General features: G+C 33.5%; 47 protein-coding genes and 1 non-coding gene across 103 annotated transcripts in view; 24 read left to right on the top strand and 24 right to left on the bottom strand.

The window, feature by feature from the left end:
* LOC113853998 (metal transporter Nramp6-like) overlaps nucleotides 1-1,271 on the top strand; it is a 5,492-nt gene extending 4,221 nt beyond the window's left edge. For both annotated transcript variants that reach the window (XM_027484771.1, XM_027484772.1), the window contains 2 exons: nucleotides 267-362; nucleotides 652-1,271. In XM_027484771.1, coding sequence (XP_027340572.1) covers nucleotides 267-362; nucleotides 652-993 — 438 coding nt within the window. In that variant the 3' untranslated portion in view covers nucleotides 994-1,271. The remainder of the gene's footprint in view (nucleotides 1-266; nucleotides 363-651) is intronic.
* Nucleotides 1,272-1,386: 115 nt separating this feature from the next.
* On the bottom strand, nucleotides 1,387-4,746 carry LOC113853999 (cinnamoyl-CoA reductase 1-like). Its single transcript, XM_027484773.1, has 5 exons — nucleotides 4,485-4,746; nucleotides 4,234-4,388; nucleotides 3,380-3,565; nucleotides 2,899-3,251; nucleotides 1,387-1,892 (listed from the first exon to the last, which is right to left on the bottom strand). The coding sequence occupies exons 1-5, from the start codon at nucleotides 4,618-4,620 to the stop codon at nucleotides 1,709-1,711; spliced, it is 1,014 nt and encodes a 337-aa protein (XP_027340574.1). The 5' UTR covers nucleotides 4,621-4,746; the 3' UTR covers nucleotides 1,387-1,708.
* A 4,462-nt stretch (nucleotides 4,747-9,208) lies between these two features.
* LOC113856123 (40S ribosomal protein S12-like) lies at nucleotides 9,209-11,168 on the bottom strand. 2 transcript variants are annotated; one of them, XM_027487804.1, is made up of 5 exons: nucleotides 11,049-11,168; nucleotides 10,864-10,907; nucleotides 9,764-10,052; nucleotides 9,513-9,578; nucleotides 9,209-9,430 (listed from the first exon to the last, which is right to left on the bottom strand). In XM_027487804.1, the coding sequence occupies exons 2-5, from the start codon at nucleotides 10,869-10,871 to the stop codon at nucleotides 9,371-9,373; spliced, it is 423 nt and encodes a 140-aa protein (XP_027343605.1). In that variant the 5' UTR covers nucleotides 10,872-10,907; nucleotides 11,049-11,168; the 3' UTR covers nucleotides 9,209-9,370. The 2 variants fall into 2 exon arrangements, with proteins under 2 accessions (XP_027343605.1, XP_027343606.1); XM_027487805.1 differs by having other exon boundaries at nucleotides 9,239-9,430; nucleotides 10,985-11,085.
* A 5,320-nt stretch (nucleotides 11,169-16,488) lies between these two features.
* On the top strand, nucleotides 16,489-19,426 carry LOC113854708 (aquaporin NIP6-1-like). The gene is made up of 4 exons (XM_027485879.1): nucleotides 16,489-17,002; nucleotides 17,096-17,290; nucleotides 18,832-18,893; nucleotides 19,018-19,426. Exons 1-4 carry the CDS (start codon nucleotides 16,544-16,546, stop codon nucleotides 19,214-19,216), a joined length of 915 nt encoding a protein of 304 aa, XP_027341680.1. The 5' UTR covers nucleotides 16,489-16,543; the 3' UTR covers nucleotides 19,217-19,426.
* Nucleotides 18,894-20,028, bottom strand: LOC113856040. Its single transcript, XM_027487661.1, has one exon. The coding sequence runs from the start codon at nucleotides 20,026-20,028 to the stop codon at nucleotides 19,702-19,704; it is 327 nt and encodes a 108-aa protein (XP_027343462.1). The 3' UTR covers nucleotides 18,894-19,701.
* Nucleotides 20,029-20,365: 337 nt separating this feature from the next.
* LOC113854769 (Golgi SNAP receptor complex member 1-1-like) lies at nucleotides 20,366-23,641 on the top strand. The gene is made up of 5 exons (XM_027485978.1): nucleotides 20,366-20,623; nucleotides 21,623-21,862; nucleotides 22,249-22,416; nucleotides 22,722-22,835; nucleotides 23,331-23,641. The coding sequence occupies exons 1-5, from the start codon at nucleotides 20,585-20,587 to the stop codon at nucleotides 23,442-23,444; spliced, it is 675 nt and encodes a 224-aa protein (XP_027341779.1). The 5' UTR covers nucleotides 20,366-20,584; the 3' UTR covers nucleotides 23,445-23,641.
* A 5,691-nt stretch (nucleotides 23,642-29,332) lies between these two features.
* LOC113856326 (zinc finger protein 1-like) lies at nucleotides 29,333-30,304 on the top strand. Its single transcript, XM_027488111.1, has one exon. It carries the CDS (start codon nucleotides 29,400-29,402, stop codon nucleotides 30,177-30,179), a length of 780 nt encoding a protein of 259 aa, XP_027343912.1. The 5' UTR covers nucleotides 29,333-29,399; the 3' UTR covers nucleotides 30,180-30,304.
* A 7,887-nt stretch (nucleotides 30,305-38,191) lies between these two features.
* LOC113854554 (ATPase 9, plasma membrane-type) lies at nucleotides 38,192-48,854 on the top strand. 3 transcript variants are annotated; one of them, XM_027485601.1, is made up of 16 exons: nucleotides 38,192-38,201; nucleotides 44,634-44,668; nucleotides 44,757-44,876; nucleotides 44,995-45,093; nucleotides 45,190-45,327; nucleotides 45,440-45,754; nucleotides 45,872-46,198; nucleotides 46,284-46,403; nucleotides 46,531-46,653; nucleotides 46,743-46,847; nucleotides 46,920-47,229; nucleotides 47,319-47,833; nucleotides 47,922-48,095; nucleotides 48,199-48,381; nucleotides 48,501-48,682; nucleotides 48,758-48,854. In XM_027485601.1, exons 4-16 carry the CDS (start codon nucleotides 45,025-45,027, stop codon nucleotides 48,852-48,854), a joined length of 2,658 nt encoding a protein of 885 aa, XP_027341402.1. In that variant the 5' UTR covers nucleotides 38,192-38,201; nucleotides 44,634-44,668; nucleotides 44,757-44,876; nucleotides 44,995-45,024. The 3 variants fall into 3 exon arrangements, with proteins under 3 accessions (XP_027341402.1, XP_027341401.1, XP_027341400.1); XM_027485600.1 differs by lacking the exon at nucleotides 38,192-38,201 and adding an exon at nucleotides 38,679-38,688; XM_027485599.1 differs by lacking the exon at nucleotides 38,192-38,201 and having other exon boundaries at nucleotides 44,627-44,668.
* Nucleotides 39,872-40,670, top strand: LOC113854555 (ethylene-responsive transcription factor ERF003-like). The gene is made up of 2 exons (XM_027485602.1): nucleotides 39,872-39,954; nucleotides 40,175-40,670. The coding sequence occupies exons 1-2, from the start codon at nucleotides 39,872-39,874 to the stop codon at nucleotides 40,668-40,670; spliced, it is 579 nt and encodes a 192-aa protein (XP_027341403.1).
* A 1,124-nt stretch (nucleotides 48,855-49,978) lies between the features above and the next one.
* On the top strand, nucleotides 49,979-51,397 carry LOC113854700 (ribonuclease 3-like protein 1). 2 transcript variants are annotated; one of them, XM_027485861.1, is made up of 5 exons: nucleotides 49,979-50,160; nucleotides 50,263-50,473; nucleotides 50,644-50,755; nucleotides 51,049-51,168; nucleotides 51,281-51,397. In XM_027485861.1, the coding sequence occupies exons 1-5, from the start codon at nucleotides 50,065-50,067 to the stop codon at nucleotides 51,291-51,293; spliced, it is 552 nt and encodes a 183-aa protein (XP_027341662.1). In that variant the 5' UTR covers nucleotides 49,979-50,064; the 3' UTR covers nucleotides 51,294-51,397. The 2 variants fall into 2 exon arrangements, with proteins under 2 accessions (XP_027341662.1, XP_027341661.1); XM_027485860.1 differs by lacking the exon at nucleotides 51,281-51,397 and having other exon boundaries at nucleotides 51,049-51,225.
* LOC113854699 lies at nucleotides 51,240-52,305 on the bottom strand. Its single transcript, XM_027485859.1, has 2 exons — nucleotides 52,181-52,305; nucleotides 51,240-52,082 (listed from the first exon to the last, which is right to left on the bottom strand). Exons 1-2 carry the CDS (start codon nucleotides 52,268-52,270, stop codon nucleotides 51,270-51,272), a joined length of 903 nt encoding a protein of 300 aa, XP_027341660.1. The 5' UTR covers nucleotides 52,271-52,305; the 3' UTR covers nucleotides 51,240-51,269.
* A 1,342-nt stretch (nucleotides 52,306-53,647) lies between these two features.
* On the bottom strand, nucleotides 53,648-56,996 carry LOC113854740 (probable receptor-like protein kinase At1g80640). 2 transcript variants are annotated; one of them, XM_027485929.1, is made up of 12 exons: nucleotides 56,646-56,996; nucleotides 55,918-56,088; nucleotides 55,737-55,813; nucleotides 55,572-55,616; nucleotides 55,344-55,476; nucleotides 55,183-55,246; nucleotides 55,014-55,110; nucleotides 54,825-54,924; nucleotides 54,607-54,725; nucleotides 54,442-54,531; nucleotides 54,174-54,356; nucleotides 53,648-54,073 (listed from the first exon to the last, which is right to left on the bottom strand). In XM_027485929.1, exons 1-11 carry the CDS (start codon nucleotides 56,776-56,778, stop codon nucleotides 54,204-54,206), a joined length of 1,182 nt encoding a protein of 393 aa, XP_027341730.1. In that variant the 5' UTR covers nucleotides 56,779-56,996; the 3' UTR covers nucleotides 53,648-54,073; nucleotides 54,174-54,203. The 2 variants fall into 2 exon arrangements, with proteins under 2 accessions (XP_027341730.1, XP_027341729.1); XM_027485928.1 differs by having other exon boundaries at nucleotides 55,572-55,813.
* A 3,918-nt stretch (nucleotides 56,997-60,914) lies between these two features.
* LOC113854994 lies at nucleotides 60,915-66,004 on the top strand. 2 transcript variants are annotated; one of them, XM_027486391.1, is made up of 6 exons: nucleotides 60,915-61,267; nucleotides 63,964-64,014; nucleotides 64,914-64,976; nucleotides 65,080-65,148; nucleotides 65,331-65,364; nucleotides 65,503-66,004. In XM_027486391.1, the coding sequence occupies exons 1-6, from the start codon at nucleotides 60,989-60,991 to the stop codon at nucleotides 65,616-65,618; spliced, it is 612 nt and encodes a 203-aa protein (XP_027342192.1). In that variant the 5' UTR covers nucleotides 60,915-60,988; the 3' UTR covers nucleotides 65,619-66,004. The 2 variants fall into 2 exon arrangements, with proteins under 2 accessions (XP_027342192.1, XP_027342190.1); XM_027486389.1 differs by having other exon boundaries at nucleotides 65,331-66,004.
* Nucleotides 66,005-66,649: 645 nt separating this feature from the next.
* On the bottom strand, nucleotides 66,650-68,698 carry LOC113855317 (F-box/LRR-repeat protein 14). 2 transcript variants are annotated; one of them, XM_027486911.1, is made up of 2 exons: nucleotides 68,627-68,698; nucleotides 66,650-68,259 (listed from the first exon to the last, which is right to left on the bottom strand). In XM_027486911.1, exon 2 carries the CDS (start codon nucleotides 68,244-68,246, stop codon nucleotides 66,843-66,845), a length of 1,404 nt encoding a protein of 467 aa, XP_027342712.1. In that variant the 5' UTR covers nucleotides 68,247-68,259; nucleotides 68,627-68,698; the 3' UTR covers nucleotides 66,650-66,842. The 2 variants fall into 2 exon arrangements, with proteins under 2 accessions (XP_027342712.1, XP_027342711.1); XM_027486910.1 differs by having other exon boundaries at nucleotides 66,656-68,259; nucleotides 68,631-68,682.
* A 1,688-nt stretch (nucleotides 68,699-70,386) lies between these two features.
* Nucleotides 70,387-78,208, bottom strand: LOC113856039 (transcription factor bHLH18-like). The gene is made up of 4 exons (XM_027487660.1): nucleotides 77,924-78,208; nucleotides 71,845-72,366; nucleotides 70,679-71,056; nucleotides 70,387-70,482 (listed from the first exon to the last, which is right to left on the bottom strand). Exons 1-4 carry the CDS (start codon nucleotides 78,206-78,208, stop codon nucleotides 70,387-70,389), a joined length of 1,281 nt encoding a protein of 426 aa, XP_027343461.1.
* A 3,992-nt stretch (nucleotides 78,209-82,200) lies between these two features.
* Nucleotides 82,201-85,768, top strand: LOC113854852 (transcription factor bHLH18-like). Its single transcript, XM_027486121.1, has 5 exons — nucleotides 82,201-82,239; nucleotides 82,420-82,572; nucleotides 82,648-82,932; nucleotides 85,150-85,509; nucleotides 85,679-85,768. The coding sequence occupies exons 1-5, from the start codon at nucleotides 82,201-82,203 to the stop codon at nucleotides 85,766-85,768; spliced, it is 927 nt and encodes a 308-aa protein (XP_027341922.1).
* Nucleotides 85,769-87,322: 1,554 nt separating this feature from the next.
* Nucleotides 87,323-90,441, bottom strand: LOC113854851 (BRCA1-associated protein). 2 transcript variants are annotated; one of them, XM_027486119.1, is made up of 12 exons: nucleotides 90,177-90,441; nucleotides 89,953-90,068; nucleotides 89,764-89,872; nucleotides 89,547-89,664; nucleotides 89,314-89,411; nucleotides 89,078-89,184; nucleotides 88,703-88,949; nucleotides 88,541-88,594; nucleotides 88,276-88,419; nucleotides 88,113-88,177; nucleotides 87,821-87,875; nucleotides 87,323-87,718 (listed from the first exon to the last, which is right to left on the bottom strand). In XM_027486119.1, the coding sequence occupies exons 1-12, from the start codon at nucleotides 90,345-90,347 to the stop codon at nucleotides 87,575-87,577; spliced, it is 1,428 nt and encodes a 475-aa protein (XP_027341920.1). In that variant the 5' UTR covers nucleotides 90,348-90,441; the 3' UTR covers nucleotides 87,323-87,574. The 2 variants fall into 2 exon arrangements, with proteins under 2 accessions (XP_027341920.1, XP_027341921.1); XM_027486120.1 differs by having other exon boundaries at nucleotides 87,422-87,718; nucleotides 87,825-87,875.
* A 1,384-nt stretch (nucleotides 90,442-91,825) lies between these two features.
* Nucleotides 91,826-95,917, bottom strand: LOC113854974 (3-isopropylmalate dehydrogenase 2, chloroplastic-like). Its single transcript, XM_027486355.1, has 11 exons — nucleotides 95,550-95,917; nucleotides 95,338-95,467; nucleotides 95,124-95,235; nucleotides 94,837-94,912; nucleotides 94,566-94,654; nucleotides 94,032-94,118; nucleotides 93,125-93,241; nucleotides 92,872-92,979; nucleotides 92,684-92,737; nucleotides 92,456-92,608; nucleotides 91,826-92,303 (listed from the first exon to the last, which is right to left on the bottom strand). Exons 1-11 carry the CDS (start codon nucleotides 95,761-95,763, stop codon nucleotides 92,226-92,228), a joined length of 1,218 nt encoding a protein of 405 aa, XP_027342156.1. The 5' UTR covers nucleotides 95,764-95,917; the 3' UTR covers nucleotides 91,826-92,225.
* A 762-nt stretch (nucleotides 95,918-96,679) lies between these two features.
* On the top strand, nucleotides 96,680-98,884 carry LOC113856205 (pentatricopeptide repeat-containing protein At1g80550, mitochondrial). 2 transcript variants are annotated; one of them, XM_027487938.1, is made up of 2 exons: nucleotides 96,710-97,839; nucleotides 97,932-97,992. In XM_027487938.1, exons 1-2 carry the CDS (start codon nucleotides 96,719-96,721, stop codon nucleotides 97,966-97,968), a joined length of 1,158 nt encoding a protein of 385 aa, XP_027343739.1. In that variant the 5' UTR covers nucleotides 96,710-96,718; the 3' UTR covers nucleotides 97,969-97,992. The 2 variants fall into 2 exon arrangements, with proteins under 2 accessions (XP_027343738.1, XP_027343739.1); XM_027487937.1 differs by having other exon boundaries at nucleotides 96,680-98,884.
* A 2,781-nt stretch (nucleotides 98,885-101,665) lies between these two features.
* On the top strand, nucleotides 101,666-113,783 carry LOC113853561 (mediator of RNA polymerase II transcription subunit 15a). Of its 3 annotated transcripts, none has more exons than XR_003502643.1 (13): nucleotides 101,666-101,774; nucleotides 102,659-102,782; nucleotides 103,800-103,911; nucleotides 104,017-104,137; nucleotides 104,458-105,762; nucleotides 107,518-107,588; nucleotides 108,404-108,478; nucleotides 108,627-109,994; nucleotides 110,151-110,495; nucleotides 111,686-111,886; nucleotides 111,985-112,073; nucleotides 113,088-113,383; nucleotides 113,767-113,783. XR_003502643.1 is itself a non-coding variant. In XM_027483989.1 (13 exons), exons 2-13 carry the CDS (start codon nucleotides 102,673-102,675, stop codon nucleotides 113,290-113,292), a joined length of 3,963 nt encoding a protein of 1,320 aa, XP_027339790.1. In that variant the 5' UTR covers nucleotides 101,666-101,774; nucleotides 102,659-102,672; the 3' UTR covers nucleotides 113,293-113,746. The 3 variants fall into 3 exon arrangements, 2 of the variants coding, with proteins under 2 accessions (XP_027339790.1, XP_027339789.1); XM_027483989.1 differs by lacking the exon at nucleotides 113,767-113,783 and having other exon boundaries at nucleotides 104,458-104,870; nucleotides 104,910-105,762; nucleotides 113,088-113,746; XM_027483988.1 differs by lacking the exon at nucleotides 113,767-113,783 and having other exon boundaries at nucleotides 113,088-113,746.
* Nucleotides 113,784-116,292: 2,509 nt separating this feature from the next.
* On the top strand, nucleotides 116,293-117,201 carry LOC113856488. Its single transcript, XM_027488319.1, has one exon. The coding sequence runs from the start codon at nucleotides 116,384-116,386 to the stop codon at nucleotides 116,948-116,950; it is 567 nt and encodes a 188-aa protein (XP_027344120.1). The 5' UTR covers nucleotides 116,293-116,383; the 3' UTR covers nucleotides 116,951-117,201.
* A 1,230-nt stretch (nucleotides 117,202-118,431) lies between these two features.
* LOC113856038 (protein NUCLEAR FUSION DEFECTIVE 4) lies at nucleotides 118,432-120,645 on the top strand. Its single transcript, XM_027487659.1, has 3 exons — nucleotides 118,432-118,752; nucleotides 118,837-119,726; nucleotides 120,180-120,645. Exons 1-3 carry the CDS (start codon nucleotides 118,432-118,434, stop codon nucleotides 120,643-120,645), a joined length of 1,677 nt encoding a protein of 558 aa, XP_027343460.1.
* Nucleotides 120,646-121,913: 1,268 nt separating this feature from the next.
* LOC113856494 lies at nucleotides 121,914-122,504 on the bottom strand. The gene has a single exon (XM_027488325.1). The coding sequence runs from the start codon at nucleotides 122,502-122,504 to the stop codon at nucleotides 121,914-121,916; it is 591 nt and encodes a 196-aa protein (XP_027344126.1).
* Nucleotides 122,505-126,345: 3,841 nt separating this feature from the next.
* On the bottom strand, nucleotides 126,346-128,507 carry LOC113856143 (amino acid transporter AVT6E). Its single transcript, XM_027487829.1, has one exon. It carries the CDS (start codon nucleotides 128,206-128,208, stop codon nucleotides 126,757-126,759), a length of 1,452 nt encoding a protein of 483 aa, XP_027343630.1. The 5' UTR covers nucleotides 128,209-128,507; the 3' UTR covers nucleotides 126,346-126,756.
* Nucleotides 128,508-131,971: 3,464 nt separating this feature from the next.
* On the top strand, nucleotides 131,972-140,986 carry LOC113856394 (topless-related protein 1-like). Of its 6 annotated transcripts, none has more exons than XM_027488196.1 (27): nucleotides 131,972-132,160; nucleotides 132,457-132,550; nucleotides 132,650-132,743; nucleotides 132,867-133,046; nucleotides 133,142-133,255; nucleotides 133,325-133,483; nucleotides 133,922-134,099; nucleotides 134,202-134,328; nucleotides 134,448-134,557; nucleotides 134,660-134,825; nucleotides 134,940-135,049; nucleotides 135,160-135,229; nucleotides 135,339-135,412; nucleotides 135,521-135,616; nucleotides 135,693-135,788; nucleotides 135,934-136,061; nucleotides 136,202-136,436; nucleotides 136,525-136,686; nucleotides 136,766-136,858; nucleotides 137,090-137,236; nucleotides 138,234-138,344; nucleotides 138,448-138,627; nucleotides 138,709-138,837; nucleotides 138,923-139,018; nucleotides 139,209-139,394; nucleotides 139,477-139,643; nucleotides 140,289-140,986. In XM_027488196.1, exons 3-27 carry the CDS (start codon nucleotides 132,664-132,666, stop codon nucleotides 140,491-140,493), a joined length of 3,399 nt encoding a protein of 1,132 aa, XP_027343997.1. In that variant the 5' UTR covers nucleotides 131,972-132,160; nucleotides 132,457-132,550; nucleotides 132,650-132,663; the 3' UTR covers nucleotides 140,494-140,986. The 6 variants fall into 6 exon arrangements, with proteins under 6 accessions (XP_027343997.1, XP_027343995.1, XP_027343996.1 ...); XM_027488195.1 differs by having other exon boundaries at nucleotides 131,973-132,160; nucleotides 132,457-132,516; nucleotides 132,607-132,743; XM_027488194.1 differs by lacking the exon at nucleotides 132,457-132,550 and having other exon boundaries at nucleotides 132,607-132,743.
* Nucleotides 140,987-142,073: 1,087 nt separating this feature from the next.
* Nucleotides 142,074-150,869, bottom strand: LOC113854025 (F-box/LRR-repeat protein 14-like). 13 transcript variants are annotated; one of them, XM_027484823.1, is made up of 16 exons: nucleotides 150,677-150,821; nucleotides 150,350-150,479; nucleotides 150,132-150,260; nucleotides 149,816-150,029; nucleotides 149,075-149,221; nucleotides 148,322-148,396; nucleotides 147,318-147,389; nucleotides 146,693-146,764; nucleotides 145,668-145,739; nucleotides 145,503-145,574; nucleotides 145,006-145,077; nucleotides 144,844-144,915; nucleotides 144,516-144,659; nucleotides 144,302-144,373; nucleotides 143,747-143,893; nucleotides 142,074-142,652 (listed from the first exon to the last, which is right to left on the bottom strand). In XM_027484823.1, the coding sequence occupies exons 1-16, from the start codon at nucleotides 150,685-150,687 to the stop codon at nucleotides 142,468-142,470; spliced, it is 1,686 nt and encodes a 561-aa protein (XP_027340624.1). In that variant the 5' UTR covers nucleotides 150,688-150,821; the 3' UTR covers nucleotides 142,074-142,467. The 13 variants fall into 13 exon arrangements, with proteins under 13 accessions (XP_027340624.1, XP_027340622.1, XP_027340628.1 ...); XM_027484821.1 differs by having other exon boundaries at nucleotides 142,133-142,652; nucleotides 145,503-145,589; XM_027484820.1 differs by having other exon boundaries at nucleotides 142,134-142,652; nucleotides 150,350-150,509; nucleotides 150,677-150,808.
* Nucleotides 150,870-151,531: 662 nt separating this feature from the next.
* LOC113853616 (calcineurin subunit B-like) lies at nucleotides 151,532-157,245 on the bottom strand. 12 transcript variants are annotated; one of them, XM_027484082.1, is made up of 9 exons: nucleotides 157,060-157,245; nucleotides 156,739-156,821; nucleotides 156,533-156,657; nucleotides 156,305-156,401; nucleotides 154,369-154,478; nucleotides 153,981-154,055; nucleotides 153,662-153,770; nucleotides 152,962-153,272; nucleotides 151,532-151,689 (listed from the first exon to the last, which is right to left on the bottom strand). In XM_027484082.1, the coding sequence occupies exons 1-7, from the start codon at nucleotides 157,095-157,097 to the stop codon at nucleotides 153,708-153,710; spliced, it is 591 nt and encodes a 196-aa protein (XP_027339883.1). In that variant the 5' UTR covers nucleotides 157,098-157,245; the 3' UTR covers nucleotides 151,532-151,689; nucleotides 152,962-153,272; nucleotides 153,662-153,707. The 12 variants fall into 12 exon arrangements, with proteins under 12 accessions (XP_027339883.1, XP_027339885.1, XP_027339889.1 ...); XM_027484084.1 differs by having other exon boundaries at nucleotides 153,662-153,767; XM_027484088.1 differs by lacking the exon at nucleotides 157,060-157,245 and adding exons at nucleotides 156,917-156,925; nucleotides 157,024-157,040 and having other exon boundaries at nucleotides 152,962-153,770; nucleotides 156,739-156,835.
* A 560-nt stretch (nucleotides 157,246-157,805) lies between these two features.
* LOC113853615 (NADH dehydrogenase [ubiquinone] flavoprotein 2, mitochondrial) lies at nucleotides 157,806-161,503 on the bottom strand. Of its 2 annotated transcripts, none has more exons than XM_027484079.1 (10): nucleotides 161,382-161,503; nucleotides 161,270-161,302; nucleotides 161,116-161,181; nucleotides 160,041-160,157; nucleotides 159,421-159,498; nucleotides 159,223-159,328; nucleotides 159,051-159,097; nucleotides 158,479-158,556; nucleotides 158,299-158,364; nucleotides 157,806-158,214 (listed from the first exon to the last, which is right to left on the bottom strand). In XM_027484079.1, the coding sequence occupies exons 1-10, from the start codon at nucleotides 161,436-161,438 to the stop codon at nucleotides 158,107-158,109; spliced, it is 756 nt and encodes a 251-aa protein (XP_027339880.1). In that variant the 5' UTR covers nucleotides 161,439-161,503; the 3' UTR covers nucleotides 157,806-158,106. The 2 variants fall into 2 exon arrangements, with proteins under 2 accessions (XP_027339880.1, XP_027339881.1); XM_027484080.1 differs by having other exon boundaries at nucleotides 157,863-158,214; nucleotides 161,270-161,314; nucleotides 161,382-161,453.
* Nucleotides 161,504-162,078: 575 nt separating this feature from the next.
* LOC113856072 (protein SRG1-like) lies at nucleotides 162,079-164,108 on the top strand. Of its 2 annotated transcripts, none has more exons than XM_027487707.1 (3): nucleotides 162,079-162,519; nucleotides 162,622-162,869; nucleotides 163,758-164,108. In XM_027487707.1, exons 1-3 carry the CDS (start codon nucleotides 162,331-162,333, stop codon nucleotides 163,759-163,761), a joined length of 441 nt encoding a protein of 146 aa, XP_027343508.1. In that variant the 5' UTR covers nucleotides 162,079-162,330; the 3' UTR covers nucleotides 163,762-164,108. The 2 variants fall into 2 exon arrangements, with proteins under 2 accessions (XP_027343508.1, XP_027343507.1); XM_027487706.1 differs by lacking the exon at nucleotides 163,758-164,108 and adding an exon at nucleotides 163,035-163,567.
* Nucleotides 164,109-165,374: 1,266 nt separating this feature from the next.
* Nucleotides 165,375-170,834, bottom strand: LOC113854116 (pyrophosphate-energized vacuolar membrane proton pump-like). Of its 2 annotated transcripts, XM_027484976.1 has the most exons (8): nucleotides 170,383-170,830; nucleotides 168,435-169,009; nucleotides 167,947-168,326; nucleotides 167,618-167,704; nucleotides 167,209-167,539; nucleotides 166,097-166,507; nucleotides 165,949-166,008; nucleotides 165,379-165,853 (listed from the first exon to the last, which is right to left on the bottom strand). In XM_027484976.1, exons 1-8 carry the CDS (start codon nucleotides 170,648-170,650, stop codon nucleotides 165,647-165,649), a joined length of 2,319 nt encoding a protein of 772 aa, XP_027340777.1. In that variant the 5' UTR covers nucleotides 170,651-170,830; the 3' UTR covers nucleotides 165,379-165,646. The 2 variants fall into 2 exon arrangements, with proteins under 2 accessions (XP_027340778.1, XP_027340777.1); XM_027484977.1 differs by lacking the exon at nucleotides 165,949-166,008 and having other exon boundaries at nucleotides 165,375-165,683; nucleotides 166,251-166,507; nucleotides 170,383-170,834.
* Nucleotides 170,835-175,661: 4,827 nt separating this feature from the next.
* On the top strand, nucleotides 175,662-181,591 carry LOC113854082 (formamidopyrimidine-DNA glycosylase). Of its 3 annotated transcripts, XM_027484923.1 has the most exons (11): nucleotides 175,662-175,985; nucleotides 176,409-176,460; nucleotides 176,971-177,028; nucleotides 177,740-177,808; nucleotides 177,907-178,032; nucleotides 178,560-178,610; nucleotides 179,528-179,605; nucleotides 179,690-179,789; nucleotides 179,857-179,943; nucleotides 180,717-180,751; nucleotides 180,836-181,340. In XM_027484923.1, exons 1-11 carry the CDS (start codon nucleotides 175,757-175,759, stop codon nucleotides 181,238-181,240), a joined length of 1,290 nt encoding a protein of 429 aa, XP_027340724.1. In that variant the 5' UTR covers nucleotides 175,662-175,756; the 3' UTR covers nucleotides 181,241-181,340. The 3 variants fall into 3 exon arrangements, with proteins under 3 accessions (XP_027340724.1, XP_027340725.1, XP_027340726.1); XM_027484924.1 differs by lacking the exon at nucleotides 179,690-179,789 and having other exon boundaries at nucleotides 179,841-179,943; nucleotides 180,836-181,591; XM_027484925.1 differs by lacking the exon at nucleotides 179,857-179,943 and having other exon boundaries at nucleotides 180,836-181,540.
* A 384-nt stretch (nucleotides 181,592-181,975) lies between these two features.
* On the bottom strand, nucleotides 181,976-185,053 carry LOC113854081 (zinc finger BED domain-containing protein DAYSLEEPER-like). The gene is made up of 2 exons (XM_027484922.1): nucleotides 184,967-185,053; nucleotides 181,976-184,274 (listed from the first exon to the last, which is right to left on the bottom strand). Exon 2 carries the CDS (start codon nucleotides 184,251-184,253, stop codon nucleotides 182,277-182,279), a length of 1,977 nt encoding a protein of 658 aa, XP_027340723.1. The 5' UTR covers nucleotides 184,254-184,274; nucleotides 184,967-185,053; the 3' UTR covers nucleotides 181,976-182,276.
* A 2,776-nt stretch (nucleotides 185,054-187,829) lies between these two features.
* Nucleotides 187,830-191,966, top strand: LOC113854332 (PX domain-containing protein EREX). Of its 4 annotated transcripts, none has more exons than XM_027485269.1 (9): nucleotides 187,830-188,300; nucleotides 188,387-188,485; nucleotides 188,617-188,703; nucleotides 188,862-188,970; nucleotides 189,107-189,723; nucleotides 189,819-189,983; nucleotides 190,062-190,304; nucleotides 190,612-190,827; nucleotides 191,431-191,966. In XM_027485269.1, exons 1-9 carry the CDS (start codon nucleotides 187,983-187,985, stop codon nucleotides 191,686-191,688), a joined length of 2,112 nt encoding a protein of 703 aa, XP_027341070.1. In that variant the 5' UTR covers nucleotides 187,830-187,982; the 3' UTR covers nucleotides 191,689-191,966. The 4 variants fall into 4 exon arrangements, with proteins under 4 accessions (XP_027341070.1, XP_027341071.1, XP_027341073.1 ...); XM_027485270.1 differs by having other exon boundaries at nucleotides 187,887-188,300; nucleotides 190,624-190,827; nucleotides 191,431-191,810; XM_027485272.1 differs by having other exon boundaries at nucleotides 187,887-188,300; nucleotides 191,364-191,804.
* LOC113854334 (signal recognition particle 54 kDa protein 2) lies at nucleotides 191,850-195,743 on the bottom strand. 2 transcript variants are annotated; one of them, XM_027485274.1, is made up of 10 exons: nucleotides 195,381-195,708; nucleotides 195,194-195,293; nucleotides 194,873-195,026; nucleotides 193,907-194,057; nucleotides 193,676-193,824; nucleotides 193,254-193,354; nucleotides 192,971-193,128; nucleotides 192,705-192,819; nucleotides 192,497-192,590; nucleotides 192,357-192,363 (listed from the first exon to the last, which is right to left on the bottom strand). In XM_027485274.1, exons 1-10 carry the CDS (start codon nucleotides 195,609-195,611, stop codon nucleotides 192,357-192,359), a joined length of 1,260 nt encoding a protein of 419 aa, XP_027341075.1. In that variant the 5' UTR covers nucleotides 195,612-195,708. The 2 variants fall into 2 exon arrangements, with proteins under 2 accessions (XP_027341074.1, XP_027341075.1); XM_027485273.1 differs by having other exon boundaries at nucleotides 191,850-192,590; nucleotides 195,381-195,743.
* Nucleotides 195,744-195,760: 17 nt separating this feature from the next.
* LOC113854331 lies at nucleotides 195,761-196,635 on the top strand. Its single transcript, XM_027485268.1, has 2 exons — nucleotides 195,761-196,083; nucleotides 196,347-196,635. The coding sequence occupies exons 1-2, from the start codon at nucleotides 195,883-195,885 to the stop codon at nucleotides 196,527-196,529; spliced, it is 384 nt and encodes a 127-aa protein (XP_027341069.1). The 5' UTR covers nucleotides 195,761-195,882; the 3' UTR covers nucleotides 196,530-196,635.
* A 1,412-nt stretch (nucleotides 196,636-198,047) lies between these two features.
* LOC113854079 (chaperone protein DnaJ) lies at nucleotides 198,048-205,279 on the bottom strand. Its single transcript, XM_027484918.1, has 11 exons — nucleotides 204,857-205,279; nucleotides 204,584-204,652; nucleotides 203,951-204,043; nucleotides 203,574-203,695; nucleotides 202,342-202,537; nucleotides 201,382-201,557; nucleotides 200,505-200,634; nucleotides 199,519-199,679; nucleotides 199,302-199,390; nucleotides 198,977-199,094; nucleotides 198,048-198,417 (listed from the first exon to the last, which is right to left on the bottom strand). Exons 1-11 carry the CDS (start codon nucleotides 205,124-205,126, stop codon nucleotides 198,375-198,377), a joined length of 1,467 nt encoding a protein of 488 aa, XP_027340719.1. The 5' UTR covers nucleotides 205,127-205,279; the 3' UTR covers nucleotides 198,048-198,374.
* Nucleotides 205,280-207,614: 2,335 nt separating this feature from the next.
* Nucleotides 207,615-209,877, bottom strand: LOC113854288. The gene is made up of 5 exons (XM_027485204.1): nucleotides 209,491-209,877; nucleotides 209,268-209,400; nucleotides 208,788-209,008; nucleotides 208,317-208,490; nucleotides 207,615-208,055 (listed from the first exon to the last, which is right to left on the bottom strand). The coding sequence occupies exons 1-5, from the start codon at nucleotides 209,650-209,652 to the stop codon at nucleotides 207,969-207,971; spliced, it is 777 nt and encodes a 258-aa protein (XP_027341005.1). The 5' UTR covers nucleotides 209,653-209,877; the 3' UTR covers nucleotides 207,615-207,968.
* Nucleotides 209,878-214,228: 4,351 nt separating this feature from the next.
* On the top strand, nucleotides 214,229-226,153 carry LOC113854287 (pre-mRNA-processing-splicing factor 8A). Of its 3 annotated transcripts, none has more exons than XM_027485203.1 (26): nucleotides 214,229-214,662; nucleotides 215,334-215,457; nucleotides 215,586-215,678; nucleotides 215,818-216,208; nucleotides 216,479-216,965; nucleotides 217,096-217,886; nucleotides 217,983-218,068; nucleotides 218,546-218,728; nucleotides 218,821-219,135; nucleotides 219,222-219,526; nucleotides 219,601-220,055; nucleotides 220,148-220,274; nucleotides 220,537-220,778; nucleotides 220,853-220,976; nucleotides 221,056-221,245; nucleotides 221,344-221,451; nucleotides 221,583-221,836; nucleotides 221,960-222,576; nucleotides 222,663-222,769; nucleotides 222,970-223,224; nucleotides 223,305-223,778; nucleotides 223,983-224,144; nucleotides 224,289-224,486; nucleotides 224,571-224,849; nucleotides 225,082-225,324; nucleotides 225,513-226,153. In XM_027485203.1, exons 1-26 carry the CDS (start codon nucleotides 214,454-214,456, stop codon nucleotides 225,705-225,707), a joined length of 7,014 nt encoding a protein of 2,337 aa, XP_027341004.1. In that variant the 5' UTR covers nucleotides 214,229-214,453; the 3' UTR covers nucleotides 225,708-226,153. The 3 variants fall into 3 exon arrangements, with proteins under 3 accessions (XP_027341004.1, XP_027341003.1, XP_027341002.1); XM_027485202.1 differs by having other exon boundaries at nucleotides 214,229-214,725; XM_027485201.1 differs by having other exon boundaries at nucleotides 214,229-214,725; nucleotides 217,096-218,068.
* A 567-nt stretch (nucleotides 226,154-226,720) lies between these two features.
* Nucleotides 226,721-229,650, bottom strand: LOC113855221 (PTI1-like tyrosine-protein kinase At3g15890). Of its 2 annotated transcripts, XM_027486767.1 has the most exons (5): nucleotides 229,507-229,650; nucleotides 229,322-229,418; nucleotides 228,713-228,860; nucleotides 227,690-227,952; nucleotides 226,721-227,614 (listed from the first exon to the last, which is right to left on the bottom strand). In XM_027486767.1, the coding sequence occupies exons 2-5, from the start codon at nucleotides 229,363-229,365 to the stop codon at nucleotides 226,984-226,986; spliced, it is 1,086 nt and encodes a 361-aa protein (XP_027342568.1). In that variant the 5' UTR covers nucleotides 229,366-229,418; nucleotides 229,507-229,650; the 3' UTR covers nucleotides 226,721-226,983. The 2 variants fall into 2 exon arrangements, with proteins under 2 accessions (XP_027342568.1, XP_027342567.1); XM_027486766.1 differs by having other exon boundaries at nucleotides 229,322-229,650.
* A 2,854-nt stretch (nucleotides 229,651-232,504) lies between these two features.
* Nucleotides 232,505-233,881, bottom strand: LOC113856035 (protein TOO MANY MOUTHS). Its single transcript, XM_027487658.1, has one exon. The coding sequence runs from the start codon at nucleotides 233,879-233,881 to the stop codon at nucleotides 232,505-232,507; it is 1,377 nt and encodes a 458-aa protein (XP_027343459.1).
* Nucleotides 233,882-234,998: 1,117 nt separating this feature from the next.
* Nucleotides 234,999-236,526, top strand: LOC113856034 (SNF1-related protein kinase regulatory subunit gamma-like PV42a). Its single transcript, XM_027487657.1, has 3 exons — nucleotides 234,999-235,441; nucleotides 235,708-236,062; nucleotides 236,179-236,526. The coding sequence occupies exons 1-3, from the start codon at nucleotides 234,999-235,001 to the stop codon at nucleotides 236,524-236,526; spliced, it is 1,146 nt and encodes a 381-aa protein (XP_027343458.1).
* A 401-nt stretch (nucleotides 236,527-236,927) lies between these two features.
* TRNAA-AGC lies at nucleotides 236,928-237,000 on the top strand. The gene has a single exon. It is a non-coding gene; the product is annotated as a tRNA-Ala (tRNA).
* A 3,119-nt stretch (nucleotides 237,001-240,119) lies between these two features.
* On the top strand, nucleotides 240,120-242,158 carry LOC113856460 (pseudo histidine-containing phosphotransfer protein 6-like). Its single transcript, XM_027488278.1, has 5 exons — nucleotides 240,120-240,790; nucleotides 240,906-241,036; nucleotides 241,170-241,313; nucleotides 241,649-241,721; nucleotides 241,831-242,158. Exons 1-5 carry the CDS (start codon nucleotides 240,722-240,724, stop codon nucleotides 241,885-241,887), a joined length of 474 nt encoding a protein of 157 aa, XP_027344079.1. The 5' UTR covers nucleotides 240,120-240,721; the 3' UTR covers nucleotides 241,888-242,158.
* Nucleotides 242,159-244,971: 2,813 nt separating this feature from the next.
* On the top strand, nucleotides 244,972-249,944 carry LOC113854038 (protein LURP-one-related 12-like). Of its 2 annotated transcripts, XM_027484855.1 has the most exons (3): nucleotides 245,067-245,434; nucleotides 245,533-245,949; nucleotides 248,632-249,944. In XM_027484855.1, exons 1-2 carry the CDS (start codon nucleotides 245,204-245,206, stop codon nucleotides 245,941-245,943), a joined length of 642 nt encoding a protein of 213 aa, XP_027340656.1. In that variant the 5' UTR covers nucleotides 245,067-245,203; the 3' UTR covers nucleotides 245,944-245,949; nucleotides 248,632-249,944. The 2 variants fall into 2 exon arrangements, with proteins under 2 accessions (XP_027340655.1, XP_027340656.1); XM_027484854.1 differs by lacking the exon at nucleotides 248,632-249,944 and having other exon boundaries at nucleotides 244,972-245,434; nucleotides 245,533-246,185.
* On the bottom strand, nucleotides 248,679-250,638 carry LOC113856033 (glucan endo-1,3-beta-glucosidase 14-like). Its single transcript, XM_027487656.1, has 4 exons — nucleotides 250,556-250,638; nucleotides 249,261-250,297; nucleotides 249,094-249,155; nucleotides 248,679-248,757 (listed from the first exon to the last, which is right to left on the bottom strand). Exons 1-4 carry the CDS (start codon nucleotides 250,626-250,628, stop codon nucleotides 248,679-248,681), a joined length of 1,251 nt encoding a protein of 416 aa, XP_027343457.1. The 5' UTR covers nucleotides 250,629-250,638.
* A 729-nt stretch (nucleotides 250,639-251,367) lies between these two features.
* On the bottom strand, nucleotides 251,368-254,661 carry LOC113854037 (methyl-CpG-binding domain-containing protein 11-like). Of its 2 annotated transcripts, none has more exons than XM_027484852.1 (2): nucleotides 254,511-254,661; nucleotides 251,368-252,711 (listed from the first exon to the last, which is right to left on the bottom strand). In XM_027484852.1, exons 1-2 carry the CDS (start codon nucleotides 254,592-254,594, stop codon nucleotides 251,836-251,838), a joined length of 960 nt encoding a protein of 319 aa, XP_027340653.1. In that variant the 5' UTR covers nucleotides 254,595-254,661; the 3' UTR covers nucleotides 251,368-251,835. The 2 variants fall into 2 exon arrangements, with proteins under 2 accessions (XP_027340653.1, XP_027340654.1); XM_027484853.1 differs by having other exon boundaries at nucleotides 251,395-252,711; nucleotides 252,947-254,622.
* A 2,718-nt stretch (nucleotides 254,662-257,379) lies between these two features.
* Nucleotides 257,380-260,721, top strand: LOC113854741 (G-type lectin S-receptor-like serine/threonine-protein kinase SD2-5). 2 transcript variants are annotated; one of them, XM_027485930.1, is made up of 2 exons: nucleotides 257,380-257,567; nucleotides 257,832-260,721. In XM_027485930.1, exon 2 carries the CDS (start codon nucleotides 257,842-257,844, stop codon nucleotides 260,251-260,253), a length of 2,412 nt encoding a protein of 803 aa, XP_027341731.1. In that variant the 5' UTR covers nucleotides 257,380-257,567; nucleotides 257,832-257,841; the 3' UTR covers nucleotides 260,254-260,721. The 2 variants fall into 2 exon arrangements, with proteins under 2 accessions (XP_027341731.1, XP_027341732.1); XM_027485931.1 differs by having other exon boundaries at nucleotides 257,423-257,507; nucleotides 257,832-260,443.
* A 1,686-nt stretch (nucleotides 260,722-262,407) lies between these two features.
* On the bottom strand, nucleotides 262,408-264,501 carry LOC113856421. The gene is made up of 3 exons (XM_027488220.1): nucleotides 263,894-264,501; nucleotides 263,444-263,616; nucleotides 262,408-263,024 (listed from the first exon to the last, which is right to left on the bottom strand). Exons 1-3 carry the CDS (start codon nucleotides 264,440-264,442, stop codon nucleotides 262,856-262,858), a joined length of 891 nt encoding a protein of 296 aa, XP_027344021.1. The 5' UTR covers nucleotides 264,443-264,501; the 3' UTR covers nucleotides 262,408-262,855.
* Nucleotides 264,502-272,301: the final 7,800 nt, after the last annotated feature.

Genomic DNA, 272,301 nt, shown 5'->3' with positions numbered 1-272,301 from the left:
ATGCCATGATATAATGGAAGCTTCTCATATTTTTAATTCAACTACATTGTGCTCACAACTATGTATAACTATACTGTTGGCTTCAGCTGAGTTCAAAAAGGAATAAGGAGGTTAACACGTGGTTATATACAGTAACATATGTTATGCACCACTTGTTCGGTAATGAAAATAATTGTCTGCATGGCATTGTTAATTTGTTTTGTTTGTGTATGCATACATTTTCGTTTACAATAGAATTGATCTCTGACTCTCTGTCTGCTGATTAGATGATATTATCATTTGAGCTTCCTTTTGCTTTGGTTCCACTCCTCAAGTTCACAAGCAGCAAAACCAAGATGGGGGCACATGTCAATTCCATTGCGGTAAATTTTTTGGCAACAAAAATTTGTAGTTCTACATTGCGACTGAATAGGAAATTGATTACATTGACAAAATCATTCAAAAAGTTTGGAATCAGCGTGAGATAAGCTGTTAAAAACTGTAAACATAAAACGTGGACATACTATTTACTTAAATTTGAACCAGACACTACGTTTTCCTTACTGTTTTCCCTGCACTTCCATTAGCCATAACTCAGAAGTTAATGAATCAGAGAACTTGCTATTCTGCGTCTTGTATAACATAATAATTACCTTACATTCTTAATTGCAGATTTCCTCTGTTACTTGGATAATTGGTACCCTCATTATGGTCATTAATATATACTACTTAATGACTGGCTTCATCAAGCTGCTGCTTCATAGTCATTTAAAAGTTGTGGCCAGAGTGTTTCTTGGGATGTTAGGATTTTCAGGTATGGCAGTATATTTGGCTGGTATAACATATCTAGTGCTTCGCAAAAATAAAGAGGCCACACACCTTTTGGCTCTAACAGCACCAGAAAATCAACAAATGTCAAATGAACAAGGCAATGGATCAATCATTTGTCTTCCAAGAGAAGACATAGTAAGCATGCAATTGCCTCAAAGAAGTAGTCCTGCAGATCTTGACTGACAAATATGTCTCAATATGGTAGAAAAGCAAGATAGACTCTGATAAATAAATACCATTCTGTTAATTTCTAGAGTTGGTAATATTGGACTAGTATCAAATTGATATCTGCTATCAATTGGTTGGTATTGCTAAAGCTTTTGATTTTGTGTGATTTTTTCTTGTGGTTGGGAACTTGCATGGAAGGACTTTCTATCCTTCACATTCTTGTAGTTGACATTTAGACAAAATTTCTAACATCTTATCACAAGAAAAAGTACTGTTTATTTTTGTACATTTCTTGAACAACTCATCTTAAATAAAAAATTGAGTAAAAGCTTAGGTAAAATAAAATCCATATATCATATTTATTTAATTTTAAAAATAGAAAAATTTATTAAGTCAAACATAGTTTAAATTAAAAGATCGAAAGTGCATTAAGCTCGTAATTTTTGTAATGAATTGTTTCTATAATGTACCCGATACCAAGTGACAATCATATTGTTCCACCAACTACCCTTTTCCCCCATCCTGGTGGACTAGAGGATGGAGGTTATTGCATGGGAAAATGTTAAGAAAATCCAATATTATTAGGTTCAGACACGGCAACAATTTGCAGGTGTCTTTTTTCTATTGTAGTAATCGCTATAATATAACATGACCTCAGATTGCTAAAAGCTGAAGCTGCTTCTCCTGGATTAAGCTTTTTGACAAAGTAAATAAGAAAAGGGTAACTTGTTTAAGATTTCACTGTAGTAGAATCTTCTTGCTTTGGAGGAACAGCAAGGTGGCCTTTCTCCTGAAGGCTCCTAACGGTTTCATATAAACACTGACTCACTGGAGTGAATTCTAATCCCAAATCTTTCAGCTTTTGATTTGAAAAGGTATAGGGTTTTGCTCTTGGATTCTTTTCATCTGAACACCTGCACGTGTAAAATATTAAGTAAACTTCGACCCTAAGAAAGTGAACTGAATGTCAAAACAAAATATTTCACAATAGAAGTTTACGCTACCCATTCTCCAATTATGAAACATCCATAAAATTCAAATAATACAATTGTTTAATTAGCAGAAGCATATATTAATGGAAGAGGTTGGTAAAAGACCAGAGCTACAGGGTCACAGTCTGACAAGGACTTTGGGGGTTTGGTAAGGACTTGCAAGCACCACTTGTTTCCGTAAAATCATTGAAAAGTTCTTAGGCATGTATAATAATTTCAGTGTCGATCCTTTAGGTGGTGGACAAAGGATTACATAAACAAGTCAAATTTGGTATACCTACTACAAGCACCTTAGCATTCATAATCACATCCTATCTCCATCTCCAAAATGTTCAATGTTTAAATATTTTTATCCTACATCCTAATACCCAAATCCAGAAAATGTATTCTTTCATCAACTATGTTTAGTAAAATATGAAAAAAAATCTGATTTTCCAAATTATGAAGAAAGTTAAAGATATGGCATGGGATTTTACATTTTACCAAACTGGCCATACGAAAGCCTGAGATCATCCGGAGTTTCAGGGCGAAAAAATACATAAATATGTCATTTTCCAATGAATTTGCAGAATATAAAAGATGTAGGTTGTAACCACACTGGCTAGTTTCTATTGATTACGATTAACACCATTTATTTAAAGAAAAGATTCCTATGTATTTTGGTCATGTCATGATGTGCCGAAGAAAGAATAGAATCAACAATTCAATAAACTAGCAAAAGAAACTAATAGATATTTGCCAATAATCATATCTCATGTGCGTAGGTATTAGTACCATGTATGACCGCGAAAATTCTAACCCAATTCTTATGTTGTTGTGGTCCACAACTTAGCCACTGCCCCAATTCCCCACCGAACTGTGTCTTAATTGCTTATTTTTATTCATCACAACTATCATGCCATAGCAACACAAATAAAGAGTCACTTACTTGGAAGGAATTGGATACCCTGGGAAATGCTTGGCAAGAATTTCAACTAGCTCTCCACGGTGCAGCGAACTTTCAGCACATATGTAACGACCAGAAGCAGAAGGCTTCTCATAAACAAGTATGTGGGCTAATGCTACATCCTTAACATGCACATAAGCTTGTGTGGCATTTGCATATGTCTTAGCAGAACCAGTGAGGTACTTAAGGATGTGAATTGTGCTAGCATTGATGGTGGGTTGTAGTAATGGTCCAAGAACCAAAACTGGGTTCACTACAACCAAGTCCACCCCTTTCTCTTTTGCTGTATCCCATGCTGCTTGTTCAGCCACAGCTTTCCCGTAGCAATACCAGTTCTGCAATATTATTAAAAAAATACTATTTGTTACCAAACACTAATATTCTCCTCCTTCTTCAAGTGATTAAAACTATATTTTAATCGATATCATTAATAACATTATTATTGTGTATCATTATTGAGTACCTTGGTGTTTTTGCAATATTCTAAATCACTCCAACAAGACTCATCAACCACCACATCCATACTCCTACTGGGGTCCATATAGACAGCGCCAATTGATGAGGTGAACACCACACGTCGCACTTTTGCTTCTGCAGCTGCAACTATCACATTCTGCGCTCCATTCACCGCTGGCTCCACCATTTCTTCCTGCGTCACTCAAAAGTTCCATCTCAGTAATTCTTTGTCATAATTTTCTTATGAAATCAAATTTCCAAACAAACCATTTACCACTTACCAATAATAATAATAATAATAATAATAATAATAATAATAACCAGAAAGAGTTTTCTGGGTACTACGGTTTCATTATTTGAATTAAAATAATTAACACGTAATATAATCTTAAATATAATTATTTAGGGACAAGCTCTTGTTTTTTCCAAAATTCAAATTGCACAACAATAAAGTGTCAAAAGCACATAACTTTTTCCCCCACCAAAAAAGTTGGTGGTAGATTTTTTTTTCCCACCACCTGGCATCTGCAGCGGTTCAAAAGATGACATGGTATAACCGTGTCTGAGAAATTTTCTCCCCCTGGTTTGATGTACAGGTACTTCAAAAAATTAAAATAGACAGTTTACGAGTTTAGTATTTGTAAACATACGCACGCAACTCTGTTAGTTGTCTTCGTATGAAAATTTGGTATTCCAAATATTATTTAAATCAGACTTCGAGCACGCTTTTTTATACTAGAACTTATATATATAAACCAACAATAATAAAATAGATATAAGTACATATATATATCGTATCCAACATTAGTGACCCTATGGTTGTGTCAATTTGGTAGAAAGAGAAATGAAAAGAGAGCTCACGGGGTTATCAGTTACGGGAGAAGCTGTGTGAAAGACACCATGACAACCGTTGATGACTTGTTCAACGGAGTTAAGGTCAAGAAGATCAACCTTATGCAGAGTTAGCCTCTCCGAAGCTCCTTCAAACTCCTTCAAGTGGCCGTTCTTCGGATCATCTGAAGCATAATTCATGCATGCCACCCCACGTCTCAAAAACCTTAATTTTCGCTAAATAACATTAAACTATATTGTATACGTAGAAGAAAACATGCCTGGGTTTCTAAGGGTTCCTCGGACAGTGTAGCCTTTCTCCAAGAGAAGTTTGACCATCCAAGAGGCGATGAAGCCACCAGCGCCGGTGACGCATATGGTTTGGGAAGAAGGTGATGGTGATTCAGCTGAAGGCATCTTCGAGACTTGGGAAAGACAACTAGGAAAAAGTTGGTGAGATGGTGATTGAGAGAGAGAGAGAGAAATGGTGAGTGATGAGTTAAATGGTGGAAGTGGCTTTATAGCCAAAAATTATGTCCACCGCACTCACCTAACCCGGAACCATTATATTTTATATCACATATTTTGAGTAAAGTTAATTTTTTATAAAATTAAATTATTTATTCACTTTTACATCATTATATGAATTTTTTATTTAAAAACATTTCCTTTTTAAGACACATAATATCATTATTATTTTTACGATTTTTTAAAAAATAACTTGCTATTAAATTTTTCTATGTTTATGTTAAACTTTTTTTTAAAAAAACCCCAATTCTTTAAAATGATTAATTACTTTTAATTGAACGAAAAAAAAAAGGCTACCAAACAAAGATTAATCAAATTGATAACAATAGAATTTGTATCTCATTCAAATTTTATTACTAACATAAAAACTTTGTTAGTAAGCAATTTGTAGGTAAGTTTATAAATGCTTTTTTTTATGTCTTGTGACATATGAATTTTCAAATTTAACTTATCTGAACTTTTTATTTTTAAAAAAATAAGAACTAAAGTTTATAACAACAAAAACATGGACAATAGCAAAACACTTACTTGCTTTGCATGGATAGGCTACATACTAGTCATGCTCAATCATTGTCAATTGGGTGTTGCTTTGAACAATTCAAAGTGAGAAAAGGTTTTGAAGACTCGATTGCTATATAAAATGATTCACATATAATGAAATGAAGGTTTATGGGGACTGCCCAGATTACCGTTTTATTTAAGTGTGCGACCTCTAGTCATATTTTATTTGCTTAATATTTCACGTTTGGGCAATTGGACAAACATATATGATTTCCAAATGTGTTTGGGCAAAATTATTAGCCACATTTTATTTGGATGTTTCATTTGTTTATTCTCTTATATTTGCGTCTGGTAAGAAAGACCTTGTCCTTGTGGTTGGTGAGTGAAGAGACTCAAATACAAGCATCTACATACATGTTAGCCCAAAATTATCATTATTACCCCCACGCAGAGGGAAAGTACAATTTTCTTGGATTTTTCAAGAATCAGGAAGGTTGGTGATGGTGAGTGATTTCTAGGCCATTAGAGTTTTAACTCAATAATCATAATTTGTCAACAACCACATCACCCAATGCCCGTCTTCTCATGTAACTTCTGTGCCTCAGTGCTCACTTGAGTAGTCATTGCTAATTTACTCATTTGTATTTTTCTCATGTTTTATTAAAAAAAATTGGTAAAAAATAAAGTATATTTAAAATAAAATAAAAAATTGTGTTTACTTAATAAGTATACAATATTGTCAAAATTCTAGATGAAACAACATAGTTAGTAAGGTTTTTCTAAAAATAAATAAACGAGATAGATTAACTAGGAATCAGTTGTTACGCAGTTGTTTATATTTTATCTCTTCACAGCAATAGCTAACAGAAGGCACATTCAAGACGCTAGTGTCAACATTCAATATCTCTCAAGGCAGTTAATTGCACCTGAGAATCTGAAAATTAGAAGAAAGGAAAGGAATAATTAAGAAAATATAACGAAAGGAAAGGGAAGAATGAGGTTAGGCACTGCTTAAAATTAATACTCTAAACTGCTCAAATTGTTCATAACTATTATTAGGGAATTTCAGTTTCGGATCTCATAATAATTCCACAATTTCTTCCTTAATTGAAAATTTCTAATCAATGATTTAACATTAACTTAAAACATTATGGTTACCAAACAGTTTATGATGGGGTCCGAGACTATCATGCGTCACCAAACAAGTACTGATACAAGTTTAGCACAAAACTCTTGTACTGTTGGACTCCGTTTGCCACCTAAATTTATCGAGAATGTTTGTTTTTGGTATAATTTTGAGATACATTTCATTTTTGTACAGTATTTCTTGAATGAACGCATGAAAAAAAAAAAACCTACAATAGACATCGTTGAAAATATAATGTTCAACTATCAGAACTCTAATTTATCTAAAGCTAAAAACCTTCTGGAACACGTGGACATAAACAAAGGCTGTCCTACAGAATAATTACTCATTCGCTCTTTATTATTCGAGAAATACCTGCTTTTCCAACAAATTGGGTGTCAAAATTATTATTAATACATGAAAAATGTTCAATAAACCCTTCTGCACTTGACAGAAGATTTGGGCCTTGAAGATTACTTTTTTTTATCTACAAAAGAAAACTTACATGTTTTGTGGTGATTAGTATAAGTCATTTGGGCAAATAAAAGGCACAAGAAATAGATTCATTTACCTTTTGGACTACAATTCCAAATCACGCATGGCAAGAGTAGTCCTTCACTCTAATGGGTGTCCCAAGATTTGAGAGCCCACAGCACATGCAACACCTCGATGAATGGAACACATTGACCCTTGTTCTTGCAACCATACCCAGTATCGATAAAGGTTTGGCATACCAATTATGACCAGACCATATTCAAAAGTTATTTCAACCTGTAGTTACCCTTTTTTCACAAAGAAATGTCTAACCATGTTACCGTAAGGATCATTAGTAAAAGTCCGATATTATTAAGCATTAGTGCCCTTCAGCCAGATATAACTAACATTTTTTATACATGAATTACATTTATAGTGATATGCATAACAGTAATGAAATGACCATCGTAGCTTTGAAGCCACCTTATCGAGTGAAACATCGTCGTCAGCAATTAGCTCCCAGCGTTGGGATTTGGGGTTTAGTATCTCTATCTCCACATCGTCGTCATCATACACAGTCTAATGAAAAGTCATTACAAGCATATATATTGACTTATGATATTAAAAATTCATTACTAGCACTGGCAATTAATCACTGTACCGTAGCAGGAGGTATTAGACTTGTAGCTCCTCTAATCTAGATTAAAGCTTTTCAGGAGGAATCACCCGAGCATACTTAAGAAATTGAAAAGATCCATGTTCTACAAGTCTTAAACTTAATAATACTCTGCACTATTTCAAAATCCACGAGTGAAAGCTAAGCCTTCTTACAGGACAAGTAAAATTAAATTAGGAATGATTTTAAAAAAACCATGTGCCATAAGGATGAAATATGCACTGCAATTCAAGCAAACTAATGGAGACATTGACATTTTTTTCTTTTTCTTTTATTTTCAGGAATATCTATCATGCACCATTAATTCTTCTTTTTTTCATTTATTTTCTGACATTTATCATAATTTTATATAAATATTTTTTAAAAAAACTCAAAAGTCATGATGAATATGATTTTATGGAGACGGTTTGGCAAATTTGCCTCCCAAGCCCAACTTAAGATGACACAAGAAATGCAATTGAAAGAATCTTTCTTTCTGCCATTTGGATGTCTCACACTAGAAAAATAGTTTTTATATATTTCTTTAGTATATATAAATTTAATCTAAACCCTCTAATAGACCAACTTGTGTTGCATCCATCATTAAGAAAAGACAAAAACATTTCATATAGTTTAGAAGCACATAATGATGTATTTGGTGAGGCCCTTATTCAAGTATCATCTGTTTCTTGGATAATAATAAAAAAATAAGAAATTATCATTCTCTTTCTTGTTCTTCTCCATCTTAAGATTAAAAATTGGATAACTAACTGAATTTATTTTTGTAACTGGAGACCAAATCATCACGTTACTTCGATTCTACCAGACAATCACCATATTTTCCAAAACACCACTTTCAAATCAGGTATTGAGAGATGAGATTTCTTTCAATCTTGCAATTTGTCACCAGAAGACTGAGAGGCACCGTCAATCGTACCAGTAGAATCAAGCATGGCGATATCTTTGACTTTTGGATGAAATATTATCATTTAACTTTATTTGATATTTGTTTATATTCCAAGGTCTTAATTTGAGCTGTTTTTTCCCCTATCAATGCACCATATTTTGCATACTAAGCCTTTTATTAAGTATTCATTTAAATTGATATCATCATCGCGACAATGTACTCCACCTCTCCAACTGTAACAATTGACTGAAAGCATGGGAAGCTTAAAAACGTTTTTTCATTTTGTCAAGGCATAACAACGTTGCTGAGCGTTCCAAGTAGGATCAAGGCGGTCCAGATTGCCATTCTTGCAACACATGAAGAGTTGGTTTATTTAAATGAATTTAGATGGAGCGAGCATTACTTTGTAGGTAATACAGGGCATTGGATTCTGATAGCGATGAACTTAGCCGGTAGCAAATTAAATTACAACCGTAAGCTAGGCTGTTAATTGGGGTGGTGTAGCACCTAGCTAGGAATATTAGCTTTTAAAAAAGATCGAATTGGAACTATACTCCAAATCCATGGTGTCCTTGTTACAATGGAAATTGAATGGGCAATAGACAAGTGAGAAGAATGATGCAAAAGCTTAGATCATGATCAGTGCTACTATATGACAACTTCCAGTGGGCTCTCCTGTGCACTTGTAGCATAATTGTTGATACACGATGTGATGGGAGGATCGTAACTAAATACGTAGTAATTTGTAGCCAGTATTATGCTCTTTTTTTTTTTCACCAAAAGAAGTACATGTCAGTCACATAAGGAAATTAATAGTGTAATAAAAAACCATTCACTCAGCAGCCATCAGAATGGACATAATTGTACTAAACCGTCAAAATCCCTAGGTAGAAACTCCAGATAGAGGCAAAAATCATCCTTATAGATTCATACAATAAATTAAAACTGAAACCCAGAAATCAAGGCACACTGCAACTCAGTGTGATTTCACATGCTGCAGAACAACATTATAGGCTTCATGCTCCTCCCCAAAATCCTGCAAAAAGCAAATACTTAAATGTGCATGTAGCATAGCAACAGACTCCAAGAAACATTTTCATTTCAAATACAAGTCATACCTTGACAACAACACAGGCGCAACCAGTCACCTTCCTAGCTTTACCTTCTGAATCAATTTTGCATAACTGCAAGAAAAAAACCAACAAAAATTAATAAAAGAAAATGCCAGGATAAAGCTATGTTTGCTTGAGTAAATAAAGAATAACCCCTAATTCACCAAATGAATTTGGGAATTGAGAGTAAATCAGTAGCACAAGGAATAGAAGTAACATGGTTAAGACTTCTGAGTCAAGGACTCGAAGGAACTTACACCAGCCCATTCTCCAAGGGTCTTTGCACTCGGAACTGTCAAAAGGCTAACATTGTGCTCTGCACAGAGTGCCTTCACCAATTTTACATAATCAGGTTGGTCACAGTCTTCTGCTAGAACACACAGCTGCGCAGCATGCTTCTCAATCACTTTTGCACCTTCATGAAGACCTCGTGCAAGACCACCATAAGCCAGTGACTTCCTCAGAACAAGCTGTAAGGCAGTCATGATGTCCATTGGCTCACCTGGAATTGAAGCAGCTGGCTCAGCTGCAACAGCTCCTTCTTCACTGCACCATAAAAGTATTCCAAACAGTCAGAAGGAACTCATACAAGAATCTCATCAGATAAAAGCTATTCGGAAATACCAATGGACCAATGCACACAAATCGAAGGATGTAGACAATTTTTATCAGCAGCTTATACAAGAATTATTTCCAAACAAAATATCTAACGCATTTGATTAGTTTTTCTCGCTTTTCCATATTTCTTCTAGGTATTACTACAGTGTAGGGTGATCAGATCCAATTCTATACCAGTCAAGAGAAATTGACTAGCAGTGTTTTCAAAAGCAGTCTTTAAAACACATTAGTCTAACATTTGAAAGTTTGCAAAAACAATTCCTAGGACAAAGAAACAAAAAAATACTAACACTTCACAGAATTATAATACATTACAGTACATATTCTGTACGTCCTCAATGCTAGGAATGAGGAATCATGGTAGGAATGAATCACAAAGTAATTCTACATTTAACGGGTAAAGTAATGAAAGCAACCAGGCTCTACGACGGAAGCAAAAAATTTGGAATAAACACTCCATTAGAGTTCAACATCAAAATACAATCACAATTTATTCAGACAATAAGATGCGAGTGATTCCATAAAACCATCTCAATTTGAGCCATCAATATGTTCAAATCGAAATGTGAACATTTCATCCTAAAGGAACCATTCTCAGGAAACTGCAACATGATTATGAATATGCAGTTCTACTAATTTTATATTTTAAGAATAAAAAAATAAAATAACAAGAGCTCCTTCGGTAACCCGATTACGTGCTGCAATCACAAAAGAAAGGGAAAAAAAGAAGAGAGCATACCCTGACATTTTCCGTTGTTGATTTCAAAAAACACGATCTCCTGCCTGCGTAAACAAGTAGAATCAAACAAATCAGAGCTTATGCCAACACATTAATACCTAAAGAGATATAGCATTCCTACTTAAAAGAAAAGTCTTTGACCAGTGAAAGAATATATGCTACAGAGAGATTGGGGAGAGAGAGACCTTCTTCAGTAGCAAATGGCCAAAATCCCTAACACCGTGTTTCCGATGCGAAATGGCAGAATATTTTTAAAATTTATACTAGAAACCATAAACCCTAACAAATTTAGCCTGAAAAGTCCTAAGTGTCCCTTTGCCAGATTTTCTTTTAAATCATTAATGCGAGTTTTTTTTTTTTTTAATTTATTCGTGTATTTTTCAGAATAAGTTTTATAGGTAAAAAAAATAGAGCAATTAAATTGTAATGTCATGATCACTATGCACATCATCTAGTGGCAGAGAGTTTTAAGTTCAAATTTCAGCTGTATTAAATATTTAGAGTGAACAACTAAAAATTTTATTTTAAATTATATCAAACAATAACATTTTTAAGTATTTTTAAATTTTTTAAATAGACTTAAACTTACATTTATATTTTATTTTTTTATAATTTGTTTTTTTAAGTTATCTCTTTAATTTTTAAAAATATTTAATTATTTATTAATTTTAAATTTATAAAAATTATCACATTGGAAAATATTTTTAAATATATTTTAATTTAATGATAATTTTAGATTGTCAAAAAATGTATTAGATTTTTGAAAAAATTAGGCCAGAGATTATACATTTTTTGGGGAGCAGGACTAGGCAGATTTTGAGTTGGGTAAAATTGGTCTAAATTTGAGATTGAGCCAAAATTTTTAAAACCCAACAAAGTTTACTCATTTTTAACATCCGTGTCTTGAAGCAAAATACTTCTCCTTGTAAAAGTTTAGGACTTATAATTTTTACGTATTTAAATGTGTAGTCCTTATATATGGACTCCTTATATTTCAAAGGCCCAACACGAAGCCAGGCCCAAGGCAATACAGCAACGTTTTGTGTACCTTTGGTCCTTGGAGCATTTCTAATGATACTGCACTTAAGTTGTTTAAATTTTGTTGACAAAAAAAAGTTACTAAATTTTTGTTTTATTATTTTTTATATGAGTTCTATAATTATGCATTACTTTTTTTTATTACTATTTATGCAGATGGAACCACTTTTTGCTTAATTTTTATTTAAGCAATGGTTGCTTATATTAGATATAGTTACTTATATAGAATTGCAGTTTACCTCTCTCCAATAATATTTTTACATAAATTAGATAAACATTGATTTTTCCCTAATAAATGTATAAAATCTATCTTTCAGTAAAACAAAAAAACAATTTTAACGAGTAATTTGTACCTTAAAATTGACTAAAGCTATTTATATAATAATTTGTTTGATTTCATAATTTTGTGATATCTGATATTGGCAAAGTAATATGGTCATAATACTCTTTATAAAATTAATTCAACAAACCTCATTTCTTAAGTAAAATTTTTAGGGTGAATTAGGTCTCTTTCTTTTTTATTTTGGTCTTTAAATTTATCCAATATTAGTGTAAGGCCATCTATAAATGCTTAATCTTACAAATTTCATGTATTTGATACATCTTTTTTCAGTGAGGGAAAATGTACTAAGATCTCTCATGTTAACCAAAAATATAGTAATACTTCTTATAAGATTGGAAGAGAAATCCACTTAAACTAATTTTTAAAAATGATATAGCCAAATTAATTTTTAACAAATATTCATGACCTCTTTTATCATTATAGCAGCTTAGCGAAGAAAAGAGTTTGAATTTTACTATAGAAAATAAGACGGGTAAAATCACTGATTAAACCTTCAGAGGATATGTAAAAGTGAAAATATAATTTGATAATTTATTCTAGAAATTTAAATAATAAAATATAATGAAAGTCATCAAATAAAAATAAAATAATTAATTAATGAGTGTAATATGTACGTACCTTTCGGAGTATCTTAAGGATGTTTCGTGGAGCCACTAGAATACCCCCCAAGTTCAGGAACCACAAAGACATGGAGCTACATTAAACAAAACATAGGAGCTAATGGTGTGTGTATATTCAGATAAAGCGTCAACCATCAAGTTCGAATGTGACACATTTAAATTATTTTAGTATCAAACAATTGTGCATTATCTTAGTAGAATCTTTCTCTCAAGTCCAGTAAACAATTAATAACCAATAACACCTTTATTCGTTCTTCTCTTTTTGTGATTAGTGGAAAAACCCAAAAACAATTAGACTAGTCAAGTACACAGCCGGGGAAGGCTTCAATTATTCGAATTCAATATAAAACAACAACCATTAACCTCTTATCTTTTGTATAATTAATCAACTTTCTATGATGCTACCAACAAAACCAATAAGAGTTGCGCTTAATCATATGCTCTCCACTTCCGTAATTCACACTAATTTTCTAACTTTTCTCTTTTGTGATGCCTTCTCCCATTTAATTAATGTTCCTAACAACACAGGTGAGCTTCTGCTTTAATTGGAATCTTCCATGTTTTCTTTCAAATACTACGAAGAATATTAATACCATAAGAGAGGAAAAGCTTCACTTTGATTTTTAATGACAATAAAAAATAAGTACTAGGTAATGAAGGGATGATTCTCTGCTAATCACTATGCATCAAGATAGAACGTAAGTTTTAGAAAGACTTTGCCCAATAATCCTAAAAATATGCGAAGTGATTAATCTGCCACATTGTTGGTTATTATTATTTTTCGATAATTATTTACAAACACTAATACACCCAAGGCAGAAGAATTTTCATGACTAATCTTAAAGGATTGATTCTTTTGTAAAAAAAAAATTGTATATTATTCAGTTTCAGGCTCTTGAACCACTAATGCTAGCTATTGAATCTTAACTGACTCATATGGTTGGCAATGGCATCTGCTTAACCTTTCCATGTTCCTTACATATGGTTCCAAGCGATCCAATGTGAGAGCAAAGCGTGGAGCATTCAGAGCGAATACTTTTTTCTCTTTGTCCAAGTGAGTGAAAAAGAGTCTTTTCGCACTGTAAAACTCATAATTAGTAGGGAATGACACTAGGGTTTCCTTCAAGAACAAAAACTGAGATAATAATTAAGTACTCTATATGGGCCATTTTAACAGATATGATGAAATGTGAAGGGTTTCTTTCCTGCTTAACTTTGTTAGCACTACAAACATGTTAAATGAAATCCCATTTCTAGGAATTGTGGTTTATAACAGCGGACATGTATATGTTGTGTCATCAAACTAGTCTCTTATTTATCATTAATTTGCACCAGCAGAATCTACAACTTTTTTTATAAGTACAGTTTCCTACATCTAAGATGTCTTCTCTATACCAAATCTGCTTTTAGATTTAGAACTAATTAGCTAAAATGAAAGGGAGTACATTATTGAAGTCATGAAAGAAGAAAAGGAGCGGTGCACATTAAAACAACCTAGTAATATAAAGTGAGCAAGTAGAATTCTATATTTGAAGTAAGTTGACCAATTGATGCAGAGTGGATCAAGTGGAGGACAAAATGATACAAAATGCCAACTCATTTTGACCCTTTAATTTCATTATTTGTTGGAGTCCCACTTTTCAACATTCTGATGCATGCATTCTCTTAGAAGTTGAAGTCCTCTTGCAAAGGAGCACTTCCATTCACATACTTATAAAGCAATACAGGCTAAAATGCTTTTCACACTCCAGTTGTTAGTGGAACAAAGTATAAATTGAGTACATTACTACAGTTCAGTCCCAGACCCATATTAAGCATTTAAATTTACAATAAGTTTTTTATTTTATTTTTATATTTTTAGTATAATAAATATTTGTTTTTTTAAATAAAATCTTGAGTTTTGGTTGTTTAAAGTCATTATCAAAGGCTAATGTTAATATTTTTTATTATTAAATAATTAATAACAGTCCATCCAAATTTTCTTCTAATTCTATTCGATTAGGTAATTTTGATGTTAGCCAATTAAGCTGCTGCTAAAGTCTCTGAACAAATCAACTTCACAGGTAAATCCAAAATGGTATTTCAACTTTTGAGATGACAAAGTACAGTAATCTGAGAGGCATTTCCTGATGATAACTGATAATGAGAGTGGAAAAGGACATGAAGCAGGAAGAGAACCACAAATGTTCCAATGAAATCACTGAAAGAAATAAGAATTGGTGTCCCCTACTCACGCTTACTTGGAGACACTTTTAGGGTCTTCTCATCTATCCCTATATGATTTGATGTTTCACTTGACAAAATATAATTCAGACTTCAATTCAGACATAAATCTCATCGGTCATTATGCTGATTCAGGAACAGTAACACAACAATGATCACCCTGTAAGCTTAAGACACCATGCTGCCCATCGTCACTGTTGATTGTATTCATCAGTTATGGAGTAGCATTTCATCACTACCGGTACAATCCTCTATTCATTTTTTCCTCCACCTTCAAATAAATATTTGTGGTTTTGTTTTTGTATTAAGGAGAAATGCTCTTAAAAAATGTATCAAGATTAAAATTAATTTGTTTTACGAAAAGTTACAAAATTTAATTGTACTAATATCTAGTTATTATAATTTTTAATAAAGAAATTATTCATTAATTTTACTAGCAGCAATACTCATTGTAAAAACCCTTCACTGTTGATTCCAAATAAAAGAAAATCATTATCCATGGATTTGTTTTATAAAGGCGAGTATTGCTTCTAATCCTAGTGTCTTCCCACCTTTTTTCCTAATACTTTTGAAGGAATACTATTTTTGAGAAGATAACTTAATTAAATGTTTATCATAAATTTGATCAGAATCTTTTTTAAATAAATTACAAAAAGGTTATTCTTATATGTTATATTGAGAAATTTAATAAAATAAATTAAAAAATTATAAATTATAGACTCTCTTAAATATCCTCTAAAATAGATATAAAATCAACTAACAATAATATTGTAAGTTGTAACGTCTATTTTACCCTTCCTAACACACATTTACAGAACAAGTGAAAGACTCTTTTTCGGTAGAAGCGAAGAACTATTTTTCATGCATGCGTTAATATGTATGCCATCTTATATGTGTAAATGAACGCATGATAACCATTAGAGAAATGAGAACGCAGCTTTCGAATCAAAACCTTGTGCTCTAACGACGGAGGACTCAAGAGAGTGATGCCCTGGCCAAAAAAGAATATAAAAATAAAAATAATATACTCATATATATTTTTATTCAATATATTATTAAATAAAATAAGAAAAATATTAAGAAAATACGAGGAAAGATCAAACAAAATATTGAAAATTAAGGAAAGATCTAGAGATGGAGGAATTAAAAGCATGCACATCATTGAATTTGATGGATGCCTAATGTTTAATTTAAAGGGTGTTTTGTAAGTTCCACATAAAATTGAAGTGTCTCCAGCCGCAATATGTCCCACCACCCACTTTCCAAAGCTTCTAATGAATCTCACGCCCAGACCCACCATTTTCATGTTTCATGATTCATCCGCTACTCCTTTCAATTATAAGTCAACAACGTAACCTGCTATTGCTATATATACCACACCACTCACTCTCATTGCAAAGAGAGTAGAGACAAACAACATAATAGCAACTCTGAACTCTTGTGTTGAGGCCCAGGAATGGATAACAATGAGGAAATCCCATCCATGCCTGCAACGCCAGGCACTCCTGGTGCACCTCTTTTTGGCGGTTTGAACAATGGGAATAGCAATAATCATAAACATAAGAAAAAGTCACTCCTCAAGAGTTGTAAGTGCTTCAGCGTGGAAGAATGGAGCATAGAAGATGGAGCATTACCAGCAGTGTCATGCTCATTGCCACTGCCACCTCCTCCTGTCTCTCTTGCAAGAAAGGTTGGAGCTGAGTTCGTCGGAACCTTCATTCTCATGTTTGCTGGCACTGCCACTGCTATTGTCAATCAAAAGACACAAGGCTCTGAAACCCTCATTGGGTGTGCTTCCTCCACTGGTCTCGCTGTCATGATCGTCATCCTCGCCACCGGCCACATTTCCGGCGCTCATCTCAACCCTGCTGTCACCATTTCCTTTGCTGCATTAAAGCACTTCCCATGGAAGCATGTATATCATCAAATAATATCTTAATTGTTAACTTTGATTCATCAGCTGCGTAAAATTAAATATATTGATAATATTATTATGAATCGATCCCAGGTGCCTGTGTATATTGGTGCACAAGTTTTTGCTTCTACATGTGCTGCATTTGCTCTCAAAGGGGTTTTTCATCCTTTCATGGACGGTGGAGTCACCGTTCCTTCCGGAGGATATGGTCAAGCTTTTGCTTTAGAGTTCATCATCGGCTTCAATCTCATGTTCGTTGTAACTGCTGTCGCCACCGACACTAGAGCTGTGAGTTTTTTTTCCCTATTAACTTCTGTTCACAAATAATCAAATGAATGATCCTTCCACTATGATTAAAACATATAAAAAATAATTTGAATTTGAATTTATTATGTATATTTATATTTTTAATATTCCATATAAATAAGTTGTTGATTATTCATATCTTTCTCATGCTTTTATACATATATTTTTTAATTTTACCTGAATTTAATGTAGTTGTTATTAACGAATAGGTATCAAAGAACAATAGCCAATATAATTAGTTGTCCTCTGCTCGTATTCAATGAAGTAAATTAATTTATCGTGAGGAAATTTTTATATAAATTTGCCTTTAACGTAAACAAGATGAAAAAATGCTTGTCCTTTAATTTTCATGAATAAATTAGAGCCATAATGTAAATTAAATATAATGTTAATATAACTTTTTATTATAAAGTTTAGAAGCAAAGTCACTTTGCAAAGAATTCTATCTTATTATAATAATGCCAATAATTTCCTGTTGTCTTCCTCTTTTAGTAGACTTTCAAGCGAAAGGTTCATGCTTGTTCCAAAAGCAAATCACAATAATCATGGTTATATTAATTAAGTGCAATTTTATTTATGTCGTTGTAACACAGTTTTAAAAATAAATTTAAAATTTGATTGTTTAAGTTATCTTATAATTAAATAATTTATTCTTAAATGAATTAACAATATTTTATTTTTAAATATAGATATAAAATTAATATAATTGTAAATATTATATTTTAAGTTCATTTATTTAATTAAAATAAATATTTTTACTCTATGAAATGACTTGGAGAAAAACAAAAGCAGTAATATTCATAAGGAGTTTCTGTGAGCATTAAAAATCAACCAGTGCCCAATGGCGAGGGGCAGTGCGATTTTGGCTGCAAATCCAGAAAAAGGTTATGAGCATCAGGGTCAAAGGAAAAGATGTGTCCCTTGTTTTGTTTTGCCCCAGTAAATCCACCCAAAATTTGTTCCTTTTACCATTGTCAACGTGAACATGTTTTGCAGTGAGGTGACGCTTTGTCAGCGCTTTGAAAAACGATATATAGGATTTGGAATCTAGCTGGTTGCACCAGACAAGAATCTTAGTTTGATTAATGCACCGGCCTTAATTTACAATCAGGGAAATATATAAAAACAATTAGCAATAAATAAATAAATAAATCTTAATATATACAACTGTGTGAATATATTATACGATAACAATTTTGATGTAATTGAGGAGGAGGAGTGGACACTCATCTTGTTCTCCTTCCATCTGTTCCTATTTAACAATGAAAATGTTGTTTGAAAATTTTTTTGACACAAATTAACATAAAAGTGTAAAAATTATATCGTGTGTTAAAAAGTTAAATTAATACAACTCTATTAACAATTAGTAGAAGAATGATGAAGTTCGTCATAAAAAAAATTGAGGAAAGAGAGATTATTTTTAAGTTGCAAAAACTTCAACCAGATTCTTAAATGTATAGATACGTTAACTAAAACTAGTTATGGTTTGTAATTTTGAAAAAAATAAAATAATGCTTATGCAGGTGGGAGAACTCGCAGGAATCGCGGTGGGAGCGACTGTAATGCTCAATATTCTCATAGCAGGGTACGTCCCATATATTGCTTTGATAAAAAGAATCCAAAAACACAAATTTCTGAAACTAATGAGTTATTGCTTAAAATTTGGAGCAGATTTTGATAAACAGAAGCTTAACATTGTTGTATTGCAGGCCAGTAACAGGAGGGTCAATGAACCCAGTAAGAACATTAGGGCCAGCTATTGCCGCAAACAACTACAAAGGCATATGGATCTATCTCATAGCTCCCATCCTTGGAGCTTTAGGTGGGGCAGGCACTTACACTGCTGTCAAACTGCCTCAAGAAGATGATAACGCCAAGGCAAGGGCTTCCATCAGCTTCAGAAGGTGACTCCACTTGTCCCAATGTCATCCCTTATCACCCCAAGACCACCTAATAAAACATCTTAGACTCTACAACATGATCCAATCTTTCTGCTTTGATGGTATAAATATTGTAGAAACAAGCAAACAAAAGTGAGAACCGTTTGGTATGTGCACATACTAGAGATACAAAATGTGTGCTCAGGTGACCTTGTGTATCTATCATATCATATTCAGGCATAAATGAGTGATGTTTGGTACTTGTATAATACAATACTAATTTTTTCTTCTTTTCTTTTTTGATAAATGTAAAAGAAAAATAACGAGAAGTCTGATTATTATCTCCAAAACAGAAAACCTCGGAAATAGAAAACTAAGATGAAATTGAATTATATTTTCACATAACAATGAGATGAAATAGAAAAATAAAACTTAAAAAAAAAAGAATTGAATTAAATTGAAGAAAAGAAGTGTACTGGCAATTTCCATCTGAAATTGTTTGAAAGAGTGTCTTCAAACAAGCGACACGGCGCGGAGCTGAGGGTGAGGTTGAGATCGGAAGAGAGAAAGAGCGAAGGAAGCGATGAGGACGCCGAGGATGTCGGCGAGGGCGTCCTTGAGGGAAGCCCCGGAAGAGCGGAAGTAGCCGAGGTGATCGGCGGCCTCTTTGGCGGCGCCGGCGAGGAGAGAAGCGAGGGATCCGATGGAAATGGCGTGGCGGCGGTAAGGAGTGAAGGAAGCAAGAGCGTAAAAGACAAGTGTCAGACACAAACACATTAAAAGGTGGTACAGTTTGTCTATTCCCAGCCACGGATCCCTCTCGTCCATTCCCATCCCCATCACCCCACCCAAGAATAATATTCCCCTTCCTCATTTTCCCTTTTTAATCCCAAAAACAATTTCATCATCAAAATTTTTAATTTGACAAATTACTTACTATACCTGCAAAACCAAATAATAATAATAACTTGTATTCAAATTATTTTTCTTATTAATATTGTATTTATGCAAAATTTATTCTAAAATGAGATAAATTTATATTATTTAATTAATTAATGTGACATTTTGTTTTGCAATTAGATTCAGATGTCCAATTTGATGTAATGCGTTTAACTAATTAATTTCTTATCCGCATACTTTTTTATTAACCAACAAATGCGATCTAAATAGTGTGCATTAGGAACAAAGCAACCTTTTTTTAAAAAAACATAAAATGAAAGAAAGAGACATGAAACGGGTAAAAAACAGAGGAAGAAAAATTGAAGCGGTGTCGTCTGTGGCGTGGGAGCAGACGGCATAGCGTATCTTGATTGAGAAACAATCACCCCACGTTCATTCCCACCCTAACGTCAATCTGCAAAGTTTCCTCTTTTCATCTTTGTTTTGTTTTTCATCCATGGAGGTGCCCACTTCATGGGATTCGCTTCGCAAACAGGTTCCAATTCTTCACGTTCTGTTCTGTTTTTTTGTCAGATTCTGTTTCTATTTTGTGCCAATCAAATATATGATATGGGTATGCGCAATTCTGAGGCCCCTGATCCGAAAGTTCATTTTTTTTTGTTGATCGGGTTTTCTTCATGTCGGTGATTGGAATTATTGTGATGACTCTGCCCTTTTGTCATCTAAACCTTAAAGCTGCTTTAGGTTTTTAGAATTACAGGTTTTCCACTGTAAGAGGATAGTTTTGAGTGCAAACTGCCAAGGTGAGCTTTTTTGGATAATCTAGACTTGTATGGTAATGGATCTTCTTGCTTAGTTCTTCTGGGGGCAATGCTTGCTTTGTAGTTTGACTTTTATAGTGGCGACAAGTCCGAATCCTTGGTTTATTTTTCATTTTCAAACTGCTCTGGAAATAAATCTCGTAAATTTGCAATGCTTCGGATTATTTTTGTTCCTTGATTTAGGTGATTAGATGTGCTGGAAAGACAGATTAGAATTATAAACCTGCCTAATTCAGTAATTTGCATACGTGATATTTACATGGAATGAATATTTTGCAGTTTCAAGGGTGAGACGGACGAATTCATTTTGTTCTTTCTGCTTACCCGATATCACTCAAGGGTATTGTAATTTGTAACAGAAGTTCTGTAGGAATTAGGTGATGTCATAGATGGTGTTCAAATATATATATTTTTTTTGGTTGTTCACCAAATGGATGCACGGGGTGATGAGTAGATTGTTTTAAGGTCCCTAGAAATCTTAAGTTGGGAATATTAAACTTTTATATTTGGTATGAATATTTTGAAAAATATTCCTAGGAAATTAACATTTTCAGAAAAGTTTTTTTTAACAATGTTTCCCAATAAAAGATTCTCATTCGAGGGGTGGTCATTTAGTTATTTTTGTCTTCCTCTAGGCTTCCTATTTTATAGATAATTTTGTTTTCCAGCCATATTATTGACAGAAGCTTGTTTTCTCTCTTAATCTTTCGCAGGCAAGAAAACTTGAAGCTCAGTTGGATGAGCAAATGAATTCATATCGTAAATTGGTATCAGCAAAAGTTTCTACAAAAGGTGATGATACAGAGAGTGATCTGGTGTCCTGGATTGAGCGCTTACTGAACCAACTTCAACAAGTAAACTCACAGATGCAAGCTTGGGTGTCCTCTGGTGGATCAGAAATGGTTTCTCATACTCTGACTAGACACCAAGAAATTCTTCAAGATCTCACCCAGGTATTTAATAGTACGAGCTTGAGTTATCCCTGTCTGCCCCTAAAATTCATTTTGTATATGCATATTCCTATAATGTAGCTTTGATATTGTTGTGCTGCTTCAATGAAGTCTGTTTGTGAACCTGGGATATACTTTGTGCACCCTGACATGAAGGTTTCATTTGACTACTGAGGAGGATTTAAAATGAATATATCAAACTTCGTCATTTCTGTAACTGTGTATTAATATCTTTACAAGTTTTCTGTATCTACTTATCCCTTTGCTGTGTAATTCTCTGCTTGTGTTTATTGTGATTCATTATTTATTTTATTTTCGGATTCAAAAATTTTTGCACTAAGCTTGGACTGTTAGACACCAATCTGCTGTTAAATGTATTTGAAGTGCAGGAGTTTTATCGTCTCCGGTCTAGTCTAAGAGCTAAGCATGAACATGCATCACTACTCGATGATTTTAAAGAGTTTGATAGGACAGGGTTAGATTTGGAAGAGGGTGCAGGTTCTGAACAGCAAACCCTCCTAAGAGAGTATGCATCTATCAGCCGAAGTACAGGACAGGTTGGTGAGATGAAACAATTACCTTGGTTTTCTGTTGTTATGTTCTGTTCTCTTCTTCCCAGTGGAATTCTTTACTTAGGCTTGTAAACTTTGACGTCTTTCTCATAAAACTATGTATAGGTTTTTTAATTTTCTGAGATGTCATTCCAATGCCATATGTAGTTCTTTGTTTTCATCTGCGGTATATCCCAATTGTAGTGGACTACTTTTTCAACATGTATTTTATTTTTATTTTAAGTTCTATCTCTGATAATTTAACTGGGGTTATCCTGTTTTGAACTGTTGCACTTATTCATGTGCTGCAGATGGACAATGTTATTTCACAAGCACAAGCAACACTCGGTTCACTAGTCTTCCAGCGATCAACTTTTGGTGGGATCAATTCAAAGCTCAGCAATGTGAGCAGCCGCCTCCCAACGGTATGATTGTTATTGGCATAGATTTTGGTGATCTAATCAATTTTCTCTGGTCATTTGGATCCTGCACAGTCATATGATATTTAAGTACGCACAAAATTTATTCCCCATATTGTTTGTAGATGATGATTACATTTGATGTTCAATCTAGATCAATACAATGTTCTGAAGTAACTGCTGCTTTCTTTTATCTTCTTTGCCTTATGAGAGATAGATGTGATTGCATGAAGCCTATGTTTCATAAGAAGGAAAACAGACATTGGTATAACCAAATAAGCAAATTGTGTGATTCTAACAACTATGGTGTAAGTGACAAAATTAATTTCATTTCTATGTGACAAGTTTATGTCAGATTGTGTGATTCAATATGCAAATTGTGTGATTCCAACAAAATATGGTCCAAGTCAAGAGTAAAATTAATTTCATTTGACAAGTTTATCTGTCTACAATGTTTTTGGGGTTCTGATGTTTACTGTACTACTTTTAATCATTTGGCAGGTAAATAACATTCTGTCTTCAATAAAGCGAAAAAAGTCGATGGATACTATTATACTTTCCCTTGTTGGGTCCATATGCATATTTCTTATTTTCATCTACTGGCTAACCAAGTGAAGATGTTGTTTATTGTGCTGGGTAGCTTACGTTTATGCTATTATATACTCCTTGTCTATTCGGTTAAGTCGTTTTTTACTTTATTTTTTGGGGTAATGTATTGTTTAGTAGATGGTGGCCCTTCAACAGAAGCAAAGCCTTGTAAAGATGATGTTACGCATTATATATATTAATTTGTCTGCCTTTTTTTGGGGGCTTATTTTAGTAACTTTTCAGATGAACTTATTAAGTTTTTATGTGATAAATTTTATTGAAAAATATTTAATTGAGTTGTTTATGTAAACACATTTTTAATTTATTGTTCTAGAAAAAAAATAAAAAAACTCATCTTGATCGGTAGAATTAGAGAGGAAAAGAAGGCACTCTGTTGATCTAGCTTTTAGCGTAAAGCCACATAAAAAATTGTTTTTACATCTCTTCCCAATTCATATTCAGCACTTTGTGTGGCTTTTTTAACATGTTATGAATTGGTAATTTGGTATATGAGATAATTTAGTTAGATATCTAATTAATCAACTTAGTAATTATTTAACAGCAAGTTGTAGATCAGTATCAAAAACAAAAATTTGAAAAATTGGGAGATGGAAATGGAAAGAAAACTTTAAAGAAATTTTTAAATAAAAATCGTTATATTTATTTATAAATTTAACAGTGCTATCGAATGAACTATAGTTGACAATATGTTCAGGAACTTGCTGGTTGCTATTAACTCCTGTTGCTCTTCAAAACGCGTGCCATTTGTTAATTTGTACTTGCCATTATTTATTCTAGAGGGCTAAAAACAGCCAGAAAATAGAGTAACTTAAGATACAAAGAATCCATGCACCTACTCTTAAAATTGTAAATCATGGATTTGAATACTCCACTCTTAAAAGTAAAAACTGTACAAGATCCTAAAATCTAATTTTATGGATTTGGAACGCGTTATACTTTTAAGCATGGAGGTTAGACCAGCAGAGTAGTAACAATTTATTTGGTCATATTCACATCAAGCTATGTATCTACCAATAGGCAACATGTCACAATCTTCATAGCTTCTGCCTGTGCAACAGGACAAAAATACTTCTTCCCACAAGTAGAGGTTTTAAAAAAGTTGTGGGGGATGTTTAGGTTTAATATTTAAATTGATTATCTGGTAGTGAGGTTTGAGATTGCGTCATTGGTGGGGTCAAACATAGTTAATTTCGTTTTCTTTATAATAGTGATATGGAAATTTATACATTTAGCATACCTCAAAACTTAGGAAAACGCCTTTGACGGAGGTAACACTCATCTTCTAATACACATCCCGAAATCTGAGTTTATGTAATAAAAAAAAAAGGGTAAACATATCACTATTAATTAATTAACTAGTGCAGCTTGGTAAACATAGAGAGTAGTGAATAGTAACTTGATATTGCACTAAGCAAATATAAAATGATATGTTGACACCTACCTTTCAGGGTGTGAAGTAAGTGGAAGAGATCAAGAGAGACAAAAAAGAAAAAAAGAGAAAGAAAATAAAAAATATAATAGAAAAGAAAGTGAAAAAAATCATAAGATAAAAAATAAATCGTTGAATAAAAAATGAATGATCTTAAGCAAACATTTAAACGTCCTTAATGTTGTTGTCACGACTCTAGTTACTCAACTGATGTGCCTTTGTATCTGTGATTCTGTAGTTTAGATAATGAGATAAAATGATAGTGCAACTGAATGTGGAAATTGTGCAAAATAAGAATTGTTCAAAACAATGTTTTGTGATTCAATTGTAATCTAATGAAGGAAAGGACTTTCTTTTTTCCTGATTGAATACTTGTAGTGTATATAGAGATCTTAGTCAAACTTAACCCCTTTTTTTTTTATCTTAACAAGCTATAGTTAAATGGGAGAACATATTTCACTTAATTAAGCTTCCAAAATAGAACTCTCAAATTTATTGTTTTGAGTCTTATTAATTTCTTAAAGCTGATTTCTTGACCACACAGACTTATCACTCGTTAAACCGAGATATACCAAACTGTGGAGAAAAATATTTAAATCCTGCATGACTGCTTGTAACAAAGACATCATAACCTTGTTGGGTTTGAAGGTCACTTTCTAAGTATAGTTAAAAGTGGAAATACTTTAACAATTAAGCATAAGCCACTGGTGTGTAATTCTCTGTAGGGGAGAGAGAGAGAGAGAGAGAGAAGCAAAAGTAGGACCAGAAATGTTTTTATATTAGGATTGTTTAAATTACTCTATGGGTTTGTCTATAAAATATATTAAATAAAAATTGATATAATTTCTAACATAACAGCTTAATTTTATTAGTCTACTAAAGATAAAACTTTCTAAGATAACTTGGACGAACCGTCTCAAAAGTATAAGTCAATTATGTGGACATTTGTCAATGATTTTGTTATTTCATCTCTGACACGAAAATAAAGTGACATGAAATTAAAGAATAAGATGCAATCGCGGCTTAATGTGCGCAGGGAATTGGGTGGAGAACTTTTATTTGTTACATTGCAATCAGTTGGCCAGGCACATAGATGTACAAGATTTAAATTATGTGTCTATAGTTAACATAAAGTTTGAATAAGCTGCAATCTTCATCCACCACGTGTCTGATTAATTAATTGGATGACGTCAGTATCCTTATGTTCAAGAGCAACCCTCATAAAGTTTGACATATTAGATATCATTGTGCGAGCTTGATAATGTCAGAAAAGAAGAAATTACAAATGTAATATCAGTCGTAATTCCCAAGTATATTTTTAAAGAGAAAAAACTGCATATTAATAATATTAATCACGCTTCAGTCGCCAGGTGAAAACTAATAATTTCATAGACACTGAAGGGTATCTTTATGTTTATGATATTGATTAAGATTGAAAGTATACGCATTTTGACCTTTCCCTAATTCATTGAACATATAAAGTACCTTCTTGCACCCGCAATATATTCTACTATCCTGGAAGATTTTGTATGTAGGAAAAGTTTGTAGTGGGTTGTCTATTCTGTTTTTGTATATCTAACTGCGTGATGTACCCTCAATCTTTTCCTATTGGAGGCAGACACGAAAGATACCCTTTTCATGTCACTATCCTTTTTTGTCAAGGATTTGATCCCAAGCCAACATGAACACAAGCACAAGGGATAAACAATCTTAGAAGTTACAACTTATCGATCAAATGTCAAGGAATTCCTCTACGTATCACAGCGCGGGTAATTCAATGCCAACCCTTCCGCCTAAGTCGCTTGTATCAAACACTTTGTATAGGTGGTTGTGACAATAAAATGAGGTTGGGAGCGAAAATGGTCCAACCCTAGGGAAAGGGATAGAAAAAGGTTAGAAGAGAGAAAAGGGAAGAGGAGGCCTTATTTGCTCGTAGTATTATTAGATGATTAGAACTTATATATTATTAAAGATTCACTATTGCATGATTTATGCCAAGATTGAAAAGTATATATGACTTAGGAGACAAAAGCTACAAATAGTTTAGCTTTATAATTATGGAAACTTACCTAACATTTCCCATAGCAGATTCAACTCTGTCACCTAATTTAGCTAACACACCCTTTATGAACCAGGTAACAATTCCACTTGAAAGAGAAACAATAATTCAACCTCATAATAAAGAGAAGAGGGAAGAGGAGGAGAGAGGGAATGTCCATTTTATCAAGGGTGTTTGGGAATATTGCTGTATGGAATCATATGCTACATGTGATGTGGGACAGAAGAAGCATCATGGTGATATAATATAGAACATGCATGATAGTTGGAGCCCTTTAAGAAAAAAGTTGAGATTGGCTGTCTCTAGATAGGAATTTTTCATTTCATGCTTTTCTAGTCGAAGAAAGGACATCAAACTGCCTTCTGAAATTCCTACAATAGGCTTCAATTATTAAGTGTTAAGGAAGAAACACTATCATCTCAAGAGAAATATTTTTGGGAAGAGGAGAAAAGGAAAAGAAACGACCGTACGTACTCCACTATGACAAATTTTGTCCCTGAAAATACTAGTGACCTTATCTTCGTTTATGATGTCATCATATCAACAATGATACTCAGAAGGCAAGCACTGTAATATATGAGACTGTTTAAACTTCAAGTACCTCTGAAGTATAATTGATTCCAAATTTCAATTGGAACTTATATCACGATTCAGTGCAGTCTGTAACATAGTTTTATTCTGAAAGGTTTCAAAAAATGTCAAAGTGTCTGAATATAGTTTGTGAGATTGGTAGATATCTTAAATGGTGTATGTGAGCAACACCTGTAGATCTCGTTTTTAGGGTTAATATAACACTCAAAATTGATTGATACGGTGCTTGTTAGGAACCAATTAAAAATGTAATTCTCGCACTTTAATACAAAATACATGTTTTAATAATATATATATATATATATATATATATATATATATATATATACATATATATTTTTCGATCACATTCAATAATTTAAATTATATTCATCAAAATTATTTTTATTCAACTTTACATGTTTAACAATTATGTTAGGAAAATATAGATGATGCATGGCTCATATATACTTATATAGTGCGATAAAAGCGTTAGCTTTGGAAGAAACCTTAACTCATCTACTTAATTCCGCATACGAGGTATACACATTAGGTGAAAAATAATTAAATAAACTCTTAATTTGATTATCAAAATAGTCTTCGAGAAATATTAGTGACAATTAATTGATTCTCCTATGGTAAATTTTGGTTACTGAATGATATCATATTTAGTCACACTAAAATAACTTTTATACTATTTTAATTTTAAAAAATTATTATTAAAGGATAATATAATAATATTTTGAAGATCAAATTCACATTTAAAAAAAATCATTTGGTTATTATATATAATGAGATTTTATTTTATAAATAAAACAAATAAGATGTATAAAGCTGACAAAGATATATCATTATGCAGCATTAGATAAAGTTTAACGCCGTGCAACTATTTGCTGGCGATAACACGACCATAGTATATTGTGAAATTGTGTATTTGTTTAAGCAATCAAGTGACCAAGCTGCCATTATTGGTTAGTGTCATTTATATTTGTCATTTTATGGACTAAAGCATGCACGCTGGTACTAGAATTTTTCTAGTTGATTACCTCTAGGCAATTATGCAAGTTGATAATAATAACTTTTAAAAAGGTTATAATTTTTATTCATTTTTACTTTTTGTATATTTCTTTTATGAGAAATTAGTCTGTGCACAGGACCTACCTACACATATGTGGAAGTCATCTACAGACAAGAATACTGGACTAATTTTTATACAATGATTGAAGTGGAGTATACTATAAATTATACACTAAAAATGAGGTATGAAAAAATATCAAATTCTTAAAAATAATTTTTGGGACCACGTGGACGATTCAATTTTCGATCATGAGGTAAACGCTCTATTAAACAGGATAAAGATGGAAGAGTTTCTGTAAAGATACAGCAAATCCACCAACTGAATTAAGAAATTAAAAACACCACACTTTTTTTATTAGTACTTCCTTCTACAATACCACGTTTATTCTGAATTTCAAATGCAAGCCACTGGTCTTATCTTGGATTTTTCAGCCTGTTATAAACTACAGGCATGAATATACCGAAAATAACAACCCCCGAGACGAGAAATATTAAAAGACAAGTAGAAAGACAAACAAATTAAAAGTTAGAAAATAACAGCCAATGGGATATGTGCAAGCAACAGTTTTACATGGGTGTTCGTCATAAGTTCCAATCAAGTAACACAACTCTCTCTCTCTCTCTCTCTTAACACAAACAATGTCTTGTTTTTAGGTCTTGCTGTATTAAGACATTGTAACTGTAAAATAGTGATGCCTATTGGTTACTTCTATACATAACACACAGCATTTCTTGTTGTTACAGCATATATAAGCTTCATCTTTCTTCTTGTTAAACCAAACTTTGATCACAAATAGGAAGAAAATCGTTGCAGATTTCTTCCTATATGGACCTTCTTTGGTCAGAGGCCCAGCCTCGTCCATCTGAAAAGTTGATCGTCGCATTTTCAGAGACTCCACCGTGCTCAAAGCGAGAAAAGGAAGATGAAAAACACCCACATGAGTCTGCTCCACGCCTTCTACTGGATCTAAGTCTCCCTAGTGAAGATTCAGGTGATGACTCAAAGCCAGAACTCAATCTCATCAACTGTTTCGACACAAATGTGTCCATGAATTCCTCGGAATCTAGTAATCATGGTAATGAAGTGGAGCCAAAAATTTTCTCGTGCAACTACTGCCAGAGAAAGTTTTATAGTTCGCAGGCTCTTGGGGGACACCAAAATGCACATAAGCGTGAAAGAACATTGGCAAAAAGAGGACATAAAGTTGGTGGTGCAGTTTCAATAGATTTTGGACAAAGGTACTCTAGTATGGCTTCTCTTCCTTTGCATGGCTCATATAACAGGTCACTTGGAATTCAGGTGCATTCTATGATCAACAAACCCTCTTATCAAACACCCATTTTCGGTTTGTCCCATTCCCATGCCCAAAAAGGGTGGCAGAGGCATCCTATGTACTCAAAAGCGGCAATTGAGAGTCTTGCATCTGAGAATTTTCATGTGGAGACAGAAACCGAATCATCCTTGGCTGGTGGCATCCAACGATTAGGGAAGCCTTCTCCCAGGTTAGTGCCAGAAGGATTTGGAGGTTACTTGTTGGGTAGTATTTCCCATTTGAAGACTAAACAAGAGGAGTTGCAGAAGCTTGACTTGTCCCTCAAACTCTAAGTGCAATCTTTCATGTCATATCCCATATTAATTGTGTCTATTGACCAAGAGATTTCTACCTTTCTTTTCTTTCTTTGCGCTCATGTCATGTATCTCTAGTCACAATAGCTGTAAATGCATTTTAGACACTCACTTACCAATGTTCGTGTCTTGATATTATTTGCTTTGATTTTTGTTAATGGATTCTTCCTGGGTTTATATGGAAGTTAACACTTCCCCCGAGCTTCAAATTTTCTTGTTTGTAATAGCATAACCAATTGAATCTCTCTCGTGGCCTCTCGTATACTTTTCAGGATAGGAAAGTTTGGTAAAAAAAAACTTTCTCAGTTAATTGTGGAGTCAATTCTACACTGCTTTTAACCGTTTAAAATTTAGTTTCATAGATATCAAGTCAAGGGTCTGCATGGCCCAGAAACACAAGCAAGGTTCAAAATAACTTAATATGAGGAGCTGATTTCACTTCACCATTGATATTCTAAATAAATTTTGGTCAAGCCTCTGCTATCCTACTTTTGGATGCTGTAGGGATCTTACACTCTCAGAATTGAGATATCATTTACTTTGTCTGTGGGTTTTTGCAGTTTCCTTTTTCAGTCTCATTAAGAAAAAGATAAAGATATGCAATGTGGTTTGTCTTTGATGGTAGTTACATGTTACAGTGCACTTATTGTCAACTTGGGACTGTTTGGATCAAGGTATACCTGTCTCACATTTTGGGTGACAAAGATCCACACAATGTAGAAAATTGGATGCTAGTGACTGTCATTGTTCTTAATTCTTATGCAAGATTGGTCCACCAAATGTACATAAATTTAATGGTTGTGATTGTCTTAGTGACTCCTACTTTGACCCACCTGCAGTTGAAGAAATAGACCTTCTCTATTGGGATCAAAGAAGTAGGTGAGGCAAAGCCATGAGAAAATAAGCCGCACAATGACACTTAGCTCTTCTTTCACATCATTTTAAAAGAAATATTTAATTAATTACAATCCTGTATCATCTTCGCCTTGATTTCTTACCTACAAGATATGTTAGGGAGGACCCACAAATTTGTAGGTCCATATCTGCCTGATGTTTACAACCTAATCTCGTATTAATCATGAAACATGTTTTTTGATGGAATTAAGACGCAGAAATAACGGAAAATGTAGTGATTATAACAGTTAATAATCATAGTAATCTCAGACTAACGGGATATGCTGAAGCGACAGTAGGAATATGCGTGATGTTCGCAAGCATGGATTGTGGTATCCCGTTGCTAAATGTTGCATAGCACATCAGTTGAGCTGTCTATTTTGCTTGTGGTGGCATGCTTCAGTCTTCACCGCACCATTTTTTTTATTTAAATATTAAGAACCAAGAAGCTTTAGTTTTGTTGCCTCTCGACCAAGAAAGAAACACTTTTTAATGCACCAAAGCATGAACACGTGGAACTATAATTTTTGTAAGATTAGGTTAAATTTTGAAGCAAAAACTGCGTCTTGTTCTAAGATCTTATGTGATAACAAAGCTCGAGATTGTGGGTCACAATCAATGAAAGAATGCTAAGAAATTTAATTTGATTTGACATCAACATCTCAGTTAGGCTACTGAATTGTCCGCTAGTTCTTCTTTCCCTTTATTCTTTCTTCACTTTGCTACGTACCGCTCTATGTATGCCATTTATTGCCACAGTACCGCTGTACGTACCGCTACAAGTTTTTCTTTTTTGTATTTTACGGTTATTTAGAATGCGTATGTATGAAAAGGTCAAAAGAGAATAAAATATTAAAATAATTATATATAATTTACATATGATATTAATTTTAATGATTCAAATAAATTTCTTATTTTTAATAAAAATAAGAAAATTTTATTAAAAATATTTGTTGTGTTAAAATATGTAAACATATAATAAATGTTTTTTTTTAAAGTTAAACATGTCACTGTATAAAGTGAACTAAATGAATTCTTTTATCAACAAAATTGGTTTAAGTAGTATATATTTAATTTCTCTTATGTAAGGTTTTAAATTCGTGTGTGAAAAAAAATATTAAAAAAGTTAGTCATACCATGTTATAGTGGCAAATATATCAGTTTACAACTTAGAGCGTTTTATATAAATAATTTAATTAAGTATTATTTAATAAATTTTTATTACATGAAAGTTTGTGACCTTAAGTCAATTATAAAAATAAATAAAATAATTTTTAAAAAGTATATGAATCATAAGCTACTTTTATAAGATCTTCTAAATACTTTTCTAACTTTGTTATAGTTTAATTATGATTGCATTGATAATAATTAGATGAATAAGTTTTAATATTATATTATATAATAAATTAAAATTAAAAGAAATCAAATTAGAAAAACTTATTTACTTAAAATTGTATGTCCTCGTAGACAAGAAAAAAACTTAGATAATAATAATAATAATTGGATTTCATACATAGTTTTGTATCGACATTTAGTCTTTATTTGACAAAAAAAAATGTTTTTAGTTGAACAAAAATTAAATTAAATTAACAAGTAGTTGAAATCAGTTTTTCATTTTCAGTGTTCCATTGATGTTGGACCAGATTTCCACCATTTGAATAAATATAATTTGTGTAGTTGAGTGGACTCGACACCTAACTGCTTCTTTTTACATATATAGACAAATTAACTATGCCAAGACCAGTTGCCATGTTGGAGAAGTCACTAATAACTTCACTGGTACTTTTAATTGTCTTGGCACTATTTAAAATTGTTGATTTTGTCTTTTTTTCAAGTAATTAGACGTGTAAAGTAAAAGAAGAATGTATTTAATTTACAATTGATTGAAGTGAATTATTTTAATTTAAATTAACGATATAATGAAATTCAGAACTATTGCTTATGTCTAGTTGAGTTTGTGGGATACCAAGGTCCCCATAGTCTGTTTAATGCATATACCTACGGCACTAATGAGTTCATTAATTACCAGATTACTTGTATTGACAAGTTTAATAATGCAAAATGACAGTTCAATAATATGTGAGTAATCTCTCAAAGGACATTCTATTTGACAACAAACTCAAACTTCCCCAATCACTGCCTTATATTATAAATTTAAAGATTTTCTAACCTGTGTAATCTTGTACATCACTTAACTAATCTGTATTAATTATTTTATTATAATTTTTCTAAAAAAATTATTGTTTACTCTTTTCTCATTAATTAAGTAATGTATTTATGGTTGCACAAATTAAAAAACTCAAAATTATAATTACGCTGTCAAGTTAAGAAAATCCATATAAAATTATTCGAGATGATTGCAATTGTGTTTTCAGTAGATGTGTATTATTATTTCTTCATTATTTTATCTTTTTTTTAACAGCTTTTATAATTAAAGTATAAAAAATAATAAATAAAACATTAATTTAATCCATTCAATTAACCCTATCCACCTTTGAATTCTTGTCGTTACATAAAAATAAATATAATATTTAACTTTGATAATTATTAATCAATTTAATTCTTGACATTATAAAAAAAGTAATTTAATTTTTAACTTTTAAAATTATTTGATTCCTATTGTAAGGCTCTAAGGGATCAAATTAACCAATAATGGTTCCCTAATTTAGGAATTATTTTTACCGATTTTATATAATTAGAAATTAAACAGATTATTACTGCTATTTTTAGGAATTAAATTAATTAATAGTGCAAAATTGATGTTTTAGTGAAAATAAATCATACACGTATTCTACTTCATTTAAATAAAAAATGGGACAAACATATAATTTTGTTTGCTCCTTATATGTTTGCCCTATTTTAAAGCTATCTGTTGTGAATGGTCACCACACATTACAAGTCACTGTTCATCTATATGTAAACCTGGCATCTGACATAATGGTCATGGAAGTGATCATACACATACACATAGACATAGACATACACAAAATGCATATCCTCTTACGTTCATCGCCTATCTCATTTAGAAAGTTAAAAATCCACCTCTTTTTTTTCCTTTCATTAAAATACTTTACCACCCCCATCTACCTTGTTCATTAATTTTATTTTATTTTTATCTTTTCTAGGAATTGTTACCATACCCAAAGTGTGTTATTAAATATCTTTTTTTTTAAAAACAAGAATGGGCTTTAGATAATTCCTCGGGAAATGACAGCTTGGGCCGGACGTGTTCACTTTAATATTTTTCATAAGAAAATAAAATTACTAAGCCCATTACACGGATTAACGGTGCATCAAAATGGTATATCATAAATAAGGACTATTTCATTATTTCAACATTTTAAAAAATATTTTTCAAGTTTAGTTATTTTCATTTGCCAAACATTATCTTTTATAATCTATTTATTTTCTGTCAGTGTCTGGCTATCGTTAACGTTCCTTTCAGATTTATGTCTTTTGCTAGTTGGACGTTGATACCTTACTACCACAACTTTTGACCAACAGCAGTGAAGAAACACTCGCAATTCTTACTTTAAAAAAACAAATGGCTAAAATATAAATACTAAGGTTGTATATTTAAGATGTTTCTCACAAAACAGATTTTTTTTTTGTTTTTTAACTTGATGCTCTTGTAATAATGTACAAACTCAATTTAGTTGGCTCAAGTTCAACGGATTGAAACCAAAACACATTATTTCAACAAGTTTGAGAGGTGAACTTTTTACTATTTGTCTGTGTCATATGTCAGTAGTTCCGATTCACACATTGAAGTTTTCTCTAAAATTTAGGTAAAAATTAGAGTGCTTTGTTGAGAGGTATTATGGAAAAAACAAATAGTAGGATTTGACATCATATACACGATTTTGTTCCTTAACCCCCTGATATTTACTTTAGACTTCAACTAACTGAGTAAGATATTGAGTGCATATTCAAATTTACCTTCGCTGATATAAGCAAATGTTGGAATAACATCATTAAGAAACAATACATAAAATGTTGCTTGATTTGATGTAACCATTTTTTAACAGATGAATTCAATAAAAACTCTTTTTGGGAATATCAATAAGGATATATGCCTAAATTGCTTCTCTTTTGAATAAATAGGACAATAAACGAGGCACCATTACCAAGCATTTTTATCTGATTTAGTTGTTTAGCAATTTCTCTAGTTGATTGGGAGTATAGCTAAAAATCAATGTGCATATATAGGTTAGTAGGGAAACTTTTAAATCCACAAAAACTAAGAAAAGCGATGGTTTGAATGTGGTTAAAGAAAGTTTGCTGAACATACGTTACGTAGGCCAATGTTTGCAATTTACGGCATATAATCAGGTGAATGATAGAGATCAAATCACTTTTGCTTTTCTTGCACCCATTCAACAAAATTGCCCAAGATTATGGACCAGACAGGCTATGGATTATAGTCACTAAGATTTAGAAAGCTTATCTGCATCTCGCATTTTTCTGTTCTTCCCCTGTTTCTGTCATCCACTCTTCTTTTCAACTTTGTTAAATATTTTTACAAAAGAGGTTGATATTGGTTGCCAACTTTCCATGCTCCGAATTAAGTAAAAACATGAAACATGAATTGCAATTTCCTGATGCCAGTTAACCAAGATATTTGCAATTTTTTTCCCCATGATCATTATCTCACTTATAGAATAACTTAAGTGTAAGACCAAAGAACTACTGTACTACAAAATATGCTTACTATATGCTGGGACATGTCGATGTGACTCTTCCATTCAATTAGCAATGATTTAGCTCCGAAATCTTTTGCAAGTGTGCTAGGAATGGATCAGGGTGCAGAAAATCTTAACCCATCTACATTGAAGGCCTAAATTTTCTTGCACCACAGGTACGTAGTGTGCATGTATGCCTTATTAGATTTTAAGTTTCTTCCTATAAAAATATTATATGAAGTCTTTTGGATGGATGAAATTGAATGAAAATTTAAAAATAAAATTGGTAGATCGATCGAATAAACAATTTTATTGTGAGCAGGAGTCTGAGGTTTAAGGTAAGCCAAGAGTTGAAACAACTGGTAGAAAGTTAATTTCATGTTGAAGGTCACGTGTGTTTTGGTGCAATAATTACCTTTTTCTTTCTCTCAGTCACAAAATTTTTGGTCAAGATTTAATTCATACTTTGAGGTTATGTTTTGATATTCAAGGATAGGTAGAATGCTTTGAATGGAAAGTAAGATAAAATGAAGCAAAATAATCATATTATCGTTTGGATATTTTATGATATAAGTGAGTAAAATTTTCATTCTATTGTCTAGGAAGCGAAGGAAATGGAAATAAAACTAATCAATGATAAGTTGGTTGTCTGATATTATTTTGCAACGAATGATTGGTGAATTCTTGTTTCTTGCATAATGAAGGAGGCTTGCCTGTTCATATCTTGATCACCGTGTCATCCATCACCCTCTCTATGATAAAAAAAGTGAAAAGTCAATAATTTTTTGCCATATATATGCAGGGATTCCCAAGTATAGAAAAACAAAAGAGATTTAGTTGGTGGGGAGTTTTGCGAAACTTGACATGTTTATGTGATCATTCCTTCGCAAACTGCTACAACCTTTGAAGCAGTGTTTGTATATGTTTGGACAAAAAAGAAAATAACATATGGTAATTTAGCAATCCTCTTATGATCTTTAAACAGTAAGAGAAACGAAAATGACATTGCACATGTATACCCCTTAAAATCTTGCAATAATTTTTATGTTCCGTTATGTATATTAAGATCGATCACACGTTTTAAGGGAAAGTTGAGCAGCTGAAAGTGAAATCCACTACTTGAATGCAAAACCTTCTACGGTTTGTAATGTGTGCATGGACGGATGATAGTCGAACCCTCTTTTATTTTTTGAACAAAGTTATCTTTGAGTAGATGTGAAGAAAGGAACATATATTATACATTGCCATGGAAAGTCTTTCTTCATTGAAAATCATCACTCGCTGCTTATGATTTCTATACATGATTTTAAAGGCACGCGTAATCTTTTTGCTTTTTTGCTTGGTTGCTGAATTCTGGCACTCATCACTTTTTGGCTATCTAGACTCTAGAACTAGAGAAACAAGATTAGTCATTTTGTTTTGCTTTTGTTATGCATCTTATTTTATTTTTTTATTTTTTAATCCTTTCAAACAGTATTACTTAAGTTTATTTAATCTTACTTTAAATTCTAAATCTTAGTGCATCATATTAAAATGAAAATATCTGTTTTTTTAATTAAATTTTTTCAAATAATATTATTAAAATTTAGTCAATCTCAATTTATTTGGTTACTAATACAAAAAAAAAATGTGTATAAAAATTTAAATTTATTAATTTAATATTGACACACCATATCAAATTAATAGTAGATTCAACAATTTATTTCTCAATTTAAATTTTTTTGTCTCTTTAATTTATTTTTATATAATAAAATAAAATATTTATTCTTGACAATGAGAATATCTCCTACTATATTTTATTCCTTCTAAAGACATGTAAATTTATCATTATTTAAGAACACTAATTCATATTTTCCTTAATTTATATTTTTAAATATAATTTTACTCAGGATAATAGTTAAATGATAAAAAAAAATTTTGTTAAAAAGTATAAAATTCAATATTATTAGGCATTTGTGTCATGATTTCTAATAAAAAAAATAATTAATTTTTTAGATGTGTGATAAAATCACTTTAAGGGAGCATCCTGTAAGGGAGCATGAAATACTAGTTATCATGAAAAAGATGTATCCTTTAAATAGATAAATAGATAAATTTATATACATTTATATAATATGCAGGTGATCGATCAGGACAAAATACTAGTTATCATGAAAAAGATGTATCCTTTAAATTATGTACAGAGGAACCTGAATTGGATAAGCGTAACTCTGAGGAATATTGGATCATCATATTGGCTCATCTTCTACTAAATACTTTGCTATGAGTCTTAAGTTTAACATTCCCTACATTAAAAACTATGACAGTCATGTGTCAGACGTCCTGCTAGTTTGAGATTTTATATTTTCACGGTAAAAAACACCAACAGTTTAAGGAAAACAGTTTAGGAATCAAACGTTAATTAGTACGACGAATCGTAATATTAGTGGAGTTGCAGTCAAACAGTTTATATTTAATTTCAACTAGTGTAGTGTAAAGCAAAAATATATTTTTTTAAAATCTTTTAGCCAGGTCTTCAAAACACTAATTAAGATTTGTCTAAAATAAAGTAATCCTAACATTTAATACTTATTTCGTTAATATGACAACTTTTTGCCATAAGAATTAGATATATACCCATCTCACGCTAGCTCTTGTGGGCAGAGATGAAGTAAACATATGAAGTTTGACAGAAGAAGAATTCGATGGTGTAGGGAAGCCTCATATTTTACCAAGACGGAACTAGCTAATGCGAGAGGAGGAGGGGGAAAAATATGGGTGCTACATTCATGTCCAAATCAATGTTTTCTAACTTGGATTGCTTGATGCCGTACCAAAGAAAGTGAGGTCAAATATAGCAGCTATGCCTACTACCCTACAAGGCCGCAACACGCAAACCCAGAGGATGGGCGTGAAAATTTCATCAAACATGAGTTTGTGTCTTTGATCACCTTGCGTTGTGGCATATGGGTTGGTTTTCTGAGTAAAGAAATCTGTGATGTGAGCCACGTAACTATGTCCACAATAATGTACGACCATACTCACTTCCTTTAGACATGCCGGCCGTCGCATTGAAAATCAAGGAATGACATGCATTTACACCACTTGTGAGGTTATTATTAAAGTGCACTGCCTAGCTATACTTCTTAATTTAGGCATCATCATTGTCTGTCATATTCAAAGTTATTTGCCTACTGATTTTTTGTAACATAACTGGCGTACGCAAACACATGACATTTATGTCTGTGACACTAAATTAAGTCAAAGCAGCAAAGAAATTTCAGTTAACTCATGTATATATTTTACTAAATATTGTACGAAATACCAAAAAGTACTTTCTTGATATCATACCAAATAGTGGAGAATCATTGAGTTCATTTGTTGGTGGAGTATGGACTCTTCCTCTGACTGGACCAATGTCTTGATAGCATTTCCTCATCTCCCCTGCACGTACGCATATATTCAAAAACCTCACAATCATGTAAGATTGAATTGAATCTCTTGATATCACTGCATGGAATAGCAAGGGAGAAATATTTTTTTGATTATTTATAAATTAAAAGACGGAGCTATTTATTTTATTTTATTCTCTCTGACTATATTTTTTGTTTAGGGCCCTACTTTTTCCAATAATTAACTAATAATCTCAAAATACCTTACCTGTATACATTAAGTGACCAATAATATCTAACTTACAAAACCTTTGGTGACTAATAAGAAGCAATGAAGAGCTAGCTAGGCCTTTAGAAGTTGTCAAGCTAGTCACTTAATTTTAAAACAATGGCCCTTAACTCTAAGCAAAATAAAAAAAGGAATGGCTGATAGTTATGTATTGAAGGCTTTGTAAGTTATGGCATGAATAGAAAGAACCAAGATTGATCCAACCCAATAAGAGGCACCCATATGTATGAAACTATAAAATTACCCGACTTGGAAAAGGAGGGAATTGGGAAACAAAGGGTGAGAACAGTTGTGTGGGGCCATTTATAGATTCATAGAGGAGAAAGCCGCAAAAGACGATTATATAAATCAGTGCTAGCGTGCTACTTCCTTCTCCATTCACTTTCTATTCTTAAAGACTCTTCACGCACAAGTTTGAAGCAATTAAGCTCCATCATGGCTAGACCCCAACAACGCTATCGAGGTGTCCGCCAGAGGCATTGGGGCTCTTGGGTCTCTGAAATTCGCCACCCTCTTTTGTAATATTCACTTTTTCTTTTCACAGCTTCATGAATAAGCCTTTTTTTTATTTATTTTTACATCAACTTGAACCTGGAGTTTTTCTTTGTTAATACAATGTTTTGCAGTGATTTACTTATAATTACCTTTTTTAGTGTTTCACGAAAGTGAATTACTACATTCTACGACTTCATGTTGGGGTTTCTAGTTTTTGATGGAACATTGTTGTTTGGATCACAGGAAGACTAGAATATGGCTAGGAACGTTTGAAACAGCAGAAGATGCAGCAAGAGCGTACGATGAAGCAGCAAGGCTCATGTGTGGTCCAAAAGCACGCACCAATTTCCCATACAATCCCAATGAGCCACAATCATCTTCATCCAAACTCCTCTCAGCAGCTCTCACCGCTAAGCTACACAAGTGTCACATGGCTTCCCTTTCCCTTCAAATGACAAAGCAGAAAGCATCACAGAAAGAGCCTGAGGAAGCACAAGGTTCATCCAACCCTTATGCCTCAGGCAGTGCCATTGTGGGAACAAGCTCAGACACTAGCTTTAGATGGCCAGAGAATAGACAGTGGCTAGAAGGGAACTGGGTTGGCGATGAAGGCCAAGTTGACGTGGCAGATCAGCAACAACAATTTCAGCCAGTTCTTGAAGATGCTCACATAGAACAGATGATACAAGAGTTGCTTGATTATGGGTCAATTGAACTTAGTTCAGTAGACTCAGCTTAAGCTCTCATAATATTAATTAATGTAGCACTCTCCATAGGCCAATGCAAGCCTCTTTTTGGGGAGAGGGATATGGTACTATTTACTAATGCGCGATGTAATAATAAAATTATAGTGAATTTAGTACCATATAGGAGAGTCACCTTGAGTTTTAATCACTTCTCCAATTAATGGGCAAGCATCTGGAACCAGGATTGTAATCAATCGTACAAATACCAACTCATGCATATGATGGACTACATAATATAGCATTAGTAACATCAAAAGACTGCAACTTACTACTTTTATTTATATATGGGTAATACTTAAAGGTGGTGCCCAAAATTCTTCAAAAGTACAATATAGATGTGGGACCTCCGTCTGCGCTGGACATTATAGCCTCGTTTTTATTTATTTATTTGATTAATAACTATTATTATAAACTCCGAATTATTTGGGAAGAAATACACCACATGAAAATAATGGAAAGAAATGGGGCTAAACATATTAGTAGTCAAATTCATCCAACTCTTGTTAATGTTAACCATTGCACTATGGAGGTCTTTACAAATGATTCACAAAGGGTTAGCACATTGTTGTCAGAAAGCCACAATTTTGGCAGTAGCAGGCGCTGGAGTCAACAGTAACAAGCACCACAAAGCATGATTAGAAGAGTGATGGAAACAGAGCAAGGGCATGCAGCATTGTGGAAAAATACAAAAAGTCATCAAACTCAATATTTATTGTCCGAACTCCAAACATAAAGTCAAATCCTTGGTGTGTATCCGAGAAATGTCTACAAATAATGCCAAATATGAATGACAAAGGATGTGGAATTGAAGAGATCGAGATGAAGCATTACTTCTTTAACAATAAACATTCTAATTGTTTTCCCACTTGCTTTTTCTAGTTGATAACGCACAGGACAACCTTTTCTGTTCTCTTTTGAAGTATCCTTCGATTCTTGATCCTTTGTTTTCTGCAAAAGCACAACTTTTGACCCACATACTCATCTTTGTTCACTAACCACAAGACATATCCATCCTCCATCCACCATCCACCATCCACCATCCACATACCCCATCCCCTTTTCATTTTTTTCCGCATTTCATGAAGCGCCTTACCATATTATCTTTGTCATTTTCCTTTCCAATATTCAAAAGAATGAGAATTATTGATATTTATAATACTTATTTTAAAAAGTATATTTGTCATATACTTTAATCAATTGATAGAATAAAAATTACCCACAATTTTAAAAAATTATTAAAAAAAACTACACATTTTTTTCTTACCATTATTTTCATATAAAAAATCGAACTTTCAGTCTTTTGGGAGAACATTTCTCCCGGCGAAACACTAGCCTTGCCCACATGATGCAAACGAATCAATATACAATATCTTTTACATTTCTTAGATCAATTTCCTGTTACAAATTACACTTACATAAATTTTTAAGTTTTGCATAATTTTTATGTAATTTATGTAATAATATATAAAAAAGAAAAATATCAAGTAAATTTTTATTAAAATTTAGATAACATGAAAATAATTTACTTTTTTAGTAAGAAAAAGAAAACAAATTGGTACCCTTATCTGTCACTTTTGTAATGCAATTAATTCTTCGGCCAGCAACTTTAATTATGTGCATGGAGGATGTCTTCCATGCTTACACTCAAGACTATGTTTGTTTCCAACACTGCGGACCAGTGTGTCCCTTGAAGTTGCAATCATGTCAAAGTCATCTAATATTAATTTGTTTTGCTTGCAGAGATATAGTAAAGAGAGAATAGCGTCTAACATTTGCACATAATATTTAGAATCACATTTAAATATGTTTCAAAAGAATTGTGATTAATAATATTAAACATTAATCCATAATCGATTTAACACGAATTCAAATACACACAAGTTCAATTGTACACTGTGAAAAAGGGTACATTAACTTAGTTTTAAAAATTATTATCATCAATTATCTTAATCATTACAATTATGAGAAATAAGGTCAATACTTATAATTTTAAGACTAATTTTGTGTATTAATAAAATATCAAATTTGGACCAATTTGATGCGTTAATAAAGTACCTGATTTATCAACTAATAAGGTCAAAATTAAAACACGAAGCTACAAAGCTGAAACAAACAGGGAGGAAAAAAAACAGTTTTAAGATTTTAATCTCTAACACTTTGGAAAGCCGAACGAAATTGATTCTGAATGTGATTCTGTCTGTAATTGTCCAATACAAACTAAAATGGGTTTAGTTAGTGTTCTCTGTGACTGTGACCTGAGCTCTTTTTGCATGCGAAATATGCTCACGGGGGTGAAAAGAATGGCTGTTATAATCTTAAAATTTTCTGCACCAACATTTTTTACTACTATGTTGATCTAACTTTCGTAAATTAAAATCTTTGTAAAGGTGGGTGGGACAGTAAAATCCACTATTCTAAACTCATGCCTAATGATTATTTATCTATCTGGTAATTGATTTTGTCTCCCACAACGATTTAAAAGCACAAACTTGATAATCTTAATGACATGACTGTGAAAATTGAAAACCATATTTTCGGTGTAGCTGAATCATAATAACTTTGATGGTGTGTTTCGCCTTAACCAGCCACTCTTCTTTACCCTCCAAATAAAAGGATACCACAAATCAAGGTCATATTTCAGGCTAAGTTTATTTAGATGTTAAGCAATATTGAACCCAAAAGGGTGTAAGATTTCAGTGGTACAGCTACTACCGAATTGTAAAAAATGGGACAAATTCGAAGCTAATTAATCTAGTTAATTATGATGAGTACATCTGGAATCAAATGTTTTCAGTTGTGTGAAACTAAGACCCGGAGAAAACCTTTAATGAGAATAATGCAAAAATCATCAAAAGACTTACTAATTTGTATGTGAAAATAGTTTTATATTTGTTAAGCTCCTTGAGGATATACTTATGTGATCCCATTAATTTTTACTTCTAAACTAGATTTGAATTATATTCTCTCTACAGCAACATAGGCACATAGGGAGATAAAAATTATTCAAAATGGAAACCCTCAAATTCACATGATCTCAAGGACTTACTAACTATTAGTGTAACATGTTTTCTGGAAAAAGAACAAAAAATGCTTTCAAAATAAAATTAAAAAAAACAAATTTTACGTGGACCAGAAGGTTAGTCCTAGAGGTTTGGGCCAATTTTATAGACTTCTCATACATAGCATTGGAGTGAACTCTATATAGGCTTTGGCCCATGTCTTGCAACGTGGTCATTGGAGCTTGGAACGTGCTTACTTATATTGAATATTCCTTGATACGCGTAACATATAACTATTTCCGCATAAAAATTTGATTATATTACCATTAAATCTTTTTATTATATATTTGCTAGATAATTGAAAATTAGTATCATAATATGAATATAATATTTTAAAAAAATTAAACATAAAATAATAGCTTTTTAGTGAGTGAGAAAGGATATAAGATATTAAAAAAAATAGAAATTTTTCAATATATTTGTCGTACTCCTATCTTAATTTTCTAAAAACGAACATATTTACTTACAGTAGGATGTTATATCATAATATGTTAGATTGGCAATTTATGACATATGATAAAAATAATTTATATGATCTGATGAACGTTGTGTTTTTTGAGAATCTAATAGATCAATGAATTACACGTGGCTAGAATCCCTGCAAGGGAATAATGAGAGTCAAAAGGAACAGCACGAGGCCCGGTCTTGCTATTTTTAGTTGAGAGTGAACGAGTGGGAATGAGTGATTTTAGAGTAATCTTTGCAGCGAGAAATGGAAGGAGAAACTATCACACCAATAGCCTCAAGTGAGAGAGAAAAAATGAGGATCACTAGTGTGGTCATTGTTGTGTTTCCCTTCCTCGTATATAAATACATGCACTTTTGACACTTCTTTCACACACAATAAAAACATCTTCTCTTTCTCTAATAATAAATAATAAGAAAACAACATGGGAGGTCTCGAAGACATCAAGAAGGAGGCTGTTGATCTCGTTAGTCCTTGTTTCCTCTCCTGTTTTTTCCTTCGTTTCTTTCTATTATTGTATGCTGTTATCAAAATGCAACGTGCTTGTCTTGTAGGAGAGGATTCCGGTTGATGAAGTGTTCAGAGAATTGAACTGCTCCAAGGAAGGTCTCACCAATGAGGAAGGTGAAAAGAGGTTGGCAGTGTTTGGGCCAAACAAGTTGGAAGAAAAGAAGGCAATCATCAATTCATTCATTCATTTATTCATTTATTCCCTTGTGCACGAACATTACATCTTATTTTTCATTAATATTTATTCACCAAGCTTTGCACAAACATTGTTTTCTCAAACAGGAAAGCAAGTTTCTCAAATTCCTCGGATTTATGTGGAATCCTCTCTCTTGGGTCATGGAAGCTGCTGCCATCATGGCCATTGCATTGGCCAACGGAGGGGTACCTTCTGCAATCTGCATGCACCCTTTTCATTGAATACTATTTGCTCATGTTTTTGCCTTTTGCATTCTCATCTCATTCTCTTGAAACATCCAGGGCGAGCCACCGGATTGGCAAGACTTTGTTGGAATTGTGGCATTGCTGATTATCAACTCAACCATTAGTTTCATAGAAGAAAACAATGCAGGCAACGCTGCTGCAGCACTTATGGCTGGCCTTGCTCCCAAAACCAAGGTATATTAATAACACAAATGATTACCAAAGGCAAGAAGGTGTTGCAAGCCAACATGTGTTTAACTTTAACGTGTTTGTTGCTTTCATTTGTTGTATTTGAACATTTTGGCAGGTTCTGAGAGATGGAAGGTGGACTGAGCAGGAAGCTGCTATACTGGTACCAGGTGATATAGTGAGCATCAAATTAGGAGACATTGTTCCAGCTGATGCTCGTCTATTGCAAGGAGATCCCCTCAAGATTGATCAGTCTGCACTCACCGGTGAGTCTTTGCCTGTTACCAAGCACCCTGGTGATGAAGTCTTCTCTGGCTCCACTGTTAAGCAAGGAGAGATAGAGGCTGTTGTCATTGCCACTGGTGTCCACACCTTCTTTGGTAAGGCTGCTCACTTAGTGGACAGCACTAACCAAGTCGGCCATTTCCAAAAGGTACTATTATCTCTTCCTATGGTTATGAATTATTTGCACTATATCAATCAAGGTAATGTGAGCTTTTTTGGCTTTGATTTGAACTTCACTCATCTTTGCTTTTGTGGTTACCATCAGGTATTGACAGCCATTGGAAACTTCTGCATTTGCTCAATTGCTGTGGGTATGATCATTGAGATTGTGGTCATGTACCCGATTCAGCGTCGCAAGTATAGGAGTGGAATTGACAATCTCTTGGTGCTTCTCATTGGAGGGATTCCTATTGCCATGCCAACAGTGTTGTCAGTGACAATGGCTATTGGTTCTCATAGGCTATCCGAGCAAGGTGCTATCACCAAGAGGATGACAGCCATTGAGGAAATGGCCGGAATGGATGTTCTATGCAGTGACAAGACCGGCACTTTAACACTGAACAAGCTTACTGTGGATAAGAGTTTGATTGAGGTAAGAACATGACAGACAAATCATTATTCGACTTATCATTATTTACATATTTACTAATCATGGAAGCTATATATCCATAATGCAGGTTTTTTCAAGAGATACTGACAAGGATACGGTCATCTTGCTTGGTGCAAGGGCCTCCAGGGTTGAGAACCAAGACGCTATTGATGCTTGCATTGTTGGAATGTTGGGTGATCCAAAAGAGGTTTGAAATTCGTTATCTTGGCCTAGTAGTTTTATGAAATATTTGAACAAAGAAAACTATATAACAATAGTCATAAAGTTCTCTCTTCCTTATAAATACAATAACAAACTTGTCCTTCTTGCTACAGGCAAGGGATGGCATCACTGAGGTTCATTTCCTTCCTTTCAATCCAGTGGACAAACGTACGGCCATAACATACATAGATGCTAATGGCAATTGGCACAGAGTGAGCAAAGGAGCACCAGAGCAGGTAACTAAACCTTTCATTGCACTTCACATTATTGATGCTTGGTTACTGTTTCCCAGTACAATATAAGCCCATATTGAATTTCTTTCTAGATTATCGAGCTTTGCAATCTTCGGGAAGACGTGAAGAAGAAGGCTCATTCCATCATTGACAAATTTGCTGATCGCGGTCTTCGTTCCCTTGCTGTTTCCAAACAAGTGAGAAGTGATTCTTTTTCATCAAATGATGCTGGAAATCAGTTTTTGTGACACATTATGTCTTGATAACAGGAAGTGCCAGAAAAGACCAAGGAAAGTGCTGGAGGACCATGGCAATTTGTGGGTCTGTTGCCACTGTTTGATCCACCAAGGCATGACAGTGCAGAGACCATAAGGCGTGCTCTCCATCTTGGAGTGAACGTTAAGATGATAACTGGTGATCAACTGGCTATTGGGAAAGAAACAGGTCGCAGGCTTGGCATGGGATGCAACATGTATCCTTCATCCTCTCTCCTTGGTGAACACAAAGATGAATCCATTGCTGGCCTTCCAATTGATGAGCTCATTGAGAAAGCTGATGGATTTGCTGGGGTCTTCCCTGGTAAATAACATGTTTAACAACAAGTGATATTTTTCTTGAAGGTTGAACTCAACAGTGATTGATTTATGTTTGAATTGTGTGAAATTCAGAACATAAGTACGAGATTGTGAAGAGACTTCAAGACAGGAAACACATATGTGGGATGACAGGAGATGGTGTGAACGATGCTCCTGCACTCAAAAGAGCAGACATTGGAATTGCTGTGGCTGACGCAACTGATGCAGCACGAAGTGCATCTGACATAGTGCTGACAGAGCCTGGTTTGAGTGTGATTGTGAGTGCGGTGTTGACAAGCAGGGCCATTTTCCAGAGAATGAAGAACTACACCATCTATGCTGTTTCTATAACAATCCGAATTGTGTTGGGATTCATGCTCATTGCTCTCATCTGGAAGTTTGATTTCTCACCCTTTATGGTTTTGATCATTGCGGTGCTGAATGATGGGACAATCATGACCATTTCCAAGGACAGGGTGAAGCCATCTCCAGTTCCAGATTCGTGGAAGCTGAGAGAGATTTTTGCCACTGGCGTTGTGCTTGGTGCCTACCTCGCTGTTATGACTGTTGTCTTCTTCTGGGCTGCTCATGCATCTAATTTCTTCTCTGTAAGATGAACAATACATTTTCTTCAAAACAATAAATAAAAATAAAATATACGTTGCAATCTTAACCGGAATCTTAAAATATTGACAGGATAAATTCGGCGTGAGATCAATCAGGGACAATCACCACGAGCTTACAGCAGCTGTTTACCTTCAAGTGAGTATTGTGAGTCAGGCTCTTATCTTTGTTACACGGTCAAGGAGCTGGTCTTATATTGAACGTCCTGGCATTTTGCTTGTTGTCGCCTTTCTCATAGCACAGCTGGTGAGTGAGTTGTGATCAAATCAAATCAAATTCTATTCTTATGGATAATGCAACAAATGAATGATAGTGCTGATATTTCTTCTTATGGATAACAATGTCTTAGATTGCCACGATCATAGCTGTGTATGCAAACTGGAGCTTTGCAAAAATCAAAGGCATTGGATGGGGTTGGGCTGGTGTTATTTGGCTCTACAGCATCGTTTTCTATGTCCCCTTGGATATCCTTAAGTTTATCATCCGATATGCATTGAGTGGCAAGGCATGGAACAACATAACTGACAACAGGGTAACATCTCTATCGCTGTCTCTGTCTCTCTATCTCTATCTCAATCTCAATGTTGTTGTTATATAAATGGAACGATATGAATGAGTGTTTTCTGTGCTTCCATGCATCCATGCATGCAGATTGCTTTCACCTCAAAGACAGATTATGGAAAGGGAGAGAGAGAAGCACAGTGGGCTGCAGCTCAACGCACATTGCATGGCCTCAATCCTCCGGAAACTGAACAAATCTTGAATGAAAAGAACAACTACAGGGAACTATCCGAACTTGCAGAACAGGCCAGGAAACGTGCTGAAGTTGCAAGGTAATATACAATCATATGTTTATTTTACTTAGTTAAAGGCTTAAATCTGAAACTAATGTTTCGTATGGTTTTCAGGTTAAGGGAGCTTCACACACTTAAGGGGCATGTCGAGTCTGTGGTAAAACTCAAGGGACTTGACATTGAGACAATTCAGCAGCACTACACCGTTTGAGGGACACCCAAGTCCATTTTGAAGATAGATTTAGAAGAGAAAATAGAAAAAAAAAAGAAAAGAAGAAGACAATTCCATGTATTACCCTTGTCATCTCTATTATGAATTTAGAATAAGTCAGGGGATCAGGAAATAATCCAATACTAAGAGATTGTGCAAGTGGAACACAATCCGAGGTTGGGGTCTGGGGAACAGTTGTTTTTGTTCTCTTTTTTTTGCCCGATGTTATTACCTATCAAAGCAATAGAATAAATTGATTTCATTTTCTACGAAGATTTCCTCTCTTTGCCTTATGCATTCTTAGTGGTATCCAAAGTAGTGCTATTATGTTGTTTTCTCAACGGAAAATAAGAACCCTGTGTGAACATCTTCAAAATATCATGATACGCTATCCATTTGTCAGAAGGTGTTTTATAGTAATTCTGATTTTATTTTATTTTTTCGGTTTTATGTAAAAATGATAAGCATGTTGGGCCGTCTCAAACATGAGGATCAGCATCCATCACAGAAAAAAAAGTATAAAATTTATTACCTTAGCAACGAAGTGCAATAGTGTCATTGTCAACTAACATTGAAGTTAAAAAAGAACATTAAGAAAATAAATTTCAAATAATTAAGACAATGAGGAATATAAAAAATGAAAAAATTTCACTAATCTACTCGGCGGGAACGGTTGAAAAAGCTATCGTCCTAGGCGATGTATTTTGTTTTGCACCTTGTTTAAGATTTTACTTCAAAAACTGTTCAATAAGGGTATCACATATTAATATTTGATATAGGATAAGGATAATGATAGAAATAAATATTTTTAAAAAAGGTAAAGTTAATATACTTTCGAAACATATATTTTCCAGACAATCAAAGATATTTTTATTGCAACTGTTATTTTAAGAAATAAATGCCATTAATGTTTTTCAAAATATATATTTTTTATGTTTTCCCTGATGAGAGAATACATTAATGAGAACATAATATTTTAATATAAGATATATTATTTAAATACAGTTATGTTTTAGTAAAATGCTTTTAATTCCCATGAAAATGATGAGGACTTGAAATTAATTGGGAAATAAATATAGAAAGTTCATGAAGCTTGGTTCATTGGTTTGGTTTTCAATCCCTCAATTCAGCACTCTGGCAATTGGCATACCCTTCACTCTGTTGTGTTGTATTGTCTGCAAAATTGCATTGCACAAATCCACAAACAAACATGGAGAACAAATGCTCCCATCCCCCTAAAATTGCTGTTAATCTCAAACACCTTCCACCTATCGACCCATTTCGAATCACCAACTCTGTCTCCAAGGTAATCAATTTTCTTTTCTTTTCCTTAATTGGGTATGTGCAAATTTTACTTCTTTTTCAATGGGTTGCAATAAACCCTTTCTGTTTCCCTCTACAGGGTAAGTTGAACAAATCTTGTACCAGAGCTCCTCCCAAATTCGTTAAGCCAAGCCCCAATCAGGAAATAGAGCTGCTTCATTCTGATAAAGGCTTCGATAAAATTCCCATCTTGGGAAACGTTGTCGTTGAAGAGGCATCTTCGATTTCATCTAACAAAAAGAATGAGACTTGTGGGAACAAAATCCCTCCAACTCAGACACACTCTGCACATCAAGGTACAATGGAGAACCTTTGTAATATTGAGTTTGTTCTTTAAAATCTTTCTTAGTTTTTGACTTAGTTTTGTCTCTTTGGATTGGAGAATGTCTTATTTTCCTCTTCAGTTCTATTCTACTCCTTCTTCAAAAAATGGTTCTCTCAAAATTATTACTCATTTGATTATTAGGCATGAAGAAAGGAATTGCTAGGTCAAATTTGTACGAGACTTGTGCTGCAAAACATTGGAAGCCCCCAACATTTGAATGTTGCAAAGAGGAAGGCCCTAGTCATCAAAGAATGTATGTCTACCAGCTACTTGATGTGATATTTGTTTTTTTCTTTTCATTCTTGCTCGCAAGATTTACTCTATCTCACGATGGTATCCAGCTGATATTTACTATGCATGCTATGTTTCACAGCAACTGTTACAGAATTTGTCTTGTTCCACTCATCATCCAAGATTGGAATAAACTCGAAACAAGTAGCCTTATATAATTTATGATAGAAAATGCATGACATTCCTAAACTAAAGGAAACAGAATCATAAATTATCTTTTTGATGTTATTAGTGACTATTTGATGCTATTCACAGGTTCACATTCAAGGCTATCATTGAGATAGAAGAAACATCAAGAAATATAATAGAGTGCTATGGTGCCCCTCATCAAAAAAAGAAAGCAGCGGCAGACCACGCAGCTGAGGGAGCATTATGGTACCTAAGGCATTTAGGATGTGTTTTGAAGAACCGATAAATAAATAGTAGATTATTGGATATAATCAACTGCCAAGGCTTTTACTGCCTCCAAATTTATTTCATTCTTCAGTGATGCTCTCTAGACTTGGTTGCCAATGCTCTGAAGACCATACATTCTTTGGAGAGCCTCTTAATCCAGTCCCTGTTAAATCTTGTGTTCTCTTCCTGGTTGGTACATCGCTGTCACAGTGGTGAGCACTGCTTGATGATATTATTGTTTCTTTTGTCACATCACCAGCATTTTCTTTAGTAGCAACTCCATTGAACAGGCTTGCAAAGCAACTATCGTATGATGAACCACCATTTTTATCATCAACATATTGACTCGAACTTCTAACATTTGATCGGATTTCTGATTTCTGGCTTCTATTTTTGGAATGTTGCTTGTAGTTATTAGATTGTTTTGCAATGCTTTTATTCCTGAAGACACAAAAAGTGAAGAGCATACGATCATCTTCATCCTCTTGGCTGGATTGGGTGTATCTAATTTCATCAACTGAAGGACTGATTGGAATTTCACGAGCAGGAGAAGGAGAGTGCCTTGGACTTGGAGAAAGCCTTTGAAGCTTTCTTATTGTGCTCTTTGGTACTACATAGAACCTTTGTCCAAGCATGAGAATTGTGTCTGGCTCAACAATTGCCCATGGTTGCTGGAAGACATACGGATATGCAACACAGCATCTTGGATTGCGGCACATAATCTCAGCTGCAGTCACAGGTCTGTCATGGAGTTCAACGTGACCACCAGGGTAGACAATCCGGAGAGGCATGGTCTTTGAATTATTAATACAATTCCAGCTTGAAAATGGCATTGTCACTTTGTGTCTTGGGAGTGCAGGGTGGGGCGGGGGGGAGGTAGAAATGGGAACTAGCTGTTGCAACCTCATTGGGAATATTTAAAGAGTATATGAGTAGCTCATCATGGTCAACTAAAAATAAAATAAAATAGAATACAAGACATGCAGTTTACCTTGTCATCACCAAATGTGTAAGCTTTTCTAGGCTGTTTTGTGATCTCATTCATTGATAGTATCGTAACCATTGTTTCACATGGAGGCATTGTAGATTGGATTTGTAGTATGCATATTTTTCTCGTTTTAATTAACGAGAATGCATTTGTCTTCTACTATACTAGACAGACGTTTTATAATGTATTATTTTTTTCACATTGGAACTAAATAATTTTCATATAAGATGATTTCTACTTCGTCTGAACTTTTGACTTGCTGGAGACCCCATCATATCCACTCATCCCAGTTTTAAATAGTTGAAATGATTTGGAATGCGAAACGATTATAGCGTCAGAGGCATATATAAAATAGGGATCATGACTAGTGGTCTGTATTCTGGTAGAAAATAGAAATTTAGATGTACTAGTGAAAACTATCTGAATGCTTCAATGGTGGCAGTGAGGACTTTTTTTTTTACCAATTAAGACAATCTCTGTCAATTGTACACGATGACCAATATCACAAAATATTCCAATCAGATCCATTTAGAGGTTACAAAGTATATGCTCAAGCTGAGCAAGCAATTGTCTGTTGGGAAGTGGCCAAATTTCCTTGAGATTGATGATTACGAATAGCATATTTGGAGTAGCATTTGTTTCTTCGAATCTGCATTCGAATCAACATAATTAAAAAGAACGAGATTCTTACGAAGATGGTAGGAGGAATTTTACATCCTCTGTGCGTTTGTATCTGTGGAAACCAAACCAACGATTGAGTATTCAGATTTATTTATGGAACTCTGCACTTATTCAAAATTGGGTGTCTCGATAAATTATGTAGACACCTATATATATTATATTAACTTCGTATTTAAAGTTAAGTTTAACCACATAATATTAAAGTTTTTCATTATAAAAAATGTTTATTATATTTTTAATAGAATAAAATGTTTTTATTTTTAAAAAAAAAGTATTTTTAGATACTTAAACTCAATTCCAAAGGTGAGTTTGAGGTTAATTAAAAAAAATGTTAAGAATGTAACATCTTGGATTATTTTTCTCTCTTTTATAGCCCATTATTGTCTTCCATAATTTTGACTTGAAAACATATTTGCATGCCCTGTTTATATTAATTGCTTGTTGTTAGCCACAACGTCAAACTGACTGTGTTTCAAATACCCCTGATGGGAAGAACATGTTCCTTTGTTTGTTTCTATGGATTGAGTGGAAAGAATTGTGATGCAAAGAAGTTGAGTGTAGATTAGAGACCTCTCTTACTTTGCAATGAGAAAAAGTAGGAAGTGTTAAAAGCCAATGTGATTCCTATTAAAGGCAATTTTGTAAGTTGAATGGAGATCAGGGATTTCTCTTATTTTACCATTTTTTCTTTTGATTTGTAAGCTCAAAAATGATCAAAAGCCTTATATGTTTGGAAACAAGAATAGCCAATGTTTTAAGCTAATCTAAACATACACATAATTATATCAGTCTAATACTCCCATGTCTCATGTCACAAATCAGCATTAAGAAAATGATTGTTTGTTAGTTCCAGCGTTGTATGAGAATTTCAACTTTGGTTTAGTCATATGATATCCAAAACATCTAATTTGTAGGATCCCGTAACTCTAAATATCGAACCACCGCAAAGAGTATGTAATAAGCTCGAACATCGTTTTGATGTTTGATGTTTAAATAACAGGAAAGAAGGCTAGAATAGAGGTCATGGATGATGAAAAGCCGTATATGTTAGTTTAATTTTTTAAAGATTAATGATTTATCTATATTATATTGCAGTTGCATTCTTCCTGCATACCCGCAAACAATTCAAAAAGGCACCTTTCAGCTAGACAGCCACCAATTTAACCTTAGTGTCCTCATAGCTTGTAACGATGGTAAAATCACCATGACCTACGACTAAAACAAATAATCAAATCGCAATCATGAATAGTTACAATTGGATATTCCTCTTTGTAGTAATAAATAATAATGTGTTTTAAAAAAAGTGCACAAATACCATAGTTGAAAATACTATTATTTTCCAACATCATTGAGAGTTCTCTGAGCGAATTGGTTCTGTAACTCTGAGTGACCCTCCAAGCTCAACGGGTACCAAAGGGATGAGAGAGTGTAACACATCTGTTATTAGTGGCCTATAACTTGGTTCTGCTTGCACGCAGAGTACAGCCACAGCAGCAACCTGTAGAATGTTAACATGACCTTAAGAAGCAGCATTTATAACTAAGCAAGAAAATCTGTGATTACAATGCTTCTATTCAATGAACCTGATATAAATGTTTCAAATCCATTGTGTCTCGGATAACAGGATCCAGAATACTTGGAAGCTTGGATCTATCAGTTAGCTGAGGCATGGCCTGCAAGTTGAAAATTTAATCATCTGGAGTTTTCATCTATATTTCTCCAATAACAATGTATGAGAGAAAACATACCCATGATACCAGGGATTGATATTGGTGTGAGGACATGTTCTCCATGGGTTTTCTTCCGGTTAGAAGTTCTAGAAGGACAACCCCAAAAGCATAAACATCGCTCTTATCCGTTAGTTTACCTGAAAAGCACACCTGTTGTTATATTTGTTTAAAAAGGAAAAAGATCAAGCTCCATATTATGTTATGTTTTCTTAATGATAATAGATATTCTTGTATACCATGTGATATGTACTCAGGTGCCACATATCCCAAAGTTCCTGACATCTTCAAGTTCTTGTGTTGCACTCCAGAAACCATGGCAAGTCCAAAATCTGATAACTGAATCACAAAACTAAGTAAAGGAAAGCGAATAATATAATTAACTATTTGACAAGCATGTAAGATTAATAGGGCATGCACGATCTAACCTTGGCATTAAAGTCTGAATCTAGAAGAACATTAGAAGACTTTAGGTCTCTATGAACCACAGGAGGATTGGAATGCTCGTGGAGATATTCTAATGCTCTAACAGATAAAATATGTATTAGACAACATAGATAAGACATGGGATATTAACATAGTATTTAGAATACTCACCTGGCAACATCGATTGCAATTCTTAATCTGAGATGCCAAGTTAAAGATGATCCCCGATTAGGCCCTACAAATGTTAATACCAATGAGCAACATATGATACTTGAGTTCCCAATGTATGATTTTTTTTCTCTTTCCCTAATTAATTTTAATGAAAAATGTACCATGCAATTGAGTTTCCAAAGATCCATTTTCCATCAATTCATAAACAAGAAACCTTGATTCACCATGAATACAGTAACCCAGAAGTTTTATGATATTCTGATGCCGCATCTTGCTCAACCAACTCACTTCATTCTGAAATTCAGTGCAGCAACTAAAGGCAAATTCAGTAAAGGGAAATATCATATCCCTGGAAATGCATACTCAAGTAAATTCTAAAGGACCATCACCTCAAATTCTCTATCAGCATCACTATCTGCTTTCTTCACAGCTGCCTGAAAATGTTCATCAAAACGAGCTCTGTAAACAGTTCTAGAACCACTCTCTCCCATAATATTACTTGTGGCAAAGCTGTTTGTGGCAGCCACTAACAGCTGAAAGTCAAAAATAGCAACCGAACTCTTTTTATCTGCCATCCTTGAGTAGCTAAGTTTAGCATTAACTGAGCTTAAGGTTTCACCTTTTGCAGTCTCTACAAGTTCAATAAATAAATGAATGAGCAACGGAAAAGAATTTTTCTGTGCAAAAGTGAAAAGAAGATCCCAAAAGCTTCACAAGAGAAAATAGTCATCATACCGATCCTTTCTTGCCCTTTTCTACTTGAGCATCTTAAGTTTCTATGTCGACGGAACCAGACATATGATAAGGATAGGAAAACTCCTCCAAGAAGAGCAGAACAAGCAATTAGTGCTATTAGAATTCTCTTATTCAAATTCTGATGGCGCACTACTCTAACCTCCTGAATTCCTGTTTCAGAATAAGACAACACTACAACTCATTAAGTAGCTTATACTGAATTTATAGAGAATTTCACATCATACAAAATGCTGATGGGGAATTGAAGCTCTTGAAATCAAACCTAATATGAACAAGTTGGTCCGAGATCTCCAAAGTCACAAGTAACATGCTGATGTTTATTAAGTAAACAAATCTAGGGAAACAATCCTGTTTGACCAAAAAATTTAAGGCCAGCAATGAAGGGTCTATGATTTTCCAGGGACTCAAGTAGCAAAAAATGCAAAACTTACTATTCTTCAAATTGTAAGATAGCATTTTTAGAAACCACGCTTGTATACATCAAGAAAATGGTCACACCCGCCATAGTTCAAGGAAAAATCACGGCAAGAGAGAAAATAGGAAGTACAAACAGAGAGCCTCTGTAGTTTGGGGCTTCAAGTTCACAGCTTTTTAAGGTTTCGAACCATTGTAAACTCAAAATCAATAAATAAACACTATCAAGCATGAAGCAAGCAGAAACTCAAATAAGGCTAAAAAGAAACTCAGGATTTGTTGGTAGAGAGTACCTGGAGATTCAGCTTGTGCATTTGCAGAAGATTGAGAAACAGAAATGGGGGATGAAGCAGCATGAAGAATTGGTGAGGAAAGAGAAATGCTGAGCAGCCAAATAGGCAGGAACAGAAGAAGAAGAAGATTCATTTGGGGTGTCCTTATTCAAGGAGAATGAGACAGAGTGTGATTATGTGAGTGACTGAGTGGAATAACTTGTTGTCAAGAGAAGTTACTTTCTTTTCTTGTTCAATTTTGAAACATTTTTGGCAGTAATGGACTCTGCACAAATGGACAAAGGTTCTTTCTTTCAAGGAAACCGAGAAAGCACTTTTTAATCCATTTTTAATTTGATGAATGATGATTGATGAACGATGATGAGAGAGATTGAGAGGCATAAAGCAATATGGAACCTGGAATCACGTGGCAGTTATCTAAAGGTGAGGGGAGAGTTCAAAAGTTATTGGGACACAGGGTTTGTGAGATGTAGAGTGTGGAGCCGGATACTGAGGGTGGACCTGCATGTGGGTCATCACTATTTATGTTACACCAAGAAAAATTAATGGAAGGATCTAAGGTTCTTTACCCTTTGCCAACTTTTGGAACATGATGGCCTACACCTCCAAGCTTTCTCTCTAGCTATTTACCTCTTCTTTCTTTCAAATAATACACTTGCATGTCCTCTTAACTCTTTCAGGGTCCCCATGTTTGGGAAATTGTTATTAAAGTAGAATGGCGATTGATGATCGTGATTCTTGAACAACACCTTGTATTTTGTCATTTGTGATTGGATTCGTATTCGTGTGTTTGCTTAGTCAGCAAGTATCTCTCAATTTTTAATGCATATATACATATATATACATGTGGATTACTCAATTTGGAAGATAGAGTGGGACGTGTATTACTACTATTTCTTTTATTATTACATAGAAATTGAAACTTGAAACCATGCTTCAAAGTCAACAGAACATGACGAATTAAGAGAACAACATTAACAGAGGTGGGCATGTACTCAATCTTGGTGACCAGACAACATTAGCATTTTGCTAACATTAAGATTGTCGCAATGTCAGGTGTAACTTTCACAAAATAAGATAGAAAGTTAGCCATAATTATAGTCATGTAGCGCATATTGTATAATTACTTTTGTCCAGGAAAATTCGTGGGACGCGTGATAACATCACAAATGTCACGTGAACTCTTTGATATATAAACCATCCAATCAGGAGTGGAAAAAAGCGATGAACAAAATAACCAAATTGGTAAGTTTAGATTCACTTCTGCCGTGGCTCAAATACGCTTATGTTTTCTTTGTCGATATATGTGCTTAGGTTCGTCAAATGATTATTCGCTTGCTATAGTTAATCACCCAATATTCAATTATTTAACTTAATTGTACTACTTAAGTTTTTTAACTTTATTCACTCTAAGTTAAAGATTTTTCTATTATCAATAAATACCGTATTAACATATAGTTTGAAAGTTTTAGTTTATATATTGTGAGTAAAATTTGCAGTTACATTGAGGTGTAATAGTAATCCTCCGACAATCACACTAATTTATTATTGTATAATAAATAAGAATTTGTCTTCTTAAACGAGATATGTTATATTTTTTTTGTCTTTTTGTGACACGTAGTTTTACTATTATTTAATGCTTAAATGTATATTTAAAAAAATTAAATTGTTAGTCAGCTTTAAGATTTCTTTTGTAAATTAAAAAAAATTAATGTTAAGATTTCAAATTCGCAATTACTAACTATTTATTTATTATATTATTTACTTTTATATTAAATTTTCTCAAGTAATTTCAAATTCTCGACACATTTTAAAATTACTTTTAAATGTTTGTATTAATTTTTTTGCCTCGAATATTGATTAGTTATATTTTGAAATTAAATTTTAAAATTAGTTTAGTTTTTTCTTTTCCCTCTAAATCTAAGTTAGTTGTATATTTTTACTTAAATTTGGAAAATATCCTTACAATACGTAAAATGCTTCCTAATTATTAATATAGTGAGAAAAAATTATATACGCAATGGAAAAAATTAAACAATTATTTGATTGGTAATTAAAGAAATACTAGTAATAAAATCTCTAATACACTATTTATTATTGTTTAAAATTTATTAAAAATAAAAATATATAAAAGAGAAACATTAATTTAGGAGGAAAAAAAAAGTGAAATTTACATTTTTTTTATAATTTTTAACAATTTTTTATCAATCATAAAAGGTGAGTTACAAATAATGCGTCAGAAAATAAGTTAAAAATAAGAATTATTTATAGTCAAATTAATTTAATGATTTGATAATATACAGTGAAAAAAAAGCAAAGAAAAAAAATTACCACCTGAAACTTTGGTACACATTTTAATCTCTAGACTTCAAAAATGTAGAATAAGAATATCATCCCTTAGGTTAAATGTGAGATTCAACCAAAGTAGAAACTCACAGTAAAATTACAAATGCTGCTTATTCTACCCCACATTTTGAGTAATTTTTCCATAATACTCAATCAAAATCTCCTATCTTCTATATCAATTGATTAAAAGTAAATAATTTTACTAAATCTTTTTTTCCCAAAAATTCTCCCAATAGAATTTGTTTATAAGTTATTGTGAACATAAAATAATATTCCACTAATACATTGTCGTATTTGTTTTTTAGTACGTTGGGCTTGTGTTCGTAGAGACAGCACATGAGGGTAGGCCCTCAAAATCTAATAGCTAGAAACAAATGTTCATTATGTTATGTATGCACCAAACTATAAGAGTGTTGGGCCTACTCAAACTTATGCTCTTTTATTTTTTTAAATCAATTTATTTAAAATATGATTTAACATATAATAAAGATTTTAATTATTACACTCTTTATTTGTTTATCTCCATAAACACTTTTCCATAAATTTAAACAAATTAAGCCTATATCACATTACGCGATAACATAAAAGGGTTCAAATTTTTAACATCATCTTCAGGTATAGTTGATGTTAATTAAATACATAACATTAGTAACAAGTGCCTTAAAGAACGTTATTAACGAGTCCAGGTCTTGTGAGGAGTGGTGTAATGGTGAGAATGAGAATGGAAAGCCCAAATTCGAATATTGCATTGCTGAGAGCATATTTTGTTAACACTTGATGCATTGGTACGATTGATTGTTGAAGCTAAAAATGATTGATAATTCATTGAACAGTATTAGAGAAAAAGATGAAGTATGTGTCATAATATGGAGATAAATTAGCTTTCAAATTTCAAATTCTACTTAGATTCTTATCTTCGGAAGGGAGACATTTCAAAGTAACAACCCTTTTTTTTTTCACATTATGAACTTTAAGCTCTTTAACTTTATAATCCTTTTGCCCCCTCAAAGGTTTCTAAGTTATACATTACACATGGACTTGGGGATATATAGGATTGTCAAATTTTTAGTAATAATTATATATTTACAAAAAAAAAATTATCAATATTTCACAAACTATTATTTGGGTTCATTGAAATCCATTGTTATCGAAACTAAACACCAACGAACATCGATAAGCACTACTTACTATCAATATAAGTTAATACAGCCACGCTGAAATTACTGATCATTTCAAGAAAATAATGTCTGCGCCAATCAAACTAACAAAACCTTACTATCACACGTAATAGTAAGGTTTTGTTATGAGGATCATTGCAGAAGACAACACAATATAACTCTTCATCAATCGTTATGAGCATCACTTAAAGAAATTTGACTTTGATAACTGAAGCACTAAAAGTTGAAGTTTATTGAAGAAGAATGTGATATTGACAAAAGTTTGAAGCAAACATATAAGACATGAGTGATGAGTTGGTAGGGTAGAGAAGAGAAAAGGTGAGAGTGTTGTCCGTCCTTGAAAGTGGAACCCCATGGGAGTGGTACCCATTATAAATGTTAATTCATGCTCAATTATGGATTTTCCAAGAAGTTTCTTTCGGTTTGTTGGTACCCATTATGAACCCTACGCAGCTCATTTCGTTATAGTTACATAAATACTTGTACAAATCTATTGACGACAATCAGAGTTTCTTGAAGTAAAAAAAGAAAAAAGAAAATGGATGTGTGAATAGTGAATATGGCGACAAGGGGAACCTAACCCAATACATGAAAACAAAATGGGGCATAATTGTATGGATGGCGATAAGAGAAGCGGTGGCTTTGAAATTGATTATTAGATTAATTTGGATAAAAGAAAAAAGAGTTGAGGTTTGACACGTGCAAGAGGAGAGAGAGTGAGACTCACTGTTTGCAGCGAAGGCAGAGAGAGATATATAAACCTTCCACTCCATCATTCTTTCCTATTCGTTCCATTCATTTATTCAACATTCCAACGACATGTGCCACGATGACTGGGTCAAGGTCGCCATGGCCGACGATTCCCTCGTCGTCCACCTCCTCCTCCGCCTCCACCGCCCTCCGCCCCCACCCTCTCTCCACCTTCACTGGACCGTGCGTCAGCGCCGCTCCGCCCCTCGCAACAAACCCGACTCCACCAGGGCCAGCCCCACCACCCCCCTCTCCTGGAGCGGTGCCACGTCGGCAAGCGGCGGCGCCGTCGATGGCTACGAGGAGTCCAGCCTCCCAACCAAACTCCCCCAAACCTCGAGATCTAAGGTTCGATCCCTCTCTCTCTCTCTCTCTCTCTCTCTCTTTGGCTGTTGAGTTTTTGGTTCCGCCGAGGGCGTGTCTGATGCATTCACTTAACGCGTGGTGGTGTGTGAGTTGAACACCGTGCAGGAAACTGTTTCTGTTTTGTGTTTGCGCGCGCGAGAGTGTGTGTGTGTGTGACTCTCTGTAACTATAACTATGGAGGTATGTTCGTGTGACAGTTTCTGTTCCAATCGCGAATGGACCAAAATGCCATCCGCGAGTTACCCTATTAGCTCAACGAACGGCCTTTGGGCTGCGGGCAATTGTCTCGATTCACCAGATTTACAATTCTACCCTTCAAAAATTAGCTTATCTGCGGTGGCCGGAGCTGCCGTGTCGCCGGTTTTGTTTCTCTCTTTTCGTCTTCGATACTCTTTATTATAATTATTTTAGCTATAAAATTAAATTTTAAAAATGAATTTAATAATTCGGGTAAGAGGAGTGACTTTGATTCAACGCGTGGAGTCAGAGGCTTGAGTGACTCTTCTTCTTCTTTCTTATCACGTTTTTTCCTCGCCACTTCTCCCAACCCCCCCCCCCCAATGACGGAAACACCCTTCCGAGGGCAGTTCCTTCTCTCTCTCTCTCTCTATATATATATATATCTATATATATATATATATCTGTGTTCCGCTCTTGTCGGAGGGTGTTTTTTTTTTTTTGGTTGGGTGTGAACTGCTGTGTGGGCTTGGTGATGGGGATAACGCGATGCGGAAGATTCCTCGCGAGGGGTATTTGGGTAATTATAGTTGGGGCGCCACGTTCGGTTTTTGGTGGCAAAAAAAAATAGGTTGGGTACTCTGGCACTGCGTGATGTATGGTAGGGGGTAGGAGGTAGTGGGTGTGGTCTTGCAATTGCAATGCTGCCAAGTGTGAAAAGCTTTGGGTAGTTAATAATTAATAATTATTAACTAATCCCACCCCGTTTGGGTGTGTGCGTCGTCGTTTCACATGTAGGTTAAATATGAGAAATGTCAGTTTTGGTATCTGCATCACAGCTTGAACGCAAACCTCCTTGCTGAATGTCAAATAATAAGACAAGATAGTGCATAACAAAAGTCAAAATTAGGAGTGCCATTTTTAAAAAACATATATAATGGGAGTTTTTGATTGGGAACTGTTATCCCATAGAAGAACAGGCTGTTATATTAGTCTTTTGATGGTTGGTGGGGTCGGATCCGAAATGTGAGAATCTGTGGTCATTTGGGACGGAGACCAATATGGTCTTTAGCTGCATAGTATTAGTAACCTATGTGGTCTCTTGTTGTTTTTTGGTTCAAAATAAATATAAATAGAAATTAAAAAAAAAAAGATGAAGGAAGAATAAGAAAAGGACAAGAAAGTTGGAAATAAAAGAAAGGGGTTGCTTGTGGTGTGATAAATGCCACCAACGAATATAGCCATTTTGGTAGCTCCCAGACGAAAATGGGGACCACGTTGTCACTAAATGGGTGCGACTGGGAAGAAACCTAGCTACTTACTCAGGCTGCCTCGTTAGTTATGTCCCTGCTCTGTGCATTTATCTCTACCCATTGCTTTTATTTTTCAAATTTTTTTTATTTATTATTATTTGGGTTCAGAGTTTGGGACTGCATCCTGCTGCATGTAAAGCATGTAGCAATTAGGATATGGCTATTCACATTTATATGTTGATCAGCAGCAGATTGCAAGTGAAGAGAGGGATTTGTTCCTCTTCCCAACGCCAATATGGCCGTCCTTTCTTCATTTCCTTAGATTGAATGCAGTACACCTAAATTAATTAAACTTTAAGTACCTAATCTGCTTTGCCGCTTAGAGCAAGCATGGTGAAAGGTAATCCTGCCATTTTTCTCTTTCTTGGGCCTCCCTTAGTGTAACAATTATTATTAAAAAAGGGTTTTGGATTGCGTCATGTTAGCCTCTGTAATATTATAAGAAGACACAAAAGCAATTACGATACGATAAGATGCATCATTATTTCTTCGATACTTATGCCCATTTTTAAGATAAGTTTTTCGATAAGAATTTACGAGGGTTAAAAAAATAAGTAGTAAAATGAATTTAACTCTTCTTATGAATTAAAATTAATTTATGTTATTCTATTTTTTAAAAGTTATTTTGTTTAATTTTTCTAAAACTTTTAAAAAAAGTAAGTTATTTTTAATTTATGAAAAATGTTTTATTTATTTTTTATATTATTTTTCTTTTCATTTAACTTATTGATATGAAATTATGGATATCATCTAATGGTAGATTGTCATATCATTTAGAATTGTATATTTTTATAATAATTACTTAAAAATTATATTTACAGTGATTTTTAATTGGTTAGTAATGTGAAAATCTTTAGCTAATATAGTATATATAAAAAATAAACTCTTTTTGAAAAGCTGTTAAAAATAAAAGCAACTCTTTTCTAAAGAATAAAAGCCCAAAAGAGGAGCTTTCACAGAAGCTAATCAGAGCAGCTTCCATTTTTAAGGAGAAAAAAAGCGTAGTTGGAACTAACACTTCCTAAATATTTGCCCTTTTCCTTAGTGCGTTCTTTGCCTTGAAAGTTAATCGTATTACAATGTATGTTATTTCACTCACTCCATAAGTCCGTATCTTTTTAAGAAGAATTTGTTTTATATGTTAAAATGTCGCGACCCCTAAATTATCCCGTATTTGATATTTTGCAGGTTGCTAAATCAAGTGAAACAGCCACTACCAAAAAGTCAAGAAGAAAAAAGGTAAATATGAACTTTTTACTGGTGTATATACTCTCGAATATTTCAATAATTGAAGCGTTTTATAAAACTAACTTTTCTTGGGGAACACCTAATTATATGAACTGTGATGTGATAAAAAAGAGTAAATATTTGTGTTTCGTAAGAATTATATGAATATGAAATCAAGGATAGAGACAGAAGATTGCCTATCACAAAGATAGATACTTCTATGAACTGCCCGACTTGAGTAAATAGGATTTTGCCTATGACCATATATTTACATATTGCATAGGAGAACTGATGCTGTGGGTCGGAGAGAGAGAGAGAGAGAGAGAGAGAGGACCAATGATTGAGAGTAGAGATGAAGGAAGAGCTTAAAACTGTATGATCTAAACGTAGTTGGTGTGTTATTGTTAATTGAATGAACTAATAAACTAGTTTACATGTTTTCATTGATTACATTGAACGCAAAGTGCAAATGATTGGGGTTAAAAAACTCAGTTTGATTTAGCCAACAACTAAGGATTGGATGGCCAATATATAGCTTATTGTTTTTGTCCTTTTTGCTTACTAGACAAGTTTGCTTGTGTTTTCAGCCACTCCTACTTTAAAGACAGTGACTAAATTGGTTGTTGGTGTGTTAGATGTTGTCAAAAAAAGATCTGCATCTAGTGATTTTATATTTTGTGGTTTGAACTCTTGTATAGTTATAATATAATTAGTTTTTACTGCAATTGTTAACTTTAAAGTTCATATGGCAATTTTAATATTATCAGCAAACACAAATGGAAAATATAACAAGTTAAACTATGGCCCAGTGTTTTGCATGTTTTGTCGTGGTCACATTTCTCCTTGTGCATAGGTGTCTTTTTCCCTCCTGTTTTTGGCTACCTGCTGTGCTTAACTTATCGTGTCTGCAGACTTTGGCTGAGCTAAGAGAAGAGGAGAATTTGTTGTTGAAAGAAAGAAGAAGTTTGAAAAATGTATGTTTTTGTACTTGTTTTCTTTATTTTTTTGCTTCACGAGTGTCAACAACCCTTCTGTTTGGAGATATCTTTTTTATGGTTTGTTTATTAATATTAACAGGAGCTGGCATCTTTGCGCCTCACTGTTGATAAACATAGAGCCACAAATGAAAGCTTAAAGAAAATGAAGGTTTCCCATTTTCTTCTACCTTTTTCAAAATCCTCTCGATCTTTCTAGTTGACATGCCAGACATAGGAAGCAGTAGTCTCTCAACTACTGTTGCATTCTGTATTTAAACTTATTGAATGATGAATAAATATATGTATTGAGAAAGTTACGGCGCATGAAAATGTTCTAACCTTTTGTAACAGCTTGATTTGGAGTCACGGCAGAACTCCAGTGCAGGTACGACCTCTGAGGTGTCTGGGAAAGCTGTCTATGGCCAATCTCAGTTTGTAAAGGCAGAGTGTCTACCATCTGATTCAGTTTGTCCTAAAACTGTTACACATCAGGTTCTTGATGACAATTCACCTGTTAATGCAGCAAATGCTTCTCCCAAAGCACAAGATATTGGTAATCAAGAATCTACATTCGATCTTCCTGATCTAAATTTGCCTGTGGAGGAGGATTTCAGCCCCAATGCATGGAACATGCATTGAATTAGCCAATAAAGGATAAGATCTCCAGTGATATTCTGCATACTGATTAGTTCCACATCATCTTGCAAGTATGCGTAATAGTAATAGTATAAGGTATAGAACGTCAGTCCTAACAAACTAGGTTTTGCTAATGTAATTGTAGATGTTAAACCCCATTCACTTTTCCAACTCGGTCAAAACTGATGAGGAAATTGTTTTTTGATTCACCAAGGTACTGAGGGTAGTGTAGAAATCCTAACACACCAAGCTTAGTTCCATTCTTTTTTTCTTCACAGGTTTCTACATTGTCCAAAATTATTTGTGGCAACCCTCTATCCTCCTTTATCATAGAAATATTTTCTGATAAATGTAATTACGTGTTCTATAGATAATTCAAGAATTTTGGTTCTTGTAGTCAGGTTGTCCGTACTATGATTTGGTTACTTGTTGATTCTCTTAAAAGCACATCATGATTCGTGGAAGAAGATAGCGTTATCTGATTCTCGTTTCTCGCTGAACCTTGTTTTATCTTGTGCATTATGATCGTGAGATTATATATATAATGCCTCTGTGGGGCACGTGCATCTAATAAAAGCAGCAAGCTCCTTTAGACCATTTTTTAATGGAAATGGTATTTTCCATTGGAATTGCGCCATACCACAGCCTGTGTGTGTATTAAAACCCCTTTCGGTAATATTATTTACTTTGCACAGTGATATCCATGTTTTAGTTGAACCACAAAGATATCCTACCACGTGTGCATAATCCAGTTGTTTAGCTAAGTCAACCTTAGAACACGTACACTTAGTTTGGACACAAGTGGCGTATACCCGTGGGTGCGTGTGTGGTATTTGAAGAACAGCTATTAATATGGTATATAGTTATTTTTATTTTCACTCATTTTTATATTAAATAAATACCAAAAATATATTTAAAAAGTAAAGAGATAATTAAAAGTTCCAAACTCCAATGCGGATGTATAATTCTTTTTGTACTTACAATTTCTCATTTCAAAATTGTAGTGAGAGATTTGGCCGGATAGTATATATATCATATAATGCTAGAAATCAATTTATTTGATAACAAGATGTACAATATAAATACAACAGAATAATCTTATGTATGTGTGATGTGATATACGACATATAGATATACAGAAGCATGGTGGATATTCAAGAATGGGAAGTAAGATTGAAGAAAATGAATGAGCAAAGACTTGATGTGCCTAAAACCCGACGAACGGGATCAGTACATCCAAGATAAGTCTTGCCTGAAAGACACAGACTTTGCTGCTCCTTGGACACCTCTTTCAGAAATTTGAGGACAATCTTCAACGGCCAAGAAATCCAACTTCAGTGATCCAACAAGTGGCTTTAATCCATCATCAGAGACCCCCAAACACTTGCTTAACCGCAAAATGCACAGCCTGGGAAACTGACTCACAAGCTGTAGCCCTTCATCACTAATCTCTTGGCACCTCACAAGTTCAAGAGATTCAAGATACTCTGCCGAGCAAAGAGCTTCCATTCCGACATCATTGAAGGAATAAACATGATCCAGAGCAAGCCGGCGAACTGGGCACTTTTGAATCAAACAAAGTATCCCACTTAATGTGAATGAAGAGGATGAGGGGAACTCCCCATCAGAAAAAGAGATCCTCACCGATTCAAGCTTTGAGCAGTTTTGAGCCAATGCTATCAGGCTCTCATCCGTTAATCTCAATGGATTATTCACCAAGGAGGGAAGCGAAAAATCCGATGGAACTCTAAACGAAACCGATTGAAGGTCACTAGATCTTTGAGACAAACAAATAATATCAAAGTCCCTCACTCCAACACACATGTCAAGGTGAATTTTTTCCAAGTTCTTGCACTTGCCCAACACACAAGCAAGCCCTCTCCCAGGACTGATGATGCAATTCACCAGGCTAAGTTCAAGCATATTCTCACACGGGACATGTTGCTTTTGCCACCTATCTACAGACAACCGATCATAAACCTTCATGTACCGGTAATTAGCATCCACTTCAAATTGCAACCTTTTAAGGTTTTGCCAACCAGGGCCAAGCCTAATCAAGTCACCTTCACCAATTGCCCTGCAATTCTTAATGGAGAGATCCTCAAGTGTTCCAAGCTTGCCAAGGTACTCAAGCCACTCCACACTGCTCACATTGAGGCAACTAATAAGGTGAAGCCTGGAAAGGTTCTTGCAACCAACAACAAGAGACAGAATGCCACAACCCGTTATCCTTTGCGTGAAATTCAACCTCAATGATGAAAGCTTGGAAGAAGAAGCCAGGTAACGAAGACCAACATCAGTGATAAATGTGCAATAGCTCAAGGAGAGATCAGTGAGTAAAGGGCAGTGATCTGCAAGAATCAGAAGACCCTTGTCATCTAACTGTTTTCCTAGTTTAGACATCCAACCAGAGTATGTAATCTCCACTTTGGACAAGTTCAGAAACCTCGTGCATAAGCAGGTTAAAGCTTCATCTGCAGGATCCATTCCACATCCTACCCTTAGAGAATTCCTCTGTGCATTATCTAAATAATAAAGCCGTTTACAAGCGAGGGAAATAGCATTTCTTTCACTTGTTTTCTTTATTCTACTCAATATCTCCCATACTATATGCTCTGGTATGTTATCCATCAACTATTCTCCTCTGCAGAAAATAACAACGAAAATATCCTCTTCTCATCATAATAAATATTAATAATGACAGCAAATTAAAATTCGAATAATCCAACATAAGATAGAAACTTATTTCTTTTAAAACCACATCAGGCGCCTGTTGTTCTGTCGGTTACTTTTCGTCAAAAGAAGAAACATAATTTTTTTTAAAAAATGTAATAAATCAATCAGATCTGAGCGAAATTTGATAACGGATAACTAATTCATTTGTGACGGTGAATTGAATTGGGATTGAAGAAAGCATGTGAGCGGAAGAGGAAACAATAAGGAAATGGGAAATTAGGGTAATTGGATGTGTTGAGAGAAGAAAGAAGGAATTGATGTATGGAATACATTACCTACCTTTTCTTCAGAACGCGAATCGCTGACGAAGGAACGAAAGAAGAGCCGTTTGCATATGCCAATGATTCAATGAATGAAGATAGATAGCGATGTATTAGATATTTTTGTTTTTTTGGTCAACAGATTTTTTTGTTAATTCAACCATTGATATTTCCTTTGTGCTACCCAAAACAATTTGTTATGCGAGACTCTCTCTTCATTTTGGATATTTATATTCTTTAATATCTATTTATAAAATGTATAATCCATCAATTTAATTATTAAATTCTCTTAAATTTCATATTTATTTATATTTTAAAAATACAATCGTTATTAAAATAAACATTAATGGAATATTAATTTATTTATTTTGTATAAAATTTTACAAAATTTAATTATTTCCTTTTTTATTTTATAAAAATTATTAAATATTACAAATATCTAATATGCATTATTGTTAGTTTAACTTCTTTAAATGAGTTTACATTCAATTTTTTCAGTTGGGCCACAGAAGCCTATGACATATTGGCCTCCAATATGCTTGGGAGAGTCCCATTGGTAAGTTGCAAAATATAATCTTCCACTCTTAAATAAAAACATATATTTTAATGAAAATATACCTAATTTTGTTAACACCCATCCTAATTGTAATAAATTTTATTCAACAAGTATAATTTTATCTTTTTATATAATAAATATTTTTTTAATGAAACTTTATCATTTTTAAATATTAACCTGTGTATTCATTATTGAACAAAAATATTTTTTAAAAGAATTCTAAACACGAGAGCGTTTTCACATTTTTTTTCACTGTGCCAAGTGATCTTCTCATTATTATGTATTTATTAAATATTCATTTAAATTTAAAATTTTAATAATTTATTTTAATTTTATTTAATATAATAGAGTAGTTAGTAAGAACTATAATATTTATTTTTAAAATTTATAAATAGTCATATAAAAATATTTATTCTTTATTTTAAAAAATTTAATACAATAATGCTTATGCAGTACATAAAAAAAAACTATTAGTTTAAAACCAATTTTATAGCCGAACAGGCACCCGAGGTTGACAAAACTAATAAAAATCCCACGTGTTGTGAACTGGAACAAAAATTATATATAATTATATAATGTCGTAATAAATTTGTATTCAAATAGTGATTTGTAAACATTTTATCATTTCAAAAAATTAATTTAATTTGTTTAAATAAATTAGAGAAAATAAAATATTTTTAATTAACTAACAAATTAAGAATGTTAATCTAACTGAAAACATAATACAAATATACGAAAGGTGTTAGAATCATCAATCATCCCAGGTACCTCACGTTCTATTCAATTATGAAATTAAATTAAATTTTATCAAAATCCAAATCAAAGAGATAGATACTGTTTGTTTGTTTGTTGTTTGTCTCCTCTGATATCTATCGTCAGTCACCAAGAAATAAAAAGAATTGTCAACAGGATTTCATCGTACTCTCTTTTATTTCATCAGTACAGTCTTCTCCTTTTCTTCGATGGCATGGGAATAAACCTTGTAATTAAAATAAAACTGGAACATAAATTAATCCAAACACTTACATCCGCGTTTTCATCGATGTTATTCCTGACAAGTCACACACAAAGTTATGAATCGTAATAAACTCCTAAAAGCAGAAAGTTTCAAAAAGGAACTGAACTCATAAATCCCAACTAAGTTGTTGAAACTTTAAAGTTTCCAAGTCCACATACGATTGGACCCAAAACTATGTTCATACACGACATGTTTGATACACTAGTACGGATCAGGATTCATAGTCATGTGATTCGACAGCACGTGCCTTAGATTTTTCACCAGATCATTCACCGTCGTTCTGTAGGCGTCACCCATCTGCAAGACGAGACAAAATAATCGCAATTCAATGCATCAACTTCCATACAATATGTGCAACACACATAGAATGTGTTTCGTTAAAACATGTTTAGTTAAAGGAGGTAAAGAAGAGATAAATGGTTTGAATTAGTTGTAAAAATATATTTGATAATTAACTGTTAGTTGTTAAAGTAAATTACATGAAGATGCGTACCTGAGCGATAATAGTAATGCCAAGAGTTGAATTCCCAAAGGGTAATACACTGCTGCCAGTGACACTAAGATGAAGATTTTCAAGCTGTTCCAGTATTTTGAGCTCTACCCCATCTTCCTTCTCACAATGGATTTCAATGAGTACCTCATTCTCCATCATTCTTGCTTCAATATCAGGGAGCATTTCGCTGGTTCTACAACAATCCTCAGAATTTGTTTCACTTGAAGTGTTATCTTCATTATTTGCATACAAATCAGTCCTCTTGAGGATTATTATGGAGTCTTTGCCTCTCTTGTTTTGCTGTTCTAGCTCCGTCACCCGTTCTTGAAGTTGTTTTACGTAATTAATTGCTTCGCGAAGTATGGAACTCTTGTCCGTCTATAAATTATTACAACACATTTAATATATGTTTGATCAAACAATCAAAGTGATCAAATAATTATTTCAAAGACAAAACCAATTACTACAAATAACTTTAAACCTTTTTGTAATTATATTATAGGGTAATTCTTTCGCAATTAAAATAAAAAAATTACCTTAAAAGCACTTTCATTTATTATTCATTAACAGCTAAATAAATGAAAGTGATTTTATTTTCTCTTCTATTTTTTGTCAACACAGAAAAAAAAAAAAAGCATTGTTCATGGGTAGCGCCCTGAGCAGTGCCTGTGTCCGGGGGCATCTAGCATGTGTCGTCACTATTTGATACTATTATTACAGATATCGTTTTTGGATTTGTTGTACGTATTTTTATGTTATTTAATTCTTCCCTGTTTAGTCTCGAAAATGTCAAGATTCCGTCGTCTTCGCTGCACCTCTGCTCGTCGATACTTATCAAGATTACGAACCATTAATTTTTAATCGAATATATAATATCTCTAAAAAAATAACCGATGCAGAAAAGGGTATAAGAACAAAATACTAATCCTCAAGTTGAGATAGGGTTCCAGTGGCAGGCATGAAATGGAAGCCATCTGTAACAGTTTTGTCCTGAAAATAGTGATTTATATATATTTTACTAAAATTGTATCTCAAAGGCTTAAAACCCACACATTAACTTGAGATTTTAGTTTTGAAAACAATTAAATGAGAACTAACAAACGCGCAATGAATGATTTGGGAGATAAATATTAAAGATTAAGTGAAAGGGGGAAGGAGCTGATTACCTTCTTCAAGGCGGGAATAGTGGCGGAAAGGGCGATGAATCTCTCAGTGAGTTCCTGTCTCCGTTTTCTCTCGGCCATAATGTGATCGAGAGTCTGGGAATCGGTTCTATTCTTCTTTGGTCCATGGGTGGGCTTGGGCTTGGGCTTTGATTGAAAGGTGAGATTTTGGAGGGCCCGTTTTTTGGAGGAAGGGGCATTAGATTTAGAAGAGCGAGCATGAGGTTGAGGTTGAGGTTGAGGGGTAGCTGGTATTATGGTAGAGTTATCGAAAGATAAAATGTACGCCCTTGGTTGAGGAGACGAAGATAGACGAGTCCTTTTCCCAGGCCTTTCCGACCCAACCATCTCATCTGAAGATAAACTGCTACCACCGTCTGTAACTGCGGCAGCGGTCAACTGCACAAAAGGTTGACTTTCACTTTCAGAAGACACCGCTGGCTGCTGCAAGATATCTCTCAGAAACTCCTCGTCCTCAGTGTGGCACTCCTCCAACTCTAATGGATCCTTCTCATCGTCTAATTCCTATAACTCGTCAACACCATAGATAATAAGACCATACCATCATCCAACATATTATTATCATTGTTAAAATTTAAGAATATGATAGCTACTTTTATTACCATGTGAAAAGGCCAATTCTCCCATGATTGCTCCATTAGAAGCTACCAGATAATGGGTTCTTCGATGATTTCGGTCTTCCTCACCAGCACAAGAGTCCCGAGTCAATGAACGCCAAGGGAAGGACATTAAATAAGAAGATTTGCTTCCTTTTTATCTTTTTTCTTTTTTCTTTTTTTCCTTAAGTTCATTTTTTACGGTGATATCAGAAAAGTAGAGCCTATATGTAAAGACGAAAGAGAATGAAACAATTATAGCACCAATCAAAATATTCTTTAATAAATTGATTGATTCAATTACTTTTGTACGATTGATAAAGGTAACGAAAATAATATCGATGCCAAATACTTTTCACGATTGCAATTTGCAAATATAATATAAATGCTTAACAGTTTATAGCTTTAATAATTAGTTCTGCATAAAAAGGAATTAGATTTGAAATCTCAATTATTTATAGATTGATATGTAACAACCGATCCAATGCTATCCATTTGAGCATAAATAATATATGAAACTTTTCAACTAAACACGTTTTGCTAATATAAAAAAATTAAGATGCATTTGTTGGTAATTTAATTCAAAAATATCAATTATTTTTTGTAAAACAATCATTATAATTTTTGACTTAAACATTAACGAGTTTAGAAACGCTTCGAAGAGGAAAATAATTATTTTTGAATAAAAATTAATTATAGATAAAATGATTTAAGCGCTGATGTAGATAGTGGACGGTGAGGGAGAGAACAGACGGGAAGCATATTCGTTTATCATGCCGCTTTATTTGAGCCGTTGGATCTCTGACTTAGTGTATGTGAAAGCAAAATGATCTAATGATGTGCCGAAAGAAAGACATATGGGATCAGTGGTACCCACTCATACCAACTCCATCCCGTGGGGCCTCCTGCAGAGGAAAATGGAAATACCTTCACATTAAGCCCCGGTCACGTACATGAACCTACACTTTTTAAAAAAAAAAAAAAATTCATATAATAAATTTTAAAATATATACATAACAGGTTAGATACATACTGAATATAAAAAATACATCTTGAATATATAATGTTTTATGACGAAATTTGAATGAATTATAGGTTGAAAAGATTCCCAAAATGTGCTTCGAATGGAGTTGAAGAAGGAAACGTTGCCATTCATACACCTCTTTGCTGGATTTGAAGGAAAGTTATGTTTCTCGAGGTGTAAAATGGGTAGAAGAAAAATAAACAGATAATTTTATCTAACAATCAGATATTTATGATATAATTTGTAGAAGAAATTATTCGTACAAATTAAGGATTAATTAGTTTATAATTCTTTTACATACTTTTTTTATAATGTTATTTTTTTTTTATGTTATTAATTTTTTCTAATTCTCCGTATTATACATTTATATAGTTTTTTTAGTGTTTGTTTAGGACACATGATTAAATATAAAATGTTAGTTCCATATTTTTCAACAAGCATTTGCTAGTTCCATATAATTAATTATAAACTAATATTCTCGTAATAATTTTTCAAAAATGTTAAAATACTCTTTATCTTCATTTCACTATTTTATGTCCTTTTAGATTTTTTTGTGCCAATTTTTACATTGTTATATGGCTCGTTTTCGTATTCATTCACATATTTTTCTTCCTGAATGACTTTTCCGCTTGTTTTTCATCCGTCTTTGTCGTTCTTCCCACTCATTTAAAGATTTTCTGTACTACTTTTTTTTTTTTTTCATTTTCATTACCTATTTTCTATCCTTTTCTCTAATCCATTTGCATGCCTTTTTCTCCTGTTCCATTGATTTATTTGCTCATTTCTATACTTTTTCTCATATTATTCTCACCTGCTTGCATTATTTATTTATTTATTTATTTTACCTTTTTGTATGTATGATAATTCCTGTGAAACTTAAGTTTTTTATAATGATTTTACATGTATATAAAATTTAAATATTTAAAATGATGTTGTTTGTAATGAATACGCTTATGAACATTGCTTATATTTTATAACCTCCGCACGTTTTTTTCTTTGGTGAAAAATGAGGGAACAGAAGTACCATAACAAATCTGTTTGACTGTTGTTGGAACAGTAGAAGCATACAAAGGAATGGAATAAAATCTAACGTAAAAAGATCCCAAGAATTAGAGAATGATACAGTTCAGGGGTAATATTTAAATGCTTTATATTATTTTAATTAAAAGTAGAGATTGCTTTAATAATCAGTACGGAGTATTGGTATTTATTTATTTTTATATAAATTATGAGTTTAATTTTAATATAATGTTAGTATAAAAAATTTTATATTTCAATTAATTAAAAATTTAAATATAAATTTTAAAGTAATTATTAAAATTAATAAATTCAATAAGATAATTATACTTAATAAAGTACTATCCATTCATCTCTCATACTAATGAAGAGAATTGAGTATCCCTTCAATCTTTACCTTAGTCAAATGGTATCAACTACTTCTTTAGTCTCGTCTTAAGACGAAAAATATAATATATCTTATTTGGTTATTTTCTATAATAAAAAAGAGAAATTAAGTATTTTTTTACCTTACCTTTAGATAAGAGGTATTAAATAACTCTTTCGACTTTGCCCTAAGTCATCGAATTAACTATTCGATCACAGTAAAATTAATATCATGATTAAATCAAATAATCAATAAAAAAATTTAATTATATAAATTATTAGAAAGTTAATTTAGGATTAACTCCCCAAGCCCATTAATCTAATATAGTGCTTATAAAAAAAATAAAAAATAAAATAAAAAGGGTTAATTTTAAAATATTTAATAATATTTATTATTTTATATTAAATATTTATTTAATTGTTTGAGTGTTACTCTTACAGATAAAAAAGAGCTTGTAACATTGTAGAATATAAAGACAGGGAGAGACAAAATTATCCTAAATAAGTGTATCCTTGATAGGAATAACATCTTTAACAGAAAGAATAATAGTATAAAATATTTATAGTTAAAATTAAAATAAAAAATGTTGAAAAAAAAGGTACACCTAAAAGTTTGTCCCGTTAGGAAAGTGAAGAACAGATCAAGGTATAGAAGATGTCTCCCTTAATAAACGAGAGCGTAAGAAAGGGGAACGGAAGGGTTATTTAAACCAGAAATGAGAGCTTTTCTTGAGCAAGAAAGAACCAATCCCTCCCTCTGTTCCAAAACTTGTGAATCAGACAGCCTTTTCCTTTCTTTTGTTTAAGGTACCACAGCCTCTCCATTTTCAGAGTGAAATTTGGTGACCACATAAATTCCACATCGTCACCAAGGACAACATTACTGTCTTTTTCTTTTTTTTCTTTTTTGTTTTTTTTAATAACTTAGTAAAAACTAAATATACGTATTAATTCCTTGATTTTAAGTAATCTTTAATTTAAAATATTATTAAAAATATCTCAAAAATGATTACATAGAAATAAAATATATTGAGCCCAAATCTGTAATATTTTCCCTATTTTCATTTTAATTTTCTAAAAAACGATTTTTTTGTCAACTACACCTAAGTTGGTGAGCATAGTAGTAAGCACAAAAAATGATAATAGCAACTGTGATAATTAGTGGTAGCACCAACAAAAATAATAGTCATGATAATAATGATAATAATAATAAGAAGAAAAATAGTGATGTTAATGACATAGACGGCAATAATCAACAGAGCAATGAACTGATAACAGTGATAGTAACAATCCATCATGACAGTGATAAAAATATTGATAAGAAGGGAAGGGATGATAATAATAAGTTAAAATATCGTCATAATATAAAAATTAATAATAAAAATAGTTACAACAATGATGGTGAGAAGTAACAATTCTACAGTGTAATTCAATTTTCATTGCGTCATAAATCGAGAATCATCCACTCATCAACCAGTAAACACAATTCCAGCAATCAAAGTTCAGCTGACAGAAAATAGAAGAATCCCCAATCGATTACGTCTAATAATTTCCTATACGATGTATTAAATGAAAAACATATTAATTTTTCTATATGTGTATTTAGCAACACATAATAAAATTTATACATGATAACTTTTTATTAAAATAATAAAATATTACAAAATTTAATATATGAATAATATTAGTACTCTAATTTTTTATTAAAAAATCTATATTTTTAAAATTATATATACACGTGAGAAGAATCTAAAAAACATAGGGTGATGCTGAAACATGGGGAGACTTGAAGACTTGCAGCAACAACATACGTATCTTTTGTCGAGGCAAAATCAACACAATGTTTTTGTGAGGTGACACACGAAAACAAACTCAACGCTAGCCACGACTCAGGCCCATCCAATAAGAATAATAATATAGTTTGGGCAATTTCGCTGGGTCCATGCACATCCCATGCCAAAATAATTGTAACATGTTTGATACACTAGCATTGATCATAGGGGCATGTCTCATAATTTGACAAAATTCTGTGTCAATTCTTTCACTAATTCATTCCCTGTCCTATTGTATTCCACACCCATCTGCAATATATATATTGCCAGCGACATGTCAGAGTTTAAATACACAATCAGATTTTAATTAAATGGATTGTTTTTTTACCTTAGAATGATGATAATGTTGAGAGTATTTTTTTCAAATATTACACTGCTCCTGACAATAGAGAGATATATATTTTTAAGAAGGGTCAGTACTGTAAGCAAGATGTCCTTTTATTTATCAGAAAAGATTTTAATAAGTAGTTCCTTCTCTAAGTCTATTGCTTCCACTTCAGGGACCAAGCAATCATTTGAGTTTTTCTCACATGATGCGGAACGATTATGAGATTTATATCGCTTAACAAAGAGTATTTTTCTGCTTACTCTCTTGCTCCAACACTGCTACGCTTCCTTCAAGTTGTTTCACGTAATTAATAGCTTCCCAAATACAGACAGAGGCCTTGTCTATCTATACGCGAATATATATTGACCCGGAAGTCAAACAAACGATAATGTAAGATATAAACCTTCTTTTTTATCTTTTCTAAACCAAACATAGGGTTAAAGTTTGAATTTATCCCTCAAGTGTTAGATTGTGATGACGTAGGATGGAAAGAAATGCTTAGGATTGAAATGAGCTGGAAATGCACCACTTACATTATTTGATAGGACCGTATGGGAATTGTTTAAAAAGTAAAGAAAATATTTTCCAAGTTTTTTTAATCATTCTTTTCATTACTTTTTTTCAATTTCCATCCAATCAAAACAGTCTATTGTTACGTGTACAGAATTTTCAATAAAAATTAATAATATACATCTTATTAAATCTTTTAAATTTTTAAAATATAATATACAAAATAGACGTACGATACTGAAAAAAAAATTGTAAAAATTGTGCTTGCATTATTATCCATCCTTGAAAGATTTTGGTTGATGAAATGTTAATTATTGGTGGTGAAAATAGTTAAAAATAATTTATAACGGCAAGCTTCACATTTAAGCGAGAAAGAAGAAGCACTAACCTTCTTCAAGCCAGGAATAATTGCTGAAAGTGCTATGAATCTCTCTGCCATTTGCTGTCTCCTTCTTCTCTCCGACATTATGTGATCCTGTGTTTCCGAGGAGGTTCTGACCCTCTTCGTTCCTTGGGTTGTCGTGAGTTCAAAGTTTATGTTCCCCAACGAAGAAGAAGAATTCATAGAGTCGTGAGTTTGTGAATACAAGGCTTGTTGCTCGATCCCTACGACCCTCTTCACTGTTAACAAAACTATTTGTTTGGCATTTATTGAAAAAGGAGTTATAGCCATTCATATCCTAATATCACAGCGAAAAATGTCAAATTTATGATAAATGAGAGTTATGGATAAACATATTAACATTATGAAATGACTAATTACCGAGTCAGAGAACCAATCGTTCCACCACTCCTCCATTTTAGAGAGTGAAGGAAATGGATATAGCTTTCTTGGTTGATTTTTTGTTCAAGGAACAGATTCTTAGTCAGACTGAAAAAAGAGAAGGGACCAGGGGAACACAGTATATACGAGAGTACGAGTAAAAATTGTTAAACATAAATTTTTTATAATTTTGAGTTAATAATAAAAAAAAATATAAAAGAATGTACTAAAAATTGTTTATTAACAAATTTTCATGCAACTTTATATTTAATGTGTAAGAAAAAAATCACTATTTCACACGCAGGAAATGGAAATGTAAGAATCTTTTAAATTTTAAAAGAAAATTTACTTCGATATACAAAACGCTTTTTTTAGCGTTGTCTGTTTTCAAAATATTTCTATTAAAATTTAAAAAAGTTTTAATTTTGCGCCAATACATAATAGATTTGGTGTTTGTTTCGTTACTTAAAATTAATTTCACATATCATGAATAAAAGTTAAACTAATAAAAAAGAACACTTAATTAATGTGAGACATTTTACAAGTGAGTTTATTAAGTAAGTAAAAAAATATATTTAAGTGTAAAAGATTATTTGAAAAGATTAAATTTCAAATTTTGTTTAAATACGAGGAAAATTTATATTTAAGTTTAAAATTAATCGGTTTCGAGAAAAGGCGTAAAATAATGATATAATATGCAAGAACAAGGGTGGAAAGTAGGAGAAGAATGACCAGAAAAAAGCAGTGTGTAATGGGAAATGTATTGATATTGCAATTGGCATTTGACAGTGCATTTATTTCATTCACTGCAATCTTAATTTGTCATCCTAAGCTTCAATCATTCCCAAGCGTACCCCGCCATATAATATGCACACACGTGCCATTCAAATTTTTTTTTTTTACTAAATTATATCAAATTATATATTAATAAATAAATAAAATTATACTTATATTTTTAAGTTTTTTTTATAGTATTTTAAAATAAAAAATATTTATTGTATTGAAATTGTAAAAATATAATACATATCTTTTAATTTAATTTTATTAATATTAGTTATTTACTCTCTAATTTATGAGTTGGAGCTAAAAGAATTAAAGAACTACACCTAACTTATGTTAAATCTCGTTCTTCCGTTAGATTTTACTGTGTTCGGCCCAGACTATCTGGGTCGTAAATATTATTTGGGCCCAATATAACATCACTTGAATGTTACAAGCTTTTTTAGAAAACAACAATAAATCAATTAAAAAAAATAAAAGATCAAATTTTGTTAAAAAAATAAATACAAAAGATCAAGAATGCTAGCATAGCTTCTGGACCAAGAGTGTTGGCATAAGTTTTATTTTTTACTTTTAAAGCGACGCAAACGTCTAAAAAGAACAAAAAATGAAAATTCTGTTATGAAAATTAAAAGATAGATTACTTAAAAGTTTGCTTATATTTTTAATCCTTTTAATTTGAACTATGTATAATTTTGGTTTCTCAATTTTTGCTGTGTTAGTTAAATTCTTCTGTTTTTTTAAAACTGTGCAAATTTAGCACTCATTAATTTTCTTCCAGTAAAACTCATTTTAAAAAACTTTGTATTCAATTTTTTTAGGGTTTACAATTCTATTGGAACATTATTTGATTTTAGAAGTTCAAAAGTAAAAATTTCATTGAATGATTAATAAAATTTAAAAGATTTTATAATATGAAGTTACGGTTTGAAGGAGAAAATTTAAGATTTTTTTCTAGAATTGAATTTGATATTCTAGTTAGTTAATTTTGAAGAGGATGGTCATTTAATTAATACAATTTGAAAAATTTTTAAGTAATAAAATAAGATTTAAAAGCTTTAGATAGAAAAAATATTGTTAAAAAAAATAATTTGGATAATTTTAAAAATAAAAGGGCTTAGTCAACTAAAAATAATAATAAAATACCAAATTTGTAAATAACTCGAATCATATGAACTAAAAGTTCGATAAAACTTTGCCTAAAGAAAACTTATTTTTGGAAAGGAATATTAAATAGGATTAAGAATAGTAACAGGAGAAGGAAAATTAGAAAACAACTTTCATTTGTTAAAACAATTAAAATAAAGATAACAACTTTTTTATTAGGTTTTAATATAATTAATATATTTTGTGTTATTCTTAACGTATATGTTTTGAATAATTTATTATTCCTTGCCTTGTTAACCCACTATATTGTGTATTTTAATTTTTCACAAAAATTAAATATTTTACTCTAAAATCTACGCAACAAACAATAATATTGATATTTTAGGTTATCTATCTTCACGCATTAAAAAATCACAAGGATGCATACATAATCACACTATCATTTATTAAGTGTGAATTTATACATCATTTTGAAATTAAATAACAATTTTCAGACAAATAAAATCAACACAACTTATAATATTAACATACAAATTATTTACTTATATGCATTATAAAAATGGTAAAAATATTTATGTATAGTTGCATTACTTAGATCATGTGTAATGTGGATTTATTTTTTAAAACATAAAATAATACATTATTTTTTAAATAATTATTTTAAATAAAACAAGAATGAAACGCTGGACGTGGTACATAAGAGAAGACACATGACCGCCATTTTTTTTAGTATGCACAACATTGATATATATTATAAACAATTAACTCAATGCTTAAATTGAGTAATAATGGATCAAAATTTTACAACAATGTGTCAACACGACAACACTTAAGGATTAAAAATTAATTTTAAAAGCTGATAATGTTTTATTTAAAAAAAAAAAACTAAATTTAACGTCAATCGCAATAATTCGTTTGGTCGCTTGAATGTGTCCATATATATATATAATATTTAAATAATTTAATACTCGTTGAACATGCAAGTTGAATATCTACCGTTAGATTGCTCGATCGTTTTACAGTGATCATCTATTTATGTGAGGAACAAAAAAGAAATACAAACTGCAATGTGCCTATAAAACACAGAGATGCCAACAGCAACAACTCATCGTTCCATGCGTCCCTGTCCTGTGGAAGGGATCATTTCTATTAAAATCTGTTTTTTTTTTAAAAGATTTTTTAAAAAATGTTTTTATTCTAAAAATATTTTCTGACATTTTAATTTTATTATTCTTATTACAATATTCTATATACATATTGAAAAGAAATTATCCCAGTCTGCCCCTCAACTTGTCTGTTTCCAAGTATATTAATTCCAAGCTATGTTTTGGTAAGATAGAAACTAAATTACATTATTTTTATATTTTTGTCATAAATTTGTAAGATATAGATATCTTTTCATATTAATTAGTTCTCACTGTTCATGACTACTCTGCTGTTCAGGTGCATGTGGGAAACTGATGAAAGAACAAAAAGCAAAGCATTTTTAACTCTTGCTCTTTTGGGCATTACGGAGTCAACTGCAGCTGTCAAACTAATTAATTACCCGTTATTTGGTTCAGTGAATAAAAAAATAGATGGCCAGAGAATGAAAGTATGAAAGTGGCCTCCATGGATGGCCAGACTTCAGAGAGTTATGGTCTCAAAATCGCCACTCACTTTATTCCAATCAATATGCGAATTTATTTTAATACTTATTTAATATTTACTCATCTTAATTTTATGAAACTTTAGGGTATGTTTAATTGGTCTAGGAGGATTATAGTTTTTATAATTTTATTTTATTTTATTTTTATTTCTTTCTTTCGCACAGTAATCTTTCCAACTATTACATAGGCATTCTTGAATATAAGGTAAATTTAATTAATTTCATGAAAATATTACTGGTAAGTTGCCTAAAAAAGGTCGACATCATGCGTCAAAAGTTAACTTCAAAGACGCATGTAAACAGAAAAGAAGTTTCCAGTGCATAGAGTAATTCTCTCCCTCTATTAACAAGTCTCCTTATCCCAATAATGGTGGAGAACCCGTGGGGGAATTGGTCTTCCGATGGGGTAACAGGTTACGATCACAAAATAATTATCATCCATATATAGTATAATTTCATTATTTCTTTAGACTGTGATGGTTATCTATATCTGTGTATACATCGATAAAAAATAAATATATATATACACGATCTCCACGACTATATAACTTTAGTTTGATTAGTTTTTGTGTCAATTGCATGTTAGGAAATGGATGATGAGGCAAATAAACGTTTGTGCCACACCAACCCTTTTGATGAAGAGTTCCTCAGAGATATCTTGCAGCAACCACAGCATGCAATTGTTAGCACTACTCCCATCCTTGATAGTGGAACTTCATTATTTGGGCAAACAAGTATGGCGAGGCCAGCTAGTTGTGGGAACTTGATGATGAAATATGACCCTTCGATTGTGTCTCAACATGCTGGAGACAAGGCAACCTCATCTCCAACAAGTTTTATACTGTCTTTCGACAAATCCGCTACATTGTTACCAAATGATCATGATTCTTCTTATCCTTTGAAAGAGGTTTCCGAATCCCAACTGGGAAATCGCTCCAAGGACACTTTGCCCTTGTCCTCATCAAAGACCAACCAAGGAATGAAGAAGACTCGAAGCGCTTCCGAGTCACTAGATCACATAATGTCTGAGAGAAATCGGAGACAGGAACTCACTAGGAAGTTCATAGCACTTTCAGCCACCATCCCTGGCCTTAAGAAGGTTCGTCTCTCTTTTTCCTTAAATTATGTGCGTTAACTTGTTAATTATTCGTCTAACGAGAGAAAGAGAGAGAGAGTAAGGATGTTATTGTACATGCATATGCATCATATAGAATAAACGGAGGAAAGCTATATATAACAACAGTGTAGTATACGAGACTGATTATAGATATAACTCGAGAACTACTCAGAATAAATACAGCAAAGAGGAAATTAGGAGAAATCACCATGACTTAGGGGAGAAGACAATCAATTATATAGGGTCAACCAAATAATTTAATAATAATGGAGAATATTCTAAACATGTTATTATCACGTCCTCAAACTCAAGTATAAAAGGAACCAAATAGAGTTTGGGAACCATGGTATAGAAATGCGAGAAGCAATGAACTTTGGTGAATAACTACTGATCAAGAATGTCAAAGGAAACGAGATGGACAAACCCACAAAGAATGTGTGTGTTGATAAATGAAGTGGTAATACGAGTCTACAGGAAATAGCTAAGCAAAACTTAGGTCTTCACAAAGCCAGTGAGTCTACAGGATCTCCTTAATAGCACCAACATATGATCATGTTAAGCTTCAGTTTTAAAATGAGTAGCAAGAGTGTTTACTACACCAAAAGTTATAAAACAATCCCAAGGAAGATATAATCGAAAATAGTAGAATGATAATTAGTAAAGATGTTATCTTGCTAATTCAACTTAATTTTCACGAATTTCAATTTTGAAAAAATTATATTCAATGATTTTGAGGCTGAGTTTGAATTATACTTCAAATCCTCCTAACCCTTTAATACCCTATATTATTTTACAATTTTTTAACATATGCAACATTTTATGTATGATAATTTTTTTATTTAAAATTATAATATTTAATAATATTAATATATTTAATTACATTAAATTTTATAATTTTTAATAAAAATTTGCTATATATAATCCTGTATAATATTATATATGTCAAGAAAATAATGGTTTTATAATCCATACTTTTCTAACAATTAAAATTAATGATTTTTTTTTTTTACATATTGAATAATATTGTGCATAACTTAATGTTATATTTATATTGATATTATTTATTTTGAAAAAAAAATATTAAATATATCTTTATTTTTATTTTTATAATTTAATTATATATTAAATTTAGATTGATATATGATGTCAACAATCACAATTGATTAATTTCTATCTCACATATTACTAGGTTTTATTAAGTTCGGGTCTAAATGAATGACTAAAAATCAAATTTTTGGACTAAATATAGGACTAAAACAGGCATATTTTATGACCCATTCCAAATAATCAATATACCTGAATCCATATTTAAATAAGCTTGTAAAGTTAGAAAAGTAATGACCACAAAAAGGTGCACCTTTGATGTAACGAATGACGTAGAAAACAGTTGTATAGTGTATGGAACAAGGAATGACGATAAATCGAGCAAGTGTATAATGAGGTAGAACAAACTCCCAACTAACTGCTAATAATGTTATCATATCATTAAGCAAGGTGGATTAACATGGGTGGCTGCGTTCTTAACCCTTATCATGTTCAATCATGTTTTATTATAAAATTTATAACTTGGAACGTTAAAATGGATTTTCGCTTAAATGAATTTAACTACAAGTTAAACATACCATTAATCTACAAAGAAGTAAAGTTAGCCCTGTTGTGAGAAAGACCAACTCGTGAAATGAGATCGGAAACATATATTTAGCTTAAGACCAAACAAGTTACTAAAATTGAAAAGTAGCTAGAACCCACAAAACAATCATAAGGTTTTGTGGAGAAATAAATTATAGTCGTGATTACGGGAGGAAAAGCCAAAAAATGGTATAATGATTCACAAACGATTCGTTCCGTACGTGTGTGAATACCATGTGCAGAAGAGAGGTGTGGATCGATTAGAGAACAATAATTTATAGTTGACACAGAAACCATTCGAGCCAACAAAGGTTAGTTTAATCTATGTTTAATCATTTATAATAAAGAATCATATTTTTTGACATTCAATAATTGTGGTGTACTAGGCTGAATCATTTAGTAATCACGATTTACCTTTTAAATAATCAACTCATTGACTCAACGAGACACCTCTAATCAAAATTTTAATAGCCAAATCCAAATTTAGGAGGGAAAATAATAATAAAAAGAATATAATCTTACAAATGTGTTCTACAAGTTAGTAATAAAAAAGGTATCTGATACGTGTAGATGGACAAGGCCCACGTACTAAGAGAAGCAATAAATTATGTGAAACAACTTCAAGAACGTGTAAAAGAGCTAGAAGAAGATGTGCAGAAGAACGGTGTAGAATCAGTGATAACAATAACGAGATCTCATCTCTGCATCGATGATGAAATGAACACTGACGAATGCAATGGGCACAATGAAGGATTTCCTGAAGTTGAAGCCAGAATCTTAGGGAAGGAAGTGTTAATCAAAATTCACTGTGGAAAACAAAAGGGCATTCTGATCAAACTAATGTCCCAGCTTGAACGTCTTCATCTCAACATATCAACTAGCAATGTCTTGCCATTTGGTAACACTCTTGACATCACCATTATTGCTCAGGTAAATAACACTGCATATCAATTTATATATCAAAGAAAATTAAGAAGCAAAATTCCAACTCAAGTTTGCTATCCAAAAATTTAATTATTGTCACGGTACTATAATAAGTGTCATTCAAACTGTTTTATATTGATACTGCATAGTATCTATATATACATATATAATGCAGATGGGTGACAAATACAACTTGGTAGTGAAGGATCTAGTGAAAGAGTTGAGACAAGTAGCTATGTTGAAGTTATGCGATGTGCAACAATGATTTTGTGAGCTAGCTTATCAAACAAGTCCAGTAATTTTGTAGTTTAAGGACTTGAGAAGTTTTCAAAGCCGTTGCTCTACAATTTGCTATTCTGTTTTCGTATTTCGAATCAGTAAAAGGCAATTATGTTTACGAGTGAATATATCGCACGCTTTTTTATTATAATATCTCATCTTGGATGAGGATCATATCCCAAGCCTGTCACTCCCTATCAACTTTTTTTCATATATATAAATTTCTATATGCTTTTCAAAGCACTGAATTTTTAAATTTAGTCACAAGGTCTTATCATTTTGCATTACTCCTCATTCATTCTAACATCTTTGTCTGAAGCTCAAACCAATACGTCTTTGATTGCGTCTGTTATATAAGTTTATCGTCGGATTTTGGATAAAAGAAACTATATGATGCAGTCTCTACTTTTCTTTTTGGTCTAAAGACTACTGTTTTCAAAAGGGTCCTTTAGTTAGGTGCTTTGTTTTGGGCTTTTGCCCCATTATTACACCGAAAAAAATGTTTGTAAAATATATTAACATTTAGAATTAATTTGATTACTGTCTTGAATCATGAAAAGGTAATAAATCAGTATTTTAGCTTATAATATAGTTTAAAAAAAAAATTATAGATATTAAAAAAGATAATAAATATGGATAAAAACTTAAAATATAAAGTATCTGTATTTTAATTCTAACCCGACCATCAAACCAAACCAATTAAATTTTATTATAATTATCCCATATTTCCCGTTAACACCCCAATTAAACAAGTATTACTTATTGCATTTCATATGTTTACTTTTGCTGGCTAAACATTTAAGATTTTATTAACATTTTAAACTTGTCAAAATAATAAGTTCTTAATAAAAAAAAGTTTTTATATTTTTAATAATAAATATATACTTTTTAATAAAATTTTATTATCATTTTATTACTTAAACTTAGGCTTAGGGAATGATATTAACATTTTTTCAAATTTATACTATATTCTTGCATTAGCCATGGCGTTTGTTTTTTTTTTTCTGAAAAGCATGATTGTCTTACAATTTCTCCAACTTTCGTGCAAATGAAGTGCTGACCTTATTAATGCCAGCCCAAATAAGAGTTAATGCCGGGTACCTTCTCAGTTCTCAATCCCTTGGCATACATATTTTGACCTTTTTTACTCAGCTAATTGAAACAATAAGAAAATAAAGTGTAATTTATTTATAATTTTTAATAGATATTTAAAGACATAATAAAAAAATTAATAAATAATGTATCTTAATTAAAAATTATAGCAATTAATATTATTAATATATTAAATTCTGCAATAAGATATTAAAATATATTAAAAATTAATTAATTAAAAATTAAAAATTAATTACATTTATAAGCTAAGTTATCCAATTAGAGCTTTTTCATCTGATAATTAATCTATATTGACTTGAATAAGATTATCCCCTTTTTTAGTTTAAGCACAAGATGTCCTTAACAAATAGTTTCAGATTTTACCCCTTTTTTTGTCCAAGTATAGGTGTGTTCTTTGGAATAGAATTTGCCCATTTGGATATCTTCAATTCCAGCCCGATACTTGCATTTATTCGGAATCAATCTTACGAATGGTGACCGATAGAAGTCTTTTCATTTACAAGTCTGAACAGTACCATTTGAGGTTTACACAGACAAAAATCAGGTGGAAGCATCTCAATTCGTGGATGCACGTGTGTAGTTTCTATATACTTGTGAATATAGACATGGTATTTCGACCAAAAAAAAAGGGCATGGTATAGGTCAGTCCGACAACTCACTACACAAAAAGAAGACATGGTTATGCTTTTCTTCCCAGCTCCGAGCTACCAGTTGACGAGGATTCTTTTGGATTGTCAGAGAGAATCCCTTCTTTAGTTTCATTTGAAACGGGCAGCTGTTCTACTGTCTTCCCACCCTCAAGACAAACCATGAGATCGCTAAGCTGCAGAGGTTGAGAATGTATCAAACATCAGTTCGATTAATTTGATGAATGCACGTTATAACCCACAACGAAAAAGAAATAAGGAAAACGGTATTCTCCCACCTGCACTTCTAGGTCCGCTACTCTATCTTCCATCAGTCTCAGAGCTTTTTTCTCCCTGGAAAAGAGCACATCACGCATCAGATCACAAATCTTTGGACCAAATTTGCAACTACTTAAGAGTTCAAATGGAAATTCATAGTAATTACAATGTCGAGAACAGGATTATCCCATAAAATGCCAAGCACACATTAAAGCAACAAAAATAGATATTTGGAATTGGAACAAGACATCTTTATATAATATACGCTATTTTGTAAAATCAAATCACCCATTAGAAATAAAGAAAGGATACCTCTCTTCAATCTCAAGAACCTTTGTTTTCCAAATCTCCTCATTTTTCACAAGATTCTCATTAAGCTGCACACGGATACAACATAAGCAATCACAACAAAAAGATTTCCTGTCCGTGTGATATATGAACGAGACATAAGAGAAGCCTATGGATTACAACTTACATCATCCAAAAACTTTTTCTCTTTGACACATCTGTCAATCTTGGACTGAATCTTCTGCTGTTTAAGACTAACAGCCTTCTGAACGGCTTTGGAAATTTTTCTTTCAGTTTCTTCTTTTACTTCTTGTAGTAAGGATTCAAAATACTACAAATAATTAAAACAGAAAAAGATAAATTAATACAAGTTTTAAAATTTTAATATGTTTATACCGGACAGGAGGAAATGTTGGCAGATTCATTGCAAATGACAAAAGGAGTACACTTACTAATTTTTGGTTTTCAAGTTGAGTGGCAAGCAATTCATTGTACTCATTGACAATCTGTAAAAGAAAATATATTTGGATAGTGTAAGAAAAGTTAAAATTCATCCTGAAGATACATAAATCTAAAAATTTGAGCAAATTATTGAAATAGTCTTGCAGCATTACAGCTTCAACTTTACTATTAAGTATAGCCTCGCTCATGCCATTATCTTCACAGCTGCAACTTCCACATCCACTGTCCGTGTGCGAACAGTGAGAGTTAAGCTCAACTAATTTCCCATCCGTTTTGGACTGAATAAGTCTATGAACATAATTGTCTCCCACATAATCCCACACGCGTTTGGTCTCTACTTCTAGGGAATAGCAATGCTGTGTCTCTTTCCAGTGTATTATAGCATGTCCTCCTTTATATCTGAATCAATATTTTCTTAGGAATTCCAGAAGATACATATGCTAGCAATCAACTACAATTAAACATAGAAAAAGAAAGAATAAAATGCAACAAAAGAAAGGGATGATGGACAAAAATCTCAGCCTCACCTTCCACAGCCAACAAACCCACATATAACGCATATCCAAAGGTTTTCAGTGGTTTGACAAACAAAACATATGGATTTTTCAGCTTGCTGCTGGCAATAGCGGCATACCTGAAATAATAAATCAAGAAACCCCAACCAAAGTTAATTATAAATTAGAAAGCATACAATTCATTCAGACACCCCAGATAACATCCTCTAATGCATGCACACAGAGACAGAGCCAATGGAGCCACTCACAGGACAAGAAGAATCTGCCCATTTTGAAATGCAGGAACAGTGGAAAGAATGATTGCATATGGTTGTAAGAATTCCACTGGTGTCTTGATCTAACCGCTCTGCAATATGATCATAAAAAAAGACATTCAGGAGCAATGACTTGCACACCAACACATCCTGATAAATAATTGAGTTAAGTACGTTCCATACTTGCAAAACAAACAATAACAACAATGATATGATGAAGAATATACCAAGGCACACAGGACAGGTAGGCTGTTCAGTAGAACTAGCATTGGATGGCTGCTGTGCATGTTCAATGGAGCCAGTGTACTGCACATCTAATGTGAAAAGAACACGGCAAACCTCAACCTACGATTCATAGCAAAGCAAATTCATATCATGAAGCAACCATCAAAGCTACTGAGAATACTATGACTACTATTAATATAAAACAAAAGAGAGAGGGACCTCGAGAGATGAGAAAAGACGGCCATTGTAGTGCTTGTAGAAGCTGTCGGTGGAGTCTTGGTCATCGAACCGAATTAAGACACTGTACTGATCCTCCATCCCATCCATCCTGAGACAGAAAAGGAAAAGAAGAAAGTGAGGAACACGATGAAAAGCAACGCGATGTTTTTGAGATCGGAATGAGGATACCTAACGATGCGCATCTCGAGCATGTGCTGAATGAATGAACCACAGAATTGGCAGAAATCGGCATAGGTCATGTGATTGGGTACGCCGACAACGCAGACGAGAGGTTTGCGTCCAACCTAACAGAAGAGAAGAGAGAATTGGTAATTGCTACGAATGGAAGAGGGAAGAGGGAAGAGGGAAGAGGGAAGAGGGAAGAGAGAAAAGTGGAAAGAAGAAAAGGATACGGGAAGAGGAGAAGGAGTGTCGTCGGGGAAGAGATGCATGAGGCCACGTGTCTCTTCGATTCTAGGGTTTCCAGAAGAGAATTTGAAGAAGGAAGAGGAAGACCATTCAGTGTGCTCCTCTTCTGAGGAGCCTGCTGGTGCTACTGTTATCGCTGTGCTCGAACTCCACATCGCTCCCCTAAACTAAACTATAGCGGGTTGGGACTTGGGGACTTGGGACAGGGACGGATTTGGCTTCTTTGCTCATATACATTTCCCATAACTAAGCTCGCTCTTTCCTAATTAACTTCCCCCTAATTCTATATTACCATTATTTTATTATTTATTTTAATCATTAATGCAAATCCACGTTAGGCGTTTAAAAATTAACAATTTTATAATACTGAAAATAGTCTAGGAAAAGATAGAATTCTCTCATATATAAAATTCAATATGATGGTCATATTCGTATATTTTTATAATTTTATTTAAGTAAAATTTTATTCGCTTAAATAAATATATAAAAATACACAAAAATGACTTTAATGTTCGATTTTAAATATGAGAGAATTTTTTTTCACATGAAATGAATATATATATATATATATATATATATATATATATATAAGAAAATTTTGTAAAGAAAAATATATTTTCCTTATAATTTATTAAGGGATTATTTGGAAAGAAAGGTCTTGAAAGAGAGAAAAAGGCATATATTTATATTTTAAATAAACATGTTTAAAATTAATATTTTTTAAAAATAAAATATATAAATTAATATATTAAATAAAATTTAATATATTAATAACATCATAAATAGTATATAATTTTTTTAATTTAAAATTTAAAATAATTTTTTTTTTCCTCCAAAAACTTTCTTCCAAACATACCTTAAAAATACATTCATGCTTTATCAGCTCTCAAATTTCCTATCATTCATCAAGTTTTTAACTTAACTTGCAACAAACTGCTTAAAGTAATATAAAAAATTAGTATGATAATATTTTGGCATTACAAATAAGATAAAGAGAATTGTTAATACTTAATCACTCTTTAAAGAAAAGGGTTATTCAAATTACATGCATACTTAGCTATGTTTGCAAGTTTAAATTATAAAAAAGCAAGGCTTCAAGAGACCTTTCCATATTTGAGGATCTTTAAGTACCCTCTAAAACTTATAATTCCTTTGTATTTTAAAGTTTTTTCCATTTTGAGAAGTTTTAATGTATAAACAAGGGAATAGCCAAACAGTTCCTTTCTCCTTTCTTTTATTTTTCTCTTCTCTTTTCCCTTACCTTTCAATTTATATGCATATTATACACTTTGACCATGTTACCAAGTTTAATCTGTTAAAAAAAAAAAGGAAAGAAAGAAAGGCTTCTAAGAGATTTTTTGAGATTTAAACATCTTTAAATACCTTTCAAAACTTTCCTTCCTTTGTATTTTTCGAATTTTCTCATTTTGGAGAGGATAAATCTAACCTCCATTCCCCTCCTATCAATTCCCTTCCCTTTTGAAACATTTTTTCCTTCCTCCTCCAAACCTCCCAATCATACAAGACAAATTTTTCTTTTTTAATGAACATTAGAGACAATTTTAGACTTTGGTGTATCCATGCTTGCATTGTGCGCGTGCTCCAACAGCGTAATAGGTAAAGGCAATTTTTCAGTTAGCAGAATGGCTATAAAAATTTGAACCTCCATTAATCATTATTCCACTATTACAAGCGGCTTCGCATGCAAGAGAAACTAGATGATGCCTGGTACAAAACAACAACCTTGTCACTTTCAAAAGTCCAATTATACATGGCACTGGATTTGAAACCAAAACAAACAATGCAGCATGTGTTTGGATACGTGTCAGAAGTTTGAGAACGAGCGTTCAATTCATTGAAAGTTATTCTTTGTGGTGTATGGAAAAACGCACTTCATGAATTAACGTAAAACCAAACATTCAGGCAGAAGGAAGCTGGAACTCTCCAGGCTAGGGAGATGGAGAGATATTTTAAGCTTTGACACTCATAGTGACCTTTGAGATGAAACAATTTTAAGCAGTGTTGGTTTCAAATCAAACTGCAGCAGCAGGAACGTCAGACTCCACTGACTTCAGTATCTCTTCACCAAGCTGTTTGCATCCTACAAGCTTCTGCATTAGCACACAACCCAAACATCAAAAGTTTATTCAGCAAAATACACCAATTGAATTTTCAATACGCCCCTTATGCAGAACACCCATTATTCAGTGTAGAATATACCCAAGTCTTTTCAGCATAATGAGATAATGAAAGAGATGCTTACAGTTCCATCAGAATATATGTCAGCAGTTCGAAATCCCCTGTTCAAAGTGTCCAGAACTGCATTCTCTATTCTTTCAGCGGCTTTCTCTTCTCCTAGGCCATATCTCAAAAGCATAGCAGCACTAAGAACAGTAGCAAATGGGTTTGCCTTGTCCTGTACATATTTTATGTTGTTGTTAAGCATGTTGGTTGAAGCAAATAAAGAACGAAAGTATGAGAAGAAACCAACCTGTCCAGCAATATCAGGTGCAGAACCATGTATGGGTTCAAAAAGTCCAGGTCCCTGATCCAATTAAAATCCAATAGACAAAGTGAAATTGATAATCTTACATCCTCTAACATAGCACAAATCATTGCAGGATAAACTTGAGAAACATGTTCATGATATCATAATTGATTATGAATTTTTTTTCATACCGAATCCCCTAAGCTAGCAGAAGGAAGCATCCCAATGCTTCCAGTGATCATTGAAGCCTCATCTGATAATATATCGCCAAAAATGTTGTTTGTCACAATTGTGTCAAACTGCAAAATTCAGTGTTAGATATTGTAATCCTTGAAGTATCACTGACAATTACTTTTTTTTTTTTATAAAATTTTGTGAATATAAATTTGCATGGCCATAAATAAAATGAAAGACAGAGTACACTAATTTATTCCACAAGCAAACCTGTTTTGGATAGCGAATGAGTTGCATTGAGGCATTATCAACATACATGTGTGAGAGCTCAACATCAGGATATTCTTGGGCTAACGCAATAACTCTTTTTCTCCAGAACATTGATGCCTGGAGAATTCAAATATTGTTAGTATGCTGGAACTGGACCTAAATCTGTCACAAGTGTTTTCATGTTCATTTCCCTATGTAACCCAAAACATCCACAGGTTTTAATTATTCAGTGAACCAGGAAATTCCATTAATTAATTCTTAATTTCATTGTAAAAATACTTCAGAAGCAACTAATACGTATCACAGCACATAATCTACAAAGATTTTCGTCAAGTATTGTTAAATTTTATTGAATTAACAGATATAGCTAATCAATAATATTATTGATGGATTTTAACATGCAAAGCAGCAGAAATTATATTATTTTAAATATATCTTATTATGCTTGAGAAAAGATGCCACTTGATCTCAGAAACAAGTGGTTATCAAGTTACAAAAAAGACAAACAAAATCAAAGTTAGCTATAATGTTTACATGTTTATATACTATTTACAAATATAGGTCCACAGCAAATTGTATTTCTTGGTGAAACATAAAAATTAAAAATATTAACAGAAAGTTATCTCAGAAGGTCTTTGCAACACCTATTCTAAACAGAATTTGAAAAATGACAGAATAAGTAAGGTATTTTCCTAGCAGCATGAATGAATCTTCCCAATTTGAAGTTAAAGCAATCAGCTCAATTCTAATGCTATGAAAATGAGATCAGCGCTAACATTCTTGGTATATCAAACAAGGCCAAGCTCATGCCATCTTTCATGAACTTTATTTTCTGTACAAATATACAACAGCAAAAACTTCATGAAATTCCTGAAGAAGTTTCATAGCTTATTCCAGCAATAAGTACCTCTAGCACATTGGCCTTGTCAACAGAGCAAAGTTTCCCGTGTCTCTTCTGAGCAATCTTAAATGCAAATCGAGCTATGCGATCAATCTGGTATACACATTATTATTAGTCAGACAATCATAGATCCAGAGATAATACAGAAATAATGATAGAGCAAGAATGGAACAAGTCCGGAAGAAAATTAAAATCCTAATAGTTCCCTCAGAGGGGAAGAAGAAAGTGAAATCTGCAGAGTTGATCCTTCATCCTTCCTCCTAGACAAAGTCACATTTTTTAACTAAAGATTTTATGGAAACCCCAGCTCCTGCTACTACAATTTTTAGTCAAAGTATAGGTATTTGACTAGTCAATACTCAATCAATCATTTGTGATGATTGTATAACAAAAAACTAAAAACTGTACTTAAATCATTCACAGAAATATTCAACCAAGGTCATCTACATTCTTTAAATATCTTGTAATTCATATACTTTTTATGGCTCATTCTTTGGGCATGCATTGTTATCTATAGACCACTTTATAATAGTAAGATACCTCATGTGCAGCATAAACCTCAGTATTAAAGCCAATTTCTTCACCATTTTCGTTGGTACCAAAGCCCCTTGGTTTTCCAAAATAGATTCCTGAATAACAACAGAATGGCAAGAAGACTTAGTCCTGTGAAGTAGCTGCACATATCCATAGTTAAGGGAAATGAATGAAGAATTGACATTTCAAATATTAAATATTATAGGAACATTGAGACATTGTGCTTATTTAAAAATTAAATCCACTGCACGGAAACCAGAATCAGAACACCACAGACCTCCAGTGAGTTCCCTTACAACCATGAGATCAACACCTTCAGCAACGTCTCTCTTCAAAGTCGAAGCATCCACTAACTACAGAAGAATTAACACGGATTAAAAACAATTGCTAAACAGCAAGGAAACAACAAAATCTCTATCATACTATTGTCATACCATAAAGTCTATCCCTAAGATTTCCCTGAGTTGTCATCTATTACAAGATGTATTTCACTTACCTTTGCTCTTAACAGTATTTCACTTTCGCTATCATGAATGGGAAAATAAAGTATGAAAGAATTGTTACCTGAGGGAATACAGTCGCTGGTCTCAGATTTGCAAATACTTGAAGCCCTTCTCGGAGCTGAAGCAAGCCAGTCTCTGGCTTGAGATGTTTTTCGTTTTTATCCCATTTGTAGCTTTAAGTAAATTAAACAAACAAAATGAGCACAAATAGCACAAATAGCAGAGGAGAGTCACAAGTCATAATAACTATTGAAAAGGGCAAGGAAATTAAGTACCCTCCAATGGCACCAAGAAGAACAGCATCAGATTGCTTAGCGACAGAAAGGGTCTCTTGAGGTAACGGGAGTCCCGTGGCATCCAACGCAGCTCCACCAAGAAGCATCTCTCGGAACTCGTAATTGATCCCTGAAGTAACAAATCAACTACCCAGTTGAAAAGTTGCGATTTTGAAGGCAGTGTCGGTATTTGAAGGGAGAGAGAGGAATACCTTCGAGAGAACCGGCGAGGAGAAGAACGTCTTTGGCGACGGCGATGACTTCGGGACCGATGCCATCTCCAGGAAGGAGAGTAATGGTGTAAGAGCGCTTCGACTTGGAAAGAGGGGGCGCCGCAGAACACCTGAGAGGAGTTGGCCTCCGCAACGAAAAAGAGTGAAAGGGGCTCCCTGGTTTCACATGGAAGAGTTGCATTGAAAGTGCCATTCTTGAGATTTAGAACAACTCTGTCACAGCACAGTGAACTGAGTCAAGGGATGAAATCTTCTACCTTTGCTTTGTTTATTCCCTTTTTAGTGTGATTTTTGTAAGATCCTTGTTTGCTTCTCAAATTATTGCCCAAACACCGTTTTCTTAGTCTGAAAAAAAAAACTTCAAAATTAGACAACTTCTTTTTTTATACTTTAAAATGAAATTAGTATTTTTTTCATCATAAAAATTATTTAAATAGTAATTTAATTATTTTTATTCTATTCTATTTCACTTATCATTAAATATATAGAATAATAATAATAATAACACATTTCAATATTTTTAATACAAAAAATGATAAAATTAATCACTAACAAAAAAAAAAAAACCCTTTAAAGACTGGCTTGTAAAACAATCATTGACTGGTTGATATTTTTTAACATGAGAATAAACACTTTTTCCATGACTTTTAAAATAATAACATTCACTTATAAAACATAATTCTCATTATTAAACATTAACAATAGACACATATTGTATTTTTCTTAAAATATTTTATTTTAATATTAACTAATAATAATTTATTTTTAGTCTCTCGTATGTGTAATTTTTTGTTGAATACAATATAATCTTTAATTTTATAAACAATTTTTTGTTGACATCAAACACCTAATTTATTTTTAATCCTGTAATATATATTTGTGGCTTTTTATATCAAAGAAACCAATAATATTTCCTTAATTAGTTATCTAGTTAAAAGAGAATTTTAGCTTCTTTAATTTCTTTAACCAGTACTCAAAACTATTGTATTTTACACTGAACATGAAATTTATTTATTTTTCACGCCTAATTGAAACTCTCGTTAAATTATTATTTTTTTCAACATCAACAATATAAAAAATTAAAAGGAGGCACAGGGAAGTGCTTTGAGGTTTTGCAGAGAAACAGAGAAGACAGAAGGAAAGGCAGAATGCGACGGTTGATGTTGATCTCATTCTCACCTTCAACTCTCCTTCGACTTGCACCCTTTCAAACCCAAACCCTTCAATGCTATCTTTGCACAACCACAATTACAGAAAAGCCTCGCCCTGTTCTGGAACACGAACTCGATCATTCCACCGTTCGCGAAACGCTACTCTCATTCAACAATGATTGGAAGCGCGCCCTCGATTTCTTCAACTGGGTAGAGTCCCACTGTCACTTCCACCACTCCACCGACACCTACAACCTCATGCTCGACATTCTCGGCAAGTTCTTCGAGTTCCCCCTATGTTGGGACTTGATTCACCGAATGCACACGCGCCCCTCTTCTCCCCCCAACCATGCCACCTTCCGCGTCATGTTCAAACGCTACGTCTCAGCTCACGCCGTCGACGATGCCATTCACACTTTCAACCGCCTCCGGGAGTTCAATTTGAAGGACCCCACTTCCTTCTCCAACCTCGTCGACGCCCTCTGCGAGTACAAGCACGTTCTGGAGGCTCAAGATTTGGTTTTTGGCAGCAACAATAGTTTTGACGTTGATGGGGTTGGCAACACCAAGATCCACAACATGGTTCTTCGTGGTTGGTATAAATTAGGGTGGTGGGGTAAGTGCAAGGAGTTTTGGGAGGAGATGGATAGAAAAGGGGTTCATAAGGATTTGCACTCTTATTCAATATATATGGATATTTTATGCAAAGGGGGAAAACCTTGGAAGGCTGTGAAATTGTTCAAGGAGATGAAGGGAAAAGGTATCCAATTAGATGTGGTGGTATACAACATTGTTATTCGAGCCGTTGGTCTTTCCCAAGGGGTTGATTGTTCGATTAGGGTTTTCCGTGAAATGAAGGAGTCAGGGATCAATCCCAGTGTTGTTACCTATAACACCATGATAAGGCTTTTGTGCGATAGCTATAGACACAAGGAGGCACTTGCATTGCTTCATACCATGCGTCACAATGGTTGCCACCCTAATGCTGTTTCTTATCATTGTTTTTTTGCTTCCATGGAGAAGCCTAAACAGATAATTGGCTTGTTTGATGGCATGATTGGCGGTGGAATTCGACCCAGCATGGACACCTATGTCATGCTTCTGAAGAAGTTTGGGAGGTGGGGGTTTCTTCGGCTGGTTTTTATAGTTTGGAATAGAATGGAACAACTTGGGTGTAGTCCTGATGCGTCTGCTTACAATGCTTTGATAGATGCTCTTGTGGACAAGGGGTTGATAGATATGGCTAGGAAGTACGATGAAGAGATGTTGGTTAAAGGACTTTCTCCTAAGCCCAGGAGAGAGTTGGGGACAAAGCTGTTGGGAGGAGAATCTGCTGATGAATAGCTTACATACGCCCAAGAGTAGAATTGAAGTTCAGAGGCTTGCATACGACAACATTACTTGAAATAATCTTTCTTTGAATCCTAACATTAAGACCCCATTTTTCTTCTTCCCTCCTCTCCTCCTTTTAACCACTTAGCTCAGAATCAGAAATCAGTCTATCCCCCACCCCCTTTCTGTATATGATCAGACTCTGAGTTCCCAGTTTTTGTATATGATATAGAAGATTTTCTGATGAGGAGTGTTATTCCCCTTTTTAATCTGATTATTTATGGTCAATATCTTTGAAGATGCTTGAAATTGGAGACTAAACCCCAGCAAAACCTTGGACAACCGTCAAATTAATTTGGCCATGACAATGAATCGGCCAATCCAGGTTAGCATTTAAGAGGTTTTCCTGTGGTGTGTATTGGGGTATTTCAAAAGTTTCTTAGGGAACAAGTCCTACATCTACAAGCCAAGGAGAGAAACTCAATTTATATATCATCATTCACCTTAGACTCGTAAAAAGGAGCTAAAGACTCATATTGGAGGTGTTTAATTTTAGCCTGTTTTCGAATTTTTTTACCATTATTTTGCAGCTTCTTCTGTGCACCTCTCTTGTATCTTTCTTTCTTTCTTTCTTTCTTTTTCCTGTGACCGTGTGAGCCTCGGATTTGTCCGAATAGCTTCTTGCACTTGTATTCTAAGGGAAATTCGTAACTTGCAAGTTTACATTGTGATGAGAGCAAATCTTTTAGGTCAGTGTTATCACAAAAGAAAACAAAATCTGAACTAATTAGTGTAATATGTTCGTATATTTTAATTTAATTTGACTAGTTAATTTATTTAATTCAACGAATAAATTAAGTTGAATTCAAACATCTTAATAAGTTTGTACTTTGCTTACAGAGCTTAATTTTAATTTGTTTTTCTTACGAAAAAAATTATAAATCATGTCACAGTTATGTTATTACAGCATCTTTTTTAATTAAACTTTACTTTTCTCATGAAGAAAAAATCACATTTTATATTATATAAATTTGTCAATAATGAGAATAATGTAGGGAGAGATACGCAGATAAATAGATAGTTAGAAACGTGTGTAATAAAAAGTACAAAAGGTAGAACAGTTCTACAATAGAACAAAATAAAAGTTGTTAATACAGTAAAATTACAAAATTTACAAACAAAAACTGTTTTATCACAAGTAAAACCAATACGATTGTGAAAAAAATAGAAAATTAAATAGTCAAAAAGCAAAATAACCATAACAATATGTCATGATAATTAATATAGCATTATAAAATAAAGGTGTCTCGAGAAATTGAATGGTAATGAAAGAGTGTTTAAAATAAATATTCACCGATCCAATTAACATTAAAAGATATCATATGTACGAATAGAATAATCTTATTGAACGTATAAAACATAATTATATAATACTTAAAAACGAAGTTGTCTCATAGATTACGACGGCAATTATTATTATTATTGTTATTTGCAACAAGCATCTATAATTTTTGTTCGCAATAAATGTTATTTTTTACATAAAATAACGATAAAATTATTTTTAATATAAAAATGAAAATAATACATTATGTTACTGTTTGCATAATATGGTAGTGTTATTTTTTATTATTTTATCATTTGTTACTATTATATGCGTATTTCTAAGATTATATAACAATGTCCATGATTTTAATTGTTTCAGATAATGTTTTATAATTTAATGAATCTTCCACCTGTTTAATGAGATAGTTAAGAGATTTTCTGTAGTTAAATTTTTTACAACTTATTAATAAATATAATCCTATTGGTACGAATAGTTTATCAATCTAGATGTATAGATGTTCTTATTTGGACATCTTATTTGAGATAGCGGATTTATGTTTGGATTACTGGATTTATATTCTTAATCTCCTAACGCACATATTTGCATAAATTGATTGAAATTTTAACATAGGCCAAATTAACAATCAAATGGAATAATGTTAATTAAAAAAATTAAACAATGTTGAATAATATTACATATAACATGCCTAGCTATAACTTTAAAATCTTTACAAATTATTATGACTAAATAATTATATCACTTTTAAAATAAAAAAAGTAAAATAATTAAACAAATAGTATTAAGATAAGAATGCTATCGTTTAATACACCTTATAAAATAATATTATTAAATAAAATTTGAAAACATAATTATTAAGTATTTGTACACATTAAAAAATTTGCACAATTATATTTTAATTAATTAATTTTTATTTAAATATCAGTACATTCATATTATAAATTACAATTGTTCTTGTGGAGAATACACTAGTCTTCCAGAAGCTTTTCTTTCATTTTGTACGATGATGTCTCTGCAAGTATCTCTAACTCCCTTCTATATGATGACGTTGAGGGATGTACCTACAAAACATACTCTAATGATAAAATTAGGTATCGGTATAGACAGTAGATATTGTTAAATAATTGAAAGTTAACATTTTAACTATACTTCTTACTTTTCTTTTATAGGCAATATTTTGTGCTAATGAGTTTCATGAGTCAAATATGTCTTAAACTTTTTGTTTAAGTACATAATTAATAATTATTTACCTTAATTTGTTCTAATATTTCTAATTTATTTTAACCTAATCGGGTATTTGTCCTTGTGCCAATAGGTATTTAGATTTTTTTTTTGCCATAATGGCCGAGTGGTGCCTTATCCATTACAACAATAAATAAGCATAACATACATAAAAAATACATAGCTTAATACTTTAACCTTTTTAAAAATAAAGTATTAAATTAACAATTTAAAAACATAGAAGTTTTTTTTTTTCTGTAATGTTTAATATTCTTATTTGATATTATAATATTTGAAAGATAAAATTATTTGTTAGACAAAGGTATATTTATTTTTTAAAATTTTGATTATTAAGTTGTACTTTGATATTAATCACATGCAAGAAAAATATTTGTGCTTAAAATATGATTGTTTTAATCACCATTTATATATTTTATAATAAAGTGAAACAATTTTTTAGTTTATTATTCATTAAGAAAAATGGTAAGAAATTATGAAACATTTTAAATAATAAAGAATTTTATTATAATTATTATTATAATAAAAAATATAAATAATATTTCTATTCATAATAATAGGGACAAAACATAAGAATAACTAGTTTTTTTTTTTTCACAAATGAGGCTCAAACAGCCCATAACAACTAGTTATTTTATTTAAAAAATAAATAAAAAATCCTACTTAATTTGAATTAGTTTAACCTTTAAAATACGTATCTGAATAGCAGTGGACTTGAAAGTAAAATAGAAAAAAATTGATCTAATTAAAAATAGTTTGATATTATTTAAGTAAAATTTTAATTTTTAAATATTTATATATATTAAAAAATTTTAATAATAAATTTACCCACCCCTGTATCTAGGAGCGGATCCGAATTAAAGCCGATATGATATGAAACAAGAAAAATCGGTAACAATGGATAGTTGGCATCTTGGTTGGGTTAAAATTTAAGGGCCAAGGCGCAGTGTAAGAATTCCACTTTATCAATTTCTTTGATATTTAATATTTTCACATAATTTAAGGCTTTATATAAGTCGTTGTTGTTGAGAAGGAAGCGTTATTTCATTTCACCTCGAAGCACCGCGAGTCAGACACGCAACCGGAACTACTACTCACGCCACCATCGTAATAGTTGCCTTCGCCGTCTGCCATCGTTAGGTTTTTATTACTCTCTCTCATCGCTTTACGTTTATTTATTGCATGAATAAAATTCCTCGTTTCAGGAATAGCTTAGACTTGGATTCACCGTGATTGGTAATGTTTTAATTGAAAGAGGCGTGTTTCGAATCATCGGGATGTAATAAGACTCGAGATCTTTGAGGAAAATTGGAAAGGAAAACCGTTAATTGAAACCAAATTTCGAGAATAATGGATTAAGAGGTGGATTAACTCAAATTGGAAGACAAATGACGGAATACTTTATATGTATTGGAAATTCGTTCTTCGCCATAGAAATTAATTACTAGATAATAGCTTAGTTTGCGCTGCCATTTTGTTCTTCGTTACAGAATTATTATTTTATTTGCGTCTAACTCTAAGTCATAGAAATCCTCGTGTGTTGATTTAAGGAATATTTGATTTGTTAGCTATTGCTCTGACTACAATTTATGGAATCTTCTCTAGTTGTTTCTTTTCAAAATACTCGATTAATTTTAGAGCATGTTGGTTTCACAATTTATGTCATAAGTTTTTAATTGAAGCAGTTCTTATTGATTTGATTTCCGTCTGTGAAATCTGCTGAAGTTTCTAGGAAGACTTCGTATAATTTATTTTTCTTCTTTTATGGTGGACTTCTTTTTGTGAATTAAAGATTTTCTGTGAAGCTCGTAATAAACCACAAGCCTTTCTAAGCATAGAATGTTTTATCCTTCTCACTCCTTTGTCCATCACTCCATTTTGACTAAAACGCTGGTTTCTCCTTCCCCTTGTTGTTACTCTATTTATCATCTTCTTGATATTTCATAATTTGTACATTTATTCATCCTTTATACATTTCTTTCAAACTTTGATTTGACATGAGTGTTCTACTTTTGGTGTTTCAGTAAATTTAAATCTGATGGACACCAATAATTGGAGACCTAATCAAGGAACTGAACCTAATATGGATAATGGTGATTGGAGAGGTCAACTCCAGCCTGATTCACGCCAACGAATTGTCAACAAAATGTAAGCTTCAGTTTTAATATTGTGTCACTGATGTCATTGATAAGTTTTTATTATAGTTGCACATCAGAAGAACAATAAAATTCAAATCATTGATTCCACAGATTGGCAAAAGTTGCACGAGGTTTCAGGCTTTTTTTTTTTTTTTTTTCCTCTAAGAGAAGAAAAATAAATGTATGTGGAAGAACATAAACAAATACACAGCACAATACTGTGTGTTTGTCTGATGCATATAAATTAAGAAACTTGTGCTCAAATTTCTATTTGATAGGTCATAGGTGGAAAACAGTAATTGGATCTGTTCATTTTTTCTCCAAACAAATTTCTATTTGAATCCGCACTGAACCTTGATTTTTTTCAGTTTATATTGAAAGTGTACGCATGAGCTTTTGCATGTCAGCATTGCACCCACTTATTAGATGGGTGATAAAAAACAAGTCAGCACCATATACAGTTTTAATTTTTTAATCATTTGGTGTTGTATTGCACAAGATGTTGGCATCAGCTTTTGTCATTGTGGGTATGTAATTAGAATATGGCGCATTTGCCTATTCCTTTTAGAGGTCTCAAAGGGGTAGGAGAAATGTTTATTTTTTTCAAGCTATCTTTGCAAGCATTTCGTGTGTTTGGTTGGAGGTTACTGAATTTTGAAGACAAATCCGTGCTTTCTGCATACTGATTTAGGATTGTGTATTTCGCCTGTGTGATTTTTTACTTATCTTCTCTTCATGGGATTTGTGGCAGAATGGATGTTGAGTGGAAACCATAATAGTATTAGTAGGATTTCTTTTGCATATGTTTTATATCAAGAAAGTTGACTATCTAAGAAGTTACCAAGACTATCTCTGCAGTCTGAAATCCATTTCTGACATCCGTTGTCTCTTTTAATATGTCTTGATGATTTCAATGGGTTCTTCTTACATGTTAACACTATTCTATCACTTGAGGATTGTCTAGTGACCACAAAATCTGAACTGCTTTTATTATTGAATTATTACACTACTGTTTTTCTTTTTGTAGAATGGACACTTTAAAAAGACATCTTCCACTTTCTGGTCAAGAGGGGTTGCATGAACTTAGGAAGATTGCTCAAAGGTTTGAAGAGAAGATTTTTACTGCAGCAACAAGCCAGGTACATCCCTAATTAGGAGCCTCAGAATTATCAATTTTAGATTACATATATGAAAACTTACAATTTGGGAGATTGATGATTTAATGTTGTATTTCCTAATTTCAGTCTGATTATCTACGGAAAATATCTTTGAAGATGCTTACAATGGAGACAAAATCCCAGGGCACCATGGCCAACAACATACCTCCAAATCAAGGTGGTCCTAGCAATAAACCTCCTGATCCAGGTTAGCATTTAAGAGCATTGACATAGTGATAGTATTCTCATTCTGATGGGATCTGACTATCTGAGTTGTTTCATGTCTCTCAGCTTAAGTTGTTGGGATGTATTGTGTCCAATTGATTTGAAATATCATTAACCTAAGTTTTTCCTCTGCTGGTCTTACATATGATGCTTGCGCTTTATCTTCAATCTTTCTTTCTTTTGAATTTTTACATTGACGTCGTTCTTGTATTGTTAACAATTAATTTGGATTCTGATGTTATATTGTAATTTTTTTGGCGGTGCTCCTCGGACTTGGTCAATCATTATTTATTTAATTAATAGGACTTGTTATGCCTCAAGTTCACAATCCCGGGCAGCAACATGCTATTTCTTTGCCCAATCAACCTCAGTCACGCCAACAGCTTCTATCTCAGAACATTCAAAATAATATTGCATCTCAACCTAACTTGCCACCTGTATCAAGTCTAGCCCAGACTCCTATACAAAATGTTGGCCAGAATCCAAACATGCAGAATATACCTGGACAGAATACAATGGGTAGCACTATTGGCCAGAATTCCAACATGCAAAATATGTTTGCTAGTTCCCAGAGACAAATGCAAGGAAGGCAGCAGGTTGTTCCCCAGCAGCAACAGCAGCAATCACAAAATCCACAGCAGTATCTGTACCAACAACAAATTCAACATCAGCTTTTGAGGCAGAAGCTTCAGCAGCAGCAGCAGCAACAGCAGCAGCAGCAGCAGCAACAACAACAACAGCAACAGCAGCAACAACAGAATCTTCTACAATCAAATCAGCTGCAATCTTCTCAGCAGCCTGTCATCCAAACATCATCTGTTATGCAGCAGCCTTCCATGATGCAAACATCTTCTCTACCTAGCATTCAGCACAATCAGCAATCTAATAATGTTCAGCAATCAACACAATCCATGCTTCAGCAACACCCCCAAGTTATCAGGCAACAGCAACAACAGACTTCTATCATTCATCAGCAACAAACACAAATGACTCAACAGTCAATATTACCTCCACAGCAGCAGCAGCAGCAACAGCTTATGGGGTCACAGGCAAATGCGACAAACATGCCACATACGCAGATGCTTGGGCCACAGACTAATGTTGGTGATCTGCAGCAACCACAGAGGTTACTTGCACAGCAGAATAATCTTTCAAGCCTGCAACAGCAACAGTTAATAAATCAGCAAAGCAACCTATCAAATATACACCAGCAGTTGGGCAATAATGTCCCTGGGTTACAGCCACAGCAGGTCCTTGGACCTCAATCTGGCAACTCTGGCATGCAAACAAGCCAGCACTCTGCACATGTGCTACAACAATCAAAGGTCTCAATTCAACAACAATCACAGCAGAATGCATCAAATTTGTTACCACCTCAAGCACAGCAGTCACAGCCACAGGCTCCACAGCAGCAAATGATGCCTCAGATTCAATCTCAGCCTGCACAATTGCAACAACAATTGGGTTTGCAACAGCAGCCTAATCCCTTGCAACGAGATATGCAGCAAAGACTTCAGCAGTCAGGTCCCTTACTTCAACAACCAAGTGTTCTTGATCAACAAAAGCAGTTATATCAATCACAAAGACCCCTTCCAGAAACTTCATCAAGTATGTAAAACTCTAACTATGCATTCTTCTTGTGTCATTTATTTTTTTCAGTTGATGGCTCTGAGGTGGCCAAACTTGTTGATCCTACTGGCTACCCAAATGTCATATAGGGGTAGAAACAATCGTGTGATTGTCTCAAGGAATGAAAGATCCACCTCGTAGGTATTACATAAACAGGCTGAATAACTTTGAAATCATTACTAACATTGGAATGAACTCTTGTTCAAATCACATGATAGATGTAAGTCTATAAGTATGCCCAAGTCCTGTCTGCCCAAAAAAAGAAGGTCCAAGCCCTCTAACAGAACAAAGGTCATTAGTTAAAAGTTACTGTTAGGATCCAATTGTAAGGAATGAGATTTAGGTTCCACATTAGAAGTATGAGATTCTAATGTGGAGTTTATATGGCCTTAAGTTCTTCAACTACGACGACTAACTTTGGTGGTTCTTATCAACTGAATTAAAGCTTTCCACCATATCTTCCAGTTGCAAATGAGCAGTGCGGATGGTGACATCAGTATTGTGATGTTTTTCTGAGACTAGTCAAAGGAGCTAGTTCATAGTTAGCCCACATGGGTGTTGGGGCTGTGAAGTGTTGTGGGATGTTAGGAATCCATTGCAAGGTATGCGACTTAAATTTCATGTTGTAAGTGAGATTCTAATGTAGGGTTTATAAGACAATGAGCTTTCTCAAATACAATGGCTAGCTTTTATGGTGTAGTTCTCCCAAAGTTCTTATCAGTTACAGATCACAAACATTAAATGAAATATTACAAAAGCAGAGCAAGGACTGGATGGTAAAATATAAAATAATAGACCAATTCATGACACCACACTCTATAGGTTTAGGGCAAGTACAGAAGAGGACTACCCCGTCAGAACCATATCACATGGGCAGGCCAAAACATAGGCAAGGTAGAATGACTGTTGCAATGAAAGTCTCAAGTTTCAGTTGATAAACTCACGATTTCAGTTTGACGTAGCAGATAAGAGGGTTTTGCAATATGTGATAGTTCTGGGTCGTTTGTGGGTTTGGGCTTGGTTTTATCAGCCAAAGTGATACAAAACCCAGGACTGCTGAGATTGCATAATCTCAATTATTCCATGTTCTGGGGCACAATGAATCATATGATTAGGAGCAAAGTTTTGGAAGCCTTGGGGAACTCTCTTTTGCTGTCATCAGTTCTTGTCAAACAATTTTTGAAGGAATGGAAAAATGAAAAAAAAAAAAGAAAAGAAGACAAGAATTTGGCATACTTTTGTGCTTTGCGGTATTTGAATACAAAACCTGTGTTTTTGTGCTTCCTGTTTCTGTAAAGTGTGATAATCATCTTCCTTCATAAAATTTTTGCTTCATCTGAATGTTCACGGGCAGTCTGAAATTCCGTTGTGATGCCCCTGCTATTTATCATAAGGGGTTTACTTTTCAGCCTATAAATCAGTGTTCTGTAGGATAAGCCCCAATTTGTGAAAGTATCGGTGTGAATTGTGAAAACATAGGATATCATAATATCTCATCAATGTATCTTTTGTAATTGATAGTAAACTGTTCTATAAGTTAGTTTGCAATTGCGTCATCTGTTCTCTCTCTCTGTTCAAAAAGAAAAACTACAAATATCTGTATTTTTTTGGCTGTGTATGCTCGTGTCTGAAATATCTTTTGTAGCTCGCTCTCTTTGTCTTTAAAAGAAAAATTACAAATATATGTATTTTTTTGCCTTGTATGCTCATGTGTGTCTGAAATATATTTTGTAGCTTCTCTGGATTCAACTGCACAGACTGGACAGCCAAGTGGGGGTGATTGGCAAGAAGAAGTGTATCAAAAGGTTATATGCTATTTTCTTATCATCTTTTTTCCTTTAATAAATTGGGTTGAATGAGAGAAATTTGTCAATGAATCCTAAAAATAAAATAATGAAAGATTGATGGTTTTCTTTTGAGGAATTTTCTGTAAGAACATGAAACTCTTTGCTGGTCTGGGAGGAGGAAAAATGATGGAAACTTTTCTAAAATCCTTACTGTTCAATGTTTATGTGGATGAGACGCAACCTTCACTTAATACAACAATAACAATCAAGCCTTATCCCACTCGGTAATTTTTGCTACATGGATCACACGAAGTCATAAACTTAGTCAAAAATAAAAAAATTCATAAATCTGATTAGAGGCTCTTATAATAACTTCTTCTAAGATTCTTTTTAGTATCTCTCTATCCTTTTTTATCAGTTTAAAAATCATGTAATCCACTTTTCTCACTTATGTCTCCAAAGATTTTCTCTGTAATTGACTAAACTATCTTAGAAAGTTTTTAGTCATCTTTTCCATTATTTGTGTTACTCCAATATTCTCATATATACTATGATTTCTTATTTTGTCTTTTCTTGTTAGACTACTCATCCACTATATTTATATCTTCTATTAGTTGTTGGAATCAAGAAAGACTCGTAGGTGCATGCATGAATGGTTAACTTCTTTGCAATTTAAAGCAAGAAAGTGAAACTTGCAATTTATGATATATCATACAAAAGGAGAAAAATGTCTTATCCTTTCTAAATGCAACAGTGGTACTGATCTTCTTGCACAAGAGATTTCAAGTTTTCTAATGCATTTATTATTTGATTCTGTTGATTTTAACTGACAGATTAAATCCATGAAAGAAAGTTACTTGCCAGAGCTGAATGAGATGTACCATAAAATTGCTTCTAAACTTCAACAGGTATGTTGTTAAGCAGCCTTTTAATAGTTTCTATATGGATGAAGAAGTCTTTTCCATTATTATGGTAAACTCTGGATATTGCAGTGTGTGCACACTATCTTCATAACTTATTGTTTCTGTGGTTTACCTGGTGTCTTTTCTTTATCAGCACGAGTCTCTTCCCCAACAACCAAAGTCAGATCAGCTTGAAAAACTGAAGGTATTTAAAATGATGCTGGAGCGTATTATAACATTCCTTCAGGTTTCCAAGAGCAACATCACAGCTAATTTCAAGGAGAAACTGGGTTCTTATGAGAAGCAGATCATAAATTTCATAAATACAAATAGACCTAGGAAAACCATGTCTTCACTGCAACCGGGACAGCTTCCCCCGCCTCATATGCACTCCATGTCACAGTCACAACCCCAAGTTACTCAAGTGCAGTCTCATGATAACCAAATGAACTCTCAGTTGCAAACAACAAATATGCAAGCCTCTGTAGCAACAATGCAGCAGAATAATATGACAAGCATGCAGCATAATTCTCTGTCTGCTGTATCTACGGGACAGCAGGGTATGATGAATTCAATGCAACCAAGTTCCAGTTTAGATTCAGGACAAGGAAATGCTGTGAACCTGCAACAGGTTCCGGTGAGCTCCCTTCAACAAAACCCTGTCAGTGCCCCTCAACAAACAAACGTTAACTCGTTATCTTCACAAGCTGGGGTAAATGTGATCCAACCAAATCTTAATCCCCTGCAGCCTGGTTCTAGTATGCTTCAACACCAGCAACTTAAACAACAGCAGGAACAACAGATGTTACAAAGTCAACAACTAAAACAACAATATCAGCGGCAAATGATGCAGAGGAAGCAGCTCTTACCGCAGCAACAGCAGCAACAGCCACAGCAGCTGCACCAGCCACCAAAGCAGCAGCTGCCTACACAATTGCAGACACATCAAATGCCTCAACTTCACCAAATGAATGATGCAAATGACATAAAGATGAGGCAAGGAATTGGTGTTAAGCCAGGGGTCTTTCAGCAGCATCTTACTTCCAGTCAACGGTCATCTTATCCCCATCAACAGTTGAAACAAGGGAGTCCTTTCCCTGTTTCTTCACCCCAACTCCTTCAAGCTACTTCTCCTCAGATTCCACAACATTCATCTCCCCAGGTTGACCAACAAAACCACCTTCCATCTCTAACAAAAGTTGCTACCCCTCTGCAACCTGCTAACTCACCTTTTGTAGTCCCAACTCCTTCTCCTCCCTTGGCTCCATCTCCTATGCCAGGAGAGTCGGAAAAGCCCATTTCTGGTGTTTCATCTCTCTCAAATGCTGCAACTATTGGATATCAGCAAACAGCTGGTGCAGCAGCACCTGCTCAATCCCTTGCCATTGGAACTCCTGGAATATCAGCCTCTCCTTTACTTGCAGAGTTCACTGGTTCAGATGGTGCTCATGGTAATGTTCTAGCTCCCACTTCTGGAAAGTCAACTGTTACTGAGCAGCCTATTGAGCGCCTAATTAAAGTGGTTAGTCTAATTAATCTCAAGCTGGCCTGATCATTGGTTTTGACCTTTAGGCTTTTATGAATTCAACCAATAAATTTGATACAAGTTTCTGTAGTTATTTGACTGTTTTAATTTTAGAGTTGTAGATTGAAATTTTATGTCTAATCATGATTCCAGGTGAAATCAATGTCTTCAAAAGCATTAAATTCTGCTGTCAGTGATATTGGTTCAGTTGTCAGCATGAACGATAGGATAGCAGGTTCTGCTCCAGGTAATGGATCCAGAGCAGCTGTTGGTGAAGATTTGGTTGCCATGACTAATTGTCGTCTTCAGGCTAGAAATTTCATCACCCAAGATGGTGCCAATGGAACTAGGAGGATGAAACGCTACACAAATGCTACTCCCTTGAATGTTGTGTCTTCTGCTGGTAGCATGAATGACAGTATCAAGCAATTAACTGCTTCTGAGGCTTCTGATTTGGATTCAACTGCAACATCTAGAATCAAGAGGCCGAGGATTGAGGTAATAAATTACCAGCTTTTTTATTGTTACGTTTTATTGTATAATTCATACCTTTTACTGTGAATGTCTTATTTTTTGGGCTTGCTGTTGCAATTTATTTAATGAGCACCATCATGGATCGTATATGCACCAATGCATTGTGTACATTTTTTTTTCACCCTTTCAGACTACAATTATTTCAGACTCAAAACACTGCTGCTATTTCAATATAGAAGCCTGTAGAAAGGTGCAACTTCATGTTCTCGTATAGATGGTGAAATATATCATTTAGAGGCTGTATATCAAAATGCACTGTAGATTTCATGAAAATTAGCCCAATGAACAACAATGTTCCAGATGGGACAGGGTGATGGGAAATGATAATTATGATTAAGAAGGCATAGGATGAATCTGTGTGTTTTGAATACACAGAGGACTCATCTATGTATATTAATAAGTCATAATAAATACATGATTTACAGTTATCTAGCATAGTTATCCTATTTACAGTATTACACTATTTACATTAATCTCAACAACATATAAATGTAACATTAACTGTCATGTTGGCAGTTACGGGTAGAAATTAGGAGAAGTAATGTATTAGAGTATGTGATAGAAAATAACTTATCCTACATTAGTTGTTCTGTATTAGAATTATAAACTGCCTTGATGAAAGTTATTCATAGAAAATAATTGATGGCAGTTTTCTAGTTGGTTATTTCTGATAGTAGGGTGTGTAGTTATGGGAAATGGGTTATTGTTTGCAGTTTGTGGATAGAGAATACTCTCTTTAGGAGATTTTTATTTCTCATGCGACATGTGTATTGTTGCTTTGTATGTGATTTCTGTATTTAGTAATATATTTTTATGTTTCTCATTGGTGTTCTATCACAAGGGGAGAGGAATAAACATATGGTGAGATATTTGAACTGTTCTCTCTTATTTTACGTATTTTATGGAAGCATAAGTTATTTGCAGCTAACAAAATGCACCGAAGTTTTGTCCTCAAGAAACAATTACTGTCGTAATAGTTTGTAACATGCAACAATAAGAATATATTAGTGGTTAGGCTGACTCATGTTGTTGACTTGTTGTCTGTCTGCAATTATTTTGATTATTAATTGGTATGGAAATCACTTTATAATTTATGAATTTGCTCTACACAGCCTTTGATTACTGATAAGGAATCTATATGACTTGTATGGCAGGCTAATCATTCCCTTTTGGAGGAAATTAGGGAGGTCAATCAACGACTTATTGACACAGTAGTAGACATAAGTGATGAAGAAGTGGATCCAACGGCAGCTGCTGCTGCTGCTGAAGGGACAGAAGGGACCATTGTCAAATGTTCTTTCAGTGCTGTGGCCCTCAGTCCGAGCTTAAAATCCCAATATGCTTCAGCACAGATGGTGGGCTTCAGAACGCTTAAAACTATATGCATATTAAGCTTTTGTTGATCCTTTTTGTTTTAGAATATTGTCCTCATATGTCTTTTACTACCATGCAGTCACCGATTCAGCCCCTACGCTTGCTTGTTCCTACAAATTATCCTAATTGTTCTCCCATACTCCTCGACAAGTTCCCTGTTGAATCCAGGTGAGAGAATGAGCGTTTTGGCATCACTTAAGTGTGTTATTTTCATTTTAAATAAAATATCTGTATTCTCACCAAACAATGAATTATCATGACTGATATGTTCTTTGATTGCTTTTATCAACGAGGAGAAATATAATGTTCACATCTTGTAAAACATTTTTTTGATGATTATGACTTCTTTTGACTTTTTTTTGTTCATGAAACATTGGCTTGCTTTATTGTATCAGACTGATAACATAAGGTAACGCTGAAGGGTGCTTCTTATTATTTCTTATGATTGTATTGATTAAAATTATAAGACTTAGAAAACATATGTAAAGATCAAAATAACCTACCTCATATAATACAATAACTATAACAGAAGTCTTTTTTCACTGGAGAGAGTCAGTTATGCAGGTCAATCTACATCATTTTGTTTTCACAGGCCAAGTCTTCACAAATCATATAGATCTGAAGTCCTTTTTGATGGTTTTACCTGAAGTTTATCATGGTCTTCCTTACCTTTGGCTGTTCATTGTTGGGGTATCTTATTGGGGTTTCTGTTAGTGTTAGTCTACTTCTCATGTGCTAAACTACCTTAACAAGATTTTACCATATTTTCCTCAATAGATGCTACCCATCCTAAACTACCTTACAAAACCTTTAGTGCTAAGCCCAAGGCTATTTTACCTGTTAGTCTTGTTTTTTTATTATGTATCAAAGTGAATATGTGTGGTTTTAGCAAACATATCTTTTATTTATGCCTCAAATTCATCCTCTACTGCTGAAAACTACTTATCTCTTTAAATAGCAGATTTGACTTCAAATCTAACCTGGAAAAATATGAAAAGTTTTGCCTGAAAGACACATCTAACTCTGATGGGCTAACGAGACTGACAATTATTGGTCTCTATTAACAATATATGCTTAATAGAATGCGAGTCTCGCCTTTCCTTTTCTACGTAATTTTTCATAGATTTGTCGAGAATTCTTGTGTTTCTAATAAAAAGAAGTGGTATTGGATGTTTCTTTCAGCAAGGAGAATGAAGATCTTTCGGTGAAAGCAAAGTCAAGGTTTAGCATATGCTTGCGAAGTCTATCACAACCTATGTCTCTTGGGGAGATAGCGAGGACTTGGGATGTTTGTGCTCGTACAGTTATTTCTGAGCATGCGCAGCAGAGCGGCGGTGGGAGTTTCAGCTCTAAATATGGAACCTGGGAGAATTGCTTGACCACATGATGATCCTTGCCGTTCCATGCAAACGTTTTTCATTTCCTCTAAAACTTGCCAAAGCTTATGTCAATCGTTGGATGCGAAGTTTTTGGGTGCAGTAAGTGTATGATATCTAACTCGTTCCGTTTTAGTGGAATTGTTTGATGCATTACTGTGTTTTGAGTATATCCATTTTCTTGTTATTTGCATCACAAGTTGTGATGTGTGCTGCTGCCTAAGATGCTCGATGTAGTAGATTTCTGTAACTAATTTGGCCTTCGTCAAGGCCTTGTTCATAACTAATTTGGTTAGCTCAACAGTTAGTCTTACAATTTCTGCTGAAGAAATGAGAAGGTCGTGATGTTAAATTTTGTGTGTGGGGAGCTTATTATGCTCGCTAACTTTATTATATAACCTTTTCATTTAGACCTAAATTGATGTTATTAAATGTTTAATTATGAAAATTATAAATAGTTTTTATAACTTTTTCATGTTTTTTAGACTTAGAAGTTGACGGCAAGTACCCTCAAGATTAATCACTTGATGATCAAATTTTCGATTTATTATAAGTAGATTAATTAAGTTCTTATTATCCTAAAAAAAATAATAACTTTTCCATCTGGTTTCACGTTGATATTTGAAATGGGTTTTTATAAGTATTTTTTTTAGTCTTATATTAATTTCTTCATTAGGTGTAATTTTTGTTTTTCTTTTGGTCTCTTTAAATGTAACAAAATTTTTATTTAATTCTTCAGATATCATGCATTTTTTTATTGGTTTCTTTAAAATGAAAGAGTAAATGAAAAAAAAAATGTTATATTTAAAAGAATTAAATGATAAATTAAAAATAAATGAAAGATAATTGGAAGGAGTATTAAATAATAAGAATCTTCTATGAAAAAATTATATAGAAAAAATTAAAATTGAGAGTCTAAATAAAAATTTATGAACTTTTCAGAGATCAAAATAAATTGGTTTTTTTTTTCTAGGTCAACGCATTCAGTTCAACTTCAATATCACCTTGTACGGGCCAGGTTGTGTAAAAAATAATTGGACTCAACTTATCTACTTTAAAAGACGATGGATATGAGTATTATAACAGCAAGGAAAGATATACGCACCTCAAAAATAGTAACGCGTGGCACTGATGGGGATGAAAATAGTTTTGACTGAACTAGTTTTGGATTAAATAGGTTTCGCTTAAAAATTTTAAAATTTAAGCATTATCTATTATTTTTTATAAATTTTTTATTAAGTCTAAGTTTAAATTTTATAAATATCTGCTTTAATTTATTAGTCTTTTCAATAGTTTATTTTATTATTTTTAATTAGAGTAAATATTTTGTTAATTTAAAAATAAAAACAGAGTTATATATAATATAACTAAGTATGTAATAAGACAATGGATCAAATGAACTAACAATAAATATAATTGAAATAGCAAATTAATATTGTGTATAATATAGATTAAGTAACAATAATACAAGAGATTTTAACAAATAAAACTTTCTCGTAGAATATATAATAAGAATATTTCTTAACTCAAATAAAAAAAATTAAAATTTTTAATTTAAAATTTTATTTATTTTAAATTATTTTATTTTATTTAATATAATATATTATTATATTTTTATATAAAATTATTTTATATATTACTATAAATTTTATAAATTTTAAATAAATCATTTTAATAAATTTAATAATTTTTTTAAGTTTAAATTTAACTTATTTAATTAAATATATTATTTAAATAAGTTAAGGTGAATTAGACTTTAAAGAGGTCAGAGTCCCTTATCGAATAATCTATCTTTACTGGCAGCCGAATGCAAGAATTTGTATACCAGTTTGTCAAGTCAAAATAAATTGTGTAACTATGATAAAAATCATAATAAAATAACTTAAAAATATTATACTGTTATTATTAAAAAAAATCATTACGAAGATTTTTTTTGTTATTCTTTATTTTACTGCTTGTTTATCTTTGTATTTTATTCTTCAACTTACAGCTTGTTTATCGTTTTTTATTAGTATTATTCATATTACAGCTTATTTATCTAAGCAGCCCACAATATTCTCAATCCTAACGAAAACAAACGATGGGCCGCTCGACCGCCCAATGGAAGAAATTTTAAAAATAACGCTTTGCTGTCACACCATAAATCAAACTTTAAACCCCCGACCCAAAAAAAAAAAAAAAAAAGGTAAATAATTGCTTCCTGTTTCTTCATTTATTAAATTAAAACATACTGTACTATTTATTTTATTCACTTGTCACGTAAATAGAAAAGACAGTATATTCTTGCATTCATTCAATTGTAACTTCAAAAATTGAAAAATGCTAAGGTACTGCTTAATGAATCAGAAATAAAAAAATATTACAAAATGTAAAATTATACTTATTTTCATTTTAACATAATTAAAAAACCTACTATTTTAATATTCTAGTTAGTAAAATATTAAAAAATTATTTTAAAATACATACTTTCTTTAGTTATCATGTATTTAGAAATTTCGTAAATTCCAAAATTATTTGTGATAATTATTGTAATAAACTCAATTATCATTACTTTCATGCACAAGTTTGGTTCAAGAAAAAAAGAAAAATGTGTATATGGCATTTTCCTTTTTAATTAAATTAATCATAAAAATAATATATACGAGTTTCAATAGATACTCTTTCTTATAATTTTTTTTATTCTTCTCTTTTCTCTGACCTGAGGTTTCCCTGTAACAAAAATCTTGTTTCCAACGTATTTTTCCAAATAAACAAGTAATTTAAAAAATTTAAATGATCATAGTCTGTTTTGAAAATAACATTCTCCAACTGTACATTTTTTTAATCTGCATTTCAGCGTCATGTCAACAAAGCTTTAGCTTAGCAGAAGCGGGACGATAACATAAATTTTAATTATATTATTATATTTTTGCACAAGATATATACGGGGCAGATGGCATAATTACCGTTTTACCCCTTCATTCCCTTCCTATATAAACCCCACTCGACCATCCCCCTGTTTCTGTAACCGATTCCCGAAACAACGCTTCTGTAGCCAACCGTCTCTAACAAACCACTCTCACACACAGACACACACCACTCTCTCTCTCTACTGCTTCAACAATGGAGGTGGCTTCTCCTTCTTCAAGAAGCCAAACGTCGCCGCGTTCGTATTCCTCGGCGTTCGCATCCACATCGGCGGCGAATTTCTCTTCCCAGGCGTATTTCTCCTTACCAGCGGCGCACGTTAGACCGCACGGCCATCGTTCGTCGCCCTCTTCCTCCGTGAGGTTCTCCGTGGAGCAAAGGCCGAAGTCTCCTGGGCGGCGGTCGATGACGGTGACATCGAAGAAGCAGAGGAACAGCAATGCGGTGTCGTCGACATCGAGTGAGAAGAGGACGTGCGCGTGTTCCCCGACCATGCACCCTGGGTCGTTTCGGTGCGCGTACCACAAACAACTGGCGGAGCGGCAAAGGCAGAAAACTGCGTCGTCGAAAGGTAGAAAACTGAACCTTCTAAGATCGGCGATGAAGAACTCGGTGGTGCGAATCGGAGGAGTGGAAGGTGAACTAGTGAGGAGAACTTTAACTACTCTGATTAGACCGTCGTCGCACCACTTGCGCCGGCGTGAAGCTTTTGAGCCGAGGCCGAGTCGGCTCTCCCTCATGTCCAAAGCTCAAGACTCGTGAATATTAGGTTCCCTCGTTCTTTCAGTGTTATGTGTGATTCCTTAGAACAGTGGAAACGAACTGAGGACCTTTTTCTTTTCTTTTTTCTTCGCAGCGGAAAATTAATACAACACTGCTATCTGTATAGTTACAGTTAGGGTTTTGCGTGATTGACAAGTTGCAAATGTGGCAATTGATAGCAGAGAACAAATGAATAACTGGACTAGCTTTTTAGGCCAAAGAATTATTCAATTCTTAGCAAAATTGTGGTTTCCGTCTAAACGTTTGCCTTTTTTTTTCTTCACAAATTTACTTTTTCATTGTCATGATTTGGATTTGATTTTTATTTCTGAAAAGTAGAAAAAGAAATTATTCCTCAAATTATATTAGGTTCTATTTGTGTATCTTTAAATTAATAAGATAAGATTTTTCTTTAATAGAAAAAAGTAATTTTCTATTATTTCCACGTTTTATATTTGTAACTTAGTCTTTATTTACTTGAAAGTTTAAAAATTAATTCTTATGTTTTTACTTTTTAGTAAAAAAAAAAAATACTTTTCAACATAAATATGTGATTAAAATTAATTTTAATGGTACTTCTTAATTACATTTGATGATTTAAAATTAATATAATTATATTTTATTTTATCAAACTCTAACTAAAGAGACACTTGTGCGTTTCATTTCGTTCTAAAATCAATTAGCTAGTTTGATCGTATTTTTTGAAACAAAAAAAAAAAAACTAATAGCTTTATTCAGGCATGCTTTCATGCATATTTATATCTAATATGTTGTCATGATGTTTACTAAATTTGAAAATTTATACAACTATTAGCATAATTAAATTCATAAATTATCAATGCAAAATGATAATATAAATAAATCATAATTTAAAATTATAGGGCATAATAACAAGAAAACAAATACATGCAACTAGGGCAACTGCGACAGATGATTAGGCCACACTGATCTAATGGTCAGGATGCATTATTTTATCACACCAACTCGTATTGATTATGTTATGTTTGGTGTGCAAAAATAAATTTCGAAGGTCAAATTTAATATAAGATAGATAATTATTTATTTAAATGAAAGAATAAATAATTTACTATCCTATACAGTGCACAATTTTACTACGACTAAGAGCATGTGTGGTTCTGCATTTTTCAAGCTATCAAGAGCAGTTTATGTCTTGTGTGCCCTAACTCTCTTACAAGGTATCGGACATCCAGCATTCTTGTAGCAGTAAAAAGCTTTATTACCCATAATAACAATAATTGAAATACACTGGGCAGTTAGGTTTTGACCGTTTGGTAACACCGACAAATAAACGAGAATTTGTCTGGAGGATGATAGAACTGGAATGCAACTCACACACTATTTGCTATGTAATTTATAAGTGTTAAGAGTTTCTTGTTTTGGCCTTAACCTTAATAGATTTCGGACCATCAATTCCAAACTTCTCCCAAACAAAACAGTTGGCTGCATTTAGCAAAGCAGAGATGGTTCTGAAAGCTGGAAGCAGACCTCCATGGGTGGGTCTTGCAGCTGCAGTTTGGGTCCAAATAGGAGCTGGCAATGCATACAACTTCCCCCTCTACTCTTCTGCTCTCAAATCCGTGTTGGGTCTGAACCAGAAGCAGGTTACTATTCTGGGAGTGGCCAATGATGTTGGTGAGAACAGTAGTTTCCTTCCTGGTATTGCTTCCAACAAGTTCCCCCCTTGGGCATTGCTTCTGCTTGGTTCTTTCCTTTGTTTCTTCGGTTATGGCCTTATCTGGCTTGTTGTTAGCCAAACTGTTTCCCCATTCCCCTATGTCATGGTACTGCTACCATCCTCATTCCTCATTTCGATTATCTCTTCATCATCTTTTGCATCATTTTCTAATATCTCTCTGACTTAACAGTTATGGCTTGCCCTTTGTGTTGCCTCCAATAGCAGTGCATGGTTTGGCACAGCTGTGCTTGTTACCAACATGAGAAACTTTCCACTCAGTAGAGGCACCATCTCTGGCATTCTTAAAGGTTATGTTGGGATTAGTGCTGAAGTCTATACGTTAATATATAGCATGCTGCTCAAAGAATCTGCTTCTAAATTAATCTTGTTCCTGTCATTTGGAGTTTCTGTTGTGTGTTTACTTATGATGTACTTTATTCGCCCTTGTACTCCCCCTTCTGGGGAAGACTCTTCAGTGCATGTTCATTTTGTTTTTACCCAAGTTGCAAGCATTTTACTTGCCTCCTATCTTGTAATCATCGCAATTGTCGACGACTTGGTTTCTATAAATGATGCTGTTTCCCACATCTTAGTTGCCATAATGATTATACTTCTTATGACTCCCCTTGCAATTCCTGCTAAGATGACACTATTTCCTGCCAATTCTAAGAACAACGTTCCACCGGTTGGTTCTTCAGATCGTGATGATGTTTCAATGCAGACAAGTCCATTGCTGACACCATCTTCCTCAGCTGCATATCTTGGAAGTTTTCATGAAAGTGAGGATGCTTCAGATGTTGATACACTTATTGCAGAGGGGGAGGGAGCCATAAGGAAGAAAAGAAGACCAAAAAGGGGAGACGATTTCAAGTTCCAAGAAGCTTTAATCAAGGCTGATTTCTGGCTTCTTTGGTTTGCTTATTTCCTTGGTGTTGGTTCAGGAGTAACAGTTCTCAATAATTTGGCTCAAATTGCAGTTGCTTTAGGTGTACAAGATACAACCATATTGCTGTCAGTCTTCAGCTATTGCAATTTTATGGGGCGTCTCGGTGCTGGTGCAGTTTCTGAACACTTTGTTAGGTATTCAATCTATTTAAATACAGAGTCATACGAGAACAGCTTAATTAAGAACTTATTTAGTTTTTATTTCATAAGAGTTCTATATCATAAAAAATTTGACCATAAAATTTATTGGTATACACTAAAGAGTTTATTTCGATAAGCTATATGAAGATACTTCTTGGAATAAATTGAAAAGAGCTTACCAGAATTATAAGCTATTTTTACCAACTCTTCGCAACACACCCTAAACGAGACAAAATATTACTAATTTATAAATCAGTTCCTGACTTAGTATTGACCTTGTATGGCATCCCCATTAATTAGAATAGTTTTCTAATTGTGCAAGAATAGCGAATATGTTATGATGTTAGCTTCTTAGTAGAATTTGAATTGTCTTGTCTTGTGGTTGTTGTGATCATCTTGTACTTGGTTTAAGCATATATTTATGATATGAGGTTATCATCATGACAGGTTGGTAAAACTGCCTCGAACATTTTGGATGGCAAGTGCACAAATAATTATGGTCTTAGCATTTTTTCTTTATGCTTCTGCTCTTGATGGCACTCTTTATGTTGCAACGGCTTTGCTTGGGATCTGCTATGGGGTTCAATATTCAGTAATGTTTCCAACTGTCTCTGAGCTTTTTGGTTTGAAACATTTTGGTGTTATTAGTGGCTTCGTGATGCTAGGCAATCCAATTGGTGCCCTTATTTTTTCTGTTTTCCTTGCTGGCAATGTATATGATATAGAAGCTGCAAAGCAAGGAAACTCCACTTGCTATGGTGCAAATTGCTTCAGGCTCGCTTTTCTGGTTTTGGCTGGTGTCTGTGGACTTGCTACCATCTTTAGTATAATTTTGACACTTAGAGTACGATCAGTGTATCAAATGCTGTATGCTGAGGGTTCATTTCGTCTATCTATGGCTTCAACTCACTGAGAGATGTATCAATTTTCTGGAGCCATTCTTCAATAAGCTCATATTAACTACCCTAAGCATATTTGTCTTTCATGTTTTACTCATGAAAATTTCGGAGCCTTAAGCAGTCCTTGAATTTGATTGCCATTGGAATTGTTCTTTTGTGATTCTCACAATGTGATCATGTAAGGTTTTGGTGATGCTTTACATCATTCCCCAAGTCCCTTTTTACCTTACAAGAAATTTCTTGTTTTTCAGGTACTAGACAAATTGGGATGCAATAAAATTTATCACATGGCGTACAGCATAATTTCATCAACCTCAAAACTTCGATCGCATACCCATAGATAGATATAGCTCGGTTTGCACTTCGAAGTGATCAATGCTTCAACTAATTGAACTTTAACTTTTCAAATTACACGTATAGAAATCTATTGAAGCAGTTGGAAACCTCTACCTCAACTTGGGGATTAATTGAATACATATTCCTCAAAGATAGATATAAATAAATAAAATAGAATAAAATGATATAATTACCAAAAAAATTAATATTTAAAACAAAAAATAGTTATGCTAAATCTTTTTTTTATTAAATAAATGGAAGGGATGCTAGACTGGTAATGAAGTCGAATAAAAATTGAGTTCCCCACCGTTCAATCTCCGACACTGCTAAACAAAAAGAAATCGGCTACTAGTTAAGTGCCATCAACTCGGATTCTGAAGTCGACCTTAAGCATATACTATAGACATCACATGTTCACGTCACGAGATCCATCTCTTCTCCCCTTCTTCTCCATGTTTCAGGGTTAAAATAATCATGTGATAATTGAGAGAAGGCTAAAAAATTCAGAGACACGAATGCCAATATAGTATCAAATATACTCTTTGTTAATATCATTGTCACCATTAGATATAGTAAAATGCATGAAGTCAAGTCAGGCACACTCAAGCCCAAGTATTTGTTCTTCAAATTTCAAATTATATACTTCTTGCCATAAAAACTAAATATCTATCTCACTATTTCTCTGCTCTTGAAGACACTAATCTGATACAAATTTTCCCCTACCAAATCTAAAGGACATGATTCATGAACATATAATTATAAAAGCAAAAAAGACATGCTCAATACTATGGAACAGAACAGACAGGGTGCTAAACTTACCCATCTGTATCCTTAAGAAGAAACACGTTCATATCTCTCCGGAGGAAGAACCCAAAAACACCCCCTCTATGCAGTTAATTGGAAATCAGGGATAGAGTAAACCCCCAAAGAAAAAAAAAGATAACTTTCAGTTTGGCTTTAGATCCTGGAACATGGTATCCCACTTGATCTCTTCAACAGCAGCAGACCAATACCCATCATCATCATCTCCATCCATCTTCTCCTCCTTTTGGAAATGGTACACCACAGGGCTAAAAAAACCATCGAGCACAGGCTGAGAAGGAACTATTGCAGGACTTCCATTTGTGAGATAGAGTCTCTCTTGTTTAGCCACCATCAACTTTTTGCTCCTCTTCATCAAAGCACTCTTCCACCTTGTCCCTAAACCACTAGGCCTTGATGATGGCAACACAACAAGCGCTGATGATTCTTCACGGTGAATCAATGTTCTTACATAGTTAGCTAGGTTCCTCTTTGTCCTCTTGATTGCCACCATGAGCCTTGTCACCGAGCGTGGGCTGTTTCCCTTCTCCTTTCTTGCAAGCTTGAGAATTTCTAGTCTGTGCTTTGCTATGGAGATTCCCATGCTTTGGAGAAACTCGTGGTTGAAGAAAAACATGTCTTCTTCTTCAAGCTCATTGTGAGCCAAGGTAAGGCCATACTCATACACTAAGGATGGCTCAAGGCCAGTTTTTGAAAGCCATGAGAACCAGTCCATGCCTACTAAGTTTAAGGATTATGTGAAGTGTGGGTGTGTACTAGGTATGACCCTCAATTCAATATTGATAATCTATATATAGAATGGAAGGGATGGTTGGATGGTAAAGAGGAACTGAAGAGAAAGGGGCAAGTTTGAAGTTTGAGGAGTGACAGAGACTTTGTAAAGGGTGCTATGCTTTTTGTCAAAAAAAAAAACAGGAAAAGAAAAACAAGGGTTATTTCGTTGAATCTTGAGATTGTGTCAGTATATGGCCATGTGGGACATGTAACCCATGTTCATTGTTTCCGCCAAAACTAGGCCAAGTCGTGACCCATACTATTTTAAGGAGTGAAACCAAAGAATTTTTTGTGGAAATTTTATTCCGTCAATCAAGGTTAGGACAATAATCCGTCTTTTTGGCATATGTATTTGAGAGGAAAGTAGCAAAGTTAGAGTTTTCAAACTTGGTTTTTGGAAACTCCAAGGAGAATTGTCTCAAGGGGAAGATAACAGTGATCTAATTGGAAAAAAATCCATTCAGGCATTCCGTAGGTTTGGGGTTCGGTTAAACTGAAAGTAAGGCATTATATTCCTCTGCCACTAATTTTATAAATTAAATGTGATTGATCTCCCATTACTTAATCTCAAGTTTGAACCCTACCCCAAGTATTCATGGGGCCTTCATTTGCCTTTTCTATTGCACTTTCCGTAGTGGATAACACTTTTGAGTCTTGTTCAATTTCACGATTTTGCTTTGCACAACTTAGTAGTCGGATTGAATCCTATATAGGGGTAGTGAGAAATAAGAGTAGAGAGAGAACCATTCCAATTTCAAAGCATTAACAGTTGACCCTAAAGATTGTTTGGTCCAATTGAATATTGCTAATTGAAAAGGTATAGGAGAGAAAAAGATAACATTTGTGGCAATACTAAATTAATGAAGTGGGCAAAAACAATTCTTTCGGTAGGTTAAGGAAGCACTAACTACTAAGAATTTATTGCTTTTGTATTGATCATTTAGAAAAGTTTTCCTTGATATCAGTATTGGAGTCTGCTTTTTCAAGAACGTTGAAAATTTTATACTATTATTTTATTATACGTTTAATTTTAAAATAAAAATTTTAAAACATAAATTACTGTATTTTATCATTGTCATCTGAGATTATTTCTTCTTCTTCCTTTATTTCTTTTTCAAAATCATATGGTAATTCATTTACTTCCAAAATTGAATGCTTCTTTCTCCAAAACAAAAGTGCAGCTGAATGTAAGAACAAAAAGTAATCCTAATTGTGTTGAGTCCATGACAAGTTACTTTTTCTCTAAATCGTAACAGTTTGTCCCTATGCTTAATAAATTACTCAAACACTAACCATTGTCTCCCAATAGTTGCGTTCGTGTCTTAGTTTTACCTTCACGAACATGCTCCTATCATGTTAGAATTTGGATCCATGCAGCTTCTCGAATCACGAGCACAAATAAAATATCATAGTACTATTCGCATGTGAATTTGATATAACCCCTTTTTGGTAGTATGGCAAAATTCAATGTGAAATGATGATACTCTCAAATGCACTTAACATTTTCCTCAGTCAAACTATTGATCAGAATGCAAATTTTATTGATGAAAGTTTATTAAAAATTATAAAAATTATGTAGATTTTATTTTTTTCATTCTTAATCTACAAACTTTTTATATTTTTTTAATAAATTTTAACCAACAAGAAAGTATGCTGCTAATATTTTTCTATTGCTATAATGTTCAACCATACAAGTTAATAAAGTTGGAAGTTGTGATGCAAATAAGAACTAGTGCATGAATTAAACGGCATAAAATTAATCAATGTTTAGATCTCACAACACTCCATGTTACTTAGGGGGCATTTGCTGCTAATGGAAACAGCGGATTGGTTAGCTTCATTGGCTTGGTTAAAAGGACCACCCAAATTAAATATAATTATGTTGATCAACTTAATTAATGGTGCCAAAGGACAAGACCATTACGTACAAAGTTTAATTTTATGAAAAGCCATATTCTAATGAAAAAATAGTCATTATTGTGCGCACGGTATCATTTGAGCACAGTGCAAACTGCTTAAGTAAATGAGAATATCCACTTTTGATGAATAATTAGTCTGATAATGACGCATAAAAGGATTTCCATCAAGTTAAAAACTACAAAATAGTTGGTAATGCGCAAAGAGATCCATGAGTAATGCCATATCATTTTATTATATCTTATTATTAACGTTCTTAATATTTTATAAAATAAATATTAAATAAAAATAAAATATTTTATATTATAGAAATATAAAATTTATTTTATTGTTTTTCATTTAGTAACAGAGTATAAAGCAAGATTTAGAATTATTCCATATTATATATGTCCCTCATCTCTGACAAGGCATCTCATATGACTCTAAAATATGGACCATGTCATATGTGTGAGAGAACTCATCTTTAATTACCAGTGCTAACTTTCATAACATTAAATGAGATAAAGATAAACCCATGTTACTGCATTTAAAAGAGATAAGTAGATGCATTCTCGATACCCGAATAGTAATATGAAGTTGTCCTTAATATGTAGTCACACTGTTGTCCAATATTACAATATTTAATTGAGGGGAAAATAAGCATATAAGCATACAAGTTAATTGCTGTTTTGTATCCAACCCATCAAAGAAAAGGAAAACTGCTTTTTTCAGGATTGCATCACCTTTTCTTTTCTTACCTTGTTTAAAGAGAGGATATTGTATTAGGATTTAGTTAATTCTCATTTTAGTTCTCACTTCTCAAATATTCAGGTGACATTACTTTAGTCATAAAAAAACATTCAACATTGCCGTTCTAGTTATGGATTATTACAGGATTTAAGTGGGAAATTGAATTAGGATCCTGTGCATAGACAAGAGTAGTTGTGTTCGGTGCTTGATGGTTAGATAATGTCTTTGAGTATCATGTGTATCAGAAAGCTTACAAAATAATACCTTTATTACCGTCCTCTCAGCTGTGTTTGGAGGTTAGATAATGTCTTTGAATGGCTAAGTAGGACATCAATTTTTAAAATTTTCTATGATAGGATTTAAGTGGGATATTAGAAAATAGGATGTAGGAAGTCGAACCTCTCACCTTCAATTTAGAGTTCCTTGTAATCAAGGGAGGTGCCATAAATAATCATACATCATTTTTCCTTCAGGTTGCAACCACACTTTCCTTTTTACCTCCAATCATCAGCATTTCCAGTTTATTCAAGAAACCTGGACTACACTTGACCTCTCTAGGCTTAGGTTGAACTACCTTTGATGGATCGGATGTTCAGGGTCCCGTTATTTTCATGCCCAAGCCCAATTTAAAGGAAAAAGCAAGAGATAACGATCAACTTGTGTTATTATTATCACAAAATAATACGTTTGCGTATGTGAGTCTCATGAATTATGAATGACATTATTTGACTGGTCAAGCTTTCACTGTATTATCCACAAGTCTAATCGCAAAACTTTTAAAACGTTTTTTGGTTTTCTTCGCATGTGGGTCGTTACCAGGAGCATTTTAAGGAAGGGATGCTTATCTCAATCTCATGATGATGCTTATCTCCTCGGATAAGCCAGATCAGTGAAAATTGATATTGCAGCGAAGATGGGTTTGAATAATTTCCCTGATTAAATATAAACTCGATTCACAAAACCACACATTTATATAACAAGCCAACAAGTGCTTTAGGTTGGAACTTAGTGATAAAAATTAAATGTTTCAAGTAATATGCAAGAGTAACTCAAGTATTAAAAGCACACTTTTCAAAGGAAAAATTGGTAGAAGCAAAACTACTAAAACAGATATTTTCTGCTGGAAAATGAAAATAAACATTAGAAATGTACCTGTTAAGAAATTGTATGAATTTGTTACAAAATGTTTTACAACACCATTCCTCTGTAAAATCAATGAACAAAAAGAAAACTGACATACGGAACCAACAGAACAGTATAGTAGCTGTGTCCGTGACTAACTAATCAGCCACAAAAATCCTCTCGTACTGAATCAACTCATCATCATTTCTGAAAATTAAAGGCCTTCTGAAGCTTTACCTGCATCTCATATCCTATATATCTTAGCCAAGGCAAAAATATTTATCGCACATGGCAGAAGAATCCTCTGACCACTTATCTACTGCTGTTTGAATGAAATTGCAGCAGAGCTAATGAACAAATCCCTCCTATGCCTTGTACTTAAAATTATCACCTGGTTCCTATGAAAAAGAAAGCAAAACGTGTGATTAAGACTTACTCTGAATGCTATAGACATTGCCAATTACTCCAACTATGCTAACAGTGATGGCCAATACCAACATCAGCCATGATAAAACCCATTCTCCCCGGCTTAAATCACCCTGATGACTTAATCTCAATGCAACAAGAGACGGAAATATAAAACCCAATGAAACAGCCGTTGTTGCCCCAGTGAACTTAAAAGCTGTCCAAATGTTTGGAATCATAGTAGATCCGATATATATGAGTACCAACAGAACGAGAGTCAATCCTAGAGATCTCTTCCTACTTTCTAATAGAGGAGGTGATCTCTCAAACACCAATGCATCCACTGTTTGGCGTAGTGAGAAATGAATAACAGGGAAAACAAGTATCAAATGAAGAATGTAGCCAACCCGGACAATATAGTTTATGGCCGAGCTAAACCGAATTCCAAGATCCTTATCAAAATTAGTCAGCACATCAGACTCCGTGTCTCTCCCAAAGAGTAGGTAACCTGATGTTGCCGTTGAAGCATAAACTAGGATGCACAACATGGTGGTGATCCTTCCAACTCGGTTCATCTTCTGAGGAGACCGATTTCCAAGTTCATTGTATATTGGCTGCACATTAAAATGGCAAACATATGCATTGGTCATTATAGGAATCACAACAAGCAAATCCAAGATGGCCGTTTTCGAGCTAAAATCAGGAACCATCCTAGGAGCATCAATCTTTCCTTCCACAAGCTTGATGAAAGCAACAGCAAAAGCAACTACAACAAACAAGACAGCAAGAGCAACTGATGCAGCTGAGGTCAAGCTCAAAGAATCAATTTTTTCAAGGGAACAAAGCGGTGCCAGAAAAACCACCATGACAACCAAAACCACAAGCTTTCTCTGATCCCACACCCCATTCCCCATTAACTGATCAAAAACCCCCAAATGGTGAACTGAACCAGACATAACATCCCCCATGATTATCAAGTAAACCACCAAAACACCAGCATTGTTGACTATAATACAAATTTCAGACAAAATCCTTGCAGGCCTTCCCATAGCATGTTGAACAACCTCCCCATAAGAGGATGCTTTACACAAAACCGAAAACCGCACTAACAATTCCACACTAATTTCAGACAAAACCCCCATAAGAATTATCAATATAATCCCCAAAACCACACCAAGAACTTTCATTGTTGCAGGGAGAGCCATGATCCCTGCCCCAATTATCGTGGTGGTCAAATTGAACACAGCCCCAGGTACCCCCGAACCGTGATTGGTTCCCCCAACAACAAGTGGATAATCATCGATGTCGATTTCAAAATCATCATCGTCGTCCACAACCTTGGATCCCAAATACCCCCCTTTTTCATCAAAAGACATCCTTCGTGAGGATTTTGGGGAATCATTTTGAGGCTGCAATTCTAGATATGAGCTAACGGGTAATGAAGAATAATTAGAATCGTTTCTGTGAGACATGATTCGCCAGATCAAAAGCAATTGGGAATTGAAGAATGAATTTGTAGATCTTTGAAAAATATAAAACGAAAAACTTACAGATTTGAAGGCAATGGAATCAAACGATTAGAGATGAAGAATGGTTTTTTGTTTTGGTTTTGCAGAGAAAAGCTAGATCTCTGGGTTAATGGATATTGGATTGGATAATCTCTCCGTTTCTATTTCAAAACTTAGATAGAATAACCTCAACAAACGAATGCTACGCCATTTCCTGGGGAAAGCACGGTCGTTGCGCTGTTCCTTCCAGTTTCCTACTGGACTCATTTATTTTTCTACTTTGACTTTTACTTTATTTATTCAATTTTATGCAATATAAAATTAATATGTTATAAATTTAAATCCTCATTTATTCCCCACTAAATGTAACTTAATATTGACAAATTAATATAAAAACTTTACTTTGTAAATAAACTATTTTTTAAAACTAAACACTTGTAATTTTTCAATTTTTTTTATTAAAAACAAAACTTTATTCAATTAAAATACTTTCCAAATATTTACAAAAACAAGTCTGTTTTGAACACCTGACAGATTCAGAGCTTTTGTCCAATGGTGTGATGTAATGGGATAGAGTGTAGAGTGTAGACCCAATCAATGCCACTGTTAATAAGTAAAAGCCCAATTATCAAATAACAGAATTGGAGGCCCATTACAGACATTCACTTAACAGAGTTGATTCTATTCTCAAATACAATCCACTCATCTTGTTTTGTTGCTGCCGCTTTTCAACATTTTGATAATAGAATCATCTCTTAACTACAAAGATAGAGTTTCATAATATGTATAAATACAAGCATTTGTATATAAAGTTATTTGCATTTATTTCATTTTGAAAAATGATAAAGTTTACTCCAAAATCAATTTATCTACCATCGGAACAAAAGAATGTTCTCAGTCTGGGACCCACGAGAAATATATAAATAAATAAAAAATATTGAGCAGTTTGTCAGCTGTTTCAATTAAATCTTAACCCCTCTCATAGGGTGTTAACTTAACTTACTAAATTTAGTGTTTTCGTTTTAACCTGAGCTTAAAACATTTATTCTGAAATAAAATTTATGTATATAGCTTATAAATAACCAAAACAAAAAGAAAAAGAAGATGCAACTATGTTTTCATGCAGCAGTGGTCCATCCCAATTTTGACACCATTGATTTGTTTTACATGGGTAGGAATGATTGTGACATATATCTGTCCTCCAAGACCACCACGGAAAGGACTTTTTTATGTTTATAAAATTTTAAAAACAAAAATATCATGAAAACTATAATATATAATAAATATTAATTAATATGTTAAACATATTAATTAAAAAGTTTAATTTCTTTTTAAAAAATAACTGCAGTCTGGCGTTTCCATTTTGCCCTGGACAGATAGTCATGTGCCACAGAGAAGTTGTTCCCCCAAGCCAAATGTGGATCGATCATATATTCATATCTGTTCACCAAAATAAATAATATAAAATATTTAAATTTTTAATAATTTTGTAATTTTTAATACAAAATAAATTTTAAAATATATAATAATATATTTTTTATTATTTAATAAAATTAATTAAAAATTAAAATAAGAGTCATGTAATTTTATAATTTTTAATAAATTTTAATGAATAATAAAAAAATATATTAAAAATTGTGTTATTATTGTTATTATTATTATTCTAATATAAATACCCTTATCTTACCCAAAACTAAAGGAACCTACGGAATGTGTGGGGCCCACCCGACCCATGTTGCACGACCCGCTTTGATGTGTACTTTGTCAATGTCATTCCTCACTCCTCAGTGCTTCGTGGGTGCCACCTTCCTCTCGCCTATAATATTCATGCTTCATAATATTTTCGGACGATACTAATCAATTCAATTAAATGGCAATTTTTATAATTAAAATTCTTTTAAATTAATTAAGGCACGTAGTTTTTGTTTTTATTTCCCCATCTTACGTACAACGTTTAGATTATTTTCTCAAGCAGTTGATGAATGTGTTTTGCCTCTTCTTTGTTAAAATGTCAGTAGAATCTTTGAGCTTTTTTCTTCACCTTTTCCATTTTCTTCCGTTTCTTCCCATTTGCAGAACCATTGATGCGTCCCATTTCCATGTACTGCCCAACTGTCTTACATCTTTGATATATAATATTGAAAAACAGTATAATAACAATAAATATATAAAGCAAAAGCACTTATTTTGTTGCTTTATTTAGTAGGAAGGAAGAAAGCAACACAGTATGGTGGGGAAGCCATTTCAATTTGCTTAGCATCAATGAGTTCCACCCTTGTGTCATAATTATTTTATGCATTCTTCGTGTTCACGATTTTGGAGGGGCCATCTTATATAGATTGCTGCAAATTATCTCTCTCTTACAAGAATTGTAAATGATAATGCTGTTTGTTTCTCGGTAATGCCTTTAGTTTAAACATATTGTTATCATTGCTTAACATCGACTTACTGTATTAATTACCGCTTGAATGCATGCATAACATTATTTTAAGCTAATCCTTGCACTTGACTATTTTATCTACGTGTCACTTGTTCAGGCTTCAGCTGTCTCAATATCCACACAATGCGCGATAGACATGCAAGACACAGTAAAAAACTTGCCATCTCTTGTCAGCTAGTTTTGTTCTTTGACTAGGTACTGGCCCAGTTTTAAATATATGGAAAAGTTAAATTCTTGTTCTACTTCTATATTCAAAATTCATCATTTTCAGAATTCAAAATAACATTTTTATACTAGAATAATATATTAAAATGCCTCACACTCTTCTCGTGGATGAGTTGGCTGCCATGAGCATTTGCCAGGGTTTTTATTCTTCCTCTTTTTTAATGATAATTTTGATTTCCATATACTAAAATAACATATTAATGTATTGTTTATAATATTATTATTATTTTGACTTATTAATTTTAGGACTTGTGTAATTAAAATCTTATCTTAATTTTGATATAAAAAAAAGAAGAAGGGAAAAGATAAATAAAAAGTATGAAACTGCATTAGCGCATTTTATGGCCCCTTTGGGGAAAGAGGGAAACGTACAGACCTGACAGGGACAATAACCTACACACGCTCTGACCACTCATTCAAATCACTTCTTCACTTTCTTTATTAACTCTCATATCGCGATTCTTTATCTCATATCGTATCGCAATCATGAACTGTATCACGTGATACAATGAGTGCCATCTCCGAATGGTAGACACCGTAATATTCCCCAAACTTTGAGGCCAAACTCTTTGGGGACCCGTCCCACAAAGTTTGTCGTTACCCGGGGGATCAAAACCCAGTACAACTCGCTTTCTCAGCTATTATCCTCTCCTTCTCTCAATTTTTCTTCCTTGTTTCTCACCCCTACGATCCGTCAACCATCGTCCCTGCTCAGTGAAAATCCTAACCAACAGTTCAGATCAGAGAATACTCTACAATGTGGCAGTAGACGAATACTATCCCACTTCTAGTTTTACTCCAAGCCGAAGACAGCTGTCAGCTCAAGATTCCGAGCCGATTAATGTAGAAAAAATGAAGCCGGCTCAGTGGTCCCCGCATTTAACTGCTCTTAATTATAAGCTGGTGCGGTTCTCTTGTTGCTTATCATTGAGACTGATAACCCACTTAATAAGTGCATCTGCTTATCATCTCCCTTCACTGTCGCCTCTTATATAAAATACACCTATTTCAGCAAGTTCATGTGTCCGATATATATATATATATATTGAAAGAGAGAGAGAGAGAGAAAGAGAAGTAATTTAGAGACAAAGAGAGTGAGTATATTAGGCCAAGAGAGAGAAAGTGGAATAGGAGAGAGAGAGGTTTGGTGTTTGGGTGTCTCTTGTTCTGGTAGGGGTGGCTTTGTTGTTCTTGTTCTTGTTGTTGGGTTCTATATTCGGCTACCTTTCTTCCCATGTGTGAGCTTTGAAGGTGAGAGCTTCTCGAAACCCTTTCTCTCTCTTTCTCTCTCTAGTTTCCGAATCTGTTACTTTAAAGTCTGAAGCTTTTATGCGTATTTTAATTTCGACTTTGGCTGGTTTGTTTCCTTTTATAAAGACTTATATTTATTTATGGTGTTGCATCTTGGATTCCCTTATGGGATTAAAGCTGCTTTCTTTGTTTCCCTTTGATCGTCTGGAATAGACTCAATTTGTTTTTACCTTTTGTTTTTGCCCCTAAAACATTAATAAATCGACTGAATCGATCTATTTTAGTTAATTTTTCAGGCATGGAAGGTTTTCTTCCATAAATGCTTCGCTGGGGCTAGTTAAACCATTTCATTGTCGGTGTGGAATTTTGTTTTTGGACTTTTCGTAACTGGTCGGTGTGCTATTTCTCAAACTTGTCATTTAGTATAATAATATTGTTTTCCGCAGATCTAGTTCATACTTGCTCATTTTGGTGCTTGTCTAATCCAAGACGAGGCGGTTACCATGTCATCTCTCAGTAGGGAGTTGGTGTTCTTGATCTTGCAGTTTTTGGATGAAGAAAAGTTCAAAGAGACTGTTCACAAGTGGGGCTTGTTCCATTTGAGTTTTTTGTTGTTGTCCTTGTTATTATTATTGGTCGTCTCTAGTATTTTTATTATTTTTTAGCACATTAATTGATTAATTAGTTTTTTCTTTTTCAAAAAAAGGCTTGAGCAGGAGTCTGGGTTTTTCTTTAACATGAAATATTTTGAGGATGAAGTGCACAATGGCAATTGGGATGAAGTTGAGAAGTACCTCTCTGGTTTCACAAAAGTAGATGATAATAGGTATTCTATGAAGATATTTTTCGAGATAAGGAAGCAGAAGTACCTGGAGGCATTGGATAAGTAAGCTCACAACCAGTTCACTTATATATTCTGTTGACACTCAACATTGTAGTACAAGTATTGAACTTCGGCTGTTTTAATAATTATTTTGGTAGGCACGACCGGTCCAAGGCTGTAGAAATATTAGTGAAAGATTTGAAAGTCTTTGCCACGTTTAATGAAGAACTGTTCAAGGAAATCACACAGCTTTTGACCTTGGAGAATTTTAGGTACCACTATAATTTTTTACTTGGTGTAAAGTTTCTGTTAGATATGGACAATAATTTCTGGTGTTATAGGGAAAACGAACAGTTGTCTAAGTATGGTGATACGAAGTCTGCTAGAGCTATCATGTTGGTTGAACTCAAAAAATTGATTGAGGCAAATCCCTTATTTCGTGACAAATTGCAATTTCCCAACCTTAAAAACTCAAGGTTACGGACTCTCATCAATCAAAGGTATTTCTTTCAAAGTCCAAGATATTGTCAAACCATGCACAACAGTGATTTGTGCACTGTATGTAATAACTTTTTGGTACACTATGGCCAGGAGATTGCTTTTGGTATCTTTACTTATAATTGTAGGAGCTCATCTGCCATATTTACATTTCTGCTTTGACAAATGCGTGGTTTATGTTTTTCATCCTAGATTCCAACCATTGAACTCCTAATTAATTTTTCAGCAATGAGAGGGTTCGTAAATTTAATTGTAGAATGTTTTGATTATCCATCTACCAATACTTGCCTGTACAGTGCCTGCTTTGATGCTTCCTTTCAGTAAACCATTTGTATGTGGCAGAGCTACTGCATACACTTTTGCACTGAAGATGCTCTTTAAAGTTTAAACAACTGATGGATAAATGAATTTCATTTCCCCTTTTTAAAATTAAATTACAGCTTGAATTGGCAGCATCAGCTTTGTAAGAATCCACGGCCAAATCCAGATATAAAAACACTTTTTGTTGATCACTCATGTGGACAACCAAATGGTGCACGGGCCCCTTCACCTGCTAATAGTCCGCTATTAGGATCATTACCAAAGGGTGGAGGATTTCCTCCTCTTGGTGCACATGGGGTGGGCTACTAAACTGATTTGGTTTCATAAAAATTGCATAGTATGTTGTTTCCTTTTGGTTCTTATTATTGTGCTGGACTCTGCTGTGATTCATGTGTATAGCCTTTTCAACCTACTCCAACACCTGTGCCAACACCCCTAGCTGGTTGGATGTCAAATCCTACCACTGTAGCACATCCTGCAGTTTGTGGAGGAGGAGCTATAGGTCTTGGTGCACCATCAATCCCTGGTACTGTGTTCTTTTGCTTTCTGTTATTTTCCAACTCTTAATGCTGTGGTACTAAGATTTCATAGGCTATGTTTAGTACGTACAATCTTTGAAATTTGATGTTTCCTTGCCCTTTTAAGCTGCTTTGAAGCACCCTAGAACCCCTCCAGCAAATCCTTCTGTTGACTATCCATCTGGAGATTCAGATCATGTTTCTAAGAGAACAAGACCAATGGGAATGTCAGATGAGGTAATCTTCATTTATGGAAACATCTCATATGTTCTTCACTTGTACCAATGCAAGTTATTACCTCTCACGCTTCTGCTATCAATCTTTCATCATTTTGTACAGGTAAATCTACCTGTCAATGTCTTGTCGGCAACATTCCAAGGCCATGGTCATGGTCAGGCTTTTAATGCACCTGATGACTTGCCAAAGACTGTCATGCGAACTCTGAACCAAGGCTCATCTCCTATGAGCATGGACTTTCATCCAGTTCAACAGACATTACTTCTTGGTCTGCTACTCTTCTAAGGCCTTTTAATAGCAATGCTGACCTGTCTTTTAGTTGCATGTGTTTACTAATCATTCTGGCAACTGACTGAATTTTTTTCTCGATGCAATGTGTCAGTTGGTACAAATGTGGGGGACATTGCTTTGTGGGAAGTGGGCTCTAGGGAGCAGTTGCTCTTGAGGAATTTCAAAGTTTGGGATCTTAGTGCTTGTTCCATGCCATTTCAGGTTGTCCTTTCTCACTTTGTCCACTGATGTTCTTGATGAATATTTGTACCAAACCATAAAACTCATAAGTTTTCACTGACTGAAAATAAAATTAATCATAATCAATTCAGGCTGCTCTTGTCAAAGATCCAGGAGTTTCTGTCAACCGTGTGATTTGGAGTCCTGATGGGGCTTTATTCGGTATGTTTAGAGTTTTCAAACTCTTCAAATTTAATGTATAGATCTGAGTAATGGGTACTTTCGTAAGTAAACTGAACAAATTACTTATCTGAGTTTTTTTGCTAAACAGGAGTTGCTTACTCAAGGCACATTGTTCAGATATATTCTTACCATGGTGGGGATGATGTTCGACAGCATTTGGAGGTACACACGCATGCTTGCAAACACTCAAATGATGGAGAGTTCATTCTGCTTACTTGAGGTTTTATGTTTACATTTCTCTAATTGTTTACCTATGAACTTCTTTTCTAGATTGATGCTCATGTTGGTGGAGTAAATGATCTAGCATTTTCCCACCCAAATAAGCAGCTATGTGTGATAACCTGCGGTGATGATAAGACCATTAAGGTAGGTTTGTCAAAGCACAAACTTGGTTTTCTGAAGTGAAGATAACGTGTTGCTAACTAGGTTATGTTAACTTCAGGTTTGGGATGCTGCTACGGGGGCAAAGCTGTATACTTTTGAAGGTCATGAGGCTCCAGTTTATTCAGTCTGCCCACATTATAAAGAAAACATTCAGGTAAAAATTGACTTTGATAGCTATGGGAAATGTTGGTTGAGTTTATTGCTATGATTCTTTTAGCTGTATTGGTAGTTCCCCAAAGAAAATCCTTTGACTATTTTCCTAGTTGGTTTTCTTGTTGATACTCTTTTTTATGCTATAGTTCATCTTTTCAACGGCATTAGATGGAAAGATAAAAGCATGGTTGTATGACAATTTGGGATCTCGTGTTGATTATGATGCTCCTGGCCATTGGTGTACAACCATGGCTTATAGTGCTGATGGAGCTAGGTGCAGCTTCTCAACCATAACTACTTGAATTTGGAATCTTATTTTATGGTTGAATTATTCAATTTATAGTTTTATACTTTGTGTGTTGCATGTTGATCACAATCTATTCAAACATATTTTTGCTTGAATGTATATTACAGACTCTTTTCATGTGGGACAAGTAAGGATGGGGAATCCTCTATTGTTGAGTGGAATGAAAGTGAAGGAGCTGTGAAAAGGACTTATCAAGGATTTCGGAAACGATCTTTGGGTGTTGTACAATTTGATACAACCAAAAATCGATATTTGGCTGCTGGTGATGATTTCTCCATTAAATTCTGGGATATGGACAATATTCAGCTTTTGACAGCTGTCGATGCTGATGGTGCTCTCCCTGTAAGTTCATTATTTTATGCAAATGGAATAGCTGGTCTGTGGAAATAGTAGCTGCTAATTGTTACTTTATCTTAAATCTTAATTCTAGGCAAGCCCACGGATCCGTTTTAATAAGGATGGAGCTCTTTTAGCTGTCTCTGCAAATGAGAATGGAATTAAAATCTTAGCCAATGCAGATGGTATTCGTTTATTGCGTACATTTGAGAATTCTTTATTTGATACATCAAGAACGCCGGAAGCCATGACGAAGGTATACTTCTAGATGTTATACTTTCCTAGTGTCCTTGCTTATTTATAAAACTTAGTCTGACATATGATGTTTGTGACAGCCTACAATAAATCCAATTTCAGCTGCTGCTGTAGCTGCAACTAGTGCTGCGCTTGCAGAGAGGGCCTCATCTGTGGTAGCTATTACTGGAGTGGTCTGTTTATCTTGTCTTTGTATTAGTAGGACTTGTTATTTACTGGAATGTGACTTTTTCCTTTTGATGATTTTATTTTGTTGCTCATCATGCAACTCTTATTTGTTAGATGCTTGTGTCCTAGTGGAAAAGTGGACTAAGCATCTCACTATGATTGTTTTAACATATTTACCATCATTGCTATTGTTGTTATTATTCATAATTTAACTATGTCAATTTTCAACTCATCAGAATGGGGATGCCCGAAACTTGGGTGATGTTAAACCTAGAATAAGTGAAGAATCCAATGATAAATCAAAGATATGGAAGCTCACTGAAATCAATGAACCATCTCAATGTAGATCCTTGAAGCTACCAGAGAGTGTAAGAGTGAACAAGGTATGTCATTCTGTTGAGAATATCGTCTAATTAGTATGATTTACTGTACTTGTTTATTGTCATTATCTTTGTAATTATTTGTCATTATCTCTAAGATTATTAGAAGATAACCTAGGATATTATCTCATGTAAATATTAGAATTAAACTCCTATATATACATGTAAATTATAATGTATATTAAAATAATAGAATTCAGAATTTCAAGTCTATATTTCTTTTTAATTCATTCCTCATGATATTAATACTCTCTTGTTTAGCTGATTTTAAACATATTGGCTATAACTTTATTAATTACTTACTAACTGTATTCTTTTATAAACGTTCACATGATTAATTATATCAAATACCCTTTCCATGAAATTTTTATTTCATTGAGTTTAGCCTTTTTCAATGAACTCAGTTTTAATTGGACAACAAAGGAGTTGGGTATATCTCCTGTGTGTATTACCTTTTATCATATGCCTTTGATTTTTGTGACTTTGTGGACTAGGAACTCTTCTATCTGCAAAATAATTTTTGCAAATGTTAATAAAATATTTCCATGCTTCTGTTTATGTACTTCCTCAGAAAAAAAAAAACTGTCCTGTCCAGTGTAAAATCTCTGGCACAACTAATAGGTCTTGGTACACATTTGTATTAACACTTAGATGCATAGGGTTAGGCACTTGGTCCTTAAAAAAAGTGAGCAGAAGAGTTAAGTATTCAATTAGCATGCCATTTTCTCTTAATTTTTCTGTCTTGTTTATAATTTATTATAATCATTTATGCCATTGTCACACTACATTTCTTCTTAGATGTGTTTAGCATCAAATTATAAAAAATTCTCATCCTTATTTCACATTACATTGCCTCTTAGATGCATTGGAGAAGCATGACTTTTATTTTTCTATATGCTCATAAATACTATATTAAGACCACCCTTGAATTTCCTGCTTGTAACCCCTTACCACTGCAAAATTGAAATTGTTCTGATTATCTACATCCTTGTCATGGCAGATATCAAGGTTGATATATACTAATTCAGGTAGTGCCATTCTCGCATTAGCTTCCAATGCCATTCATCTGCTCTGGAAATGGCAGCGCAGTGACCGAAATTCATCTGGCAAGGTGTGAGAATATGCAATTATTTTTGTCAGACTACCACTCTTTAATCAGTAAAATTGGGAATAGGACTCGTATTGTTCTCTGATGTTGATATTCGTTATTGTAGGCCACTGCCAATGTGCAACCCCAATTGTGGCAACCTTCCAGTGGCATCCTGATGACTAATGACATTACTGATGGCAATACTGAGGATGCTGTTCCCTGCTTTGCTCTGTCTAAAAATGATTCTTATGTAATGTCAGCATCGGGAGGGAAGATTTCTCTGTTCAATATGATGACTTTTAAGGTGAGCTATGATCCTTAGTCATCATTCTAGATTGAATTTGGTTTGCAACTGAGTAATTTCAATCTTCTTGGCTATGTGCAGACAATGACAACATTCATGCCTCCACCACCTGCAGCAACCTTTCTTGCTTTCCATCCTCAAGATAACAATATTATTGCTATAGGCATGGATGATTCTTCTATTCAGATATATAATGTTCGTGTAGATGAGGTATCATTGCTGTCCTTAAACATTTCCTGCTTACTTGTGATTTGAGTAACAAGATGCTTATGCAGGTTTTTTTTCCCTGTTACAGGTTAAAAGTAAACTCAAAGGTCATACTAAAAGAATAACTGGTCTTGCTTTTTCTCATGCATTGAATGTGCTAGTTTCATCTGGAGCAGATGCTCAGGTAATAATTGTCTGGTGTAGATCTGTCTCTGGAATCTGTCATTTTTCTATGATATAAATTGAAATAAAAGGTCGTAGTTTTGTATCTTTTTTACTTTTCATCAATTATGGCTTCCTTTGAGCATGCTGTGTTGTCAATGCATTGTTCCTTATTTATGATATAGAGAGTTATCTGTATGTCTTTTATGTAGCTTTGTGTGTGGAATATTGATGGATGGGAAAAGCAGAAGTCTAGATTCTTGCAACTTCCTGCTGGGAGGACACCTTCACAGGCAGATACCCGGGTACAATTTCATCAGGATCAGTTCCGCTTCTTGGTTGTACATGAAACTCAGCTTGCCATTTATGAAGCAACAAAACTAGAATGTTTAAAGCAGGTTAGTCCATTCAGTTCAGTTTTACGTTGACTGTATATAATAGATTTTGTCTTTTGCCTGATGTATGAAGCTTGAACTGCAGTGGTTCCCACGAGATTCTGCTGCACCAATATCACATGCAACTTTCTCATGTGATAGCCAGCTCATATATGCCAGTTTTTTAGATGCAACAGTCTGTGTATTTAGTGCTTCAAACCTTCGATTATGTTGTCGAATCAATCCGTCTGCTTATCTTTCTGCGAGTGTCAGGTAATACCTTGTTTGACAGACTTCTGTTACACTTTGTAATGACACTTGTTCCAAGTTATTAATGGTTTTCTGTTTTCTCAATTTTAATATTTCATAAGGTACTAAACATTTTTAACTTACTTGATAGAAATTGGATATTCAATTGTGAATTTGTGATGGTTTTTCATTTTCTTTTGGAAGCTTGAAAGTCCAAAACAGTTGTCCTTTAACCTGTATTCTTTCTTCTCTCATTTAGCTACTCTGTTTTTCATTTCCAAACTTCACTGAAATTGGGAACATTTTAATTTGTTTGTCACTACTTCTATCCTTTGGAAATATAAGTTCTTCAAACTTTAGCGCTGAATAAATTCTAATTTTCTCTTTACACTTCGACATTTTAGGTTTATGCAGAAATCACTACTTGTATATAACATGGGCGACTTTAAAGGAAAATGTCCTGTATGTCTTACTTTATTGTTTCTCTATAAAATGAAGAAGGGAGTTGGTCTGAAGTGAATATAATCATTAACATTGCAAATAATTCGTTCTTTATGAAGTTTATTCTGGAGTATTCTAAATTTAGATTTACTAGTTTTATGTTAGTAACTGACAATCTTTTGTGCAGTACTTGTTGAATACTAAGCAACCTTTGTTTTTATACAGCAGTTCTAATGTACAACCTCTGGTTATTGCTGCACATCCTCAAGAGCCAAATCAGCTTGCTGTAGGACTGTCGGATGGTGGAGTTCATGTCTTTGAGCCCCTTGATTCTGAAGGCAAGTGGGGTGTGCCTCCACCCATTGAGAATGGCTCAACAAGCAATGTGGCAGCTACTTCAGTTGGAGCTTCTTCTGATGAAGCCCAGAGATGATCCATGTCAGCCAAAGACAAGTTTCTTTTACATACTTGGATTGCTGGCCATTTCAAGAAACTAGGAATGTACTTAAGTTAATGCAGGCTACTCTCTGAATTAGATGATCAATTGTGTTGTGTGCACCATCACTTACCAGAGCAGTGGATCAACCCAAAACCTAAACACATGTAACTGCCAACATATGTGAAAATTTCCATCAAGTCTAATGCTACAGTGTAGAAGTTCTCGAGTATAAGCTTTTTCTGGCTATTTAGTTTAGATTGGTTAATCCTAACTTCTCTTTTGTAATCTCATCGAGTTTGCATGTAACTCACCAAGGACATTCTTGTCTTCATCGCTCACATCTTATTCATATATAAATGTATAATTTTTTAAACGGTGTAGTTTGTGGTTCATGATATGTAATTAGTAACCTGAAGAATTCAAAGTGCTAAGTTGTTGATTTGTTTTTTCCAATTAATTTAGGACCCAAGTGTTTGGATTTAGAATTTTAATACCAAAGGTTTCTCGTTTGCGCAGTTGCACACGGTAATGCATGTGGCTCCTTCAAAATGTTTTCCAGTACTTGCTGTACAAGAAAAATTCAAGAAACATGTTGATGTTTTTTAACTGTAAATTTGACAATGATACTGTCTCGAATACCTTTTGATGTTATTTTAGTGAAGGCAGAGTAGTTATACGGTGACGTCTCTTTGCCGATCTCGATCGAGATGCGTACGTAAATGCTCGTTGATCCATGTTTGAACCTTTGGTGGTAACTATTTTCTTTTTAATGTTTGAAAAAATAATAGTTTATAATTTAATCGACGGATCCATACATTTGACTACAACTAAATATTATTTAAAATGGAAAATTTTAATGTTAACAACTGCTTTAATCTTAGGAGCCTAGGTAAAGAATATTTTTTTTAGAAACTATAATGTATATATGTTAGTGTTTCTTTAATGTGTTTTTAATGTGATTTAGTAAAAAATACATTAAAGTGAGTATTCCATGTAACGAAGTGTATTAAATAGAATGTGTTAGTATTTTTTATATAAAAACTTTTGAATAAGGGTAAAAATTTTAAATATCAAAAAGTATTAAAAATTACTTAACATTATAAGATTTAATATATAATTCATTTAAAAGAGATATACTAAAAGATTAATAAATACTTAAAGTGTTATTATGTTAATGAATATGTTTATATGTCACTTCCAAAACTCATTAGAATTTTAAATTACAAAAAAACTTTATAAGTTTAGGTTGAAGTTAGTTTTTAAAACAATTAAATTAATTAATATATTATGGGTAATATTGCATATAGTTAATAAATAAAGGACTAAATTTAGTAAATTAGAATGTAAGGACTTAATAAAACAAGATCAAAATATAACGAACCAAACAACATTAAAGTGGTGAATAAATGTAATAATTAGATATACATGAGTTGACAAATTAAAACAAATGTCCATATATTTTTCCTTTGCAAAACAATTGGATTAAATACGAAGCTGATAGACTAGGTTATGACGCTTCTGACAATTGATTGAATTACTAATTTATAGCTCATTAATCCGAGTCTAGTTAAATAGGATCAATGTGAATTATGTTAGAACAGTCTCCATACTAGCAGATCTACATTGAAGTTCAAGAAGAAAGATCAACAGTTTTTTTTTTCCTAATAAAGATGGTTTTGTAGTTTTGGAGATATATCAGAATAGCCACTCCCTCTAACCATTATACAGGTTCAATAATCAGTTTTAAAATATTAAAACCATTATTGATTGCATACTTTACACCATTACAGTGAACACTTTCCTACCCAGATCCACATGAGATACAAATTTTCTACACACACCTTAATAATAAAATAAAAGAATCCCCTTTGAAGCCGTTGAATTTAATGTTGTCTTTCCTTACTCATGTAACGTATGGCAGTGCTAGTACAGCTTCAAAATATAGTACATATTGAAATAGCTCCCCAATTACTGGGGTCGAAAGCTTGCAAGATTCGGGAGGTGTGTTGATTGAAGTTTCTTAATGTCATTTGCTGTCACTTTACAGGACTCCAATGAAAGAGACCTTAAGTTCTCTAGTCTTTTCAAATGCCGCAGCCCATCAATGGTTATACCAGAATTTGAAACATTCAAAGAAATCAAACCAGTAAGCCCTGAAATTGCATGCATAAGCCAGTAAATTAAATAATACAACTTGATCGTAAAAGAACTGAATGCAATCTTTTCTCTTTGGCAAATGAAATGGGACAATGAGCAAAAATAAACTTAGTGGAGCTAAGGAAAGGGAACACAAAAGCATAAAATAAAGCAGGTAACAGCTCACTGGGAGATTGATACAAAATAAATAATGCAGGATCAAGATGGAGGCTTGAGTTGCCCAACCACTCGGCTACAGCATTGCATTTTTTATGTGTTATGTACCATTCACTCATAAATCATGATCAAGGTGTGCATGATGATTATCAAAGATTCATCAGAAAGAAATAAAGACAATCATGGACCAACCCTGCTTGACATAATCGGAAATCATGAACACTTATTTCATGTAATTACTTAAAAGTCCTAACTACGAGATCACATGATCCATTATATATCTTACAACTACAAGAACTGCGAGTAGCAACTAATGCATTTAGGATTTTCACAAGAAAACTGTAGAAAAATATAAACACGATATATCGGTATTTGTTTTGATCGCAAAACTATATTCATATTCATGATTAACCTCTTGAATTTGCGAATGAATGCATTTTGGATTTAAAATCCAATTTTAATTTTCATATATATATATATATATATATATATATATAATATTAGGATTGGGTAAAAAATCAATCCCTAACCAATTTCTTTTTCTTTATTTATGAAGTAACTTTTATCCACTAAAGCCATTGCAATTGCCAGAAATAATAGGCCTACTAAAGGCACAAAAATAAAAGGTAAGTTTATCATAGAATAAGTATCTCGATTTACTATTTGTACCGGTTATATATATATATTATTGTTATATTAATATTTTTATTATTCTTATTTATATTGTTATAAATATAGTCTATAATCACTAGAATTCATATATACTTATAAACACTTGTTCAAGTTAAATCTATAATCCAAAGCCTATAACTTCTGTTTTGATTTTTATCTGTTCAAGTGATTATTTTGGCTTTCCGCTTTATCATAAGGAAAACAAAAGTAAACAAAATGGTACCATGTGATTTTCATACAAAACAAAGGTCAGGAAATATACCAGAAATTAACTCCAGGGTAGTGTCTGTAAGGCTGCAGTTTTGTGATAAATTTAAGCAAGTCAAAGATGAAAGCTCTTTGATATTTTTCACACCATCATCAGTTAACCCTCCACCGCATATTTCCAGCAACCTCAGGTTCTTGAAGTCTGTTTTGCCATGAACACAGTTAATTCAAATTATAGTTGAAAGGGGTTCAGTCAAAGAACTAACACTAAAATGGAGTTAATTCTACTAAATACAGATGACCGCAAATGGAATAAATATTGATTTTGAAGATTGTTTGATAGAAGAGATTCATCAAATGTACTTAGGTATCTCATAACCTTTACACGAGAGAGACCAACAAAATCTTGACTAGAAGAGTGGGAGGCAAAATGGAGATATTAAAAATTACAGCTACCAAATAGAGATTTAGTGTGGTTTGAAATAACTTTCTGTGTTAAAAATATTATTCCCAAAAATTAATCTAATCCAAACTATTTTGGTTTCAGTAAAGTGAAACAAAAATTGCTTGGATTAATGCAAGAAACTAATATTAGTACAATATTTCATACGTTTTAAATAGTTTGTTCCAGAATCTGTTATTCGTGCACCAAACAAGTCCAGGTCTGTAAGCCCAGTCAAACCTGCATCAGCGTTCAATAAATGTCATTAATGGTAATATTCCAAACCCGAGATTAATAAAATTATAGAACATGTAGAAGCGTATGTACAAAATAGAAGATAAACAACATTGTTTGAATTGTAAATTTACATAGGAATACATACTTGTTAAGGATGCCAATCCAGTATCAGTAATTTGGGGGGCATCCAAATTTAGTGACTTAAGAGATGACAGGCCACACAGTTTGCTTAAACCACTATCATTAACCATAGTGAATGATAGATTTATTTTCTCCAGACTAGACAATCCTACAAGTAATAGAATACCAGAATAACAACAGCATTAGTACTAATACTAATAATAATGATAAAAAGAAGCAAAACTATAAATGCTACAATCCTTGGATAAAAGCGTACTAACAATGAAGGTAAAATAACTATAAAAGCGTACAAACTTTGGTTAAAAGTAATAATATTACGTGGCATATTCAACCTGATAAATGGTGTAGTCCATTGCTTCCAATTTCTGTATCAGAGAGTTCCAAGCATTTCAGTTGCTGATGGCCTACAAGGTAAAAGCATAAATTACCACAAGATCGAATAATTGGACAACAAAAATGTTGGGTCAGAAAATTAGAGCCTATTGAAAATTTACCCGCCAGGTGGATCAATCCTTCATCATAAATCGTACATGAATCCAGGTTCAAACTCTTCAACTTTGTCAATCCTGCTTGAAAAATGTAAGGTTAAGAGAAACAATCAGTCCTTATAGTTTTACCTCATTTTGATTTTAGTTTTAGTAGTTTATCTTTTTTAAAAACATTAACTGCTACAATTTTAATAAAAAACTTATTTATTAATTTTTATCATGTACCATCAGACATACATTAGAAAAACCGTTTTAAACTTAGTTTTCATTCATTTGATTTTGGTTAAAAAATATGATCAATTTAAAAGATATTGATGTGAGAAAAAATAAAGAACATTTTAAACTAAATCATTTCATTTTTTATCCGTAGTAATAATTTTCTTTTCATCTTGTAATTAATGACTTGATAGTGAATCCGCTACAATAATTTAGCTCAACTTTAGAGATATTTAGCATTTCTCCTTAAATTGTGATTAGAGAGTTGGGTTCATATTTCAAGTTACCTTTCAAGTGAACTAAACATGCATCTGTTATGTAATTAAATCCCAAGTTTAATACATTCAAATTTTCCAGTCCTGAAAAAAAAAATGCTACAAGTCAAGTACCCCAGGAATTCTTATGGAATCTCAAGAAGCAAATACTAAATGGTTGTACAAGTGTTAACTTACGCGAAAACTTTTCACATCCATTGTTAGAAAAATCACATCTGCTAAGATTCAAGTGTGACAGCGCAGGAAGCTCTGGCAGAAAACTTAACATCGTCAAATCAAAACTTCAATGGTAATTTCAGCCTCATCATGTAGTAGAAAGAGGAAATCAAGTTAAACTTCTTATTGACAAATGACATTCGCTGATAATAATGAAAATAAAATGCATTTTATATAATAGTATTCAGTTGACACCCTTCCTCAGAGAAAAATGATGAATACTACGCTAACATAAGAAGTTTAAAACAAACAAACAAATCTACATAAATATTTGAATATAAGAGATTCTGGCAACCAATTTTCTAGCCTTCCTCTTGGATATAACCCTAACTACACTCCCCTACTCTACCCCACAATTTGCTCAAATCACAATCTCCTAGGAGTCATATGATAAAGGCAACCCAATAAACATAATGTGGCTCTGTTAGGATGTAAATAATGAGAGTGAAAAAGGACAGTTAGTAGTCATCAATCAATCGATTAGCTAGTTTGGACTAGTTAGTTAATTGGAAGAGATTATGTTAGGGTGCGAGGGGATAAAACACCAAGGAGATCTGTTTCAATAGACCATGAACCAATCATACGAATGGACTTAAAATTAATTATTAATAAGGGAGGGGGCATTCTGTGAGTTTGATAGACTGTGTATGTGAAAGGAGAGATTCTTTTTGAAGGGGAAACCTTTGGAGAGAATTCTATTCTCCATTTTCTATTATGTTCTTCAATAAAGTTCTGTTGTTTATTTCTCTCTCTCTCTCTCTCTCTCTCTCTCTCTCAAGTTTTCATTTCATTTTCTCCGGGTTTCTATCAGGTTGAGCTTTAAGCTTAAAAGCATTCACGGGGCATTGGGCAATAACCAAGATTATAGCCTAACAACTAGTTAGTGCAAGTAAGCGTTGATATTATCATGAAAAAAAATAACAGAATCAGCATAAAAATCAATTAAGTAACAGAATCAGCATAAAAAATCCACAAAGTAATTCAACCTGCAAGAAAATCCAAGCATGCAGCTGTTACATGGCATCCTTCCAAATTTAACAAAGCAAGCTTTTTTAATCCTGAAATCAGCTGAGAAATTATTGAAAATGGAAGAAAGGAAGATGAAAATTAAATGTTGAAACTTGAAATTTCCTTAAAGTGTTGATCTAAGACATTCATACCTTGACACTGGGACAACATTAACACAAATCTAGTATATTGGAAAAACAAAACCACAGTGCGTTTTGGAATTAATCATGGCAATGAACATGTGTTTTAAACATTGACAGAGTTGAGACTGCAACTTGTTTACTATTCAACTTCGTAATGTCTACTTAGAATGATAAGTAGCAAAATTTTATATCATTAATGAAATAGATTTCAAAGATGATTTTTTTTTCCTCAACTGAACTCTAGCTTTTACACAAATAGAAACTAAATGTTTTAAAACAATTGAGATAGAATATCAAACTGAACTTAAAAAAATGAAAATATCAAATTTGGCATTTTTAGTTACTGAACAACACAAAGCTTTCTGAACACAAAACATGTAAGAGTACCATAACTCAGAAGATCATCATATATTCCCTAATGCTCTGAAACACCAGAATAAGATAATGGAAGGCAAAATACCTTTTAGAAAACTGATGCCAACATCTGTGACTTTACTAAAGGAAATCTCTAGGCTTTTCAAGTTTGTAAGCGCTGGAAGTAAATTAAATAAATTGGGCCATTAGTCATTGAACCAAGTATCCCTTTCGGCGGATGAGATATGTTATTTATTCCCTTCAAGTTTTAAACACCATACGAAGGCAAAAGAGCTTCAAAAGTAGCATAGTAATACTCTTTGAATGAAGACTCAATATCATATGATACTAGAAAAAGTCTCAAATGTTTTACATTGAAGGCCTATTTTATAGACCAAATATAACCAAACACCCTAATAAGCTATTCATATTCTAAGCTGGAATGAAATAATATAAAAGAAAATCAAACCCCCAAATAGTAAATAACAATAAATAAATCAGATCAACAGAAACTAATTAACCCATCTACAGATACCCTTAGTATAAGGCATCCTTTCTTTATAAAACCAACATTTGTTATAATGCAAATAAGCCATTATTTGACGGAAACTTTATCCATGAGTATAATACATTTCACTTCACTTGTTTAGAAAATATTGTAATAGGTTATTAGGTTATGCATAGTTCCTAATAGAGGTGCTGTTAAAATTAGGTAGTAGTTTTAGGATTTTAATTTTGAAATTAAGTTTTTTTTTTTTTTTTCAGATTATTCCTTTAGAGGTTTTATCCTTTGTTGGATTATCTCACTCCAATATAGAATCAAGGTTATCTTAATAGTGTTTGCTTGTGTTGGGTCCATAAATAGACCATAATTATAAACATTTGACACACCTTTTGCATAATTATAGTTTAGAGATTTCTATTTCCTTATAGGGCATCAGAGAGGAGTACACTAGACTTATTGCTCTAAATTTAGAGGGGATACCAATAATTTTACCAGATACTACTACATGGTTGAAAACACGCTAACTGCATAAAATAAGCGCAGACAATTAAACTCTGGTGAAATTTTCAGTTAAAGTAGTCAAAAGGAAGAAAAATGCAACTAACCTGATAGAGGCTCGATATCAGCATCTTCTATGCAATTACACCACTTCATATTGAGAGATTCCAACCTGGTTAGACCTGAAAATATGGACCATGTCATTGAATCATATATATATTTCACAACTGTACATCATTACTATGAGGCATGTAAACTTCAGGCCACACTCACACAGCCCTAATCATTGCAATTATATGCCCCCACTTTCAGTTTTACAGTCACTCGAGCATTATTGATACTATCAAATCCCCCCATTTATAGCCATACAAGAGCATCTCATACAGAAGAGAGATAAAGGAGGTTAGTACCATTTGGCAAATTCAATGTATCAACAAAGAAGCTTTGCTTTACATGCATTCATTTGCAATTTGGTTTTCCATAGATCAAAAAACAATTGATCAAGATTATGAGTATTAAATGCATGCATGGCCTGCAACAAACCAAAAACCAATTACTAAACTGTATACAAGATCCTTAGGATCTGAATCCAACTTGTCCTGTCACCAATTTCTGTTCAGATTTTAGTTACAAAATTGAACTCTATATAAAGAAGACTTTTTATCAATTGGCAAAGATTTGAAAGGAGTTCAACGAGATTAACTGCTTGATATATCTCCATCAAGTGAGGGAACAAAGCATACAAGCAAAATAATCTTTAAATGTTGCATACAAGATTTCAGACTGTAGTCGGGTTATTAAGTGCACCAAAGAACTGTAGTTACTTAAGCTTTCAGACAACATTGCATATAAGGTCCAACCTTGAAGATGCACAACGCCTCCATGAATCGCAAGACATCTCTCCAAATCCAACTTGACCAAGTTAACAAGACCAGGAAATGTACTCAATCCCTGAGCAGATATTGCATTGTTTCTTCTAAAACTCAAACTCGTTAAGTTTGAGAGACCTGAAAGATTGATTATGGACAAAGCTTCTAGCAAATGTAACGTCCCATGAATCTCAGCAAATGCATAAAGACACAAAGATGATGAAAATTTGGAAAGTGTTACGTACAAAATTTCTAAGGTTTCCATATGTATATTTTTCGATTGCTTCTAATTTTTTAGTACGGTGTACTAATTTTTAGTGAGTTATTCAGTCAAGTGAAAATTAAGGATGGAAGCTACTATTATTGGATGAGTTTTTTATTCTTTGCTCCAGATGAATAAGATTCATAGGATAGATCCCATTGCCAAGGAATAAAAAACCAAAATACAAATGAGAAATGCTAGCAATAGAGTCTCTAATACACTCTTTCTAACACACTCTTAGTCATTGGCTAAAATTTATTGAAAACTATAAAAATTAAATAGGTTTCTATCTTTCTCACTCTTGATTTAATATTTATCTCTCATACTTGTAGATTTTAATAAATTTTAACCAACAACTAAGATTGTGTTAAAGAGTATGTTGCTAACATTCTTCAAGTAAAGATATAGAAAATCCATGAAGCAGTGAAGATGCAGAGAAAAAAGACTATCTCAGGTGCAGACAAGAATACCACTGATGAACTCCAACCCACGATCTGAAATTTGATGACAGTGATTAAGATTTAAAGAGATGATATTTTTGCAGTCTCTAAGATAGGTGAGGCCATGATCAGTGACATCAGAGCCAGAAAGATCCAGATGAAGCAAAGATGATCCCTGTGATGAGATGACATCCATCCAACCATCACTGACAGCAAGACCACCATATTCTCCCAAGTAAATATCCTTTAAAACAACAACAAAGTGATAATAATCGATAAGATTAAGACCTTCAATAAAATAGATCAGGAAAATGTAAATAACTGGGAATTGACAAATAATTCTAACATTGAGGTCACAATCTCGAAAGGCTTGGAGGGAAGCGGGTGTGAGACGGCAAGAGCAAACGAAATTGTTGAAAATTCGCTGACTCAAGTCCCTTGGGAGTGCAGAAAATGTGTTAAATTCACCAATGTCCTGTCAAGAAACATTGAGTGGAATGCAGTTGCGGTAAGTGGTTAGATCAGATGTTGAAAATTGTAGTGGAAAGTGGAGCAGTAAAGCACCTGAGTGATTCGGTGGATGCACAAATTCAACAAGGATGAACATTCTTGTCCGTTTGCTAAATGACAAGGTATCCTCCAACGTCTGAACCGTTTAAAACTCCCTCTTTTGCAACATGTTCGGTAAAATCCTCTGCAAAGAGGAAACATGTCACAGTAGTAGCTGTAAGCAATCAGCAGAAAACAAGAAAAGTAGAGTAATTCATTACCCCATAACTATCCCTACTACTACACATTAATTTAAGATTAAGAATGAAAATAATACAATAAACAAGTCCGAAGTCCATACTTTCGTAAATATTTTGAGAGAAAAAAGAAGAAGAAACGCACCCTTCTAACATGGTGCTGCATACAGCATGGGAAGATGAGGAACTGAGGAGGGTGACAGTAACACCAGAAAAGAAAGAAATGCAAAAATGGCAATGGTGTTGGCTATTGCTATTGCTATTGCTATTTCCCACTTGCCAGCAACTATTCCTGTGAGTCACGCTTTTTTTTTAGGCTCCCTTTAACTAACTATTCTCAAAAAGAGGACCACAACGTTGCATATACTATGACATTCTGCTTTCTTTTACGTACGGGTTTTTCATTCTTCCTATGAAAATGAAATTGTTTTTTTATAATTTAAACCAATATATTTTACGTTGACCAAAAAAGATATGTATTTATCATAATTCCAAAGGCTAAATCAACATATGTATACAATTTTAGGAACTAAAATAATTGATTTGTTAAGAAACTAAAATTTATTTTATAATTTTAAGGATTAATTGATAGATGCTTATAACTTTAAAAAATAAAATAATTTATTTTTAAAAATTTTATGAACATGATGAATACTTATAATATCAAAGACTTAAAATAGTATATTATTCAATGTCTTACTTTGTTGGGCTAAAGATTGATTTTTGAATTGACCAATGAAATGGACTACCCAACGAACTGAAACCATAGATATATTTTGCTTTTTAAACGAACGTGATTTAATCCAAAACCGATACAACAATTGAAATGATAAAATTTTGTAAAATTTCATCTTTGTCTATTGCAAATATGGTAGATTATCTATCACATATATAAGTTTCATGCCTTCTTTTCTCTCTTTCAGACATGCATTTTGGAATGACACATCATTTGTGAAAAGAAATAAAAAAACAAAGAAGCCGACAACACGAGCATCATGACAATAATTTCATAACTTGAGTGAAGGAACCACAAGCAGTTTTGTAGGTGGAAAAATGACATTCTTCACCTTCCATAATGCAACCTCATTTTTATGAACTTTTCAATTCGTTAGTAAACCTTGTTGCTATGGTGATCCCTAATTTCTTCTCCGATGATAACTGAAAACAAACCTTTGTTAGTTTTGATCAAATTTTCGACTTTTTTTATTTAAATAATACATTTTTGAAAACAATTTTTTAAAATAAAATTGTTTCAAATCATCGATACTCATTTTTTATTTTGACGAGGAGCCGCATCCGGCGTCGTTGTTCCCGCTGCCCCTGTTCCACGTGTTCGCGTTTTTCATGCTGGTTAGGTCACAGCCATGGGGGAGACACTGGTGGCGATGCCTAATTTCCAGATGCCTGATTTCTTGTGTTTGACTTCCACATTTAATTCTCCCTTCACATGGGTCTCTCTGTATGGTTGAAGAATTGCTGGCTACTCCTTTCGTGGGAACAATCCCTCCCTGTGACGCAACTGCACCATTTGCTTAAAATAAAAAATATGAATATAGGATCACATGGTAAGATAGATTTTTAAAATAAAAAAAAAAAAATAAGTATCAATTATTCTGTAATAATAATATTAAAATAACGATAAAAAATTATATAAAAAAATAATATATTAAAATAATAATAAAAATTTATTTTTGTTTCATCTTGAATTCTTAATTTTTAGTATAATATCAGAAATACTGAAACAATAATTTATTAAAATAATAATAAAAATTTATTATTGTTTATATATAGACAATATTGAAAAAAAATCAGATAAAGAATTAGTTTTAAAAAAATTATTTTAAGAAATTATTTTTAAAAGATATTATTTAAGTAAAAAAGTCCAAATTTTTCTTCTTTGATCAAATTTTATTAATTATATAAGTACAATTTATCCGTCTGTGTTTTAAAACTTACCTTCATTTTGTCACCGGAAGTAGGGCCTAACAAAAAGTTAGTCATATTCCAGATTATTGATAGTCTAATTTATTTTAAAAATAAAGATATACTCAATTTGATACAGTATTTTACAATTTAAAATACATAGAATTAAAATAAAGAAATATTATTTGATAAAATAAAAATTAACAAAAAATAAATAAATGTTGAATGCCAGAGAAGTTCGATGATAAAATACGAAAGATAATAGTCTCTAAAAATACTTTTGTTTAGAAATGAGAAATTCAAATTTAATATACAGATATAATTAATGAGAGCAGTATCATGATAAGAATCCTAATACTCTAACACTGACAAAATCAAACGGCTCAGCTTTTCAAGGTAGCTGGAGTGACACTCAGCAAACAACTAGAAATATGCATGATGAGTATGAAACTTTTGAGTTGGCAAATTCATCAACGAAACTTTGAAGCTTAAAATGGAAAGAATTACCTCAAATTTGAATTCAAGAGACCCAAAAGGTCGTAAAACATGTCAAGGAGTGTGAAAAACTGAATCAAGCTCAAAAGCTACTCAAATTGGCTCCAAAACAACTAGTGGCTGGAAGCAACAGTTTTACAAGAATCCCAAGAAGAAAGGGGACAACAGTATTTGAGCACTTTCTCATTTCCACATGAACTATATTACAAGAATCTCATGAATAAGTTTACAATTTTTATGTTTCAAGAGAACAACCAAAACTGCAGGAAGTTTCAATCAACAGGGACTTCAACATCCATTTTTAGGTCAGATTGGCCAAGAACCTGTGACAAATTGAAATAGAAACAAAAATCAAACATGTCCAGAAATAGAAAGAAAAGGGCAAAAAAAAGTCTTGTAATACAGAAGTTTTCAGATAAGAGACACAATCGGATTTTGTGCATGACTGAGGTGATGAGTCTTTCTTTACTTTTATTTTAATTTTCGTTGTGGGTACCTAATAAACTGACTCTTTCAATGCACTTGAAGCACAAATGTTAAACAAACTGTAGAGTTTGATATGCAAGTAATAAATTCTTATAATAGATTTAGAAAAAAAAAATGAAATATCAAATAATGTTGTCTGTGTTGAAAGATCTCATCATTTGCACAAAGTGATATCCAATCAGGCCAACTTTATGGATAAAGAAAGCACCAGACAAGTTGATTATGCTTTAAACCTAGTTAAAGTCCCTCCGTGCAAGACATCATTCTTTTCTCTACTGCTTTTGCTCCATCCAATAGGAAACCATTTCCCATAAGCCCCGCTGGCCCACTCCCCCCTTTGTGGTAAAAGAAGTATCAAGGTCAATAAAATCAAATGACTTAATAATAAAGATTTTTATGTGGCTCACTGGTTTGACAGGTCAACAGTAGATCAAATGGGGAAGGAAAAAATAAAAAAGAGTAAGATTTAGCAATTCTTTGACACTTCTTTCTGTGATATCCATTTAAGAATTGTCCATAGGAAATATATATCATATTGTACAGACCTTAATGAAGTCATCCAATGTCAAGTAAGAGTCTTTTGAGTATCCTGCTTCTCTCAGAACTTGGCTGAGGACTTCCTGCAAATCAAAAAACAGAGAACAAAATTAGCCAATCTCTAGTTAAGTCTACATATACCAATACAAGCACAATTAAAAAGGTGTATGGAGGGAAAAAAATTGATAATTCAAAAAGCATAAACCAAATGGATTTATCAGACATGATTATTACTGTTTTGACTTCAGCATACCAAACTTGTAATAGGGATGTCAAAACAGTAATAATTGATATTTGATGCACCTTAATGCAGACCCACTTTCCTATCTAGTAACTCCCAGTGAAGTAACTACATAATTAAGCAATACAGGGAAGCATACAGATTGTTGGTGATACCTCTCTCTGGTCATCAGACATGAATGAACCTGACAAATCTTTTAGCACTTCCAACATATCTTTGAAAGACACCTTTCCATTACGGTCTGAATCATATACTTTGAAAATAACTGCGACAGAGAAAAACTAGTAACTATAAGTACCCTTATGAAAAACAACCACACAATGCCAGTAGAAAATAGTATCATAATTTATTAAGGAAAAATTTAACAAAATATCCCCCGCCCCCAACCTTCCAATGAAGCATTTCAAGGATGTTAATCATTGAATAATTCATATAATCTGAACTCCATATTTGCATAAGCAATTTTTAACTGCTTAATTAACTTCCTTGCTGCAGCTATCAGCTCTCTGAAATACAAACAAAAATCCTGGAGACTATATATGTGCTGAAATCTGCTAATTCATAAATTCCATAACCCAGGGTTGGATACTGCTCAAATAAATCTAATTATATCATACGAAGTATATTCAAAGTAACATGACTACACGTGACACAGACAATTCCACATGTTATCATTTACAAATGAGCTCTTACTTCTCACCCCCTTTGTATTTATAAATTCCATAACCCTGTTTAATTTTTCTCATTCTACTCCACAGCTAGTAACATCTACTACATTTCTTCAAATGACTGTGAGATGCAGAGACATCTAATTCATCCAAATGCCACACATGAGGCTCTTGAAGAATAAACTTTGAATTAATGGAAATATAACAACTTGACAAGTACGGTCTTTGAGTCTTTGCATATAAATTTGAGCAAATTCAGCGTTCGTAAATGTTCATGCTTGTGTCTCACCAACCAGCCTAAAGGTCAATTCTCTTCTTTTAGGAAATCCTTTGATTCTTTTGTTACATTGCCTCTTATTCAGCCTTAGGAGTCCTTATAAAGATGGGTTTACAATGGTCCTGACTCCTGAATGAATATCAGATCGGTGTGCTGAAATTATTTTAATATAATGACCATAATTGGTTGGTCAGTGGTAATAATTGATAGGTAGGAAGTTATGCATAGCTTTTATACATGATGATGGACAAGATAGCACTCAAGTTTACATTTGGACTAGATGGATAGAATGAAGTTAGATGGATCAGCCTAAGTATGGGTAACCTATTCGGCACAGTAAGTGTTCCCTCCTGGAATCATCCTAATCCAGTCATATTTGAGTAGTTTGACCATTCCTAACTGAAAGACGGTATGCAAACAACTGCTATACATGGCAGGCATGAAACAACCTCATTGGCATTCCCTCATACACAACCATGAACCACGACCAAGTACGTGACCATAATTGGTTGTTTGGTAGTAATAATTGGCTGGACATTATGCTTAACTTTATGTATGATGGCAGACTTGTAGCATTCAAATTTTACATTGGGGATAGATAGAGTAAAATTACATGAGTCAGCCCAAAATCTGTGTAACCTGTATGGCATTGGCAAGGTGTTCTCTCCCCCCCCCCCCCCTCTCTCTCTCTCTCTCTCCCCAGGTTATATCCAACCAAATCATCATAATTGGATCATATTGGAGAGGTCCAACTCTTCCTGACCAAAAGACGGTATGTAGAAAACTGCTAAACATGGCAGGCACGAAAGAACCACATCAGCATTACCCCATAAACCGAATATTTGACCAAAACTGACCCTCATCTGGGGAATGGTAAATTCCACTCTCCGACTATATGTGAGGGTTGAGCAAAGGAGACAGACATCTTCACCCATTGTACTCCCTAGAAATTGATTAAGGCCTTCCCTTGAGACCAAGAACAGAACTTAAGAACCTTGAGTGAACATTGAGAAAGCAAAATCACTTCACTACTTATAAGTTATAATTGCATCTTCCAAGTTCTAACTCCCAAAGTTTGCTATAATTGATAAAAAAAAAATCTGAGAACATAAAACAACTCTGCTGTATAATAAAACTAAAACATACGCTCTATTTTTTTATTTGCACTAGCCTTGGCACTGAATGCAGACAAGAAGGCCACAAAGTCTTTAAAATTCAAACCGTCCACCATCTTGAGCAGCCTCTGCAAATAAGCATATAAATCATAAACTAAGGGAAAATAGATCACACACCAAACCAAGTGATCACAAAAGAAAGCGCATAAGCTCCAAAATAAACAAGAATCTTAGGGTGGAAATTCCCGAAAGTCTGTACCTGAGAAAGTGGATTCATAGCAAATTCCGGGACGGACAAGAACTCATCAGCTGAAATGAATCCCTTTGCATTGCGGTCAAGTTGGCAAAACCTTTGGTACAAAGACACTATTTCCTGCTGGGAAACTGAGTTTGACAGCCGAAATCAGATCTTAAACAGAAAACAATGGATGCAAATAAAGGAAGAGGAAGAGAGAAAGGGCCCACATAAATTGTTGCAGTGTTCTTGAACTTCTTCGATGTCGTATTGAGTTAGCATAGATGACGCACTCCCCATCACTACTTTCAGGCTTCAAAGCAAAATCTGAACCACCATCCATTACATGACTCGAGTATAATAAACATTAACATTTATAGTAACAGAATAAATGAATAAAAATGGTACCTTTGCTTTCTGCTCCCCAATTCCCCAAAAAATTAATGAAGTAATAGTAAAAGAATTTTCAATTTTCAGCAGATGTGAAAGGGGAGAGAGAGAAGACTTGCACGCACCAAATTAGGGACGGTTCAGACCACATAGGACTTTACCTGCCAATATATACACACGTGGGTTGCCTTGTCATCATCGACTCCGTCGAAGCGCAGAAAATGCTCTGTTGCGTCGCAACCCGCAACTACCCGCGACGGATACTTTGATGATTATCCCCCAATTAGTTTCTTTCTTTTAAAATTTAATTTCCTAATCATTTCTAAAGCCAATACGCTATTTATATATTTTTAATCAAACTTTTCAATATTAAATAGTCTATAAATTATGTTTTGAAATTTTTAATAAACTTCCTCCCATTATAACTTGACGAAAAATTTCAAAAACCCGAGTTCTATTATATTTTTAATAATTTGGTTTAACGTGAAACAAACAAATAATTTTTTCAATAAAACAATATCCAAGACCAAATTTAAATTTAAATATTTAGCAAAACAACAGAGCAATTCAATGCTTGATCTCTCCTTCCTAAAGTAGAAAACTGAAGATTGCTTGAAGCGGTTAACATCAGAGTCACATGATAACTACAATGGAATTAGGTCTGCGTCCTTCGTGAAATCCAATAACCAAGGAAATCGGTTTTGTTGGAAAGATATAAGAAATCGGTTTATAGAGTGATTTGTTCCCGCCAAAGACTTTCCCTAATTGTCAACTTTTTTATATTCCTTAAACAATTATTTTGGTCATTAAGTTCAATTTTCAAACTCTGCCAGGAACTATGAAGGAAGCGCATGTTACATTAAATACGATTGCTCTCCTCTACCATTGTAGATAACTCCATCCTATCCACCCATACGGGTAAATGCATCCTAACGGAATTAATTTATTAACTAAATAAATATAAACCATCGTAATCTCTCAATTTTCATTCATGATAATTAATGTACAGAGTACAGAAAAGCATTGATAAGTAACAAACAAGCCAAGAAATTTATGGCGTTTATGGAACAGATGTTTTTTAAACGGAAGCCATCAAGGCTGGTTAATTCAAAAATTGGTTGAGCATCTAACAATTTGACAATGTTCCAATTAAGGCAAGCTCGAACAGATGCAAGCCTCACATTATTGAAGGCAAAAAGCATCATACTTCAGCAGGCATCCAGGTCACGGCATGGAGGAGGCTTGGGCTCGCTTAACAAAGTCGTATTCCCTCCTTCTGGTCCACTCATAATCCGTCGTGGATTCTGTGTGCCAGGCTGAATAAAAAAAGAAACGAGATTCATAATCCAAGGTACTAAAACATGGGCGATAACAAAATAGATCATGGACAATATCCTTACCGGTAGCTTCTCACCCCTTTTCAGCATTTCTACTATCTGAACTACTCTCTCTGGGGTTACATCTTCCTGGAATCGACATCAATATCACGTTAAGAGTGTCTCAGAAGCACAGGTACAACAACAAAACCCCCCTCCCCAAAAAATATAAAATAAAATAAAATAGAGCGCTTTAAGACAGACGTAATAATTATAAGTATATCCTTCTGATCCATTCGAATAATCAGCCACAGTAATCATAGGTGCATTCACACAGCATCCCTGCATAACATTAACAACTTCAATCATGCACTCTCATTGGTTAATCAACAAAAACACCAAAGAATATCTAGTTATCAAAGAAAACAAGTACGCAACTCTTTCACCTCTTGGATTTTTTTCCTCTAAATAACAAAAGCTGTCCATCACAATAGGTGATTCTTTTTTCTAACAGTTAGATATCAATGTCCCATAAAGTTTGTTCTAATTTTTTCAAGCTAACAATCCAGGGGAGTTATTGGATGACTCAATGATACTGAAAAAGGTAAACATTAAGTTATAAAGTTCATATTTGTTATCAGAAACATCCAAGTTTATCACAACTATTTCATTAAAAAAAAAAGTAAACACAATGTTTCACTAAAAGGTCCAGTTTGTTCTTCAAGTAATTTTTTCCACTAAATATAATCGTTCAGACAGCACAAATCAAGCAAAACTACAACTCTAAAAACAAGGAACATCATGAAATGAAGATAAGATTCAAATAAAAGACTCACCATGCATTCCATTTCTCCAACAGAAAACAAACCATCTGGCGTCACTTCTGCAACCGAGAGGAGAAAGAAAACTAATTATTAGAAAATGCAATAGTTCCAGTTTGTCATGAATAAGATCAGGTTCAGTGATAGCCTGATAGGTACTGACAGAAATCAAGACTGATTAACTAACCATTACGCTTCACTCCCAAGTGTTTCAATAAGGCTTCTTCAATTCCTCGTGAACCTCGAATCATACAAGGTGTTGTTCCACAAACCAAGAGATGGTATTTCCCAACCTGGAAATTTAAAGCAAGTTGATCCAGATAAGCTTTGGCCTGTATTAATGTGGATACAAAATTGAAAGCATTAAAGCATAACATGCTTTCACCTTAGCTCGATTGAACATTGAGTAAAATGTGGCAACCTCATAGACCCGTATAGGAGCAACCTCTATAATTTTAGCCACCTGAATAATTCACAAAACTATTTATCATTAAAGGATTTGAATAGCTTTTATTGTTATTAAGAATTTTAATTCAGTTTGCAAACATTATGTTAAATTGGGATTTTCACTGTAGCATCGTAGCAACAAGAAGCTACAAGTAAAATTCAATGAAATATGATGAGTATATACATAGATGAAGAATATTCTGAAAATCGATATTCAAACATTGTACATGACAACTATCACAAACACAAAATGCTTCAGCCTGACAATCTTAGCAATAATTTCAGATGAACCATTTTCTCACAAATTTATTTTGCAATAGCATTGTAGGCCATTTACAAGAATTTCAAGACTTTCATAGGAATTATCAAGGGTCTTATTCTACTTAGTACTTAATAGACATTATATCATGCAAAATAAAACCCAGTTCATTGACTTGCAAACCAATGAGGATCACCTTTTCCATCCAACAGGGATAACAGATCAGAGAATCAGACATGGTCCTTTGATATGTTTCTAGACATACTAAGAAGAATACTTTAAGCAGGAAGCCAACATACCGCATTCATTGCAGAAACAGGGAGCCATCCCCCATGTTGCTGCTGGGCAAGATCCAAAAGAGGGATCACTGCAGATTGCTTATAGTTGGATGGATAGTGAGATAGAATCTCCTTAACCTGTAATGTGGACATATTAAAAAATTTTTTTTTTAAAATATGGGCTTGGCACCAAAAAGACACAATATCAATATTGAATTAAAGATCCATATCTCTCAGGACCCGTTTGGTGGACATGATAAGATATCTTTTCCTATCATATTCTATTTCTGACATTTGTTAACCAATAGACTATACAAGTCTATCCTGTAACCTTATCCTATCATTCTCTCTAGTGTAAAGTTTATCTTATAGAGGGATGAGTTAGAAATAAAAAGAATAGAATAAAACAATGTATCTAATTTATTGTTATTCTGATATACATCAAATGTAAAATAAAGTAAGAGTCGATTTTGCTTGTATCCTATCCTGTTCTCATCTAACTTTCCTATCATATCATGCTCACCAAACAGACCTTAGAAACATTATGAAAGAATTAATCAGTAAGACATCGATTCATGTCATTCTACATTTTCACAGACCATTTTCTGCTTTAACAAGCAGCTTTTTACTCTGCAAGTTGAACTGAACTAATCAAGTAATCAGATTAGAGAATGAAGCTAGTGAGGCAAAAAGTGTAACAGTGGTGCAAAATGAAGACTGCAACCAGTTGCAAAATGCTACCCATCCTCCAAGAGTTTTCTTGTACACTGATTATTTTTAGGTCCAAACAAAAAACAAACTCACTATAACAGAATATATAATATTCATTTGGTTGAGCAATAATCTAATGTTGAATATATTAGACTAAAGCTAAAATCGCTAAAACAGTACGTTTGTAGCGATTAAGCGTGAAATATCATTAATGCACGCCAGTACAATTATAAAGGCAAGACAAATGGATTAGTAATCCTCAGCAGTGATTGCCGCAACACTTTTGGATTTTGATATTGCCGGTGAAATATATAATGATAATCGATCACATATTAATCAAGGTAGGAGTACTCACATTCCAAGTTAGAGTGCGATGAAACATTACCTTCTCTTTATTGCCATCGGTGAATTCCCAGTGAAGGTTAGGGTTGTTGTTCGGTGTGTCAAGGTGCTGCCTCAGTCAAAAATGGATACAACAACAATCACAATCACGAAACGGGAAACAGATGAAAATCGAAGCGAAAGCGAAGAGCACTTACATAGTTCAGTGCGGTCGAGAAGGCTCTCGAAGGCTGAGAAAGGGGAAAACAAAAAAAAAAATGGTTGAAAATAAGAAATCAGTAAAGGAAGTTAGAAAAATAGAGACAGAACCTGACGGAAAATTTGACGGATCTCGTTGAAGCGATTCGCGGCGAGGCGCGCCAGCATTTTGGAGGAGCTAGCAAGAGAGGAAACAGATCGCAGAGAGAGAGAAACAAGAGAAGGTGAAGTGAATGGCGTAGTGTAAGAGAAGCACGTCGGAGGTGGCACCGTGGTGGCCGTTGGATCTCATCAATGGATTGCCGAAACGTCAACGATGCCATTTTATTTGGGCCTTCATCAATGGACTATACTTTGGGCCTCCAGGTAGAAATGAAGGTCCATTTTCATTCAGCTGAGAAGATATGATCAATGACAAGCAAAGATTATGGGAGGGATGGTCTTAAGGTGCAAAAGTTCTCAGGTGATTATGAAAGTTTGGCAGTACAATTAGGTTTAACCAAAATGGATTTTGTGTGAGTAGATTGGACAGTATAAAAAAATTATTTGACCTGTATTTTAAATTACAATATTTTGTATATTTATAAAATAAATTTAATTGCAGGTTGTTATTTACATTCACATATGATCATGATTAATTTGAAATAATATATATCGTGTGAAATTTTTATAAAATTAAAATAATAAGTATTTATAAATTAAGAGACTAATATGAATATTTTTTTTTCTCCGGTTATTTCTTTCTTTTCTTTTGCACGATTTATCACTTTCTATTCCTTATTTTTGTTTCTTCTCTTTTACTCTTTCAGCCCCCACATCCATCATTCTCACTGACGCATGAGGTCTGTCCATTCTACCCATTCATTGACGTACATGTTTGACAAACTTGGGACGGAGATAAAAATCAAGAGCAGCTGAAAAACTGAGCGAAGCAGTAGAGTTAGAGAGAATGATAAAGAGGAACATATCCAAGTAAAATAATGTATAGTAATATGGAAAAAAAATTATATAGTGGAGGTGGAAGCACTACTATCCAAGTGTGTACAAGAAATGGTGCTAAATGGTGAGGAACCACCTCCACCTTATGTTTGCAGAGATGATGGCTACACACAAAATGTGCCTTCTGCATCATCTTCACTACGTAACCATCATTGATTTTGGGCTCCTCTCTTCACCAACGCCACCAACTAAACAAAAACAAGAGCTTCAAAAGCTACAAGCAGCTCTCTCTTGCTGGGGATGCTTTCAGGTACATGCATAAACTACCATGTTGAAATTATTGTCACTTCCGAGATACCCCACATGCAAAATAACCTTCTTTTTCTGGTGTACTTTATCTCTTGAATTTCAGGCAATAAACCACGGAATATTAAGCCTACTTTTAGATAAGGTTCTTCAAGTTGCAAGGGAATTCTTTGAGCTGCCAATGGAACAAGAAAAGATAATTTCCAAAAGGGTGAAAGAATTTGAAGGGTATGGTGGTGATCCAGTTCCTGAAGAAGGCCAGTCTTTAGACTGGTCAGATCGTTTGTTCCTTGATGTATACCCTCAAGTTAGAAGGAAGCCAGGCCTGTGGCCAGAAAATCCATCATCCTTTAGGTAAATTAAAACAAAATATTAGACTAAGGACCTTCTTAATGCTAATTGTGCAAACAAAAATGTTCAAAGTTAATTGAAGGATGATAGCTGCTTTATTTGTGTTATTTGAGGTTGGCTTCTCGAGAATTGAAAGTATATTAGTAAGTCAAAGTCAAACTTGTGCAGGGATGTTTTGGAAGAACACACTGCAAGGATGAGAGAAACAACACAGCTTATTCCTATAGAGCCATTGCAAGGTCACTGGATTTAGAAGAAAACTGCTCCCTGAATTAATTTGGTGAACAAGCAGTTCTGCAAGCGAGGTTCAACTACTACTCTTGTTGTACTCGGCATGATCTTGTGCTTGGACTTAAACCCCATGCAGATGGATCAGGGTACACCATTATACTGCAAGATGATGTTGAAGGCCTCCAATTCCACCATGGAAAATGGTTCACCGTTCCAACAATTTCTCGTGCCCTTTTAGTCCTCATGGGTGATCAAATGGAGATATATTATATATATGCGTGTTGTTATTATGTTTATATGGCAACATCTCGATAGAAATAGAATACATCATGCACTCCACACAATTTTGCCTATAACCATACAACTTTTGTTCTCTGTTGCATATTTAGCAATTTAAATCTAAAACAAATCCTGGTAAGCTGTCTTTTCCATATAACTTAACATTTTCATCAATATTTCAACTAATATTACGACTTTTAACAGCTGAATCAACATATGTTGTTACTTTTTCCGAATTTCGATTTTCTGGAGTATCCTCTCAAATTATTACATTTAGCTTAGCTATCAACGTGAGGAGTGTATGCCGGGAATCATATATAAAAGTGAAGTGACAAAAAATCATATGAAGCGTCATCCAAATATTCCTTTCTGATGTTGCAGATAATGACTAATGGAACTTTCAAGAGTCCGGTGCATAGGGTACTAGCGAACTCCAAGAAGGAAAGGATATCCGTCGCAATGTTCTATACGCCTGAGCCAAACAAATAGATAGGACCAGAACAAGGTTTGGTGAATGAAGAACATCCAGAGATGTTCAAGAAAGTGAAAGATTATGCTGATACACATTGGACATACTACCAACGAGGAATGAGGGCAATCCATGCATGTAGCAAAAGTATGAGATCACAGTTATAAACCAGTAGATGCTATGGCCTGTGTATTTAGTGTTTTATTTTTTTGTTTTTTGGTTGGTGTGTTTAGTCACTTTAGTGTGTTTTTGTGCATGCACTGCGAGGATAAACAACACATTAGGTTATCGTATTGATATTCTTATTAAATACAATATGTGAACCTTTTAATTTCTGATTTTCAAGAATAGCGTATTGTCTCATGACTCATGAGATTCAAACGTGTCGGTAAAAAATGCTGTCCATCTTTTTGATCAAAGGATGCATATTTGTTTGTCTTCAATAGTCAGAACTAAAGATTTGGTTCGGACTGTACGAAACAAATGCCTAGTAGCGTTTTACGCTGGCAGCGACACCTTATTAATGCATGTGGTCCCAGCAGGCTTGTTTTTGTAAGTTCAAAGACTTAAAAGACTGTTGACTGTTCTTAAATACGTCTGGTCCCAAATAACAGTAATTCGTTTTTATTTAAGGTTTTTGTTTTAGGGCTCAGTTTAAATATGTTAAATAGTAAATTTTTATTGAAAAAATATATATTTATTATATTAAAATTAGAAAAATATTATATATATTTTTAATAAAAATATTATTTGAGTTTTTAAATTCAACTCTAAAGACTGAAATTAGTATTTTATTTATTTAATATAAAATGCATCATAATTTTTGTTTATTGAATTTTAAAAAAATTGTCTAAAAAACATTTCCCAAAAGCGATATATAGTTTGTAAGTATTATTATATCACTTCATTCATTATAAATCTTAAAAATTGAAAACTAAATAAGATAATTGTTTTAATTAGACCAAATCAATCTTCAATTTCAATCATAAAAACCAAACAAAATTAAACTAAATTTATGTGTACATGTAATGTAATTTATTTATTAAACTTCCATTCTTAAAAATTTAATTACTATTTTAACTAACAAATTTTCATTTATATATATTTTAACATAATTATTATATTTAATAATTTATATATTCTTTAAAATATAAACTGTTGAAATTTAAATTCAAATTTCTTTAAATTAAATCAGATTATATAAAAAAATTTAACACCAAATTAATTAAATTATAAAAGTTAAAACCAGGAAAAATTGATTAAATGACTTTTTAAGAAAAACATTGTGTGAATTAATTGCTTATTGTATTGGGTAAAATTAACTGCTTTATTTTCAGGTTATATGATTAGAAAAAGGTCCTAACTGGACATACTTGAATAATCTGATTTGCAAGAGCCAGTTAGACTGCCTCAATTGCAAATTTGAGGATTTGTAAAAGCCTTGTAGACTGCCTTCTAAACTGTTTCCTATTAAAGATACATATGCCTTTATTTTATATGAAATCATAAAAAAATAATAAATCTCGATTTTACATCTATGTAAATTTATAAAATGAATTATAAAACTCGCCATTTTCCGGAACCCTCAAAGTAAACATCACAAACATGGAAAATTGAAAATTCACATTGGCAAAAAGCAGTTTTGTAACATTTCACGTTCTCGTGATAGAAGAGCTACCTAAAGGTGGTGGAGACACTATTTGGTAAAATTACAAAGGAAAGAACAAGAAAAAATGGCATGTCAACGGCAAACCTATTCAGCTCCAAAGAAAATAGGTTTGCTTTAGAACGCCTCCTGTTCTTAAAAGATCTTAAAAAGCAAACCGCCATGGGTAGCGAAAAATGGAGCGAAAACAAGCGACTCAACTGCCATAAGCTTAATAAGGATGTTGAGCGAAGGGCCCGAAGTATCCTTAAGAGGGTCTCCAATGGTGTCACCAATAACAGCTGCTTTATGTGGTTCAGATCCTTTTGGACCCAATGCCCGGGCATGCTCAGAAGCGCCGGCCTGAAATTTGAAGCCCACAAGCAATTTCATTACCAACCAAAAATCCTACAGTATAATAGTCTTTGAAATGAGTCGTAATTTTACTAAACTATTACCTCGATGTACTTCTTAGCATTATCCCAGGCACCACCGGTGTTGGATGCTGATATTGCGATCTAATGAAAAACCGAGCACAAGCTAAGCAAACTTCACATAAAGCTATAAATTTCAATCAAACACTAACTATCAGAGTAGCGGCATTACCTGCACCCCAGAAACTAGAGAGCCGGCAAGAACGCCTGAAAGAGTTTCTACGCCAAAAAAGATACCAACGATGAGTGGTGTAAGCATGACAAGGGCTCCTGGAGGAATCATCTCCTTAATTGATGCATCAGTAGAAATCTTGACACAGGTAGCATAATCAGGCTTGGCATGACCCTCCATGAGTCCTGGAATGGTGTTGAACTGCCTACGAACCTCCTCAACCATCTTTAAAGCAGCACTTCCCACACTCTTCATCGTCATGGCAGAAAACCAGTAAGGAAGCATGGCACCAACTATGAGTCCAATGAAGACCTTGGGTGTCAAGACATCCACTGTTGAAATTCCAGCCCGGCTGACAAAGGCACCAAACAAGGCCAAAGACACTAGAGCAGCAGATCCGATAGCAAATCCCTAGTACAAGTTGGAGTTAAGTTCAGTAATAGTTACACAAAAGTAAAGTATAACAAGGTGAAAAGGGAAACAGGAACGAACAAAACCAATATTATTTGATGCTTTGCCCATTTTAACAGAAAGTAAGACTAAATCTGAGTTTGTGAAGCTCTTAAATCTTTTCCAGCATTAATATAATACTCTGGCACAGACAATCTATGTGACTGTGTTTGGATTGAATTGCTTTCAGAGGTTATTTCAGTAATTGATTATGTGAAATAAATTTATGTTTGGAAATGTTACATAACAATTGATTTTAAGATAATCTATTCCATTTTGACTGTCTAATCTTTATTGAATAAAATTACAAAAGAAGTATGAAATTATCGGTAAAAGTTGATTTTGTATTTAAACTATAAAATGGGAAAATTAAAGTTAACTAAAAAAATAATCCAATAGTTGCTAGTCATAAGCTCCAATATCCAAAATCTTGCTTATTTGGAAGAAAAAACCCCTGTAATAAAAAAATATAAGATTATGATATAATTTTTACCAATGTTAACAAACAAGCAAAACAAGATTATACATAGTTTTTAAAGGAAGCAGATTATAATCTTTACAAAATATCCAATCCAAACACTACACAGTATGAACCAGAAAACAGAACAGGCTGCTCAGACAGAAAGGGTAAGCAAGCAACCCTGCAGTGGAATATCACATACCTTGCCGATGGCAGCTGTAGTGTTGCCAGCAGCATCAAGGGCATCAGTTCTTTCACGGATTCGATGGCTCATGCCTGCCATCTCAGCAATACCCCCAGCATTGTCACTAATAGGCCCATAAGCATCTATAGCCAACCCAGTAGCAATGGTGCTCAGCATCCCCAGAGCAGCCACAGCAATACCATACATTGCTGCAAAACTGAAACTCACAAAAATGCTGATAGCAATGGCAAAAATAGGAATAATAACAGACTTGTATCCCAGAGCAAGGCCAAAGATGACATTGGTTGCAGCTCCAGTCCGGCAAGAATCAGCAACATCTTGTACAGGGCTGAAAAGCAGTCAATGATACATGTCAAGGCCAATAGAAAGAGAAAGGGAAAATTGCACAATTTCAACATTCAGATACCTGTAAGCATTGCTTGTATAATATTCAGTCACAAACCCAATAATAAGTCCAGCCCAGAGACCGACACCCACACATAGGAACAGCTGCCTGGAAATTTAAAACACATTGGTAGTTGGATTTCAGTGAAAACAAACTAAAGTATTAGTTGATCAACATCAAATGACACATTTTCCAAAAATACAATATTATCAAGATTTAAAAATAATAATAATAATAATAAAATATTGAATTATAAAAGAATCTAGACTACAATGACACATGGGTCAGAAACACACGTAAAAGAAAAGGCATGCAAATGTGTTTTATTTTGGTAAATGAAAATGTCTTACCAGCTCTTCACTTCTTTCTGAGCACCAAAGTTGAAAATTGTGAAGGATGATGGAAGAGCAATCCAACTAATAATTGCAACTCCAACAGTCATGAGAACAGTTGAGATGATAAGCTGTTTCTTTAATGCTGGTTCAATTTCCTTGACAGCCTTGATCTCAAAGAAATCAGTTGCAAAGAGAGCAGTGATCAAACAGACAAGAATGCCCATAGAACTGACAAGTAAGGGATACAACATGGCAGTGAAATCATGGTTGATTCCAAATGAGGAAATTGAAGCCACAACTAGGGCAGCACAGGATGATTCAGCATATGAACCAAAAAGATCAGAACCCATCCCAGCAATATCTCCAACATTATCACCAACATTGTCAGCAATGACCTGAAAAGTACATGGAAAAAGCACAATACTACAAATTCAGAAAACAAAATCTGAAAAAGCCTGAAACAATGATTGGGGTGCAGGGGAAAAGGAGCAAATATAACTTACAGCTGGGTTCCTTGGATCATCCTCTGGGATATTTCTTTCAACTTTTCCTACCAGGTCAGCACCAACATCAGCAGCTTTGGTATAGATGCCACCACCAACTCTCCCAAACAGAGCCATGGAAGATCCACCCAAACCATAACCAGTTATAGCCTCAAAAAGGCCTTCCCAGTCATCAACATAATATATCTTGAAGAGATTGATGGCAATGTAGAGCACCAAAAGACCATTAGCTGCAAGAAGGAAACCCATAACAGCACCAGATCTAAATGCGGTAATAAATGCCTTTCCAACTCCCTTCCTAGCTTCCAAGGTCGTCCTTGCATTGGCATAGGTAGCAATTTTCATCCCAAGGTAACCAGATAGGACTGAAGTTAAAGCACCAAGCAAGAATGATACAGTGCTGAAGAGTGCAGTTGCAAGAGCAGGTTTACATAGCTTCTGCTTATCATATGTGCAGGGCTGGCTCTTGGTACTAAAGCTCTCCACTGAGCCCAGGAAAAGGAAGATTAAAATTGCAAAAGCAGCCATAAAAATCCCCACATATTGATATTCAGTGAAAAGAAAGGACGTTGCACCTGCAAATCCATGCAAACCTTGTCATTAAAGCGAGAAAATACAAGCCCAATGAATTTAGAAATCACTGATAAGGGATGAGTTAATGCATGTATTCGTGGAATCCCCAGAAAGAAACAAATTTGGCAATCCGTATATACCAGTACGTATATTTATAAAGAAAGCAGTAACCAGGTACCTTCACAAGGAACATAGGAATCTAATATAAAGTAAGCACCTTCACATGGAACATAGAACTCTGGAATTAAGCATTAATGAAATCAATTTTATTATGAAATAATAAAACTGTATGTACTTCCCTCTGTTACCTTAGAAACTATTTTTAAAGACCATGTCAAGTCGGATGCTAAACAACACATTGTACGCAGAGGATTTTAATTAACTCTAAGCAGCAACGAGTTTTTCAGCTTACGTTATCACAGTGAACCATCCAACACAAAATTCGCATAGCTTAATTGCACTTGCACTGGGCTCAGTAATTGTTGTAAGCAGAACATTTTTCAATACGAAATCAACCGTTCCTAAAAGAGTTCGAGAATCTCAACTGAACAAGATGAATATATTTGGCATAATTAAAAAAAATTTATAATATAAATAGTAACACTGAATACACGTACGCCTCGCACTGAATAATAATACTAAGTTGGATGCTCCTAAGTTTTAATAAAAAATTGTAATTAAAACTATAATAGCACCAACAGAACTTAATCTCAGTTATTGAAAAGAAAGATAAAAAAAAAGCAATAATAACGGAGATGGCAACACGAACAAAAATACCTAATATAATAATATAAGTGTGGATCACGTGCAGCGCACATGAACAGATAGTGCTAGATCTATTAAATTAGAGATAATAATTAGGTACTAGTAATAATCACTAGTTGTTTACAGTCCCAATAATTCAGGAACAGGGATGTGGATCATGACGCACCCAAGACCACAGGTAAAACAATTAAATGGAAAAAATCAAAGGAAGAAAGTGATCTCACACGAGATATTAACAATTTGCTGCCTTCGAAACTCAGATATTAGTGCTTAATAAAATTAGAAAACGGATCAAAAGGTCAGAAGCTTAAAAAATTAGTCCCGATTAAATTTCGAAACATGATTTCCCGGGTGAAATGAAGAACAATACCTTCTTCCCAGGCATATGAAATATTACAACAAAAACAATAGTTGACTATCTTTTTCAAAGTCGTTACTATTGTTATTTGTTATTAGTATTACTTCAGCCTCTTTCCAGTCAGAACAACGGCTTCAGCTCAGTTAAACGCAAACGCGACACACCAAAACATAGAAACGCGGACTTTCTCGAAAGAGAGAGCAACACAAGCAGATCTCAGCGAGATCTTAAGATCTAGATAAGAAAGCTCACCTTCAGATATGGCGCTCTGTATCTCAGCGCATTTTATGACGACGTTATGGTCGTTGATGCCTTCTTCTTCCTCAATCAGGTAGTCACCGTATCCGTTCTTGTTGTTGTTGTCGTTGTTGCCCGGGGACGACGAGGGTCCGTGGCGCTCAGGCGTGAGCTTGACGCGCGACACTAGGTACCACTGCACCAACGAGAATACAATACCAACCACAGCGCACACCGGCACCACTATCTCCGTCCCAAGCTCCGGCAGCAACGTTGCACCCATCCTCGCCGGAAACCTAGCGCCGCCGGTATCCTTGACAGAAATAAAATTAAATAAATGCGAGCTTCCCGCTCCGGCAAGCCAAACCAAAAGACTGCGTGTAACGAAGTGTAGTAATGTGATGCAAATTTATACTCCGGAGAAAATGGTAAGCTACATGCGATCTGGAAGTGACAAGTTGTACCCGGATTTGATGCCGTTGGATTGTTTCCATGAAGATTCGTGATCATCCAACGGCTCATGTAGAGGGACGAAACGATGAATTATGGCGGGAGCGAGCAGTGAGTGGGGAAATGAAATTGATTCGGCGCGTAAGTTAGACGCGACATTATGGGTACTCGCTCGATTCTACCGCTAACGTGTCTCCTTCGCTGCTTGCATGGATCGGAAGGTTCCATAGATGAGTGTTGCAAACGGTGTGGGACCAGAGGGTCTCGTGCAATCTTGGTGGTTGATGGTGTGGATCGTGTTTTGGATGGAACAATGAAGAGTGTGATGTTGCGGGTTTCACTGTGCGTGGTACCAGAGGATTGTGGGTGCTTTTCCGAACGGCTTTGGTGGCTCTGACGTCACGTGCCTTGAATGGAGTGCAAAGCAGCATTCTAGCGGATAAAAAATCATCTACTTTTTTCCTTTTAAAAAATATATCTACTTTTAAAGGAAAAAGACAAACACTAATTAAAGAAAGTAACTAATATTTGAAAAATATATTTATATTTTTACATAAGTTTTTTTAATTTTTATTAAAATTGTATTTCTAGATCAATATTCTTTAAAAATCCATAAATAAGAGTAAAAAAGAAATAAATACAGTATTCAATATAATAATTTAAATATAATAAGTTAACATATATTTAAAAATATTTAAACTTTATTAACGTTTTTAAAAAAAAATCTCTCAAGAAGTTAATGAAATTAAAATATTATTCAGTTTAATTGTACAGTTTCGTAGTCAATGAATTAGATTAGAGAAACTTTCACTCCATACAAGACAGGCAAAGATATTTGGCAAATTTAAACAATACACGTTAAAATAACTTTATTTATGCATGGAAGATCTTTTAATTTTATTTAAATTGATAAAATTAAATATAACTTTTAGATCTCGAAAGTTAAAAATTCAAAATAATATTTTGAAGTAAATTTTAAAACTTTCTTTATGATGACAAAAGGCTAGTTAAGCAAGAAAATTCATCTTTTGAAAAAACGTGGTTATTTATTTAATCATGGAAAAAAAATTATTACAAACATTGATGAAATTCAGTTATTCACGTTACATTTCATAAAACTAACATAATATATGTTAATTGTAAAATACCGATAGCTACCTGTGAATTACTCCATATTGATTCAACCTTTTCGTCCGTATTTGAAATTTATATTACTGTTTTGTTTCTTTAAAATAAAGAAATATGTAAAATAGAAAAGTGTGTGATTGTTTAATGTTAATCTAAAGTTAAATATTTAAACGAGTTAAACCGTTAATTTATATATCAAATGATAATAATAAAGTTGACACATGTCTTTATCAAAATTGAAGTTTGTCAAGATGGTAAGTATAAATAAAAAAAAAACGATATTATGTAAAAATAAAGAAGGTAAATACAACATAAGTATAAGAGTATTGAACTTAGTAACTTTAAAGTTTTGGATTAAATGCGATATCAATGTTTATTTATACTAACCTGTTGATGAAATATCTTTTGATTTATTTGCAGGCCAAAATAAGTGATATTTAAGTAAATTATTTGTTTAAGTAGCAGATCTATGTAAAGAAATTAGTTTATCTTCTGACACGTTTTAATAAGTGGTATTAAAGCTAATAATCCATCTAAGTAGTTGATTTAATATGTGAGAACATTATCATATCAAAACTCTTCATAGAAAACATAAATACTAGTAAAAAAAATCCCTATATCGGGCTAGTATAATTTTTTTTTATAAGGATCAAGAATTAACAAATTAATAAATTTAAATGCAAGTAAAAAATCCTACACTAGACTAGTATAATTTTCTTGTATAAACTATTTCTTTTTGGAGTAATAAAACTTAAAAATGAGATAAAAATTGAGAAAAAATTTGTAAAAAAAAATGAATGTATTAATTAAATAAAAGATAGAGAACAAATGAATGTTAAAAACAATCAAAGAAACGCGTTGTTAAAGGGTTAAAAATATATATATTAAAACCTAAATTAAATTTAAAAGCACAAAAATTAAACTATACTTATTATCAAAATAAACCTCTATGTTTCTAAACATATATAATTTTAGTTTTCTTTAGCATTATATAGTTTTTTATAATAATTTTGCATATACACATCTTTAAAACATATCATAAATATAAAAATGCCTAAAGATATCCGTTTTAAACTATACAAGATTTGTATTAAATCAAATTCCCAAGTTGATAATATTTTTGAATAACTCCGAATTTGTTAACTGATGCGATTAAGATGAAGTATTATGTGGAGTGCGAGGTCCCAACTCCCGAGGCCGGGAGTGTGGTCTCCACAACGTGGCCTTTGGTTGTGAGACCAACGTGGCAACGACGAGGGATTCAAATTACGTTAGCTTAGCATTGGCTTTTTGAACTCACGTTTGTGAGAATCATGAAGACGTTCCACCCTCTAATGGGGCACTTCACAGGCAAGTGAAAATACTTTCCTCGCAATCCCACCTCGCGGGGAATCATGCTTCATGTTCAGGTGAGTAGCCCTTCGTTATCAGGATGACATGTGAACATCTACCACTTCAGAAATTATAAACGAAACAATAGAGACAGATGGTGTTTTTAACCTGCGTTCGTTTCAACATCACTGTCATATCTGCTTAAAATTTTTTAAAACGTTTGGGGTTTTCATAATTAACTTACGATTCATAACATGATTGGAACAAGACAAAGTTGGATATTTTTTAGATCTTACAGTTAATTCTCAGTTTTGATAACTTATAACCTGAAAAGGTGTATTAACCAACGTCTTTGAAACATGACTCAGAAATTTAAAAAAAATTATATATTTATCAAAATTATTAACATGTCTTAATGTGATTTATAAGAAACAGAATTATTATTGTTAATTTTTTTAAAAACAAAATTCCAGGGACATGGGTTAGTAAGATCCAATGATACACATAACATCAAATTTTATAAAATAGAACAAATGAAATTAAAAAACAATGTTTTAAAATATAAATACCAAGATTAAAATTTAAAACCCATAAAAATAAAAACATATTTAAATATATGTTGGGAGTTACTCACAGTTGAAAACAACAGGTTATTATGGGAATTGAGGGACGTAATATAATTACACGTTCATTAGTCAATCACTCAGTGTTTAAGTAAATATCAGAATTTAAAGTAATATTTAAATCATGCTACTGTCTTAAGTATCTTTTGATTTTGTATTTCTTTGAGTCTGAGTCTGTAAACAAGTATGAGAATGATGCATAATTTCGCAACGGAAGGATAGTGGCTGATCTTAAAATGTATGAACAGAAAAAAATCGTCGAGCATGTGAAGAAATAAATAAAAGAAATATCGATCTTAAAATGTGACAATGCGTAGAGAATACATGATTAGTTATAGTTGTTTTATGTTGCGTTAATAGCGTGACTTTTTATTTTAAATAGATAACTAGATGCAATATGCTTTATGGACCGGACAATAAAAAAGTATAATTACGATTTGACGATATTTTATTCTTTGCTTACTTAGGGGTTTTTATTCTGAACGGAGTAGCATAATTGAGGGAGTTTTGAGTTGTCCTTTTCTAAGGAGAGGTGAGGTATGATGGTTTCTAATGGGGTTTACTGGGAAAGGCTTATTCGGACCGGCCATATTTATTAGTGTAAAGAGTATAATATGGCCAAGCCATATTGTTATATTGATGTCTCTTGTTTTTCGTTTTCTGCCACCCATCCGTAATTAACGTGACGACGTGAAATGAAATCAGTGAAACATGGGAGTTCAAAGTTTCTACTCTTTCTTTATTTGGGAACTAGACCGGATAGTCTAAGTGGAGAGAGCTCAGGATGCTCGGTGCCTCACTGAGTGGTTAGAAAGTGGTTCTTAATCATTATATGATATGGCTAAGAAACACTCAACCGTGAAAGTTAAAAAATAAAATAAATCCGGGTGATTATTTGGACAGTAAAAATTGTGTGTTGTGTCTAAAAATAGTTTCTTTAAATAAGATGGCAAGGGAATGAGACGTGGCGCCACTAAAAAAGTTTTTATTTATGAAAATGTCAAAATGTAGAAGTAATTGTTATATGTGTGTAATGGATATATTATCTCAATTTTAGTCAATGCAGGAATAATTCCCAGTTAGAGCTTATGTGTGATAGGCGTGTGACTTGTGCATAGTCGTAGATATATTTAAGAATATTTATTTCACGGGGAGTTTTGGTTATTAATGTCAATTTTTTTTTTTTAGTTTAACTGATTATATGTTTAGACTGGATGAAAGAAGAAGAAGAAGAAGTGTTACTTCATAATCAATGTGAGACATTTTAATCTACTTCTTCAAGCTCAATATTAGACATATGTGGATTGTAAGACATTTTAATACACTTTTTGGTGAACAGTTCAGTATTTAAAATGGATAAAACTCCTATATCATTTTAAGAAACTTTAACTTGACTATTTTTAAAAAATTAGCTTATAGAAAAATGATTTCTTAGATCCTATAATGAGTATTTATTATTCAAATACATCTTAATAAAAGGAAAGAAACAAATTTAAAAAAGCTTTTAATTTTCTCCCACAATAAGAAAAAAGAATAAAAATATAGCGGTGGTTCTAGTTAAATTGTTAGCTTTTTTGTTTAAAAATTATTGAAATTGAAAATAGTTTTCAGTTTAACATATTTTATTTTAAAATATATACAGTGCACTTAATTTTATTTATTAATTTTTTTTATGGTTCGAAATCCAAATCAGATGAATCTGAGCCGTTGGATGGCATGCAGCGATAGCAACGGACACAATTTAAAGTCGAGGTCACCTGCAACTGCGAGCAGGCCAAAACCCTGAAGAGAGTTTTTGTGAGCGAAAAAGAAAGCGGTAAAAGGCGAGTGAGTGTGTGAGTGAGCGAGAGTGTGCAATGCCGGAGCTTCCGGAGGTAGAGGTGGCGAGAAGAGCGGTGGAGGAGAACTGTGTCGGCAAGAAGATAACAAAATGTGTGGTTGCCGATGATTCCAAAGTCATCGATGCTGTCTCTCCTTCGGACTTCGAAGCTTCCGTCCTCGGCAAGCTCATCGTCGCCGCTCGTCGGAAGGGCAAGAACATGTGGCTTCAACTCGATTCCCCACCCTTTCCTTCATTCCAATTCGGTACTCTCTCTTAAACCCTAGTTACGTCGTTTTCTCCTTCCGTTTTAGGAGTATCTCGAAAGATGAAACTCTCTTCGTTGTTTATTTGCATGTTGCATGGTAACCATTTTTGCGCATGCAGCTAATGGCTTTAGCTTTTAGAAGAGTCGGTCCCTCACTAAAATGAAGTAGATAATACGAGATAGCGTTTTAAAAGAAATCGGATGCAAGAGAAGGATCAAGCACGAGTGTGGGAACTGGGAAGTGATAAAAAGGGACAGGGGCTTATTAATATTTTATAGCTACAATTTGTTGGGACTAGAATAATTTTGTGATTTTCTTCTCCTTGTTGTCTCGTCAGTCGTTCCTGTCGTATAGGAAATTGTTGGTAACTTGGTATTTGGTGGCCTACAACTTATGGGTTTCTACTTCTTTCTGTTTCAGGCATGGCTGGTGCTATATACATTAAGGGGGTTGCAGTAACGAAGTATAAAAGGTGATGCCCATGGAACATCATTAAGTAATTTGTACTTCATTATACTGACAGGCTTTGCTGAAGTTTCCAAAATTTTCATTTCATTAAATCTTAGATCTGATAATCATGCATTTTGCCAAGTTGACAGTATAGTTTTTTTCCTCACTCGCTCTCACACACACACTTTAATGCATTATATATACCATGGTTTTCTTACCGTAATTTTCCCCTGTATACTTCTTTTATTAGTCCTTATTTAAATAGGATACGTTGCTAGGTTTATGTATTAAACAATTGCAATTCATATTAATTGGTGTGAAGTGAAATGATTTTATGCTTGTAAAGCGCTCTCAATTTGGCCAATTTTTTTTTATCATTCTACACGCAAAGTTGTCTATCTGATAGTGAACTTATTTTCCATGTTTCAATGGGTAGAACTGCTTCAGCTTTGCATGTTATTTTGTTGCAATAATACAACACATATAAGTCTCTTCACTGCTTATTATAATAATGATATAATTGTACATGTAGATCTGCTGTAAATGACGAGGATGAGTGGCCTTCAAAATATTCAAAATTTTTCATTGAGGTAAAATCTGTAACTCCATTGATTAGTGAAATGCTTGAACTACATGACTATTTGAAATTTTAACCTCTAAGTCTTTGCACATTATTGCGGAGGATGAGAGCAAATAATAGCTTGGGAGCTACAAAATGCAATATTTCCAGTGAATGCACTTTATAGTGTTATGTTTCACGACCATTGACCCTTATTTCTAGTACACTAAGACTCTGGCTACACAATGGAATTTACATCCGTTGCTATGAAGGTAATGAAATAATCTTCACACATATAGGGGTCTTCAATTTAGAGGAAGTAATACTTCCGATTGGTTAATCTTTTCTTATAAACGTTTCTAGAATATAAAAGGAATATTCTTTGTAATTCAAAATTTGAAGATCAGATAGATCAACAAAATTATAGTCAGTGGAGGAAGTTCTTCCAGTCAACTTATATATAAACTTTTGATATTGCTTGGGAGCTGAAGGATGTGAACTTCTGATTCGATTTAGTTCCTTAAATTTTTGCAGTAAACATATTTTATTCTTCCATTGTCATAAGCAATTGCATAATCAGTATGAAGTTTTACCTGTGTGGAAGGGTGATTTATTTTTCAATTTTTCTATTTTCTTCACATGCCTGGTGAGCCTTGAGATTCAATGATTTTTCTCTCCAACAAGTACTGTCATTTATATGAGCTTCCTTTGAGTATTAATCAGATTAACTACATTTGTGCAGTTAGATGATGGTTTGGAGTTGTCTTTCACTGACAAAAGGCGATTTGCTAGAGTTCGCCTGCTCGAAGAAGTATTGTGACTATACTTGCTTGTCAACCATATTTGTTTATCTTTTTCGATAAAGAAGTTTGCTATTAACTGCACATATGTTTTCACTTTGATATATAGCCGACATCTGTGCCTCCCATATCCGAGCTCGGTCCCGATGCACTTTTCGAACTTCTGAATCCTGAGGAGTTTACTGAGTCTCTGCACAAGAAGAAAACTGAAATCAAGGCTTTATTACTTGATCAAGTATTAAGTGCTTAACTTTATTACTTCCCAAAGATTGTGTTTTACTCGTTTCTAATTGTTTGTTTATTATCAGTATATCATTGCTTTGTTATATATGTTTTCCTTCTCTTTGAGTTTGCATTGGTTGCTGGTTATAATCTTTTTCACTTGAGAAACCAAAATATGTTCTTTACTCAAAACTTGATGGGACATCTTAACATACACTTACTGATAATATGCACTTGAGTAGAAGGCTATGTGCTACTGATGGGGCAAATGGGACAAGTCACATGATAAAAAAAGATGGAGAGTTCATTAACTAATTTCTTGTACTTTGAAAGCATGAAACTAATTCTGTTGAGATGAATTACTCATGCTAAGTATGATGCAGGTAAGCTTAGTTCTTTGTTCTTTTTAAATGTTGTGTCTATTAGATATATATCATCTTTCCCTTCTGTGCATAGGAATTTGAATTCTTAACATTTTACACTTGACTTCGTCAATATATGGTATTAATTATAATAGATCTGAAATTCCAATCTTTGCAGAGCTATATTTCAGGTATTGGAAATTGGGTTGCAGATGAGGTGTTGTACCAAGTAAATACAGCATTCATTTTCTCAATGCTTTTGAATATTTGTTGTTTTCCAGTTGTGTTTTTAGTTGAAGATATCAGATTCTAAATGTGGCCTTATAGTTTTTGTATGGCTTATAAAGCCTTAAGTTTTAATATTTGCCTGAACTTCGTCTTTTTAGTAATTTCAATATACAGTCCTGTAGTGGATACTGGATAGAGATGAGCCTTGATCAAATATGAATTCTTAAGAAACAACTATATTGAATATATGTACTGTATTACTTTTTAAAAGACCTACGTCATTTCCCTATCCTCTTTGCATACAAGATGATCAATATGCTCTTCACCACAAACCTGGAAGGGGGAAAGAAGGCCTAATTTTAGTTTTGTAGAAATAAATTGGAAGGGATGCTTATTAGTGACTTTTAGTCTTTATTAGTAGTTTTAGTATTATGACTCTGTTTTAGCTATTATATATATCACGGTACATTTATAAGGGAAAATTTCTCCCCAATAGTAATTCTTGTGGCTTAGATTCTTCATAAAGAAAATTTTGGAAAGCCTGTCAAGTGTCAACTTCTTGGGAATTGATGATGCTCCGTAAGAATATAAAATGAATTTTGAATTCAAACTTATGTTTATTATTTGGGCAGTGAAAACATCTACCTGTGATATAAAATTGAAATCAATCTAGATGAAATTAAGCTATTAGCAATTATTATCATTTACTGTATTATAATATTTATGTTTTTGCATTGTATATCTAAAGCATCAACTTATTTTGGAGCTTGCATTTCACAGAATTTAGCATCTGCTTTGACATTCTATTGCCATGAAAAAATAGTTAATAAAATTTCCTTCTAACATTGGAATTGGATAGATATCAAATTATAAATTTGGCTTAATACCTTATTAATTATTCTTTTTCCCTTTTTCCAGGCAAGAATTCATCCACGGCAGATTGCTTCCAGCCTGTCTGATGATAGCTGCTCAACTTTGTATAAGTGCATTAAAGAGGTGGGGATGCTGATTCTTTTGAAATAATCATAGTTTATGGTACTTCTGTACTTCATAAAAAAATATAGAGAATAAAACCTGTAGGTTATTCAATTGGCTGTTGAAGTTGATGCTGACTGTAGCCGTTTTCCTCTTGAATGGTTATTTCATTTTCGATGGGGGAAAAAGCCTGGAAATATAAGTGGTGAGAATACTTCTCTACATGTATTAGTTGACAATTAGGTTCATTTTACAGGTCATTGAAAAAGCAGTTGAAGTTGGAGCAGATAGTAGTCGGTATCCCACCAGTTGGATATTTCATTCACGTGAAAAGAAACCCGGCAAGGCTTTTGTTGATGGTTTGCTTCCTCACTTTGTAAAAAAAATAATAATAAATTTTTGGTGGAACATGAATGGTACCCAATTATAAGGTTTCTTTCTGCTTTCTAGTTCTGAGCAGTTTTCCTTCAAGGTTATAGTAAATTGAATAGCCTGTATTCTAGATTGGTATGATTTACTATTTGTAATGAGAATGGTACCCCAATGCTAAGTTTGATTTGCCATTTCTGATGAGATTGCAGATACACAACTAAAGTTCTTGTATGTGTTTCCATATTATTGAGGAATGATCATATTATATTAGTGAAGTTCTAGAGCATTCGATTATGGAGAGTGGCATTGGAATATTGATATTATATCATATATAACTTCAAATTTGAAAACTGAAAGCATCACACGTGCATTATTGAAGACTCCATTTTGAGATTCACTGGTTCATTGTTAGGTCAAGTTTTTTTACTATTTTTTTATGCTTATTTTCTTAGAAGTATGACTACAATTTTTTTGATTTTTTTGAAGTTACAATGCTTTCAAGAGGTCTCTGAAAGTATCGGATATCCTCTTTTCTTATTTTATCCCTAATCACCAGTTTGTTGTAGTGTTATCAATACAAAACAAGATATATTTATCTATAATCAGATTCTTTATTCCTTTTTATTTACTTGGTATCTTTTTTTTTTTTTTTTCTAAATATTGGATAAAAAGTACCCTACTTCCTGTCCAAGAATAATAAATAAAAATGCATGTATTTAGTGCTATACCTAAACATTTACAAATTTTCATGTGATAGCAGGGAAAAGCATTGACTTCATCACAGCTGGTGGCAGGGTATGAGATTCTGAACATTGACATTAGTTGTTATTTGACATAATATTTTATGTATTTCTGATCTGCAAATGATTTTGCTCTTAGACAACTGCTTACGTGCCAGAGTTGCAAAAGCTAAGTGGATCATTAAATGTAAAAGAAACTGACAAGTCTAAAAGGCAAACCTCAAAGAAAACAAGTGTAGATGGTGACAACAATGATGACATTGAGAAACCAACAACTGGGGAAGAGGGGAATTTTGGAAGTCCCAAATCAAAGAAAGGGACAAAGGGTGGAGCTAAAGGTAGGAAGCCGCCCAAGCAGATAAAGTCTGGGGAAAATGATGTAGACAATGATGGTGATGCTGGTACTGATTATGATAGTGATCAAGTGAAAAAGAAGAAAGCAGGCCAGGTGACCAATAGAAAACAAGTTGGGGGAGAGAAGCAATCTAAGAAAAGAGTTCAAAGCAGTCAAAATAGTAGGAATGCTAGAAGGAAAGCTAAATAGGGTCTATTAGGCTTGCATAGTTTTGTCATCTGCTGTGTTCGTTGTAGAATAACAGAAGGATGATTTATTATGTGCCTGCAACTTAGGTTTTTTGCTATTTAATGTGCCTCAAATTAATGCTGCTGTATGATGATTTAATTTCCACATGTTAAGCAGAAAAATGGAAGGAAAGAGTAGGATGCCTTCAGTGTTAATGTTAATGCTAGCTTACCGTGCTCAAGGTATTTATGTTATGCTCAAAATGTAATTTCTAAGACTTCCATTATTAGATAGTTTCTCTGTGCAGGTCAAAATGATTTAACTTGTAAGGATTTTGATCAAATGCCTGGAAGATATTTTGGTTTTTTGACTGCTATTTTGATTAATTCCCCGTGTGCAGCGCTTACAGTTATGCATATCTGAACGCACTTGAGTTAGTGGAGTGGGTACAGAGATGACAAAACAGTATTAAAAATGATACTTCTAAGCATGTCTTTTTATATATGGTCCAGTAAGTGAATTTCGCTCTAATAATGGGCTAACTTTTGAAAGCAGCTGAAGTATACATGAACAATGTCCAATGGATTTAAATAAATATGAATAATGTGGTTTATAACACTAATGCGATCTGGAAGATTTTTACTCATCTTTTTATCAATGAAATACAATAATCGCATTCCTATTCTCTCTATCTTCATTTTCCAATCAATAGAAGTGTAAACATGATATGTCAACTTTCAACAATGGTTGGCATATAACAAACTTGTTCTGTGCCAAGCACGCCAAATCAGTGTAGTACATTAGGTCAATGTCTAATTGTCTATTCAAAAGGTAAAACAAACCTTGCAGGTTTTTCATTGAACCAATGAATACAATTAATATTGTGTACAAAAAGTGTTCCTGGTCAAAATGATTAGAATTGAATCAACTCTATTATAAACAAGTAACAAAAATTCGGACAGTTAATCACAAAAATTAACTGAACTGAATGACAGTTCCAAAATTTCAATGCCTAAAAGCTAGTTGAGAATCTATCCCAAAATGAGGAATCCTATATCTAATGCTCAACTTTCACTAGTGCATTCGAAACATTGCCGGGTAATGATTTATACTGGAACCAGTCCTTGGTACAAATCAGGGCCTCAAGTGTCAAAGAGTCTAATGAACTCCGGTAGCTATCCATTTTTTTAATATCCATATCAAAAACAGAATCTGCAGAGAGAGTGGATGCAGGCATAGACAAAATATCAGATGCTAGTCTAGACAATGTTGGGTATTTCAATCCGTTTATTCTCCACCAGCTCAGAATATTAAATTCTTGTACTCTGGGCTCTAGAGGCTCTTCAAGATACTCATCTAGTTCCGACTTAAATTGCTGGTTACACGTAAAGTCAGATATATAAAATTCAAAATCAGAAAGTCCATCTTCAGAAGTAAAAAGAGATCCATCAAGTGACACTTCTTGAAATGGCTCAGTCTTAATCATAGCCTCATTTCCTTCGTGACCATTTGTTGTTGTAAAAGGAAGCACTTGTATGATATTATATTCAAGGAATAGTTCATTGAGACCATCCTCAACAATTCTAATCCATTCATCAGCATTCTCACCAAATATCTTAGCAAAGGTGGATTTCACAAGTTTCATTTTATACCTCGGATCCATGACTACAGCAACAGCCAAAATGAAGCAGCTCTCTCTCCAATATTGATCAAACTTTTCTTGCAAAGGCATAATCAAACGACTACAGAAAGGATCCTGGCTGAAGGCAGCACGAGTCAACTCCACCTGGAGTTTTGACACTTCAGGGAAAAATAAGTTTGCAGTTGGATATGCTTGGACAGTTAAAATGTTTGCTGCATCATACAAGTACTTCAAATATGTGCAAAGAGTTTCCACCTGCTTCCAGTCATCCATTGTCAGAGTCACTCTGTAATCAGGATCAGACGCATCAAAGCATGCAAACACTTCCTTCAGTTCACAGGCAGCAGCAAGCATATGGTAAATTGTGTCCCATTTATTTTGGTCATCAATTAAAAGGTCCATTGTATTAGAGACTTGAAGTTGCTGCCTCAGCTCAAGAAACTTCCCTTCATTAAATTTAGAAGATTTCATGTACTTCACACTCACTCGAACCTTATCAACAGTTTCTCTCATAGCAGAAAGTGCATCTAATGCAAGGCGACTAAGGACACGAGCATAACAGTTCTGGCTTAATAACTGACCATTGAGGATCACAGGGTTCTTAATAGAGAGGAGACATCTCAGATTTCCCATCAAAGCCTCATTAAAGAAGAATTTATCAAGTGCAAGGGTAAATAGCCGGCCCTCTAAATGCCAATCACTTAGGCAGTTCACTATATTTTGATTTAAGGAACCATCAGAATCTGGGAATGGGACCATCAATACATTAAGAATGGGATGATGTAAGTTCCAATCACCATCAATGAAATGTCCTCGAAGAAAAACATAGGCTGATGTTTGGTTTGAAGTCCATAAGTCCAAGGTAAGGTTGACTTGTCCAGGAATCCCATTGATAAGATTCAATACGTTTTGCTTCTCTCTGAGGAACATAGCAACACAATCCTCTTGGACAGTATTAAAGCTCAGTGGATTGAACTGGGGTTGAAGTGTCCGCACAAAATTAATGAAACCTTGGTGTTCCACGATATGAAGTGGATAATCATGTAAAATAATCATTTTAGCAATCTTATTGTTACAACTCGCCTGATCAAATGAGATAGCAGCAAAGCAAGGTTTTGCTCTTGCTTGTTTCTTTGGTGGATTGGCATCAATTTTGGAACATGGGGTTTGCTGACTTTTCTGACAGATTCCTAGAGAAATGTGTCTCTTGAGATGGCTGGTGCCAGCTTGTTTTGAATCTTTTAGATAAGCAAATGATCTTTTGCACCTTTTACAGTAAGCCTTGGCACATCCAGGTCCATCAGTTTTCACAGTGAAGTGTTCCCAGACGATAGATTTCTTTCTCCTCCTGGTATTTTGTTGAGTTCCCGAATCAGTGATATCAAACACCATGACAGGACAGTAGGTTGAATCCTAGAAAACAGATAAGTGCGAAACATTAGAAGTGTAATTTTAAAAGTGGTTGAACTTGAACGAACCTGTATTACATTACTAACTAATCAGCAAAGCAGGATAAGAAATATAATCATACCTGATAACAATAGTAATACATAAGTAACAAGGCAGTGCAAATAGATTGTTACAAAACACAAGAACACAAGAAGCTTACGGTCTTGAGTTTCAGAGCAGCGTGAAAAAATCCACAAACGCACACTCACTCACGCCTACCCACACACAAACCATTCATGTAAATTTAAATAGTCAAAATTAGCTCTTCTCATATCTTCATCCAATGCTAATTTACTGACTAACATTCTTTAAACAAAATGTTAGTTTACAACCTAAAAATATATTACCAAAAATATTTCTGACTGTGTAGTTTGTTAACAAACTCTTTATCATAAACAAGTGGAACGCGCACTCACATAGAGAAAGATGCACCAGTAAAAGAGGGTCAGGAGTGATTTTACTAAAACCTAATTATCTTGATTACCCATAAAAGAATGAAGGGTCAAAATTGACTCTTTCCAAGCAAGAAACCATCACAGATACCGCAAAACAAATTCAATCACACACTCAACAAAAGCAATGCATTTGATTGTTTTGAACAAAAAACACAAGCAGGAGAGACGTATATGTATAACCGATAGAGAGAATGAGAAAACCTTTTCCGGCTGTGGCGGTGGCTGTGTGAGGCAACGAACCGAAACAATGGACGTTGGAATGGAAGCGCCACTTACTGCTGAGTCCGTTACTGCGGCTGAAGCAATACCAATAACCAGTTTATAAGGGTTCCAAATTACATAATGTTTATTTCATTGCAACATTTAATTGACCTGTTTTTAATGCATAAAATTTATTTATTTGTTTTTGTCTATACTAATTACTTTAAAAAAATAACAAACTTTTTTTTTATTTTCCCAATATTTGTGGAAAAATTCCAAAATCTAATGAACTGATAATCGTATATAAAAAAAGAGTTGTTTTTATCCTTTGTTATCATCAAGATTGTCATTTATTATTGAAAGTCTTTAGCATTTAATCGTCATTTGAGAATGTTCACAACAGTAAAATTTATGAATAATTTTTTATTTACACATATCTAAAATAAAACTTGATTTTGAAATTCTTTGAATTTAAAACGTATGTATCTAGAAGTCGGTTTTTTTTATTACAAAATTTACTTAATTTTTATTATATATGATTTTATTTTAGTTTTGAATACTTACGTTGTCATTTTTTTCTTATTTACTATATATATTTGAAATAAGGGAGTAAAAAAATCATTTTAAAATAAAATCCACTCATTTTTAAAGGTATTTTAATCATAAAACTTGGTTTGTAAATTATGAATAATATTTTTACACTGACTTTAAATATAAAAATCATTTCTATATAAATAAATTCAAATCATAGACAGTATATTTTTTTTAATTCATTGAGAATTACTGTATTTTTAAATGTTATTTATTTCAAATTTTATAAAAATAACTACCATAAGTTAAAATTTAAAAGGTTGAAACATGTACACAAAACAAATCAAAGTTATAAATATCATGCGCCAATTTATTAAAATTATTTTAACGTCTGAAAATAAGAAAAAATATTAAAATAATGAAAAACATCTCTCTCTTTTCTCTGTATGTATTTATAATAAATAATAAAATAAAATGAAGTAGTTAAACTGAAAAAAAAAAAAGCTTCCAAAATACATAATGTTTATTTTGTTATAAATTTTTATTAACACGCGCTTTTACTGCATAAAACAATTTTTTTAATCCTAATCCTAATTATTTAGAAAACAAACCATTAAAAGCTTTGTAGATTTTCAAAATCTTTGTGTAAAATTAGTCCGAAATCTAACGGGTTTTTTTGGACATAAAAATAAATAAACAATAACAACAATGTCTTGTTTTTACCCACTTGATCGTGATACATTACTAAAAGTATTTGATTTCCCATTCCCATGTTTATGTATAAAATGGTTAGTTTATGAATAAATTTAATTTATCAATAAATTGTTTATCCGCACCGATTTAAAACAATATTTGATTTAATTTTGAGATTTATTTTTATTTAAAAGGTCTGTATATAGACCTATGCTTATTTTCTTTTTGGAATACAAAATTTACTCAAATTTTAATTAGATGCGAGTGAATCAGATTTTATTCTATATCTAAATGCTTATGTTTTAAAAAAAATTACTTTATAAAATTTAATTAAGGGAATAGAACACAATTAAAACAAAAAAAATCTTTAAAGTTGTTATTTTTTTGTTACAAAATAATCTTGAAAGTATTCGAATAATCAAATTTGTTACATGAGAAATTATTTTTACATAAATGAATTCAAATAATTCAGTTTTTTTATGATTCAAAACATAGTCTATCATATTCAAACTTTTTAAGTGATTAAGAAGTAATACTTAAATATAAAATAAATACATTGGTATAAGCTATTAAAGGGAACACATGAATAAGTTTGTAGAGGTGAAGATGTAAAATAATAGTACACGTTTGCTATTATATACATTATTTAGGACAAATTTTTACAGTTTTGCATTTTTTTTCTTCATTTGTCTTTTATGATTTATGAAGAAAAGAAAGGGCATCACTTACATCGATTGTTAGAATAACAAATGTTGAATGAAAATGTACAAATTTCTATGGTTTCACAAAAACATGTAATATAATATTATAGGTTGGCATTAAATGTAAGGAAGAGAGCACAAGTTGCAATATCAATAATGACATGCATGTTGGTAATTAATACCTCAACAGTAGTGGGACCTTTTCTGACTGCTTAATCACTCACGCTTTAATGTTTTTTCAAAACAAATAAAATGTCTAGATGCTTCCTTTTTTTTTTTTTTTGCATGATTATTGAAATTATCAATTACTAATTATAATTCAAATTTAATTTATAAGTATTATCAAATAAAGATAATTTTATATGAGTAAGCTAAATGATTATAAATAAAAAAATTTATTTTAAATATTTAATATAATTATGTTTATTAGATATAATTATTAAAAGCAATAATTTATAATTTTATATATTTGTATTTTTAACTTTAAAAAATATTTAAAAATTTTGTTATATTTTATACTATTGTAAAATTAATAATAGAATGAAAAATATTTAAAATTATCTTTCACCAAAAATTATTAAAAAAATATCTTTAAAATTAATTTATAATTATTTACTGTCATTGAAACTTATTAGATAAATTCTACGATGATATAAAAAAAATTTATATTTTTATATATGTTAAACAATTATAATTATTTTAAGAAAACATAAATGTTCTATAATATTTAGTATAATTTAAAAATAATATTTAATACATCACGATATTAAATACCTACTTATTAAATCATAACAAAATTACATAAAAAATATTTTAGTTTCAGAAAAAAATACTATTTCTAAAATTATAATCGAACCGTCAAAGAATTTTAATAATTTCATATTATTAAGCAATATCATATGATTCTATTAGAGGAAAATAAAGATAATTTTGATCGAATAAAAAATGATCATAAAAAATTGTGGTGTGAGAGGATATTATGCGTTGAAGTTCCATTTGCACAGTGAAACTGAAACTGCATAGGTTAGGTTGAAGCGTTGAAGACGAAGGAGCGAACAGAAGAACAGAGTGTTGAGTTTGAGCAAAGAAGAATGCATTCATTCGCAAACGATTTGTCGTTTTTTGACGTAAATTTCAGTTACACTTACTCATACCCCGAGGCTGATCCCTTCGCATATCGTCAAAATCAAAACGATGACTACCATGCTTTAAACGCCGCCGTTTTGCCCCGTCGCCACGACGGAACCTCACCTCTGCCATTGGGCATGGATTGGAGTCTTCCTCCTCGCAAATGGGAGGGACGCAACACTGTTTGGCCGCATCATCATCCTCCCACCGCTTGGAGTTTCTGCGTTACGCTTCCTTCTTGGGTTGTTGTTCCCCAATCCGCACCTTCTGATCCTGTTGTTGTTCGTATCCTATTTCCCCCCTTTTTTCTTTATATAATTCTCTAATTTCTTCACTCTTGAAGTTGAAGTTGGTATATTATGTGTAGTTTTATAGGGTTCAAGTTGGTATACAATCCCCGCAAGCTATTACCACTACTCGTTTAATACTACGCAGATTTAGCGATTTCTTTAACCTCTTCTATGAAGTAAGTCTCTGTTTTCTTCTTCTACTTCTTCTTCTTCCTTTGGTAAGAGTTTTATGAAACTAGCTCTTATATGTTTCAGTTAGTTTCAGTATTATGAATGGTCAGCTTAATTTTTTTCCCTTTTTTTTCAGCTGAAAAAAGAATTTCCCATGAAAAATTTGCCTCCGCCTCCACCGAAGAAGATATTGAGAATTAAAAGCCAGGCTCTTTTGGAAGAGGTAAATAATTTATCTTTTTTTGTTGTGTTTGTCACTATAAATTGCTGCAATGATTGTTATTCTTAATCATATTTGTCTTGAGAAATAATTTATTTTTCTACTTGCCAAATGCCTTTTAGCTCAATGAAGTTTGATACTGACAAATTTGTTCCTTTCAGCGGCGACACTTGTTGGCAGATTGGATGGAAAAATTGTTATCGGACATAGATGTATCAAGAAGTGCGCCGGTGGCAATATTTCTTGAGCTAGAAGCTGCTGCTAGGTCTTGTATGTTTTATGTCCGTTTTACAAATCTAAACATAACGTTTCATCATTTTATGTCATTATTTGAAAGGGTGTGAAAGACAGTCCTCTGTGATGTCCAGAAGACAATTAACACTTCTTTGTTGCTGATATTTTTCAGCATTCTATGATGTGAATCAGCATATTGGCGATGAAATTTCTGCTGGTGGTACTACACTTTCCAGTACTGATGTCCCTTATGAGGTTTCTGAGTTGGGAACATCAAGGCACAGGAAAGATAAATCTGCTGATGAAATCATGGACAATTCATCACCAGAACATGACATAACTAATCCAACTGCAACTGCTGTTGATCATGCTATATCCAGCAAAGACGTTATTCATGATGATAATAGTACAGAAAAAGTCACTGAGAATACTGTTGATGCTATAGCTCTTCGCCTAGATGGAACTGAGTTTACCCCTGCTAGGAGTGCTTGTGTCAATAGACTGTCTATTGAAAGCATTGGAAGTGACATAAGTTCATTAGAAAATACTGAAACATCGAGTTCAGCTACAATCACTATGCTTCAGGATGCTTCACATGATCTTCCTGAGAGCCATGAAGCCTCCACGAACTCAGATTTATTGTTGACTTTTCCATTGCATGAACAACTAAAGTTGAACAGAATTCTGAATACCCAGAGGCAAAGACTGGCCACAGCAAAAACAGATGTTGAGGATCTTCTAGCAAGATTGAATCAAGAAATGGCTGCAAGACAGTATCTCGCAACAAAGGTATCCAAAATATGTAAGATTTTCATTTGTTACTGATTTTTTTTTTCAATTGAAATTTTATGTTCATATGCTCAAATATTTTATTTTATTTGCAGGTCAAAGATTTGGAAGTTGAACTTGAAACGACTCGTCTGAACTGCCGAGAAAACATGCAGCAGGCTGTTTTAACTGAAAAGGAAAGGTTTACACAAATGCAGTGGGATATGGAGGAACTTCGGAGAAAGTGCCTGGAGACAGAAATGAAATTGAAGTTAGAAGAGGTCTGTTGAAGTTACTTTAATCAACATCTCTTATCATTCAATTTCAGTGGCCTTAAATTAAAAGTTATAATGATTTAGGATGAAAGGCTGCTAGCAGAATCTACAAAAGCATCTGTCATTCAGGAGAACCAATTGTTGCAGCAAGAACTAGATGTGGCTAGAGAACAACTTAAGCATTTGCAGAAACATAATGATGACTTTGAGATTAAATCAAAGGCAGATATGAAGTTGCTAATAAAGGAGGTAAAATCCCTTAGAAGTTCTGAGTTAGAACTGAAACAGCAGCTCAGCAAATTGATGAAGGAAAAGTTAGATGTGGAGGTATGTCCTTTCTAGTTCTTGTATGTTGCAACTAGCACTGTATGATTCAATACATTTAGACGTCGAAAATATCAATTTGGCTGATTCCATGAATTTAAGAGAGGAAGAGGGAGAGCAAATGCAAATTTCAACTAGTTCCATCTAAAATTTTATTGTGAATTTGTTCACACACATTTGAAATTTTCTCTTATATTCAATCCTTTTTAATGAAAAAAAGAAAAGAGGTTGGCATATTCTGTTTTATGGAGACCCCAAAAAATTGAAAATCCAATTGATTTCATGGTAAAATTTACTGTATCTTATTCAGAGAATTCTCCAGAAGGAAAGACAGAGAAAGGAACTTTCACATAGTGCTAATGCTAAGTTGCTGCGTGAGTGTACAATCCTCCAGAAGAGGCTTCAGGAGTGCAGTGTAAATTTCCTTGTTGAAGAGGAAGATAAGCTAAATGTCAACACTTTGCCTTCTGATGCTTTGGATTTATTAGCAACGTCAGATAATCGAATTGGTCTCTTGCTTGCAGAGGTATGACATGCACCATGAGCAATTACTTTGTCAGATATTTATTTTCTGGGGTACTTAAAAGACGTAGTTTTATCCTGACCTTGGTCTTGCATTATGCTTCTCGAAGTTTTCATGATTTTATTAGTTGCATTTAAATTCAATATCTATCCAATTATTGAAAATTTGTTCAAATCCCCCAGCTCCTCCTTTTCCCCCTCTTTACCCCCTATTCTACTTATAGTGTAGTTTCATCTTTGTTCATTACACTCCATTGCTTATCCATTGTTATTTTCACTAGCATCTGTTTTCATAGAGCCATGTGTAGTGATGGATCTAACTGAGTACTACAGTAATTGTGTGGTTTAGATGCAATCTACGTCTGGTGATGGTATGAATTTTTATGATACATAGTTTTGTGTTTGAAGAGTCCTGTCAAATTTAATTTAGTTATGTTAATAAATGACAGGCATTCTTATATTTCGCACGGACGCATTCTGAAACTTAACATAACAATTATCGTTTGGTTTATACTATCTTTACTGCATGTTGCCCTGTAGCCTTTTATTTGCTGTCCTCTCTCTACTCCATGTTTTGGTTACGTGCTATCTGTAAATATGGGAACAGGCACAGCTCTTAGCACAAGATGTAGAGAATCATGTTGCTGTGGAAGAGACCCACGACATAACTCAAGATGATACAGGGACAACTTTTGATGAATTGAGAAAGATGCTGGCGCAGATGTTTGTGGACAACGCTAGTTTAAGAAGACAAATCAATTCTGTTATTCGTTGTGCTCTAAATGAAAATTTCAAATCTGAAGAGGACGGGGAAGGAGAAATCCATTTGCGAAAAACTGTTCTAAGCAAGTTCTTAGAAAGATGACATGTTTTATGCATGTGTACCCTCTATTACCGAGCCACTTACTGTTAATGTTGTCTGTAATTTTGCATCTGTATGGTTTCACTGCTCAAATTGCATACTTTGCCAACAGTAATGCCTTAATTATAAAGCCAATCATCCCGTTTAGTGTAACAAAATAAATGGCCTGCTTGCCAACAGTAATGCCTTAATCAATATAGTGTTCATCGTTCCGCCAGAATTGACATGAATGAATATGGTTAACCATCAATTGAAACCGACAAATATAATGCCAGAATTTGAACCTCGCGCCTCTTCAATCAATATAAAAAAAGCCATATAGCATTTTTTTTTTTATGTAAATCGATTATGAAAAATTCTAATAAGATGACTTTGATTGCTATCTGAAAGACTAAATAAGTAAATATACACAAAAAGGTAGAAGAATATAATTTTACAAAAAGACACAATTGCATCCATTGAGGCTATTGCAGACGGCACCCGCAATTGAACTGCATAACCTCAACCGAGTCTAGTTGAAAAGCAGCTTAATGTTCGTGGTTATGGTCAGCAGCAATGCTCAGCTCATTAGTCAATCAACTATTCACCACCACCAAACATTCCCATCATGTCTTTAGCGGATCCCATCTGTTTCATCAAGTTTTGTAACCCGCCCATGCCACCAATTTGTTTCAGCATCTGCGGGGGAAGGACTTTGCTCATGTGCTGGGCATTCATATTTCGGGATAGGGCGCTCATTTCACCTTTCTTTGGTATTTTAAGCCCTTTCATTTTACTCCATATCTTTGCAAGACGTTTGTACTCTTCCAGCATCTCCATCACTTCCCTAACTTGACGACCTGAACCTCGAGCTATTCTCATCATTCGTGATTCGTTCATGAGCTTTGGATTTGAACTATCCAACTCTGAAACGTATTAGCAATTAGAAGTTGGCATTTGGGGTACGCTATTTCAATGAGAAACCCTGAATCGTGTATACATAAAGTTGCTCTTCGCAACAATCAATTCACAATGCTCACCTTCATTTGTCATTGAATCCATCATTGTCATGTAACGCTTAATTTTTGCCTGGCTTTCTTTCTCCCGGCCTTTCGGCATTAGTTCAGCACTAAATCCTGGCAGCATAGAAAATACCTACATAAATCAACCTAGAAATTAGTTAAATGCACGCAGCAACCACTATTAGTTCATTATATAGGGGCAATCAAACAAGCACTTAGTATCTATGTGGCACGTCAACGGAAATGTATAAAAAAAATTCAATTAAACACAATAAGGTAATAACCTGGCTGATGGGACCCATTTTAAGTATGTTCTGAAACTGCTCATACATAATCCTCAAGGTGAAGTTTCCTTCTGACAGCTTTTGAAGCAGTTCAGGCTGTTGATCCATTGGAACAACCTCATGAATTTTGTCCATAAACCCAGACCAATCACCCATTCCTAGTTGAACAGCCATTTGATATGAATAAAGATTAAATATTCATATGAACTTGGACATCTATACCATGTCCTTGATTAAAAGAAGAATGTCTTGGATGAGGCCAAAAAAGAAAATAAAAACACACCTAGTAGACGACTGACAAATGGCTTAACATCAAAAACTTCAAACTCGTCCATATGTTCTCCAGTTCCAATGAATATGACAGGACTCTTTGTTGCTGCAACACTGCACACATAAAATTAATAAGACTAAGATATCCAAGCCACATATACATGTATAAATATTGTATACACACAAATTTAGGTAAGCACATCCACCTTAAAGGCGTATCATAATTCTCCAAATCCCTCAAATAATGTAAATTATGATTTCCGTGACATAAATGTAAGATTCAAATCATGAGGTAGTTCAAATTTATGTTGAAAATTTTGCAATAAACTTGCATGTATGATTGCTAGACTAATGCAGTATCAGTTGTGTAATTCATTTGTTCATAGATGCAAAAGTTGGTAGTAAATATCATCCAATTATCATGGTAATACTTACGCGCTAAGAGCACCACCACCCTTTGCATGGCCATCCATTTTGGTAACAATGACAGCTCCGACTGCAACACTCTGTTTAAATGCTTGGGCTTGATCGAAAGCAGCCTGACCAATACTGCTATCCATAACAAATATAACAAGATCTGGTTTCTGAACAATGCAAAGAAAAATATTAGAAATTAATGGAGTTCGGAAATAAATATCAAAAGCATATGGCAAAGTTGGGAAATACCGTTGCTTCTGAAACTTGGCGCATTTCTTCAAAAAGAGCAGCTTCTTGCTTATGCCTCCCACTAGTATCCACAATTATGAGATCACAGTTTTCTTTCTTGAATCTCTCCACACCTTCCACAGCAATTTTCACAGGATCGGACTCCATATAGCTGTAGAGGAAAGGCACACAACATTGCAATAAATACTTAAGCATCAAAATCATAGACAATGAAATGCAACTAAAATAGAAGGTTCAATAAAACAAATAATAACAACAACAGTATATCACAGCTCATCTGCAAGGATTTATAACAAGAAAAAGAAGTGGTTCAATATGGATCCTTTGAGGAAAATGTGAAATTATAAGATAAAGACTAGACAGATATCCTTTGGGAAAGAAAAAAACGGATAAGCTTGTTTATGGTGGAAATACAATATCTTCAAAGTACCCATGTATTGTGAATGCGTCAGCAATTTCGTTTTTCCTTACTTTTTTATTTTGCATTTTGTCCTCCTCCCCCTCTTTTTCAGTCTTCTCATTGTATTTCCATCAAGAAGGAAAAATAAGAAAAGGGAATACCTTTTTTGGAAATTGGAAGGAAAAAGGCATAGTTCGGTGGTAAGATATAGAGTATAACATAGAATATAATTTCTAAGGTGATACACAACCAATATAAACCACAATTCTTCCTAAAGACCATTCTACAACTATGGACCATATTCTCCTAGAAGCATATCTTCAGATTGCATCTCCAGAACAAAATAGCCCGATCTCTTGGGAGATTATTCATCCCATAGTTTCAGAATTCACATATAAACTATAAGCAGCTAAAACACAAGCCATAAAGAAATATAACTGCAGTTTCAACATCTACAGAATGGATCAACTATCCCCATCATCGCATTCTTCCTCAATAAGGCAAAAGTACAGTACTACATCAGAGCTTATATACAACCTTAACCAACAACAAATGCCAATGAGTACCTTCCATAGAAAGGAATCTTAGCTTTAGTGGCATTTTGCTTCAATTGATCAAATGCACCAGCTCTAAATGTATCTGCACACACTAGAGCTGGCTTCCAGCCTTTCTTCTGATGATAATATGCGTATTTTGTACAAGTAGTGGTTTTTCCAGAACCTGAAATCATTAAAAAAAAGGATGCAAGTATCCATCAATAACAATAAACTCTTCTCTTGATTTTAAAAAACAAAATAACCAATAAAAGCTGAAGGATAACGTATAAATAATGAACACATAGCAGTACAGAATCACAGAACGTAAAAACCTAATCAAATAGAACAAACCTTGCAAACCAACAAACATGACGACACTACTTTTTCCTTTTTTGGGAGTGAAAGAGGGCTTCCCAGGATCCAGCATTTTGCAGAGTTCGTTAAACACAGCCTAAAAATCGAATCCACAAGGAACAACCATAAGTAAACAATAACATATCACCATTTATTTATTTTGAATAAAAGAAGATGAAGATACTTGTTGGATGATTTTGCGTTTGTTGTGACCAGCAGCAAGATCGTCGAGGTTAACAATCCTCTTGATGTTGGTCTGCATGTCGCGGACGAGCTTGAATTGAACATCGGCTTGAAGAAGAGCTCGAGTGATCTCGTTCAGGCAATCGTTCAGAACCTTCTCGTCGATCACCGTCGCATTGCTCATCTGCTGAAGAGCACGCGAAATGCTCCCTCCTAACTGCGCTAGAACCATCTTGTCTGCAACAACTCTGTTTCCGAATTAGGGTTTTCGAAGCACGATAACACGAAGATGAAGAAGATGAAGCTTTCAGATTCAGAATGATCTCTTTCTCTCTTCCAACGCCGGTAAAACAAGCGGGACACTATGGACTAAATCTGTAAGTAATGGGCCTCATATCGTATTGGGCCTATTTTGTAGCCCATGTGTCTATTTTAGTAATTATCCCTCCTTGAGATTTATCAAAGCGTTGTGGTTTGTGGTTATCAAATCAAAACCTTTGATAATGGGAGTTTCAGTTTCGGAGATAAGTTGGAGTTGGAGGTTTATGCATCTAAGGCAGAGGGTTAACCCATCACCAAACACGCCCTTGTTCCTCCCAAACCCAATGCCAATTTGCTTCGCCACAACGACCTCGTCTTCTTCCCTTGTGCCTCGAGCTTTGGGCCCCAAAAGAGAAGATCAAAATTCCATCACTTCTCCACAAGTAATATTTCAAACCCCTTCATTACCTTTGTTTTTGAATCTTCAAGTTAGTTTTTAGATAAGATAAGATACTTAGATAAAATGTTGTATTTATTTAGTTGATAAGATGTGATAAATTTATTCTATTTAGCTTGTAAGGTTTTGGTAAAAAAAAAAACAAATAAGATAAAATAATATAACGTGAAATTAAGTTATTATTTTTATTTGCATTAATGTAAGATAGAATAAAAAATTATACTAATCTTAATTTCTCTTGTAAAATAGGAGGATTTAGCGTACGTGGGAAAGCTAGTGGTGGGATCTTTTGTGGGTGCGGGTGCAATCAAGTATGGGAGCGCAATTTTCCCTGAGATAACCACTCCCAATATTGTTCTGGCTCTTGCCATAATCTTAACTCCTGTGCTTGTTGCTGTTTTTCTTTTGATCAAGGAAAGTCGAAAGCCATAGGCACGTAATGAAAGCTGATAAAAGCAACCTCAGCTCCCATTTGAGTAAATTACACATTTGCATAAAATGGATATTAAAGCCAACTGTAATAATACTGATAAATGAAAGAAAATGCTGGTGTGACTTTATTGATGAACTAATATTGGGTTTGAAGTAGCTGTTAAATAGCTTGTTTTTTTATATTTAAATTCTAATTAGTTTTCATTGTAATAAATTTTAAGTTAAATTTGTTATTGAATTAATTAAAAACTAACTTTTAGATATTTTTTTTGTGTAGACCAGAAGCATTCTTCACTTAAAGCAAGAAAGAAGTAGCTCATTAAAAATATGATGCGACGTGATGAAGAGAAAAAGAGATGAAATTATTGTTGAAAGAAAATTGTTGTAAAAATAATATAACTCTAACTTTTATCATAAAGTATAAAATTATTTATAATAGCGACAGAAATAAATAAATAAAAAGACAAGTTGACAGAAATATGATTGGATAAATTTTAATCAGTGTCCACAGTTCTATTTATAACGAACAAAATATCATTCTTTTTTTACTTCAATAAAATCGTCAAATATGTCGATTTTTACATAAACACCGTCTGTCAACCCTTTTTAAACAATCTTTTAACAGTTATACATTAAATTCCGCAAGAGTAAAATTTAACACTCGTTAGAACAAGGATCTTGTGGCCAAATAAAAGCCGAAAGGATTAATTTTACACTTTAAAAAGGCATGAAATCACTTTAATGTAATACACTAAATTAATTCCCTCATGTTTCAAGCATCAATTTAGCCCCTAATATTACAAATAAGAAAAAGTGGAAAAAAAAAATTAATCCTTACCTTAATTTTCTCCATTGTCAGCCAATTTTAGTTTCTAAAATTTATCATTAATCAATTTAGTTTTTAACATTACAAAACTAATTAAATGCTTCCTATGCTATAGTAATCCTGAAATTAAAGAGACATTATATATATTTTTTTAGACGGATAGTTATGACTTTTCAAGTATTTTAGAAATTAAAAAATAAAATATTTTTTTAAATAAATTATTAACTTCATTATTTATTAATATAAAATTAATGATTATTCCATGTGTAAAAGAATATAAAATAACTTTCATTTTACAAAGCACCTTATAATTTACCAATCAATTATTTTAATCCTTAAATTTGACAGCTATTATTTAATTCCCAAATTCAATAACCGCTAGTTTACTTGACCTTAATTTTAGGAACCAAATTGAATGTAATCTAAAGTCTAGAATCAAAATAATTAACAATTGTCGAAGTACAATATCAAATTAATGAGCCCTAATCATTAAAGACTGACATGACAGACAGTTACCATTTTAAGAACTAAAAGTTCTTTATAGAATTTGAAAGCTTAAAATGACCAGCGATTGAAATTTTAAAACTAATTTTATGATTTACTCAATTACTTCGTGGCCTTGACCAGAGAAAAAGAAAACAATTATGCGAAGAACGGATAAGCTGAATTTGTTGAGATAGCATTTGGAAACGGGGTCTATGAAACGAAAATTTTACCCGAACTAAACAAAAAGATTTACTTAATAACAACTAATTTTTGGTAATTCACTCACATAGAGCTTAGACTCCCTAGTAGACATACACTGGCTTTCTCTAGTGCAACCTGCTCGTGGAGTACAATCTGAAGATCCTTGAACAAGTTATACTGTATAAATCGCCTTGTGCCAAAATTTACAAGTAAAATAAATAAAAGAATATGCATGATTTATTGTTTGATTAGTTCAAGCATTTGAAGAACTCTCACACGCAATAGGTAAACTACATCGTGGAGACTCTGGATCACCAAAAAAATGCATGGGACTAGAGATCTTTCAGCCACTTTAAAGCTCCATTTGCCACAGACCTGCAAATTTCGGTCAACTCAACACATTAACAAAACAACGACAAAATATTGATGATCGAGGAAATTGTCAATCCTGTAGTAGGACCAGTACAAACAAGAAAATGGCAATTTAGCATCCTATGAAATGACAATAAACGAATGGCACATCTAAAACACTATCAATTTGAGCAGATAAACCAGTCCAGTTCAGCATTTCTTTCCTGTCAAACAATTTGTGAGGACTCAAACAATAATAATAAAAAAAAAAACCAACGCAGCAGCCACATACTCAGTTCTGATGTACCAACTCAACGAAAGCAAGACTCTTGTACTAAGAATGAGTTCTTACTTAGAAAAATAGCATTAGAATGAACTACATAAAAGAAATCGATATGTATTAAAGAACATAACCTGCGCTCAAACTTATTTAAGGGCAGAGTTATGATTGAAGGAACGTATTGCTCTACATGAATTAGTGATTGATGACAGAATTGAAGTTTTCAATCTATGAAAACCAAAGGCTCGCTCTACACATCAATGAAAACAAATAAAAAGAACACAAAAAAGAGAGAATTATTACCCAGCGAAATCCTTTAATTTATTCCAAATATCATTTTGGTCTTCTGATTTTTCATTTTTTTCTTCGACTGTTGCGGTTGGACTTTCAGCCCTTTGAGATACAGGACCTTCAGTACCACCTGTTACAGAAGGTAAAAATCAGGCTTCATACTCGAATACGTAGTGTCTACTCATTGCATTGTAAGATTTTCTATTGCAACTTGAATATGTGTTGTAAATGCCTAATTTACATGTTATATAAAAGATTAAAGTTGTCAAACGATAAATATTGTTGGGATGGGAAGAGAAGAAATAACCAATATGCAAATAATAAAGAAACCACCTACTGGAAGAGTGAGTCCGAGGACGGGGTTTTGAACGCCTGCCTGTGTCACCTAGAGAAGCAAGTTCTTCAAGCAACTCACGCTCCTTTGTACTGAACATGAAAAACATAGGCAATTGATATCAAACTGCTAATATAGATTTATAAGATAGGAATAAAAAAAAAAATACATAGGAGGGAGCAAATGATAGACAAATCAAAATTATAAAACCACTCATTACCTAATACGTTTTGGTATTGTAACTTTAACTGTAAATAAGTGGTCACCACGTATTGATGGTTTATTTAATTTTGGTACACCTTTCCTTGCAAGGACGAGGACATCTCCAGGTTGGGTACCAGCAGGTATTTGTAGTTCAGAAATACCTTCAACTGTCTTAACCTGTATGTATAGGTGCCAAAAATTCAACCCATCAATGGTGAGGACACGACGTAACAAGTCACATCAGCAATAACATGCCAAAATGCAAAAAGCTAGGGGAAAAAGAATTAAATATCCAACAAATATCAAACCTTAATATTCAATAAAACAAAAAGATCATAAACTCATAAAATATAAAAAAAGGAAGACTATATATTCAGTCATACAGAATCTCTTTAGCCCAACACATTTGCAAAAAAATCACTTAGGAACATTGATAAGAACCTTGGGAGAACCACAATAGTTGGAAAGCCCAAGGCCTTATAAACCCTACACTATAATCTCATAACTTCTGATATGTGACTCAATTATCATGCCTTGCAATAGATCCTAATTCCTAACAGATATTATTTCCAATGGTTTTTTCATACAACACTAGCAAGGCATCATTGAACTAGTTACATTCAAGGTCCAACATAAGAAAGTTACACAAACTCATCCATATATCTCTATCATGATTCATGCCATAGATTCCATCCAAAGGACAATATGAATATAATATCATTCCTTACTATTATATGGGAAGATATAGCATTATTATAACAAAAAATGTTTTTACTTAGGCTAATGCCTGAATTGAATAGTAAAGAACACCATGCCAAGTGTCAAGTTTTGCACATGGATAGCAAGGAAAACTACAGGGATAACGTAACAGCAATTGAAAATAGACTAAAACAAAAAATGAAACTAAGAGGACTAAAAGGGCAATTCCATCATATATAAAAGATCCAAAAATAAAAATAAAAAAATACTCAAGCTGCATGAATATTTCCTAAATTAATTTACCTTCACAACTGTCCCCAATATAGCATCTAGATAACTGATTGAGATTGTAGAGCACAAATTGATGTCATCTCTTTGAATTCCTGGTATCTCTTGCACATCAAGATACACATAAAGATCTCCTGGAGGACCCCTGCTATGACAAGATAAATAGCCCCTTCTAAATCATGTAATCAAGCAATCAAAAAGTCTGAATCCACACATAAGTAAACCATTTCCATAAAAAGAGAACAATTATCATGCCCTCTGTTGAAGCGGAACACAAAAAGATACAATTTGTTTTCTAGCATAAATAAAATAATTATCCAAGACCCTGTGAAAACTTCTCTTATCCCAATGTCTTTGACCTTCTCAAACTTTCTGAAGATTGATACATACTTGTGTCCAACTCCTTTTCTCCTTAATTGGATATATTAAAAGCATAATTTGTCTGATGTGTAGCTCTTTGTACATATATTTCCCATTAGCTATTTACATTTGGAGTAAGTTTCATGGCAGTATTCTTTGTATGCTACCTTTTGGTGTCATTTGTTAGAGCTGAATGTGCAAGTTTTGAAGGGACATTTGTTCCTGGACAGCTGGACTTGTTCTAGCACGGGATTTTTCATGGATGTTGAGAGATTGAGATGTTCTTTTGTAAGGATAGTTTTACATTGTTTATATATTTTTTTTATTAAGGAAGATGAATACCAATCCTCCTTTTACTCACTAATATCCTTCCTTCCTCCTAGAAATATCTCTCCCTTCATTGAGAGTGAGAAAAACTTATCAATTGATAAACATAAGTACACCCATAAAAAATTTAATATAACTTCTATCCAATAATTGGCCAAAGACTTTCACAATGAGAAGACCAGATAGAAATATAAATACAGCATACCCTCTTGGTCCTGCATCGCCCTCCCCAGCAACTCTTAGAATACTGCCTGAGCTAACGCCAGGGGGAACTTTAACTTTAATATTTTTCTTAACCCGTATCCGTCCTTCACCATTGCATTTACGACAATATTCAGATATGACTTCACCATCTCCTCCACAATTTGGACATACAGAAACCTAATATTGAAAAGAAAAAAAAAAAAAAAAAGATTAAATTAGAACAGTATTCCAGACAGAAAAATGTCCAACAAATCAATTAGTCCCAAAAGTGAAGTATGAAGATGTTTACAATTTATGAAAAGAAAAGGAAAATTACAAAGGAGCGTATAGAATGTCTGCCCAATGTTGAAACTTAATTGGAAGACCCAGGTCAGAATATCAATTTTCTTACTGCACCAAATCATTTTATTTTTTGTTCTGCACTAGTAAGCATAGCATCTCAAAAGGAATCAAACCAATCAGTAATAGATATTCGCATTGCAAGTTACAACCTCTGTTGTGTAATTATGCATTAAGGATTTTTTTATCAAAAAACTACTCATCAAGTATTTTTCAGGGGACTGAACACAAATTTCAAAGAATATAATTTAAATCAGAATTAAAGAATATGACCTAATAAAATAAATTCATTGGAAGATTTACTTTTATCCTGTCTTTTAGGGGGAGAGGGGGTTGGGGGACCAGGAGCAAATTACAGGTCTGTGGTTAACTTGTTTCTTCCAACCAATTAACGCAGCAAATGGGATTCTTTTGCAAGAACTACAGAGTGGCAATCAATTACATTGCAAAAATACACCCAAGAGCAAGGTTTTCACATGAGCAAAAAAATATCAAAGCTCCACTATGGGTATCAACTATGAAGAGTTTCCATTTCTTGGAGAACAAACCAGACCAAAAGGTGTGAGAACAACCCAAATAAGCTCAAGGAAAAAAGTCTCATCAGGCAAAGAACTCAAATTACCTGTGAGAACAGCCCAAAAGGTGTTTGCTCTGTCCTCATCACCTGACCCCTACCACCACAAGTTGAACATACTCTCATCTTGGATCCTATCTTTGCTCCAGTACCAGTACAGACTTCACATGTTTCTAAATGAGAAAGCTCAAATTCTTTCTCTGTTCCAAAAATTGCCTCAGAAAACTCCAAGGAGAAATCATACCTGTTGACATTGGAATAAAAAATCTTCTCAATTCACAGCAAATACTGATTAAAAGTTTGGAAGATGTAATGTTTTCATCTGTAGAACTGCCAAGTCACATGCTCAGAATGCATAATCAGTATGATAGGATAAAACTTAAAAATATTAAATGTTAAAATCTCAGGCCATGAGATAATGTTTGGAGAAAGTTATTGCTTAGAATTTTACCCATATTAAAATTCTGTATTGTTAGGAGTTAGGAAAGTTATAATAATTAGTTGGTTAATTAGGGGGTTAGGGAGTTAAAAAAATAGGACAACGTAATGAGAAATGATGCTTTCTACCTTGTATTGTTTAACAGATTGAGCTTTGTGAAAGAAATTCTTTGTGAAGGGTAAACCTTGGAGGAGAGATCTCTCCCAATTTTAAGTTCAATTACATACCATCAATAAGATCCTCTTTTTCTTTTCCCCAATTTCATTATATTGGTTTATATTATATGTAAAATACATCATATTTTCAGTGTCGATTTATCGTCTCACATTGAATCATTTCCCCTAATCCCCCAACCAAAGCATTAGATTTTGGGATTTGCTTTGTTTTCTCTTCATGGATTTTTTTCTTTTACCCTTAGTCCTTGAGGAGGATGTTCAACAGTAATATTGTGTTAATAATATTTGATGAGTGTTATCAGGCTAGACTTATACCAGTTGTATGCACTGGGTATTGAAGATTAATAATATAAATAGGGTTCTAAATGAGTTTTATATGCATAAAAAATTCACAAATATTATAGGTTATTAATAATTTAAAAAAATTTGTGTCTCAAGTCTATGTTTCCCCTTTCCCTCTCCTAAAAACCCTACAAGTTACGACAACTAAGCCTTGTCTCATTAGGTGGAATTAACTATAAATATTCAAAAAATAAATTTAGAATAAAGTCTTCTTTAAACAATAGCAATATTTATTTTAACTAGCTAAAAATGTAGTAATCATTCACCTGCCTAAAATGACTCAATGAAAAATACTCAACTATTGAATTGACAGCATAACTCACCGGATGTCTTCACCCTTAGTAATGGTACTACGTCGGCGCGTTCCAAATCCAGTTGGATCCATTCCAGCAAAGCCACCCATACTTGGCCCAAAAAATGTCTCAAATAAATCAAATGGATTTGTCTGCAAGAAAAAGATTGTTAAATATAAATCTATCAAGGAGAAGCTGCTCAGGAAGAGTGGGTAGAGTAAAAGGCAACTTCAATTGCCATGAATTTCTGTTTTTTTCTTCCCCAAACACAAGACATGTGCATCGGAACTAATGGCATATTAACCAGTTATTCTCCTGACAAGTGAGCTTTTATCACCCTTTCGAATATGTATTGCTCACAAAACTTACACACAACACCAAAAAAAAATAAAAATCATATTGCATACCGTATAGGCACTTGATGCTCCTCCCACTGTACTCTTAACTCCTGCCTCGCCATATTGATCGTATAAAGCCCTCTTTTTATCATCTGATAGCACCTGACAGTGTTGTAATTCAGAATTCAAAAGCTAATGTCATAACTATAATTTAAAATAATTGTATTTTCAGTGGTATGATACAACACAAGATCATGGGCATTGTTCCCGAATAAAGCATAGTTTTATACGTTTCTACCAACCCAGTTGTGAGTAACAAGTAACAACTATCTTACAAAGTCTTAAAACACGGACCTTAAAAAAATTAAATAAATCAATAAAAAAAAATTAACTACACAACGCACACATATGACTTGGTGGCAATCACCCTTCCTTATATGCTTTAAAATGTGAGATCTGCTGTGATTTGAACTATCTACTTCGTTAAAATAGGGTATTTTAGACTAGTAGCTTTTATTTAGCCCATATTCTCACATTTCAAAAGATTGACACATTGGACCAAAAATGCGAGAAAATGGATGAAAACTTCAAAAAAGCAAGCATTCATTGGAAGACAAAAACCTCGGAATAAAACAAGCCTAGAAGTCCTGAAAAGAAGGGTTAACATAACATAACAGTCAGCAGCGTACTATCCATGCATACCTCATACGCAGCACTAATCTCTTTGAACTTTTCAGTTGCCCCAGGCTCCTTGTTTACATCAGGATGGTACTGCAGAGAAAACGATAAAAACAAAATCAGGCCAAGTAAGCACGCATTGCACAGTACAAGTCCCAACAAGCAGCCACGAAATCGCAACAATTCACATTGAAAAACTGAATAACCACTCGAATTCCTTAACAATTTATAAGTGGCTACCAGAGGCTTAGAATTAACATCGGATTACGAATCAAAACTATGGATGAGAGTGAATACCTGACGAGCTAATCTTCGATAAGCGGCCTTGATTTCCTTGCCGGTGGCAGATTTGGGGACTCCGAGAGTGGAATAATAATCGGAGGAAGCTGCGAAGACGGTGTGGAAGCGTCTTGGAGAGGGAGAGAGCTTTGGATTTGAAATTGAGGAGAAAGGGAGGGGGGAAGGGGAATGAATGGAAATGAAGTTGCTGTGAGAGCGAAGATGGATGGTGCCGCAGAAGCAAGGACAAGAAGAGGGAGGGAACAGAGAGAGAGATATAACGGCCATTGAAATGTGAAAGCGTTAAGGGATAGAATTAAGAGTAAGAGATGGAGTGGAGGGAAGGGTTGGGTTTGTTCATCGTTTTAGTTTACCCACTTTTACTATACTGCGTTTGTGTGTGTGGGTGGGAACAGCGAGCTTATAAAGCTCCCCTTTTATGCCACTGCCATTGCTATTTGCTACAACTCGAACGGAAGAGACTTCGTGGGACCCACAAGATAAGTTGTGGTCTGCGTGCTTACTGCTTAATGCCAACTCCTTTTTTCTTTTTTTCTACCATTTACCAACGCCAAAGATAAAAAGGGTTTAGGGTGATTCAATTTCGGTAACTCACTGTTTTTTTTTTTTTTACCACAGTAATTAATAAAAATTATAATTATTATCTTCTAATTCGAGAGTTAGTCTTAGAAACATGTCCATGCAATAAAAATTTTCATGAACTGATCTAAATAAATACAAATCACAGCAAATAAAAAAAACTATTGATTTTTATTTAAAATGTCTTTTTAAAAATTATTCTACTCCAATTTAAACTAAACATATGTGTATATAGTTTTATTTGAGAAATTGTTGCGTCAGTTATATTTGCATGATAAAATATTTACAAAATTGCTATGTCAATTATTTTTTCATGATTTTATTGTTTAATTAACGTTTCATCATTATTATAATTCTGAATTAATTTGACACATTCTTCAGGATCCAAAACCTCCTCTTTCAAGTTTGGCTTAAAACTTTTCGTGTCAATAGGACTTAAAATAAACACAAGTCATCATCGTTACAAGCCAGCATGACCTGGATTAGTGGATTAATACGTGACCTGCAATTGATTTTCAAATGCAGATCTCGGTTTGGTCGTTGATTTATTCAAATAGAATTAAGTAAACTCGTTTAAAGAGACCAAATTTTTATCCTTTTTTTTTATTTGTTTACAAAACTTGTCATGTTACTCAGTAATGTAACTTAATAGGGTTTTAGGAAAATGATTTTATATATTGAGTAATATATTTTAGCTTTCTCAAAAAGTTTATAGTTGTTTTTTTAACTTAAAATAAGTTATTAGCATCAAAATTATGAAGTGAATTTAATTTAAAAGTCTACGATAAAAAAAAATCATTTTAACGAAAAAACAAGCTATTGGCCACTTTATCTTCTATCCAAGTAATAACAACCACGATAATAATAATAATAATAATAATAATAATAATAAATACATAAAGCTAAAATACATTCATTATAAAAGTAATCATATTTTCAATTTAACTAATATACCATAAATCCATACAAATGTTCCTTTAAACAGAATGGATTTTTAAAAGATATTGAACAACTTTAACTCAAGGAATTTATTATGTTCTTTCGAAACATCAATTTTATGAAATTATAAAATTGAAAATCAGTCAAACCACTGCGAAAGAACTTTCAATTGATATTCCACTGTGGCTAAATTATCAAATCAATATTGTTCTCCCGTTAAATATCTAAAATCTTATTAATTAGTCCAAACTAAAAGTCAGATATTATATGCCCGTTTGCCTAGCTCGTTTTAAGACTTAAAAATTAAAAATATAATATTCACATCTTTATAACAGGATGCAATTAGAGATAAAAAAAAAAAATAGATTAAAAAGAAGCTTACAATCTAACTTTTTTAAAATTTAACTCGATCTAATTTATTTAATTAATAAATTTAATTTAAATTTTTTAAAAAGATTATTTAATTAAATAAATTAAATTTAAGTTTAAAAAAAAGTTTTTTAAACTTATTAAAATAGTTTATTTAAAATTTATAATAATATATCAAATAATTTTATATAAAAACTATAATATAATAATATATTAAATCAATTAAATTTTAAAATAATAAAATTTTAAATTAAAAATCTTGACTTTTTTTTGTGTTAAAATTAAAGAAAATCTTTATTACATATTTTTTAATAGTTTATTTAAATATAAATTTTATAAATTTTTAAAAAACATATCTATTTAGATAGTTTAATAGTCTATTTACAAAAAAATTTAATGACATGTTAAATGTTTCAATACAAAATAGGCAGTTAAAAAAGCTAATAGACTTAATAAAAAGCCTATTGTAAATAATAGGCCAAGTTCAAGCTTTAAAATTATTAAATAGATCAAGCCTCTTTATATAAAGCCTAACCTAGCCTATTTTTATCCTTAGATGCAATTTGAGATCGAGAAATAGAAAAGAAAGGAAAAAGAAAAAAAAAAACAAGTAAAAAATGTGATAAAGGGAGAGAGATGAAAATTAGATACAAGAAAAAATGAGGGTAAAAATATATTTAGTGTTTTAAAATTTTGGCTTACAAAATCAAAATATGTAGCAGTTACAAATAGTGCAAATGCTCATGGCCCAGGCTTTAGAGAGATTGTCAAAAGATCATCTCAAAAATGGAAAATTGGAAATCAAGATTAGCTAGTATGGAACGACCATTGCCAAGGTGATAATTGAAAATATTCAAGACCCTAAAAGAGCAAAAGACAATTTGTAATATAGCCTGTTCTGATGGCACACCAAAGTGATCCTGAACATTCTTGGTAATTACAGTACACTTACTGCTAATAAACAATCGGTGAAAAATAAATAATTGAATTAACTGACGAATAATTTTATCTATAATGTCAAATTATATTCTATCGCACGTTGACAAGATAGAATCACCCCCTGACTGGGAATAACTACTATTCCATGACCTACAGGAGCTACATAAACTGCAACAATTAAAAACACATTTTTTTCTTTGGAATAAGAAACACCAGATATAATTAATTAACCAGACGCGGCTATTTTACTGCCTCAGTTATGATATTCTACACATTGATTGCGTTAGAAGGCATCAGGAGGGAAACGCCCCGGAAAAGGGTTGTACTGTTGTGCCTGATTCAGATGCATCCGCAAAGCGTAGTTATTCACCTGTCAACAAAATCAGAGATACAGCATTCATCGGCATGCCCAAAAGAGATTTTAAATACAAAATATTTTATTAATCTTATAATTTCATCATGTCTTTGCCTCTTTTTTTCTATCTTCCATTTTACAACAGAAAGGAATTCAAACTTTATACAGTTATTAGTTAAAGTTTAAAAAATTTAAAACCAAATGATGAGAATTATTGAAACGTTCTGATTAAAGGGTAAACTGTGTGAACTGAACTGGGATAAAAGCTGATCTAACCTCAAGAGTTCTGATCTGCTCCTGGTATTGTGACACCAACTGCTTCAGCTGTTGCAACTCTTGGTTTTTATCCTCATAATCAGAAAGACGTTCAAGCTGGATTCTAAAAGCACTTTTAAAACAATTTTTCTCCTTAGTCAACACTTCAATTTGCTCCTTCAGCATCAAATTTTCCTGAAAATAAAAACCTCTGATCACAACTACTATGCAAGCTCAACACTTCAGCTATTAACATCATCCAACTGATAGTTCAATAGTCCCTTGCCCATAGCATGTATTGTGCGTTTATGTTGCTCCTCAAAGAGGACATTTACTTAGTTACAAGCAAGATGCCAATACAAACCTTTAAAGGGGGTATTGGCTAACTCAGTAATGTCTACAGCCACAAGAATCAATTCTACTCCATAATTGCCTTCCCAAATTCTAAAGGGCTGTACAATAAAGATAAGAAATTCTAGCATGAACACATACCCTTTGAAGAGCAGTTGTTGCACCAGAACTTGCATGTGCACTGATCGATTTCTCTAGAACCTCCAGCAATCTAGCAGCACGAGCTCTGGCATCATCAACACTAGTAGCACACGTCATTTCTCTAACGAACAAGTCAATCCATTCTGCTCCATCTGCAGGAAGATTGTTGGAAGCTGACTGATTCCCAGAAGCAGAAGCATCGCCATTATCTTCCAATGTACCTGCAAATTTTTCAAAAAAATAAATAAATCCATCAATTCCCAGTGAATATCTAATTGAAATTCTAAACCCGTGTTTTGTTTTCTTATGGCGGTTAATACGAGTTAGAAATACGCAGAGATTAAAAAAAAAAACTATCACACAATAACGCGTTTCTTCTCATAAAACATTTAAATAAACGTATATACCTAATTTCACGGGTATAATTCAAAATTGACAATCCCTAATTCAATAGAGAACATTTGAACGAACTTATCGTACCTGTGTCGATGTTAGGCTGAGATTGTTGAGCAGTTTCAGAATTATCATCGGCAGATCCCAAGCAGAGGCCGTGCAGGCTCTTGATGGCGGCATCTAAGTCGTTGCCACATTCTAGAAGTGCTCTCTCAAGGACCTAAACCAACGAAACATGGCAATAATCATAAATTCTATTATCCAATTAAGCAACAAAAAAAAAAAAAAGGAAGAAGAAGAAGAAGAAAACCTGGTCATCCATATGAGGAAAGAGAGGGCGAAGGTGATCGATGAGGTTTGAAATCGAAAGACGAATAGGAGAGGAGGAACAACGGAGCCTCTTGGAAACTGGGGGGGAAGGAGGAAGGTCTTCGAAGAAAGATCTCTTGCTTCCGCACACCGCAGCAGACATCGTTCAATAACAATAATGCTTCTTCTTCTTCTTCTTCTTCTTCTTATTCTTCTTCTTCCCCAAATACCAATTTTCAATCCGAAATAGGGTTGGATTAGGGTTGCGCTCCCAAACAAATATATGAAAGGGAAGAAGGGAAAAAGGTGATTTGCTATTTCTTGATATTCAATGTATTAATTGATATTCCTCTCTTGGATTGGTCAAGTTCCCAACAACAAGTTACGTGCTGATAGAAAATAAAATTCTGGGTTATATAAATTCTCATGTGCGTTGTTTATCCCGTCACATCCTCTCATTAATAACTTTTTTATATTTAATCAAAATAATTATAAGAATTACAATTTATTCTTTATACTTATGGTCATCACTCTGTGTTGCTACCATAGAAGATAAATATTACGTTAAGAAGATGTATGTTAAGCCTTTATACACGGCATTTCAATTGTGCACAGCCTATAATTAAATAAGTTTTACTTTTTTATATCAATTTAAACTTTTAGTAACAAAATATTAAAATAGAGTTGCATCGTTTGTAACTTTCATGATAAAATAATAATAACCCTTGAAAAATGTTTTAATCTTTTAATTATTTTTTTTAGAATCACATCGCCTCTATATGTGATCTGTATTATATGCTACATACCTGAACAATTTATATATGTTTCAGGCATCTACTGGCATTGTTATGTGTATTTTTATTTTAATATGTGTTACGGTTAAAAAGACAAAAATAAAAAAATTCCATTAATACTTAAAGTAGAGTACTCTATGATATAATTATGCTTCTTTTCTTAATAGATGACATGTGTAGAACTTAAATTTATCTTATTGTGTTAATATGTATAAGTTTGTGAAATAACTTTTTTATAATCGGTAAAAAAAAAATTATAATAGAAAAGTATGAAATATAAACAAATAAAATATATTATATTGTTCTATTCCACTTTATCTATTTCAAATTTAGACTCTTGTAAATTGTTTAAAAGATTATTATAAGTCAAACTCCCAAAAAATATTATTATCTTGTCGATAAAGAAAAATCTTAAAAGATAACAAAATTATTTATATATTTTTATTTTCTCCGTCAAGTAATTCTTTAGTAACATTAATAAGTAATTTTAAATACTTATTATATTATTTTTAATATCTCTTGTGATAGTTTTAACTCTCCATTTGAATTCAAATTCACATTAAAGCTATACCAACTTTAATTATACCACAGATAATTATCTCAGAATACAAAAACTTCACTAAAATCTAAAAAACATAAAAATTAGTATACGATATAAAATCTTATAACAGTTCATGCCAAACTTTTACAAAAGCTTTTGATCTTCAAACTAATATTTGTTTCGCAAATTATAATACTTGCAACAAATAGAAAAAACAATGGTGAAAAAAAGGTAGACAAACAAAAAGAATAAATCTATATCTTTACTTCAAAATAAGCCTAAGTCGTGTTTACAAAGAGAGTTCTTCTGGTATAGGTTTTTTACTTTTTTTTATTTATTTAAATGTGTTTTTATTTTTATAGAAATAATTCTCTTTATAATAAGTTTTTAAAAAATTATTATCATTTAGTCTAACAGTTTTAAGAAGTTTTTAATTAATTTATGTCATCAACTATCATGCATTAAGTGATAAGTTGAATTAAATTCAATTTCATTACTCTCACGTCTTTTTATCTTATTAAATAAATTTTAATATTTGTAAAAAATTATTTTTTTAACTTTTATCTTTTTTTTATCATTTATGAAGGAGGAAAATTGATCAGAATAAAGATAAGAATATGTTAGATCGAATTAAAGTTAAGATTAAATGAGCCTAATTTATTATATAAAACTGGAGACTGAACTTACGCTTATGACCTTATACTTATGACTTATATACGTTAAATTATTATCTAATTTTTTAAAAATTTTGACCTGACTTAATAGTCTATTTAAAATTAAGACATTTAAATGATACTAATTTAAATTTAACTGACCAATAGATTAATGAGCTAATAGTCAACAGACTAATAAGTCGAAAGAATTATTATTAATAAAAAATATATAATAAATAATTATATTTAAATATTAAGTTTTATACTTTAATAATATAATTATAATTATTATATTATTATAGATTAAATACTAAATTATGTTATATATATTAATATGTACAAAATTTTAATCGATAATTTTTTTATGATGAGTTTTAATTAATACTTTCATAGTTTAATTATAATTATTATATTATTAAAGTATATATACTAAACTATGTCGTACATTATGTTACATATGTATATATAAATTTTTCTAAAAATATTTATTACAAATATATAAATTATAAAATAATATAATTATTTAATTAAGTGTCTTAATAGTTTTAAAAGATTTTTTTAACTTAAGCCTGATATTTTTTAAAAGTTTAAATCTGACATTTCTAATAAAGAAAGTCGAGTTAAATTAGGCTTTAAATAAATTAAGTCGTAGACTTTAACAGAGAGTCTGATCCATTCTCATTTATAGTAATGAGCTTTACTATCATAAATACAAAAAAAATTGCACCAAAATCAATCACTATGCAAAGCCTAGTGAATAGCGGAATTAAGAGAAAAAATTAACGTGACACAAAATAAAGTCCTTTGATCTTCCTTTCATTTTACACTTTATTTTCCTTTGCAGACCCAAACAATTTTTTTGTTTTTCTATTTGTATTTTCCTTTAAGTACTTGAATGCAGTGTTCTTTACCAACATGTGCAACCTAATTGTCACAATCAACACTGGGCAACTATTTTATGCAAATGTTCTAAGATGGGAAGTTCTTGTGAAAAATATTATTAAATACACGCAATGCATTGTTAATGTGGTCAAACTGAAACTAGAGATCGATCTATCGATTATCTAAATAAGTTAAGGTGTTAATTGTTCACTCTTATTCATTTGTGCTAAAAGACGTACTAAAGTTATTTCACTTTTTGGTTATTCTTCTTCTTATTTTTTTCTGCATTAGTATGTTCACGTGGTTCTTCCTTCCCCACTTGTTGGACATCCTTTTCGAGTGAGATCCTTTGATTGCCCATGTTGGAATTGGCAAAGATAATAGACCTAGTAGTAATAGTAGGCCAAACTGTGTTAGTGTTGACAGGGAAACATGTTACCCAACAATTGCCCTTGCCAATATTGTCTCGGTTCTATGTTCTGTTTGTGCAAGTTTTTGTTTGGTGTTGGAATTTAAGGGTGGTAGGGATGTGAGTTTGTCTCTTTTTGTTGTATCTCTTCCTCAGGGTTTAGCTTGGGTTGTGTTGAGCTTATGGACATTGCATTATTGTAAATTAAAGCATGATGTTAGATTATTCTTTTTCTATCTCTTGTTTTATCTCATTCTACATCAACTTAAGGGTATCATCCAACCCATGAATTTTTATGACAAGGAAGAAGTGAGAACAAAAGAATCACTATTTAGGAGACAGACAATACAAAAAAGTTACAACTTTTACTGTGTAATGTTGTTGGCACTGATGTAAAAGAGGAATAATGTTTACGAAGAAAATGTTAGAAATGTTTAAGGACTTTTTTAATAATTAATTTTTTTAAAACAATATAATTTTATGATTTTTTATAAATATTATTTTTTAATTAATAACACACTGAAAATAGCGATAATGTAACAGTAGTAACTTATACTCAAACTATTCAAATAATTGTTTAACAAAAGATAGTTGATAATAAATATTAATTTTAAATATTTAAAAACAACAGAAATCAAATTTGAACATATTTTTAAAATATAAATTTTTAAAAAATTATACTATCGCAGAAACAAAAAGATATAATTAAACAATTTTTTCATAGAAGTGATATTTATAAATATATGACTAATCTATAACTTGGAATAAAATATAAACCAAACAACAGATTATGTCAACCATGACTTTCCAACAAGGGCAAAAAATAATTTTGAGTTATGCGAGATGGTTTAAAATGAAAAAGGAACAAGAAAATATCTTTATCATAAAATTTATTACAGAATATTGTATCGGTATCTATTAATATGGATCCATTTTGTAGAGGGAGTTAACCATCATTCCATATCTTAATTCCTTCTTTCCTATCAAATAGTCAAAATACGCATTTTTCAATAATTATTTTGGATCCATGGACATTTCTCCAATTTTAACTCAATAATATATTGTATGAATATGTAAGAATAAAGAATAATAATATGCTGTAAAAGCTAAAAGTAACAATAAAAATCACTAAATTTTTTAAAAAGTTGCTATGTATAAAGAATAAAAGAGACAAAATTATCAATAAGACTGAGGTTAATATTTGTGGTGACAATGCTAAAAGTATTAGTAATAGTATCTTAACGACAATAACACACGTGAGATAATAGGACTAGAAAAAAGATGTTTATTATTATTTTTTAGTCAACATTGATTATTGATTATAAGGAGCGATTTTTTTTGTAAAGTTTAGGCCTATCATACAGTTAGGCCCAAAGAAACAGCCCAAATAACGGCAACCCAATTTTGAAGGCGGTATCCAAAAGGCGGCACGTGCGGTAGCCATCATCGATAAAACTAAAAAGAAATTTTCTCAGCGCCCAGTGTTGTTCCACTGCTTCGTAGCTCTGTTCATTTTATCTTTCACTCGTAAACCCTAGAACCTGCAAGTCGGTGCGTAGAGCCCTTCAAGGCTCTTTATTCACTTTAAAAAGAACATGCTCTGAAGCTATTCCCAATCATTACACACTATATTACCTCATCCAATTTCCCAGCTTCAAGCTCCGTCAGAGTAGAGCATTTTCAAGATGTGGAACAACGGTCAGCTTGTGCCCCCTGGAACTTCTGTTCCTCCGATTCCTCCGCCTCCGGCCGCGCAACCGTCGTATACGGTGCTTCCACCTCCGCCCCCGCCTCCGGCCCCTGCAGAGACAGAGGCCGATGCAGAGGCTCGGCTCGAGGAGAAGGCCAGGAAATGGCAGCAGCTTAACTCGAAGCGTTACAGTGACAAGAGGAAGTTCGGGTTTGTTGAGACGCAGAAAGAGGACATGCCTCCCGAACATGTTAGGAAAATCATCAGGCAAGTGTTCTTTCTTTCACCAGTTGTGATCTCTCTCAGCTTCTTAGAAGTTCTTTGACTAATTACTGCTACGAGTACTCTGTCCTTTAGAATCTGAATTTTTGGTCGTGATGTTCCACCTACCTTGGAAATACCATGTTGTTGAATCTATTTGTTTAATTTTGAAAGTTATAAGTGAGTTTGAAGTAGTTTGATTTTGCCCGAGAGAGGACGCCGGGCACACTTGTTAGGATTAGCTGTTAAGTATATTCATTATTCCGTGTCGCGAACTATGACAAGGATAATTCGTTATTTTCCCCTTTTTCTTATGAAGAAATACATTGAAGTGACATGGACATTATATTTTCAGTTTAGGCTTCTGTGATGCTCAATTTTAGCTTAAAGACATTAGGAGTACATACTGATAAACGTCTTCACTGTTTTGTATATAAGTTCATTTTCATACCACAGGCTGTTTCCTTGTTGGCAATAAAGGGAATATATTGAGACTCTGACTTGTTATATATATATATAGTCTTTCTCTTAGCAATACAAATTAAATTTTATCTGATAATAGTAAAGGGACTATAGATTTAACACATGATTTTCTTTGCTATTCTTTATTTCAGGGATCATGGTGATATGTCATCAAAGAAATATCGTCATGACAAGCGTGTTTATCTTGGAGCACTTAAATTCATTCCACATGCAGTTTACAAGCTCCTGGAAAACATGCCTATGCCATGGGAACAGGTTCTCTGCATTTTCCAGTTCCTCAGACATGATCAATCATCGCTGTCCAGTTTTCTTCATCTCTGTTTGATTTACTGTACATTGGTCCCTTACTTATAGCATCTATCTATTTACTTTTGTGAATGTAGGTCCGAGATGTGAAGGTCTTGTACCATATTTCCGGTGCCATCACATTTGTCAATGAAATACCATGGGTTGTCGAGCCTATTTATCTTGCTCAGGTTTGACTTTCTCTTTTCTGCTTAGTGTAGACATGCAGCAGCTCAAAGATGTTATTATTATAAAGTCAACTTTATTGTGTATGATCATGACACAGCATTTTTTTTATCTTTATTCTTCTCTAAACAAACTATTGTGCAGTGGGGTACAATGTGGATCATGATGAGAAGGGAGAAAAGAGATCGTCGTCATTTTAAGCGGATGCGGTTTCCCCCATTTGATGATGAGGAGCCTCCGCTAGACTATGCTGATAATCTTTTAGATGTTGATCCTCTAGAGCCGATTCAACTGGAGCTTGATGAAGAAGAAGACTCTGCTGTGTATACCTGGTTTTATGACCATAAACCTCTCGTGAAAACAAAGCTCATTAATGGTCCTAGTTACCGGAAATGGCATCTCTCCCTTCCTATAATGGCAACTTTGCATCGGCTAGCTGGGCAGCTTCTGTCTGATTTAATTGACCGCAATTATTTCTACTTGTTTGACATGGAGTCATTTTTTACTGCAAAGGCGTTGAACATGTGCATCCCTGGTACATGGATTTCTTTCATTATATTTTTTGCTACTAATATTAAAAAGATTCAGTACTTACTGTTATTTACTGAGTTAGATATTGATTGTGCTTAAATCCCCGTCAATCTAGATATTGCTAGATATAAAACTGGGAAACAATGCTGATTTTAATGAACTGTAAGAGAGACATAGAAAGTCATGTTACAAACAATATTATGCACATTAGAGTATAGTGTGAAGAGCTGATTCAAAATCATGCATTTATTTTTCTGATATTTATGCCCTCCAGGTGGACCTAAATTTGAGCCTCTCTACCGTGATATGGAGAAGGGAGATGAGGACTGGAATGAGTTTAATGACATAAATAAACTCATTATAAGGTCACCACTTCGGACAGAGTATAGAATTGCTTTTCCCCATCTTTATAACAACAGGCCTCGCAAAGTTAAGCTTTGTGTGTATCATACTCCCATGGTCATGTACATAAAAACTGAAGATCCTGATCTACCAGCATTTTATTATGATCCCTTGATACACCCAATAACCAGTGCTAACAAAGAGCGGCGTGAGAAGAGACTTCCCGATGACGATGATGATGATGATTGGATATTGCCTGATGGTGTGGAACCTTTGCTTAGAGATATACAACTTTATACAGACACCACAGCTGCTGGAATCTCCTTACTGTTTGCTCCTCGTCCTTTTAACATGAGATCTGGTCGCATGAGGCGGGCAGAAGATATTCCTCTTGTGTCAGAATGGTATAAGGAGCATTGGTAAGTTTAACCCAACCTCCTTCTTATGCTTTTTAGTGTGTATTTCATTTTTTATTCATGCATATGACAATGCATTTTTCTCAAATAGATGGACAAAAATTAACTGTGTTCTTTTTTAATTGTTTAACAGTCCTCCATCATACCCCGTTAAAGTTCGTGTTAGTTATCAGAAATTGCTGAAGTGTTTTGTGTTGAATGAGCTGCATCATAGACCTCCTAAGGCTCAAAAAAAGAAGCACTTATTTCGATCTCTCCAAGCAACAAAGTTTTTCCAAACCACAGAACTTGATTGGGTTGAGGCAGGTCTTCAAGTTTGTAGGCAGGGGTATAACATGCTGAATCTGTTGATACACAGGAAAAATTTGAACTACCTTCATCTTGATTATAATTTCAATCTAAAGCCTGTGAAAACCTTGACTACAAAAGAGCGAAAGAAATCACGATTTGGTAATGCTTTTCATCTCTGTCGTGAGATTCTTCGATTGACAAAACTTGTGGTTGATGCCAATGTTCAGTTCCGTTTGGGAAACGTGGATGCTTTCCAGCTTGCTGATGGTCTGCAATATACTTTTTCACATGTTGGTCAATTGACTGGAATGTATAGGTACAAGTACAGGCTTATGCGACAAATAAGAATGTGCAAGGACCTGAAGCACTTGATTTACTACCGCTTTAACACTGGGCCTGTTGGGAAGGGACCTGGCTGTGGGTTTTGGGCACCAATGTGGAGGGTTTGGTTATTCTTTCTTCGTGGTATAGTTCCCCTTCTTGAGCGATGGTTGGGCAATTTACTTGCACGACAGTTTGAGGGGCGCCACTCCAAAGGAGTGGCAAAGACTGTCACCAAGCAGCGTGTTGAGAGCCACTTTGACTTAGAGCTTCGGGCAGCAGTTATGCATGATGTGCTTGATGCTATGCCAGGTATTATTGCTGTTGATTTAACATTTTTTGCGCTTTCTGATTTTAGGTTTCTTTCACCATGTGATATACTGAAGTTGTTTTTCTCCCTGATGGCAGAGGGTATAAAGCAGAATAAGGCAAGAACTATATTGCAGCATTTGAGTGAGGCTTGGCGATGCTGGAAGGCAAATATTCCTTGGAAGGTAAATAACTATTTGATTGTAATTTGGATTAGTGATATGTCTGTTTCTGCTTGATTTTGAGGAAATAATTTCTTAGGAATATGAAAAGACATTTTTTAATACACTAATCCAAACATCAGTTAATTGTATTGCTGGTGAATTCTTAAAATTAAGACTCAGTGGGGTTAATAATCTCCTAGGAAGTTGAACTGTTGAAAAAATGTGTTTTTTTTTTTTTTTCAATCCAAATGTGCACTAAGAGGTGTTGCTATATAAGCCTTTATGGGTCCTCAACATAATGAGCTACAATAAGCAATGCAAACTTATTTCTGATAGTTTTCTCAAATATGGTTAAACTATTGTAGCCAAGAAAGGCTACTTATTGGAGGGTTTTTTTTTTTTCTTTTTGGGTTTTATGAAGAATTAACTGGCCTCATTTTAATTTGGTTCACTCCGTCACAGTCTTTTTTGTTGATTTACTTGATTTTTAATGCATAGGTTCCTGGCCTGCCTGTTCCCATCGAGAACATGATCCTTCGGTATGTGAAATCAAAAGCAGACTGGTGGACAAATGTTGCTCATTACAATCGTGAGCGTATAAGAAGAGGTGCTACTGTGGATAAGACTGTTTGTCGAAAGAATCTTGGAAGATTGACACGCCTCTGGCTGAAGGCAGAGCAGGTATTTTCAAAGAATTGTTCTGTGAATTGTTTTTATAGAATCCATTTTTGTTATTTGTTAAGTTGGTTTACAATGATTTATCCCTGTTGCAGGAACGTCAACACAATTATTTGAAAGATGGTCCATATGTTACTCCTGAAGAAGCTGTTGCTATCTATACAACAACTGTACATTGGTTGGAATCAAGGAAGTTCTCCCCAATTCCATTTCCACCTTTATCATACAAACATGATACAAAGTTGCTTATCCTTGCACTTGAGAGGTTGAAAGAATCCTATAGTGTTGCAGTGAGGTTAAATCAACTGCAAAGAGAGGAGTTAGGGCTGATTGAGCAAGCGTATGACAATCCACACGAGGCATTATCTCGAATCAAGCGGCACCTCCTTACCCAGCGTGCTTTCAAAGAAGTATGTCGATATGATTAAAATGTTAGCTTTAGATGTTCATTCCTAGCACAAGACAAGTACACTTATGTTTTATTTTGTTTTGACAGGTTGGAATAGAGTTTATGGATTTATATAGCTACTTGATTCCAGTTTATGAGATAGAACCTCTTGAAAAAATTACAGATGCATATCTTGATCAATACCTGTGGTATGAAGGTGACAAGCGTCATCTCTTTCCCAACTGGATCAAGCCAGCTGATTCAGAGCCACCTCCCCTTTTGGTTTACAAATGGTGTCAAGGCATAAACAATTTGCAAGGTATATGGGACACCAGTGATGGACAATGTGTTGTGATGCTGCAGACTAAGTTTGAGAAATTTTTTGAGAAGATTGATTTAACAATGCTTAACAGGTATGCATTTTATAAATCACTTTGTGGATATATTATTGCTTTCTTTGCTTCTAAATTTATTTCTGATGTTGCAGGCTTCTGCGATTGGTTCTGGACCACAATATTGCTGATTATGTCACTGCAAAAAACAATGTCGTGTTGTCATATAAGGATATGAGTCACACAAATTCATATGGTCTTATACGTGGTCTACAGTTTGCTTCCTTTGTTGTTCAATATTATGGACTGGTATTGGATCTTCTGCTGCTTGGATTGACTCGAGCCAGTGAGATTGCTGGCCCACCGCAGATGCCAAATGAATTCATTACTTATTGGGACACAAAAGTTGAGACCAGGCATCCGATCAGGCTTTATTCTCGGTACATAGATCGGGTTCATATATTATTTCGCTTCACTCATGAGGAGGCTCGGGACCTCATTCAGCGTTATCTCACTGAGCACCCTGATCCTAACAATGAGAACATGGTGGGGTACAATAATAAGAAGTGCTGGCCCAGAGATGCTAGAATGAGGCTCATGAAACATGATGGTATTGGTTTCTCCTTTTACCTTGTGTGGGTTTTGATATTGTGGACCTTTGGTTCTAACTTTGTTTCATAATTTACTTTTTTGTAATTTCAGTCAATCTTGGGAGGAGTGTCTTTTGGGATATGAAGAATCGTCTGCCTCGAAGCATCACAACTTTGGAATGGGAGAACAGTTTTGTTTCTGTTTACAGCAAGGATAATCCAAACTTACTTTTTAGCATGTGAGTATTGATTATTTTAAACTGGCCTTGGATGTCTAACCTGCCATGATGGTGATTGAAAATGTAGTGTTTATAATGGTTGGCTCTATCAATATCTTTTGGTTTATGTCTTCACCCTCCTCCATTGGAAACTTGACTTTCTAATTGTTAATTTCCTTGGTACCAGACTGTCATTACTGACTCTGGATTGTTGGTCTTCTGTTTTTTGCTATGTATAAAATGAATGAAGTTATCTTTATTAATACTTATCAATAACCTTCAGGTGCGGATTTGAAGTAAGGATTCTTCCTAAAATTAGAATGACTCAAGAAGCATTTAGTAACACCAGAGATGGTGTTTGGAATCTCCAGAATGAACAGACAAAAGAAAGGACAGCCGTTGCTTTCTTAAGAGTTGATGATGAACACATGAAAGTGTTTGAGAATCGTGTGAGGCAGATTCTTATGTCTTCCGGTTCTACTACATTCACAAAAATTGTCAATAAGTGGAATACAGCTTTAATAGGTAAGTGAGGTTGAATTGTAAGAGCTCTTTGAAGAGGTTACATCAGTTTTCTCATTGTCTTTGGTTCTTATTAGGACTCATGACTTACTTCCGGGAGGCAACTGTGCATACGCAAGAGCTGTTAGATTTGCTAGTTAAATGTGAAAATAAAATTCAGACTCGTATTAAGATTGGACTCAACTCAAAGATGCCTAGCAGGTAACTAGTCACATTTCTAAACACTTTGGAACTATTGGGTTTAAATATTAAAAAAATATGCTGCTGTTTCTTCTGTCAGGTTTCCCCCTGTCATTTTCTATACCCCCAAAGAAATCGGAGGGCTTGGAATGTTGTCCATGGGTCACATTTTGATTCCCCAGAGTGATCTGCGATACAGTCAGCAGACAGATGTTGGAGTGACCCACTTCAGAAGTGGGATGAGTCATGAGGAGGACCAGCTGATTCCTAACCTTTATCGTTATATACAGGTGAACCTCAGTTCTTTCCATTTTATGCTTAATAATCTATGTGCATTACTCTTGGTATGATTTGTGTAGATTTATATACTTCTATTTGGATCATGCAGCCTTGGGAGAGCGAGTTCATTGATTCACAGCGTGTCTGGGCTGAATATGCATTGAAAAGGCAGGAAGCACAAGCACAAAACAGGCGTTTGACCCTTGAAGATCTGGAAGTGAGTTTTGGATGCCTTCTTGATGATTTTAATATTTGGGTTTTGTTTTTTGCGTGTTAGGTCAACACTCCTGTGTGTTCCTTTAGGGGAAAACTACTTCTTGTCTTATTTATTGTTGATCTGTTTTGCAGGATTCATGGGATAGAGGAATACCGCGTATAAACACTTTGTTTCAGAAGGATAGACACACTTTGGCTTATGATAAAGGATGGAGAGTGCGCACTGATTTCAAGCAGTACCAAGTTCTGAAACAAAATCCCTTCTGGTGGACACATCAGAGGCATGATGGGAAGTTGTGGAACTTGAACAATTACCGAACTGATGTTATTCAAGCCCTTGGAGGAGTTGAAGGAATTCTTGAACATACTTTATTCAAAGGAACATAGTAAGTCTGACTCTCCTTTGAACTTGTGCTGTTTGGGTATTCATGTTTAGTATTTAACTCGTGCTATTTTGTGTCTACTACTGACAAAGTTGAAATTTACTTGCTGTTATTTTTCACTGTAAGTTTTCCAACTTGGGAAGGTCTCTTTTGGGAAAAGGCATCAGGCTTTGAGGAATCTATGAAGTATAAGAAGCTCACCAATGCTCAGAGATCTGGTCTCAACCAGATACCCAATCGTAGATTTACCCTTTGGTGGTCTCCAACCATTAACCGAGCCAATGTTTATGTGGGTTTCCAAGTGCAGCTAGATCTGACTGGTATTTTCATGCATGGGAAAATACCCACTTTGAAGATATCTCTTATTCAGATATTCAGAGCCCACTTGTGGCAGAAGATCCATGAGAGTGTTGTCATGGATCTCTGTCAGGTTTTGGATCAAGAGTTGGATGCTTTGGAGATTGAAACTGTCCAGAAGGAAACAATTCATCCGAGGAAAAGTTACAAAATGAACAGTTCTTGTGCAGACATTCTTCTCTTTGCTGCCCATAGATGGCCAATGTCAAAGCCTAGTCTGGTTGCTGAATCTAAGGATGTTTTTGATCAGAAGGCTAGCAATAAGTACTGGATTGATGTTCAGCTTCGATGGGGTGATTACGACTCTCACGATATTGAGCGATACACTCGTGCCAAATTTATGGATTACACAACAGACAACATGTCTATATATCCATCTCCAACTGGTACATCTTTATTATTTTCCTATGCTCCTTTATATATTTTTTATGTGTAGTGTGTAGAGTTTACTTGATCATTGTTTTCCATGCAGGGGTAATGATTGGCATAGACTTGGCATATAACTTGCATTCTGCATTTGGGAACTGGTTCCCTGGGTCAAAACCATTACTACAGCAGGCCATGAATAAGATCATGAAGGTAAATAACCATCATACATTGGAAGTTTGTTACAAAATTAATAATCAAATAGGTATATTGACACTTTTTTCGGGATTAAAATTGTTCTCGTGATTTATGACTTGTCTAATCTGTATTTACATAATATTCACTAAGCTTTGATGACTAGTGTTGAATCCAAGCGAGTGTTATCTAATACTGTTGTTATAATGTGTGTGCAGTCAAATCCTGCATTGTATGTGTTGAGAGAACGGATAAGGAAAGGTTTGCAGTTGTACTCTTCTGAGCCCACTGAACCATATTTGTCTTCTCAAAACTATGGAGAGATATTCAGCAACCAAATAATATGGTTTGTTGATGACACTAATGTGTATCGTGTTACAATTCATAAGACTTTTGAAGGAAATCTTACAACAAAGCCCATCAATGGTGCCATATTTATTTTCAATCCAAGGACTGGACAGTTGTTTCTTAAGGTTTGTTTATGTGCTTTTGTTCTTACTGGGGGTGTTTTAACATTAGTTGTGTAGGTATTGATCTTTCATATATCTTGCAGGTTATTCATACCAGTGTGTGGGCTGGTCAGAAGCGTCTTGGGCAGTTGGCTAAGTGGAAAACAGCAGAAGAAGTTGCTGCACTTGTAAGGTCTCTGCCAGTAGAAGAACAGCCAAAGCAAATTATTGTCACTCGTAAAGGAATGTTGGATCCGTTGGAGGTTCACCTGCTCGACTTCCCCAACATTGTTATCAAAGGAAGTGAACTGCAGCTTCCTTTCCAGGCATGCTTGAAAATTGAGAAATTTGGGGATCTTATTTTGAAGGCCACAGAACCACAAATGGTGTTGTTCAACATCTATGATGACTGGCTGAAGAGTATTTCATCATACACTGCATTCTCCAGGCTGATCTTGATTCTGCGAGCACTTCATGTAAATAACGAGAAGGCAAAAATGTTACTGAAGCCTGATAAAACTATCATCACTGAACCTCATCACATCTGGCCCTCACTAAGTGATGATCAGTGGATGAAGGTAATTTAGTTTTTCATTTGCAATTTTCTGATATTTAGTGCTTTACTGTAGTAAGTTCAATTTTTAGAGCCTAACAAATAGTTGCAAACCTTTGATATTAAATTTATTCACTTGGTAGAGTTCATTGTAGTAAAGTTCAAATTTCTGATTTTGCAGCTCTCTGTTTTGTCTTAGTATATATATCTGAACCTGATGTATTTACAGGTGGAGGTTGCATTAAGAGATCTTATACTTTCAGATTATGCCAAGAAAAATAATGTGAATACTTCAGCTTTGACTCAGTCTGAAATCCGTGATATTATACTTGGAGCTGAGATTACTCCACCTTCGCAACAGCGCCAACAGATTGCAGAGATTGAGAAACAGGTTCATTATTTTTACTGCTGCTCAACCATAATATTTAAATATATGTTCATCTCTCCATCGTTTTGTTCCTTTTTGATCTCTAGACTTGATTTTTCCATCATCTTGTTCTTGGTTTGCTTACCTGAGTTATGTATTATTTTGCAGGCGCATGAAGCAAATCAAGTGACAGCTGTGACAACAAAGACCACAAATGTTCATGGTGAAGAGCTTATAGTAACCACCACTAGTCCCTATGAGCAAGCTGCTTTTGGTTCTAAAACTGATTGGCGTGTCAGAGCGATATCAGCCACCAATTTATACCTTCGTGTTAATCATATATATGTTAACTCTGAGGATATAAAGGTTTGTGGTATTTTTATTCATTTATGCCAACCATGTTACAGTTGCAACTCGTATCTTGTGCTAAATATCGATTTTGTGGTGCAGGAAACTGGATACACCTATATTATGCCAAAGAACATTTTGAAAAAGTTTATTTGCATAGCAGATCTTCGAACACAAATTGCTGGGTACTTGTATGGCATTAGTCCTCCTGACAATCCTCAGGTTAAAGAAATTCGCTGCATTGTGATGCCACCACAATGGGGGACTCATCAGCAAGTCCATCTCCCTTCAGCTCTTCCAGAGCATGATTTCTTGAATGATTTGGAACCTTTAGGCTGGATGCATACTCAACCAAATGAGCTTCCGCAGTTGTCACCTCAGGTTTCGCTTGCTTCAATTTGCAATTTTCTTTTGATTTTAATTCAATTTACAAGACATGCCAAAGTTTTATAAATTCTCTTTGGAATATAGAACAGAATGGAAAAGGAAGATAGTCTAGCTTTTTAAACAATTGTCCGCTACCTAAAAAATAAAATTTAGATTATCTTGTTTGTCAAGGGAATGTATTTATGATTCCTGGTACATTGTCTCACCTGAGAAATGACCATTGCAGGATCTCACATCACATGCCAAGATCCTAGAGAACAATAAACAATGGGATGGAGAGAAATGTATTATCTTGACTTGCAGCTTTACTCCTGGTTCTTGTTCTTTAACTGCATACAAGCTCACTCCCTCGGGTTATGAATGGGGACGTGTCAACAAGGATACGGGAAGCAATCCACATGGTTACCTTCCCACTCATTATGAGAAGGTTCAGATGCTCCTTAGTGATCGCTTCCTTGGTTTCTATATGGTAAGCTTTCCTGCCTGCCCCAAGTTTTATTGTGCGCGGTATGATTATGTGTTATGAAATATTTATACATTATTTTGAAAAATGATTATTTATCTTATTAAAAATGGTTTTATCATCATCATTAGTTTATTTTATTTTTCGTATTGATTTAATGATTGTCTTGGGTTTTTTTGGCTACAATTACCTAGGTTCCTGATAATGGTCCATGGAATTACAATTTCATGGGGGTGAGACACGCATCAGGTATGAAATATGGAGCGAAGCTTGGGACACCTAGGGAGTATTATCACGAAGATCATAGACCAACACATTTCTTGGAGTTCAGCAATATGGAGGAAGGGGAGACAATTGCTGAGGGAGATCGAGAGGACACGTTCTCTTGAGATAATACTGTTCTTTATTAGATATATTAGTTCCTCTCTTTTAATATTTGAAACATGTCAGAATATGTTGTATTATCTTTTGATTGCTCATCCAAGGGATCTTGTAATAGCGGTATAACTTTGTAAATATTTACGAGCCAACAAGTTTAACTAGAGCATTTAAGGCTCTTGCAGTACTAATGTTGCTAAAACGGTCCGAGTTAATCTTCGAGTTCACTGTTCAGGGAGTGGAGTCATTTGGTGCCCAATTTCTACTGGCTGATTAAACCCCCTCCGGTAGCTATTGCAACTTTCATAGCCTGCGTCAAAGCGTGGGGCGTAAAAATATTGGGAGAGAAGTAAGAGGAACGAAATTGTGATTTTTCTTGCGTTATTTTAACGTTGAACCTATTACTTTCTACAAACTTGATTACGAGTTTTAAAGTTATAAAGTGTGAAGACTAGTCCAATTGGGTGTTAGTGGCCTAATTTTGAAAACAGAGAATTTGAAATATTGTCTATGTATCAAATGCATATGCTTAAAATGAAAATATTATAACCAGTAAAAAAAACAAAATTAAATAAGAACATTGCCTAATGTTACAATATATTTCATCATAAAGATGTACAATTTTTTTTTTTAATTCTTGGAACTACCAGACTCCGTATGTCACACGTCATGACAAAAAGTGGCCCGGAAGTGCATCATTTTAAAATCTTTCAAGTCATGACTCAACCAAGAATGGTGATAAATATTACTTGAAAGTTACATATATAAATAGTAAGATATTTGAAGTTATTAAAAGTTTGGGATCTCAGTATTATAGTACTGACTGCTACTGTTTTAAATCTGGCTAGAATCGCTCCTTTCCCTTGTTTTTCCTTTAGGACATAAATTTTAACTACTGAGGATGGGACACTATATTTAGGACCTTAAAGCCTAGATAATGGCCATGCATAGCGTCTGACTTAGTTTAATAAATTATACCCCAACCAAAAGAAAGAGTTTTCTACCAATTTTAAAAAAGTTACAATTTCAGAAAACTTCACAATCTGTATTTAAAATATCGAATTCCTAGTTTCAGGCCTTCAGCAATTTTGCATGGTTCATAGCCACATTCATTGTATGGCTAAGCCAAACATGCAGCCGCTGCCCCAATAAATAGGCGCCAAGTGTTTCCCTGCACAAACCAATATTAAAAATAATACAAAAAAGCAATCCCGAAAATTCACAATCTGTATTTAACATATGAAATCCAAAGTTTCATCTTTCTTGCACACTTCATGGCTCTCTATTCTATTCCAACTCATGTTTTGATTCTTTCTCTTCTGAGATTAAATCTGAACTGGCATCAGCAGCTGAGGTCCCATCATCATGTCCTACAGCAGGAGGGTTTTGAAAGAGTTCATTATTTTCTAGCTGAGCAAACTTATCTTTGGATTCACCCTTCAGTAACTCTACCACCTCAAGGATGGTGGGTCTCTTTTCAGGCTGACTCTGGGCACACACGAGAGCAACTAAAATAAGCCTTTTGAGCTCTTCTTCGACATAGTTACCATCAAGTCTTGGATCTGCAAGTTCACTAAATTTTTTCTCACAAGCCAATGGAAGTGCCCAATCATTTATTGATCGCTTCAGTGCAGAACTAAGTTTTTCAAGTGGTTTTTTCCCACTAGCAAGTTCTAGAAGGAGAATTCCAAAACTGTAGACATCGCAACTCTCATTTGCTTTACCTAACATGGCATATTCGGGTGCAAGATAGCCAAGGGTTCCCTTAACTCTTGTAGTCACATGTGTTGCTCCATCAGGGATCAACTTAGCAAAACCAAAATCAGCAACCCGTGCTTGAAAATCTGAATCCAACAACACGTTACTTGCCTTAATATCTCTGTGGATGATGTGTGGCGTTGATTGGTGGTGAAGATATCTGAAAGTAATTAAATTTTAGTATTAATGTAATGATAGAGGCAGATGAGCATAAGGAAGCCAGGTTGGCACTCACGCGATTCCCTCAGCAGATCCAATTGCAATATTCATCCGTCGGTTCCAATCAAGAAGGCTTTCGGCTGAGTGCTGTCCATGAAGATGAGAGAGCAGGCTCAAATTCGGCATGTAATCGTACACGATTAACCGTTCCTGACCTTCAGCACAATAGCCACGTAGACTAAGAAGATTCTTGTGTCGTACTCTTGCCAATATCTCAACTTCAACAGCAAATTCCATGTCTGCTTTGTTGCTCCAAACTTTCAATCTTTTCACTGCAATCTGCATGTGTACACAGATCAAAATACATATAATTGCAAGCAGCCATCATGGAGAGATCTTGGAAAAATTAAAAAAGGTTACTGTGGTGGCCATCAGCAAATTAAAAAAGGTTCATTTCTTAGGAAGCAGCTATAGAAATCATGTGTTTTAGAAATCACGTAAGGTCAAATCACAACTTACAAGTAAAAAAAATCATCCATCGAGGTACAGGTCTCATACTTATTCAATTTTATAAGATTCAAGCAGCAATCATCCTAGCTCAACAGTAGAACTAAGAATGGAAACTCGGGGGAAAAAAACTTATTAAGAAGGAAGCTAAGCAATCAAGTTGCTTTATTATGTTCACTCACAAATCATTACAAGGAGTCTTTTGTACTTACATTGGAGGATTACTGCAATAGCAAAAAACAAAGCCAACGGAGATGCTAGATGTAGGTTATTTTCCCTTCTATCCCAAATTTTATTGAGAGAAAAAAAAACATAAATCCCTTATACTCTGAACCTTCTGAGTGTTTCATGATATAACCATCACAATTAAGAGTCATTTAAGATTAAGAAAACCATACGAAATGTTTTATGGGATGTTTCAATCTATCAAATGGCCATAAAATTTGAAGACACCCTATTGAGTTAAATTAAGTAAATTAACCATTACAAACGACTCAGCATTGCGATCATTACTAGATTGATGAAGACAACCATAAACCGAAGCTGACTTGGTAAGATAAAACAAAGAATAAAAGAGAAATTATAGTCCTACTTGCGATCCATCCCAAAGCTGGCCCCAGTACACACTGCCGAAACCCCCTTCGCCGAGCTTGTTATCATAGTTGAAATTATTTGTAGCTGAGTGTAATTCCTTCAAAGAAAACACACGCCATGGAGGTTGTTTCTTCCCCCTTGTTTTGCTGCATTGACAGAGACCCTTATATCAACTATCTTTTGAAAAAGGCATAACTGCGACAAGAGTTTGAATCTAAAACTGTACTTAATAAAGTTTGCAGGCATTGGATCAATGAAACAGGTAACTAGGTATATCCAGAATGATTAAACTATGCATGTCATGTTTAATTAAGTTATGAAGAAGAAACTCAATCTTCCCTCTATTATTCACCCTTGAGAATTTACCTACCAAACCTTTAATAGTCTGGTTTCACACAGCAATTTGAAAGGAATCTCAGCAAAGCGCAGAATCTAAAATCTCTTTTAGAATTAATTATCCTCAAAAAAGAAAGAAAAACAAACTAGAAGTGACATGAGACGAATATCTCACATGTGATCCAAAGCAATAATAATGATAACAAAGTAAAAAGAAAATGTAACAAAAAACAGTTATTCTAAACTAGAGACTAATGAAGCATTGTCATACCGATCCGAAGCATTTCCACAACAAAAGATTGGGCAAAAGGCCATAACCTTCCCACCAAGCAGCCCCCACTGTCACTCTCTCTCTGCAACTCAACCTTCTGAATCGACCAGAGAAAAATGAACAAAATTCAAACTTGAGGATGACCCACCAACCCAAATCAGGCGCTCCACTCAGAAAGCCGTTACCTTGTGATATTGTCCACTTAGCGACAAGGACCTTTGAGAGAAACTGGAGACATGCTTCCTGGAATGTTTTTGCAAACTTTGTGTTCTGTGAAACTGAAAACCGAAAAAGAACAAAAGGTTAAAGCGAATCGGTTATTCCTTATTATTGTTTGATTGAGTAGATGAGATGAGATGGTGTGTAAGCTAAGTCTTCTTCTTCTTCCTCCTCTTTAACTTAATTCCAGCTGTTTGCACATTTCAAAAAAGAAGAAACGCACACGTGGGCTCCATTTTCTTTTTCTATTATTAGAAAAAGGGTAAGGTTTATTAAACTTATTTATTTAAATTAACTTTGAACTATCTTATTTGATGTATATCAATCATCAAAGACCTACTATATCATATAATAAAAATAACAGTTTTATTAATATATGTCTTCATCATTATTTTTTAAATATTTTACATTGATATAATAAATGATTTTTTAATAAAAATATTCAAAAAGATATTAATCCTTATTTCATAAAAGTTTCTTCCAGAACATGCAAGACTAGATTAATGGATTTAGTAATATGAGGTGTCTTGGATTAGGATCAAAGCGAAAATCTCATGATCAGAAAAAAAAAAAAAAATCGTCACTTCATAAAAATGCATAGGAAAAATTTCATACTTCAAAGTAAAACACTCGCGAAAATATGGACATGCATTATAAGGCAAGGTTCCTATATGTTTCTTTTATTGCTTTTGTTAATTCCTTGAAGTTTATGCAATTGTATATATCTGTTCTTAGCCAAATATTGTCGTTAATCTGTATTAAAAAAATGATTGAACAACCAATCATTACCTAGTAAAAGATAAATTTTTCCTTGATTAATATCATAAGATAACATTGTCCCCAATCTTTTCATAGGGATATTCGTTTAGATATTATTTATCACTTGTTGGCAGTGCTTTTCGACCATTGACAGGTAAAGTCAAGTGATGCATAATTGTCATTGTTATGCACTTTCGTTCAGATGCGTAAGCATAAAGAGACGGAAAGTTTTGGCTGCTATAACTTGTCAGTGTGTTTGCAAGCGAATAAAAAGATTAAATAACTTCTATTTAAGACATACAAATAAGAGTTAAATAACACCAATTAACCTTTTCCTTCACATACTACAAGGACATCAACTTCTTAACTTAAAAAAAATAAATTGAAATTAGTCACCCCATCTCTCCGCAAGTCCCTTTATAATGTCACCCTTAGGATCATCCGAAACCCATGGTAGGGCCTCCTTGGTTCCTAAAAATAACCAACAAATCAGTTACCATCAAGGCAATGCCTATCAAACTAGGTAATGATATAAATAAGTAGACGATTCTCCAAAATAACAAATCAACTTTATCAGGAATGTAAGTGTAAGGCCATGTTCAACAAGTTTGGAGAATGAATTCCTATTTGCCTAGGTGCCAGAAAAAAAAATTAAAAAGAAGAAATAAAAGAAGGGTAAGATGGCTAGTTGCATAATTTATTATTTTTACCACACTGCTTGTTGTAGGATACTTTAATATTTTTATATCTAGAAATTTTGTTTGGTTACATGAAATTGAAAAAATAATCTGATTTGGTTTGTGGGTTTTGTAATGTTCAATGTCAGGTGAAGGTGGAACAGTTACATAATTTTCCTAATTAGGTAGGCCTGTGATGATTCAATGATTGAAGTAAGGGCTGCAAGTTATTGTCCTCAAAGACATGCTAAAATGAGTTGTTCTAGAATTTTTTTAAATGTTGCCTTGACCTATAGCAGACTTGCGCAATAGAATAATAAAAACCAATCATCCTATCTTACTTAAACCGTTTAAAATTAATACTACAGATCAAAACCAAATATTTAACTAATCAATCCCTTCCAAAATTATCTTCTGTAAAGAAGTTTTTTTTCTTTCTTTCAAATTACTACGTCATATAAATATCTAACAAAACACTCTCCCCTTCTAGATCTCATTCAGCATTGAGTTTTTTCTGCACCCCTTTTAGGGGTTGCTCTCTGACTTCATAAGTGTTACAAGTTGCTTTACAAATATGTCCATACATATATATATACGGTTCTATATATTCTTGCTATAAATGTAACCCACAATGTCAAAAATGTTAGATAATATATATATATATATATATGCTTTTCCAGTGATGGGACTAAATTTGGTAGAAATGAGGTATAACTTCTTTTTTTTCCTATTGAAGGTGCAACTTGAAAATTCTAATCACTGCCAACATCTTTTCTTAAGCATATGGCCCCTTCAAAGATAATCATAGTAGCCATTAATTTGACACAAATAATGATTGATACATAAATGGGACGCATAGCTGTGAAAGAATGTGATGCTCTTCTGACTAGCCACCGCGACCCGTTTGAATTAGTCGCTACTTGTAATGACGCTGACAGATTACGAACTTTGATGTTGTAGCTCTTAGCCTTACAGTACAGTATTTACTTTAGTATTCATTTCATCGCACTGAATTTAAAGCAAACGAATAATGCTACTCAGCCAAATATCGCTTCACATCATCCATGGTAACATCGTTTTCTGTACATTTACATGCCCATTTTGCCACCTACTCCGTGATGTGCCCCCCCGGAAGATGTGTATCAAACATTATTTAAGGCAAATACATCGAGTCGATTTCTTAATCTTCCTTCATTATCATAATTATATTATAGCATTCTAACAGCGACTATTTTAAATGTCCATTTTAAGTATTCTACCTCGTGTCTATATTTTGTTACATGACGTGTTTTGGATAATTTTTTTTAACATAAGCATTTACAGGGAAAACAAATAACTTTCTTTTAAAGCTTTCTTATTTAATTTTTTTCATAAATTAAGGTGATAACTATAAGAAAATAGCACACAAGGTAAAAGGGCACCAAATCTATAAATTAGGTGACATTAGACGCGATGAACAAAATATTTTCCGTACTTAGTGCTGACAAGGCCATTCTTGGATTCTTTTGCTATGAATGTGAATATTTACTTACAACAAAATTAAAGTTAAGAGTACAAAAGTAGTTAGTCTCAATGACATTGCAAATGAGTGCAGAGCCGAGACAGCATCCGATGTTGTTGTTGGGATGTGGTTCTTTTCGTTAGCTGCAAGATGTTGCACTGTCTTAACCGAACCTGGATTTGAAGTGTCACACAAACTGATACCTAAATCAAACGTGGGATCCATACTATCCCCAAAACCAATGCTTGGATCATAACAAAGCCCAGAATTGTTATTCAGCCTTAGCTTTCTTTTCATTCTCCAAACCATTTCTCTATCAAATGGGACTAACCCACTTAGCGTATTATCATTCAGCCTCAGTTCACTTAGGTTTCTTAAATTTCGGAAGCTCTTTGGAATTGATCCATTGAGGTGGTTCCCATCAAGATGAAGCACTCGAAGGTTTGGTAACCTACCTAGGGAATCTGGGACAGGCCCATGCAAATTCATGTTCGACAAAATTAGGATCATTAGGGCCTTCATACCATCAAATCCATCATCGGGTATAATCACCGAGCCCATTGGATTTCCTTTGAGGATCAAGGCTTGAAGTGAACTAAGGCTCCTTAGTGAAACTGGAAATGGGCCCTGGATTCTATTGTAGCTTAAATCCATAAGCATAAGGAATTTCAGGCCCACGAGTTTGTCCGGCAAAGGGCCCACAAGGCGGTTGCGGCTGAAATCCAATTTGATGAGAGAATGGAAGTCCCAAATGGTAGAAGGGATTGAGCCCATTAGAAGGTTCTGGCTCAGGTCCAATATGTTCAAACCGGGAAAGGTTAAACCGGGTATTGAACCGGTTAGTTTGTTGCTACTTAAATCCAACGACCTTAGACCAGTGATCCGGCCCAATGAGATAGGTATAGAGCCGTTGAGATTGTTTTTATGAAGATCGAGAACCCTCAAGCGAGTTAGGTTGCCCAATTCAATAGGAATGGGCCCCACGTGGCCGTTTTCTCTGAGTACCAAGGTTTTCAAGGACGGGCCCAACTGGCCCAAGAAGGGTGGAATGGGCTGGGGTTTGTAACTGAAGCAACGGTAAAAGAACAACGTCTTGAGATGAGGGAGGTTGGTGATGGAGGGTGAGATGGATGAGCGGGTCGGGTCGCACGTGGGAAAAGCGGTGTCGTCGGAAAGAGCACCGAAGGAGAGAGAGACAACGTGGAAAACGTTGTCCTTGTCGGGCATGCACTCGATGCCGTGCCAACGGCCACGACACACGTCGGGGATGTCGGTGGCCCAATCATTTCCGGTGGCTCTCATGATGTCGTAGACGGCTTCTTGTTCTCGGGTGTCGGTTCGGGCCCCGTCTTGCTTCATGGAATACCCGGTTTGTGGGCCGTCGACTAGGTTGGAATCGGACATGATGACAGTGAACGGCGTGACTGCATGTGGAAAAAAGAAGATACAATAACATAGTATTTGTAGTGTATGGAGAAGACACGGAGTCATTTTGAAGTTTGGTCATGTGATACGAAACTATGTTACTTGCATTGCAATTTTTATAGAGGGTGTGGTTGGTCCATTGATAATAATGAATGTTTTGAGTGAGTGAGAGATTTTAGTGCATAAATGTGAAGTTGGTGATGTTCATGGATTGGAGTAATGTGTGCTCACGAGAAAGGAGTCGTGTGTTATAAATTATGGAGAATTTGAGCATTTATGTGTGTCACGAGATTTATGCTCAGTTGTACTATGGAGTATGGACCCCCACCAGTGACTCATCACCATTCCATTATGTTTCTTTTTCACCCTTCTCTTCCTCCATTCTATTCAAAACTCGTTGTTCGTTTCCTCTTCACTTCATTCAAACCGTTCTTCTAAATACTACTTCAAATCTTATATTTATATTCATTTTTCTATCGTATTATTAATTATATCTATTCCTTTTTAAAAAATTTTAAAAATATGTTTTGAAATGTGTTTATTAAAATAATAAGTATATAAATATTCCATATGTCATTAATTTCAAATATTTAACTAATAAAATTAGTATAGAAATACCGTTGTTGTCATTGAAGGTGCATGACACTCAAGCTTAAAAATATACAAACGAAGAACGTTATTCTTATATAAAATTTTTATTATAATTTTTTGTTTTATTAATTATTTTGTCTTATTTCATATATTTTTAATTATGTAAAGTGTCATAAGTAATATTATCCAACACAGTATTATAAACCTTTGAAAATGGTGTCGCCATATATAGCATGAGCCTTTGATGAGTCATCTAGTATAGAATCACAGATGTCAAAAGCAGAACATGCATGCACAATATTGAAATTCTCACCGGACTACACGTATAATACCCCATCAAAGCAAAATGAAATAGAGCAATAACATAACATCCAAGCTACTACTTTAATTGATTGCATGCTTATCTCTGATGCTCGCTCTATATTTTTCCACCACTACCCATTTCTGCACAAAGAAGCAAATTTTAGATTTTTGTAAGTCAAAGAAAACTGAAACTATACAGCAGATGGAGGAGGCGAAGCCCGGTGGCGGAGCCACAATGCAACGCAGTGAAAGCATGAGACTAAAAGAGAAGAAGGTGAAGGATTTGATGGTGGATAAGAAGAGGCTAGTGGAGGTGCCGTACACGGCGTCGCTGGCTGACACCATGAATACACTGGTGGCGAACAAGGTTGTGGCGGTTCCGGTGGCCGCGCCGCCGGGGCAATGGATCGGGGCTGGAGGGTCGATGATCGTGGAGTCTGATAAACAAACCGGGGCTGTACGGAAGCACTATATAGGAATCGTGACGATGCTTGATGTCGTGGCCCACATAGCTGGTGAAGACCACTTGAGTGGTGGTGATGATATCAGCAAAGATCTTGATCAAAGGATGTCTGTTCCTGTCTCCTCCATCATTGGGCACTCCTTTGAAGGCCTTAGCTTGTGGACCCTCAATCCCAATACCAGGTTAATTGCGCTTCTTTCATTATTAGTGCACTACAAAGTTACTATATACTAGTCAAAATATGAATATAATTTCTGTTAGTTTCACTTTTATCTAATAAAAATAGTATAATGTATAAATATTATATTTTAATTTTTTTTATATTAGTAGAATTATTTGTTAGACTGATGTATCATTTTTTACTATGCTACCTAATGTAAACTTAGCTAATAAAAGGGTTGATTGATTGTTATGGTTATTCTGATGATCTCTATATATTATGTGTTAGCTTGTTAGATTGTATGGAAGTGTTCAGTAAAGGGGTGCATCGTGCTATGGTACCGGTTGATGGCCAAGTGGAGAACGTGTCAGTTGGGGTGGAACTTGTAGAGTCTGCTTCTAGCTACCAAATGCTTACTCAAATGGATGTGCTTAGGTTCTTGAAAGATCATGCTGCCGAACTGCAGTGTGTTATGGCACGTTCTGTTCAAGATTTGGGGGCTGACACTGAAAGAATTTATGCCATCACTGAGCGCACAACACTCATTGATGCCATAAAGTGCTTAAAGGCAGCTATGTTAAACGCCGTTCCCATTGTTAGAGCCTCAGATGTTTGTGAAGATGATCACAAGCAGCATATAAATGCAAGTCTTCATTCTATCCATGCCCTTTTCTTATTATTGTTAGTATTGTTGTCTTGTGTGATATAGAAACATGGGAATGATCCTTTGATGCAAAAATTTGGTGCCACTTTTTGCAGGGTAGATGCAGGAAGCTTATTGGTACATTTTCTGCTACTGATTTAAGGGGATGCTACTTAGCTACATTGAAATCATGGTTGGGAATAAGTGCACTAGCATTCACCGAAGAAGTTGCATCTAGTCCTCTGTACACATCATCTGACACACAGGATAGAGCCTCTAGAAGGGAACTTGTGACTTGCCATGCTGATTCACCTTTGTCAGAGGTAATTGACAAGGCTGTGACAAGGCATGTTCATCGAGTTTGGGTGGTGGATCAAGAGGGTTTGCTAGTGGGGGTTGTGTCTCTCACAGATGTTATTAGAGTTATGAGGCATTCTCTGCTATTAGATTCAGATGATATGTAACGAACAATTTTGTTGCAACTTGGTGCCTTGCTCAGTCAATATTACAGTATATAATGTTGTTGGGTGAGAACTGAGCTTTTGGGAATGCTACCAAACTTTTTGTATTGTACGTGAGGTATATTTCAGCATCTTCAAAATAGTCTACTACATGCACATGAGAATGGATTTTTTTATTTTTTTTTCCAAAGATCAAATTTACTTTACCAAACCAGTTATAATGCTCTACATGTTTTTCAGAGAAAAATGTTTCTTAACACAAGTTCATTTGATGTTTGCACATATTTGTGATATATATGTATAAAAGAATTAAAAATAAGGTAAAAAAAAGATAATTGTACATTATGTCAATTATATAAAACTTTTTAACAAAGAATTTATGTTAATATACCTTGAAACATCGAGGGGATGTAGCTCAGATGGTAGAGCGCTCGCTTAGCATGCGAGAGGTACGGGGATCGATACCCCGCATCTCCATTAATTTCCCTTTTCTAATGGTGAAAATTGGAATGAATTATAACATGCATACAACTTCAAACATTTAGTTATTCTGTAATAAATAGAGGGTGATATATATTTATTGTAATGAATAATGTTTCTTACATAATTTAAGAGCTTGACATTTAGTATCTCATGCTGCCTTATTGCTTGTACACTTTTTCCTCTGTACAGAAAATAGAAACCTCGAACGCATCCTCTAATTGTTCTTTTTTAGTGTGTGTGTGTGTGTTCTCTACAATTTTTCAAGAGCTAAATTACAATATATTATTCATTATTGTTTATGGCATTGCAACAAATTCGAACAGATTCTTCAAAAGACCAAACAAAAATGGAAAAAGAAGGGAGTGGGTGGCTTGCAAAAAGTAAGAATAACGGCAAATAATTAAAAACTTACAAGATAACAACCTCGAGCACTGAGACCATTTTTTCATTATTTTATCATCTTTGCAACTTAATCACCAAAGCCTAACAAGCTATTAGTTATGTTAATTATTTGAAAATGAACAGAGTAAAAGAAAGGCAATGTTTCAACTTTAAGATTCCAAAGAACAAAACTCATTTAGAATTTCGAAACGAAAAAGGAATTGAAACAATAGTCATATAAAGACAGACAAAAGGCATAAATTGGTTGTTGGGGTGGAATAATGGTCACTGTAAATAAGCACGGGAGAGCAAAAAGTTAGCACGATTATGAAGCCTATGCACTATACACGGTTATTTATTATTTATTACTTTAACTTTAACATTGGTATAGTCGCCTCAAAAGTACTTCCCTTAAACTAATTAGCAATTTTAAGATGTTTAACAGCGGTCTGCTTACGTCAATCCAAAGCATGCTTCCATCTATATATATACTTAACACAGGTATTGGCAAAATCAAGTCCTAGGATGATAATTTTTTATTGGGCGTCGATGTTTATATGCATGTGCTATATATAAAGCTAATTTTCAATTATAATATCAATTATGTATTCGTTCCCTAAAACTTAACATAATGTTAAACTATAGACGTTACATATATATTATACACACAAGGACATGCGATATAATCACCAAAACTTAATATTAGGACTTGACACAAATTATTATTAACTCATTATTAAAAATGTCCCAAGGGTTACTTTTCCTTGACTATATAATTGTGCAAGTAAAAGATGATTTGCTTTACAAGGAAAAAAAAGAATTATCAGTAAATTCACCCAATTCAAGTAGTGATCAACAATATCTGTTATCCAAGGTTGACCCAATTAAGGGTGCCTTGAGCATAAGTTCTCATAAAAGGGTTACCAACATTAACTATTAGCTGTTATAATCTCACTGCAAACAACATCGAATGAATACTTCATTTGGCAATTAAGTGTATGTTTGGTTTGAGCATATATAATTAATGAACGATTAGGCCAACACAAATACTATTTTTTTTTCCTTTTCATGTTTTGTTCTTCGTAACATATACAAATGACTAAAACACGTTAAGAAGAATTTGCTTCCGTCGGTAGACTATGGCTTTCGCGCAATTTCGAGGTTTCTATGATTTATAAATCAACATGCTTCTCATTTTGTTTAATCAAACTAAGTTAAAGTAGACGTTCACCCATACCAAAGGTTGGGTTGCGTTCATTTTGTAGGGTCAATTAAAGTGCATATTTAACGCCCTTGCATGTGTGTACTTGTACACATAAAAAGTCTGCAATGCATGCACTCAACTCGTGGTTCACCTTTTAGCTCGATACCAATCGAGAGACTGTTACTTTATTAGGATCTATTTAATTTTAGTATATACGCTCACCTCATTTTCGAGTTTTCTCCTCTTTTATGTGAACTATAATCTTAAACACCCATTCTTAATATTAGTGTATTGCGTAAGAATAATAGGTAAAAAAACACTGCTAGTTTTAATTTTCAAGTTTGATATGTTTGCATTTATTTTTTTTCTTTTCTATCAAATCATTCTTCATATCTTTTATTTTTCTTTCTTTTTCTTCTGACCATTTAAGTAAGGGTATATTATAGTCGAATATTTGAAGTTACAGAAATGCTCAAACTTAAACTTGATGGCATTAAAATTCTTACATGCGTACGTCGCATGGGATAAGCATATGTCTCATTTTCCTTATACAACAACCACTTGCAAGACCAAGTGTGTGTGGTAATTCATAAAATATATATACCATAACCTATAATTTTGTGCTTGATTCCCCCGTGTGTAAAGTAGCTGCTTGATCGAGTCTAGCTAGTTTGCTGTTCAGGCCATCATCAGTTGAAAAGTGTATGCTTCATGCCCTGCTCTGCAGTTTTAAGTTGCACAAAGAGCCAAATTCCAATGCCCCGTGCAAACTTTGGTTAAACTTTTCAATGCGCCACCTGTCACATAGAAGTTAGTACCCTGTTTAAGGAGCATTAACTTTCCTCTGTGCCCAGACCCAGACTTCAAGGGAGCAATCTAGTCCACTGAGCTAGTAAGGGTTTTCTTAGCTTGTCATTTTATTTTATTTTATTTTTTTATTGAGAAAAATAAACCTAAAGTAGTCTTTTATGTATAAAATTATACATGCTTTCTTTAGAAACTGAAAATGGATTAGTTTCTATTTTTGAGATACTAGTTATAATTATGACTGACATGTTATTAAAAAATAAAAAATCAAATATTATTATTGTTAGCTTTTTTTTTTTTTTTTTTTTCTAAACTACACATATTTGGTACGAAATACAATTCTATTCGAATTAAGCATGACTTACTTTAAGTTTTCCTCTAAATATTTAATATTATCAAATTAATTAAAAATTAAATTCGCGACTGTTAATTAAACTGAATTACTAAATAATAAGAGTTTTATTTATTTATTTTATAGAAGAGTGATATGAAAGTCTTCTTGTACTAGTGTAAATTTAAAATTTTTTATTTTTATTTAATTTAGATTTAATATGTTATAATTTATTATTTAAATAACTGTTAAATTTAAGTTAAATAAAAAATTTAAATTAAGTATAAAAATTTTTAAATTTATATAAGAAGATTTTATATATATATATATATATATATATATATATATATATATATATATATGTGGAAGGTGAGTGAAAAGTTACCGGCCGCAGACAGTTGTCGGATGAATGGAGCATGAAGTGGGAACGGAGAGGCGCACGCGAAGTGACCTGAGACGGGAACAGAAGGTGAGGAATTGAAAGACACCACCGTGCGTGGGGGCACGTAGAACAATGGTCCGGTAGATACCCCACATTCACCTCGATAACTCCCACCACATTGCATGCCTTCCTTCTCATTCATCATTTCGTGCTCTATTTTCCTTTTTTCAATTAACAGGAAATACCGTTGCTCAGCATTTGCCAATTATTTTACTTTGAATTATATCTTTATGATACTCATTAGGCATTTATGAATGGTTAAAAAAGGATAACATGAATGGGGTCCTTAATTCCCACGCTTTAAATACTGCTAGCATTCCCGCGATAGCAATGGAAGCTGGAATACAAAACCTAAAAGAAAGAAAGAAACTTGTGGGGTGTGTGTGAGTGTGAGTGTAAGTTTCCTTTGTCTTCACTCCACAGTCGTTGTTGGTGTTAGTTATTGCTTACCCTTTAACTTAATTCATTATTAGTAGTGGTGTTGATTAAGTTTAATTCCCATTCAATTTGAGTGTTTAATTAGTTAGCCAAAACGGGTCTCCCTCTGTGGATGCTTGGTTTCGGTGCGGACCTCTTGTGGGCCGACATGAACCGCCTCCTCGCCTTTCTCTTCCATCAGGTATATACCTTCCTAACGCAATTACGCTAAGTTATAATTCTATAATATAATAGTCATATATTATAATGATATAAAGGAATAACTATTCATAAATGAATTTTGGGGTTTCATGCAGGGAGTGTTGGATGAGCATTTTTTGCAGCTTCAACAGTTGCAAGATGAGACCTCCCCTAACTTCGTCTCCGAGGTCGTCAACATTTATTTCAATGAGTCCGAGAAGCTACTCAGGAATCTCAGAGGATTGCTGTAATTAGTTTCTTCTTTTTTACTTTACATGAATTTGGATATTATGAATTCTCGTTGTGTTAGTTATGATCATACTATATAATATATGTTATATTTTGTCGATTAGTAACTTATTGATGCATGATAATTGCAGAATGGAAAGGGAATTCTCTGACTATAAGAAAATGGGAAGCCATTTGAATCAGTTGATGGGTAGTAGCTCAAGCATTGGTGCCAAGAGAGTCACCAACGTTTGTGTTGCCTTTCGTGCTGCTACTGACCAGAGCAACCGTGCTGGGTGGGTCCCTTATTCCCTCCCTCTAAATATTAATTTCTTCATCTTTTTCTCAACCCAACAAATAAAATAATAATAATAATAAAAACACTTCCTTTTCATTTGTTATAATTAATCACTTTGTTATATGTTCTCTCACACTGTCATAATATCACAATAATACAAATTACATAATGGCATAAATCATATCTCGCAAAAATATTTAATGATAGTTATATCTGATTTTGGTATAGCGCAATTGTAAAAATCTCAAGGTAGTGATTAAATAGCGAATAGTGACTACTAATTTATCTATCATTGGAAGCTAACGGCAACTATTTGTACGTGCCCAATTGCAGATGCTTGCGAGCGTTAGAGATGCTGGAGCATGAATATTGCTATCTGAAGAACAAAATGCATGAACTATTCCAAGTAATGTTACATTGAATCTAATTAGGATAACTACTGCATTGTCATTATTATGATTAAGAAGTTAATACTAATTTACGATGCCATATATTCTATGGTTATATACATGCAGATAGAGCAGCAACGTGATTTGGTAGCAGGAGTGAGATATCCTGGGCAGAATCAATAAAGCAAACGAATTGGTGGAATGAATAAATATCTGGATGAATGTTTTTGCCCTTTTCTTCTCTTTGAACGCTAAAGGCACGCATTTCTAGTTTTAGGTCCTAAAACCAATTATGTAGGGAACAGAAACAACGGATTGTCACCGCCTTTGGTATTTTGAATTTTCCTGTAAATAGTTGTATCATGCTCTCTTCTTGCAGCATGCTTCGCTGTGAGTCGTTTAACTTTTGAATGAAAATTGATCAGTGAAAATCAATCCCTAGTCAATTTAATGCTAACTCATTGCATATATTGTCGATCTATGTTTTGCGTAAAAGAAAAGAAAGGAAATTATCAGTGATATTTTTACTCATTTTATATGAAATGTGATAGAAAATTGAAAATTTTATTGATTAAAAAATACGTTACTCCCTCATTTGTAATTGTTTTATTAAGTTTTCCCTTGCAATCCCTTCCCTGACAGAAGGATTTGAAGAAAATGGATTTCACAGATCTGCTGCAACCCTTTTCTTTTCTTTTTAAACAGGCTATCACCCACTTTGAGTAAACTTCTAAAATCAATTTTATAAGAAAAAAAGTAATATAATAAATAAATAAATAATTTTTTTCATAAATTAAAAATAACTTATATTTTTCTATGTTTTTAGAAGTTCTCTCATTTGACATTGCAATTGGCTGATATTGCAAGACTCTATTAATTAATTGGATATTTATTTTTAAAAAGAGTAAACTTACTTTTGTTTTGTTTTATTTTATTTTATTTTATTTCCTTGCATAGTAAACAGGTGGGGGAAAAATCCACTGTCTTGTTTTTTCTGTCTGTCCACAATATTTTCTATCATTTATTGCATAACTACAAAATCTTATCATAGCTAAGCGATATGCTAAGCAATATTTTATTTTTACTATGGTGGTGTTAATAGTTGATTATGACTGCACCATTTGCTACATATTTAGAACAGATTATGTACGCTTTCTTAGGTAATTGGATATCAGCTATAAAGTATAGTTTTAGATTATCAAGTATGATCATTCATATGCCATATGGAATCGCTACCAAACAGAAAAGCAGGTGTCTCTTAAAGCCCAGCTAGTAAGCCCATTACCAACTGCCACACCAGAGACTAACCCCACCAGACCTTACCGAATCATGAGGAAAAATCGACCTTTTCACCGTATGATAGTCTAAATATCAATACCTGCCAAATCTTCCTCCACAACGTAATAATATCTAGATATGGTAATGTTTGACAACGGGGAAAAGTTCCTCTAAACATTTTAAATTAAACTAATAATAAGTGTATTTTACGTGTTTATTAAAATAAAGTTACTTTTCAAAGAAACTTTATTCGTTTACCACAAAGTGCTTTTGTTTAGGTGCCATTAATGCTTGGTTTCAATAGTATGAATCGTATCCGAGCAAAGTTATATTCGTTTATGGTGCTAAATAAATTAGTATGAATCGCATCCAAGCTAAATTTTAGCCGAAATATTTTCCACCGACAATGAAATAGCATCAATTCTAGGGTGGACAAATGTCTTCTCGTAAATGGTTTTGCACATTAGTTATTCACAATTTCACAAACAGAATAAAAAATATTTAAGGTGACCGATGAGTGGATGATGTTATTATAAGCTATAACATCAAAGAGCTGCTTGTCAAGAGGGACATTTTCTATTTGTTATATATTGAGTTGCAACTGATAACGTGGTAACTGGTAAGTTGGTCAAGATTACTGAGAGCCACTGAGGGTGGGTCAAATATAAACCTCAGGTTCCATTCTTTACACACCAACTTGATCCGTTGGTGAATTAAACTAAAACCATTCAAATCAAACAATTTTATATAATTGATATGTAGACTAGCATCACTATTCTTAGTGTATATGGTTGAAAATATGTTATAAAATCTATAAATGTAATTTCAACTATTAAAAAAGTACATATAAATTTATAACATTAAAATGTGAATCTATACAGACGCATATCTACATTATCAAGTCCACTAAAATTATTAGACTCTTAAAATTAATCTAATTTACACTTTAATAGTATACATGTTTATTTAACATTGATTTCTTTCTTTATTTTTCAAAACATTCAATATACCTAAAACAATGTCCAAATAACATTTTTCTTTCAAAACATGTGATTGAGTGACTTTTAGCGCTTTGTGACGGTGGTAATGGAAGTCGCGGTAGAGATCCACTCCAACAGGCAACAACATTTCATGGGTTTTGACTTTGAGCAATTTTAATGATAGTTTCTATGGTTAGCATTTGAATTTGATGGGGATCGTGGCGTTAGTCATTGTTGGTAGGGACTTGGGATGGGAGAAGCTGGCATGCCAATGCAAAAGACCTTGTCATTATTCTTTCTTTTACATATAAATTTTATAATTCAGTTTTGTATAAAATATCGACCATTCTCGCATGCAACGTGGACCAAATCCTTTACATTAATATAATTTTCGTATATTAATTATGTAAAACTAAATATCTAACCCGGCATGCCACGGGTCAAAAATGATAGTGTGAAACATTAGCCATACATTTGTTTTTCTTTTTGTCATTTTTGGCCAAAGAAAAATAAGTAATTGACAAATTTTTTATTCAGATTGGGATATTCCCCAATTTCAGTTTTTCTTGGAACACAGGAGTCAACAACATCAACTAGTGGCGTTGAGTTAGCGCAAACGAATCAAGTCAATCAACACGGCTACACTGAACATTATTTTACAGTCACACCCAAAACTTGTAAAATAAAAGTAACACTAAAATCTCCAAACCACCATTTTTGCTCACTTTTTAATATCTCATTTATTTATCTTTATTCCTACGTAATTAGGTTTCATATTCCTACAATAATATATTACTTCCCTTCCTTTTTACTTATCACTGAAGATTATTTCACTAATTAATGCACTAATAAAAATAATTCTTTAATTTTCAATTTAAACTTTTTTCTTTAATTAATTAATGTTTTAATAGTAAAAAATATTTACAAATAACAGATAAAAATGAATATATTGAGGAAAATAATTAATATGTTGAAATATTAAGTTGGAAACTTTACAGGAAAAAGTGGCGTCGCATCATCTTTGTAGATATTTTATATTTCTCCCCACATTTGCAGCAGTAGAGATAAACTCCCATGCATGCACCCATTTGCATACCCCACATTATGAATTATTAATTAATTGGCACCATACATATATTGCAGTACACAGTGTGCATCATTTGTGAGAAGAGAGAAGGGTCTTCTTCTTGCTTTCCCTTGCTTCAATCTGTATTCACAGTTCCAATTCCAATTCCAATTCCATGACCCTTTGTGCTGCGGAAAACATGAGTGATGGATATGTGTTCAAAGAAGAGATCCATCTCACAGTCCTTAAAACCTCTCTGTTCTTCGCCGGTGATGGATTCACCGTCTACGATTGCAAGGGTCAACTCCTCTTCCGCGTAGACTCTTATGGACCCGACACTCGCGACAGAGACGAACTCGTTCTCATGGATCCTAACGGACGTTGTCTTCTCACCGTTCGCCGAAAGGTAAACAACGCCTAATCACTCTCCTTATTCTTCCTAATCATGCAGTTCGTAATTAATTAATTAATTAATTAATTAATTAATGATTTGAGTTAACTCAGAGGCCGAGTCTACATCAACGGTGGGAGGGCTTTAAAGGGGAGAGAATGGACGGTGATAAACCCATCTTCAGTGTGAAGAGAGCGTCGATCATAGGGCGGTCACGTGCGAGCGTGACGGTGGAGATGTACGATAACCCGGGTGAGGAGTACCAGATCGAAGGGTGCTTCTCGCAGCGTTGCTGCACGATTTTCAATGTAACCAAAGAATCTGTGGCTGAGATTCGTCGCAAAGTAGACCCCACCACCAGCGTTGTGCTTGGCAAGGAAGTCTTCTCTCTTTCCGTTAAGCCCGGCTTTGACGCTTCTTTTGCCATGGGATTTGTTCTTGTTCTCGACCAGATCAACGGTGAGGATTACGTCGATAATACTGCAACCGCAGAGCCTGCGGTGCACCCTGCCGCAGAAGATTAGAAACGAGTAAGTAGAGTGCATCACACTCGTTGTTCACAATGCGTAGATCTACTTTTGGTGATTGGCACTTAATTTAATTTAACCCACTAATCTTTGGGCTTTGGATTGTCCCTCAAGAAGGGAACCTCTGCCCCTTTTTCTGGGTCGTGCCCTAAATGAATAAAAATTTCAATGCCCTTTGCGGTTGTGTAAATTTTATATTATGCATAAAATTATAATGTATTAGCTGGGCTTTCTATTTTCAATTGATTAGCCCTGTTGATATATGAAATGGCGTGTTATATATATATATATATATATATATATATATATATGCATGATTTGAGTACAATTTATATTTGCAAGTGTTCATGAGCTTACTTCTTGGCTCTTATAACAAAAATAATTTAAAAAACAACCTCTTTGCGCAATCTAATTTGACTAGAACAATCGCTGTATCGATATAAACCATCCCCTGGGAATTGATTGTGCAAGACACAAGTTTCAAAATTATTATAACCCAAATAAAAGTGCTTTTTTTGATACTTTCCCTTGATTAGAAAAGAAGAAAGGGCTCAGTCTTAATCCCTTTGCTTACCCAGCAATCTTGCTTTCCATTAATGTTGTTTAGCCTTTTTAGTTTAGTGTGCATTGAAGTTGTGATAATGTGATTACTTTTTGTTACGGCTTCCAATCAATTTTAAGAAACTTTTATCATTTACATTTCATTGTCTTTTATTCTATTTCCACCGCTCTTTTGTTTTTGTTTTTCTGTTATGAAGTAAGAAATATTACTTTATTCTCACTACTCTTTTTTTAATCACTATTTATGGCAAGAGTAGTCAATAATATTTGAACTTTTAAAATGGAAAATAAATAATTTTGTTCTAAAACAATAGATATTTACCTATAATATTAGGGAGTTTGAGTCCTGCAATGATAATTTTGAATTATGAATTTACAATAAATAACTCTTTTTAAGTGTTTTACATGAAAAAAAATTCTGCAGAGATTACCATGAAAATGTTGGACGATCATCCACCATTTTGACCAAAACAATGCGCAGAAAAAGTAGGGAAGAAAAAGAAGAAAGAAAGGCAGAGAAAATAGATAATAAAAACTGAAGATAGAAAGCTGCTACATACAAATAGTCTATCACAAGCAATAATTCATCATTTATGCATACAACACATATACTATATCTCTTTGTGCCTTTAATCTAATCTAAATGCAGCCAATCTCATGTTTAATTGTCCCTTTTGTTAAACTTGGCATTTATAATCAGAACAATGTACTCACGAGGACCATACTGTATAATTATTGGTCACGTTTATAATATCGGATATGCAAAGTCTAATGTACTACTTGAGAATAAAGCTATTGCTTTTTTAAACTTTTTTCGGTTAGTCTAAATAAAATCAATTCAACTAGAATCGAATTAGTTCAGTCCAGCTTATCAGATTAAAATAAAGAAACGGGTGATGATGACGATGTTTGCTGTTTGTATTGTTATTGTGTGTGTAATTAAGTTTCATCCTTGCTAATTGCAAGAAAATATCAATTCTTTATTCATCCATCTTCTGAGATAACAATAAAATCAAACCCAAAGATCGATAACAACATTTAACTCTTGCATTTCTCAAGTTAAAAGAATTCTTTTAAGGTCTCAAATTAAAAGTTGACACGTCACGAATTTTAATTAATAAATGAACTAATTATAATTAACAAAGTTCGAATTTAACAGTTACCCCCAGCTCCAGCTCCTTGAAAAGCAATATTAGGAGCGTGTACTTTAATGTTTTGAAAAATGTCTAAAGTTTTATAATATGCATCATCCTGAGTGTGGCTAGTTTTTGTTGATTTTCGTTTCTACCATTCTAAGGTACCTGCAATTTTGTGGATAATAATTAAATTGATAAATAATTAGGACAATTTTTACATGATTTTGACAATTACCTGCATTCTGAAACATATTTTATATCTAGTAGTCATCCCTGATGGTACATGTACACAAGGTGATATACACACAATAAATTAATTAAAGTTTAAAGCACGTCTTAATTTTGGTTTTGTTTAATTGAACCTTTTACTTTGGCATATACACAAATTTATTTTAAGTCGGCAGTAGTTAAAAGCACCTGCTAGAGATACCATACCAACGAACATTCTTGGGTGGCATAACGTAGACTAACTATTAGAAGTTATATCGATTATGATTTTGTCAAAACATATCTTAGTGATTCGTGACATCAATATATTAATTCAAAAAAGATTTTAGATTGATTAACATATAGGATATTCATTTTCTTACATCTATTTTCTCTTGCATTCTTTTCATGTTCTCCTTTTCTAATTTTCTATTATGAAGTTAACAATAATATATTTTGTTAGTGATTGTTTCATCTTAGGTAAAACACAATAAGGTTGAATTTTTTGGATCAAACAAGTTTTAATCGTAAAAGTTACACAAATAAATACATGAATTCTAACTCTTAAAACGATTGATTGGAAAAAGGTTTAAACTATGAGGTAGAACTGACAAAATGAATCGGCTCAGAACTTATCCTATAAAATGCAGAACTTGAATTTTATTTTTTTTAATTTGAATTAAATTCAAAACTTTTAAACCCAAACTGATTAAGCTCAAGTTAAGCCCGTAAAACTTGCTAAAAATCAAACTTTTAACATTTTTGTGTACTATTTTTGCAGCTCTAAATCATATCTGAACGTTTTTAGTATCTACATACTAGAGTCCTCTACCCGTTATGAGCCAGCCCAAATGGGACAGATAGCACATTTTGCGCTGATGGTAAAGATGTATCATTAACATTACAGCTTCATATATGACAACAAACAAATATTAAGCAGAACATGTTGCGCTTTTTCTTTTTTCTTTTTTTTTTTTCATATTTTCACTTTCTATATAGAGCATATTGACACCGCTGAAATGTTGAAAAAACAGCAGATTAACAGCAGTAGACAAGATTAAACGCCTAATGAAGTGTTAATAAAGGATAGGAAGTTAATCAGCAACACAATGCGATGTACACATATCTTAGGCATGGAAATTCTACAACTTGACATGTTTAGAAGTGCTGAAAACTGTTACAGAATCCAAAGAATCAAATCACTGAATCCACATGTACCTTAATCTTATGATAAATAAATTACAATGCTACAAGAAGAAGAGCAGCAAAACTTGTGAAAACCGTTATGGACCAGGATCCAATACCCTGCAAAGCATAATTGTTAGAAACTTGAAACTGAAGAAACAAATTTAGATACAATGTCTTTAGAAATTAGAAAATTGGTTCAATAGTGAAAGGAGATATACACACCTTGAAGGAAAGGAAAGATGAAGTTGCTGAAGAAGGTACAAGACCCGTGAAGCCAATATCATATGCAATGCTTCCATCAGGCTTAAACAATCCAAAGTTTCTTTCTGATGTTGGTCCAGGCTTCAAATTCTCATTAAACAAAGCAAAGATATAAGCTTTCACCACATTTTTTGGCCTATAAGGGGTCCCTTTCTTCTTGAGCAAACGTTTTCGCAAATTTCCATTGTAAGTTCTTGCATTTTTCACTGTTGCTCCAGCTTCATTCTCATCACCATGAGAAGCCCAACCAGTCTCAGAAACAATAACCTCCATCTTGTCAAAGCCAGCCTTCTCCAAGGCAGCATAAGCTGCGTCAACTTGTGCATCAAACATGTTACTATAATGTAGTTTAGTCTTTGCATCATAAATCCCAGGACTTTTTTGGAAGAGAGCATAGTTAATGTCAATATGCTGTGGATCATTCTTATAGGCAAGGAAAGGGTATGCATTTATGAAGAAAGGAGTGCCAATCTGTGAAAAGAATTGCAAGAGAGGCTTCATATATGGGAGAACATCCTCCTTAAAAGTGCACGAGGATGGAGGAAAAGAATTAGCAAACACAGCTTCTGAATGTGGACTTGAGACCTGAACATCCTTTGTTAAACCAAGCTTATCAAGGGCATTATAAACATTTTTTGCTGCAGGCAACAAAACTTCCCACAATTCTATATCTGTGCCTCCCAAGATTTCATTGCCTACAGCAATTCCACGAATTTTAGTTCCTGGGAGGAATGACTGAACATTTTCTTTGACCCAACTCATGGCTCTATCCTCTCCCACACTCATGTCCTTGAGAAATTCATTGCCTAGTCCAACCACAATTTCAATGCCAGACCCTTTGAAGGCACTGAGGACTTGATGATCAACATCATATATCCTAATGTTTTTAATTTTTGCTGCTTTGAGAAGGGTAACCACACTTTCTGGGGGAGGTAGGTTGTCAGCTATCCTACCATAGTTTACTCCATATGTTCCCGTGAATGCTTTATCCCCTAAAACTGCATCACATAAGAATGTGAAAGTTTGCTTAGAAATTCCATGTTACACAATACATTTTAAAAAATAAACTTTTCTATTCAATAGGGGAAAAAGTAACATAGGCAAAAAGTAGTGTACAGTATCTAAAAATGATGTTTATCTCTAAATAGTATTATTGAACATGGAAGCCATCCATTCAGGAATCATCCATCATTCATTTCAAATTTTAGAATACAATGTGAGGAAAAAAAAATGGTCTTTGAGAGAGCAATGCATACCATGAGAGAAGAATGGAGAGAAGAGAAGAAGATAAAGTAAGTAGGAAGAGAACATCATGTGTAGTTTGAGCATATCAAGAATGGAAGAGCATTCCAATTGTAGGAAAAATCAGGTTACTTGCCGCTATTATGTAATTCAATGACGGTAATGTCATTAGCAAAAAATGATAAGCAGTTCTCAGTATGATTATGATGCAATACTTTTCGTCTAGGCATGCCATAAACTCTAGATTCTTTGTCTTTAACCCAATATGGTTGGAATAAGTGGTTGTTTTCAGGGGATTAGAACAGATTCTTCCTTTCCTCACCCTTTAACTCCTCTTTTAAGTATACCTTTTCCACTTTCCACTCTTGTTCACTTCTACTTGCTTTCTCTCAATAAACAAAATATGCATGCAACTCGTCTTCGATACCTTTCGTGGCATCATGGGTGAGGGAGATCAAATGAATGTACATTATATCATGTTTTTGTGCCCCGGTTGGACTACGTTTTCGTTATAAAAAAGAAAACATCTTAAATATTTAATAAATTATAATTTTGTTTAATTATTGAATTACAAAAAAAATATATATATATATATAATAGAATAAAAAATTATACGTGTAAAGCTCCACATTCTATTTTTGTAAAAGACATCCCAACAAACTTCTATGCCTATCATTCCAATTGCCAAAAATTCTGGGATATGCACGGCAATGATAATAAAGTGAAGATAAATGTAGTAGTTCACAATAACGCGTCATTAATAGAGTTGACAACACAAACTGATGTTACAGAAATAAAATTATGCTATAACATCAAGGAGCTCTTGAAAAAGTAAGAAATCCTAAGGCTAGTCAAGTACAAGCCGAGAGATTAATGATATATATGAAAACTGATGAACACAGCCTTCAAATACGAAGCTTTTGTCCTAACAAGAAAGGCAAATGATAAATTACAATTTCAGTCTCGCATTTACCTTCTGTAACATTAAAAAAACATTCATAGATGGCTATGAAATCCGGTTAATATAAAGTTTAAATGACTACCAACACATGTGTGATATAAGTCTACAATCTACATAGCTGCACTATGGAAAATCAAAAGTCCTAATCTACAAGGAAGACATTTAATTTCCTAGGTAGTAAGTACAACCAAATCTTTAGATAAAATACGAGACTACAGTCATCCATGAGGTCACAAAATAACTAAAATAGCATCACAAAAGTCACGGGCACTAGGCAATAGTACAGTACATTTCAGCAGTTTACAACAACGGTATGATGAGTCTTTAAGTGCTTCACTGAGCACAGCTCCAAATAACATTTCCATTGTCAACTAGCTCCACATCATTTTTTGTGACTTGTTCATCTGCTTGAATGGTGTTTTTACCATCAGTTACTGGGACTTGCTTAGGATTTGTCTCTTCAACAGATGCAGGCAGCAAAGTGTTGGGATTCTCTTTCTCAACTCCCCCATTAGCATCTGCAATAACAGCATCAGATTGATCCTGTTTCTTGTCGACTGCACCATTTTCTTTTTCTAACTCGGTCAGTAGGCCCCCCTGGGATTCTTCTTCAGCACCTTTCTCTGCTGATTCTGCTACTGATATGTTGTCTTGCTTTTGAGCTTCTTCACCGTCGGGCTTTTCAGCAATCACATTTTCCACATGACTATTATTAGCTTCCTCTGAATCATTCTTTATTTTCTTATCAGAATCATTCAGAGCAGCATCTTCCATATCTACGTCTGGCTTATTGGTCTGTTCAATTTGTTGAGTTTTATCTCCATTCTCAAGTTGCTCTTCTTCAGAATTATCGTTTCCTTTATTACCATCTTCCTCTGCAGCCTTGAGATCCTCGGTATCAGACTTTGCTTTGCCTTCCTCTGAAGCAGATTCAGTTTCTTTGTTATCCTTCTTTGATCCTGATGATTTTCGAGCTCGTTTTTTCGGAGGTTCACTATCTGCTGGTGGGGTTGATTTGGCCTTCTCACTGATCCTTGCTGATCGCCTAGGGGTCTCACCAGTTCCCCAGTCAAACTCTGATATTGCAGCGTTGCCAGGATGTGCCTTCAGGTACTGCTCCAACTGTTTTCTGGTACTGATCTCCCCCCCAGTTGGAGCAACAAATACAATCTCACTTTTTCTGGGTGATCCCACTTTCTTAGGGAAGAACTGCAGCATTAAACTAAAACTGCATTATAAACAGTTTCCATTTGGCATACAAACAACCGAGTAAGGTTTCTCAATTTCACCCACACAGCTTAACAATTTGAAAATAGTCTTGTCATTTAATGATTTTGAAAGCTTAAACATATATCCAAAATTCACATGCATGCAAATGATAAAATCTCTCTCCAAGCGTTCCAAAAAGAAGGAATACATTAGGGAGAGGGAAAAAAGTGTGTACATACATGCAACAACTGGTTGATAAAGGGATAATGCAGAGCACATAATTCTTGCAAAATACTGAGTAGATAATAGAACACAAAACCTGAAGGACCTGATCATCATTAAGTCACTAACCATCAGTTTTCAAAGTGCTATTGTCAGGATGAGAGTAGTTAACACTCTTAGTGAAAAATATAGAAAAATATCATATTGATTTATAGATCATCTTATCCTGAGTTAAACTTGATCCTCAAGACAAATTATTCCAAGCCACTCCAGTTGCTCATATCTATCACAAATTCATAAACAAATTTTCATTGATCATTGTTTGTTTCCGCAACAAATTAAATGCCACAAAGTTTATGACAGCTATTTTAAAGGGGAAAGAAAAATGCGCAAGAAAATAAATAATATCTCCTACAACATTCTACAACTATGCCAACGCTAGGAAATATAAGAATTTTGCCATAAGCAAAGCCACGCTGATATCTCAAATTATTCAAATCCTTCTCACTTGCCACAGCTATTTAAAATCTCACTGGATACAGTCTCAGTTAGCAAGAGGCTGTGGTAAGTTTTGCTCCAACCTAAAGAGAGGGAACATAACTCCCGCTTTTCCCCCTTATTCGCATTAAGCTGCAAATCACACCTAGTGTCAAATGTAGGGTAGGTAAAAACCTAGGCAGATGGTTAACTAATTTGAGAAGAATGTACAAGCAATTACAGAGATGAGACCCACAAACATGTAAGCCAAATATGGCGAATAACCAAAGCATAACCAGATAAAAGCATACAATTGGAGGGTGAAATCAATAGTGATTGATGTATGAGGGTGACATGATCTCATTCATCCCAACAGCACTTGCAGCACAAATCAAAACTGTAAAGTATAAAAATTCTAGTACCAAGATTGATGTACCAACTATGAATCAAGAGCTAATTGACTCGTTATCAACAAAATGGGTTACAGTGACTGATTGCCGATCATCCAGATTCCTAATTCCGAATGTTGTTAAAGGATTAGATGCTGCAATTTGTTCTTTGCTATGAAGTATGCAATACCAAAAAAGTTGACAGTTTTACTAGCTAAGGGAAGCCATAAAATAATCCAAGTGATAATACTTGATTCATAAAACTGAAAAGTTACCGAAGGCTATGAACAATGCAATGAAGACCCTCACCAACCAAAGGGCATTTAACTTTGCTGAGGGAAGAGAAGGTTCAAAAACCAAATGAAGCATACAATTTTGCTAGGAAGTGAGCTTAGCTATTGTGATATCATCACATTATCACCATCTCAAAGAAAGAAGGATGGTCACTGTTCAGGGGGTGGACCCTTTTCAAAAAGAAAAACCCTAGAAACAAAAGTTACTACCAAAATCACCAAACAATAAATTTAAATGTACAATTTGTGTCAGTAAGAGAACTGAAGTAAGGAAAGACAGTAATGAAGGCAAGCCAACAGACATAATAATAGTGATTATGAAAAAATGAAGTAAAATTGAACAAAGTAGAGAAACATGATGCAAAACGGAAGAGAACAAATGAAAATAGTAACGGAGAATGAGATTGAAGAAAGAGACCAGCTTGTTCCAACCAGGAGGAGCTGGAAGCTCGACCGACAAAACCTCGTCTTTGGAAGCACTTTGTGTCGCCGCGTTCTCCATTTGTCTGAGTTCAGTTTGGTTTGGTGTCAAAACCGTTGTGGGAGTTTCAGTTTGGGATAAATAGAACCTTTGTTTCTCTCTCCTCTCGGAACGTGATAAACTCACCCAGCTACCACGTCTTCCCATTTCAAACCCACGCGTGATTTGTCCGTTAATTAAATTTGAACCTCACACAGGCCACGTTGATTTTGAAAGCAACACCGTCTCAAATTTAAATATTAATTCCAGTCTACGTTTAATTTTAAGCACTGTCGTTTTTCTTAATTAATGGGTGAATGTGAACGTGAATATAGACACGTGCGAGACGCTTCCACCAAAGTTGGCGTGCCAGCGAACCGTGCGCTTCGTCGTGGGTGCACGCGCTCTTTTGTGAGAATATGGGGCTTTACTTGTAACAAAAATAATGGTAATGGCCACATGTCGCTCAGAGGTCAAAAGTTAGCAGATAACGTTGGGTTTAACTGAATTTAAATTTTGGTTTGGGTTCCGAACCGTGACCTCTTCGTGACCGAACCACCCATTGTTTATTAAAACTACTTTTCACTTTAATATTGCTTCCTTATCCTAAATGCATATCCTAACCAAACAATTTGCTTTGATTTTCCAACTAAATGTGATTAAAAATATTTTATGGTTGTTATATTTTTCTTATATATGAGGACAAATATAAATGTTGTATTATATAAATTCGTATAGTCATTTTTTATTTAATTCAATAAAGCAATAAATCCGTGAAGGCGTGGCATTTCAGCACGTTTTAGTTGTCTTTGAATATGAATCGACAACTACCTTTTATTCACTTTGTTACGGTCCAAAATATTAAAACTTGTTATGTTATTAAGACATTAACTAATATTGTTTAATTCACTTTCTCTCCATTGGGCCTGGCCTTTACACACACCGCAGACAATTTTGAAAATTACTATACGAGTCACTACTTGGGCTCATTCAGTATTGGTAATTTTTTATTTTCTTTGCATTTTGAATTGTTTCTGGAAATAAGAAGAGAAAGAGCCCAAACGTGAAAAAAATAAATCAATTTTATAGCCCACAGCTGAACCTCAGCCATTATAATTGAAGGATCCACTTGACGGGGATGGTTGTTAGGGGCCATCAAGGAACTCTTCATCTAAGACATTTTATATTTTTATTAGATGATTTGAGATTATATAATTCCGACTATTTTAATTATGTAGTAATCAAAATTACTTAGTTTCGGATGACAGAAAAATTTCACCCGTGAAAATGTTTTGATGTTCTTTTCAAGACGGGAAGGGGGAGTTGGAAAAATCCTCACTAATCCCCGTTTTCAGATTACTAATTTTGACTTTAATTGCCTTTTGAAGCCATTCACATTCATGATCCTTATTTTGACGGTGCTTTTACAGATTTTATATCTGTTCATGAACTGCACGTTGGGTCATTGAATATACCCAATGGTCAAATGAAACCAAACAAAGAGGATAAATTTTCTTCAATAAACTCCACAGTAACAATCGCATATGATTTATTATCTTTGTGTTTTTGCTACCTTTAACTGCAATCTTAATTAATTTGGATACATAGTGAAAACAAACAAGTGTTCAATTGCTTAAAGGAATTATTACTAATTCTTTCTGCAATTTCTTTTTAATAATCCTCTTAACTATTGAGTGTTATAAAGTACTCATGAAATAACAGAGTATTGAAATAAATAGGGTTTGGTCGAAACAAATGTGGCAGGTGGCTGGGAACAATGCCAACTCATTCTGAAAGCTTTCCAAACAGAAAAGTTCAATCTATAATCAGTATTCAGAATTCAAACTATGCAATTTTCTGCCTGAGGGCCTCCTCTTGTGGAAATTTGGAATTTTTGCCTCCAAAAGTTGGATACCAACGTGCTTCTTCATCATCTCACAATAGACTTTCTATTCCACAAGTCCTTTCAATAATTTTTAAAAAAATTACCAGGGTCTTTAAGATATTAATTTAAAAATTCTAAATTTCATCAATTTTATTATATTTTAATCTAATATTTAATAACAATGACGTCTTTTCAAGGGCTGAATCTGTTATTACTTTAAATGTTTATCATTATAAATAAAAAATTAAATGTAGAGTGACAAAAAATATATAATAATAGACATTCCCTTCTATAAGAGCACAGTATTTCTAAAAATAGAAAAGAAAGGAGGAAAAACGTTTCCTAAGCGTAGCCTTCTGAAAATTATTCCAACGGACCTTCTTAAAGTTTGTCCTCAAATTACTCGAAAGAAGGAGGTTGTCAAATATTGCAAGTTTTATTTTATGAAATCAGATTAGTCCAATAAGAGGAAATAAAGTAATTAGTGGTTATACATTTGAATAGTCCATGTCCATTACGTTTATGTGTCAATTTGCAAGATATTATTATTCGAAGGCAATAATACAATTGGAGGTTTTATGGTTATGCAAGAAACATTAGTGACTAAGACTTGTATATTCAATGATAAGTGAAATAGAATATAATGAAATCAATTAAATCACCATTTAAACAATTTTATAATGAAATCAAAATACTAATTTTATTTCATACCCTCAAATTAAAAAAAAACTTAAAAAAAATAAAGGCAATCTAAATAATTATTTTTGTTTTCATTTTTTATTCTTTTTTTTTTTTTTTTCATTTTTAACAATCCAAGCATAAACAGTGAGCGATCAAAATGGGCAATAACCTTAAAAGAGGGAAAGTTGAGGACTATAATGCAACTACGTAACAATTTCGTCCCTACCATTTATTACACGTACAGTGGACGCTCAACATTTCAACCATATCTTCTTATGAAGAACATACACAGAACTCATTTGAAGTCAAAATTTCCACAACCTGCCAAGACCCTTCCTTCTTAGTTTCTTCTTGCTAAAATTCCTCTTACTACTCTATGGTCTAACAAGGTATCATACATCACTTCTGCAACCGAATGGAACATGAGATTTGTCACATTCATACATATGGTACTATTTCCTTTAATGAACATGTTGTTTTGTAACCTGCCTTCCTGCACATTAAACAATATTTTCCATGAAAATTTCCATTTATTTATGGTAGTTTCACTCTCATGATGTGGTTTCCTTTTATTTCGCTGAAGAAAACACGTCCACGTTCTTAGTACTGAAAAAGTCTAGCTATGTTTAAATAGTAACCGAATTATTAATTTTACCAGATCTTTGAGAATTCACTTGTTGAACTATTTAGTAAAACCCATTGTTTTAATGCAGGTACTTAATCATGGGCTTGTTCAAAAGTGGAACCTTGTTTTTCTATTTTCTCCTTTGGTTTAGAACATGCCTAGCCAATGACCAACACATTGGTCAGATATATCCTGGCTTCAGTGCTTCTCGGGTGGATTGGCAAGACCATGGTGGGTTTTTCTTGCTATCTAACAGCTCAGCTTTCGCTTTTGGATTCTTTACTACGTTGGATGTTTCACTGTTTGTTTTGGTTGTCATTCACTTAAGTAGCTACAAAGTGGTTTGGACTGCCAACAGAGGCTTACTCGTTAGAAATTCTGATAAATTTGTGTTTGACCGTAGTGGGAATGCATATTTGGAAGGTGGGAATGGTGTAGTTTGGGCAACAAATACAACAGGACAAAGAGTGAGAGCCATGGAGTTGATGGACTCCGGGAATTTGGTGTTGCTTGGGGAAAATGGGACACTTATTTGGCAGAGTTTTAGCCATCCCACTGATACTCTTTTGCCCGGTCAAGCGTTTGTTGAAGGAATGAGACTCAAGAGCTTCCCTAACCGCATGAACTTGTTTCATTATCTTAGTTACTTAGAAGGTGATTTGGTTCTCTATGCTGGATTTGAAACTCCACAAGTGTATTGGTCCTTATCAGGGGAAGCCCAGAGAAGTCCAAAAAATGACACTGGTAAGGTTCACTCTGCATCACTGGTGTCCAATTCATGGAAATTTTATGACAAAAATGGAGCTTTGCTATGGAAAACTGTCTTCTCTGATCATTCAGATAATAAGACATTGTGGGCTGCTATTTTGGACCCAAATGGTGCAATCTCTTTCTATGACCTTAACAAAGGGAAGTCTCCTAACCCTGAGGCAATTAAAGTACCACAAGACCCTTGTGGCATTCCTGAGCCTTGTGATCCTTATTATGTTTGCTTCTTTGAAAACTGGTGTGAATGCCCTGCGCTTCTCAAATCTCGTTTCAATTGCAAACCTCCAAACATCTCAACATGTTCTAGGAGTTCAACAGATCTTGTGTATGTTGGTGAAGAGCTTGATTATTTTGCTCTCAAGTATGTTGCACCAGTTTCAAAATCAACCCTGAGTGCTTGCAAAGAGGCTTGTTTGGGAAACTGCTCATGCCTTGTGCTTTTCTTTGAGAACAGTACTGGTAGATGCTTTCATTTTGATCAGACTGGGAGTTTCCAACGCTACAAGGGGAGCACTGGTGGTTATGTTTCATACTTGAAGATCTCGACTGATGATAATGGAAATGGTAACAAAAATGGAAGGAATAACATGATGCTAATTGTTGTCATAGTAGTTCTCACAGTTCTGGTTATAGTTGGTCTTATAACAGGATTCTGCTATTACAACAGAAAGAAGAAATTTGAGAAGTATCCTGAAGACGCCTTGGAGGAAGATGATTTCTTAGACAGTCTCTCTGGTGTGCCTGCTCGGTTTACTTTTAATGCACTGTGTAGAGCAACTAAGGATTTCTCCACAAAAATTGGGGAAGGAGGTTTTGGCTCAGTGTATCTAGGTGTGCTTGAAGATGGCACCCAATTGGCTGTGAAAAAATTGGAAGGTGTTGGACAAGGGGCAAAAGAGTTTAAGGCTGAAGTGTCCATAATTGGAAGCATTCATCATGTTCATCTTGTCAAGTTGAAAGGGTTCTGTGCTGAGGGTCCTCATCGCCTTCTTGTCTATGAATACATGGCAAGGGGTTCTTTGGACAAATGGATCTTCAAGAACAGTGAAAACACTTTCTTATTAAACTGGGACACAAGGTACAACATTGCAATAGGCACAGCAAAGGGACTGGCCTATCTTCATGAGGAGTGTGAAGTGAGGATTATCCACTGTGATATCAAACCACAAAATGTTCTTCTTGATGACAATTTCACAGCCAAAGTTTCAGATTTTGGATTGGCTAAGCTAATGAGCCGAGAGCAAAGCCATGTGTTCACAACTCTAAGGGGAACAAGGGGATATCTTGCACCAGAATGGATCACTAACTATGCAATCTCAGAAAAGAGTGATGTGTTCAGCTATGGCATGGTGTTGCTTGAGATAATTGGAGGAAGAAAGAACTATGATCAGTGGGAAGGCTCAGAGAAAGCACATTTTCCATCTTATGTATTCAGAATGATGGAGGAAGGAAAACTGAAAGAGGTTCTTGACCAAAAGATAGATATTGATGATAAGGATGAAAGAGCTGAGACTGCCCTTAAAGTTGCTCTTTGGTGCATACAAGATGATGTGAATTTGAGGCCTTCCATGACTAAGGTGGCTCAGATGCTTGAAGGTTTGTGCCCTGTACCTGATCCCCCTTCATTATCTCAGTCCGGTACTTATTCAGCTTTCATGAAAATGAGTAGTGGTGAAGCTACTTCGTCAGATTTTTATAGTAATGTACCCTTGTCGTGTGTTCAGTTATCAGGACCAAGATGAGATCAATAAAAGTAGATGAATCATGCATACGTACCTTTTTATGTTCATTTTCAATAATATGAACATCTCTAGTTTGGCACTTTTGGTCTTGTCACTGTTTATTTTTAGAAACCCTTATGATTTTTTAACTAAAATTAATGAAATGACTTTGTTCTGCCTGGTGAATCCCTTGTTTCGGGGAAGGACTGGGGATGACCAAAAACAACATTTGCAACAGTGATTAATTTAATTTAGTATTTGTTGTAATTATAATTTAGAAACTAAATTCTTAACATCAAATGGTAGTTAGAATAGTCATTATATGTAGCCGGTAGTAAGGTAATTAGCTGTGATTTTGTTATTTATTAATTAACCAATCTTCCTCTCCCTAACCATCAGTCACTGTGTGTGTATATATACACACACACATAATTTGCTTGTACATATGTAGAAAAATAATATTCAATCAACAAGAACTCTCTTTCATTCCATCTCTGAATCTCCTTATCCAATAAGAAACATGCCAAGTTGATGTTAAAAACAAAGGCTCCATAAAATGTGCGCCCTAAAGTCAAAAACTCAAAAATGATGCGGATTGAGACTGACACAAAAGGGAAAAATCAATTGTATTTTTCTTCAATATTGTTGTACCTAATACATCATCGTCTTAGCGGAATTCTTATTCGACTCGAAGAAAAGTGGTGGAGAGGTTCATTTTCTCACCTGTTTAGACGTGAGACCAATGAATGAATCATTATTAAAGATAAGAAAGAAAGTTAAATAGGTAAGTCCTAACTTTATTGACAAGAAATTTGATCACTAAGGCATGTAGCATAATTTGACCCCAGAACTTAGCAATCTTCATTCTGGGCTCTACCTAAACTTTTATGTGCCCAAAATGGGTGAGAACACTTGCAAATTTACGCCAAGTCCAAATGCTACATGGATTTGTAATTGCACTTACCGTTAACACATCACTCATGACTCATGGAAGAAACATATCTGTTGATGATGAAGTATAGCACATAGATATGTACTTCCAAAATTGTATTTCTTTCATTTATTGATCTAAAATCTAAATGAAAATATCAAGCTAAAAAATCACAATGGAAAAGCTACTTGAACGGTTCAAAGGGGTAGGTATTTTGTGTGAGAGAGATAGGAGGGGGAGAGGAATATGATTTACAAATGAATTATCATAATTGGAAAAAGAAGGATGTCAAAGTGTTGGATGGGTATATCAGTCTAGCAAAAAACAAAAACATGTCATCATTAATCGTCAAGCCTCAATGATATTTGACATCCAATAAAAGGGTATAATTTGAGTGCAAGAAATACAGATATAAAAACAAGTCAAACATGTGATAAATGAAATATAAAATAAATTAGATGTGAAGATAGTATTACTGATTAAAAATTATGGCCAAATAACAAAAAATTTATTCCTCATTTGAATCCATATAAAACGTTGCGAAGAGGCAATTTTAAGAGAACACTGTTAAACACGACATTTATTTAGCAATGAAAAAAATATCAGATGATTCAAAACTAATATGCGTCCATAATCTCACTCAATTATCATGGGGCATCTAAAAAAAAATTTCAATTTATAAGGAAAGTCATCAAAACATACCCACGTGTTGCATGGTGATTGCCCTAACCACCTAATCAAAATTCACTATCAACAAGTCTTGTCAAACGGGCGAAATGAAAAGGAAATCAAGACAAGAGAGACCCATTCATGCATACAAACCATTGGCTGAGGGATAGAAAATATTGCAGCCAATGAAGATACAGTATTATAAGAGAGAAACGACATCACATTTTTCAAACCCCGTCAACATTTGGAGCCAAATATTAATGTTATTTAAGCCTCATCCCACCTGCTAGAATATTTATTTAAACATGATATCACCTTGTAATTGGCTCTTTCCCCCCTCCTTTGGTGTCATAGAATTGGATCAATATGCATTACGCCGTTACCTGCTTATCCATTGAATTTAATACTTGATTAACAAGCTGTGGTGCAATATAGTAGGGTCATTTTAAAGCAAATATTGTGTTTTAGGTAAGTTGTCACCCATTAAACCATGGAATTTGTTTTATTGAAGATATGGATGCAACTTGTAGAAAATAGACAAAATTTAATATCCCATATACTCACCACAGCCTTAGCTCTCTGAATCGACTATTGAGCTATACAGAATTCATGGCAAGCTATTATACGTTTTGACAGGAAAAGAAGGCTGGAATTACACGAATTTCATATGAACCAACTCGTGTCCATAAAAAGTGTAATCATATTGCATATAGGTGATTACGCTTTTTAAGGAATCGAGTTTAGGATAAACAATTAAAAGAACATGATATAACCCTAAAAGGGTCGTTCTCTATTCCTCGATATCTACCAAAATTTCATATTCTCAAAAGATACGACAGTGGAAGCCTCACTAGCTCATATGACAACAAACAGAATACTGCTCTCTCTTATTTATGCGATAAGCTATTTACATCTTTACTCTACTATACTAAACTCTACCCACTAGCCACTTCCAAGAGGTGAAAAAAGGGCACGGATGATTGTTGAAACTATACGGTCATTTGTCTTGCATGATATCCAAGATCACCCAGAGAAGTGAGATTTAGAGGCTGCAGTAACATGAGAGCGACCGCTATTATCTTGAAAGAGATCAGGTGGATATGCATGGCCACGATCAGTTTTATGTTCACAGCCTTTATCTTCATCTTCTTCAACATCCCAGAGGAATTTTGCATACGAAGCCAGCACATAGCTGACCAGTGACAATGATTAAGGTTTTACATTAGTTTTATAAACAACCAAGAAAAATCAGGACATGCCGTTGTTTAACAATAATTTGGAATCAAAACCAGAAAGTTATGCAAAATTTCTAAAAAAATTTCTTGGATGACAGATCATTTAATAATAACATAGTTTACCTACTCCACGAACAAATGTCACGACTTTAAAATATAACAAAACATGTCTATTTTGGAGGAAAAGGTAAAAAAAACTAACTTCATGTGATGTCTCTAGTGTCTAGACTCAAATCATCTAAACACTTTTTTTCTTGAAGCAAAGTCATCTAAAGAAACAAATACCGCATTAAAGAAAATGTAAATCTGATTCTATAAATAATTGGGAGAATGTATACAAAGAAGAAAAGCCGTAATCCATGTAAATTTATCTTACCAATCATCCGGGGCACTTTTAACAGCTTGGTCAAAATACCCTTCAGCTCGTTCAGCATTTTTCTTAGTTTGCCATATTAAATCCGCGTAGAGGGACAAAACATTAGCATCGCCAGGATTAGCCAAAATGGCCCTTTCAAGATACTCCTCAGCTTTAGTATAATCTCCACAAACCTATTTTGCAAATTGATTATGAGAAAAGCACTAATAGTAACAGAAAGAAACAATAAATTTCATTAGAAAATGATATATTTTAATCATGATTTGCCACACTTTTCTTTCCATTTCCAAAGCTAGCTTGGTCTTTTTTTGTTTTTCTTTCCTTTTCAGTTAATAATAATAACTTACAGATTAGAATGAAACTTTTTCTTTGTTTTCTTTTTATTTCTCCATCTTTTTAGGAGAAAGAACTTAACCAAGCTGAAGCACCCTTTCAAACAATTCTAATTACCTCCTTCAAGAACTTAGCATAATTTCCAAGCAGAAGAGCATTATTGGGGTTTGCTTCAATCATGTTCTGGTAATAAGCATCTGTCCAATCCCTACCATGATTGTTTTCTTCAGAGAAATCCCACCCACTTCCATCATAACCACCACAAATCCTGCCACCATCACTTCCCATTCCACCACCCATCACTAAAGTCTGCAACCTGCTACCTTTCTTCCCTTCACCACCCTCTTCATCATCCACAACACCAGAACTTGAAAACATTTCTCCAACTGAAGAAGTAGTTGTCTTCTTGTAATTCTTTTGCTTCGGTTCGTCCACTTCATCACTTCCTTTTACCTTCATACTCTTAAGAACGTTACTAACTGGCATCCAATTTTTCTTATGAGGCTTTGATGGGGTATGGCTATGAAGATCTCCCTCAGCCAAGTTGTGTGCTGGACTCGAAAGCGTCCTAGGAAGTTGGAGAATCGATTCTGGCTCAGGGGAAGACTCTTTAGAATAAGGTAGCAATGAACTAGGAATTGATACGGTGGAACTTCTTAGTAACATGTTTTTGCAGTTCAGAGACAATGGCCACAGAGAATGGAAAAAAGAAAAAGGAGTTGAAAGGATATAACTAATGAGAGCTAGCCAATACAGAGGATATATGGTACTAAAAAATACACGGTACAAACTGAAATCACGTAGGAAAGGTGAAAAGTGCTTAACTAGCTAGGCAAGGAAACACTGCAAGACAAAGTGAGAGAGTGATTGAGAGTGAGGGAGAGAAAAGAAGAGAAGAGAAGCCTCCTCTATTGAGACACAACACAAAAACTAACAAAAGGGGTGACACATTTTTATACAATATAATGATTAATATATATGTAGCATTTAAGCATAGGAAAATGCAACTTGAAGAATAAGACCTCTGCGGCGTGGACACGTTTGACTGTAGTTTACATTGACACGAGGAAGTGTTGTTGTGAGCTGCAAAATTGAACGGCCATGAATTGGTTTTGCATGTGACAGAAATGGCATCACCATCTAGCCACAGTCTCTGCCAATTGCTTTAACTACGTGTAGACACTTGCTTGGGTGAACTAGCTGCATGCTTTGTTCGTACACGGCGTTTGCTTGTAATTAACTATAATATAGTATAGCACATCTTTAATTATTTCATTTTTTCTATTGAGCTTATAATTATTACAAAGAATGAAAAGTTGTAAGTGGAAAACGATGTGAAGGGATATTTCTTTTTTATTAAGCTTCAACTCACCTTGCTAGTGGGATGTCAACGTTGATAATTTGAGCCAAGATATGTATAAATCTTATCGATATCTTGTCACTAATCAGTTCAAACATTAATCATGTAGTAAATAATGTTACGTAAACCAATTTTGCTTTAGCAGTTCTACTTTACATATTCGAATACACTCTAACTTTCTTTTCACAAACAAGTTAAATATATAAATAATTCAAATTTTATATTGTAAGCACTATATTTGTATTGTTTTGACAGATAAAAGAAATTAATGGAATCACCAAAATATATGCACACCTTTTTCTTTACACTACTTTGTGCTGTTATGATAGTAATGTATGCTTAAAACTCCCTTTGCTAATACAATATTGCGATGTTATCATGGAGAATTTGAGTTGAGATAAAATCTTATTGATAAATTCAAATATTTGCTATTTTGCAGGAATATTTTTGTATTATTATGATAATAATCATTTGCTTAACTTCTCAGTTGTTATCATTATTCTGAGTCAATAAACTTTGATATTAAAATTAGCAAAATAATATTTAATTGGGAAGCTCGTTTGTCTCTTCTGGCCCTGGAAAGCACACAGATATAACTGATTAATATTTGAAGGGAAATGACATGAAAGCAAGCCAGTATGCTGAATGCATGCTAAAACTATATTTGTATAAAGGTAGCAAAACCGGGTATGTGGGTTGATTTAAGTTGGCTGGACTGTGTTAAAAAAAGTCAGTTTTGTATTTGAATAGTAAAATAAACTTTTATGCCTGATTTAAATTTAAATTTTATATTTAAATAAAATTCAACCCAATTATTTTTTTTTTATATTTAAATGGATGCTTAACCTCACTTTGCTGGTGCAATGTTAACATAGACAATTTTACTTATTTTCGCTCAAGCAGTACACAAAATATTAATTTTGATAATTAAAAATTACATACTCCACCACACTGATTTTCTTTTCCTAAACAAATAAAATATAAAACAAATGAGCAAATATTATTTTTGTATTGTTCTGAATCCATAGTATTGTGGATTATTACAAAGAAGAACCCTTTTACAATCCTGATCCAATAGATAAGATAGACACATGACAATTCTCGATGGAATTAAAAATATAAAATTACTTTGTCTAACAGTGTCACCTATATATATAGAAGTTCACATCTGCCCTGCGAGTTTTAGCTAAGTGTGTATTTAATTCACTTCATCATAAAAAAAGTTATTACTATTATTTTCTTATTAAGAAAAACTATTTCTAAATACTAACTACACAACAGCTTAATTTTTATTCCCATGGCTAACAAGAAAGTTATATTCCAAACATTCAGTAAAGGGATAGATATATATAAAAGAAGATCAAGAAGAATAAACAAGCTAAGATAACAACATAGAATTAAACACCTGGCAAAAAAATGATAGAGATAGTGGTTGCACATGGTACATCCCACTAAGATGAGACCATTTTAATCTTATGCATGAAGGTCAGAGCCAAATCAAGAAAAATCTAAGCAGCAGTAACTTCAATTACACATCAACCTGGGAAGATAATTAACTTGAAGTTTATGTTAAGAGTCTTCCTGTGATATCATCATCTAGTTTCTTGTGGTGTTTTGTTCGTAAACAACAAAAGTGTCGCATTCATTCATTTCTCACTGGATGAAAGTGAGGAATAACCTCCTTAAAATGGACGGTTGCTAACCCACTTTTCGCTCCCATCAGTAACATCTATCAGCTATTGTGTCTTGGAAAAAATATCAACTCTCTAATCTAATCGTCAATGAATGAGCTAAGGTCGTTCTAGAAAGGCATGCCTTTTTTTCTTTCATTTAAAAAATGTTACCATAATTTTATTTTAGCATCCAAATGCAATACTATTTTATTGAAAAAGTAAGAATTTATAAATTTAAAAGTAAAAGTATAATAAATATTTTAAATAAAATGTTATTATTTTAATATGCATAAAATTAATTAAGAAGATACTAATAGAACCATTTTTTTTATCAATTTCAAAATCAATCAACCTGATTTCTTCTTGTAAATTATTTTTACTTATATGTACAATATACTTTATTTTAGTCAAAATAATACTTTTCTAAATTAATCAATTTGAATTTTCTCTCTAATTTTTGAAAAAAAATAAAAATAAAAATTCATTTTTCAAGTATGATGATCACTTCACCGTCGACTCAAATATAAAGGTGTCAATGGATTGAATTTTTTAAAAATTAATTTAAATCCATTTAAAATTTAATTATATGAATTGAATTATAAACTAATTTATTTTAATTTAAAAAAAATTAATTTAAATTTAAATTTAAAATTTAAAGTTAGTTTAAAACTGGTTTTAAATTTAGTAAAAATATACTATAAATATTTTTTATATTATTATTAAATTATTATATTAAAAAATATTTAAATTTTATAATAACTAATATAACATTATATATATATATATATATATTTTATTAAACATAAATATTTTATTAAAAATAAAATATGAGTACAAGGGTACTCTAACCCATTACATCTCTAAAAAAAATTAACAATATATGTCAAGAGAAAATTTACACATATTTTAATTTATTAATAATATATTTTTATATTTTATCAAACTAATAAATATTTAGATATATTATACTTTTTATTACCTATTCATCACACAAATTTATTACATGAATTAAATTTTAAACTATTTTATTATATTTTTTTAATAGTTAAAAATAGTTTTAAAATTTAAATTTAGTTCAAAATCAGTTTTAAATTTGGTTTTTGTTGAAACTAATTTTAAATTTAATTTTAAATTTAATTTTTAATGTAAAACTGATTTTTAATATATTTGTGAATTTTATTTTTAAGGTAAAACTAATTTATTGTACACAACATTACAAATTTTTTTAGCAATATTTATTAATTATATTATATTTTATATAAATTTATAAAATATTTACTATTATTTTTTAACTTATTTTTAATAAATGGAGTTGATGATAAAATTTTAAATTAAAACCTATAAAAATAAATAATAATAAAATTATTATGTTATAATATTTTAAAAATTAAAAAATAAACATAAATATAAAAAAATAGTAGCAATTAATTTTAAAATATTTTTCATATTTTAATATTTTTAATATAATAATTATATTTTAAAAATATTATTTTAAATATTTAATTTTAATTATAAAAATTAAGATTAATAAAAAATATTAGTAATAAAGCGTAGTTACAGTAAAATTTTATTATTGATATTGCACAAAAATTTAATAAGTAAAGATATAAAATATTACTTTTATATATATATTTAGCTAAATAAAAAAAATCTAATGTTTATATTTAAATCTTTAAAATAAATTTAATATTAGTTGTGAATTACTAAATTTTTTCTCTAACCTTTCCCAAGTGGATTGTTTCTTAGGCTGTGCCGAGATCTACATTTAGTACTTGTTCTCCTTAAGGCCCGAGAATCCCTGGCATTCATGCTTGACCAAAGGAAAAAATAAGTGTAAAAGGAAAAAGGAAAAAAATAAAGGAAATGAGATAAAAATGCCAACAACTGTTTGGCAGTTTATCTGGTTAGATTGCAAAGAATTTATTGTAAGATGCTTAACTCTGAATCAATTGTATTAAAATATTCTAACAATTACGATTGAGTACTGAGATATTACTCAAACGTCAAAAGATTTTTTTATTTTTATTTTTGTGGTTACTTCATGACGTTGAGCTGAAAACTTGCATCTGACATGAATTTTACACTATGAAGAAACCACCTCTTTCACAGCTTGGTATTCTATTTTCATATCTATAACGATTAGTTTGCAGTCAAATCAACTTCCTCTATTTCCAAGACCAACATTTGGTCTGCTATGTATGAATCCATGACCACACTTCCACTATAGACTACCGAGCCAACTGCTGCATACTTCTCTCTATTCCGAAGTATATGTCATGAATAGTAAATTTTAGCCAGGCGAATATCTAATATACTAAATATTTCAATTACTATTTATCATGAATAAATATTTCGTTATATTCAGATATCTGTGTTTAAATTAGAATAGAAGAACACGCGCCTGGTGTGAGTGACACAGGCAGCAACAGTGTGTGAAGAGATAAAGTCTTATATAATCATATATATTTAAATTTTGAATTCAGAATAGTCTATAATAATAATAATAATATAAGAAGAAGAAAGAAAACTACCCCATCAAAATAAATTGAAGTAACTGAAATAACTAGCACATTAATTTATTTACATAGCCATATAACAAAGGGCGTGGCATATTAAGCGACCAAGGCAAATAAATACTAACATGTATGTATCTTAAATGGATAGAGACGAAGACAAATTCAATGGTCCATCCACTAATCATCAGAAAGAAAGAGACAAAGATTGACAAACAGAGGCTCCCTCCAACCAACTACAAGTAGGGTTCTACTTTTCTTTGTACAGTGAAATGGAAATAATACTATAAATAGCAATAGAAATATATATAGAAAGAACAACGTTCATTCATGGTTGAAACAACTTATTCCCACATCTGCATTTCCATGAAAGGAGATAATAGCTATCATCCTCCACGTAAGAGGACACCTTGACCTTGAAGCCCTTCCTTTTGTGATTAGGAACGACCACAGTAGCTTTGCAAGGCCTACAATTCATGCACTTGTTTACACACGTAGGAGGCTTTGACCCTATCACCACTTTGCTCTCGCTGCTCTCAAACAACACAATTCCACCTACTCAAAAAACAACACGGTTCACCAAAACTTAGAAAGATCGCATACCATAATCGTACGGAAGAGGAAAGACAAATTAGGGGTAGAAACTAGGTGCATCATGCATGTTTACAACATAAAGGGTAAAGAGAAGTTAAAGGGGTTATGATCGATTTTCTAACTTCTTTGAGTTTGTGTTTCAACATACGTTAAAAAACATGCAAATGTAAACAATGCTTTATTATTTGAATGCAAAATAAAAAAATGCTATAATATTTCTCAACAGAAGCATAATCAAATAACTCTCGACTTAAATAATATAAATAGGTTGTTACTATGTATATAGGTTAAGGGGGCAGTTTTTTACCTGATTTGGGAAGTAGAACAATGAGGTAAAAAATGAAAGCCAAAGTGGTCATAGCAACTTTGAATCCATGTAGAGGGTAGGTTCTAGCAGGTGGAGCCATCAGTATATGAAAGATTTTGATGTCTTGGACACTGATGTAAGACACAGTGCAGAAAGTTGGAAGTGTAGGATGTTTGAGAAAGGGTTGAGAGAATCAGTGAAAGAGCTTCATGGTGGTTGAAATTTGATGGGAAAAGAAGAGCTTAAAATGAGTTGAGGGATGTTTCCTGTGGGAGAGACATTGGTCTGGTTCAATGTTTTGTCACCAATGAAAATGGAATTCATACAGTGAAAATGTGTTGTTGGGTGCTTTTGGGAAATCGGTGACTGACTTTGGATTGTTAGTGAATAGTGACTGACTGAGGAGACCAGAGTGTGAAGGATGAGATCCCTTGGCAACATCACTGTCTTTTCTGCTAACATCAAATTACTTTTTCATCCTCATTAATAGTAATTGCTTTCATGCTCAAGATTATATTTAATTAATGAAGGTTACCATTATTTTTATCAGTGTCGTTGAGTACCCTACAATTGGTAGTGTAGCCACCAACAATCTTCTTTCATTCAATACTAAATTTTGGCTATCAAGGACACAATCTTTTGGTTATCGATCCCTACCTACTCTTGTTCGTTGGGTCACTCAAAACAATAGAACTAGTGAGCAATTAAATTACAAGGTAACACACTTTAATTCATGTAATTTGTTATCTTCTAACTATATCAAAGAGTGTTAGACCAACACTAAATGAGAACATTAAATCTAAAATATATATAAAAATTAGATTAAAAACAACTACCACTTGTAAATATTTAAAGATGTGTTTTAATCTTCCAATAATTTCTGTGCATATCCAGATAACTGATCTTAAAACAAAATACAAACAAAACAAGTACAATGTTTTATTTCAAAAACATGTAATTTGCACTTACTTAATTAACGGAATAATTTAATAATACGATTCCTTCTAGACCTGACACAGTGTTGAGGTTCACTGTTGATCCTGACACAGGAGGCTTTTCAGGCAGCTTATTGCTTAGTACAGAATAAGGCTAAAGGAAGGGTTGAATTCAATTTCTATTTTAAACTTTTTACCCCGTCTCAGGCCTCAAGCGTCCCTCTTGGGTCTTGAACTTGCTTGTGCCTGAACAAACCTAAGAAAAATCATCAACTTTTTGGAAACAACAACCTCATTTTCCCGAATAAAGAAACAGTTCAACGTCTCCTTTTTGCTAAAAAAAGGGGAATGAAAAAAGAAACTGGTCTATAATAATTTAATCACACTGGGGGCTATTTTCCACACTAGGTCTCAACATGAATTGCCATAGAAATATACAGAAGATTAATTTTGTTGTTTTTCTAATTGCCTCCTTAATTATAGAAAAATATTTTCAAGCTATAATAAGAATAATTTGTATTTTTCTTTCATTCCATTCTTGTGTATAGTGTTGAACAGAAGGGGCACACTGGCTGAGGGTTGTACAAGCAGAAGCGCATCCAAAGGCCGTTATTGAAGTCTTTATGAATGGACGGTGCAGATGATGTCTGACCTATCTTTCTTTGATGATGAGGATCAGGTGTGGTGAGGCGTACGGTTAAAGCGAATGATTTCACAGATAACATAACTGTAGAGATGATTAGGGTAACGTCATCACCGCAGGTTTCGCTCGTCCGGTCTCTGTCTCCTTTTTTTTCAGATTTCCCAAACGCCAATTTCATCTTTTTTCACAAAAGTTTCTGCAATTTCCATTTTCTATTTTATTTCGATTTACTTATTTTCATTTTCCTTTATCCTTTGGTCTACATGTTTGTTCCGAGTCAATTTAAGGTACCTCAAAGTCAACGTCTTTAAACAACCAGCCTCACGGTACAAAATTCAGTTTTTTTTTTAATATATCATATATTAATATTTTTAACTTCTGGTTAAAGTGTATGTTTAAAAAATTAAAAATAATATTTTTCATCAGAAATTATAATATTTAATTATTTAATAAAAGTTTATTATATATCCTATACATAATTACTTGCAACTTTCAACACA

Source organism: Abrus precatorius, unplaced genomic scaffold (genome assembly GCF_003935025.1).
Source record: "Abrus precatorius isolate BTA unplaced genomic scaffold, Abrus_2018 Scaffold11, whole genome shotgun sequence".
Lineage (NCBI taxonomy): Eukaryota > Viridiplantae > Streptophyta > Magnoliopsida > Fabales > Fabaceae > Abrus > Abrus precatorius.
The sequence above is the reverse complement of the archived record's forward strand: the minus strand, read 5'-3'. Positions and strand labels throughout refer to the sequence as shown.

Coding starts and splice junctions, on each gene's coding strand:
- LOC113853999 (XM_027484773.1), bottom strand. CDS start 4,620: ATGCCTTCAGCTGAATCACCATCACCTTCTTCCCAAACCATATGCGTC. Junction 3,566..4,233: donor CTCCCGTAACTGATAACCCC/GTGAGCTCTCTT, acceptor TGAGTGACGCAG/GAAGAAATGGTGGAGCCAGC. Junction 1,893..2,898: donor GGGTATCCAATTCCTTCCAA/GTAAGTGACTCT, acceptor TTACACGTGCAG/GTGTTCAGATGAAAAGAATC.
- LOC113856123 (XM_027487804.1), bottom strand. Junction 9,579..9,763: donor CCCTTGGAGAATGGGCTGGT/GTAAGTTCCTTC, acceptor TTTTTCTTGCAG/TTATGCAAAATTGATTCAGA. Junction 9,431..9,512: donor GCGCCTGTGTTGTTGTCAAG/GTATGACTTGTA, acceptor TGCTTTTTGCAG/GATTTTGGGGAGGAGCATGA.
- LOC113854708 (XM_027485879.1), top strand. CDS start 16,544: ATGGATAACAATGAGGAAATCCCATCCATGCCTGCAACGCCAGGCACT. Junction 17,003..17,095: donor AGCACTTCCCATGGAAGCAT/GTATATCATCAA, acceptor AATCGATCCCAG/GTGCCTGTGTATATTGGTGC. Junction 17,291..18,831: donor TCGCCACCGACACTAGAGCT/GTGAGTTTTTTT, acceptor ATGCTTATGCAG/GTGGGAGAACTCGCAGGAAT.
- LOC113856040 (XM_027487661.1), bottom strand. CDS start 20,028: ATGGGGATGGGAATGGACGAGAGGGATCCGTGGCTGGGAATAGACAAA.
- LOC113854769 (XM_027485978.1), top strand. CDS start 20,585: ATGGAGGTGCCCACTTCATGGGATTCGCTTCGCAAACAG. Junction 22,417..22,721: donor TCAGCCGAAGTACAGGACAG/GTTGGTGAGATG, acceptor CATGTGCTGCAG/ATGGACAATGTTATTTCACA. Junction 22,836..23,330: donor TGAGCAGCCGCCTCCCAACG/GTATGATTGTTA, acceptor ATCATTTGGCAG/GTAAATAACATTCTGTCTTC.
- LOC113856326 (XM_027488111.1), top strand. CDS start 29,400: ATGGACCTTCTTTGGTCAGAGGCCCAGCCTCGTCCATCTGAAAAGTTG.
- LOC113854555 (XM_027485602.1), top strand. CDS start 39,872: ATGGCTAGACCCCAACAACGCTATCGAGGTGTCCGCCAGAGGCATTGG. Junction 39,955..40,174: donor GAAATTCGCCACCCTCTTTT/GTAATATTCACT, acceptor TTTGGATCACAG/GAAGACTAGAATATGGCTAG.
- LOC113854554 (XM_027485599.1), top strand. CDS start 44,627: ATGGGAGGTCTCGAAGACATCAAGAAGGAGGCTGTTGATCTC. Junction 45,328..45,439: donor GCCTTGCTCCCAAAACCAAG/GTATATTAATAA, acceptor ACATTTTGGCAG/GTTCTGAGAGATGGAAGGTG. Junction 46,848..46,919: donor CCCTTGCTGTTTCCAAACAA/GTGAGAAGTGAT, acceptor TCTTGATAACAG/GAAGTGCCAGAAAAGACCAA.
- LOC113854700 (XM_027485860.1), top strand. CDS start 50,065: ATGGAGAACAAATGCTCCCATCCCCCTAAAATTGCTGTTAATCTCAAA. Junction 50,161..50,262: donor TCACCAACTCTGTCTCCAAG/GTAATCAATTTT, acceptor CTACAGGGTAAG/TTGAACAAATCTTGTACCAG. Junction 50,474..50,643: donor GACACACTCTGCACATCAAG/GTACAATGGAGA, acceptor TTTGATTATTAG/GCATGAAGAAAGGAATTGCT.
- LOC113854699 (XM_027485859.1), bottom strand. CDS start 52,270: ATGCCTCCATGTGAAACAATGGTTACGATACTATCAATGAATGAGATC. Junction 52,083..52,180: donor ACACATTTGGTGATGACAAG/GTAAACTGCATG, acceptor AGGTTGCAACAG/CTAGTTCCCATTTCTACCTC.
- LOC113854740 (XM_027485928.1), bottom strand. CDS start 56,778: ATGAATCTTCTTCTTCTTCTGTTCCTGCCTATTTGGCTGCTCAGCATT. Junction 55,477..55,571: donor ATGCTGATAGAGAATTTGAG/GTGATGGTCCTT, acceptor ACTGAATTTCAG/AATGAAGTGAGTTGGTTGAG. Junction 54,925..55,013: donor ATTCAGACTTTAATGCCAAG/GTTAGATCGTGC, acceptor TTTGTGATTCAG/TTATCAGATTTTGGACTTGC.
- LOC113854994 (XM_027486389.1), top strand. CDS start 60,989: ATGTGCCACGATGACTGGGTCAAGGTCGCCATGGCCGACGATTCCCTC. Junction 61,268..63,963: donor CCCAAACCTCGAGATCTAAG/GTTCGATCCCTC, acceptor GATATTTTGCAG/GTTGCTAAATCAAGTGAAAC. Junction 65,149..65,330: donor AAAGCTTAAAGAAAATGAAG/GTTTCCCATTTT, acceptor CTTTTGTAACAG/CTTGATTTGGAGTCACGGCA.
- LOC113855317 (XM_027486911.1), bottom strand. CDS start 68,246: ATGGATAACATACCAGAGCATATAGTATGGGAGATATTGAGTAGAATA.
- LOC113856039 (XM_027487660.1), bottom strand. CDS start 78,208: ATGGCTATAACTCCTTTTTCAATAAATGCCAAACAAATAGTTTTGTTA. Junction 72,367..77,923: donor TTATTCCTGGCTTGAAGAAG/GTTAGTGCTTCT, acceptor GACGAGTTATAG/GAATTAGACGATGAGAAGGA. Junction 71,057..71,844: donor CTATTCCCGCCTTGAAGAAG/GTAATCAGCTCC, acceptor AATAATTTATAG/ACGGACAAGAGTTCCATACT.
- LOC113854852 (XM_027486121.1), top strand. CDS start 82,201: ATGGTGGAGAACCCGTGGGGGAATTGGTCTTCCGATGGG. Junction 82,573..82,647: donor TATTTGGGCAAACAAGTATG/GCGAGGCCAGCT, acceptor GCTGGAGACAAG/GCAACCTCATCTCCAACAAG. Junction 82,933..85,149: donor CCATCCCTGGCCTTAAGAAG/GTTCGTCTCTCT, acceptor TGATACGTGTAG/ATGGACAAGGCCCACGTACT.
- LOC113854851 (XM_027486119.1), bottom strand. CDS start 90,347: ATGTGGAGTTCGAGCACAGCGATAACAGTAGCACCAGCAGGCTCCTCA. Junction 88,420..88,540: donor AACTTGAAAACCAAAAATTA/GTAAGTGTACTC, acceptor AATTATTTGTAG/TATTTTGAATCCTTACTACA. Junction 87,876..88,112: donor GTTCTTGAGATTGAAGAGAG/GTATCCTTTCTT, acceptor GCTCTTTTCCAG/GGAGAAAAAAGCTCTGAGAC.
- LOC113854974 (XM_027486355.1), bottom strand. CDS start 95,763: ATGGCACTTTCAATGCAACTCTTCCATGTGAAACCAGGGAGCCCCTTT. Junction 94,119..94,565: donor AGGTTTATGCTGCACATGAG/GTATCTTACTAT, acceptor TGTGTATACCAG/ATTGATCGCATAGCTCGATT. Junction 93,242..94,031: donor ACAAGGCCAATGTGCTAGAG/GTACTTATTGCT, acceptor TGAATTCTCCAG/GCATCAATGTTCTGGAGAAA.
- LOC113856205 (XM_027487937.1), top strand. CDS start 96,719: ATGCGACGGTTGATGTTGATCTCATTCTCACCTTCAACTCTCCTTCGA.
- LOC113853561 (XM_027483988.1), top strand. CDS start 102,673: ATGGACACCAATAATTGGAGACCTAATCAAGGAACTGAACCTAATATG. Junction 103,912..104,016: donor TTACTGCAGCAACAAGCCAG/GTACATCCCTAA, acceptor TCCTAATTTCAG/TCTGATTATCTACGGAAAAT. Junction 107,589..108,403: donor AAGAAGAAGTGTATCAAAAG/GTTATATGCTAT, acceptor TTTAACTGACAG/ATTAAATCCATGAAAGAAAG.
- LOC113856488 (XM_027488319.1), top strand. CDS start 116,384: ATGGAGGTGGCTTCTCCTTCTTCAAGAAGCCAAACGTCGCCGCGTTCG.
- LOC113856038 (XM_027487659.1), top strand. CDS start 118,432: ATGGTTCTGAAAGCTGGAAGCAGACCTCCATGGGTGGGTCTTGCAGCT. Junction 118,753..118,836: donor CCCCATTCCCCTATGTCATG/GTACTGCTACCA, acceptor CTGACTTAACAG/TTATGGCTTGCCCTTTGTGT. Junction 119,727..120,179: donor GTTTCTGAACACTTTGTTAG/GTATTCAATCTA, acceptor TCATCATGACAG/GTTGGTAAAACTGCCTCGAA.
- LOC113856494 (XM_027488325.1), bottom strand. CDS start 122,504: ATGGACTGGTTCTCATGGCTTTCAAAAACTGGCCTTGAGCCATCCTTA.
- LOC113856143 (XM_027487829.1), bottom strand. CDS start 128,208: ATGTCTCACAGAAACGATTCTAATTATTCTTCATTACCCGTTAGCTCA.
- LOC113856394 (XM_027488191.1), top strand. CDS start 132,239: ATGCGTATTTTAATTTCGACTTTGGCTG. Junction 135,789..135,933: donor ATTATAAAGAAAACATTCAG/GTAAAAATTGAC, acceptor TTTATGCTATAG/TTCATCTTTTCAACGGCATT. Junction 136,437..136,524: donor ATGCTGATGGTGCTCTCCCT/GTAAGTTCATTA, acceptor TCTTAATTCTAG/GCAAGCCCACGGATCCGTTT.
- LOC113854025 (XM_027484818.1), bottom strand. Junction 146,765..147,317: donor TGGCATCAGTTTTCTAAAAG/GTATTTTGCCTT, acceptor AGCTGATTTCAG/GATTAAAAAAGCTTGCTTTG. Junction 145,575..145,667: donor TGGATGTGAAAAGTTTTCGC/GTAAGTTAACAC, acceptor TTTTTTTTTCAG/GACTGGAAAATTTGAATGTA.
- LOC113853616 (XM_027484081.1), bottom strand. CDS start 157,097: ATGATGACAAGGCAACCCACGTGTGTATATATTGGCAG. Junction 156,822..157,059: donor ACGTGTGTATATATTGGCAG/GTAAAGTCCTAT, acceptor TTTGCTTTGAAG/CCTGAAAGTAGTGATGGGGA. Junction 154,056..154,368: donor TGTCTGATGACCAGAGAGAG/GTATCACCAACA, acceptor TTTGATTTGCAG/GAAGTCCTCAGCCAAGTTCT.
- LOC113853615 (XM_027484080.1), bottom strand. CDS start 161,438: ATGCTGGCGCGCCTCGCCGCGAATCGCTTCAACGAGATCCGTCAAATT. Junction 160,158..161,115: donor CCGATGGCAATAAAGAGAAG/GTAATGTTTCAT, acceptor TCCACATTACAG/GTTAAGGAGATTCTATCTCA. Junction 158,557..159,050: donor TTGGAGAAATGGAATGCATG/GTGAGTCTTTTA, acceptor AATGTTATGCAG/GGATGCTGTGTGAATGCACC.
- LOC113856072 (XM_027487706.1), top strand. CDS start 162,331: ATGGTGAGGAACCACCTCCACCTTATGTTTGCAGAGATGATGGCTACA. Junction 162,520..162,621: donor CTTGCTGGGGATGCTTTCAG/GTACATGCATAA, acceptor CTTGAATTTCAG/GCAATAAACCACGGAATATT. Junction 162,870..163,034: donor GAAAATCCATCATCCTTTAG/GTAAATTAAAAC, acceptor AAACTTGTGCAG/GGATGTTTTGGAAGAACACA.
- LOC113854116 (XM_027484976.1), bottom strand. CDS start 170,650: ATGGGTGCAACGTTGCTGCCGGAGCTTGGGACGGAGATAGTGGTGCCG. Junction 166,009..166,096: donor CTCTAGTTTCTGGGGTGCAG/GTAATGCCGCTA, acceptor GTTTTTCATTAG/ATCGCAATATCAGCATCCAA. Junction 165,854..165,948: donor ATGCTAAGAAGTACATCGAG/GTAATAGTTTAG, acceptor TTCAAATTTCAG/GCCGGCGCTTCTGAGCATGC.
- LOC113854082 (XM_027484923.1), top strand. CDS start 175,757: ATGCCGGAGCTTCCGGAGGTAGAGGTGGCGAGAAGAGCGGTGGAGGAG. Junction 175,986..176,408: donor CTTTCCTTCATTCCAATTCG/GTACTCTCTCTT, acceptor TTTCTGTTTCAG/GCATGGCTGGTGCTATATAC. Junction 179,790..179,856: donor AAAGCCTGGAAATATAAGTG/GTGAGAATACTT, acceptor TTGAAAAAGCAG/TTGAAGTTGGAGCAGATAGT.
- LOC113854081 (XM_027484922.1), bottom strand. CDS start 184,253: ATGGTGTTTGATATCACTGATTCGGGAACTCAACAAAATACCAGGAGG.
- LOC113854332 (XM_027485269.1), top strand. CDS start 187,983: ATGCATTCATTCGCAAACGATTTGTCGTTTTTTGACGTAAATTTCAGT. Junction 190,305..190,611: donor AGGAAAAGTTAGATGTGGAG/GTATGTCCTTTC, acceptor TATCTTATTCAG/AGAATTCTCCAGAAGGAAAG. Junction 190,828..191,430: donor TTGGTCTCTTGCTTGCAGAG/GTATGACATGCA, acceptor ATATGGGAACAG/GCACAGCTCTTAGCACAAGA.
- LOC113854334 (XM_027485273.1), bottom strand. CDS start 195,611: ATGGTTCTAGCGCAGTTAGGAGGGAGCATTTCGCGTGCTCTTCAGCAG. Junction 195,294..195,380: donor AACGCAAAATCATCCAACAA/GTATCTTCATCT, acceptor TTCGATTTTTAG/GCTGTGTTTAACGAACTCTG. Junction 193,129..193,253: donor ATTTGTCAGTCGTCTACTAG/GTGTGTTTTTAT, acceptor CTGTTCAACTAG/GAATGGGTGATTGGTCTGGG.
- LOC113854331 (XM_027485268.1), top strand. CDS start 195,883: ATGGGAGTTTCAGTTTCGGAGATAAGTTGGAGTTGGAGGTTTATGCAT. Junction 196,084..196,346: donor ATTCCATCACTTCTCCACAA/GTAATATTTCAA, acceptor CTTGTAAAATAG/GAGGATTTAGCGTACGTGGG.
- LOC113854079 (XM_027484918.1), bottom strand. CDS start 205,126: ATGGCCGTTATATCTCTCTCTCTGTTCCCTCCCTCTTCTTGTCCTTGC. Junction 203,696..203,950: donor GAGCATCAAGTGCCTATACG/GTATGCAATATG, acceptor TTTTTCTTGCAG/ACAAATCCATTTGATTTATT. Junction 200,635..201,381: donor GGCGATGCAGGACCAAGAGG/GTATGCTGTATT, acceptor TTGTCATAGCAG/GGGTCCTCCAGGAGATCTTT.
- LOC113854288 (XM_027485204.1), bottom strand. CDS start 209,652: ATGTCTGCTGCGGTGTGCGGAAGCAAGAGATCTTTCTTCGAAGACCTT. Junction 209,401..209,490: donor TTCCTCATATGGATGACCAG/GTTTTCTTCTTC, acceptor TCGTTGGTTTAG/GTCCTTGAGAGAGCACTTCT. Junction 208,491..208,787: donor CAACAACTGCTCTTCAAAGG/GTATGTGTTCAT, acceptor TTTTATTTTCAG/GAAAATTTGATGCTGAAGGA.
- LOC113854287 (XM_027485201.1), top strand. CDS start 214,454: ATGTGGAACAACGGTCAGCTTGTGCCCCCTGGAACTTCTGTTCCTCCG. Junction 223,779..223,982: donor GTGATGATCAGTGGATGAAG/GTAATTTAGTTT, acceptor ATGTATTTACAG/GTGGAGGTTGCATTAAGAGA. Junction 224,850..225,081: donor TTCCGCAGTTGTCACCTCAG/GTTTCGCTTGCT, acceptor TGACCATTGCAG/GATCTCACATCACATGCCAA.
- LOC113855221 (XM_027486766.1), bottom strand. CDS start 229,365: ATGGCCTTTTGCCCAATCTTTTGTTGTGGAAATGCTTCGGATCG. Junction 228,861..229,321: donor TGTGGAAATGCTTCGGATCG/GTATGACAATGC, acceptor CTGTCAATGCAG/CAAAACAAGGGGGAAGAAAC. Junction 227,615..227,689: donor GGATCTGCTGAGGGAATCGC/GTGAGTGCCAAC, acceptor AATTACTTTCAG/ATATCTTCACCACCAATCAA.
- LOC113856035 (XM_027487658.1), bottom strand. CDS start 233,881: ATGTCCGATTCCAACCTAGTCGACGGCCCACAAACCGGGTATTCCATG.
- LOC113856034 (XM_027487657.1), top strand. CDS start 234,999: ATGGAGGAGGCGAAGCCCGGTGGCGGAGCCACAATGCAACGCAGTGAA. Junction 235,442..235,707: donor ACCCTCAATCCCAATACCAG/GTTAATTGCGCT, acceptor ATTATGTGTTAG/CTTGTTAGATTGTATGGAAG. Junction 236,063..236,178: donor ATCACAAGCAGCATATAAAT/GCAAGTCTTCAT, acceptor CACTTTTTGCAG/GGTAGATGCAGGAAGCTTAT.
- LOC113856460 (XM_027488278.1), top strand. CDS start 240,722: ATGCTTGGTTTCGGTGCGGACCTCTTGTGGGCCGACATGAACCGCCTC. Junction 240,791..240,905: donor TCGCCTTTCTCTTCCATCAG/GTATATACCTTC, acceptor GGTTTCATGCAG/GGAGTGTTGGATGAGCATTT. Junction 241,722..241,830: donor AAATGCATGAACTATTCCAA/GTAATGTTACAT, acceptor ATATACATGCAG/ATAGAGCAGCAACGTGATTT.
- LOC113854038 (XM_027484855.1), top strand. CDS start 245,204: ATGACCCTTTGTGCTGCGGAAAACATGAGTGATGGATATGTGTTCAAA. Junction 245,435..245,532: donor TTCTCACCGTTCGCCGAAAG/GTAAACAACGCC, acceptor GAGTTAACTCAG/AGGCCGAGTCTACATCAACG.
- LOC113856033 (XM_027487656.1), bottom strand. CDS start 250,628: ATGCTCAAACTACACATGATGTTCTCTTCCTACTTACTTTATCTTCTT. Junction 250,298..250,555: donor CTCTCCATTCTTCTCTCATG/GTATGCATTGCT, acceptor TATGTGATGCAG/TTTTAGGGGATAAAGCATTC. Junction 248,758..249,093: donor GCTCTTCTTCTTGTAGCATT/GTAATTTATTTA, acceptor TCATATATGAAG/CTGTAATGTTAATGATACAT.
- LOC113854037 (XM_027484852.1), bottom strand. CDS start 254,594: ATGGAGAACGCGGCGACACAAAGTGCTTCCAAAGACGAGGTTTTGTCG. Junction 252,712..254,510: donor CTCCTGGTTGGAACAAGCTG/GTCTCTTTCTTC, acceptor TTAATGCTGCAG/TTCTTCCCTAAGAAAGTGGG.
- LOC113854741 (XM_027485930.1), top strand. CDS start 257,842: ATGGGCTTGTTCAAAAGTGGAACCTTGTTTTTCTATTTTCTCCTTTGG.
- LOC113856421 (XM_027488220.1), bottom strand. CDS start 264,442: ATGTTACTAAGAAGTTCCACCGTATCAATTCCTAGTTCATTGCTACCT. Junction 263,617..263,893: donor ATGCTAAGTTCTTGAAGGAG/GTAATTAGAATT, acceptor TTTGCAAAATAG/GTTTGTGGAGATTATACTAA. Junction 263,025..263,443: donor AAAAGTGCCCCGGATGATTG/GTAAGATAAATT, acceptor GTCACTGGTCAG/CTATGTGCTGGCTTCGTATG.